Here is a 287436-nt window from a genome sequence, read left to right as displayed (position 1 = left end):
CTTAGAGAGTAACAAGAGTTTTGGGGTATATGCTATCCGGGGTCAAAGATCCCTTTGTCAGACACAGAATGGAGGTTTGACTCTTGAAAGCTGATCCCCTGAAACTTTTGTTGGGCTCTAAGGTGCTACTGGATTCAAATCTAATTGTTCCGCTTCAAGCCAACATGGTTGCCCTCTGAAACCTTCTCTAGAGACTGTCTTATAGAAGGCTTTTTTTGTATACAAAGGAGTTCCTATTAGGCAACATTCCCCTGATGCAGCCAATCCTCCAAAAGCTTACAGGACTCTTAGTACAGTGTCTACTGTAAGCTCCAGGAGGATTGGCTACATCAGGGGTGTGTGGCCTAATATGCAAAGGAGTTCCTGCCACAAAAAAAAGCCCTGTTCATAGAAGGAGGTAACCTGAAGGTACAAGTGAAGTCATCTTAACCACAGAACGACAGTCCAGGGATAAAATACAAAACAATAAGGCTGCAATCACACACACTAAATAACGCACTTTCAATCCTCTTTCAATGCACTTTCCAACTGGATTTTGCCAGTTCACACAGTAAAATCAATTTGGAAACTGCGTTGAAAGTGGATTGAAAGTGCATTATTTTGTGTTTGTGTGAGCACAGCCTAAGTGTGACACTCTTGTTCTTCCTCTTCTACCCTCAACCCCTTCCCCTTTCCTCCCTTTTTCCACTTTACTGCACTCTAAAAATTAATATAAATTCAATTTCTCTGGTTCCTGTCTGTGATCAATTTAAATTTAAATGAAGCCCCACTACTGAACATCCTAAAATAGTTAAAAGAAAATAAAACAATTGAAAATAGTTAAAACTAGTTAAAATTAAATTATGAAGAGATAAAAGTGATAAAATTGAACAGGTTAAAATGAGTTAAAATTGAAAGCATTAAAAGGTAATGTTAAATGGACTACAGCTCAACCTTAAAATAGATTAAAGCATTAATCCCACCTAATCCTAGCTAATTTTACCTTAAAACAAAATGAAAGTTTCATCTCTGACAATACACAGCTGCTCTTTTCAAGGTCAATATTATCAAAGCAGCAGCTGGGAAGGGACATGAAAGGGAAGTTAGGGAGTTAAACTCCACCAGCTGTGAACTCTCTAAGCATAGCATAAGTCTGTAAAACATTTATTTATTATCTATTTATTTTAGTATATTTCTATTCTGCCCATTCCCCATAGGGCTCAGGGCGGAGCACAACATATAATAAAACAATAAAATACAATAAAAACATTTTATGAACAGACAACTCAACAGCACTCAAAAAATTTCCATATCATCACAATATTGCCCAGCCTGGCCATGTCACATCATGACAAGATGTTATCCCATAAAGATGGCAGATATTATTCCATTTTATAGCACAGATGACAATGCCAACAAAGGAGGCCATTTTATAGCACAGATGACAATGCCAACAAAGGAGGCCAACAAGATCAAAAAATAGATGCCCACAGCCTCAATTAAAAGCCTGGTGGAACAGCTCCATTTTACAATTCCTATGGAAGGCTAATAAGCCAGGTAGGGCCGAGATCTCTGTAGGAAGCTGATTTCACCAGGTCGGGGCTAGGACTGAAAAAGCCCTGGCCCTAGTTGAGGCAAGACGGGCATCTCTTGGACCAGGGACAGCCAACGGATGTTGGGAGCTGAACATAACGACCTTCTGGGCATATATGGAAGGAGACGGTCCCACAGGTATGTTGGTCCCATAACATAAAATAATTAAATGGCAGACAAGAACATATAAATTCTGTCTAACCAAAATAATAGAGAAAGGGGGGAAAGAGAATATAAATGTAAATAAGAAAGAAAATAGAAAATAAGCTCTTGTAAAACATCACCACAGCATTTCTCACCAGCACACACCTGCACCTCCAAGACTACTTCATTCGCAGTGCATGCCAAAACACAGGGGTGGAATTCTAGCAGGAACTTCTTTGCATATTAGGCCACACAACCTTGATGCAGCCTGTAACGGAACGGCCCTGGTTTGCCTACCAGACCCCGTTCCCTTTTTTGGAGGGAGCTATTTCTCCTCCTGCCACTTGGGCTCACTGCCACCACCTGCTCAGTCTAGGGGTTCGGATTGAGAGGAACAGGACTCCCAATCCCCCTCTCCAGCTCTGAGGCCAGGCCTCAAGGTCCTCTGCCACCCTGTACTTGGGTATCACAGAGACCACAGCACTTCTTCGAGGAACCCCTGGAGGATTGGCACCTTATCCAACCACAGGCCTTCCCCCTTTCCCTGGGGCCCCCTTCATAAAGCGTGGTCTAAAGCGGTTGGGGATATATGTGGTACAAAGTTTGACTGCCAGCATTCAAAACAGTAAAAATATTTAATTAGAAGAGAAAAAGAAAAGAAAAGAAAAAAAACAAAACAAAAGCAGTTGCATGTAAAAGTTTAGCACAGCACCCGAACAGCAACCAGAATGACAAATAAAAGGTGGATTTAAACGCATCCTCCCGTCCCTGGTCTAAACTTGCCCTGCCTTGTGGATGACTTACTCAGTCTGACTGCCTGGGGTCCTCTTCCTCTTGAGTAGGCCTCTCCCACAGTCAGGAGCCCACAGACTGACAACCTCTCTCCTTGAGGGCCGGCTGAGAACTGCCCTTTTTCCGCCTCACTCCAATAAAACAAAAGAACTTCCTGCCCCTCTAGGAGGCTTTCCCCCTAGAGTTGATGGTTTACCTCCGGAAGGGGGGAGGGAGTGAAGGGAAGGCTAGGCCACAAAGCCTGCCTTAGGAGTTTCATGTTCCCTCCCAACCAAGCACCACCATTAACTAAGATGGCATTTCTCCACACGTCCCCCTCCTTAAATTCTGAGTCGGAGGGGTTGCCTCCTACAGAGGTAACCCTGTAGCCGAATCCAAACAAACAAGGAGAAACCCATTAACCAAAATATTACACACAAATTCGGGCATTCTCCAATACATGAAGGCTGACACCTTAAGTGTCACCATCCTTTCTGGACAGAAAGTCTGCGATCACATTGTGGCGTCCAGCGACGTGCTCGATCTTCATATTGTACTCCTGAATCCTCCAGGACCATCTCTGCAATTTAGAATTGGTGTTTTTCATAGTCTGTAACCATTGCAGAGAGGAGTGGTCAGTCAGGAGGGTGAACTCTTGTCCCCACAAATAAGGGCGAAGTTTGTCTAGAGCCCACACAATTGCTAGACACTGTTTTTGTACTGAGGACAGGTTCTTTTCTTGAGGAATGAGCTTCCTGCTCAAGTAAGCTACAGGATGTTTGGTCTCATCCCAGTCCTGCATCAAAACAGCCCCAATCCCATGGTCTGAGGCATCGGTGGCAACAAAGAACCGTTTATCAAAGTCCAGAGCTTTGAGTACCGGCATGGAAACCAGAGATGTCTTCAGCTGCTCAAAAGCTGCCTGACAGGTAGGCCACCTTGTCAGGTAGATATTTCCCGGTGAGAGAGGACAGTAGATCGGCAATGGATCCAAAGTCTGGGACAAAGCACCTATAATAGTTAGCTATTCCCAAGAAGGCCCTGACCTGCCTCTTAGTCTTTGGGGCCTCCCATTTTTGGATTGCCTCCACTTTGTCCCACAGTGGAGTGATTCTCCCACTCCCCACCTTATGTCCAAGGTACACCACCTCTGACATTCCAAACTGGCATTTGTTCAGTTTAATCGTGAGGCCTGCTTTTTGGATTGCCTTCAGCACTTTGACCAAATGTTCAAGGTGAGAGTCCAAATCCTTACTGAAAATGGCGATGTCATCAATATAAGCTACAGCATAATCCGACATGCCACAACAGGTTGTTCACCAACCTTTGGAAGGATGCAGGAGCATTTCGGAGGCCAAAGGGCATCACCCTGAATTTAAACAGTCCATCTGGGGTGATGAAGGCTGACTTAGCCCTTGCCTCAGACTCCAATTCCATTTGCCAGTAACCTTTGCACAAATCCACAGTAGATATCACCTTAGCTGAGCCTAGCATATCCAGCAGGGTTTCTATCCTGGGCATAGGATATGCATCTGGTTTTGTGATGCTGTTTAATTTTCGGTAGTCCACACAAAACCTAATTGAGCCATCCGGTTTGGCCACCAACACCACTGGAGCTGCCCACGGACTGACTGAGGGTTGTATGACTCCCATCCTCAGCAGCTCTTGGACCTCCCTCCGGATATCTGCCAACACCTTACCGTTGACTCTGTAAGGGGGGCACCTGATAAGCCCCTGAGTACCTGTGTCAATCCCATGTCTTGCCAGGCCTGTTCTTCCTGGCTCTTTCTTGAAAATATCCTTAAACTGGTGTAAAACCACAAGGATCTTTTCTTTGTCTGGCACTGATATAGTTGCAGACCACGGCAACTCTTCCCACTGTACCGGTTCTGAAAAATAGGCTAGAACATCTAATGGGTCATCATCTATCATCTCAAGGTTTCCTTCCTGTCTGGTTATGTGCAGCACCATGGGCCTCTCTAAGAAGGGCTTTAGCATATTCACATGCACCACTTTAGTCTTTTGCCCAGACCTCTCCATAGACACTGCATATGTGACATTGTCCAATTGGTCCACAATTACATGGAGACCGTCCCATGCAGCTTTTAGTTTATTAGTGCGCAGTGGCAGGAAAGCCATCACCCTATACCCAACATCAAATGTTCGGGATCCGGCTGTTTTGTTATATCAACTGTTCTGATTGCTTTGAGCTTTGAGCAGGTTCTCCCTCACCAGATCCATCATCTCTTTCAGTCATTCCCTGAAAGACAACACATAGTCCACTACTGACATCTTAGCCTTTGGGATTTTCTCCTCCCATCTCTCCTTGACCAGGTCTAGAGGTCCCCTGACCCTTCTGCCAAACATAAGTTCAAAAGGAGAGAACCTGGTGGATTCCTGGGGTACCTCCCTATAAGCAAATAATAATTGGGGCAATTTTTCATCCCAGTCTTGGGGATGAGTATCAACATAGGCTCTTAGCATTCCTTTCAAAGTCCCATTAAACCTCTCAGTTAACCCATTTGACTGAGGATGGTAGGCTGTGGTTTTCAGATGTTTCACTCCACAGCATTTCCACAAACACTCCGTTAGTTCTGACAGAAAGTTACGTCCCCTGTCTGTCAGAATTTCAGCAGGAAACCCCAGTTAACAGAACACCTTGATCAGGGCTTCTGCTACTACTGGAGCCTCAGTGGAGGCTAGAGGCACTGCTTCTGGGTACCTGGTTGCGTGGTCCACAATAGTTAATATAAACCATTTGCCTCTCTGAGTGGGTTTTGGGAACGGGCCCACAATGTCGATTCCTAGCCTTTGGAATACCTCTCCCATGATAGGAAGGGACTGCAAAGGAGCTCGTGCTTTGCACCCACTTTTGCCCACCTTTTGGCAGGTTGGACATGAATTGCAGTAGTACCTCACATCCTGAGCCAGCTTCGGCCAGTAAAAATTTAACAAAAGCCTCTGTCTGGTCTTGCTAATCCCTAAGTGTCCAGCACATGGCATGTCATGTGCCAGCTCCAAGAGCTTCAGCCTGTATTTCCTGGGAACCACAAGCTGCTTAACTGCTTCCCAAGTCACTCGTCTACCAGGTGGCAACCAGAGCCTACATAAGCGACCCTGCTTCCATACCACTTGTTCAGTCAGAGCTTCTGAGAACTCCACTTCCTGTTCCCTTGCTACCTTATGCAGCGGTTCCAGACTAGGGTCACTTTGGATCTCTGACAGGAACGTTTCTGGTTCCCCCAGACTTTTTGCCCTCAGCTCCTCCAAGCCACCCATACTCCCACTATTCCTGGGACACTCAGCCAAAGTTTGGTTTGGGTTCTCCGCCCCCTCAGTTGGTTTTCAGTGTCAACCAACTGAACTCCTTCCTGCCTGGAAGGCTCCACAGCATCCTGCTGCCCTTGGGTGAATTGGCACCCCTCTTCCCATTGGGCACACCCTTCTTCAGGGCTTGGGACAGGCTGGTCCTCTCCCTCCTGGGTGACTGACCTCTCTTCATCCTCAGTAACCTAGGCTATTTCCCCTTCCCTGGTTGGTGGTGAGGTGGCTTCCCTAAAGTTGCCTTCCTCCTACCACTTTCCTCTGAGGGTTTGGCTGCGGGTTACAGCATTGATAGTGTACTGGCCAACCAACAAATCCCGGCCCAATAACACTGGAACTGTCTGTTCCTTCATTACCCCAACCTCCATAAGACCTGCTGATCCTCGCCATTTCACTGGCATCCGGGCCACAGGAATCTTGGCGGGTGGTCCCAGAACCCCCTTGATTCTGAATGCCATATCAGGGACAATGTCAGCTTCTGACACCAGATCAGCCCTCACAAGGGTGACTGAAGAGCCAGTGTCAGCATATCCCAAAACCAACCGGTCCTTAAGCCTTACTGGTTCAACAAAATCACTCCAGGCCTCCGCAGGCTCCATTCTGGTGAAAAGACATTCATGGCTTACCACGGCCACATATTCCTCCTTCATCTTTGGAGTGACTGGTGCTTTTGTTGTGGGTTTGGGGGTTTCAGCTTGCAGCTCTGAGCAGGCTGACCTTAGGTGTCCAGCCTTCCCACAGTTGTAGCACGTTCGAATCTGGGGCCGATCCTGATTAGTCAAATCAGGGGATTTCCTACCCTCTTCCTGGGCAGGTCTCCCTTCCTTTTTGGGTGATGGGTGTTCCTTCCCACCCATTAGGGACCCCTTTTGTCCCCTTCCCAACTGGGAAGGGATCCAATTCAACCCCTCTCTGTTCAGCACCAGCTCGTCCGCCAGTTCTGAGGCCTCTGTAATGGTTTTAGGTTTCCTATCTTTTACCAGGCATTTCAACTCTTTGGGAAGTCTGAAGTAGAACTGGTCTAAAATCAACAACTGAAACAAAGGGCGTTTTCGCACTGACTTTAATCGGCAGCGACGCCCCTCTTCACCGTGCATGATCTGCGCGGATTTCGCACCAATTGCCGTGGAGCACCCGGAAGAGCCGCAAAGTCCCGCGGCTTTTGCGGCACAAATGGAAACCGCCAAAAACCAGTTTCCATTTGCGCCGCAAAAGCCGCGGGACTTTGCGGCTCTTCCGGGTGCTCCGTGGCAATTGGTGCGAAATCCGCGCAGATCCTGCGCGGTGAAGAGGGATGTCGCTGCCGATTAAGGTTAGTGCGAAAACGCCCAAAGCCTTAAAATCCTGGGCTTTTTCTTCCTCTACCCATCTCTTCCCAAGATCACCTAACTTTACCCCAAATTCAGCATAGGATTTACATTCTGGTGGGGCTAAACCCCTGAACTGCTTTCGGAAGTGGTCTGCCCCCAGTTTAAACCTTTTAAAGACAGTGGCTTTATAGGTTGCAAAAGTTATCCCCCCATTTTCCATAGGCATGCTGTGATACATGGCTGCAAGTTCCCCAGTCAGGATGCTACAGAGGTAAGTCTTCCTCTGCAATTCCCCACTGTTTGGCTGTCTTCTCAAAGGTGGAGAGGTATATGGAGGGGTCTTCTCCCTCTTTGTACACTGCAAAGTCTTTGGGGGTGACTTTGATCTTTTTGCTTTGTTCAGCTTTCAGACATAGCACCTCAAGCTCATGGTGACGTTACTCTTCCTGCTCCCGCCTGCGGATCTCAGCTTGTCTTTCATCCCTCTCTCTTTCTTCCCGGCTGTGGATCTCAGCTTGTCTTTCATCCCTCTCTCTTTCCTCCCGTCTACGGTCTTGGTCCACCTTGATACGCATTCTCTCCAGTTCCACTTGTAGCCGTAAGGTTGCTTCTGACTGGATGGGGTGCACTTCTGCAGGTGCCCCTGCACGCTGATTATGCTCCAACAGGAGGTCTTGCATATCTGCTACTGTCATGTTGTCACACTCCAGATTTTGTTTTGCACACTCTTCCTGGAACTGTGGCTTTGTCATCTTCAGGATGTCCCATCTCTTGGCATGCTTTATCCTAACTAAACTAAACTTTCCCTACTCCAGTTAACCCGAAAATAAAACAAAACCTCTCTTGCTTCCTCTGGGTGCTTGCACGTATCAAAAACAAAAATGCCTGGCCAATCAAGTTCTCTGTTTGTTCTTATCCCACCGCTGCCGCCAAATGTGACGGAACGACCCTGGTTTGCCTACCAGACCCCATTCCCCTTTTTGGAGGGAGCTATTTCTCCTCCAGCCACTTGGGCTCGCTGCCACCACCTGCTCAGTCTAGGGGTTCAGATTGAGAGGAACAGAACTCCCAATCCCCCTCTCCAGCTCTGAGGCCAGGCCTCAAGGTCCTCTGCCACCCTGTACTTGGGTATCACAGAGACCACAGCACTTCTTCGGGGAACCCCTGGAGGACTGGCACCTTATCCAACCACAGGCCTTCCCCCTTTCCCCAGGGCCCCCTTCATAAAGCGTAGTCTAAAGCGGTTGGGGATATATGTGGTACAAAGTTTGACTGCCAGCATTCAAAACAGTAAAAATATTTAATTAGAAGAGAAAAAGAAAAGAAAAGAAAAGAAAAAAAAGCAGTTGCATGTAAAAGTTTAGCACAGCACCCAAACAGCAACCAGAATGACAAATAAAAGGTGGATTTAAACGCATCCTCCCGTCCCTGGTCTAAACTTGCCCTGCCTTGTGGATGACTTACTCGGTCTGACTGCCTGGGGTCCTCTTCCTCTTGAGTAGGCCTCTCCCACAGTCAGGAGCCCACAGACTGACAACCTCTCTCCTTGAAGGCCGGCTGAAAACTGCCCTTTTTCCACCTCACTCCAATAAAACAAAAGAACTTCCTGCCCCTCTAGGAGGCTTTCCCCCTAGAGTTGATGATTTACCTCCGGAAGGGGGGAGGGAGTGAAGGGAAGGCTAGGCCACAAAGCCTGCCTTAGGAGTTTCATGTTCCCTCCCAACCAAGCACCACCATTAACTAAGATGGCGTTTCTCCACATAGCCAATCCTCTGAGAGTTTACAAGGCTCTTTTTTGTAAGCTCTTGGAGGATTGGCTACATCAGGAGGTGTGACCTAATATGCAAAGAAGCTCCTGCTGAATTCCACCCCTGCCTAAACAGAGTCACACTCAGGGCTTCTTTTGAGCAGAAATGCACAGGAACGCAGTTCCAGCTGTTTTGGCATCAGAGGGTGTGACCTAATATGCAAATGAGTTCCTCCTGAGCTTTTTCTACACACAAAAGCCCTGTGTGGAACAATGGTGACATCAGGTGGTATGGCCTAATATGCAAATGAGTTTCTGATGGGCTTTTTTCTTTAAAAAAAAAATTCTGGTTACACCTTTCCAAGCCTATTGACTTCTATGGGTTTTCAAGGATTTAACTCTTGCTAGAATCATATTGTTACTGTGAAATGAGTTTTCCCATACAACTTTTGGGATGTTTAATATAGCAACGTTTTGCCCAGTCATAGAAGCATGATACTGAGCACAGTAAATAAATATCCCAAGAAGTATATTGCAAAAAGTAAAAACTTACATCTGTTTAAGTAGATCCAGTTCACATTCAGGTAGCAGTCAAAAGATGCCTAATCTAGGGAGAACTTTCCCTATCACAAATGAGCAGCTTATCCGGCATTGTCTGTGTGGAAGTATGACATTATTTTGTCTACAGGAGAGACCAACAGCCAAACGTGTCTCCATGGAAGGCCATGTGAATGAGTGAGAGAACAAAGTAAGAAAAGGAGAGGTGAGAAGGCAGCTCCCATTTTAAAACAAAGAGAGGCATCCCATTCAGGGAGATAACACTTATACACACTTAGAGTGATGTGGCACCCCACCCCCAATATTCATGTATGCTGAGTCACTCACCCCAACACTCCCTCTTGACTCTGTACGTCATCAAGGTTCACAGTGTTCAGGTTGTCCCACAGGCCTTGGCATTTGTCTCTCGGTAGTGGTTTGGCAAATATGTCAATGGGACAACTCCTGACAACTCCTTGGCAAATATGTCAATGGGACAACGCCTGACAACTCCTTGTCCCTGCAGGACCCTTCCATCCTGGTTCCTAATTCCAATGTGCTTTGTTCACACACTGTTCCTTTCTGAAAAAGGGAGGGCTATACAACTCTAGCTATCCTCTAGCAGTTGAACTGGCAAGGGTTCCTCAACACCAAAATCCTCCAGGAATATTATAAGCCACTCTAATTCTCTGCATGTTTCAGAAGTGGATACAAATTCTGCTTCAGTAGATGAGTGGGTAGCAACTTCTTGTTTATGACTTGCCCGACTTATAGCACCACCCCCACAAAAAACACATAACCACTAGCAGGGCTCTTTTTCTAGCAGGAGCTCCTCTGCATATTAGGCCACGCCCCCTGAGGTAGCCAATCCTCCAAGAGCTTAGAGGGCTCTTAGTACAGGGCCTACTGTAAGCTCCAGGAGGATTGGCTACATCAGAGGGTGTGGCCTAATATGCAGAGGAGCTCCTTCTAGAAAAAGAGCCCTGACCATTAGCAGATCTTAGGTCTGATCTTTCTCCAGCCTAGTCTGCATCAGCATATCCCAACAGTGTAGGATTATTCATTGCTGACAGTCTCAGTTGAAAGTGGGTACCACATCACTCTTTTAACTACAGTCCAATCCTTTGTGGTGGGTGTGCTAATCCTTGTGGATAATATACTTACAGCTGCTGCAATGTCAGGTCTTGTTGTCACAGCTAAGTAGAAAAGCTTGCCTGTGGCAGCTCTGTAGTTACTGTCATCTGGCAGTGGTTCCTTGGATACCTTTGCTATGTAGAAGCCTGATTCCATTAGTGTGGCCATGGATTGACACCTTCCAAGCCCAGGTTTTGCAACAGTTCCAGTATCTTCTGCTTTTGACTAAAAAGAAAACTTCCACTTGGTTCTCATTCAATCTGAATCCCCAGGTAAAAGTTATCAGTGCCTAGGTGTTTGACTTCTACTTCCCTGTTGTGTTGGGATATAATCTCAGCACAGTCATTTTGACTTTCATGGCAAAATAATCAACATAGGTCAGAATAAATGTCCATCTTCCATCTCTGTGTCTACTGTAAAGACAAAGGTCAGCTTTGCCTTATCTGAAGCCTTGACTGAGTAACATCTTGGTCAGCTTATCCAACTCATGAAGTCCCTTTTGAAATTTACAGACTAGATGTTTATTCTTTTCATCTATAAAACCCTGATGACTGTCTCATGTATAATTCTATCTCTACTTTACCATATGAAAAGGAAATGACTAAGTGTTCTGTTTGCACGTTTCTGGAAGCTGTGATGCTTAGGAGCAGTAGGTTTTTTGAGCAGGAATGTACAGGAATGCAGTCCCGGCTGGCTTGGTATTAAAGGGTGTGGCCTAATATGCAAATAAGTTCCTGCTGGGTTTTTTCTACAAGAAAACCCTGTGTGGAACAATGGTGATGCCAGGGGTGTGGCCTAATATACAAATGAGTTCCTGCTGGGCTTTTTCTACAAAGAAAGCCCTGCTTAAGAGCATGCACAAAGATGGCAAACCACTGCAGCAGTGTGTGTCTGGGGGACTGGGATCTATAGGAAAGCTGAATGTGGTGATCTATATTTTGTAGCATGACTGAACAGGTTTAAGTTGTTCAAATCCACCAACGGTTTGCATTGGTTTGACTTTGTTGATGACAACTGCTAGACAGTAAGGCACACCAGTGGTTGACTGACATACTGCTGCTTTAGAATTAATTCCAGCCCAATGTACCTATATATTTTGCCAACTTACAGGGGAGCCCAACGAAGCTCAGTATTCTTTGCTAAATCATGTTTCTCATAAATAAAGATGGAATAAACAAAGCACCACACTATATATCAGCTAATCTACTCACTGCATAGGTAAGAGTATTATGTGATATTGTTTCCAGTGAAATTTAGCCACTTTCCCAGTTTTGAACTTCATGAAGGTACATCATTATATTCATTATTTAATGAATACGGCATCAAGAGTTGACTTGCATGTGAAAATGAGCCACCACAAATTAGACATCACACACAGAAACGTTCTCTGGCTTCATCTCATATGCTATTCTTTTCAGTTATGTCATACAGACCTTCTTGAGCCATCATGAGATCGGAAATACAGTTCTGTGTATGCAAGTGTGAACCAGTGTATACACTGAAAAGAATGGAATTTTTAGTGTTATTAAGAAATTTCCATCTGTATTTGATCCATTATGGCTCATTCATACATGCAGGTCATCACTGGATGCTACTGTCTCACTACCTGGTGGACTTATATGAACATATGAAGCTGCCTTATACTGAATCAGACCCTCAGTCCATCAAAGTCAGTATTGTCTACTCAGACTGGCAGTGACTCTCCAGAGTCTCAAGCTGAGGTTTTTCATGCCCACTTGCCTGTACAAGTTTTAGTTGGAGATGTTGGGGATTGAACCTGGGACCTTCTGCTTACCAAGCAAATGCTCTACCACTGAGCCACCACCCCTCCCCAATATATATGTGTGAACCAGCCTTCACAACCTGATCAGTAGCACCTCAGTTTGCTGGAAGTGAGTCAAGGGAACTTGCATCACATAAATGTTCTCAGGATCTCAGTCATTCTGATTTTAATAAGAATTTCTTCCTTCCATGTAAACCTTTAGGATCAGACAGTTAATATTTATTTCTTTGGTTTCATATTTGACTGGGGCTTATTTGTTTAAAATGTTCTCCTCTCTGCCACCACATTATTATTTATTTTATTTATCCAAGTATTTATACCCTGCCTTTCCTTGTGGTTTAAGGTGGTTTGCAATAATAGTTTAATGTATTTCCATTTCAAACCAGAAAAAAAAACCTTCCTTGCTCCCTCCCTTAACAGATACCTGCCATTCAATCCCCTCAAAAGCCCTGGCAAACAAGAAAGCCTTGCAGCATCTCCTGAGGATCTCTAAGGAAGGGACTCCCCCCACTTCTTCAAGGTGCTCATTCCACAGAGCAGGAGCCACAACAGAAAAGGCCCTGTTCTAGTTGATGTCAGATGGGCCACTCTAAGTGGTAGGATAACCAAAAATAGCTGCTTGAAGGTTGCACAAGGAACTATAGAAAGACATGGTCCTTCAGACATGGTCCCCAGACAGTGCTATGATTTAAAGGTTCCTTGAATAGAACTTCAAAACAGTGCCTTGAATAGAACTTGGAAATTAAGTGATGGCCACTGTAACTTTTTCAAAGTTGTTCCGCGTGACAAGCCCCTGACAATAGTTTGACTGCCACATTCTGCACTGATTGTAGTTTCTGTATTGTCTCAAGAGTACCCCTATGTAGAGCACACTGCAGTAATCCAACAGTAAGGTTACAGAAGCCTGGAATAGCATGGCCAGATCAGATGAGTCTAGGAAACCAGAAAACAGGCAAACCAGATGCAGCTGATAGAAGGCACTCCTTGCCACTATGCCAGCCTGCTCTTCAAACAGCAAGGCATAGCCCATGAGCGCCCTCCCCCCCAAGCTCTTCATTTGCTCTGGAGAAAGCCTTCACTATAATTCTAACATCATTCTCAATTGGGGGGGGGGGGTTTGTAGAAAAAGCCACGTAGGAGCTCATTTGCATATTAGGCCACACCCACTGACATCACCATTGCTTCACATAGGGCTTTTTGTTGAAAAACCCAGCAGGAATTCATTTGCATATTAGGCCACACCACTGACACCAAGCCAGCCAGAACTGCATTCCAGTGTGTTCCTGCTCAAAAAAAGAAGGGGGGAAAAGGCCCTGATTCTCATCACTACCCCCTCAGCACACTTTAGCCCTTTCTCCCTCTATGTCTTTCCCTTTCAATGCCAGGTAGACAAGATGCCTTTTCTAAATGGTAACATTCTTGAGTTTCAGATCAAAGTTAATGGCGGAAAGCCAAAACTGCTGTTAGAAACCTTAGTATTGTTGCCAAATGCCTGGTCCAAGAGCTCTTTACCTGTAAAAAAGAAAATCTTGGTGAAATTAGAAACTTTTTTATCCTGAGAACATTTGTGGCAAATAAGTTCCATTCATCTGCTTCCAACCAACTGATGTGTTAAGTATCAGAGTTTGTAAAGCAATTAATAGTACTTTATCTTGTTAAATTCTCTCCTCCCTCCTCTAAAAAGAAGTTCCCCTGAGAATTGGCATTGATGTAAAAACCTGTATAAATAGGGCTACAGCTCCTTTCTCTGATGGTGTGTCAGGGTTGTTCTCCCTCCCTATTATTTTATTTGGACCAGTTTAATTTCCAAATAGTATTTCTGTTAATTAAAAACAATTGGACACCAGACAGGCAATCTTCAGCTGGTTTTAAAGAACATGTGCTTTAAACATTCCTACTGAACTTAGCAGGACTAGATCAAGTTAACTTCAATTGATGAAATCGGTCTCACAAACAGCCAAGGAAGTCTGCGTGTCCGGCTATACGGTGCTGCTGCTTTCCCTCCATCTCAATGGAATTTACTTTATGTGCGCCATAAATGTTTTATTTATTGCATTTACCTTATTTATAGTCTGCCTTTCTCGCTTGAACTCAAGGCGGATTACACAGAGCGAATCAATATAATAGACAGGATAGGACATTGGATAGAAAATACAATAGGATTGGGGTTGTATATTTAGAACGTCAGTTCGGCTAGATCCTTGACGGCGTCTTGATTACATTTGGAGATTGCCTTTTAATGACGGTAGTCAATTGACGCTTAATTTAGCTTAATCTTTTCTTCTTCTTCTTCTTCTTCTTCTTCTTCTTCTTCTTCTTCTTCTTCTTCTTCTTATGAAGCTGCCTTATACTGAATCAGACCCTTGGTCCATCAAAGTCAGTATTGTCTTCTCAGACTGGCAGTGGCTCTCCAGGGTCTCAAGCTGAGGTTTTTCACACCTATTTGCCTGGACCCTTTTTTGGAGATGCCAGGGATTGAACCTGGGACCTTCTGCTTCCCAAGCAGATGCTCTACCACTGAGCCACCGTCCCTCCCCGTCCTTCTTCTTCTTCTTCGCCTTGTAGAAATAAATTGCAACGTTATAAGCCTGAGCGAATTTCGCCCGATCAGCTACAGGATCTTGAAAATGGGATCTGAAGAAAGGTGCCATAGGACTCCTTGTTGTCAGTAGAGTAGGTGCAGAAAAAGACTTCGCAAGCCAGCGGTGTGTGACAGGCATTTGAGGGACTGGTGGGAACAGGCCATCTCTATGGATGGCAATACATCTGTGATAGAGAGCCTTTGACTCTGGTGAGCTTCTAGCATCCTGGAACTTGGGTCTCTAAGGGGCTACTGGACTTGAGCCTCACGCTTCCTAAGAAACATCTGAAAATCTAGGGGCTTGCTCAGGAGTAAGGACGCTTGGGATGCTGGTGCTCTCTGTGTTTTCTAGCTTGGACTGTAAATTAATTATTGGCAAATAAACTTTTAAAATTCCTCTGTCGAGGGCTAAAAAAAAATAAAAATCAGGATGAAATCGAAGGAAGAGCTCACCAGCATTTTGGCGCAAAGGACTTTGATTTGGAAGCACTCCAAAAAACTTGGGATGTCCGTTCTTCGGGACCTACGGGTATATATTTTGGCGTGATTCAGAATTCTCTGAACAAAAGCAAAAAAGAGTCGAGTTTTCAGCTATTGTTAGATTTCACGCAGGAAAGAGGGTTTTTTTTTTAAGAAAAGCAAATGAACATAACATTAAATTTGGGGACCCTCCCCCCCCCAAAAAAAAGAATATGATGAATTTACAAAAAAAAAAAAAAAAGATGGTCCGACTGAATCCTATAGGTATTTATTAGGAAGTAATTCCTTTTGAATTCTGTGGGATTTGTTCAAATGTGCATGCATAAGATTGCAACCGGTGTCTTTATTCGCTTGAGCTGTTTTCCAGTGTTTTTTTTTTATCTGAAGGTGAGCTCCTACTTGCCTTCCATCGCTTTCCAAAGCGACGCTTGTTACATTTCGACTCCTGGAAACGTGAAACACTACAGTAAGAAAATTAAGATCAAATGACTGGCATAGGACCGTAGGAGAAGCAGGCCCCCCGCCCCGGTTGCCTAACAATTCCTCAGGAGCAAGGTTGCAGAACGTAGCAAGGCGCTCGGAGTGCCCCACACGACACAGCTGCGCATTGATTAATTATTGAAATGGAGAAAGAGCGGGAGAGCTTCTCTAAGGGGACCTGTAAGCCACCCCCACAATTTTCTGAAAGACAAACAAGTGCAAGAGTTCACTGGAACAAAAGCCAAGCCAACTGTAAACATCTGATCCCCCCCCCCCCGAAACTGTCTGATACCTACTCTAAGGGCCCATGTTCCGGATGTGGTTCTGTTGCAAGATTGGCAAACCGGTCCACAGCCCAGTTGCCGAAGGATTCTTTTCTATTTCAATCTCACTCCCGTGAGACTGGACGGTTGTTGTAGATCTCCTATTCATGCCCTTGGGAAGGTTCTGCCTTTCCGTTCGTCCATCGTTTAGTTGCAGCCCCAGCTGCTTTGTTTTGCAACAGGGCTGCATGTTGGAAGACCCGAAGGCGACGAGGGAAGAGATCTTCGCGCAACACGCAGTTCAGCTTTGCAAGCCTTTCGGGCAAACCGATCTGCGCCAACGAAAGGACGTCGAGGCGCCCCAGAAACCGCTGGTTGCGAGGCTTGCTTCCTTACTTCTCCACAAAAGCAGTCAAGTCGAAGGCCGACGCATGAGAGAGCCTGTGGACGAAGTCAGGGGTCTGAAATTATATCAACTAGCCCCCATCTCCTGACTGATCTTGGTTTAAGCTAACCAGAACCAGAACATAGAAAAATGGGATGAAATGGTACTCTCTAACAAAGTTGCACTCCATCTTTCGGGTGGCGTGGACCTTTTGAATTGTTCTTTGAACCTCCCGTGACAGGTTTAGGCATCTCAAGAATACAAACGACCTAAGGTTAGGAGGCTTACCATAATAGACTCCTAAACAGAGCCAGGCCAGTCTCAGACCACTGAATTTAATGGATTTTGAAGGGGGTGACTCTGTTTTGGATTGCATTCTTCTTCGCAATCACCCGGCAAGTCTTGGATGGTTGGTTCCCTCAGCTTTTCTAAATTGTCACCCAAACCAGAATGAAGTCAAAAAGGATCTCCAGGCGCCCTGACCTGGATAGTCCAGGCAAGCCCGATCTGGTCGGATCTCAGAAGCTAAACAAGGACTCTGGCAAGGACTCAGAAGGCTAACCTCCTTGGAATACCAGCAGTTGGGAGGCGGGGGCAGGTTTTATTCAGCCACCTCCCTGAGTATCCTCCAGGCCCCTAGTAGGGGTCAGTCACCAGAAGCCACCATGACATCCAGGTGCACACACACGCTCTCACATGCACATATAAATACATCCCCCCCCCCCCCAGAACAGAAAACAGAATCTACAGGCCTATGGCTGCTGAGACAAACACATTGCTTGGAAAGTGAAGTCTCAAGGAAACGTGCGGGACATAGATCCGAGTGGACAGGGCCAGGCTAGAACAGGACCTTGACTGGAGTGTATGCTTGGAACGTTCCTTGGGAGTTCAGTGGTCTCTGGGACCGACCAGGCGCTTCTAATGTCGATCTAGCTCAGGGACGGACCTGTAGAATACCTTCCAAGAGGTAGCATTCCCTTTTAGCGTCACTTTGCATTGAGAGCTTGCTCTCCCTGCTCTCCGTATGCAAATCCCTGAAGGTCCACTATTTCATTGGATGGGTTTTATTAGTAGCGTTATTATTATTACTTTAATAGAGTTACACAGGCTGGATGCACGTTTCCCATAATAAGAGCTCTCCCCCATCCCCCCTTTCTTTTTAAAAGACACTCTGTAATGTCTTTGCTTGCTACTCCGGTGGGAACTATTTCGAGAGGGAAGTATTCTAACAACCTAAGTGAAGGGGGTGGGAGGAGAGAGGATGAGAGGAGGAAGCGGAGAGTCGTACAGATGAATAAGGTTAAGTACTTTTTAATTTATTTGTTTACAGTGAAACGCGGCCCAATTAAACACTCTTAACGGGTCGACCTTTACCTGTTTTGGTGTAAAAAGCCCAGCGAATCCACTGATACCAACGGCCTAAAGACTGTAGCTCAGTGAGTTCCGGATTCTTAAGTTAGCAGCGGCTCTTAATTAATTAAGTTTTTTAAAAAAAAACAAGGAGATCTTTGTCCCTTCCCCTACCGCACCCCGGATGTTAAATGGGAGAATTAATAATTAAAACAACACCCCACCCCCCTGAAAAAAAACCTCACAAGCATAAATGGGAGCTCCACTGGGGCCTGTTTTAGAAATACAGAGGTGCTCTTTCTTCAGTTCCATAGTCCCTATTATAAAATGGAATCGCTGGCTTTACTGTTTTCCAGGAGGATGAATGGGATCAGCTCTGAAATGATCCGTGGTGCGACGTCACCGGAGCTAGCCAGGCAGGCCAGAGCCAGGCACCGAAGAACCAGCAGCGTCTGGCCAAAATGAGACGCTCCTTCCCCCAATGGCGGAGACTAAAACACACGATTGACTCTTTTATGCCAAGATATTTTCTTCTGCTGACAATACCAAGGTATAGAAGGGCATTTGGGTTAGGATGGTTGCATGCACCACTGACTGCAGTTTTAATGGGACAATGCCAAGGTATTACATTTTCTGATAGATTATATACCTGTGGTTCAGATCCAATAGATTCTATTGACCATATAGTACCAGATTGTATCAGAATGAAGATCAAACTTAATTCTCCTGTTGCTTGGAGCTGGCTTTGACTCCTCTGATGAGAAACTTCCTTAGTTACTAAGAGATGTAGAAAACCAAGGAACAGTACAGGTGGCCAAATATCCGGGGGAGGGGGTTATAATGCAGAATATTTAAAGAGCCTCCTGCTTGGCTTGTTTTATCTGTGTGTTCCTGTTCACGAAGGTGGTCGAACGAGCAGTAATGGGGGGGAGGGTTTGACTCTTTCGACACAAGCGGTTAGTCTCAAAAATGGTGTAAACCCTAGATTTCATCCTAGACGTGAGTCGAAAGGAGCAGCCAACCACAACGGCACACACCAGAAACGAGGAGGTATCAGGGGGTTTTTTGAGCAGGAATACACGGGAACGCAGTTCCGGCTGGCTTGGCATCAAGGGTGTGGCCTAATATGCAAATAAGCTCCTTTTGTAGAAGAAGCCCTGTGTCAAACAATGGTGATGTCAGGGGTGTGGCCTAATATGCAAATGAGTTCCTACTGGACTTTTTCTACCAAAAAAAAGCCCTGAGTATCACCATAGACGGTAGAGCCATGGAAGTGCCTCTTTGGGGAATGCAGTGAAGGAAATCGACGAGACAGATGCCTTTTAGTCCTATAGGTCTTCTTTCCAGAATGAGCCCACAGTGCAGAGGATCGCAGACTGGTTTCTGCGCTGCTAAAGCGAAGTCCCCCTGAAGCTTTGGGGATTTGTTTCTAAGCAAAATTCGTATTTGTGGCGTCCTGGGTGAGTTTCAAAGGCAGGTGGCTGCTGAAGCAAATGCAGCAGACCGTTGCCAACAGCTCCGCTCTTGCGAGATCAAACCTGTTAGGCCAGGTCTCTAACACCCACAAGTATAACTGGGCACGATTCCCACGGTCTTCAGCAGGTTTTGGTTTCAAGACACGTAGGCATGAAAGAAGTTCAGCGTAATGCAATGGAATTGTCTAGACGCGGTGGGGGGGGGGCACTTAACCATCTTTATTGGTTGGGTTTCTGAACGTTTAGGATCTTGGATGCTTCCTCCTCATGTCTTATTTGATGACGAATGTTAAACTGTTGTGTCTTGGGTGTGTTTACTGGCTACACACGCACAGCATATACACTTGTAGTTGTTGTTTTTTAAAATTGCTTTCAGATTGCCTGTGCCTGTAAACTTGTATCTACTTATCTATATTCTACACACGTTGGAACGGATAGCAAAAGCGGTATATAAATACTGCAAATGGCCACAGAACTGTATAACTTGCTGCTGTTTTCCAAGTGTTTTAGAACTACTTCGGTTTAAGTTTAACTTAAGAAAGGAAACGTATGGTGTGATATTTCAAACCATTTGAGAAAGTAGAGAGGACCGAAGGTATATGGGGTTGGCCGGACTGATTGATGGACTGATAGGTTGGTAGGATCCTTGGATCATTCGCCATAGAAGCGGGGTACAAATATTGTGCATTAAAATAAAATTACAGGCATGAATGAAGACTGAGAAAGAGGTAGGCGGATTAAACAGTATCGTTGTCGAAACCTTCCGCACAAAATTAAGATTCGGACAACTAAAGCAGAATTCTTGAAGTTGACGGCCCATAAACCTACGGTTAAACATTACAGATCAAAGGAATCTTCTGTATTCTGCGTATGTGTAGATACATTTGCCTTATTTATGATCCACCTTTTTTATTGAGCCTCAAGGCGGATTACACATTGTAAACCGGAGAAATCAACAGAAGAATACATCTGATAAGCAAGTTTATAGGTCTAGGTTTACAGAAATACGAAATAAAGTTTGACTGCTCAACGTCTGTTAATATACACATACAGGGTCCAAAGGAAGGAGGCAGAATGAAAATGGCGATCTTTTTACCTGCTGACCCACTACCCCAGTCACGCGGGATCGAAATTCTCTATAAGAACTGCCGTGTTCCAATTCCGTATTCCGCAGAAGGGATGCATCACTTCTCCTTACATTAAAATAACGCCTAGGAATGTGTTGTTTTCGCGGTGGGGGTTAATGCCAAGACACCTCAACTTTTTTTTAAAGCCCCCCCTCCCCAAGATAACAAAGCTATTTGGAAAACCTGCATTTCTGCCAGCCAGGTATTAAGAACATTTCAGACCCTTAACATCTAACATATGTGGGGACTGCGGCTAGAAATGCTGTAACTGTAAATAATTCATACCTCTGCTGGTGTGCATTACAGCGTGAATTCCTGTTGCACAGCTCAGTGGCTGACAACAAATGCTGCAGAGCGTGGAAAGAGAGGGAGGGAGGGAGAGAGAGGCTGGAGAAGAGGAAGAAGATGATATCCATGAACAGCTTGCTGTGTTTCAACTGCCTTCCCCCTACACGCACCCACCCCATTCTGACACGTTCCAGCTTATGTGGTGCCTATCAGAGGGTGCTTTTCACATGGTGACTGTTTGCAAGTGGATTTTGCTGTTTTTACGCAGGAAAAATCCAGTTGCAGAGTGCATTATTTAGTGTGTGTGAAGTGAATGCATCCAGCGTGTGCCTGTCCTATCTTTGCAGGCGAGTCCATCAACCCCCTAAACCCTGAAGTTGGTGTCTGCCGTGTCCTGTAGCTTTCGCCATCTCTGTGAATCAAGCCCTATGAAGGAAAGGCAGGTCAGTGTACTTAGTCCCATTTGGGGGGCATGAACACCCATGCAGAGGAAAATCTTAAGTGAGGGACTCAGAAGCCAACATCACTTGAAACCCAGGAGACTTGCTTCGGTGCAAAGGTCTTAAGATTCCTCTGCCTCTCTATTTTACCCACAGACCATTAATTTCCATTCTTCCTTCCCCATCCCCCAAGGTTGCTGGTCTAAGGTTCCATTCCAATTAGGCTATTGGCCATTGATTTTTGGCAGCAACAGGACTTCACCTCAAGTCACCAAGGACTGCTGCTGAGTCACCAGCAACAGGACACGACCAATGTTCCCTCTAAGCTGCAGTCTTGTGAACAAAAATTCTACTTTGTGAGCTACTGGTATACAAGTTGGGAGCTACTGCATAAATTATTGTGCTGTGGGGCCATTTTTCCTGAGCGAAGACAAAAATTGTGTGAGCTGGAGGCTAAAAATATGTGAGCTAGCTCACCCAAACTCAGTTTAGGGAGAACACTGGACACGACCCTCTGCAGCTTATGACTTTCAAGCCACTCACAACATAACAGAAGGGAGGGGCGGATGGGGTTGCTGTAGAAGGACACGGCTCCAAGAAAAATAGCAGGTTTGGTTGTGTCCTGCACGTGTGCCTGGAGGCAACTGGCCATCCCTTAGTGTCGGGGGTCCCTTTTCCGTTCCCTGTGATGAAATGTGGTTGTGCAAGCTCTGTAACTTCATGAGGGGCCCAAACCGAAGGCGTAGAGAAAAGGGAAATTCAGCTTAGTCGTGCAAGTCCTCCTCTGGTCGCCAACTCGTATGAACAAACCGTAGGCAGAATTCACGGGAGAAGACTTTGGCAGAGTTTTTGACACGAACTTGGAGAAGGAGCTGGACATCTTATGCATCCCTAGTCAATAACCGCTCTGGAGGTGGGGGTGGGAAGGGCTCCTCTCCAAAACTGCATCCGGAAGTCCACATCAATGGAGACGCGCCTGCGGATGGGTTATGCGCGCGGGATGGGAGAAAGCAAACTGCGGCACGCAGTAGACCCGCTGTCTTTATTACCCTGCATATTTCGAACCTTCAAGGAAGAAAGGTGCATGTTTGTCTGTAACCCACCCCCGTCCCGTGCCCCTTAAGTACACCGGGATGTGACGCAACCCTAAGATTAAAAAACCAAAATGTCATCGGAAGAAGAATGTCAGGAAGAAAGCAAAACACCAGCAAATAAAAGCTGAGGGCATACAGGCAACTACTCTTCATCTGATATAGCCTCACGTAGGGGACTGGGTATCAGTTTCCACATAAATTGTTGCTCAATCTGAAAAGTGGGAGGAGGGTCCACCGTGGACGTTTAAAAGCACCAGTGTCTGTTTCTTCTATGCTGCAATCCTTAACAGAACCAGACCCTCCTAAAACCATAGAAACCAATGGGCTTAGAAGGGCGCAGCTCTGCTTAGTGTTGCTATGTAGAGCTGCAGTCCAAAGAACACTTTCCTGGAAGTAAATCCCATTGAATTAAACGGGGCTGACGCGTGAGTAGACCTGTTTAAAAGTTCTTCCGTCCAGACTTAGAAAGTTCTACCTTACCTAAACCCATACAAACCTGTTTGGAATACAGGGAAAAGCTGAAGACTAAGGGAGCAATCCTAAACAAGTCTACTCCAGTGTTATTCAGTGGGACTTAATCCCTGGAAAGTGTCGTCAGGATGTCAGCCGAGGTCTCCTTCTCGCCCAAATAAAAACTCCCCGTTTTATCTCGAGATATCTTGTTTTTAAAATTTAATTTACAAGGTACAGCTGTTCGTATATTGTACGTTCCCTCGTGCCTCGAGGAGGCTGTGTATCTCCACCAGTTTTTACGCTCCAAACTAACATGACACCCGTTTTTGTCATTAAACAGAAAGGAACTTTTTTTTTTTTGGCCTGTATTTTGACGCCAGGATAGTCACCTCGCATATTAAAAATAGACTTCCCCTCCCCCCGCACTTCTGCAAATTCTTAAACCCTCTCCTTGGAAGGAACCAGGGCATTTTGAGTAGCAGCCTGGGGCATCGAACTTTACAAAACCACAGATTAGGTGCAAGGGGGGAGGGGTGCAATTTGGAAAAGGGGGGAGAAAAAAACAAAGAGAGAATTGTTACATACCTTGAATACACTCTCTGTAGGAATGTTACATGAGTACAACTTTCTGTAGAGAAGGAAACGGATTTCCTTACAGAGGCCTCCTTGATAACATCCCAGATTTCGTTTTCGTGGAGGTGACCAGGGGCATCACTGTTGATGACATCAGCTTGCTTAAAGATGAGGTTGTTGCAATTGCTATTGCTATTATTATTATTAAGCAAGCCCCATTGCAAAATAAATGGAGAAATAAATAAACCAGAGTGAGAACTGCTAGAGAGAGGAAGGGGGACATAAAAGCCCTCTGGCTTCCTTCGGTTGCCTCTGAAGACCATCGCCGCCCAATTGATGCCGAGCGATAAATACCTTTGAGAAGATACCGGTTTGTTGACACAAACAACCAGGCCAAACGGGGCCCCCTTCTTCTCATTGTGAAGCCTGCGGCTGCCCCTTTTAACTTGGAAATGAACTTGGACTTCCGACCAGACAGAGCAGTAAACTGGAGGCTTTTCTTTTTTTATTATTATTTGTCTGCCTCTGAATCATTTCCTAGCTGGCGAAGAGCTCTATTTTTTTTAAGGGTGTAAAATAATCGTGGGGCAGTTGTCGGAACGGAGAACGGTTAAAAGCGACACACAAACGCACACAGAGGCGCTCCCCCCCCCCCGCAAGCCCTACTTTCTGGAATAAGCCCCCCGCCTTCCTCCTAGTCTTTTGTTCTTCAGATCCATGCCTACAGAAAGAAAGAGTGTATGGCGTATGTGTGTGCGTGTGTGTGGAGGGGGGTGACATGTGCGTTCGAATGGAGTGGAAAGATGCGAATCCCCCCGTTAGGAGGAAAGGGGGCCACGGTCTAATGAAGGGGCCAGTTGACCTCTTGTGTCCCAGGCGCGGAGTGCCTCCATTCAGTCGCTGCAAACAACTGCATCTCTGAGCCAGCTGGAAGGAGCGTCAGATTATGTTATGATGTGTCAGAGCCTGTGACAGAAAGAGGTATTTTTTAAATTTATTCTTTAACCCATTGTGGGTAGGAAAGGAAGATGGCGAGAAACAGTTTGGCTGTGGGGACCACAGAATAAAGCCACATGAAAGGAAGGCGTAAAAAGACATAAGGGTGGAGGGCGGGTGGGGTTGGGGGGGTCCTGTTTTTTTTTTTTTTAATGAGAGATGGTTCGTTTCCAGGATGGCTGAGGTGGTGGCGGGAAGTGAAGGAGAGCTGGACCTGGAATTGTCTCCAACTGCATATAAGTTCAAAGGGAGTTGGGGTGGGTTTTTTCCAGGGGTCAGAGAGAGAAGAAAGAGGTGGAAACCAATATCCCCATCCTGGCGTTGCAACCTAAGTAATAGCAATATGAAAGGTCTGCCCGCAAAACCTCCAGCATTGTTATGACTTAGCCGCATTTTTATGACATGTTATGACTTATGAATTAAAGTGGGTTTCTCCTGGGCAAACAAGAACCACCTTCCCATTGCAGTGCTAAAGAGCAACCGTGAGCGGGTGAATCAGAGGACCTGACCCCTAGGAGATTCCAGGCGGCTACAGGCCTCCAGAACCCGAAGCGCTGCAACTGGAGAAGAAATCCGTGTCCAAGAAAGACTAACGTCCTGATCAGCCAGCCATTGCTGGAAGCAGCTCTTCTGGCTGCCGATAGTTGTTGGTCCCAACACGTGGAGGGAACAGAGGGAACGTGACACGGCTTTCCAAAGAATCTTCATCAGCCCTAGGAGGTTACCTTCGGCCTGAAGCTTACATGCACTGAGATAATCTTATGACGTATAGGTCCAAGAGAGAAATCCCAGGAAGGTGCACCATGATGAAGGGGATCATAATGTCGTGGATATTTCACCTTATTGTTTTGATTAGCAATGTACGCCTGCAGAGAGAGGGCGGGAGAGAGACACAGAGGGGTTTTCTGCATGCGCCGTTCTTTCAATGGCTTTCAAGAATGAACATATCAAATTAGTATACGGTTCTTTTATACCTTGGAAAGAGGCCAAAAGTCTTGCGACAATTACACTCATTCAGCTCGGCAGTGAAGGAACCATGACCGTTAATTTTCTCCAGCATGAAAGTCTGCAAAAGTTTAGCTTGGTGCAAAACAAGTTTGGACAAAACATAGAAAGAGTCTGTTTGGTTACACATATATGCAGACGAAAGCGAAGGAAAGGAAGTGTGCCCAATGGTATAACTACATAAGCTGCAAAGTTACACTTTCTTGGCGAGCTTTATATTCCAGTGGGTAAAGTTATATGCTATGCATTCTAAGACCTTTTTTTCCCCCCATACTAGGAATTCTTTTTTCCCTGGGTGGCTCAAATCTTTTCTTTCCTGCCCAGCATGTTGATGGAATTAGAGTGTTCTCTTCCAAACCCATGCGTTTATTTATGATAGGGATTTTCCAACGACATGTACATCTCACAGATTCTCTTGTTGATATGGGGGCAGGAACGGCTTCATGTAGGGAGGAATCCGGTATAGAGTTTGTACAGTGGCTGTAGGCAGGGATAGTTTTCAAAGGAACAAAGTTACATACTATTTATGGACCCTGTTTTCAAAGGTGGACCCAATCAAAGGACTGAAAGGATTAAAGCGTCTAAGAAACCATAAGCAGCGAAATGGGGCCAGGAGCCTTTCTATCTGTTTTTCTTCCTTTATTAAAAAACAAAACAAAACAGAGAGAGTAATATTTCTTAAGCCTCTGAAGTAACAACATATACTTTATATAAATCACCATCTATTTTGTGATGTTTCATTACACCAGATGGGTATATTTAGGAAGTTATAAATATATTTGTGTACACAAAAAGCTACTGCAGTTTTTCTTTTGCATATAAAATGTTAACTTCCCCAGCTTGGAACTCCCTTGGTTAGCTGTGAACCGTGTTAACATATCTCTGTCTAGATTTGGAGGGTGGGGGTGGGAGTGGGGACTGTTTATGCGACCCAACTCATATGAAATTTTCCTTTGGTGTCATCAAGGCGATGAATTAAGTCCTAGCCTTTTAAAAAGTTTTGCTCCCAGTTCATATATTTAAACCTCCACTGTTTATAAACAGCAGGTTATCGAATGGTCCGGGCAGAACGAAACTTAGGTGCAACTCTATATTTATTTCAAGCATATTTCTTTCTCGGGGAGGGGAGTAGATAAAATTCCAAAATCGGCTCCTAGCGTGAAAGGAATGTTGAAAGAAATAGATTCGTGCCTTGATGTGGGAATCACTTGAGGCTGGTTTCCCCCAGCCTTTGGTTTACATAGTAATACTGTACTCCCTGGAAAATCGTTATTTATTTTCCCACCGACTGTGAAGTTCCTCCAGTTATCACAAGTTCCCTTATAATATGCTGGAAAAATAAGCTCTGTAGCGTTTCGTTCCTGTCCCCCTACAACTACACTGCAGCCCCAAAGAAAGGGGCTGTATGATGAATTCTTGACCATTGTTCAGAGATGGCGCTGAGGTTTCTCTTTTTTAAAGAAAAATAATAAATAGTGGAACTTTCTTTCCTGTTTTTTTAAAACCTGCCTCCAATGTCTATTCTGAGCATAGACTTCAAATCAAAATATCAAGGAACTAATGAGCGATAGTGCCTGTAGAACTTTAGAACACTGGCAGTGGTATCTTCAGTTATTGCTATTATTGATGACAAAGATGGTAGTGGTGGTGGTGATGGAACTGGTCGCTTGTCCTCAGATCCTCAGAGGAGATTCTTCATCTCTTCCATCCCTAGTTCTTCTCCCTCTTTTCCAGTTATGCATTTTAATTTATTTTTTAAGCATCAGTCCTGTCCATATTAAACATATTTTCCACTGAGTAGGAGCCCGGCATCTTCACTTATTAACGTCCAAATTCACAGTGCGCTTACTTGGAAAGCGAATTCCAGGGGAATCCACCAGTGTTAAGGCGCTTCAGAGTAAGCCCTATGGAACAATGGGAATTGTTTTCAAGTAAACCTGCATAGGATAGAGCTGTAGGACATTTTCTTTTTCCTTTCCAAGAAGTGGGTTGCTTTCAGCGTCCTTCCAATTTTCCTCCCTTGTCTTTCCAGAAGATGGTGTCCATTAAACCGGATATCAATGTAACTACCATCTATCCCAAGGAAGAGGAAGAGAAGGGAGATTCATTTCTTAGGGGCAATCGCCGCAGCAAACACCAGATTCTAATAAATTCCAGGAAACCAGTATCTGTTATCATTTCTAACTCCCCCACCCCAATTTAAAAATAAAGCCCTGTTTTACTTCAGTGGTAGTAAACTGATTCTGCAGGGTGTTCTTCCCTGAGAGGTAGACTAGAAACCTCCTTATGCATTCTTAAGTTAATTAACCCACTCGAATTGACTCACGCTATCAATCCACCGCTCCCGTATCTCAGCCAGATCAGCCCGTTTAAATGAGATACTGCGAACCAATTTATGAAATGAAAAGCTGCTTAAGTCAGGGCAGATAAATGAAGAGGGACGCCAGGCCCCGAAATAAACCTGATGGTTAGGAATTGCATCTCCCCTCCTCCCCTTTCCCTGGCTTTTAAAATATTGCATTTCCTAACAAAGAGCCAGATTCTTTCTCTTGGTCTTATTTATTTTGCAATTGCGCAAATCAGAATTTAAAGCGAAAAGTTAATTTCCCTGAGCATGAAATGGGAAAGGTTCTCTGCGGTTTGTCTCACCCCCCCTTTCTGTTGGTGTTTTCCTAATTTTCCTCTAGCAGTGTGCCCCAGTAAATGGAAACTGTAAAATCCCAATTTTAATTAAATCTATATTTCATTGAAATAGGAATTGTAAATGGTGCTACATAAACCTGGGAAAGATCTGGGCTGCACTTCTTATTTACTACTTTGTCCCTTTTACTAAGGAAGGAAGGAAGGAAGGAAGGAAGGAAGGAAGGAAGGAAGGAAGGAAGGAAGGAAGGAAGGAAGGAAGGAAGGAAGGAAGGAAGGAAGAAAGAAAGAAAGAAAGAAAGAAAGAAAGAAAGAAAGAAAGAAAGAAAGAAAGAAAGAAAGAAAGAAAGAAAGAAAGAAAGAAAGAAAGAAAGAAAGAAAGAAAGAAAGAAAGAAAGAAAGAAAGAAAGAAAGAAAGAAAGAAAGGGAAAATCACATCCAGTGGTCAGAAATTCAAAGCCCGGCTGCTCCTCTCGTTCTCCCTAACCGAGTGCGCCTCTTACCATCCATCTCTGCATTTCCAGATTTCCGATAGGCAACCCCAAAATGCTCGCCAGAAAGAAGGGGGGACGAATCCTTTGTTAGGAACCACTGGAGATGGTCTAGCTCTCCCTCTCCAAGTGCCAGCATCCAAACCAGAAGTCCAGTTTTCTGATGCATAGATCTCCCCCCACCCCCATTTGCAGTCTTGATGTAGTTAATTACCCACGAATCCCCAAGTATTTTTAATGAAGGATGACTGGGGAAAGGGGGAAATGCGTCAATAGGACAGTGAAATCTACCGAAGCATCTCGGGGTTGGATTGTTGCTGTCAAACGGCACGTTGCAAATTAAAGATTCCCTGCCCGTTTGTTTTCAAGAATTGAAATGATTTTTTTTTTAAGTGGGGACCATTTCCTTCCTTGTCTCCTTAGCCATGGCCGGATTCAAGGGCTCTCCAGCCACTTAGACGCTGCCTGTGAAGTTCATTCTTTTCTGTCTAGACACTAACCCGGAGCCGGTTTGTCTATTTTGCCTTGACCTTGGCCTTCGGCTGGTTTGGTGGTTTGAGGCTGTGGCCGAAAACTTTACCCTGGACGCTTGCTTTAAGCTCGTCGATCCCTTTGGAAGACGGAACGTTTCCGAGAGAGAAGGCAACGCTGGCTAAGGCCGGCAGAACTGATAGCCATTTTTTGTTTCCTAGATGGCTCTCTTTGCTGGGGAACTGGCTGGATTTTCAAGTTTCCGCTTGGGCGACGGCATTTTGATGGTGGCAAGCCCTAAAGAACTAGGAGGTGCTAAAAGCTACTGTAGACAGGAAAGGAACCATTTGGGATACACAGAGATATAGGTTTTAAAAATTCGCATTGAAGATTTCAAGGTTGTGGCAAATCCCAGTCTTGGGGGTAGCTAGCGGTTCTGTCCAGCTCGGTGAAGAAATCTCGATATCCCATCTACGTTTTGTGAATTCTTTCTGCCTCTTGGTCGCTTTCAAGCAAACCTTGGATTTTTCACCTGTCTTTTTGGTTTGATCGCTCCGAATCTGTTCCGGATAGGAATCCTCCCCCCGCCCCTTCACACTTGATTAGTAACCATTTTGATCCCTGAAGCCAGTCTGGCTGCATTGGGACTTCCTAAGACTTCAAAGGGATTTCAGCCATCTAAAATTGCAATCTGATGCAAACCTATTGGAAAGAAAAGTCCCATTGAATTTAATGGGACACAGTTATGAATAAATATGCATAGGGTTAGACACTAACCTGCTTGCAGGGTGGCCAGCAGGACCATCCCCCCCCCCCTTATTCCCTTGGATTATTTCATTCTGCTAACCCCATTTTGGGCTGCATTGCTTGATTTCAAAACGTCCTTCCTGATTTGGTGCCCCACGGAGAGGTAGATGAAGAATCCAAAAAAGTCAATGGATATTTCCCATATTAATGCCACCCCTTTTAGAATGTACTTGTCTGCATCAAGACCGAAACTATGAGTAAGAGATTGGGGGGGGGGGAGTGGGAGGGGAGCAATTTCCTCGCAAGTCAATAAACTCAAACCGCTGCTCCCATCAACACACGCGTTTGGGCATGCATGTATGTATGTGCAGCTCGGCCATCAATCCTTGACCGAGGAAGTTTGCGATTCTTCTGTTTAATTATAACCCATCCGTCTTGAATCCCTCTTTAGGCTGTAGAAAGTGAGTTGCATTTATTGTCTTTTACACGCACACAAATCAACCCCGAGACCATTTATATCTACCCCGACCGTTCAGCAGCAGGCATTGTTGCTGCGATATTTACTACTGAAGTATTAAACATTAATAACATAATATCATAATATAATCACAACCAGTCCCTTTAAAACATCCCCAGTTGGTTGAGCACGAAAGATTAAGCATTATTGGGTTGGACTCATACAAGGAACAAAACCCATAAAAACGTTGCAACGTTTTTGGGATGCATCTATTACACCCTTCAGATGTGATGGTAATTTTCCCTTTCTCCTTCCTCCCCCTTTCTTTCTTTATATCTTATCACTGGATGGTTGAAAATTAAACACGAATAAAGAAAAATTCCTCTCCAGGAAACAAACAAGGGATTCATAGATTTCAAACGCTTCCTTTCCTGTGTGTTTGGGGGGGGGGGAGGTTTGAAATTCTAAGAAAAATAGAATTGTATGGAAAAAATGTACCCGTTGACACACACAGACACACACACATATTTTAAGCAAACTGATATGAACCTCTCAATTCACTCTTGAGATTATGAGACCGAAAGAGACTGAGACAAAATCAATTTCCTGGGCGATAAATGTCCAGATTCTTTACTTCCCGTAAGATCCAATACTTGATTCCCAGAAACAGAAGGTGTGGGGGGGGGGGGCGGGGAGCGAGTGAAGAGCCGAGCTGAAGAATTATAACAAAAAGCCACGCTCCCCCACCCCCAGCCGCTGAAGTCAGACATTCGGTTTCTAATACTCTTCGGGAACACTGGATTTCGGTGCGTCTAGTCCTATTATCTCTTCTCTCCCCCCCGCATCAGATCAATGGGCTTCTATAGACCACCTTCTCGGATACCACTCGCCTTATTTATGACAATGGCTAGATTTGCCTCCTGTTCCAGCCCATTTTCATAAATCAAGCGCGTCGTCCCTTAGCCATTTTAATGAGAAAACACAGACTGAACAATCGCAAAATAATTAAACTATAACGTTTTTAAAATAAAAAATAGAAAGAAAATGTTTAAAACATTCCAGATCATTCTCTATATACTGAACTATAAGGATTTTTTTCCCTCCCCCAAAGCGGCAAGAATTCTGTCATGGCAAACCCCAAGCTCTTTGTGTCGGCCAAATATCAAGCCCCTCCACCCCCCCCCCCCCCCTTATTTATTTCCTCCCGATCTTTACAATCAATGGGTGTCTCCCTTCGCCTTTAAGGATTTCTGTTTCTGTTGCAGGGAGGCAGCCAATGGGAACTCGCCCTGCTCTGCCCCAAGCCAACAGGGAGACAGCGATAGGGCCGCCGGAGGGTCACGTGCCCGGGCGAGCCGCGGCGAGTGCTATTACAGGTCACGTGGCCCGACGGATTTCTTAATGAAGCGGACCCACCGCGCCGGCTCTGCGCATGCTCCCGCGTAAACAATATGTTGGGGAAATTAGGTGTCTCTCTTTGGGAAGTCGAGTTTTAAAAGCTCGGGCAGACCATGCTATGACGACTTCACTGATCCTGCATCCACGCTGGGCGGATACCTTCATGTACGTGTATGAGGAGAACCGAATGAAAATAATCAGAATAAAATCCCAGCCATGGAAGGGCTAGGTGGGAAACTGCCCAGCGAGCCACTGCAGGGAATTTAATCACTCACCCGGTCTTGGGTCGTCATTCCAGCACCATTGGGACTCACCAGGGCTCTGTCTACACGGATATACCTGCGCCAGATGCCACCAGGCAGTGCCCGGCTCCGCCAGCCTCGTCCAACGCCACCTTGGGCTATGGCTATCCCTTTGGAGGCAGCTACTACGGATGCCGCTTGTCCCATTCCCACAACGTGAACTTACAACAGAAGCCTTGCTCCTACCACCCAGCCGAGAAATACCCCGAGCCCAGCGGCTCCCTCCCCAGCGAAGAACTATCCTCAAGGGCCAAAGAGTTCGCTTTTTACCCGAGCTTTGCCAGGCTCCTACCAGGCGGTCCCTGGTTATTTGGACGTATCAGTGGTTCCAGGTATCAGTGGGCACCCAGAGCCAAGGCACGATGCGCTGCTTCCCATGGAAGGATACCAGCACTGGGCTCTGTCCAATGGTTGGGACGGGCAGGTCTATTGCTCGAAAGAGCAGTCACAGTCGACCCATCTCTGGAAATCACCTTTCCCAGGTAGGCTGCTCTGAGATCGACTTCTGCCTTCTCTCCCTCTCGGTCTCTCTCTGTTCCTCTCCAATCCGGCATGTTGGCGTGCATAGGCTGTAACCTTAACCGCCCAGGTAAAATTGGCTTCGGCGCGCTTGCATGGGCACGTACGGGGAAGAAGGTGAAGCAACCGGGCTGCCAATCCAGCAAACATACCTTGGAAATCCAAGGCGCTTTCACAGCCAGTTTGCCACTAGCGATGCCTGCGTGTATTTTGTCTTTCTCCCCTCCCTCCCTCCCTGTGTTGGCTCGCTTAGCTTGATCTCTATCTTTGCTTTTGCTTTTTTATTTAAATAAAAACTCACATTTCTGAAGGCAGCAAGAGTTAGTGACTCTCCCTCTCTCTCCTCCCCCTTCCCCTCTCTCTTTGCTAGAAAGGCTCGGGGTGTTTCGGGAAGGTACAGTAAATCATATTGCAATTACAGAAGTAGCTGTCAAGTGACATGAATCTTACAAATGAATCTTGTAAGAGGAGTGGGGAGCCAGAGAGGGGAGAGAAAAGAAGGCGATGCTTTTGCCTTGGGTGAGAAATCTTGAATGACTGACAGCCTGACGGCAACCCAGAGAACAGGAGAGCTTCGGGCTGAGCTTATTGCTAAGGACTTTGGGGGGCGGGGAGTGGAAGGCGAGGGAGAGGCTGAGATGAAAGATCCAGGCAAGATGTCCCTTTGCTCTTGGGGTCCTCACCTGGCAATCAAGTACGAGGACCCTCTGATGCTCAGACTGAAAATGTTAAGATAAAATGACCAGGGAGGGCGCAAAAAAAAAAAAAAAAGGAGTAGACCTCGGGAATATCGGAGTGGGGGATGTCCTATCAGATAGGACAGCGCTTGCCAACAATGCCTGAGCGTTGCATGACGGGTTTTCCCTTCCTATAGGAAGAGGAATTTAGCCAGGAGAAGGAGGGGGGAAAGGAGGCCTAACTAGGTTTAGCTGTGTTTTTCGGCCGTTGGAGCTATTGGAAAGCAAGAATTGTTCTTTGCTGTTCGAAGAAGGCAAGGACGATTCCTGGGGGACGGCCTTGGCCGGTCTTCTATTTGCTCCCCGGAGGTCTGGTGTGGAGAGGAATCTACTTTCTCCCACCTAGACAACTTTCTCTCGCCTGGATTCCAGGCAGCTCGGGCTGAAAGGGGAACTCGGCGAGGTGCTCTTGTTCTGAAGGAAGGTGGGAAGTATATTCGTTGCCCATGACCCCACCTCCGTCACTGCCCTGGCCCCCTTAACTTCATCCTCGACTCTGCTCCCGTTTTGGTAGAGCCCTATTATATTACCTGGGATTTTAGTTCCTGGTCAGAATGGTTAAATGCTAGTATTTTGGTATGTGGCAGGATCTGCTCCAGGCTTGGGCCTTAACAGAAACCCTAGGAAAGATCTGTAGAGACTTCCTAAAACCCAAAGGAGGAGGAAGATAAGTATCCCAGCTCCAGAGCCTAGAGAAGGGTGTCTTCAGAAGCCACCAGAGATGGTTTGGCTCACCTGTTAGGAAACAGGGTAAGCAGAACAGAGGTCCTCTTTGCAGCTGTAGGATTAACACACTCGATGAGGTGTTTCTGTGATGATTTTTAAACATTTCTTATGGCGTGGTAAGCCTACATCTTACCGCTCCATAAACCCTGTAAACTCAGAGAGGGAGAGGGTCGGAGGAGGGGGTTGATGTGCGAGGGATTACAGTTAATCATGAAAAAGTGGCCATGGCCAAGGCTTAGCATAAGGAGAAAGACTCTTTGCATTTATGGAGGATGAGAACTCATTGTTTCTGCAGCCAGTTCTGGAGCCAGGCGGGGGGGGGGGGAGGGGCTCACATTTCTTAACAGCAGGGGCGCTTTCAGGCAAACAGCAATCCCCAGATAGGTAGACTTAAAAAAAAATGCATCTACCATCAGTGAGAACAAAATGCAACCAGACCAGAGCCATCAAACCGGATGGTCTTTCTGTGGTATTTATCAGGCAGTGAAGAGCGTCTAGAACGCGCATAAGCGCGCTCACACACAGAAAGAGACATACACAGACGCACACATACATCCAGGAGCACAAACAGGGTTGCTATTTCGAAGAGCTGGGGAACCGTCTCCAGAGCCGATCCCCCAAATCCATGCCCCCGCCCAAACCAGCAGGGGATCCGTATCTAAAGCGGACCTTATATTAAAATACCCTCGGATGCTTCAGAAAGGGAATGAGGATGTGAAGGCTGGATAGAACCCTGTCTCCCATTCTGACTAATTTTGGAGCTCACATTAGGGGTGCTGCGCTTGCGAGATGCCTAGTCCATGACTTGGAGCTCCTTCTTTATAACTGTCCTGGATAAATCCGGCCTGGAATAGCAGCGCTTACCCCTTGCTCATATTAATACTCTGCTCAGGCCGGGCATTTTCTGTTCCTTTTTCTGTTCCTTTGTCGTTTTTTCCCCTTCTTCTTTCCCATTTCCCTGCCCCCTCTTTCCTCAGTCTTTTCATCTGTCTTTATCCCCCCCCCCTTTGTTTGTTTTCCTCTCTTGATCTCCTTTTCATAATGTCTGGAAGAGACATTGTTCAGTTATTCATATTCTGCATAATGTAACAGACACCCTCTCTTTCTCTCTCTTTCTCTCCGTTCTCGTCTCCTCTCTCTTTTTTTCTTTTCTGTTTTCTCTCCTGCTCTTTTCTCCCCCTTCTTTCCTTTTCTCCTCACCTTTACAGATGTGGTCCCTCTGCAGCCCGAAGTGAGCAGCTACCGTAGGGGCCGAAAGAAACGAGTCCCCTACACGAAAATCCAGCTGAAAGAATTAGAAAAGGAGTACGCCGCCAGCAAGTTCATTACCAAAGAGAAGCGGAGAAGGATTTCAGCGACCACTAATCTTTCCGAGCGCCAGGTTACCATTTGGTTTCAGAACCGCAGGGTGAAAGAGAAGAAAGTGGTTAGCAAATCTAAGACACCTCACCTTCACGCGACCTGACAAAAGAGATCTTTGGGAAGGAAAGCAAAACACACACACACACAAAGGGGAGAGGTGGGAAAAGCAAAAAAATAAAGTAAAAATGCAGATATTTATCGGATAAATTTGTATAAATGAGAACATGCAGTCGAACTCTTTGATAATTAATTTGATTATTTAAAAAAACAGAGGGGAGCCAAAAGAAGAAGAATTAACCGCCATCTTTGGCTTATTCTTTCTACCCATGTACTGCCGTCTTTAACTGTGAATCCGGTCGTCCTTCTGAAACGTCTCTTTTTTGATATGACTTCCAGTGCCCAATGAACCAGGGGGGAGGAGAGCGCGAGAGAAAGTAGTATGTAGATTTGTTATCTTTGGGATTCGGAAGGGTCTTTGCTAGCGCTGTCCCCCACTGTCTCTCCCCTTACCACCGATCAAAGATCCCGCCCCCCTTCTTCGGTTGTTTCTATTGTAAAAAAATTATATAAATATATATATAAATACATACATATATATATATATATGAAGAACGTATTCACAGCGATTCCAATAAAGATTCCCTAGATTTCCTTTTGTTTCTTTAGGGTGGACCTAAAAAAAAAGAGAGAGAAATGAGGCTGCTATCGTGAGGTTATTATTATTATTTTGTCGTTGTCGTCGTTTTCCTTGATTTTAATCACTTCAAGCATACAGGTCGATCGTGTTACCAGTCCTGAGTTTAATTTAAACAGTTTAAAGCGATTGGCAGTGTAATTCCAAAGGCAGGATCCAGCCAAAGATAACCACTTCCGAGTCCACTGGATTTCGGTGGGAGAGGATCAGGCGATGGGATTAAACTCTTCCATCGGCAGGAATAGGATTTAACCTTGCTTAACTCTGGATGGATCATGCCCCTGTAAAAAAAATTGTCTTGTTTTCTGGAATATGTTCTCACTGAGGTTGATTTGTTGTTGCTATTGTTCTTTGTTTTGTTTTTTGTTGTTGTTGTTTTCCGCCATAGAACTGGAATGTTTATTCTCCATCGACAGTATGGAAAGTGCTCAATATTTGTTCCGTTTATTAATTTTTTTTCTATATCATATTAAGAGCAGTGAGTGTTCTTTCGCCATGTTAAAGCGATCCATTTTTTTAAGAAAAAGGGGGAAATGTCTTGTATATGTATATAATGTGGTGTCCGAATGATATGTACTGAATGCAGAATACATTTCTTAAAAATAAATATCCGTGTTTGGTTGGTTTTTTTTGTATTTTTCTTGCCTGGAGAGTTGACAATTATAGACGTTTCTCCATTGTGGAGGTGAAAGCAGGCCGGCTGCTTTGTTCTGGTTGGAATTGAAACCTTTCAAGCGAAGGATCGGGCCTTGAGGCAAACCCGATCCGCAAAACCTGGTCGCGCTGGAGAGTAAACAAAAGGCTCGACTCGGAAGTAAACCCTGTGCGATTCTAGGGGCTTATTTCCAGGAAGTGTGTTCTAAGCGTTGCAAGCCAAGAAGGGTTGCAAGTCACACACCCTTTCCTTTTGCAAGTCCTTCCCTGGAACAAAAACGGATCGTGAAAGATGGCTCGTGCTTGTCGGTTTCCACCCAGGTCACCTTTTGCTTAGGAGCAGAGAGCTTGCAAAATTGGCCCCGATCCCTTCGCTCCAGTTTATAGGCCACTGCGAGTTCCTGAAGCGATGGGGGTGAGGGAGGCTGGCAATGGAGTGTGCGATGGAAGGGAGGGAGGGAGGGAGAAAGAGCTGAGGTGCTTTCTGGCTGTTGGAACGACATGCAGGGGAGGCGTTCAGAGGAGGGACTAGTCTGTGGAGCCTGCTTGGAAGGCTTGCTCCAAATGGAGAGTGAAGAGGCGGCGAAGGGAAGGAGTGCCAGCTGGACTCATCTGGGCACCTCTCGGGGACGCGGGCGGTGCTGGGGCACACGGTTTCGACACTTTAGTTGCTCTCTTTCTCTTACCCGTGACCTGTGAACCAACCACCGAACCTTTTCTTGTGTCACCACCCCACCCCCACCCCAAAAAAGGAGGGGGGGGGGAAGAGCCCAGTTTTCACTCGACAGGTTTGCCTCGCTTCACTTGAGTCTAGTGCTGCGATCCTGTGGACCTTTACTCCAGGATCCCTCACCCCAATCAACTTGCTGAAGCTTACTCCCCGGGCTGCAGCAGGCTGAGGGTGGGACGCCTGGGCTGCAGCTTTTGTCGTACTCGCTCAGCAGTTAAGCTCCCTTTGATTTCAGCGAAGCTTCCTTCTGAGTAGACGGGAAGAGGGCTGGAGTCGACAGGACCCGTTCCCGAAGCGTCTCGCCTTCTGATTACCTGGAAACCTGCCTTTTAATTAATTCGAGCTCCGGAACTTAACGCACAGTTCGTTCCCCAGTTTAAAACTGCTTCATTTAAAATCCGGAGAGCCTTTAAATTTTGTTGCCGTCGTTTTGTTTCCTTAGGCAAGACCGGTCTTCCTTAATATTTGCTCCAATTAATTACATCGTAAATTGTCAGCAGCGAAATGCTTTGAAAAGCGATGTAAGCCTAAGCCAGTGTTGGTTTTTGAGTACCTCGAGAGTGTGGAGTCAGTGACCAACGTCCCACACAACCCTTCCTGAGAGAATAGTGGGCAGACCAGCTGATAGGGAGATGCGTCCCCTAACTCTGCCGGATTGGGGCCTCTGGTCCACCCAGGCACATTGATTGTTCACTATCGTTTAATCAATCACCTACCCGATCCTGAACGTATTTACTTGGGAGGTGACCCTATGGACTTGAGTGGGATTCACTTGCAAGTAAAATGGTGTTATTGGATGAGACCTGCTCAAACAAATGGAAACGCAAGCCGCTGTTAAATTCTTCACTAGCCTTGCTGCGCTCCAGACTAAGCCAATTTCGCACTAGACCTTTAATCCTGGTTTAGCCCTGTCCCCAAACTGACATTCTACACTAAAATCATAGAGTCACAGAGTTGGTTTATCTGATTCTCCGATTCTAGTGTCCGGCGGATATCAGTGGGATTTACTTCCATGGACGTGCCTGCAAAACAAAAGCATTAAGTTGTCTTGCCTGAGGGGTTGTATGCATAACACCGCTGACGTCCAGCAATGACCAGAATATTGAAATAAAATAATTTCAAATACTTAATAAGGGATGGATTATTAAGTCAACAGTCGACTGCCTTTATGGAATATTCCCTACAGACCAAGAGAAAAACAAAGATTTGTAAAATTATTATGCCTTCTCACTAAGATCACTTTATCAAGCTTGGGTTCACTGTTATTAAATTTACTATTCTGGATGCTTTTTCGATCTTGTGAAACCCACCCATCTTTTTCACTGTTTAGGTATACATTGCTGGAGGGGCAAGGGAGACGTCTCACTTCTCACCAAAACTTCGTAGTCTAAAATTATGGTTTGAGGGAGAAATGCAGGGGGGCACCCTACTCCCTCTTCAATATAGGGTACAAACTGATCAGGAGGTGTGGGGTTAGAAACTAAGGTAGAAAGTGAAAATAAGTCGAAATTTCGAAAATATCTTCAGGCAACCATCGAGAGATCTGAAGATGTCCTCCTATCCAACTCAAGTCCCTTTAAGATAGAAAGCATGATGGGCTGTAGTAGTACTTCTTGCGTGGGCGATGCTTTCTTATAGAAAGGTGTCTCCATGGGATGAAGTAGGAGTGTTTGTATTCCCATCTTCCCACCAACTGGGCTGTGACTCGGACAAGATTGACTAAATGTCCTATGTATTTCAGGAAGAGAGATCTGAGAATATGCCATTTACAGTCCATCCTTAACATTCAGACTTAAGCTGACTCGTGCCCACTGTTTACGAGTGAGTCCCATTGCATTTTTAGAGGAACTTGCTTCCAAATAATGCATGTCGACTCCACTGGTGTAAGGGACAGGAACCAAAGGAGCGCTCCCCGGCCCAACTGGATTCCCTATTGCGTGAACTCAATAAGTAGTTGAGTTTGAAACAGGCCTGCAGAATTGAGTGGGACTAATAGGTCGAGCCTAAATCTCAAGTTCCACCAGTAGATTTCCGAGAAGCATCCTTCCCCGGACGGCATTGCCTTGGGATGCAGCTCTATTAAAATCACCCAAATGCGCGCGGCGCCGAATTCACGGCCCCTTTTTAAGCCAAGATATTGAGACGTTACGCCATTTTGGCTTCAGTCCGATTAGTACAGCTTTAAGTCCAAGCTGGAACAGGTTGTAAATCCTCTTAAATTAGAATAGTGTACAAGTTCTGTTTTTTTCTCCATTAGAAAGTTGCATGTTCCCACCAAGCTTCCTAGGAGATAACCGATTCCTATCATAAATGGAGAGAGCTGCAGTATTTTTTTTTTAAAGAAAAAAGTTGGATTTGGGTGTATGACAACCTATAAAAGGGGGAAGGGACACCATTCAATATTTAAGATATCTTTTTCGGGCAAAACTCAATAAACACGGAGTTTCTTCAATGGGTCAAGTGAAGCTAGAAATGGTTTACACCCCCAACTCGACAAACAGTGCATACCATCTGCTTCTGAATTCCATAGACTATGGCATAGAGGCATGCTGGTAAATCCCACTGAATGGCTAACTGTGAGTTTAGGAGCTACTGCAGCCCAAATCCTATGCAATCCCAGTCCTCTGGAAAGTTTATATCCTGTTAATCTTATTGGTTTTCAAGGTGCCCCGGGACTCCAATACCCATAATCAGGTTCAATGGTATTTAGTCCCAAATCAGCATGCACAGGTTTGTAACCTCGGGTTCTGTTCTGCTGGGAGAAAGTCACACGGATAGCTAACCTTACTTCTGCTGGAAATGGCTGGCGGGGCGGGGGGGAGCAATTCTGTTGGTCCATTGTAGCGGGCTGGAAGATCCAGATGCCCGATTGTAGTCTTGGGAGGGACCATTTCTTTCACCGTTACTGGTATCATGGACTTGGGCGGAAACCATCCAAAACTCAAGTCTGGGCCTGGCGTCCAGAAGACGAATGACTCCTATTCTTACTCGTCGCAAGCTTTGGGCTGATTTCAGAAGGCCACACAGAATCGTTTATAGGCCCAACATGCTGCCATTGGATATGGTGGCAAATCTTCTCTTCCCTCTCCACTCAGACCAGGCTACAATTAGTTTGATCCAAACCAATTTGAGCAACTCTATTGATCTTCTTGCATTCCGGATAACATTAGATAGATCTCACTGTCAGAAGGAGCTATTCTTCCATGCCATAGCTATTACCCACCTAAGAATTCTCCTGCAGATATTAGTATGTCGCTGTTGCCCATATTTATTAAAATTTCACACACACACACACACACACACACACACAAACCGGCCTTGTTTAAAAAAAGAAAAGAAGGAAACCAACCCAAACATTTCCTTGAAGTTAATTCCTTCTGTGGCACTCCTGTGAGTTTCGTATTGGAATGCAACTGCTGTTGTTCCTGGACTTTTCTGGACTTGGGTGTCTGTTGGGGTGGGTGGGTTTGTCTCATTTTGTAAAAAAACCTTTGATCCCTTACAACAATGTGTAGGTACGTATATCTATGGACCAGAAATGACCACCAGAAATCACATTCAGATGGGTAGCCCCGTTAGTCCGAAGCAACAGAACAAAGTTGGAGTCCAAAAAGGAACCATAAGAACAATGGTGGAGGCCAGAAACCGTTCCTTTGGTCGTAAAAGGGATGTTTTCGTTTTAAATAATTATTTATAGGAATAGTAGATTGGCCACTGCCTTCAGTGGAACATAGGCGTCTAATGCTTTGATTAGTTTATGTGAATGAAGAAATTGTGTAGTATCTAGCTTACCAGCTATTTCCCACAATTAAAGGGGGAAAAAACACGACAGATGGGCGGAATGTAAGTATTTCTACATCACCTTGTAGAACTTTCTTAGGTCACTTCTCACTATGACCGTACATTTCTCATGCCTGTATAAAGTGGGCATTCTCTTGTTCTGCTTCCTTCGTTATACTTTAACAGACACCTGTGATCGTAAAAGGAGCGCTGGCGTGTTTAAAAGTTTTGGGGACAAGGACTTGGTTGGAAAGAAGGTATAAGATAGGAACAGAGAGATAAAAAACTAAAGCTTGTATGGACCAAACCACACATGTCAGTGAAGAAACTGGATTTCGCAGAAGTAGTGGGGGTCTGGGACCCCTTTGCAAGACAGTTGCACAGTCTTTCTTTTCTTGGCAGTGGATTTCAGGCATTTTAACTTCCCTTTCAGCCCCGCTCGTAAAAAGATTCACACACAAGCCCCATCCTCATCCCATTCCAATGGCTTTTCCACCATTTGATGAGGAGGGCTCAATGCTCCCTAGTTTGCTGGTGTCGGGCCCGAGAACGACGCCCTGACGTCACTTTTGGGGCTAGCCTTGACCATGACTATGCGGCCTATTTGACCTTGACATCACCAGCTTCCTGCATTAAAAATCCACAAGGCCTTGATCTTCTAGGAACCAGTCGAGAGATGGCCTTCTCCCAAGTGTTCCTGGCCTCTGTTTACAGATAAACAAGGTGTCATTTCAAGTCTAGACAGGCGGCCTAATGGCCAACAATAAAGGCATGAAAAGGAAGTTTCCCAGGTTTTAGCCTTTTCTTTTCTTTTGTATCAAGGGCTTTGAATAACGTCTTAACTACAGTCTTTTATAGGAAAAGGCGCCTCCTCTTTCCGCCATCTTCCCTTTTTCCTAGTTATGATGTATCACTTGCACTTGAAGATTTGTGGGGGTTTGTGGGTTTTTTTTAAAGTTTCTATTTATATGACGGAAGAGAAGAGTTGACTTCACACCACAGAGTTAGATTGAGGTAAGTGGCTCAAATGGACACTTTCTTTCCTACTCCTTGGTAAACACCCCCCACCCCCAATAACTTAAACTCTTTTTGCAATCAGATCGAGGAAGATTTACACTGCACTCCACATGAAATTGCAGATATGTATAATCAGGCGCATGTACCAAAGTTTTGATCAAGTCAGACCAGATGTTTAGAGGGGGGGTAGGCTGTATACATGGAGTTCTGTCTTATAAACTCCCCACACGGCTACAAAACGAAATTCCTTAGCTGCTTTCCTGGTTTTATTTTCCTAACCGTAAGTTTGCGTTAGGAAGAAACTATTGGAGAAAGGAGTGCAAAGAGCCATACTCTGAAGTAAACCCGATTGAAAGCAATCGATGTAGGTTTCCTGGAAGGGTCTTGAAGTGGATTTCTTCCATTGTAAAAAGCAGGGTGCGCGATAAAGCAGAAAGCTCAGTTCACCTCCACCCAACAAACCCCCTAAACACACGATTGTTTCCCCTTTTCTTAGCCATCTACCTTTGCTTTACTGAAGATGCAGCCACCGGTTTACAAAAAATGCAACAGGAGAACGACAGCCTCTGCTGGCGGTGTTGGGGAAAATGTAGCTGCATCAAAAGCAATTAACTCTTCCCTGCACAGAGAAACTCGGACAAATTCTCTCAAACTGGGCATGTTATCGGATCCCATGCAAAACCGGCGTCCATTTCGAAGAAACAGTGCAGATGAATCTTGGAATATTAGTAGAGGTCCCCCACCACCTTACAGAAGGTTTGGTGCTCTCTGCAATTTCTTTTTGTACCCGCATCCCATCTTGTCGCTTCTATTCATCGTCCTACCCATAAGAACTATTTGATTATTTATTCAGTTTCCATAATCCAAGTCTCTGGATTATCATTTTCGTGGCTTTTAGTAATCATATCCCAATTTATAGCTCAAGTCCCTCTTTTAGCAGTGACCATCCCCATTTTTTAAAAAAATTCTCAAAGGGAAAATTTCTGAGGACTGCAACAAAATAAGTGCATTTTCAAGAGAAAGTTAGTGGCAGTTTTAAAAAGAAATCAAGAGGGAAAGTTTTGCCATGGCAACTTACTTACCAAAGAGAATTTCAAACGCCCCTACTGAGTGTTTAAAAAAGAAAGAAAAGAATACACTACATTTTTTATGTTGCGGAAAGGAATTTTCCACCAGAAGTTGAAGTTCAGTTGTAATTTTGCGCCCAGCTGATATGTTTTTCTAAGTGATTTTTAATGTGATGTTGTGATTTAATAACTTCGGGGTGGATTCTACCCGGTGTCACTCTTTGAAACATGTTGTTGGGAGCGTGTATGTGGTAGGGTTGCCTTTTTTAAAAAAGAAGAAATTGAGCGAAAAGTTAAAACAATTGCTAAGGGCTGTGATTCTTGGAGGCTGATTGCTCCAACTAGGGAGAGATCAATAAATATTGGAGAGGGAAAGGATTAGAATCCTGAGAAAGAAAGTGGACTTTATTGAAGTTGGAGGTGCGGGAGATAACATTTAGGGAACACAAGAGCCAGGGCGAAGCGTCGCCTAGAGAGGGGCTTTCTTCTTTCTCTGGCAGGAGCTGGTGTTCTTTCAAGACAGTCATTTGCATAAGATGTAGAGCCCATTTAATACACTAGACAGTGACCTTGAACTGGCTGAAGCGCCTTCTCGGCTCCTATTAGACTTTCTCCCTGCGTGGCCCTTTTCAAAGCGGCTTTTATTGAATGTGGGGGTGTTCGGGTGCTTTTCCCAGAAATATGGAAAGGAACCCTTTTCTTAAATCGAAGACGGGGAGCCTCCAAAAATCACGCATGATGAATGGCAGAGGGTAAAAGGGAGGGGGGGGGAATAGACCCTATTCTACCTGCACTTACAGATTCCAGGCCCGATTACCGGCCAGCGACCCTGATAAACAAAAAACAAACAGCTGGTGGCGGTTTTGCAGGATTCTTCAGCAGGAAGACATTTTAAAAACATAAATATATCCGATCTGGACATTCAAACGCATGGTGTGGGTCCCTCTGAAAATATCTCTTCGAATCCTTTTCATAAATCTTATCTATACATCCCCTCCAAAGACATTTCTCTCCATCTCTCTCTTTTTTTTTTTTAAACGAGCGAGATATCAAATATTCATGAGGAAGCCTTAGCCGAGTCTTTAGAATGTTTTATTTTAAGGACTACAGTAAAGTAATTACATTCTCTTGCAACAGTAAGCGGGTGGATTTTTAATTTTTTTTTAAAAAAAAAATTATTGCTAAGACTTAATCATTAGATTCCCCCCCACACACACCTAAACCGGCATCTGTACTAGTATCACATCCTCCAAGGAAACCTGGGGCGTGTAAACATCAATGGATTTCTTTTCCCTTTCTTTTCTTGGACTTGCCACCTCATTTTTGCAATAGGAGCTGTCTTCTCTAGCAAAAAAGAATAAAAGGGGGAGGGGTAGATACATTATATTAAGGTGCCCAAAAATATTTATGGCTTAGGGTGCGTATTTATGGACCTCATTTCAGCTGAAACCCTGTCTCCAGCGAAGCTGTTTCGAGGAGGAAGCCTACTCGGAAGTAAGACCCGTGTTATTCAGTGGGGCTTACTCCCAGGAAAGCGTCACTAGACTTGGAGCTTAAATCTCATCGAGGACAATGACCTTTGTGGTGTCTCGGACTGTCGCCTTAAGACTTGAGATGATATTGGGAAGCGCCGCTTTTTCTCAGGGTGAAAGTGTTTCTCTAGCGATACTAGCAATGTGAGGTTGTCTTTTCTTTCCCCTTGTATGTGCCGTCGTGTACAAAGGAGCTGGCGGTACGATCATCTGCAGAATTCCTCCACTGAAATCAGTGGACTTAGACTGGGGGCGCGTCTGTCCTGGCGTCTGTCTAATCCAGTCTGTCTCCCGCTATTCTCTTCTTCCTCGCTCTGCCGTTACTGTAGTGTAGAGGGTCTGTCACACGGAGTAACATCTCTCCGGCTTAAATTACTCCTCCAGGATCCCCGGCAGAACAAAGCCACCGGACCTTCCAAAGCAACGCGAGAATATTGCTCAGAAAGACCACAACAGAGAATCTTTTATTTCTTTCGCTTTTTTTTCCAGAAATGCCAATTGATATGCTGTCTCCAGCAATGACATGCTTGTTAAAGCTATAAAATTGTTTACTCCCTAGCGGGAAAGCGTTTTTCTGAAGACCTACGTTATTCTCCATTTAAATCGTGGAGCGCCAAGGATCTGCTCAGTTGCACCTGGAGAAGGCTCATTTTTTAAAAAAAATAAAAAATAAAACACAGGGATCTTAAATAAACAGGGATTTACAGTGTTTAGCTTGACGCAGGGATCGCACATCGAAGGATGTGCGAAGCGGGATGCCGAATTGCATAGAGGTAGAGGAAAGCGTGCGTGGAAAGAGTCTTTGGGATATGAAGGAGCTGCCCCTTTAATAGAAGTAAGAAAGAGAAGTGTTTATTTTATCAACACGTGATTTTTCTTTTCCCCTTCCTGCTCGGCTGGGAGAACCAAACTAGCCAGCGTGTCCGGAGCAGGGGAGTAACCGTTAAACTTAAAGGAAGCCCTGCTTGATATATTTCGGGGGAAATTTTGCGCCTCGAAAGTGGCTTTTCTTTAAGAAATAAAAAATCGGCATTTTCATTTGGAATCGGAGCTGGAAGGTCCGGGGTGGCTGAAGGTTCTTTTTAATTATCTTTTTTGTTGTTTTGTTTTTACGAGTCATCCCGTGAATCCGTTTTTAACCTATACATGCATATTTACGGTAATTTGCCCGTCAAGTTCTCCAGTGTCAGAAGCGGCGGGCAGAGAGAAATCCTCCCATGTCCCCCCCTCCCTAAAGATATATATAGAGAGATAGATATTAAGCCCTGCTTTTTCTTTCCTCATCCAGAGACCCCGGTCCTCCTTTGTTCTCCAGAAGCAGCCAGCTAAACCCAGATTCCCTTTTAAGGTTCTTTCCCTAGAGCTCGGTCTCTAAGACTCTGCTTGCTGCGGAGGACGCCCCCAACAGTTATCTCTCCGACAGAACCAGCCATTTCAGGGGCATTTCTCCCCCCCCCCCTCACATCTCCTCAGATCAGAGCATTCTAGACAACCGATTTAATATAGCTTTAAACCAGTACTAATTGAATGTCCGCTCACTTTATATCACAGGTGAGGGGAAAGGGGGGATTCCCCTCCCATTTTCCTTTGTTAAAATATTTCGGCAGGAGTGTTATTCTCTCTGTCTCTCTGCATGCCAGAAGACTTGGCATAGACCGCATCTTAATTTTCCTACACACACACCCCCCCCCCCCGCAAGCTCTTGAATTCAAAGGCTGTTTATTTGCTTTTTATAAAAACAAATAAACAGAGGTCTGGGAGGGGGGGAGAGACTCAACCCCTTGTTAAAGGTGGAAAGGGGTTCACGATATTTTAAAATCCTTCCACCCCGTCATCTGTAAATATGAGCCTGTTGCGGTTAGACTCATTCGTCTCCTTAAAGACCCTGTAAACTTTATATGACACAATATCTAATAGTAATTTATTGGGAGATATTGTAAATTTTCGACTGTTTTAGTTAATAAAGGAGCTAATTAATGAGAAAATGGCTTAATTTTGCCAGCTGTTGAAGGGACCCTGAACGCAGCTGGGGGGGGAGCGGGGTGTCATGTCTTTAAACCGGGGGGGGGGGGAGATTTACAATACTTCGGGTTTCTCAGGTCAGTGCTTAAAGCCCGTTGTTTTATTTTATAAAATGGTTTATGATTTTTTTAAAAAGCATATAAAAAAACCCGAAAGGCAGAACTTAATGTTTTGTTTTGTCTCAAATTGCGGAGGGTGGGTGGCACCCTTTTCTCCTCCAACGCAAGTTGGCGCCCACGTGACCCCTCCGGACCAATCGGGAGGACCTTTAGGTTTAACTATGTTTAATGTCAGATAGCAATAAACTAGAAGCTCTCGGTCAGGCCCGCGGAAATGGGCGAACATAATCTCCTTAATCCTGGGTTTGTGGGACCGTTGGTGAACATCCATACGGGAGACACCTTCTATTTCCCCAATTTCCGAGCCTCCGGAGGACAGCTGCCCGGCTTACCGTCTCTCTCCTACCCAAGAAGGGACAATGTCTGCTCTTTGCCCTGGGCATCCTCCGAGCCTTGCAACGGATACCCCCAGCCCTATCTCAGCAGCCCCGTGTCCATTAACCCTTCCTTCAGCCGAGCCTGCGACCTAGCTAGAGTGGAAGAGAGCAAGTGCTACTATAGGGAGGCGTGCTCCGAGAACGCCCCCCTCAAGAGGGAAGAGAGAGTTAGGGACTCTGCCTTGATGCCCCTCGAGGCCGGGATCCCCAATGGAATGAGCGGCAATTTCGGCAAATTTGACTATCCGGCTGCCGAGGCGGTGTCCCACGATCCCCCCTCTTGTCAGTCCTTAGAGTCAGACTCCAGCTCCTCCTTACTCAATGAAGGGAATAAGGGCGCCGCCAGCGAGCCGTCCACCCTGGTTTCCCCTATCAACCAAGGAAGCAATCTTTCCGCTGGGGGTAAGAACTTGTGCTACCAGGAAATGTCTGTGTATATCTATGTGTGTGTGCGTGTGCGTGTGTGCGCGTGTGGGAAAAGAAAAGCGACTGTATGCATTGCCTCTTCTTGACTTCTCTCTCTCTCTCTCTCTCTGTGTCTCTCCCGCTTGCAAAGTCTGCTCGCCGGCCGCTCTTGCTGTTATAAATTCCATGAAATTAGCAGCCGGCCGAAGCATGCCGATTTGTGCCGAGGCCGCTAGGGGTAGCACTCAAATGCCTCGCGCTTTATTAGGTGGTGCTTCTTTTAAAAGAAAAGCCTATAAACATGTAAATATCCCATAAAAAAGGAGATCGCGATGGGCCAGATAGACAGATACCCGTTCTTCTCTCTCTCTCTCTCTCACCCCCCCCCCCCTTCACAGCCTACTTTCTCCCATTCTCCCAAGCAAGCACTTCCAGATGATTGTTCCCCCCACTCCACCGGCTGCATGGTTGACGCCAGGCTTCCCCCCCCCCCCGCCAAAAAAAAGGAACGGGCATGGGGAGATTTCGCTGCCGTGGGGTTGGAGGAAGACCTTGGCTTGCTGGGATGGGTGGTGGAAACTTCAAGAGAGGCTTCTTGGAAAAGGCTAAACCTGGTCAGAATCGACATCTCAGGTGAAGAATCTGGGAGTTTAGCTTTGTAAAGAGGATGCCGAGTCCCACGAAAAACTCCTTCCCCCCCGCTTCTAAAAAAAGAGAGAGGGAGGGGGAGGGAGGGAGATTGTGTCCGTCCCCCCCACCCCCTCCCCTGAACCTGATCCTTTTCCGTGCAATATCGTGAAAGCTTGGCTCTATTTTTTGTAAAAAAAGAAAAGAAAGAAAAGAAAAAATGACCTCCGCCTAATACTGAGGCGCCATTAAAAACAAAATCCCTGTGATAAGCTTCCCGCTATGTGCCTGCTCTTCTTCTGTAGAGCGACACTTCCAGGAAGGGCCAGCTGGTGTCTGTTCCCGGTAAAGCGCCTGTAGAAACCGCTGTCGCTAGCTGTGGGGACGGAGCCTCTTCGACGGAGCCTCCCCGGCCCATCATTTCCAGCTTTGCTAGCCCCCAGCCGAACTGCTAAGCCATTCTCTCGCATGCTCTCTCCAGCACTTTCGCTGTGGCTCATTACTGACCGTCTACGGCTGTGGCTGACAAGAAACCCCTAGATCTTGGGATCTGAAACTGAGATGCAAAGATTCTTTCCCCCTCCCTTTCTCCTGGGGCAGAAGCATGTCATTCGGTTGCATATGCGGGCCATTATTCAAGAAGTAGCAATGAAAAGGGAGGAGGGAAAGAATCTCCCCATTTTCGAAACAGGCTCTCCTCTTTCTCTGTGTGTGTCTCTCTCTTCCTCCCCACGTGTTAAATTTCCTGTCCATCACGCTGTTCTTTAGGTGCTCCCTGGTACCCGATGCACACAAGGTCACGGAAAAAGCGAAAACCCTACTCCAAACTGCAGCTCGCCGAGCTGGAAGGGGAGTTTATGGTCAATGAATTCATTACTCGCCAAAGAAGAAGGGAGCTTTCAGATCGGTTAAACCTGAGCGACCAGCAGGTGAAGATCTGGTTCCAGAACCGGCGAATGAAAAAGAAAAGACTCCTCCTGAGAGAGCAAGCCCTTTCTTTCTTTTAAACGAAAAGAAGAAGTTCAGAGAAGTCCACGTTGGGTAACCACCACCGCAGAGAACTCTCTAGCCTTGGTCGCAGTTGATGGTCCCGGGACTTTTGAAAACCTGATCTGGTCTGAATAGCCAGTTTAGATGATTGTTATTATTATTATTATTTTCTCTTTTTAAGACAAGAATCAGTATCCTTTACAAAACGTCCAGCCGCAGACATAGATCTGAGTGTGTTTGGGTGGGTGGGTGAGACAGAGAGAGAGGGTGTATGACGAAATACTTCTCTTCAACTCCTAGACCTGTTGGGAAGGACCCAATGGGAATAAGAGTCAACCCTGGGTTTCTATTGTTCAAGGTTGGCCACCAGTGTTCCGAATGTGAAGTCCGACGACAATTACCCCTCCCCCTTTTTTGTCGTTGCTGTTGTTGTTCCCGCGTGTAGGCATTCACACGTACGCTTCCCCCTCCGAGCAACAGGGCTTCCTCGCTCTGTTTCCCGCTTTGGGCTGCCTTCTTTGGTAGAGAAGCCCGGAGACCTCTGCGAAAAGAGGGCTGGCTTGGAAGGAAAGGCGCTGTCGTGTTAGCGTATGATCGGTTTAGTGCGCTGGGATTTTTCATTCTCCGGAGTAACCGCTTAAGTGGATGTGGCATTCGTCTTAAATCAACTGGAGCCATTCTTAAAGCGGAATGGCCGGGCGGTGTTTTATGTTTTGGCCCATGGTTTATTTTGCAAAGCGAATCCCAGATAAGAAACGAGGCGATAAATATCCGTGAACGTCCAAAAGATGGGCACCCGTAGATGCGCGCGCGCGTGTGCATGCATGTATGTATGTATAGACATCAGCTGCGCAATGATGGAGCTGACTGTGCTTAGGAAATCTGCAGATAATGGTGCTACCAAGGGGGCTGCTGTGCAGAAAGTCAAGTGTGAAGGTTGGAATGTCCACTCTGGCACATTCCGTTCCCACAATCTGGCTGGGGAGCAGGCACTCTGGGGTACACCTTCCTGGGGAGCGAAACTCTCTTGGAGCCGCTGGGGCTGGGCTTTCGAGGAACGCGCCTCGGATGCGGGGCAGCATGACCCAAATCCCATGGAGTCAGATAGAAGACATGCAAGGAAGAAATTGGTCTCTGCCGTCAAACTGAGCCTTGTCCGATAGCTTTCCCAAATCCGAGTTAAGCAGGTTGCCTGCTGGGCTGCTTCCCTCTAGAATCCCCCCTTCCCAACACTTCCCGACCATTTCAATTTGTGTTTTGATAATAGCTCCACCGAAGGAGTATTTGTGCTGCTTATTATACTATTGTGTTTATTGATGATCTACGTGGTGGCCAGAAGGGAGGGGGTGATGCCCCTTTTATACATTAACCATAGTGGCTGCTGCCCCCTTGGAGCTCATTAAGCTATTAATAGCTTCCCCCCTTCGAGAGAGAGGGATCTTCTAACATTAATGCTTTCTTTAATGATTGCTATTTTCGAAATGAAGGAATAGGGATTTCTCCCGCCTTTCCCTCCCTTTGCTCCTTTAATGCTTCTCGTGTTTAGTTAGACATTGGATTAGAGGCGAATTAAAAATAAAAAACAGTGGCTGATGGACCTGGAGAATCAAGAATTATCCATATGTGTGTGGGTATGTATGTGCGTGCGTGTGAGTGTATCACACACACACATACACACACTTTGTTTTCATTCCTGATTCTTCATAGGCAGCAGCTGCCGGCTGTGAACTTTTATGGGGTGTGTCGCCTTATTTCCCCCCATACACACCGCATACGACTTCTGGGAATAGACGGTAATTTCCATCCTTCTTCCACAAACCTCCTCGCACTTTCCGTTCCAGGGCAGCCCGGAGGCAGGATGGGTGGTAGGAGTGAAGGGGAAGAAGGTCCTCTTGTCGATCATCTGTTCTGTTTGCACACATGGTGCGGCTTCCTGGAGAAAAATAACCCTTTGGTTTCCTACCCGCCCTTGCGCTTTCCCAAAACTCTTCGGTGATCCCATTCAGGGGGAGAAGGGTGATGGGGCGAAAGCAGCGGGACAGGGGAATTTTAAGGCTGGCGGAGGGGCGAGGGGGACGACCTAGATATAACGCTTTACGGAAGTGGAGATGTGGTTCCAGTGGATCTTCAAAGAGGGGGATCGGGGCCAGAACGTATGGTTGCTAAATTCTGCATGATTCATAATTTCAGATTTGGGTGGTTTAACCCACTAGAGCCAGGTTGGGTGCAAAGGGTCGAGAAGTAAGGCATTGAGTTTTCGCTGCTTACACGCTCTGCGTCATTCGTTTTATATCAGGGGGGATTAATTTTATGACAAAGGCAACGTTTTCTGGGCAAGGCTCAATTGTCACCACGTGGCTGCCGGTCCCGGCGTTCATGGTCATGACCGGTGGCAAGAATGCTTCTCCTTTATGAGCTTCAGAGGATGCCGTCTAGCCCTCGCAGTGCCTCCATCTCGTCTTCCCTCCCTCCCTCCCTCGTCGGAGCCTCTTTTTTAGATCTGGTTCCCGTGCCTATGTCAACATTCCTCCACTCTACCCCGCCATCCCTATCCAGAGGGCCCCCCAATATCCACAGAAGAAAAAAGCCCCCTCCCCACCCCTTTCAAAATGGACTCTCCCCCTAGGTGTCACCCAGAATAGGAAGCTTCATCACATACACACCAATAAGTTTCTTTTAAAAACAGTTAGCCAATCACAACGCTGTGCAATAAATACAAATGTATATCTATGTGTTTCAGTTATGTGCAATGGAGGAAAGAGGTGGATGGACGTGGGACGGGCTTTCAGGCGGTCATTATTCGGGAGTGATATCCCCCCCCCCCGCCTTTGAACAGAATTTCTTTCCAAATCAACTAAATAGCACTAAGTCACAACACTATTATAGCTCAGTGTTGTATCGTAAAGAGGCTGAGAAATTACGAGCCACTGAAGTATGTGTCTCTGTGTGAGTGTGTGTGTACACATAGACACACACATTTAAAAGCCTAGGTTTTGAGGATCCTGGAGGTAGGCAGGAAAGGTTCAAGGCACCAGACCAGACATCAATATCCTACCTGATATAGCTTCACGGTCCCCAGTCCCCCACTACCGTCACCTTCTCTTACCAGCCTGTGATATGTTACTCACTGGGTGTCCCCCCCCCCTTTTTTTTCTTTTTTTTTTAAAGAAAAGGTTGCATTTTGAAGTATGTGGTGGCTGGTTTATCTTGGGTTTATGGGGTAACGTCATAACGCGATGTTGGATTTAAATCCCCTCAATTGGGAAAGGTGTGAGGAGGGGGGAGAGAAAGAAGTGAGTCTGCCTTGTTAATATTTTGCCTGCCGAGAGCCATTTCTGTCTACAGTGAAGGGTGGAAAAAGACTGCTATGTTTTGAAATACAATACACAAACCACCAGCAAGGATCTATATAATACTCGAGAATCGTCTTGTCTGGATAACTGGGTGCGAAGGAGACGATTCTCAGTTGCCACTTCAATGATCGGAAAGAGAGAGAAAAAAAGATACTTTCTTTTTTTTTAAAAAAATGAAATATATGCAATATTATCTTTCAAGTTGCTTTAAAATATTATTCTGTGTGACTTCTGTTCGTCTTGTGTTAGTTCTCTCGGTGTCTGCTTGTTATTCCCTAGTCTAGTTTTCCTGCCGTTGTTAAATATGCATCGTTCTCAATATAGTCCATATGTAATGTTTCTTACCTCAAGCTATTCTATGTAGGGCCTATGCAACTGTCTGTCATAGCACGTATCCCCGGCTTTATATAGTCATGTAAAAAGTTGTTTCACACTAATGATGATGATGATGATGATAAATTGAATGTATTATTATGTGATTTCTGATAATAAATAAAATGGTTCAAACCTCTAGTTGGCGATTTACTTCTTTGGACGTTGAATTAGTAGGAACCGACAAGGTTAATAAAAAGAGGAAGACACGAAATAAAATAAAATAAGCCAATGAAAAACCTTCGGAGGCATATAGATCATGTTTTCCTCTTTTTCTTTTTTTTAAATTAAATGGACGTCTAAAATACCTTGTAAAACCGGAGAGATATCGCCAGAGAACCATGATACGTATAATTTAAAAATCCCGAGGAAATCAGAAGAGTATATTAATCTTAGATTTTAGTGTTTTAATGAGAATGTGTGTGACTATAGCATTAATTGGGACCAAAATGGGGGGAGAGGCGGAGTTGATTATAAACTGACTACTGATTTTGTGCCCTCTGAAAGAAAGAATTGTTTCTTTTTCTCCCCTCGCCCCATTAAAAAAAAAAACACAGACGCGCCCATGCATACACGAAGCTTACAGCCTTTTCAATAAATGCTTTAAATTGCTTGGATTAATCCCAATCAGTTATCTCAGATTCAGTTCCTCCTGTAGGTCGGGAGGGGTTGAGTTGCCATCCTAGAGAGCCCAACCAGGTGACTTCAAAGAGGTGCCATTAAATGAATTTAAATAAATGAGGTTTGGCCTTCTCTTTTCCTTCTTCCGTCCCTTTGCTTCTTTTCTTTCCTTCGCTTTCTCATGAAAGGACGAAGCTGCGTCTTTGTTCATCTTTCAGGTCTTCCGATCAACCCTGCCCTTTAGTGGAGGCTAAAGCAATGCATTAATAATCCCCATACACCCAAGAACCCTTTAAAAGATCGATAACTGGAAGGGGGGCTCCTCCTAAAGGCAAACCAAAAGACACACACAACAGATCCGGATATGGAATTCTTCACAGAATGTGCCTAGACGTGGGGGGGGGGGGGTGCCCTTCTCATGTTTCGCTCCTCATTTTCTCTTCACCGGGGTGTAGAAAAGGATGACTATCTGATTTGAAACCCTGGACCCGGACAGGACAGAAAATAAAGGTATGTACAGCAAGGAAGCGAATCGCTGATTTCACACAAAGTGTTTCTCCCGCCTGTCCCCCTCCTTTTCCTCCCCCCGCGCAACGCCCTCTTCTGAACAAATATCATATTGACGCGTCCAAGACGCACCTAGAGTTTTGCTTCGCTGTGTTCGGGACAGTGACTTTCAACCCCGCCGGTATTAACAACGCCTGGAAAAGTCTCAGACAGACGGAACGGCCCGTCCTCACAGACACCGGGCGTAATTTGGGATTTTCTTTTCTTTTTTTGTCTTTAGGTATTAAAAATGCAAACATGTGAGAAAAGAGAAAAAGGATACTCCAGGCTCCTGTGCTGGTCAACCAGGAGTGCTCCACTGAATTTACCACCACTCTTGCTTAAAATCTAGATTCTTCTTCTATATTTTCATCCCTTCCAAGGGCCCTAAGAAATAAGGCGAGTGGGGAAAAGGAAACCCATAGGAGATTCTCCAGTGATGGGGAAGCGGAGGGAGGAACACAGAATTGGATCAGTGCGTGAAGTCAAGGGTAGTTGTTGTTGCCCCACTTTTCTTTCTTCTCCCCATTCACATGGTTTCAGGCGTCTGTATCTACTTCTGTAACCTACTTCTGAGGTTTTGAAGCTTAAGACTGCTGAGGTTCAGCTCATAGGCTTGGGAATGCACTGCAGGATCAAGCTCTCCTCAAAAGCTATTATGCTTAACTCCAGAACTTGAGTGGAGCAGTCACTGACAGCAGCAAAAGTCACTGACAGCAGCAGTCACTGCTCCACTCAAGTTCTGGAGTTAAGCATAATAGCTTTTGAGGAGAGCTTGATCCTGCAGTGCATTCCCAAGCCTATGAGCTGAACCTAAACATCATTTAACTCCCCAGACAAGGAGACTGGGATCCTGCAAACGTCAAAGGAAAGGAAGGTGCATTGATACCAAAGCTAAGGATCCAACTCCAACCTTATGACGTTTTACAGGAGCAGAGGGTTTCAGTGCAACGCTAAATGAAGTTATACCCTTCTAAATCCGCTAAAGTCAATGGGCTTAGAAGGGTGTGACCATGCTCAGGACTGCACCTCGTTTCTTTCCAGTTATGGATCTTTACCACTTTCAGTTCTTCAACGCTTAGCTCCGAATCGTATAACGCTGAGTGCCTTTACTTCTGAGTAAGTGTGCTTAGGGTTACACTGTCAGGATTCAGCATTAAGAGTTGAGTGGAAACCCTACAGTACAATCCAATGGCCAGGGCTTTTTTTGTGGCAGGAACTCCTTTGCATATTAGGCCACACACCCCTGCTGTAGCCAACCCTCCTGGAGCTTACAGTAGGCCCTGTAAGAAGAACCCTGCAAGCTCTTGGAGGATTGGCTACAGCAGGGGTGTGTGGTCTAATATGCAAAGGAGTTCCTGCTACAAAAAAAAAAAAGCCCTGCATGGCTGTGATCACACACACAAACTATGCACTTTCAATGCACTTTCTAACTGGATTTTACTGTGTGAACTGGCAAAATCCCGTTGGAAAGTGCATTGAAAGTGGATCGAAAGTTCATTAGTTTGCGTGTGTGATCGCAGCCCATGCAGAAGTTAGTCCAATCTAAACCCACTGGGGTAACTCCGCATAAAATTGCACTGTTACTCCCAAATGTTTAGAATCCGAGCAGAAGGCGCTTCTTCCGGAAGCAAATTGGACTGAGAGTTCGGTCCCCCACCTCTGCCACGCAAGTCTTTAGATGGCCTTGGTCAAGCTGCTCACCCCCATTTGTAGATCGCACTAGAGGCCTACAGTAAAGGGCTGTTGTAAAAATTACTGGGATCGTGAACCTCGAGTGCTTTGAAGTTAAGTATTATGGTGGGCAGAAGTTAAGTATTATGGTGGGCAGCGGCATACACTTCCTTGGAACCAGTTTCACTCCACTTTGTGGGATTTCCAAGCAAACATGCGCCCAGGGCAGCTGTACATCAGCTGTGTCCTCTTCCTTGAGCATCTAGCCAGGGCTGGAGAATTCCTCTCTGCCTGTTATTCTCCGGAGCTCTCTAGAGGTGTCCTCCACAACGCTTAAAATCTACTGGAGACTCTCTCTTGACCTCACCAGGCTGTGGATTCTGATTCATGGGTTGCGGGTGGGGGGGGGCGTTGTTTTATTTAGAAAAGGTAGCCAACGCCCGTCCAAAACCAGGATTTCGTTTCCACGGAGGTGTTCACGGGAAGGTGGGCGAAATTCCAGTGAGCTGTGCGAAAGGGTTCATAGACATGAGAAAGACCCTGGCGGGTAGCCAACAGGTCTGGATTGTATATAGCGGCATAAATTGTGTAGAAAATTGTGGATCGGTTCACCTTGAAGAGGGAATGCGCGCTTCCAAGGAGGCTTAAGCAGTCGCCCAAACAGATAAAACTTATTTATTACCAGTGAGTGGCTCGAACAAATTGTCGCTCGCTGTAAAAGTGGGCATTGTTCCTTGGTTCGCCTCTTCTTTTTAATATAGGGGTGTATTTCATAGCCAGGGCTTTTAAAATGAATTCATTAAGAAGCGGGGAGTAGATTCCCCACCACCACCACCTCTCCAACTGCAAAGAATAATTCCGCCTTCAGCGGGGTGGGGAAGACCACCCTGGTAAGCTGTATTTCAGCGGTGCAACTTATTGCAAAAATAACGGGAAATATGCATCCCTGCAAAACCCTTATTCATTCAGGCCCCAGTTAATTCATATTTTAGCGTTTTTAGCACAGACAGGAAGAGTGAGAAAATGTTTTATGCATTTGCTAGGGTGGGAAGGAAAAAGATGTATATGGAATTCACTCCTCGGAGTTGAACAAGTGTATTTAATGCCCATTGTTCATGGCAGAAGGATGTTATAAGAGTGACTATACAGCGCTCAAGCTGAATCATCCCCGCCTCTCCCTTGAAATCCCCCGAAACAGTCATTTGGGGTGCTCCCTCCTTCAGGTAAGCTGAACAAGGCCCATCTCAAACACAGACGTAAGTAATAATTTTTTAAAAAATGTTTATGGCTGGCTTCCAGGCCGATCCTGATCAAGTTTATCCGAAAAGTAAATCTCACTGAGTTCAGCAAGATCTTCCTCCCGAGAAAATATGCGCAGGATTGCAACTTAAAAGAAAAGAAAGGAAAGAATTTTCTCTCCTCTCACTGCACTCAGCAGATTTACACAGATTCCAGTGGCACTTACTCTCGAGTAGGATCGTAGCTTTTCCTGAACCAGCAAGAAGCAGAAGGAAACATTGGCATGAGAATCTATGGGGAGAGGGAAATACAGACAGACAGACACATATGTATATACGTATACATATTTATAGATACAGATTTGAATATACACACACGCGTGTGTGTGTATGTGCGTATCTATAGATATCTATAGGTATAGATATAAATTTTTAAACGTCTTTCCACGTACCTAAGCAAATGCAGAAATGTACACAGAGCGACCCATCTACATTTGTTATGCATCTCTGTCCATCTTATCCGTCTGTCTCTGCTGAATCCCTCCCTCCCTATATCCATCTTACGTTTCGGTAAACTTAGCCCCTGCAGAAATTCCACATAGCTACTCTTTGAGAATTCATAACCAGAGCTATTTGGAAGCAGATAAAACAATTGAAATATTGTGCCTCGTCCTTCTCGGCTAGACGGGACGTCTTCCTTTGTGACAAATGGTCCCTCGCTTGGGGGTCGGCGAGCCTTGGTCTTGGACTTCACGGAGGCTCTGCGCCATCGCTGTCTGTCTCTCTCTCTCTCTCTCCGATTGCCTTGGCCTTCATCCTCTCTGCGTCAGGAGCCCGCCCCAACCCCCAACCCCCCCCCCCCCCTCCATGAAGACATCCCCATGTTCTTCCTTTCTTTGGTGTTTTGGAAACTCCCGAAAGGCTGTGGAGAAAACCAGAAATAAAATAAGAGAAAATAAACTGCTGCGTGTAAAGCGATCCAAATGAAATTCCAATATGAAAAGGTCATTGGGTCAGACAGTTGTGACTAAGCTCGGTTTCTTGTATACAAATTGCAACTATTTTCGGAGACAATGTTGTTGTCGTTGTCGTTGTTAATAATAATAATAATAATAATAATAATAATAATAATAATAATAATAATAATAATAATAATAATAATAGCAGTAATAGGTACAGCCCCGATACTGTAATGGACACAACCCAATTAATGGAATTGAAAAGCCCTCGACTTCGGCTGGATCGTGCTGTAAGGATGGATGGATGGATGGATGGATGGATGGATGGATAGATAGATAGATAGATAGATAGATAGATAGATAGATAGATAGATAGATAGATAGATAGATAGATAGATAGATAGATAGATAGATAGATAGACAGACAGACAGACAGACAGACAGACAGACAGACAGACAGACAGACAGACAGACATGTATATTTATATGTGTATATGTATGTGCGTGTGTGTATAGGCATGATAAATTAAACACAAAAAAACCTCTTTCACAAAAATGTATCGGCAGGAGAAAGATGTTTATTGCTGCACTGAATGTTCTTATCAATAGGTCCTAAAAGGGTTACATATTTTGCCATCAGTAGCAATAACGCTAACCGTCTAGTCTAGTTAGTTTTTGAGAGACAAGGCCTACCTTTCCTTAAGATCACACACACACTCATCCCGAAATCATGCACACAGAAGACTTAAGGCGTTGCACGCGTATTGCCTCCTCCTGGAAAACTTGACCTGCGGCTCTCCTTTCTCATATTCGGCCAAAATCCTTCCTTGTTCCTCCATCCCAAGCACCTTTGTTGGGGAAACGAGTACGTTTGCTTAGGCGTAGGCCATGAGGAGATCTTTAAAAACTCCTGAATAATTTGGTCGAAAAGAGCCCTTGTGAATGAACCTTGAGCCCCCTTAGGTGGGTGGCGAGGCATGGTTTGGGGCCCGCCTTTTGCTACCTCATAAGGAAAGAGGCAGCAACAGTAACAAAATTCGTCCTCAGATTATCCAGGCAGAAATCCACTCTTGAATTGTCAAAGTGGGAACCTCCGATAAAGTAACTGTAAAGCATCACTTCTCCATTGATACAGAGTATCTCCCCATTGATAACGTGAGAATCTCCCACGGTCCCTGGCGATCTTTTTCAAGCAACATGCGCCATCCCCATGAATAATGCCAGCGCACTTTTTTTTCTGAGTATGTTCTCTCTCAACCCCCCCCCCCACGCCTTTTTATAAGGGTCGGCTCATAAATACACAATCAGGACAGAGTGGGAATAATTAGCAATGTTTACCAATATATGCTATCCCCCCCCACCTTTGAATCCATCTCAAAGCCGAGGATTTGGAAGGGGGGGGACTGAAATAGAGCACGAGTAATTAGTTTTAAAGCAAATCATTTCAAATGGAAACTTATAGGTAAAGCCTAATGAACTGCAGAAGTGGCAAAAAAAATCTGATTTTTATATGACTTGATAGGCAGCAAGAAGACGCTGCAATATTTTACTGAGGGGGAAAATAAATTAATTAATATCTCTGTAGAAACCGACTGCCGTGGCTCCGTGGCTGACTGCATTTAAACGAGATATATGTATCAAGCCTCGCCGGTGTTGTTAACAAGAGTGATAATAAAGATGAAAAGGATCGGAAAGATTAAAAAAAAGATCGGTCCATTTGTATACTTTTAAGGAGCGACTAGAACTAGGATGCTCATATGGGCCGGGCCTTGTTCCTGAGTGATTGTCTTAACTGGCTGAATTCATTAATAATGTTCAATTTTAAATAGCACCGCTCTTCTACTAATTTAGGGGTTGTAGCCACAAACAGGTGTTTACATCTCTTACCCCCCAAAGCAGTGGTATTTGCTGCCCATCGTATACATGTTTGGTCGAAGAAGCGCGCGAGGCAGTGCTGAGCTGAGCTGAGCTGAGCTTGGATCGTGTCCTATATTTAGAAACCAAAGCCATTCCATTATTAAGAATCCCATTCTATAATTAAAAAGTGGCTTCGGAAATATCTCTCCTTTTATGGCAAGGCCAAAAGTCAGAAAACTATTCTTCTCTTAGGCCCAAAATGAAATTAGTATCCCCCCTTGCTTGTTTGTTTATGATAATCTGAACAACTACTACTACAACAATACAATAATATATTGTATTATTACCAGACACACACACACACACTTCCAAATGGTGATGATAAGGTATTTTCTGTTGCTATAAAACCAGGCTAGACCACACCTGAGAATCTTTCAGAATCCTAGCCAACATTCATCTCCCGCAAAAGTGGGGGGCGGAGGGAATAGTTTTGTGGCTTCCAGGATCTTACCTTCTCTAAAACACATGTTTAATGGAGATGATACGAAAAGCGGAAAAGCCCCAGGTAGTGATTATATTACAGCAGAGCTTCTAAAAGCTAATTTAGACTGGTGGACTAACTAATTTTGGCTAACCTCTTTACATATATTGATCAAACAGGACAAATTCCAGAGGGATGGCGGCTGGCCATAATAATTCCGATATTTAAGAAAAATAACAGATCCGATCCCAATAATTATAGACCTATTAGCTTGATAAATATCATATGTAAGCTGTACACCAAACATTTATGTATAAAATTATGTAGATGGCTAGAGCAGGAAAAGATCCTTTAAAAAAGATAATTACAGGGCATGTGCAAATTCATTTCATTATGATGAAGATCTGTTAATCTGTTACTAGGGTATGAGAGGGTTTTAAACGCAATTATTATCAGTATTACCAGTATCATTACATGAAATAGGCTGGGGGGGATGACAGAATTTTACGAATGTGCAAGGGGTGTAGCTCAGGCTTATCATCGAAATCGATTAGAGGTGTTTTGTTTTTTCCTCTTCCAGTTCAGCGGAAAGCCATGGCATCGAACTGTCTTAATAGCTTGCAAAAATCAACAAAGCCCCGCTCGCCGGCAAGGGTGCCCCCTGATCAAAGTGGAAATAGTCATTCATACATATTTACGGTATCTGAGGAAGAGAGTTTTGGCTCTCGAAAGCTTATGTCCCTCATGGGTCCTACTGGACTCGAATCTAACTGTTCCAACCGCAGACCAACCCGGCTGCCCTCTGAAACTTCCACACCTCTGTTGTTTTCTTGCATGTAAACTATGAGCCGTGGGAACACACAGGCTACTCGACTGGAAACCAGTTTCAAAACTTGACACAGTAACTTCAATAGCTGGCCGCCCATTAAAGTGCGGGGGTTTTTTACGCACATCATTCAACTGCGTCCAGTGAAATCAATGGAAACGGGCCACTTTCACACGAAAGTCACCCGGGGCCTGCCAAGATGTAGGAAGAGACGTCCGCGTGGCCCAAGCAAGATCTCAGTATGTTCACATGAACGCAATACTTGGCTGCACAACTACACTTAGGTGGGTGTCTGTCTTCTCACACCTCTATTTTTCCAGAAGGAGGTTTGGTCTCATCTCATTTAGCAGAGCTCTCCTTGCTTTCGCTTATCTATAGCTAAGTACCTAGGTCGATGTCTATCTGAATGTCTGTCTGTCCATCCACGAACATACAGTTCATAAACAGACCTGCTCAAATGACTACACAAAAATAACGCCAAGAGTTCCAACCATATCTATATGACCTCCCACCCTCATGTTCCTGAACCATCCAGGTCACGAATTGTTCTTACCCTCCCTTCATGCCAAGAGGAGAGTTCTACGCCCTCTTGAATTTCCTTCGCTGAATTTAACTGGGCTTTTAAAAATTACTCTCTTGGACCGCATTGTGCCTTTCACAGTTATGCATCTATCGAAATTCTATGGGGCAAACCCCGTCCCTGAAACCGGCGGGCTGTTGTTTTTAAAGCTGCCGGACCCTCTGAACTAGATGCAAGAACTCAGAGCTTCCAGCAACACCCCCCCCACACACACACACACACACCATGCCTGGATACTGGGAAGTTCCGTGGATTCCAGCCTCTGGGAGATTTAAATTCCGAGTTAGGATTTCTCTGCATATTTCGTCTCAAAGGAGCAAAACAGCTTACATGCGAGTCGGTTGGGTCTCATTCAGCCATGCATTTGAGTCCGCTGGACAAAGGCCCCTTACCCACTAACCACCTCTCTCTAGTGCCCATCTATTCGGCTATTCGGGGCGGGGGGAGAAAAATACATGGGAAATTATGTAATATAGTGCTGTATTCTCTCTCCTCTCCCCTTTCTCCCTAGTACTCCTCCGCTCACACACGAGTACACGGTTTCGACTCCCCACCTTAACAATAACCTCTCCCTCCAGCGCGTCCTTATCTTAAGACAGGCCCGAATGCAATCAATTCCAAAACAAACAGCAAAATTGGAAACACATGCCATGGCTTATCTTGTAAAACATTTTTTTTTAAGTTTCTTAATTGGCCGCCGCCCACATGGCGAGTGACCGAGGGCATCCCTTCGCCTTCCATTAAATAAAACACGAGCTAAATTTCTTTGAATACTTTCGACGGGTTGCTCGATTTCACAGGGGAAAAAAACTTTCCAGGGATCGCAGTCAAGGCCAAGAAATCACCATTCATTTATTTATTTATTTATTTATTTATTTATTTATTTATTTATTTATTTATTTATTTATTTATTTATTTATTTTTAAATGACCCATTGGATTTAGACTACAGGGGAAAGTGAGCCGTGGTCGTCATCAAACGACATAAAAGAAGAGCCAGCTGTTCTAATCTGGACAGATAATCTCATTAAAGGAAGCGCTCTTCACAGCCAGCCGCGCCCCCCCCCCCACCAACCCCCCATCCCCTCTCAAGGCCACATTCAACAGCAACAACAGCTCCCTCCAACAAGCCCAGCAACCCAGAAGTCAGCTCAATAGCCCTTTAATATGGCAAGATTGGGGTGGGGGGAGGTAAAGAGAACCTTTGTGGATTTCCAGCGATGAATCCTCCACCCCTTCCCTTCTCCCCAGCAGCACCCCTTCCCCCGTTCCCTGCTGGAGTGGAGAGAATATAGTACCTCGTTTGCTGGTGGCTTTAAAAAAAATTCAGCCACGATCATAGCAATTCAGTGGAGAGAATATAGTACCTCGTTTGCTGGTGGCTTTAAAAAAAATTCAGCCACGATCATAGCAATTCAGTGAGACCTTGCCTGGCTGGTGTTAATCTCTCTCTTTGTGTGTGTGTGTGTGTGTGTGTGCGTGTGTGTGTCGGGTGACTTCTGTTTACAACTGTCTGTCTGGGTGGGCGGGGGCCGCCATTACAAAGTGAAGGTCAAGTTAGCATCCTACCTTATATGGTATTCGGCGGTCCTCCATTTTCCAGGGTCTGTCGCAACGGGGCGAAATGACCATCGGGCTTGTTCCTGATGCGCATAAACACAGTCGGTGTGTCTTCGCTGTTTTTGTTGCTTGCCCGCCCCCGCCCCGTGCTTATTGGGGGAGACCGGGGGTTATCTCGATGCAGAGACCAAGAGAAAGAGGGGAAAGGGGGTGGAAGGGGGGGGGCAACCGTGTGGGAACGAGATCAGATCTCCTCCCGACGACTGCTGCTTGGAAACTTTTTTCTCCCTCTCCCCCCACCCCACCCCACTTTTTTTGGACTGCAGACTTCAAAAGATCCCTCTTGCAACGAGACGCGAGCACGTCTGCCGTGGAGGAAATTAAACATCATAAAGAAAAGTCCAATTAGGCGTTTAATGTCTCAACATTACCGTTTCCTCCAGAAAACAATGAAGTTCTCTCGGTAAGGACGAGGTGGGGGGGGAGAGGATGGGTTTGGGGAGGGCGGCTTTAGATTTCCCCTTCTTAAAGGAGTCTTAAAGGGGGGGATCCTTAAACGGGAGGGGAGAAAGAGGCAGAAATTAATAAGAAAAATAAATAGAAACGGGGGGCGCGGGGCTGGGGGAGAGACGAGGAACTGGGAGATTCTTGGAAGTCTTTCTGAATCTCTTCCTGTGTGTAGATGTGTGTGTAAGGTTAGCGTGTGCACGTATTGTGCTTACACACGCGCACGCATACAGACGTCCATCGTCACAACGCGCTAACAACTCGAGAACAAGATGGCCTGATCGTTTTGTGTCCTCTCCTTCTGAGATCTGCCAGTAGGTCCGGGTAATGAGAGCTTGGGAAGGTGGGTGGCCGTTTGAACGCGTAGCCCACAAGGTAATATCGCAACTGGGGTAAAGGCTGGGTTTACCGGGGGGGGGGGGGAGAATAGAGAGAGAATTAGGAGGATGTCTTTTTGCCAAAGAGAGCGCCCCCCTTCTTTCTAGCGGCGAACCTGCCTCTCGGCACGGTTGCACAAGAACCGAGATTCGCTTCCTCTCAAAACAGCATATGACTTCTCATGGGGCGGGGAGAGACAGGGTGGGGAGAAAGAGAGAGAGAGAGAGAGAGAGAGAAGGCAGATTAGGACAGAAAGGGAATTTTAAAAAATCTGTTACTGTTAGGTGGAATACGGCGATCCGGTAGTGGTCGCCCCCCCCCCCCCACTTTCAAATGCAAGCCACTGCTTTCCCTGTTTTATCTGTCTTCATTGTGGCTGCGATCCTTTGTTGGGGGGGGGGGGTGGATACAAGAAAACAATTCCCAGGGAAAAAAATAAACAAACAAAGGGGAGGGGGAAACCCGCGATCACTTACTTGAGAACAATTTGCATGGAAATCCTTCGGGCTTCCTTTCCAAGGAATGTCATTACCAATGCATAATAAAACATCCAACCCCGCCTTGCCGACACCACGGGAACTAATTCTCAAAGACTGGATCATCCGGCCTTCTCAGCTGTACGGGGTGGAGGACGCCTCTAAGACAGCGAGCGTGTCTGTCTATTTCCCTGATGTCTGTATAGCGCCTGCGGCTAAATCTTTTGTTTTGGCAATGATATTATTGTGAGGAAAGGCCCGGAATAGCAACAACTATCTGTATCCTAGTCCATTAGAGAAGGGAACAGATCTCCCAATATGACAGTTTCTAAAGGCACTTAATCTATACGGTGCGTGTATGTGTGTGTTCTCTCAGACGAATGCCAGATGTGCCTCTTTAGCCTTATCTCTTCTCGTTTGGAAATTCCCAATTATAACTGTGTTTATTGAGACCTGTGTGGGGGACAGAAAACAGGAGAGATTTTCCATTCCTTTGCCTGCGGGACAGGCAAGCGGAGTAGAAAGATGATTCCTCCCTCCAATAAAATAAAATAAAATCCAATAAAGTGCCCCGACAGTTTTCTTCTTCGTAGAAGAAGAAAAACTGTTTTTGTCCTATTTCCCTTCAGATATCACCTGCATGCTGTATTAGTTATGTAATAATAGAAATGTCAGCCGGGTGCCTTTCTATGCAACGTTGCATAAATGCATTGGGACTTGCTTCTCAGTGAAGAGGTTTAGCATTAGAGGACAGGATTGGGGGGGGGGGCGGCAGCGCAGTACGGTGGGCGCTGAAAGTTGGCTTTCGCCTCTTCTCGTCTAATTAATTTCTTGAAACGTTCAGAATCTAGAAATGCCCCAGGAATAAACTTATATTTGGAGGAAGGGAGGGAGGGAGGGAGGAGGGAGGGAAGGAAGGAAGGAAGGAAGGAAGGAAGGAAGGAAGGAAGGAAAGAAGAAGGAAGAAGGAAGGAAAGAAAGAAAGAAGAAAGAAAGAAAGAAAGAAAGAAAGAAAGAAGAAAGAAAAGAAAGAAAGAAAGAAAGAAAGAAAGAAAGAAAGAAAAGAAAGAAAGAAAGAAAAGAAAGAAAGAAATAAGAAAAGAAAGAAAGAAATTATTCAATTAATACAGCAGAAGGCATGTCAAAATATTCAATGGCATACAGATACAGCGGGAAGTTAATGGCATAATGCGGTCAAAGATAGTCACTTTGGAGTCCAATTGATTGAGGGGAGAGGGTTAAGTAGTTCTTAATTCTCCGCGGCCGTCAATTGGGCTTAAAAGCGCCTAAATTTGGTCGGATCGTATCCCCAATGAGCCTTTTGTCTCGGCAATTTTGAACCCATCCAGTTCATTTAAAAGATTTTCATCCGGGCTTTCAAGGAAGCCAGTCCGACGGCACATACAATATGAAAAATGAAACCGGGCTGAATGGCAGAAACACGCATCCAAATGTGTTTTAGGGGAAAGAATCAGGTACTGTTCTGGTGGTTCAGAGGAAAGAAGGGACACCTGAAATCATCTACCGCTGACGATAAAAGAAGCCCGTTTTCAACTATTATCCAAAAAGAAGAGCTCTTTGGGCTCTGTATTTATAATTACGTCGAGGAATTAATTTGAAAATCATTGGTACGTGAATCCGAACACTTCTTCAATTTCTAAAGATGTAGTCCGGGGTGGGGTGGGGTGGGGTGGGGTGGGGGAGATGATGTTAAATTATTTTCAAAGGTCTGTTTTCTTATAATCCAGGAACTCATCCCTAGCCAAAGAACAGATACTCGCCGTGCGCAGGCGCACAGCCTCCCATGCAAACAAAGGGACTTCTACTTCCTAGCTTTTGCCAAAGCACCCGAAGTACTGTGCAACCCTTATAGGTGGGCTCTGTGGTTGCTGAACTGTCACCACATAACTATTTCAGGCATTCTTCTTTTTTAAATTTTAGTCTGATTAATGTGGGTAGTGGAGCTGTTTCCAGCATGACTGTGGCCTACGTTGGGAGACGGGAGAAGAAAGCTGTGGAAGATATTTCTCCCCCCTGTAAAAACGTTGAGATTTTACTTGATCACGGCGTGCCTGATGGGAATAAAGCTGCCTGCTGGCTGAAATGAAAAAAGATGTAGGTATCGAGGTTGTGTGTGTGTGTAACGTGTGTGCTTTAAAAAAATGTCTTCAACTCACACAACCAAAATTAATTGGTCTTCTATAAACCTTTTGGAGAAACCTCACTCGCACGGGCGACTTTTCATTGTGTACGATCTACCTTCACATGCAATTTTATATCGTGCGTGACCAGATATTTGATAATAAACAGGGCTCGTGTGGGAAACAACATTTTCATGGGGAAATATGGGACTTTATATCGGCTCTTGCGTTTGTCAGAGTTCCTCTGCGGAAATAAAGCCTTCTGAATACATGCAAGTCTGTTGTGTGTTTTATATGGATATGATTTAGAATGTTTGCTGCTTTTAAAGGGCTCCCCCTCCCCATAAAGTTTATATATTGCATTGGGTTATGAACGGCCCTCTTTGAATTTTATGCAACACAATGCGCTTATAATTTCTTAAAAACTGACCTGGGGTCCGAAAATTGACTTCTCCTTTCCTTTGAAAAAGCAAAATAGGCCATATGTCCATTGGCAAAGTCTAGCGAACTTGGCAAAGTCGAGTGCAGAACCATATGTTACGTCCTATCTGCCCTGTCTATCAGCCAATGAATCAGACATAGATTACTATGATTACAGATAGAGAGCATGCAAGTACATAGGTGCATGCACATACATAGCATGTACACGCACAGAGACATATTCGTGGTGTGTGTGTAGGGGGTGGGGTAGTTTGTAGATAATTCATTATTCTCCCCTGACTGTCCATTATTGGCCTGACAAGTCCTAGACATTATCATAGAGAAGAACTTGCTCCCGTGGAAGCAAGGCTGCAATCCTATGTAAGGCACTGGGGGAACTGGGTGAGATTTACTTCCGAATAAACTTGTCCAGGCTCGGCCTGCCGGTCTCCCCTCCCTGAGTTCTGTTGCTCTTACTCTGTAGTAGAGGCGGATTGGAACAGAGCCACGGAGAACCGGCTGAGCTTTATTATATGCCTTCCAAGGAGCCAAGCATCATTGGCGATCCGCACCATTCCGGCGGTTTATATGACATCTGTAATGGCCAGAGAAGAATTCTGTGTGGGACCTCGAGTCGGGACAGCCCTCGGAGCAGTGACGACTCGCCGTGTTTACTTTGCGTGTGGCTGGGAAGCAATACAGTTTATCAGCTTTTATCTTTATTGGGTCCACATGATTTTGAACTTGCAGCCCTGGTCTGTGGAAGATCTGAAGTCCCTTTCCCCCGCTTTGAATCGTTCGCAGCTTATGAAGTCGTCTTTAGTAGGCTGGCTTATATCCAATTAAATTTATCATTGCCATTGGGGGACAATAATATTTTCTAAGGGCTTCCTACTTGTAGCTATTGTCTCTGGCCCCGGATTTCCTGAACACACAGGCCGCCTGTATAATCTGCTTTACCGGCCTTAAATCCGCAGTACCCATTGGTTTGATTTAAATGCTATCGAGGTATTTTATTTTTCCTTAGGAAGTCATCCCATTGTTGTTGCCCCAAATGCAACAAGGCCTTGTCATTTCTAGGCGGAGATCTCGAGCACGTTTGCATGGGGCTCGATGAGGGCTTACCTCCAAGGAAGTTAATTCAGATGCATAGGCTAGACGGGGAGGTCACCGGCGTCAGAAGTTTAGAGCTATTTTAACCAAACCAAGGCACGCAAACTTGGGTACTTGAGAATGTATGGGCGGCTCTTCCGAACCCCTTTCACCATCGCTTGCACCCACAAGGAGATATATATATATTCTGCATAGCGATTTGTTCTTCTGTTTAATATGCCAATAGTTAACTGCTCGAGCTTCATCACAAAATCTGTGGAAAAGCCAACAGGAAAAGAAATCACAAGGAGAATGGGGGGACGGGACGGGACACTATAACCGAATACATTAGTTTATCTGGCCTCGTTTCCTTTGATACCACTCGGATGTAGGCATTGTATATATGACTACCGTTAGAATACTAGGGAAACATGAATAAATAGTTATATTTTAATTGGATTTTGTGTGCGTTTCCCTACATGTATATAATTTCATAAACGTTTACAGGCATACACCAAAACTTTTCTTTCCTGAAGTCACCCTATAGAGCTTCTCCTAAGAGGGGCGTAATAAACTGAGTGTAAACCTAAGGAACAACTCTTTACAGCTATTTTCGAAGACAAGTGTTCAGAAGTTCAGAAGTTCAGTCCCCCTCCCCTCGAATTAATCCCATTTCAACGTTATTTTCTTTCTCAACTTGATAATGGAGAAGACAAGCTAGTCTATTGATGGCGAATGTTTATTTCCGTGCAAATCCAGCTTGGACTTTCTACAAAGTTCAGTCTCCATTTGTACACAAAACCCGTTGTGGTTGTATTTCGTCGGCCAAGTCCACCATAGATGTAAGGGAGCAGGGTTCTTTGGAAGCTAATGTTTTTTACCACAAAGAAAAAAAATGCTTCCTTAGAAAGTCCACTCCCCACCCCCCAGCCCAACATTGTGGGCTATACTTTAACTGCTTTCCTTGTTGTGTCAAGCAAGTAATCTGGCGGCCTGAGATGGATATTAATTTATGAATTAATTTTGCAAAGCTCTACAAAACAGTGTTGATATACACTTGGAGAGCCACACGCGGCCACCCAGATCCGCAGGCATATGTCTAATTACACAACTGAAGCCCTGCTTGACAATTGACATAATCCAGTCGCCTGTTCTGCTGTGTAGTTGTTTCCTTTGCTCCTCTAGTGTGGTTTCCTTCCTTCCTTCCTTCCTTCCTTCCTTCCTTCCTTCCTTCCTTCCTTCCTTCCTTCCTTCCTTCCTTCCTTCCTTCCTTCCTTCCTTCCTTCCTTCCTTCCTTCCTTCCTTCCTTCCTTCCCTCCTCTATTAAAACGAAGTCACCTTGAAAACTTTCTGCACTCACTTCTTAGAATGTTTTAATACTAGGACCCATAATAAGTACTGATGATTATTATTATAACTGTTAGATTTGAGTCCAGTATCAGTACGATTACTGGTATTATTACTACTACTATTTTGACTGTGCTATTATTCTTACAGTTCCTATTTTTTCCCTCTTCTCTTTTAAAAGGCTGGGTTTTTAAAAAGTCATTCTTGGCTGAGAAAATGAAATCTATCAACGATTAAATATCTTAGCAGACCTTACGGTTTATTTGCCTTATACTCATTCGCCTTTTTTTTTTTTTTAAGTGGAGACCAAAAGGAATGTGAGACTTCCAGCCTTCATTCTTCTGTTTTATGGTAGGCAGGGAATTGACTTTGGTGGTTCAAATTCAAGTGCTGCGGCTCCACAGCTGTCTTCTCTGTGCTTCTTCGCAGGAAGCCGACAAATCCTAGCCTTTAAACCGGGCTTTAAAAAACACAACGGCACTGAGGCTTGCTTTGGCTCATATCTACCTATTAAGAGCAATAAATGATCGGCACACCTAGAGGGGAGAGATCCTGCGGGTTATACCCCACATGCTTTCGACCGCAACCCTTTCAGTTTGTCACCAGCAAAGAGGAATAAGACTCAGAAGTGATTCTGCCCCTCCAAGCTGGGGAGGGGGCTGAGGCTTTCTGCAATGGATGCTGGAGCATCTTTCTGTCCTCTCTACACGCATCTCCCCCCCCCCCTTCCAATATCATTGCAAACGTGTTGGATTCTTCACCACCCGGGGAGGTTCCAAAGACTTGGGAGGGGAAGAGAGGGGAGAAAAAAACAATACCGCCTCTGGTAAAGAATATCTTTATTATCGTAATCCGTACTAATATTGTTCCGTAAAAGGGCAAGTTGACGGCTGCCTGACAGTTTAATTAAAAGTTTGGTCCAAAAACAACATCCAACTCGTAAAAGTAGGAGAGATGGCGTAGCCCATTTTTGTAGCATCCCTCCCCACCCGGTCGTGTTTTCTTCCCCTTTGCCATCTCAGTGAGGTGTGTTTGCGAAGTACAGACGAGTTCGAAATCATGATCATGGAAAGTATTTATTATTTGCACACGGTTTGGAAGGCTCCTTCCCCCGAGGGAAAGGGTTCCAAGCAGCCACGGCCACCCCATACCTATAAACTCAGTGAGAACACAATCCCAAATTCAGGTTGGTAATATTACTAGAGTCAGGGGGAAACGATGAGGCTGCCATCTTTCGACTTGGTATTGCCTGAAGGATCTGCCATGAACCCATTGAAACCGAACTCTCTTCCAGAAGATCCACTGTGCGTCTGCAAAGCAAGATTGCAACGCCAAGGGCATCCCTTCCCCCTTCCCCAAGGTTCATGCTTTTTTGGAAAGGGTTTTGATCTTTTCTCTGCCAGTTCCTTGGGATCGTTCTGTCCCCTTTTCAAAGCGCCTTATTAATTTCATGTTCTCCTGTGGTCTGCCTAGTCATCCGGTCCTTTCCTGGGGCGTCTGAAAGATGCTTACGCCTGTTATCATTATTTTGCTTGCAAACCAAATGCTACCTGCTGTTTAGACATTACCTGCTGATTTAAAAGGCACAGGAGCTTCCTATATTTCCAAAACAATTATATATATATTTTTCTTTAAAGAGATGAGACGAATTAGGTCATCTCAGATCCACCGACTTCTTTGGTTTCTTGTCTTCTTGCAATGGATTTCTTGCAATGGATTTCTTTTTTAAAAAGACATCTTCAGACTTTTCCAAAGGAAATTCTTGGCATGAGCCATAACGTTCCCAAACAGTCCCGGCTCCCCACACGTTACTATATAGCAGCCTGCTATGTTTCTGAGCTTTGTTATTTGTTCTTAGAAGACTAATTTACTGCAACACGAATTGACAGGATATCACCAGCAAAGTCATTTCGCCCTCCTGATGCTATGTGAATCTGGTTATGGGGCTTTTAAACTGTCCAGCACTGGAGCCAGCGAGGCAGGTTCGGGCGAGGGATTCTATTGTAAACAAAGCAAAATTCTCTTCCCCCCCCTCCAATCCTTCCACAGAACAGTGTGATAGAACGAAGTGAGAAATATCAGCGAGGTGATAACTTGATTCTTAAAATAAAATAAAGCCCAGAGTGAGAAGACCGAGATACGTACATAGATGCAACCGAAGTGTGAGATATTATTATTATTATTATTATTATTATTATTATTATTATTATTATTATTATTATTATTATTATTATTATTATTACTACCACCACCACCACCACCAAATTGATGGCATTCTGTCCAGAAGCAAAACCTCTTTGCTTGAGTGACTTTGTGTGCTCAAGATAATCTGAAAAACAGAAGGTTTGTAAAGCACACACACTGAGTTAAAGATACTTCCAAGGACACCCAAGAAATCTAACAACGGTCCGGATTCTTGATATGTCTTGCCAAGCCTGGATGTCCAAATTCTACTTAGACGAAGAAACTTTAGGTTAACAATTTCCTGGACGTCATCTGGGGAATCCTTCCAACTCTAAACGTGGTGAAACACAGAGGGGGGAACCCTCAAAAATGCAAAGATAAATTATTTTTTAAAAAACAAAATTTAATTTCCCCCACATCTCCCCACATTTATTGTTAATTTAGCCGGCGGGCTAAAGGTCGTCAAGCATTGGGAAGGTACATTGATTGACAATAAACAGCTGCATTAAATATTTAATATACTACTCTTACAATAATAAATATTTAACCAAACTTTGAGGGAGCTTTCGAATATTTAGCAGTCCTTGATTTAATTCATGGGTTTCTGTCTATGCCCTGGTCTGTATCTACCCTAATCCGAATATTCCAAAATCGCTATGCCAGGCCTCAGTGGGTTCAAGTTTTGGGTTCAGATTACCCCAAAAGTTTAGAACTTTGCTCTGTCATTTGACATTGCTGCAGAAGGGAACATTCTCTTGAGCAGATAAGGTATCTGGATACCTGAGATGCATATGCAAGATCTAGTTCTCCAATAAATGTTAGAAACTTGCTAAGTGGTATCTGTCTGTCTGTCTGTCTGTCTGTCTATTTCAAAGTCCCCCCAGACACTATAAGGAGACAGGTCTTTCTTATTAAAATTAGAGCTTGAGAAATGTTGGAAAACTTACAGAAGAATCTTTATCCAATCCCCCGGGCTTCTAATAGTTGGATCGCCTTTTTAAAAAAAAAAAAAAAGGAAGAAGAAGAAGAAGAAAGAAAGAAAGAAGAAGAAACAGAATATGCCTGATCAAGCCTAAAATGTGACTAGCATGGAAAGGAAGAAAAAAAAGTGAAAGGGGGGAGATTACAGTTAACACATCCCTTAGACCCTCCCTTATTTCCCCCACCCCTGAGGTACCCCCACCTCATACCCATTTCCGAATCCTCCTGAACCACTGAAAGCAAAATCCAGAGAGAAAGAGAGAGAGAGAGAGAGAGAGAGAGAGAGAGAGAGAGAGAGAGAGAGAGAGAGAGAAGTTCTTAAGCCATCCTCTCGCAGCCTGTTTCGAAAGCTTACAGGGGGGGTGTGCCTGGAAGAAAATGAATACAAATCTGCGATTGATTTTCATAATGTTTCTGCGGTGTTTTGAAACCAATCGTTTGAACCTCTGAGAATCTTACCTAAGTGAACCACTCCTACGCTTCTAAGAAACTGATATATGACAATATCTACTTTGGATCACGTGTCCTGGAGAGAGCGACTAAGACGGATCGCGCGTCATCTCGCCTTCCCAAATTTTTCCCCCTCTGCACATCGGATCCAAAACATCTATCTATAGGAGCGCGAAAAGGAGAAAGATGTTTAACTCAGTCAACCTGGGAAACTTCTGCTCGCAGTCGCGCAAAGAGCGGAGCGCCGACTTTGGCGAGCGGGCAGGTTGCGCTTCCAACCTCTACCTCCCCAGCTGCACCTATTACGTCCCAGAATTTTCGACTGTGTCATCTTTCCTGCCACAGGCCCCCTCTCGCCAAATCTCCTACCCTTACTCCACCAACCTCTCGCAAGTGCAGCCCGTGCGAGAGGTTTCCTACGGGCTGGACCCTTCCAATAAATGGCACCATAGAAGCAATTACGCCTCGTGCTACTCGGCAGAGGAGCTGATGCACCGCGAGTGCCTCCCGCCTTCCACCATGACCGAAATGCTAATGAAAAACGAGAGCGCCTACAGCCACCACCACCACCCCACCACCAACCATCCGGCGTCCACGGGCTTCTACTCCAGCATGAACAAGAACAGCGTCCTGCCGCAAGGCTTCGACCGCTTCTTCGAGAACGCTTACTGCTCGGCCACCGAGACTCCGCCGGAGACCTGCTTGCAGAAGGGCGAGAGCAAGCTGGAGACGAGCGATTCCCAGCCCGGCGCGCTGTCATCCCGCGGCGAGCCAGGCGTAGACCCGGAAGACGAAGAGGAGAACACCAACCCGGGCTCCTCAGCCTCTTCCTCCTCTGTCAACAAGGAAGGCAGCAAGAGCAGCAGCTCGAGTAGGTAGCTGAGAGGCGAGGCGAGAGAGCAGAGCCAGTAAATGGGAAAGGTTAAGGGGACTAGCCCGCTGTTTTGTCGGTCAAATTTTATGTGGAGTTTTTATAAGCATTCAAAGGATTTTATTATAACCTACAAAGCTCTTTCTTGCAACGAGAAGGATTTTTACGATGGGAAAGGCTCTTGGAGGGAAAATGGAGATGTTAGGCGGCAGACACAGTATCTCCGGAGTCTGTGAAATTTTTAAAAGCGCACCATGGTGACAAATATTAACTTTGATCATGAACTTACACGAGCATTTTAAAAGGATTCGGTCCCGGGCTTCGGAGGGGGTAAAAGGCAATTGGGCAGAACACAAGCTCGCGCTTCCTGTCCTGTCCTCTCGAGGAGGCTCTGAGAGATGCATGCGGGGGGGAGAGGGGGGGCAAATCTATATCTATCTATCGATGTTTAATTCCAAAATGCGCGTCTAGATTGGAAAGCAATGTGTTTTTCTGGGTAAAGGGAGGCAACATTTCCGTGGCCTCTCCGGACGGTGCTTTGTTTTCCTCTAGAAGATGACAATTGTGTGTGTTTGTTTGTTTTTTCTAAGCGGGATTTTCCTTTTCACATTATTTTGTTGTTCAAGGTGCTTTAGGGGGAAACAAAGGAATGCAAGTGCTGGGGGGTTGTTGTTTTTGTTGTTGTTTTGTTTTAAATCTGAATCAAAGCAACTGGTCTGGCCAGTGTTCCCTGATGCAGTCCGTGCCTTTTCATTCATATCTGAATGCAGCGTGCTGTACCATACGCGCCCTGATCAATCGATAGTTGGCCTCATGGACAGAAGGACGGATGGACAGGCAGACATATAGCTGTTCTGTTCCTTTGCGAACTTCCTTTCCCACTGCTCAGTTCTCTTGCTTTGATTATTTATTAGTATTTGTGTCTCTCCTCTCTCTGTGCGTCTCTGTGTGTGCGGCGTGTCTGTGGAGGGTGCCATTCCCTTTAATCAAAAACTCATGCAGAACATAATGCCCAGTTCCTCTAGCTGTAACATGGCTCATGCTGACTCTACAGAGAGAGGGGGTCTGCAGATTTGCCCTTTGAACGCCTTGCTTTCCCAGGGCTGCGGTGGATCCCTCACACTCCCTGGCAGCTATTGTTGATTGCTGCAAAAGCCAGGGTTCAAGCTTAGCAAGCACCCCCCCCCCCCGGAAAAAAACCCTTTCTGCTCACATCGTCCACACTTAATAGGGACCACTGTCCTTATGGCTGTGCTATACACGCCTGCTAAGATATTTCACATGGCAAAGGTTGGGCTCCCAGATGCTTGTGTGTAGATGCGTGTGTAAGAAACTGGTATTGGGTGGGGGGGGAGGGGAGGAAGATGATGGACATTTGTTCTTCCATTGGCTTGGTCACTTTCACTCCCTCCTGGCTGTATTTTTCCCTCTCTTTTCTTCTTCTTCTCCTAAAGGTACCCCCCGCACGAGAAAGAAGCGGTGTCCCTATTCGAAATTCCAAATCCGAGAGCTCGAGAGAGAGTTTTTCTTCAACGTCTACATCAACAAAGAGAAAAGGCTGCAGCTGTCCAGGATGTTGAATCTTACCGACCGACAGGTTAAAATTTGGTTTCAGAACAGAAGGATGAAAGAAAAAAAACTAAGCAGAGACCGCCTGCAGTATTTCTCTGGAAATCCCTTATTGTGAACCTATTTTGTTTTTGTTTGTTTTTTTAAAAAAGAATTAAAAATGCTTCTCTTGCTTGTTGAAGTATTCTGTGTATGAAGAAGGAGCGCTGCAAGCCCGGCTTTGACTGTGGGAGGCGACCAGCGATCCTCGAGAGTTTTAAGACTTTTCCTTCCTTATCTTTGTAATGTGTGGGACCTGGTCGTCTTAAACACAATATGGAGTCACACAAGCTTTCCCCTCTCCCCACCCATAACCCAAACGTTGAAAGAACTTGAAGACTTGTATGAACTGCATTGCTTTTTTTTTTTTTAATTTAACGTTCAGTCTCCAAGAATTGGAAATATGTTGCTTTAATTATTATCTTCCCCTTCTCCTGCCTCGTTGCCAGTCTATGTTCTATGGAAGAAACCACAGTGCTGACTTCTGAACCTTCGCGGTTCCTCGTGTCCTGATTCTCAAACGCAGGTTGACGATCTGGCTACGCAAAAGCCCCCCCTCCCCAAGACTCCCTGTCTTTCGCTGGGAGGAGGGCGTTGCGCGAGGGTGCATGCAGATGTGTGTATGTGGCTCTCCCCACACGTGTTCACCTGTGCACGCGCATACACACACTGCTCCCCATTCAGAGTTCCGCTGCTGTACGTGCCAAGGACTGTCGTTCGTCTGAAAACTTATTTAAAGTATTCCAGGAATCCGTATCACTCTAACGGTGTGGTTTTCGTTGTATCTTTTATATGTTCATATTATATACAGTCCCGGATTTTTATTTTTTATTGCATCTGGGGGCAGAGTAAGGGGTGGGGGATGGGCAGGGCAGAGGGGGAATGGACGACAATAAATTTGCAATAACTGTCTCTTAAATAGTATGTAAAATGCATTGTTTTCTTTGCCCTCGACGTGAGACCAACATCAGCAGCAAGATCAACAACAACACCAAGAACAACTTTCGCAGTTATTAAAAAAAGAGAGAGAAAATAAATAAATAAATAAATAAATAAAATCTTTGTGTATGTAAAGGAGAGAATCCCGGAAAACTCTGTGAAATTCTGTGGCAAATAAAGACATTTCAAGCTGTTCTACATCATGATTTTATTTGACCATTTTATTAGTATTTCCCTCTTTTTTTAAAAAAAAAAAAACTCATTGCGGTCAATGCGGTATGGACTTTCTTATAGAATTTTAAATATCAAATGCTATGTGTGCGCGCATGTGTATATAGACCAAAATGGTATATTTATATATTTGAGAAATGGGCCAAATTAATATGAACCTTCTGCGTTTAACTAGACATTTGTTGTGGAGTTCACTGTTTTCATCATCGCATTTAAATTTATAGGAATTTCTTGGCCCAATAATACAGTTCTGTGCTTGGCTCCAGATGTCTTTGTCTGTTTTCCCAATGTACTTAATCTTTTTATTTCTTTTCCTCTTTCTCCCCTCCCCCCTTCCCTCGACATCCTCTTGCAAGATGCTAAAGGGGGGGCGCCTTAATGAGCAATAGTGCAAAGACGCTCAAATGGTGGTTAAGGAGCAGTCTCGAAGGGGGACTAGACCCCAAGTCGAAATTTCTGTAATGTCAAGGATAAGGGACTTCTCCCCCCCCCCTCTCGCGGACGCCTCCTTTCCCCGCACAATGCGCAAATGCAAAGTCAAGTACTTAAATCCTTCTTTTAAACAAAAACAAGTTCAACTCCCGGACACTGGATAGAAGTGCTGTTTTAGGTTTACACAATAAGCCCCCCAAGCACGCTTCCCTCCGTGTAAGAAACCCCCAACTGACTTTTTTCCCCCGAGGGACAGAAGACGCCTTCTTTCAGCGCTTTAACTTGGGATCCAATTTTTTAAAATTTGGTGGAGGAATTGCGATTTGTATGCATGTCCCTCTCGGCTCTTGAAGCGTATTTGTGTGACTCACATCTGATGTGTAAGAGGTGTTTCAGGACGAAGGGACAAGTTGCAACCAAATTATATTCCTGTACCCGGGCGAGAGAACTTTTTAACTTTGTATTCCCTCTCCCATGATTTTAAAAAGTGCCATCCCATTCAATGAGCATTCTTTTGATGTTTTCTCTTTGGTTTGATATGTCAGCAATGAGGAAACCCACAAAAATGTGCTTCGTTTGCAAGAAACGGCGAGGGGGGGAGGTTGAAGTGAGATACTCTGGCCTCACTGATAGACCCGTCTTCCGCCTCGCCATGATATTATCTGAAAGGGATGATGTTAACAGGAGTGTTTCTCATTACATGAGATGCGGGGATAAGATTAGACCTTCTGGATGGCAACTGGCTGCTTCCCCCCACCCCTCCATTTCCCTCTCCCTTCCATCTCTTTCCCCCCTCTCCCTTTCCTCCTCCGCCTTTCAAATGGAGTCATTGGCGGACACGGCTAATACCAGACCTGTATGCACCCTTCGCTCTTCCTCGGTTGGAGCAAAGAAGGCCTAATCCAGGTATCTTTTCAGAATGGACGGGTTTTTGATGCCCAAGCAGGCAAGAATGGTTGGGAGCCAGCGGGACCGTAAGGTAGACCTGCTACCTTCCAAACCAACCTTTCGAAGAAGCAACGTGGGACCCACCATCCCACACATGGTGGTGGGTATACAGTGAGATATCTGGGGGGGGGGGGAACCAAACAATATGGCTGGTGGTTCGGAGACCGCCGCCTCTCGTGAAATAAGGACTCTTGAAACTTCTCTAGGGTTAGGCCGAACTTAGACCTAGGCGCAATAAGGTGCATATCTGCCAGGTCAAAAGCCCACTTAAATATCCCGTAACTGCGGCTGTTTGTCTGGACAAAGGGGGCGACTAGTCTAGACATTGTAATAAAGACTGCGGCCCTAAACAGCTTAATTTTTCCCCCTCCCTTAATTACCCCCGTCTGGCCATCGAAAAAGACTTCCGCAGTAAATAGTAAACAAATCAGGGTGTCTTAGCTTAGCTTTCTTCCAGTTCTCCCCCCCCCCACACGCTCTCACTTCCCTCTCTGTTTCTCTCCCCCCCCCGGTCTCTGTTTCCCCCCGCCTCCCCATTCCACCCTCCCCTTCTCTGGCTTTTGCTGGGGCTGCGACACAATGAAACTGGAGGCCTAGTTCAAAGTTTTCTCGAGCTAAAATGGAATGCCAGTTGTAAAATCCAAGTTTATAGACCATGTGGGACTTTACAAGGGTATTAACCAGCAGTGCAAGGTAGGGATAACCCGTTAATGTGCTTTGGACTTTTTTTTTCGGAGGGGGGAGAGGGGGTCTTTCGCTGAGGGAGCAAAGCTACCATTCTCCTTAGGAATATGGTGTGATTTTTTTTTTTAACCCTGCTATGGAGTGCCGCTCTCCCCTCTCTAAAATTTGGGAATCTAGAGGCGGAAGGCGCCCAGGGCCAAGCGCGCTTTGTACGCCTTGGTTTTGTGTTTGTTGCATTGGGGGTGGGGGGAGAAAGAGGAGGCTCCACAAGAAGAAAAATGTGAATATATGATGTCTTTGAACTTCAATGGAGTCAAGTCCATCACCTTTAACCCTTTTGTAATAAACCGGAATCAGAAGGGCCCACAGACCCCTTTTCAATGTCCCCGCCTACTGAATTGGGAGAGGGGAAAGAAGGTGGCCCGAGCACTTTTTTTATTAAAAAAAAAACAACAAACAAAAATACAAATATTCCAACCAAGCGTGGTGTTTATGGCACTTAATATTTAACTCAGCCAGCGCCGTGGTTTTAGTGTATCTGCAAGAAGGTTAACACTATTCACCCCCACCCCACCCCACGCAAGGCGCATACCCGCTTTATTATTGTTATAAACCTTTTGATATCTTAACGCATGGAAAGTTTTTATAACTTTGTTTGGCATAAAAGTTTTACAAGCCCCCCCCCCCTTCCCGAGTTTCTCTTTCTCTCCTCCTGCTCCTCCTCCTCCTCCCCCCTTTAAAATTCCTCGCAGGCATTGGGAGGCTTTGCATAGGACGGCTCTATTTATTTATTTATTTCGCTCGGAAGGTCTGTCCGGATCAGGGCTCCCTCATAGGCTGGGGGGCTGTCGGTGTAAAGCCACGTTAATGAGACTCGGGCTAATTGCGAAGGACCTCTCCGGGTGTGACGCACAAACACCCAGCAAGTCAACCTGTTTCCTGTCCCTGCCTGGAGTCCTTCCATAACGTATGGGAAGCTGCCAGTAGGTGACTTGGTTGGGCGATGGTAGCTCTCAGGGGGAGAAGGTGAGGGCCCGCCGTGGTCCTTCTGAGGTCTTGGGAAGAATGCTCCTGTTTGGGGACCGGAGCGCAGGGAACGGCGCCTGCGTCTTGGGGAGGGGGTTGTGCAGTGAGCTTCTTCCCCCTCTCTGCGAAGTAATGTCCGCGGCTTCCAAGATTGGGGAGTACGGGCGTGGGTTTGTGTGCGTGCGTGCGTGCTATGCAGAAAAATATTGTTGTTTTGCTCCTGGCTGGGAGGGCTCGAACCCCGTCGGACACGGCGGTCCACAAGCACGCAGACAACCACCCCCGCGCTTTCCTGCAAAGGGTTCCCCAGCGGCGTGTGAATATTCTCCTCCTCTTGAGTGTTGGAGTTGAGGCACCATAAACTTGACTGTGTAGCAAGGCCAGGCTTCCCTTCAAGTGACATCACGTAGGCAGCGTCACCCTGGCCGACCGTTCCAAGCCAAGAGACCATCGCCTTGGGCCAAACTGCCGGCTGAATTTCCGCAGGGACCAGATGCTGGCTTCGGAAACTTGGCCAGGACGGAACTGGAAAGCCCCCACCCCCCAGGCACAGAGACAGTGGCTTTGGCAAGTGGACTTGAAGCCCCCTTGAAGGGGGACTTGACGTCCCCCTGGATGGGGGACTGGGGTGGGGTGTGGGAACGGGAATGACTTGGTTCCTTTGCTTGCAAGTAACCTCTGGGAGATGCACCTCTGAGCTCCGAGGGAGAGACCTTTAAAGAAAATACCTCCCTCTTTCCAATTTTTTGCTGGAGCGCGCTGCGGCTTAGAGACTCTTGTGGGTCGTTAACTGTTTCCCTCCCTCCCCCTAACAATGCATAATTGAATGTACAATTAGTTTTACCTCCTGTTTAAAAAAAATGCCTCTGATGAGCACAAAATTAGATAAAAGGAAGGTAGGATATAAGGCCTTTTTTTAAAAAAAAATGTGGATTGGTGGCGAAGGCGTCTGATCGTTCGGAAATGGTATTTATTTGAACACCGTGGGGGCAACTGTGGTTTTCGGGACGCAATCGAGTTAACATAATTAGACGAATTCGAACTTTTTTGTTTGTTTGTTTGCAAGGAAAGCAAAAAGGCTTTTTTAGTTTATTATAATCGCCCCCAAACCAACCCACCCACACATACGCCTCAAAATGGCGTCTCATTAAGGCCCTGTTTATACGCTTTTAATAAAGTTGGAAACTCTACGGATGTTCAGCATATGTTGGACTCCAGCATGTCCCTCTGCTTTTGATAACCTCTCAATTACAACCTGAAACCGCAAGAATGCGGCTCGCAGCCTCATAAGACTTTTGAATCTGTTTTCTGCTTGCAGCGAATGAATATTGATCGCCTTGTTGATGGTCGCGGGGAGAAAGGTAGTTCTCATTTCTTTTTGGCCAAAAGAGAGAGCGAGAGAGTTTGGCAAAAGAGAGAGAGACAGACAGAATAAATAGATTTTATTTTTATTTCTTTTTCTCCCCCCCCCCCCCTCTTTTACTTGTTCAGGGTCGGACGAACACGTGCACCTCATCGGCGGAAAGGAAGCCGAGATGCAAACCTGCCTATATGTGTATTAAAAATAATTTTAGAGGTACCTGAACAGACCCTCCCCCGCAGCTATTCATTTTTTTCCAAATGTTTGAAAGATGACCTCTTTCCCCACCCCCCCAACGCGGTAGTTGCAACGATGGCTAAAAGCGATTGATCCAACGGTATCGATGGCAAGCGCAGGATCAAAACCCAATTCCCCAAGAACCGGTTCTGGGGTCCTCTGCGCGGGGGTGTTTCGCGAGAGACAGAACCATTTCCAAACCCCTCGGAGCAGGGGGAGTTTGTTCTGCCTTCGTGCAAAGATCTTAATGCTGAAACGCCAAGGGAGTGAAAAAAACAGGAATCTGTATCGCAACCGAGCTCCAATCTTCGGTACCGATCGAGGCAGGAAACAAGCTTAGAGGAACCTATAATCGCGGTGTTGTTTTAACCTCTGGCCCTAGAGAAGGAGATCCCAACACCTATGGCATTGTTCAGAAAAACGGGAAGGGGGCAGCAGGCAAAGTGCAGGGAAGAATACTTATTTCGAAATCATCGCTAAATCCGTTTTTGTGCCATGCTTACTAGAATATTCTTGGAGATCAACACAGCGTGCAGGGGAGTTTTTTTTAATACAGTGGATTTTTTTTGCAACTTCAAATAATTAATATGACATGTTAACATTGTTCTTTTTCACCCTCCCAAAAAGTATGTCCACTATCCCTTTCCTAGAGAAGTTTCCCTTCTGGTATTACAATGGAATAATTTCTAGGAACCGATCCCCCTCCGGTGTATCTTCGAAATACTTCTTTATATCCTCTAAGAATCGAAGCGCATAAGAAAACCGTAGATGTGGTAAGGCAGATTATTATGGCTTTATAGAATTGTCTGGGCACAATTGCCTTTCGTGTTTGATCCCAAATTGAGTTCACGAATTGGCCTTTATAAGCGCCTCGCATACCCAGCATTAATTGATAGGCAGGAAGGCATCATCTATCTAGCAGCTCGACTTCTCTTCTATGAACGTTTCACAATTTTGTCCTGTTTTCCAAGTCTTTCCACCACACTGTGACCTAATTCTAATATTGTTTTAATGTATGTTCTGTTTCCCCCAATAAACTTTCTCACTTGTATGTTTGTTTCAGTGGCACTTATTTTTCCACGTGAACCGTTTGTCCCAGAATTGTAACCTTATGGAGGGGGTGGGTGGGATATTGAATCGAGTATAGGAATACGCCTTAAGACCTGATAGGAACATGGTTGTCCCACCACACACATGATATGTGCTTAAGTGAAACTTAATACGCTTATTGTATCCAGAACAATTCCACCGTTACTTTTTTCACTAGTAGGAGTCCGTTTGTGTATCCAGAGTTCCCATACAACCCCAGCTGTGTGCCTATACATCTGTTTTACACACACACTTCACTTCTACGTAGCTACACATATAACCCCACATATATGATGTGGACGTCTAGTGTAAATGCAAAGTTTTTCTCTCCTCAACTTTGGGCTCTGCTATCAGGGCACAAAGGCAGGTGACCCAACTCAACCGCATGTGCTGGTGAGTCCGTGCTGGGGGCAGAAAGAACTGGAGCACGTTTCGCCCTCCCCTCACCCCATACCACCTCAAGGAACATAATATCATTCCATAATTCTTTGACTTAAGTTACTCCGAAAGAAGGAAGCGGTATAAGAGGGACTGTAAAGTTTGATAGATTTCTTGTGGTGATAGTTTACAGTTTCTAAGCCAACATCTAAAGGCGTGGGTTTTATTTTTGCATCACTGTTATTGTACTCTAGTGTACTTCGCCATAAATCAGAATTATTTCCGCCGCAACACGGGGCATAATACCGGGCAAGAAAATACAAATTTAAGGTAATCATTAAAGTGTTGCTACCAAATACTTCCTAGAAGCGAAAATGAATGCTTGCCATAAAAACGTTAAGGGGCAAAAAAAAAAGTTGGTTAAAATACAATGGGCGTAAGAGGCTCTTTCCAAGCATAACTCACGGTTAAATAATTAGAAAAGAAAAAGGGAACAGGTAAAATATTAGGTGCAAGTTTGGGATGGGCTTGGTGTGAGTTATTAGATACGTCCACGTGTTTTTTTTTTAACAAAAACAAATGCTTTAGGGTTTTTAAAAAAGGGGAATGCGCGGCTCTTGGCTGCGTGTGTGTGCATTTTCCCCCAACTTTCCCCTTTTTCCCCAGCCGCCTGCCCTCCCGTCTCCAACCCTAGTGAAGCGAAGGGGAAACTGGATGGAGAGGACTTCTTGTCTTGGGTCCACTGCACTGTCTGCCTTTGGCATTCAGAAAGGGCAATCAGACACCAAAGACAATAGGGAACCGTCTGCAGCTTGCTTCATAGAACCCAGACATTGGAAGAAAGAATGGGAAGAAACCTTCCAATTCCTCCCCCCCGCTCTTCCTGGCTGTTCTCTTTGGACTTTTGCTTCAGAAAGAGTCACTTTGACTTCCCTTCAGCCCTTCGGTTAAAACCATTCCGGATCGTCCCAAGTCCAACCCAAGAGAATAAAGTGGATGACCGACTGCAGTCCATAAGTGAACCCACATAAATATCCCAACGCTGTGAGTCGTTCCCCCACCCCACTTTTTAAAAGACTTGGGTTATGTGTCGAACGTGCACCTTGGGTTTCTCCAAGAGCTCAAGCCCTGCGCAAGCTGCTGTGGTCTATTTATGCCCCCCGCACAGGCGTTCTCCTTCCCAAGTTTAATAGCATTTGTTGGTATTTATTCTCTGCAATTAGATGAAAGCATTTTTCCCAACGGGGGTCCTACTTAGGCTGATGAATTTTATTTCTCTCCCCATTAATGACCCATGTTTATCATACTTCTAATTATTTTTAACTTTAAACAATATTCGGTCTCCTGGAGACTGTTCCCCGGCTCTCCTTGTCTCAACAAGACCTGCCAGACGAGCGAAGGATCTGGAATGAACTACAGAAACGCGTTTGGTTAAGGGGGGTCTTTTCCCCAGTCCCTCCATCTTGGGGGGTGGGGAGAGACTTTGACCGTCAGTCCACCAGAAATTCTGGGCAGCCTTCTACATGTTTGTATTAATAAATAGTTTCGGTTACATCCATGCTCTTTAGAAACATCTAAAACATCCCAAGAGGAAATTAATACAAGTAAACACGACCCATGCTTTATTATTATTATTATTATATATTTTTTAAAAAATTGCACCAGCTTTACACATTTGGCAACCCCCTCTGCGTTGTCTTCAGGGATATGGGTACAATGGCGAATGCGCTGCAAATTTCTTGGCCGTCTGTGGCTCTGTGAAGAGGATAAAAATCAAATTATTTGACAGGTTTCACCACACTGCGGTTTCTACATTTATCTTCCAGCTACCTAAGGGGGGAGGGGGGAGAATATAACACAAGCAAGATTGCATGGCAGTAAATAAGGATATAAAAGGCATCCCCCCCCCCCGCTCGGAGGATCCAGCAAAAGAGGTCCAGTTTGGGTCTCCCCAAAGAGCATGTGTGAAAATGCATAGGGGATTCACAGCCTAAAATTATGGAGTTATCCACATGATCTGCAAAAAAATAAAGAAGGAAAGGGGGGTGGGGAGAGAGAGAACGGGGAAAGTCATATAATGCCAAACTGCAGTTGGTCTTTAATTTCATCACCTATAAATGAAGAAGTATTGGTTCCCATGCTAAAGTTTTATTCTTTGCTTATAAATATTATGTGGAATTTTCGTTGGATATCATAAAACTGAACGATTTCTATCAAACTGTTTTAAAAAGACCTATGCAGATAACACAAATAGAGGCTGTAAAAGTCGCAAATAGCTTTCCAAGGGGGAAGCAAACGGCGTTGGAAGTGCAGGGAAGCTCGCCGCTTGCTGGATTTAAGGGCTGGGGGGCTGGGGTGGGATGGGGGGGGGAGGGTCGGAGACAAATAGAATGATGTCGTTTAAGACTTCCTTGGCCTACGACATTAAAACTTTTCACCCTTGAAGACTGGGGGGGGGGGGGGGGAGTTAAGTGTGGGCCTCAGCCTGCATAGCTTCCCCAAGCAATTGTCGAATGGCTTTGCAAGTTACTTTTGTGGAAAGCATTTTTCCCCTCCTTTTTAGGTAGAGGATCTGGCGGCTTTAGGCAAAGCACGCTGCTTTTTCAGTTCATTATGCATCACTGGAATTGATCAAGTTGCATGCTCCCCCAACCCAATCCCTTTTTCTGGAGAAATTTTCTCCCCTAGTCCCCCCCCCCTTTTTTTGAAAAGCCTTCCCTCCCACCCCTTGAAAATGACTATGAACCCTTTAAGGTTTGTAATCCTTCGTAATGATCTTGAGATTCCAGTCCCTTTGGCCAATTCTGTCCTTGCTTTGCTGGTTACTAGCGTCAGTGTTCACATTTGGTTATTTAGTCCTCCTCTCTTTTGCATGGCTTTGGCTGGGAAGTGTCTAATACTTGGGTGCGGGGGGGGGGGGGACATCGACAGTGCTGTCAAAGCGAGATTGCATCACGTTAGGCAATTTCATATCCACTGAAGAACAATTTGATTTAATTGCAACACGGGTTAGAAAGCCTCTAATAAAGGAAAACAGCCACGAGGAAAGCATCTAGTTTAACATACCTTTATATCCGCAATGCCAGTTATTATTCTTAGCTCGTTCGCTTTGAAAAGAGAGAGTAAGCGAGCCAGAGAGTTATAAACTCGTAAAAAGATAAGCGTGTCTAAGCAAAGAGCGCAGAATTTAATTGAGAAGAAATAAACATATCTGTTTTGGCAAAGAATTCCATCAATGAGGGGGGGGGGGAACCAATCAAATAAATCCCTGCTTACTCGGACAGTTTCCGGAAAAAGCTTTCCTCAAAATATTTGATCAAACCGTCATTTTGACATTTTATTTTATCTGGTATACCAATCTGTCGGAGACTTCTAAAAAAAATAATCCAGATTTGTACCGTTAGTTTCCAAAATTCCATAATCTCTCACAACGCTAAATTTATTAGGAAGCAATTTTGTAAAGTTGCAAGACAACCTGTACAGAGTTCGAGAGTGTGGAGTGATTTTAAAAGAGTGAGCTTTAAAAAATAAAAATCCGTTTCATTCAGGGGGGTAGAAGTGCATTTTTCAAAGTGCTGGTAAGAGAGAGCACAGGCATGAAACTTTAAAAATTAGACAGCAGCATCGACCTTTCGGCATCCAATATAATCCGAAACAACTCCAATTTCAATTCCTGAGCTCAGACAACACCTGAAATTCATAAAATGACCTCCTAACTGCACCCTGCATTTATCTGATTCAGACAGCTTTAAAAAAAAAAAAATCCACAAGAATCCTAAAGACTTTCTTGCTTCAGGGAATTGTTCTCAATAACTTACTTATTTTTTTAAAAAAAAAACAACCCGAATCTGCCAAAAATATTTCTGAAGGACCACAAATATTTCAGGTTTAAGTGGGGAGGCGAAAGATAACGAAACAAAGAAGAGGATTTTGTGGTAAGAAGAAAGAATGAAAAAAGTTCCTTTAGGGTTTGGGACGGATTAATCACTTCCTCGAGCAATTGGACTTATTTCAAAAAGGAGGAGAGTGGGAGAAAGAAGGGAAAGGGGGAAAGAAATAAAAGGGGGGAAGGAAGGTTGATTATTTGCTGACCTTTTAATTTGAATTTGACTTTGCTTCTATTTACGCGTTGGCTTCCTTTATTTTCCCCCCACTCTGCTGTAGACACGCGTTCGTTCATTGGTAAACAAACTGGAGGGAAAGGGGCTCCTCTCTCTCTCCTTTGTTCAACGTGAAGGTCCTGGGTTCCCTACCCTTCAGAAACTGATAGATGTCGCTGTTGCTCCACGCTGGTTTTCTCCTCTCCCAACAACTTGACCCCGGTGACGTCACCGGCGTCTGAATCATCAAGGCCATTTTCAATCCTCATTGGCCTGGCCGTCACGTGGTTGGGACCAATGCGTGGATAATTATGGTGCTGATATTTTTCCCTAAAAAAAAGATGTCAGCCCCTAGCCGTAGTATTCCTCTTTAAAATCCCTCTCTGAAAATGTCATGTCCCAACAATGTGACTTCTAACTCGTTTTTGATGGACTCGTTAGCCGGTACCTGCAGAGGGGAGAATTATTCCTCTAACCAAGGAATGTACATGCAGTCTGGGAACGACTTCAACTGTGGGATGATGAGGAACTGTGGAATAATCCCGTCTCTTTCCAAAAGAGACGAGGTGAATAACGCCAGCCTGTCTCTCAGCACCTATCCATCTTACCTTTCTCAGCTAGACACCTGGTGTGACCCCAAAAATACTTACCGAATCGAACAACCTGTTGCGAGACAACTCCCCTCCTGCTCTTTCCCAACCAATGTCAAGGAAGAAAATGCCTGCTGCATGTACAACGCAGACAAAAGGGCTAAAAACGCCACCGAGGCGACCCTCTACCCCAATCAGATGCCTGAATCTTGCCTCAGTGACCATGAAGTCCCCGTGCCTAGCTACTACCGCGCCAGCCAAGGTTATTCCTCCATGGAGAAGGCGACTAACTGCAGCAACCAGACCGAGTTTGAGGCAAGTTTCGAACCCAGGGCGAGCCTCAGCCAAAGGAGCGAGCAGCATCTGGAGCCAGCTCAGCCACCACCTCCGCCACCACCTCCACCTCCACCACCCTCTCAGCCGCCCCAGCCCCAACAGCAGCAGCCGCAGCAACCAACTCCACTCCCCCAACCTGGAGCTAAAGTCAGCTTCCCGGAAAACACCAAGCCGGAAAACCCTCAGAACACACCGGCCAACGAAATTAAGACCGAAAAAAGTCTCCCGGTGGCCAAAATCAATCCGTCGGAAATCGAGAAGGACCTGAGCAAATGCACAGACACCAGCACGGACAATTCGGACAACGAAGCAAAAGGTAAGGGCGCACTCTTCTCCATGGGAGGCATACCCAGTTTTCCAAAAATCACCATCCGTCAGCCAAGTTGTTGTTACTATTAGCCTTATTATTATTATTAATCTCAAGAATCTCCTCAAAGCGCCTATGGTGTGTTTTGCATATTGGAAGGAATCAACTTTCTCCGCAACCCTCTTAGCGGTGTAATGTTTGGCGTTTTAGAAATACTGTTGACAATAATAATAATAATAATAATAATAATAATAATAATAATAATAATAATAATAATAATAATAATAATAATAATAATAATAATAATAATAATAATAATAATAATAGACGAGAGACTCTCCTCTGCAGGGGGAAGCACTCAAAATGTGTTCAGACGCCCATGTCGAAGCTCTATTTGCATTGTTTTCTTGGAGGTGGTTTGTGTTAGACTGGGGGTGCTTAAGAGTGAAGTTACCAACAACGTCGTTGGTTGATCTCTGCTAAGTTCAGGTTGTGGCAAGGTGGTCGCTCAGACGGTCTGAATGCCAACGAATGGCGTTTTGGACGGGCAGACTGTTTGGCACGGCTGTTTCAGATAGACAGGGGTCTTGTGGTTGTTGTTGTAGATGGTGTTTCTGGGACCTCTAGCTCCCTTCCCTCACACCCCTTTTCTCTTTGGGTAGAAAATTGTTGTTGTTATTGTTGTTGTTTTTAAACTTGCGGAGCCCGGATTGCTTAGAGGGGGAGGGCGCGAGAGAGAGGGGGCGGTGGGAATGGGTTTGCTAAACACTTCAAGCTGGACTTGATTGTTGAGTTTCATTATCATTGCTGCATTCCCTTTTGATAACCGGCGGTTCCCGGCATCCAGAATCTTGCTTGTGTTGAAAGCTCACCCTCCCCAACCTAATTAACGCGTAGGGACCATCGGTTTGAAGTTACCGGATGCAAGAAAAGGAGTCTTTGACTGGTGACGAACGTGGCATCGAATTTTTGCTTGTGCCTTTCGCATCTACTGCCTTTTTCCCAGCTAAGTTTTCTGTGCCTAATTAAATCCACTTGGGAAAAGAACGGTTCGAACGGTTTGAAGGCCATAGAAAGACCCAAAAAAAAAAGGAGGCGCCTAAATGCGTTTCAGTGTGACATGAAATGTCTGTAGAGACCCAAAGACAACTAAGAGCGAATTTCGATTAAAGCAAGGTCGTTGAAATGCATTTGTTTTGGAGCGCGGGTTCAGATCCTCTCAGATGGTCATGGGTCTTACTTGAAAAACAGGCAGGAGACAGACATGCGCTTGGGAGATCTGTAGCTCTGTGTAGGCACGTACATAGGATTCATACATACATACCTGTGGTACGTGTGTACGTATGTATGTCCTCATCCATACATATGCATACATGCGCTGGCTGTCTGGGTACCACAAAAGGAAGCAGGCAATTCATCCGCTGTTTCTCACCTGATATGGCATTGCACGGAAAATCACGGGAAAATGGTTCTTCCAATGTATTTATTTGCAATAGTCAAAAAAATGATTTCCCATTCTTTGTTTTCCGTAAAGCAAAGGATATAATGGTCCCCGCCTTTTCTATTGCAAGGATTGGGGGAAATTGCAAAGTCAAGGTTATGAAAAATCTCTACCAAGGTATCTGCAAAAAAAGGGGAAAGTGCCAGATCAAGTCCTATTTTCTTCAGAGTCAAATTAGGGGGGGATTGCATAAACATTATTTGCGTTTGAAAATGTAAATGGAAGAAATAGGGAAATAAAAAGCTTATTTTTCTCCCTTTAATGTTGATGCACCAGTTCAAACAAATGGTGGATTTCGGAATGTCCAGCTTAGATTTTTTTTCAAACTTTTCTTTATAATTTATCTGTTTTGCCATCAATACTAGATTTCATATTCAAGGCCATGTTGGCTCTGTTTTTGGTTTTTATTTCCTCCCTTTTCCTTTTTTTCTTTCCTCGTCTATGATCTTTTAATTTCCGTTTCTTTTATAACGCCCAAAGTAAAATTTGGAAACAGAATTTACAGTTTGGCATCGAGGAATTTGCAGGGTTCAATGGCATGTAATGGTGAATCTGGAGGGGGAAAATGGAAATAAAGACAGGTTGGTTGGTTTGCTGGAAAGCGCTCTTGGTCTGCTACCGCTTCCACCCGAGCATCTAGGAAACGATTATGTGACTCTGACACAAATAGGCTTCTGGGATCTCGAAACATCTTCCCCTCCTTAAACAAAGAAGCACACCTTCGCCAGAACCATGTTAGCCGCCTACCGCTGCCCAGAAAATCCTTGCATGTCCAAATTCAGCTCCGAGGTGTTTATGTCTATGCACGCTCATCTAAAGTACTTTGCAAGGGCTGCATATATGGAATTGTGGATGCCTGCCTGTATGTAGAACAGTTATTTGTAGAGAGAGAGCAAGAGAGCGAGCCTCGGTTTGTCGGAAGGAAAAGGTAGGGGCTGTCGGCTATGGGTGGCAATGTCGAAAGTTCTTCACTCCAAATGACAAGAGGTACCTTGAACAGGTTGGATGAAAAAGAAACACTGGCTATATGAGGGGGGGGGGGAGAGAAAGAAGCCATACCCAGTCTGGCAAAATCTCCCCCCCTCCCACATCCCACACACACGCACGCTCTCAAAAGAAAAAAAAGTAGTGTTGCTGATATTGTTTTGATTGGACTCAGCTGATACTTTTACAGTAAAATCTGAGTGAGAATGAAGCGGTGGAGTAAGAGCTCCAGGCAGGCTGGGCAATCTTAAAGGGCTGGTGTGAAAATTTTAAAAAGCCTGCACAGGGAGCTTTCGCTTCAGGGATAATTTCCCAAAATTATATCCTGTTGACATATCTGACACGTGGGAAAACTCTACACCCGAGGAGAGTGCAAACAGCTCCAACGCCATTTGTGTCTCAGAAAGGCTATCCCTTGCTCTGAAATGTGTCTTTACCGTGACCAGCTGAGATCTGACGCTATGTCTCTGTCGCCCAGGTGAATATGGTGATTCTTTTTAATTTCCCCCCCTTTTTTGTGAAGAGGCATCCGACCCTCTTAGCTTTACGAGGTTAATGCAAATATTAAAATCTGGAAATAATAAAAAAGGGAACTATGGACATGACCCCTCTATGGGTGCAGGGCAGAGATTCTTGTATTAACAAAAGAGCCTGCTGTAAGAGGGGGGTGGGAATAAGACTTTACACTAGGAAACTCTCATTACTATTCCGAGGATACTTATATAATAATATTATTTTTAACAGAGGATATAAAGGCAGAAAACACTACAGGAAATTGGCTGACAGCAAAGAGCGGAAGAAAGAAAAGATGTCCTTATACTAAACACCAGACGTTGGAACTGGAGAAGGAATTCTTATTCAATATGTACTTGACCCGTGAGCGCCGCCTGGAGATTAGCAAGAGTATTAATCTAACAGACAGACAAGTCAAAATCTGGTTTCAGAACCGCAGGATGAAACTCAAGAAAATGAACAGAGAGAATCGAATTCGAGAACTGACTTCCAATTTTAATTTCACTTGAAAGTGCTCGGGGAAAGGATGGGGGCGGGACATCATTACAAATCTTGTGCAGTATTTTTTTTTTCTCCTTCCATTTTCCTGGGTATAAATGCAATGCGTGGCTGGGGGTAGGGGAGAGAAGAAAACCAGGACCTCAGGCTAGCGTGCAGTTCTATGATTTGGGTATTTACAGTTTGTAGAGCGAAGGTGCATCCATCGATATAAAGCATGAAGAATATATATATATATATATTGCATCAATGTTTCTATGTAAAATAAAGACTAAGGTGGTTGCTGAAACAAACGGGATGGGGGGAGCATCCAGCTTTTAAGTTATTCACAAGCAGCACAAAGAAAAGGAAAGGGGGGATTTAAAAGAGAAAAAAAAAGACTGAAGGACCTATCTATGCCTTTTTTATGTTTAGGATTCTAGGTGCGTCTGAAAGTTTGCTTTTCATATCCTAGTGTAGTCTGCCTATTGTATAATAAAAATGACTCCAAATGAATTTCATATGTGTCTGTAAATGAAAGTGGGAACATGCTCACATGGTGTAGTTATGCAGTCTCCTTCCAGTGAGGACCATTATATTAAAAAAGGAAGAAAGAAAATAATAAAGCAGTATTGATATCTTATGATGAGGGAGGGGTGGAACAGGTCCGATTTCTTTTTTTAAAATTTTATTTTTCCTTGTGACTGTTATTTAAATATATTCTGTATGTGGTATCCTTTGCATGTATCTTCCTTTATGGAGCCAAATAAATTTCTTAGAACCGTGTACAACTGGGTATTTTTCAAAGTGTCCCCCCCCCCCACAAGAAGTATGCTTTCCCCCTCCTCTTCTTTCTCTATGTAGAGTATTGCCCCCCCTTCTCCTCCTCCCCAGGACTCATCCTTTTTTAAGGCTTTCAGGAGAGTATCCTAGCGGGTTTAATATAAGTGAGAGACCATAACGTTGATTTAAATATTATCCAGGTGACCACAATAAGTCAAGGTCATAAAACAGTAATGTCAGGACAGTCTTGGTAAGCGCTGGAGGTGGATTTTATGATCTGCAAATATAATGTGCTGCAGCAGTAAAAGATGCATTTAAAGGTGACTGTGGAGGAGGGAAGCAAGTCAGAAGCTGAGTAGCATTCTTGGGATGCAGACTCCTCATGGCTTTGGCTCTTCTTTTTTTCAAGGAAAAGGCACGCTTCCTTTTGCCTCCCCTGGAAGGATCACTCTATAAAAAACGGGAATACACTTTTATTTTTTTTCCTCCAAAAAGCACGGAAAATGGGATGTCACAGTGGAAGACGTGGAAAGGTAAGACAGACCCATTTCTTGGCTCAGATGCATGGCTGTGGTACAAGTGGGATTGCGTTTTGTCCTCTCTGCGTGTGTGTTGTGTGCGCGTGTTAGCCAAGGCAAAGGCGGCATGGATGTGAACTCCACTTTGAAGCGACGCTTGCTTTTTTTGACACCGATTGGGGCGTTCGGTTGGATTTCGTCGGAGTTGTCTCGCGGTTCGAGTTGGCTTCTTGCTTGGGTGACAGCTCATTTCCGAGCGGATTATGCATGGCTGAGGAACGGTGGCGCATAGATTTCCATTTTGATCCACTACGACCACCACTACCACGACCACTAACATCCAACCCCACCCCACCCTTCTTTTCTTTCTCTCTTTTTAATAAACTTACTTGTGACGAAGTTGGACTCTTGAGCGCTTCACACCCCAGGGGTCTGAGATCTTGGATCTGTTTTGTTGGAGGACTTTGGAAATGCCAAGCATGTTGCAGTTGGGTTTGCCCTTAACCTGCCTTTTGGTTTCAGGAGTTTGGTTGCCAATAGACAGTGGAAGACAGAAGGATTTGGTGGCATATTTTTTAGGAGGGGAGATGTTGTGGACACACGTTTCTCCCCCCTCCTTTCTTAGTGGCTTCCCCCCATTTTTATTTTTTTTAACTGCCTTGGGACAGCCTGCAATATCAGAAATCTCTGCAAGTGAAAAGGGATAATGTCAGAACGGAGCCACTTTGCCTGTGAAGGATAGCGGAGCGCGCTATAATTCAAGGTTTTCCAAGCAGCTCGGCTTAAACGTTGCAACCGCAGAGAGACACAGACAACTAGAGGCAGAGTTGACTGCAGATTCTATTAAAGGGGGAGGAGAAGGGGGGGAAGAGGAGGAGGAGGAAGGGGGATCTTAATGAAGAGATTAAAGATGTTGCCGTAATTTGAAGAATGTTGTCTTGGGGGAGATGATTTGGTTCCGGCATCCTTAGGTTTCTCACTTGGGTTAGAAAGTCAGCCCTTCCCATGCCCACAAAGGGCTTGCTTTCCCCCTCTTCTCTCTCTTTCTCTTTCTCTTTCTCTTTCTCTCTCTCTTCTCTCTCTCCCTCCCTCCCTCGCTTTTTTTGTCTTTCCTCCTCTCTTGACAGAAATGAGTGTGGATCTTCCGCCCTCTCACGCAGCTGGTCCGTGGTTTAGGTAGTTTCATGTTGTTGGGGTTGGCTTTTAACTCGGCAACAAGAAACTGCCTTAATTACGTCAGTTAGTCTTCATCAAGGGCAACCTTCCTTGGTTTTTTTCCCCCCTCCCTCTCTCTCCCCCCTTTCGTTTCATGCTGGCAGCCAGACCAGAGCTGCGAGACGGATCCCATCTCCCCTAACGCAAGGGGCAAAGCGGGAAAAAAAAGAAAGCAATTGGTATCATGCAGGCATTAAAAAAAAACAAAACAAGAGAGAGAGAGAGTGAAGACTTGGAACCGAGAGATAGGGAAATATGGTTTTGGTAGGATAAGGCAGAATAGTATACATTCCCCCCCACACACACTTTCAGTCTTCTCCAAGTATTCACCCCCCTCCCCCTTCCACCCCACGCACACATAGTTACTTATGGGCTTAGATGATTCCCCCCCCCCCCTTGCTGCTGTTTCAAGCCGACGGAGCTTTCCAGGAGGACAATGGGGGGTTTCCCTCCTTGAGAATTGCTGATCAAATTATTGAACTCGCTCATGTTCAGGCCGCAGTGCTCGCCCGATTGGCAACGGCGACTCGGTTTCCGGGATTCAGTACCGCCCTGTCTTCTTAAATGGGATGTTATTTTGGCTCTTTCACCTTCTCCGGTGCTCCTTGAGGAAGGAAGATGGGCTTTTTCTGAGACCAGAATCTGCGCAAAGGGACGGCGTCTTTGATGGCTGTTGGCTTATATCTGTGTGGGCTCAATAAAGCGCCACGTTGATGGTGATTGGAAGGCTAAAATTGCAGCCGGGTAACTCCTATGGCAGTCTCCTGATGCCCTAGCCTGGCCACTACTCCGAGTATTAAACCAGATCTAAGCTGTAGCGTATTATGTTCCTTGAAGGTGGATTGAAGAACATAAAGCGTTACGTGGAAGCCAAGGCTCCGCTGTCTCTCCTTAAGAACCCCAAAGAACTCAGTTTTGAAATATTTAATAGCCATTTTATATGCTTTAAAAGAAATCAAGGGTGGGCTGTCACTTGCAGGAGGCTCAAGTCTCGTTGTGGCGTTCTGAACGCAGACTGGAACATAATCTGTTTTCCTCACCCCCACCCCCCACCCCCTTTTTCTCTGCGGAGGAGACCTATGAAAGCTAAGTAACTGTTGACTAAGAGAAAGAGTGGGCTCAGTTTTAGGATTAACAAGTTGTTGTCCTCCTTTGGTGTCATTGTTGTGGGCGCTGATATCAAAAGGGGATTCTGTGGAGGATACCCAACAACCTGAGGGCCGCCCTTTCCCGAGAAAAAGCATACGGTTTACGGAAAGAGAGACTAAAAAGAGAAATTTGGATTTGTGATCCCCCACCCCTTTTCCCCGTCTTTCCACACTTGTTTATGAGACTTAGGGTGTACGCGAGCAATAAGGAGACTACCTCCTTTGAGGAACCAGGAACGTTCTGGTTTTTGGGTTACTATGTCCTTGTGTGTATTTTTTGTTTTAAAAAAGGAACCTTCTGAGATATGTGGACTACAGAGTCAGGATCAAAATATTTGTTGAGAGTCTGTGGAGAAAGTGATCTGCCATCCGTGTTGTTCTGTCTAGGAAAGGCAAGATGGCAGACAATGCGCTTATTTCCCCTTCTACCTTCGTTTTCTGATTAGAAACTTTCCCCGAAAGAGGACTATTTCCTCTCCTCTTCCTCTGGGAAGGGTCGTCCTCTTTCCTTCTAGTTTGCAAAACATCGGGCTTCTTCGAGAACTTCTTGCAGAAAAGAGAATATTATTGCGTGATCCTTCCACTTCAGGGGCTCATTCCGCTAGAGTATCTCCAAGGCGTATAAACATGGCCTTCCAAAGGCATTTCGCAGAGGAACAGACAGACTTGGCTTTAGGCTTGGTGCCTCTTTTCCGTTTGTTTACATTAGCGATCTGCCTTTTAAAAAGACAAGAAAAGAATCCCACTAAGGATAAAATAGGTGTGGGATTGGACTCAAGGTGGAGAAAGTATGGACCAGCGGCTATTTCTAATGCCTTCCGAGGATGAGCCCGCAGGCACGCGCCAGCTCCCACGCTTGGAACGTTTTAATAAGCAAAGAGTAACCCACACCAGAACAGAGAATCGCTCCTTCCGCTTTGTTACTGTAAATTAGCATTTCCAAACAGATAAATGGCTGATCATAGGTAGCATAATTATTCGCAATAGTCCTGCGGTAATTGATTGATTCCCACGATTCATTATTTATACAAAACTTTCCTCTTTTCTGGATTAACCACGCTCAGATCATCCTCCACCCCACCCCCTTTTTATTTTCTAACAGCATGGAAGAAGGATAAGGGGGAAGATATCTATCATGCATTTATGAAGTTTAATTTTAATCTCTCTCACTTTCACTCACTCACAGGCACACATACCTACAGAGGGGAAGCCTAACGTAATATATGTTTAATCGACCCAAGTCAAGAAAAGTAATAAAAGTTAAATTCCCCCCTACTGTGTTTCTCTCTGTTTAAACGATTCTATTAGATCAGGATGAAAGCGGAGGATTTACAGACTTAAAACGTTATTGCCGCGTGTTGCTTTATCTCTTATGTGAGAACATGTGTAATTATAAGGATCTCGTGCTGTTTCCTGTACATCTCTACATCTCTCCTCAATCATTCATTCATTCATATATATTTATGCATATGTATTTGAATGCATTATATATTGATTCAATTTTATATATATATATATTGTTTTGCTAAATGTGTCTGTCCTTTTCGGGGCTGTTTGTTGTATAAAATGCTAGCATCCGTCCAGGGTTTCGTCTTCATTTTTCTTGTGGTTGTTGCTGTTAATCTTACATTTCTCAGCAGGTGTAACTTCAGAAGGCGGCTACCTCGTGTGTATGTGAGACAGAAAGAGAGAGAGAGTCTGTCTGACTATTGGTGTAAGCGTTCTGTATAGCTTTTAATCCTGGTCTGGTTTCAAAGGGTTTGTGGGAGACCAAGTGATACAGAAGTACCTAGATATATCTTAGAAATACACATATACACTCACGTATCATGTGCTGGGTTGTACATGTGCCAGTTTTCCTATATGTTAGCCTGTTCTCTTCTGTTTTCTCTTTCTCTGTGTGTGGATGGATGGACAGTAGATAGATAGATAGATAGATAGATAGATAGATAGATAGATAGATAGATAGATAGATAGATAGATAGATAGATAGATAGATAGATAGATAGATAGATAGATAGATAGAAGCAGTGCATTCAGAAAGAGTCTATCCATGTTGGGTCATTGCTCTTTGTATTTTGTTCCTTCGTGCTTTCAATTTGGCGTCTGAGAATCTTTCATTGTATGTATATACCACGATTAGCTCAAAGACTTCCTTGCCCACTCTGTAGAGCCAATGCAACTCCTGGTATTGGTGCCAGAGGTCTCTGGCTTCCCTTTCTCGTTCCTTCCTCGAATCTCCCTGTCGCTGAATCCCATTCCTGGAAAGTTCCAAAGGACCTGACCCAGATTGCTTCACCCAGTGCGAGGAGGGACTGGGTGCCTGCCTGGGGCCGGGCTGGCATGCTTCTACGTGTGTGGTGTTCGGGGAAGAGAAAGTTCTGTTTACGAGAGGCTGGTGCGCCGAAGGCAGGTATAAATTAATGGAGGCCTAGAGGAACTTTGGCGTGTGGAGTTTGTTTGAAAGATTCGCCTTGGAATGCGCCCGCCTTCGGTTGAAACTTGCCCTTGTTGGACAAATGCTGTCTGCCCTGTCTCTGTGCATCTAACACCTTCCCTTCTAGCCTGGCTTCTGCAGCTTCTTCCGCAGCATCTGTGAGCCGACCAGCTCTGCGACTGGCAGTAGAGTTCTCTGGGATGGGAGAGCGTTCCAGTCTGACTTGGCAGAGAAGAACAAAACCCTGGTGGAAACATTATAGAAACATGTCTCTGTCTGCGTTCAGGCAACTGGTGTATGTAGACTCAGGCTCCTGATAATTGTTTGCATTTAATTCCGTTTGGAAATCTCTTGGCCCGCATGTGTGTGTTTGTGCGTGTGTCTTTGACCCCCAAGATACGAGGTAAGATATGGCTCTGGGGACCAACCATTTTATGTCTCGTTTAAACGGTTGTTGCTCCTTTTCTCAGACGCTCTGCCTCTGTCTTCTTCGCCTTCCTTCTCCTCCTCGGCTTTCTCCTGGGTGAAACCCTGAACATGTTTGCCAAGACACCACAACACGGGCGAAATGAATTGGTCCGGAGGTTTAATGGCACTTCGGAATTTATTGTCTCACTTAAAGAGTCTGGAATCCAAAGTCATAACATCTGACAAAATTCTTAGCAACAAGGGGGTGGTGGTGGGGAGAGAGACGAGAGAGAGAGAAGGGGGCTCTAAACAGGTATCAACTTTGCCGAAGTAAATTTAAATAGGCTATACCCTCTAAGTCTTGTTTTTCCCCCTCCCACCCTTTACCCTTGGGTTAAATTTAAAGATCACGTCCATAGGAAAAAAATAAACATTAAACGCCGTGTTTCCTAATAGTGTTTCCTAATATGCAGCCCTGAGCCATATCTTTAAGAAATCAAGAAAATAAATACTGGATTTGTGTATCTGAAGGTTTCTATTATTGTTTTTGTTACTATTCCTATAGTACTGTATTGCTATAGTAATATATTCCTACTGTACTAGATTACTATGTATAAAAATCATTATGATTTCATTTTGGTTGAAATTTGCTTAGCAGTACCACAGGATGTAACACTAAGTACTAAGGGGAATCTGGTAGGCGAATGTTTCCTGGCCCAAAAAAAAGGAAGGAAAAGAAAGGGGGGGGGGAGAGATCCTTAGCAGGAGAAAAGGTAGAGGAGGAAACAGAACTCACTTAAGAACAGAAGCCACTCCCTGGTCTTAAGCTTTACTACTTGAAAGTAAGCCCCTTTGGTTCCAGCGCCACTGCCTCCCAAGCCCGGATGCGGAGGATCGTAGCCTTTAAACCAGCAAACAGAAGCGAGAAAAAGAGGAGTCTCCAACATGAGGAAACTTCAAGGGGGATTTTTTTTTTTCTCCCCTTCTTTCTTTAATGCTTAGTTTGCTTTCGCTTGTGAAAGGCTGTCAGCGCCGCGACGCCTTCGAGCTTACAGCTGCCGGGTCTGCAGGGGACAGGAAAACTGCGCCGGGAGTTCCCAAGGAGAGGCGAAAAGTGGGATTTTTTTAATCCGAACTTGACGGTGTTTATTGAGCCAAGCGGGGGTGGGGGAGAACTCGGAGGGAAAGGAATGCGGCGTGAGAGTGGCCGCGGCTCTGCGTGTCAAGGGTGGCGTGTTTTGTCTGCTAATCCCTGGAGGCCCCGGCGGGAAGTTTTGTTGATCCTAACCCCCTCTGGCCTGATTCCGTCCTCCGTTTAGCCCGCGACACGTCGCAGCTATTTATAAAAAGCTCCGCGGGGCTCTCCTTCCTGACTTCTTCGCAGCTTCCCGGGGCGACTCCAGCAGCTGCTCCCGAGCAACCCCCCCACACACACACTCCTGTATGTGTATGTGTGTGTGTGTGGGTCCCTTTGGCCTGGAGTCATTCTATGCCTGGTGGCACCAAAGGACGTTTGGAGGCAGCCAGCGCTTCTGCCGGAGGGGGCTGAGGGGGTGCTGGAGGTGGGGGTAACGAGGGATGGGGTGGGGAAAATATTTCCCCGGCTTTTAAATGTTTCCCCCCCCCACACACACCCTTTTCAAAGGTTACGTGGAGTTTCAGTCTTACATCCTCTCCCCTCTCCTGTGAAATTAGAGGGCAGTTTTCATAACAGAATCCTTGAGGATGAGGCAGAACTATACAGAAGTCCCGGGAGGGGGGAGGAGGAGTAGAAAGAAGTGTATGACTGGGCGAAGGGATGGAATTGGGGGGGGGGGGGGGGGCATCTTCAAATTTCTTGCCGATAGGAGCTTCCCTACCAACATGGCGCTAGTAGCCAGCAGCTAACGATTTTTAGTGTCAGGACTAAACGGAGGGATCAATAAAGTAACCAGCTGAGGTCAGAGTTTGGCTTGTTGTTATTCTCCCCCCCCCCCCCCCAAATTCACGTCACAGATGACGATTCAGTTTCTTTCTTTTTAATGCATATACAGATTATTATTTTTTAAAAAATTCTAGCTTTCCCATCCCCCCACCCAGTAACCCTCCCCTTTTTAAATATTTACCTTTTCGAGGCATTAAAATAACACAATTTTTAAAAGCAGTAAGAAACGGGTGGTAGATCCCATCATTTCGGGATCCATGGTCTTCCGTCAAGGGGACAAGGATTTGGATGGCCAGAGAGTGGTTATTGAACCACTGGAGTAGAAACGCAGCCATCCGCAACAACCCAAACCTCGATGCCAACGTTATCACCCATTATCAATCCCCCGAAGAGGGATATGGCAGAACGTTATGCCATTCTTCTCCACAAAAGCCAGCCTAAGTTTCCTCGGAACCCACGAAGACAGATCTCCAAGCGAGCCTTCCACAGGTCTGACCCGGCGCTCCTGCGGTTGGTTGTCCACGCAGCCTAGAAAGCACTCAGAGCCTTCGGTGTTAAGGGCACGGTGCTCGTTGTGTTGGTAGACGAACGACTCCCTTCTCTCGACTCCCAGCTTTGCTAGGGCACAGGGGCCCCTTGAACGAGGGAGACTTCCCACTGCCAGCTCCATAGGATTATTGGCAAGGAGCAACCTGCCGCAGAGGGGGGAGGGAGGGCAGGGCCAGCTACACTGTACATAAAAAGACATTTTCCCCCCTCCCGCTTCGACTAATTATTTGGAGTACCACTAAAACTGTCCCCCCCCCACACACACATCAGCTGGTATTTGAATGACCTTGTTGGTGTATTAAGGAGACCGTTAGGCTGTTTTGCTGTCAGGGCATTGAAAAGCCAATCTCTTATCCGTGTGTGTCTTTGATAGGTTAGATGTCTCGTCTTTATGGAAACAGTCTTGTTTTGTCTTATGGCTTTTATTATTTTAATCTCTGCTTTCCTGCCCGACGGTATCTTTGGCAGCGTGCTGTTTCCAAGATTTCTGAGTGTGGAAGCCAACTAGCACACCGATGCAGGGTTTATTTACCTATTTTTAATTTTTGGAGGAAAGACGTTTTCTATTTCTTCGGTGCAACTGTAGCGAGCGTGTCCCTTCCTCGGGGCATTTTGTAACCCCCCCCCCTCGCCCCTTACACATATTTATTGTTGTTTGAAGGAAGCCCTTTTTAAAAAAGAAAAAATCCGAGCAAGGCTGAGCATTCGCTTTCTCTCTAACATTTTTTTAAAAACTGAATTCACTGGAGACTCTTGATTGACAGATTAAACTGAGTTCAAGAAAGGCCAAAGGACATATTACACTCCTATAGGGAGAGTCCTCTTAAAGCAGGCTCCTGAAGTGCTGGGTGGAAAACAGGATTGAGGACAGTGGGACCGAAAGGCTGAGTTCAGGTTTCACAGCAAGACTGTTTTCCAATTTGGATGGCGTGGCGGACACACCAGCTCGCGTCCGCGCTACCCCACGAGCACCTCCGCATCTAGTTCTATTTCAAGCTTGCCCCTTCATGGCATGAAATACTGTTTCTCTACACCAGCGAGAAGAGGCTGGTGTATAACTACCAAGGACTGCTGGAGGAGGAAGATGCTGCTGCCAGAAATCAGCGAGAGCAAAGCAACTTTGCCAGTGTCTTTAGAGGGGGGAGGGGAGAGGAGAGAGGGGGGAATATGGATCCTTGCAAGGATCTTGCCTGTCTCTGCTTCCTTCCCAGTTTTTAGATTCCCAGAGCCTGGTACAAAATACATCTGCTGGGACCCTGCACAGGCTGCATCTCGTGTAAAGTCAACAGTGGATGCTGCATCTCTCGGAAGCACATCTCTCCCCCCCCCCCCCCTTTCTCTGCCTTCTCCTCTCTCGAAGAAACCTCCATAACCTTCTCTGCTCACACTTTTCCTGTGTCTCTCCCTCCCTCTCTGTTGCCAATATACCGCATCTCCAAATCGCCTCTGCTGTATTATTATTATTTTTTTTTGGGGGGGGGGAATGTTGCATCCTCTTTTTGACAACGCCACAAACCTCTCGCCTCCGTCTTCTTCGTGTTTGTTGTCGCATTTGGGGGTATTGAGGTGCGTGCATGCATGTGTGTGTGCGCGCGCACGAAATGTATATCCTTTTGCAGGTTTCTTTTTTTTGCAGAGCACCAGCCTTCCAGACTTCTAAAAGTGTGAGCTACAGAGCCATCCACCTTGCTTCACTACGAGAAGTTAATAATAACAATAATAATAAAAGCCAAGTTCTGCAATCGATTTTGGGTAAACAAAAAAAGTTTCAATGACCTTACTGGGTTTAAAAAAAAACAAAAAAAAACACTGATCATGAAGCCAAGGAAAACAGGGGGGGAACTCCTTCCCCAAATCAAGCACTTTAGCTTAATCTCCACCTATGCGAAAGGTTCCTCTGCCTCAGCCATGCCTTAGAACTGAAAACTTCCTCGAACAGTTTTATTTAATGAACGACACATTTATGAACAATCAAATGATCCTCGTAAAAAATTTTATTGAAAGACATAAAAACATCCACGACTGCTTGCCGAATAAGGTTAGCCTCTCCCAGAATACAAAGATGAGAGTCACAATTTTGTTGTTGCTATTATTGTTGTTATGATTTCCCCACTCGTGTTTTACAAGGTCGTCCTCTTCCTCCTAGTACATCCTTACCTCTTCATTAACATACAGTAGTAACAGATTATCTATGAATACACAGACACACGCTTAAAATAGACACAAGTACATACACACAGAAGCCAGAGGGAAGAGCCCATGACCCCCAAGACTTCTTGCTCTTAAGTAGACTGACCGAGGTGCATCGTAGTAGGGATAACATCCCCCCCTCAAAAAAGTCCTTTTTTCAGGAAAAAAAGAGAAGGTGAATATAATAATCATAGCCATTCATGAGGTTGGAGTTGGAGAGAAGGGGTGAGCAAGCTGCAGAATTCTGGTAGGACCTTGAACCGACCCCCCTCCCTCCTCTTTTAAAGATATTCCATGCAATGTATCCATTATAGAATACAAGCTGTAGAAGCCGAGCGAGCGAGCAGACAGAGACAAATTGCGTCAAGAAATAGTTCCTGTGATACCTTGCTACGCCAGATACCTTGCACACTCATTAACTGCAGGGCTATGGAAAAACCAAGTCGCAGAGCCCGCCAGCCATGGAGCGAGCGAGTCGCCTTCCAGCGGAATAGGCACGTAAGATCCAACTGCTGCTAATAACCGCATTATTTCAAGAGTCTTTTTCTTTTTTCTTTTTTTTAATGAAAACCCAAGTCGCATAGGCGCTATTTAAGACGGGGGGGAAATAGAAAGAGAGACGGAGAGGGGGAGAGAGGAAAAAAAAGACCTGCGGATTGATCTACACTGTATTTTTGGGTAAATACAATCACGTGAGAGCCGGGAGCCAATGGCAAACTAGGAAAGGCTGAAAAAATAATTACCTGCCCTGATTGTTCTATGAGAAGATAAAAAGTACACATACAGTTCATACAATAATCTTATGAATGTAAAAGAGGGGGGAACAATGTCGGCTTCGGGTCCCATAAGCAACTATTATGTAGATTCCTTGATTAGTCATGAAAGCGAAGAACTGTTGGCATCAAGGTTCCCTGCTACTGGCTCTCACCCCGCAGCAGCCAGACCTTCAGGATTAGTACCGGAGTGTGCAGATTTTCCATCCTGCAGCTTTGCCCCCAAACCGGCCGTTTTTACTACTTCGTGGGCTCCCGTGCATTCCCAGTCGTCCGTGGTCTACCACCCGTATACCCACCAGCCTCACATTGGAGCTGACACCAGATATATGCGCACTTGGCTGGAGCCTATCTCCGGCGCTGTCTCCTTCCCAGGTTTTCCAGCCAGCAGCCGGCACTACGGGCTTAAACCCGACGCCTTCCACGGCCGCAGGGACTGCGGACCGGTGGATGGACGTAGTTATCCGGATTATATGTACGGATCCCCGGGAGATCTCAGGGACAGAACCCCGCAGACTATTCCCTCCCCGGAATCTGAGGCCATCGCTTCCAACAAACACAAAGAAGAAAAGACCGAATTGGACCCTAGTAAGTCGAAGTCATTCTTGTTTACAACCGGGAGGGCATTACAGCCGCCCCTGCACAGTACTCAATAAAAAGGAATTACCTTGCTGTTTAGAATTCTTGGCGTCCCTGCCTGGAATCTCCAAATGTACAGGCTTAAAAAAAAGAAAAGAAAGAAAACCTAACTTAGAAGATCATACGAGCTGCTTGTAGTTTTGTCTGGGTTTTTTTTGGGGGGGGGGGGGAGAGGGGCGGGAGGAGAAGGGAGGTCGTCTCTTTTTTAATTATGACTATTTGGGGGTCTTGCAGAGGGAGAATCCAGAGGTTTGATAAAATATTCATAACCTCCCAAGCTCACACTTGGATTCTTCCGAGTTTTCGAACAGCCAGCCGGGCTAGCAGTTCATGCAAGAGCATGGGGGATATTGGGGGGGGGGGGGGGGGGAATAATAATTTTCATTCGTATGTTTTCAAGTGTGTGTACGTGCGCGTGTGTGTAGGCGAGAGGGGATCTAGCAGAAACCCCACAGTCACGTCATGATTCATAAAATCTGTACATCTTGCCAACCGGGAATGTCCTGGGAAAGGAGATGGGGGGGGGGGGAGAAAGAAAACTAATGTAGATTATCCAATGCTAAATAATCGGGCTGGGAAAAGTGCAAATAGGCACTGGAGTCTGATAGATAGTGGGGGAGATTCAGTAAGAAAGAGCAAGGGACCATGCCATTTTTTAAAAAGTGGACTGCAGTTCAACTTGCCAGAGAAAGCAGCAAAAGAATAAATACCCTTGAACATAGTTTTAAAGGGGAAAGAAAAAAAAAGCAGATAGGACGTTGAAAGGACTTGTGCCTTCCTGTTTTAAAAAGTCATCATTCTTCTGCATAAGTGAAATGGTGACTTAATTTCAGTGGACCTAAGTCTTTTTAGCCTGGGTGATTGTTTCTGAGCTATATAAGACTAGAGTCCCGGGCATTGCCAGCAAAAGATATGGAACTCCCAGCCCTCCGAGAATGTGTGCCAATTCGTGTGCATATGGACGTCTGTGTGCGTGCATTTCTATGCACACCCCCCAAGCCCACCGTCCCATCCCCATGCCAGGTGTTTACAACGCCTGCAGGCCTAACAATCGGATCGAATGCTGGTTTGGTCCTGCTAACTTTTGTGTCTTTGTGGACAGGCACAGTTTACCCTGTTGCAAGCTCGGGGAAGCACATAGACACCTAAGGGTCATAGACTCGGGACCCAGGTTGAGGCATGAAGCTCGATAGCCTTGAATTAGGAACCAATGCACTGCTTTAAAAAAAAAATCTTACCCAAGAGTTAATTAGGGGGAAATGTGGTTCATTCTCCTGTAACAAAGTTGTCGAGCGGTTTAGTTGAAGGTGTTTGAGGATTGTGGGGGACAAAATGTTGTTCTTGGATCCAGTAAGGCTATCCTGGGGCATTCTCCAGATACTGAAATAAAAAATAAAAATGCACCCGGTTCCAAGAGTGGGAAGGTTGTAGAGAGAGGACTGGAGAGTGATGGTTGTAAACAGAGTTTATGGGCCTGTGAAGTGGTGGGAATTTTGACTTTTTATGACTATGTTCTTGGATGACTTCTGCTGGTTTCCACGTGCACCACTGTGTTGTTATGAAACCTTTTGCTCCGGCTTTTGTTTTTAAACTGGAGCTTGTAGAAGACGATGGTCACTTAGCTGAAAATAATAATAATAATAATTCTCAGAAATAGGGTACAGCCTCAGGCTGTTAAACTGCAAGGATAAATGCCTGGTTGCCTTCAACATTGATGTAGATGGCACCTTCTCACTTCCTATCAAAGAATCACTTAACGCCCTTAAACAACCCTGAAGGTCAGTTCAGAAATGATCAGCTCATGTTGCCAAAAAAGCTGGGACGCCTATTCTAATAAAGCAAGGATAATTATTGTGTAGGAATGGCTTGGGGACTCCGTAACTAACTATAAAGATGGGTTAGTGATGCCCAGATAATGGATTTATATTAAACGCCCTCGACTCTTCTTTTCCAGACAATCCGGTGGCAAACTGGATCCATGCACGTTCGACAAGGAAGAAACGGTGTCCTACCGAAGTACCAGACGCTGGAATTGGAAAAGGAGTTTTTATTCAATATGTACCTTACACGGGACCGCCGTTACGAAGTGGCCGGGTGCTTAATCTCACGGAGCGCCAGGTCAAAATCTGGTTCAGAACAGGCGAATGAAAAATGAAGAAAATGAACAGGAGAAAACCGAGGAATAAAGACCAGCAGTGAAATTGGCCGAGTCCCCTCCCAAGTGAAAGGAGGAAACCGAGGTGCTGCTTGGCTCTTTCTTGGGGGTTTCGAAGACCCTTCTGACTTTTGTTGAGTGTGCTGATGAGTGTTTAGAGAAGTAGTTCAACCCAGCAACCGTTTCTGGAGCAGAAGACAAAAAGGGAAAGTGCTTTTCTAAAATAATAATAATAATAATAACAATAATTGCAACTTTAAAAATAAACATTTTTGTTCTTTGCAGAAAACAACCAAGTACTTGAATTTTTTTTAGTGTTTTATTTCGTAACTTAAAATTTATCCAGTTTTTTCTTTTTAATTTCATGACGTCGCGGCTGCATCTTTTGTACAAAAGGAAAGAGGGAGGGGGACGTGGGGAAAGGAAGACGAAAGAGGAAAAAAAATGGGGCGATGGCTCCAAACAATGTTTCTGTCATAGTGTTGAGCGTTTCCGGTGTACCTATTAGTGTCTTTTTTGATTGTCACAGAATCGTTCTTGTATTGCTGTTATGTTTTGCTGTGTTAGAGCAGCTTTCTGTATATAGCTAACGTCACACAAAAAAAAGAGGAAAAAAACGTTTCTTAATCGAGGTGTCGTTTTCTGTTTTGTTTTGTTTAAACTGCACTGAAAGAATCACCCCTCCTCCAAAAAAAGGGGGTGGTGGAAAATCTATTGGGTTTTTAAAGGGAGAAGCCTTCTGAAGATAAACCCATAGAAGTTAGTCGTGATAATAATCCCGGATCCATTGGGGGAGGGGGGGGAACGGACCTTGGTGGAATCCCTTCTTTCAGGAAGCCAGTTGGAACCGGGAAAGACTCGAACTTCCGCTGCGAATATTTACTCTCTTTCTTTGCCTCTGTCTCTCGCCTTCCCTGTCCACCGATCTATATCTGTATCTATACAGAGGTAGGCTCGTAAAAGCAGAACTTCGAGGCAGGGCAACTGTGCGCCGCGCATTTAGTCTGGGGTAATTAATTGTACTAATTAATGACCCCCCGAGAATCCAACTATATGTACAAGATTAGATATTTGTGGTAGGTAAACCTTTGCTTACAGCAAAAATTCTCACCTTGGTTATCTATCGGAGACAACTGTATTGGGAAATTCTCCGGATTATCCATGAAGCGCCAAAAATGTGTTGGTGTCTTGCTTTAGTGGGGCCCACCGCCTAATTACCTCGCAGGAGCAAAGAAGGGGGGAGGAATCCATCATTTTTTGTACATATTGGTGGGGGGGGGAGGAAAGGAGGGGGATCGGTAATAAAATAAAAAGGGAAGTTTAAAAAAAAAAAACCCGCACTAAGGAAGCCGCCCATCCCTCTTAAAGAAAAATCACTCTTTTTTTGCACAAAGAGCTTTCCCTGACTTGTTCAGGCAGCCGAAGGCAAGCCTAACACTGTCTTCCAACAACAACAACAACAAAAATCAGATATTTGTACTGCTTAGGAACGAGTTAAGCGACACTGGGTGAGTGGAGGGGGAAAGCCGAGGGGGTTCCCTCTCTCTCTTTAAACAATGCATTTTCGCCTTTTCTGCAAGTGGAAGTGTCCGAAGTTCCTTTCCAAGGCTTGCTAAATGAAAGTCAAGGCATAACAAATGAGCCGCCGGGAGATGTTTTCACCATAACCACTCGTTATGAGTCTCCTTTCTTTAATTAAGTGAACCGAGCAGAGGGGTTTTTTTTGGAGGGGGGGGGGTTGTGTGTGGGTTTTGTAAAAAGTCTTTCTAATGATAAACAGATCGAGGTAATCCTGGGCGTGAGGGGGTCTTTTGTCCACCGGATCCGACCTTCTCGAGAAATAAATAAAACCTGGAAGCCATTATCTCTGCTGATGTCGTTAAGAGATTGCTCCTCAACTTGATTTCTTCCATCAGGTTCTGCGTTTGGAGTCCATTCATACTGGGTTGTAATTTTATTTATTTAATTTACTGAAGAGTAGTAGTTCCCTCCCCCTTAAAAAAATGGGCGGAGGCGATTTGCTACAGTCGACACAATCCAGCAAGGTCCTTCCAAAGTCCTAATTGAGCACTCAGGACGAAGAGACGTTGGGAAGAGACAGGGGTTGGGGTGGGGTCTTACAGTGAAATAATTATTTAAAAAAATATTCCGGCAGTTATTTATTTATTTTTGCCTTTCTTTGCCCCCTCCCTATATTACAACCGAATTCCCGCCCCCCCCCTCAAATGAATAATGATTTCCAAACCATTCGGATTTTTAGCTTATGTGCATGGGTCCGCTTAAGGGTGAAGGAAAGCGAAGAGAAAAGAAGAGGATCTTCTTGTATTCCTCCTGCCTATCTCTTTTTCTTTCCTTTCTCCCCATTGCCCTCATCGCCACCTACACGGTCCACCATGATGCGGGTCTCACTAACTTTGATCCTTCACCCTGTTTGGAACAGCCCCCCTCCCTCCCTCCCGGGGATTCTTACAAACCTCATTTTCAAGATGACTAAAGATCCAATCTCTTTCACCTTCCTCCACCCCACCCCCCTTTCCACCATCCACCCACACCCTACCCGACGGTCTTCAACAGGGCTGATCTCCCATTGGAGCTAATGGGGACGAAAAGAATGTAAGTTATGTTCCCTTTGTCTCCATAAAACCGTTGTTCTCTTTCTCCCCCCATCCCCTTCTGTCTCCCCCCTCCCCCCTCTGTCTTTCTTGCTCGCTTTGTCTTAAGCCAGAATACAGTTTCAGTTCATGGACAAGGCTTTTCCGTATAAAAATGCAGGCGGACTCTGCAGTGACTCCATACTGTAGTCCGTTCCTTTGGCACGTTTACTCCGAAGAAGGCCCAGGGCAGTTTAAGAAAGCTGTGCGTAAGATGGCGAGCTTTTAGTGCACAATTGACTCCAATGGGTTTTACTCGCAGGCAAGTGTGTTTTGGGACAGTATAGCTTTAGACAAGACCATCCCCCCACCCCACCCTGCAGAAAAGCAATCTGGCAGGCTTGGCTCATGGAGATAGATATGTATATATTGAACAAAGGCAAAATCCCTCACATTACCCCCACATTCCTTCTCCAAACTGCAGATCCTGTGCGGATGACCCAGGTGTCCCTGTGTGTGTGTTCCTGAGTTGCATTCTCATTGCGTGACTTATGGGTAAATGGGTGTGCATGACGTAAACACGCCAAGATCAGATAGATAGATAGATAGATAGATAGATAGATAGATAGATAGATAGATAGATAGATAGATAGATAGATAGATAGATAGATAGATAGATAGATAGATAGATAGATAGATAGATAGATGGATGGATGGATGGATGGAGGGTTGGCTCAGGGTGGAAAGAAAAGAAAGCCCTCTTATTCACAGCTTAAAAACGACCCTTTTGTAGACGACACACAACAAAAAGACAGGATACAGCAGCTTTGAAAGCAACCCATAGGTACATTTCCGCAGCCCCAAAAATGCCAGCTTTACAGCTCTTGTTTGTCTCACTGCTGTGGGCGCTGAATAGAATGGAACAAAAACAGGACCACAGAACCGGCTAGACGTCTGGCCTTAATTGTTTTATGGTCTAAATAAGATGGGTGCTCTTCTCTTTGAAACCGGCTTATTGGAATGTTTTGTCTACCAGCAACAAACAACAGACGCTCAACCCCTCACTCCCCTTCATTCCACCCTCCCCTCCTTCTCTTTGGCAGAGGAGGGAGAGGGGAGAAACCTTTTAAAGCATTGCCCGGCGCGGGCGGGGGGGGGGGGGGAGCCGTTGGCAGGAGAGATAAGAAAAGCTACAACATTTCTGTGGCGTATTCATGTAAGTGTGTGTACACGCATGTTATGTGCGCTTCGTTGTTAGGACAATGGGTAGTTATTGAGGGTATATGAGAGGAGGGAGTACCAAAAATAAGCAATTGCGCTGGGGTGACGTTTAAAAAAATCTAGTCAAAATCTCCCTTTTTTGCTGATTAAAACAAAACAACAGCAACCTTGGTTGATCGATTAATTCGGGGGTGATATGTAACTACTACACTCAGAATGGCCCGTCTTGAACAAAATCCGGATTTTGGTTTCCTTCGGTTCTCTTTGGGCCGAATCGGATGCACGTCCTGGAAAGCTTGGAATGAGGGGGAGTGGGAAAAGCAAAAAAATAAAAGGAGGGGAGGCGATTTTAGTGCTAGGAGATCTTCCTCCTTGTTTTGACCGAAAAGGTTTTGTTTGAAAGGCCTGTGCCTTGGGAAAAACTAGCGCAAGATGGCGCTGTTGCTCAATCTTAGAGGCGATTAGCCGTTTTACTTTACAAAACCTCAGGTTGTCACCTTTAGGCCCCTCTTGGAGATTGGAAGGAAAAGCAGAGCTCTACAAATATATATAGATAAAGTCACCTCACCTGCTCCTACATTAGCGTTGACTTGCAAACGAACCTCAGACCTGGACTTGAGTGCAAACCGGCGTTTCGATGGCTAAGTGTAAACGAATCTCTTAGGGGAAACCATCCCAAAATTATATTTGCACCGTCCTGCCCTGTGCATAAACGGAATGCAAGGGTGGCAGTGGAGGAAGGACCTTCGGTCCAGCAGCGTCGGCTGGTGAAGAGCATGAATGCTGAGTAGCAAAATCTGCTGGACCTCCATTTTTCTCTGAGCAAAGCTACGTCTGGTTACTACATGAAAATTAAGCAAAAACCACATATTGGCAGATCCTCTATGTGGGTGATGTGTCTAGCACATTTTTTAAAAAAAATAACATGTGACACTTTCGAAGATAGAGCACAATGGCATGACTTCACATCTATTCATAGGTAAAAAACCCCAGCAGAAACAAAGAGCCGTTTTTCCAGCGTCTTGAAACGCCAAAATGGTGGTCTCTCTTGGAATGGTATTATTAAAATGCTTTCTTTATATGGATTTCGGGGGGGAAGGGGGGGTGACAGTCTCTTCTGTACATTTAAAATAGCGTATTATAATCTTAGAATGCTACAAACCAGCTATCCCCACCCCCCGTGTGCTGGTTTTTTGTTTGGGGATTGGTTTGTTTTTTGGGGGGCAGAGTACAGAAGATAGGAAATGTGCATATTTAGCAACTTTCTGTCTTCCCCTCAATCCATTGAATCACGGTCAACAACACACACGAGAATCTACCTCCTCCAGCTGACTCTGTTGCAATAAAAAAGGGATAGGGCTCGCTACTAGATTTCCAAACTCGAGAGCCATTATTGATCAACGACTCTGAGCGATGAGCCCATTGACTCTTATCTGCCAATTAAGCCCTGTCAGTAGTTACAGCGGTTTGTTTAGGAGCTGGAGAGCTTGGCTACATCATTTCCTCGTTTTCCCCTTTGGCAAGCCAGTTCCCCCCCCTTTCTTTTTAAAGAGAGACTAAAAGGACCATAATTTCATTTTCAATGTGAGTGTGACCTTTTAAAATTGCATTTCTAAAACGCAAAACAGAAAGAAGGCGAGGGAGGGGCCATCAACAGCTCTCTCTGTGTTTCGGGGATGGGGTGGGGTGAAATCTTAGGAAGTCTAATTTTTGAAATCCTTTGGAAAGAGAGATCCTATTTCTTTTGGTGAGCTGGGCGAAAAAGGCCTTTCCCTCCTTTTGCTAAGGAGGAAAAAATCCAACTGAATGGCAGATTTGAGCTTTGTTATCGCCCAACGTGGGCACAGGAGAACGTAGAAGTTAAGGCTGGTTCACGAGGGGCAGAGAGGCTGAGAGGAAAACAGAGAAGTCCTGGGCCCACAGATTTATTCCGAAGAGTGTTTTACGATTTTGCAGACTTCCTAACAGTGGGGATTTCCTCAGCCTGGGTCTGTTTCACCCGATGAAATTCATTTACTTGCTACTGGGGGGGTGGGGGGTGGAGAGGGGAGAAACCCTAGAAGAGATTTCCAAGGGGAGGGGGGGTCCTGATGAGTTTACGAAGGGGCCTGGCGGACACTTAATTTATAGAAGTGAGCTTGATTTTTTTGTCAGGTTTCAGAAGCTTCCAAAAAGCGGTTCAGGAAATATTAATTTGCGAACTTTACAAAAAAGAAACGGCTCCTGGGCTTTGAGGTTTCTGTTTAATGGCCCCGAACTCTCCCTGGACGCGGTCGTAAAAAATGGTTTCAGTCAATGGTCACTCCAGAGTTAGAAAAGTAGAGGCTGGAACCGAGCTGGCTTCTCCCCATTACATGAATAACACACACAGACACACACACACACACACACACACATGTGGAAAAATTCTGCCGCATTTAAGTAATAGCAACTGGGGGAGAGATATCAGAATATCCTGCGCCCTCCTTTCCTATGCCTTGACCAAGACGTTTCCTGTGGACACAGCTTCAAGGGACGCCTCCCAGGGAATTGCAGAGGGGAGTACCCCCCCCCCCCCACACACACAGGCCCACAATAAAAAAAGGAAAGAGAATAGTGTTCCTGAGATCTTTTATTTTATTTTTCTTTCAAGGCAAATATACAGAAAAGGAACAGCACCTCGGGAAATCAATGGACTTTCCATATTGTTTTCGTCACTTTTTTTTTTTAAAGGGGGGTTATTGGCTCCATTATATCACTTCCTCTCCCTGCATAACAGTCACATAACTGGAATAGTTGAGGTGAAGGGTGGGTAGTGTGTGGGGGAGGTCCCGTTAGCATTGCTGTGCCCCTTATAGGGCCACCTAAAAAAATACAACACCCCCCCCCCCCAACACAATCATTGATCTGGGTTTGCTTTTTACCTATTACCTGTTGAAGTAACCTAAATTGACCTCGCCGGCGCATGCATTTGCTCAGATAAGTGAAGAGGCTCCGTTGCATAGGAAAAGGGGGGGGGGAGAGAAGAGCACCTAAGGGTATTACTGCGCACCTTTCATAACCCTGTTTCATTCACCAGCTACGAGGGTGGGTGGGTGGGTGGGTGGGTGTGTGCGTGCGTGCGTGTTTTTCCCCCTTTTCCTCCTTCTGAAGAGCTGGTTCTCTCACCTCCCCGTCACCCCCTCGAACCCCTCGATTTTTCCCCTTGTCATTTTCTTCCCTTAGCCTGTCTTTCTGGGCTGGATTGATGAATCCAGATCGCGTGTGTGTGTGTGAGTGAGAGAGAGAGAGAGAGCCTCACCACCGGGATTTTGAGGAATTTGCCTGTGGTGTTAAAGGGAAGGGAACAAGTAAGAGAAACTGAGAGAGAGCTCTACCTATCGACGGATATAAGAGAAGTCAAGAGCATTAGGCATAAGCAGCCATACCCACTCAGCCACTATGAAACGTCTTTGAGAGAGCGCGCATTAAAAAAAAAACAAAAAACCACAATCAGCCACTAACCAGGACTTTCCAGAGTCCAGGGAGAGGGGAGAGCGAGAGTCCTTAGCACTGATCTCTTAGAGCATTAAAGACTTTTTTTTTTTTTAAGAGCTTGGCTTCTTTTCCTTCTTTTCATGCGAAAGCCATGAGTTCCTACTTTGTAAATCCTCTTTTCTCCAAGTACAAAGGCGGCGAGTCCCTGGAACCAACTTACTACGACTGCAGATTTCCACAAAGTGTGAGCAGGAGCCATGCTCTCGTGTACGGTCCGGGCACCACGGCTCCCAGCTTCCAACACCCGTCACACCACGTCCAAGAGTTCTTCCACCACGGAACCTCCAGCATTTCGAACTCGGGATACCAGCAAAACCCTTGCGCTCTGGCGTGCCACGGCGACGCTTCCAAATTCTATGGATACGAAGCCCTACCAAGGCAATCGCTTTATGGTGCCCAGCAAGAGGCAGCCGTGGTACAATATCCTGACTGTAAATCCTCTTCCAACAGTAACTCTAGCGAGGGACAAGGGCATTTAAATCAAAATTCTTCGCCCAGCCTCATGTTCCCATGGATGAGACCTCACGGTTAGGATCTTTCTTCTTCTTTTTTGTTCTTCCTTCTTCTTTAAATGTGTTTGATTTTTTTAAAATGTTTAAGCAGGAAGGAAAAAGAGGGGGTGGGGAATGGTGGGGGATATGTTTTGTATTTGGGGAGACAGAGAAAGACAGAGAGAAGGTTTGATTGTAATAATGTTTCTGCTTCCTGTTGCGAGGGGGGGGGGTGTCCTTTTTAAAAAAAGTAAACAAGGCTGCAGTTGGTTTAGGAAGCCAGGAAGGTGATTTCTGGGTTTAAATCACAATAAAGTAAAACTTTTTTTTAATGGCTTGCCTCGAGGAGAGCAATAAGATACAGCTCCCACGAGGTTATTAGCATGTTCATAATACGCTGCCTCCCCCCCCCCCCCCAAAAAAAATGTCATACAGCTTTTCTTAAACCGCTTGACGTCTTGAGTTTAAAAGGTGTGAGGATTTGGGGAAGGGGGGGACGTTTGTATACTTTGCTAAAGACCATTTAGGATATTTTGAGAGATCCTCGAAATTAAAAGATTAAACTTGAAAGGACAACTTGGCGGGGTATTTAAAAAAAATGGAAAAAGAGGGAGGTAACCCTAGACTGTTCTGCACGAGGAAGAAAAGAAAAATAGTCATTTCAATAATATACATAACATAATACTATGCAATTGATTGACCTCGACTTTGCTTAAGGCAGCACTTTCAATGCTATAATACTTCCCCAGAACAACTTTCACTGCCTTTGCTTAGAAGGTTTGTTTATTCACATAAAGGGTAAGTTATTTGAAGTGGGAGATTAGCCTTCTTTAGAACCCAGTTCCTTCTTTAGAGCACAGCTGCCCTGTAAACAAGGCTGGGATGGGGCCCGTGAAAGCTCCGAAGAAGAGACAGAAGCGAGTAGTAAAAGGGTTTAAAAGTTGCTTTTGTAAGCCAGACCCTTCCCCAGTAGGAAAAACTGATATGGTAGTATTTATGTGGGGTGCTACTAGAGTACTATATGTATTTCTGTATATATGCATATGTGCGTGTATACATCTACTCATATACACGCCGAGGTATGTGTGCACATACTCATATGCACAGAGATACAGGATATCATAGCATGCTTATTATATAGAACAACATCATATTTGGGAGGGATTGGGGGTACCTTCTCAGTGTTTATATGTAGGGCTTTCTGCAGCCATACGTATGGATGCATCAAAAGGCAACCTCCCTCCGAAAGCAGAAGCGTAGTCTATATTTAAAAACAAACACCAAAATAGTGGCAGGGAAATCTCTTATCTTGAGGGCTACCGACCCAGACTTAGAATCGAGGGGGCTGTATTTCAAAGAATGAGATTTGCATCAGGAGGTTAAAAAGTAAATATTGCGAGGAGGGGGTGGATGGGAGGCTGCATGGAGGCATGGCTGCTCTGGCACTACTATTTAAAGGGAATGGTTTCTTTTATTGGACTGTTGGAATGCTAGGAAGGTTGTGGGACTGGGGGTGACCGAGGGAGAAAGTGGCTAGCTTTCTTCGGTGGGGAGAAGACAGAATCAAAGCAAAAGGGGAAAGAGAACCTAACAAGTTCTTTTTTGTTGTTGTTGCTGCTGCTGTCCTCCCCCCACCCCGTCCCCAGCTCCTGGAAGGCGCAGTGGCAGGCAGACTTACAGCCGGTATCAAACCCTGGAGCTAGAGAAAGAGTTCCTCTTCAACCCCTATTTAACACGGAAGCGGCGCATCGAGGTCTCTCACGCCCTGGGACTGACAGAGAGGCAGGTAAAGATATGGTTCCAGAACCGGAGGATGAAATGGAAGAAAGAAAACAACAAAGATAAACTCCCCGGGGCCAGGGAAGAAGAGAAAGCGGAGGAGGAAGGCAACGAGGAAGAGGAGAAAGAAGAAGAGGAGAAAGAAGAAAGCAAGGACTGATCCCTCTCAGCTCCTTGAAGTCCTCAGTTTTATGGCAGATGATAAATCGAGATGTTTACGACGGTCATTCGCTTTTATAGAGTATAGAATGGAGAGACTCACACACAACAGTAACTACCTGTCAAACAGTTGTAGAACTCCTTCTTTTATTGTCATCGAACTTCCCCTAGGTTCCCCCCCCCCCCATCCTATAGCAGCAATCCACCACCCCCTTCTTTGGCTTTCAATAAAATAAATATAGAACTGGGTTGACATGAGCCCAGTCCGAACTCAGCATTACCTATTTGCAAAGAAGTGGACCTTACGATCATCACCACCAGCAATGACCCCACCCCCTTTTCACTTCTTGCTCTGTTCTAACTCTAAACCACAAATGCTCTGATGTATTTGTTCGGAAGTGGGGGTGATTCCTGTTTCTTCTCGACCTTGTTTCCTCCCCAAGTTTAATCATGCCATGGGGGTTGGGGGGGGGGGGGTGAATCATAATGCTTTATGCTTAGTCTTAAAAAAAAAAACTATCTACCTATACATTCTTCCACATTAAGGTCCTTCTATGATTTTATTTTTAACTTTTAGCTCTCAATATGTACCTACTGAAGGACAATTTGGGAGCGGGAGGGGGCGGGGGGGAGAACAGAGGCTTGACATGTGCCTGAAGACAGATCCACATGCTTACTAGTTATCTATGAATATATCTGTACATACAGTCTACCTATTATATTGTCCTGTTATATGGCAGGCAAAAGCTGCGACTCCAATGCTTCTTCACCTGGAAGGAAAGCCCACCCTAATCAAGGGAAGGAGGGGGCTTACTTCTGAGTAAAACTGCATAGGAGAACTGCGAAGAACGTGGACCCATGGAATGATTTCCTATGGGCGTTGTTTACTTATAGGACTCGGTGTGAGCGCTCGAAATTCTTAACATACTACCTAATGGGAAACCTGCAATAATACTCTGTTAGCAACAAAGTGGGGGCTTACACAGACGGGAGGGGGAAAATAAACTTGGTGGAAATCACTTTTTCAAAAAGAGAGGAGTGTAATGCCCCAATGCAAGCTACTAAGTAGCAGCAATTAAGAATAATAAGTAGTAATAAAAAAAAATACAGAAAAAGAACCACCCCACATCGTAATGTATCTTATCACTACCTATAGAAGGAGTCATGCTTCGAAAGTATTTGTAACGCGGTTTTGTTGTCGTATGTTGCTGCTTATGATTTTTTTTTCTTGGAAAAAAGAGGTAAATTTGTTTCCCAACAACTGAAACTGCCTAGATAAGAACGCACAGTATTGTATTATTTTATTGTGCTTATAATGTAGTTTAGGACTTCAATTGCACTGAATGTATAGTTATCTATTTGTCTTGACTTATCTGTTAATGCAACATGCTCGAATTACAAAAAAGAAAAGAAAAGAAAAGAAAAAAATGTCATTTGTTTTATGTACACCATAGTTCTCTGCGTGTTCCAAGCTCTGAATGTAGCAATTTCTGCCAGAAAAGCCAGTTCTGGCAACCGTGGATTTGTATTGTATACGTGAGACATTACGTAAATAAACAATAAAAAGAAGCCCAAAAAATCGTGTTGTTTTTTTTTTAAGCTGGACAATTTCTGGGGCTCATAAACTCCACTGGCTGAGAACAATTCAAACGTTCAAGTTACAGGAGTGTTCGAAATGGTTAAAACCCAGGCAGCGGTATTAACGCATTCACAGGATGAAGGTCCTGAACTGAATGAATTGGGAAGCAAAATCTATGGAAATCAGTGGAATAGGAGGTGTCTTCTGGTTTGTTATCTCGACAGCAACTGTGTAAACAAAAGAGGAGAGAGGGAAATCAAGATCATTCCTACTTATCCATGGCTGGTGTTATGAAGAGATCTTTGAGTATTGCAGACAATGCAAGGACCTGCACATGGCTACAGGATGGAATTATTCCCTCCTAGGGATTCCCCGATTACTCAGCCACCCATCCCATATTTTGCTGACGCCCTCCAAATTACTATGGCGCCTTCACCATTATCCTTCAGTAGCTATGGAATAGGTAGATGCGTCTTCTTCTTTCTCTCCCTCCCCACCTTACCTCCTCTTGGATTAAACAAAAATCAGCATGCTTAAAATACATGCCTCCCTAGCTATGGCATTCACTAGGCTGGCTTATCCCCTGGCAATATTTGATATTTTACAAGGTGTCTCTCTGTATTCCTGGCGGAAGGTAATGTAAATTGCTCGAAGGGAATCAACCATTTACAGGTCTCCCTTATAATGCCATTGGGGTACTGGAAGTAGGTGACATAAGAGGCAGGAAAATGCATTTTGCTATGGAGGAGTCTTGGCAAAAGCCATACTTGGGTTGCACTGGAACACTGAGCGTGAACTGTAAGAATAGTGTTATTTTCCCACCATGTGATCCACAGACACGCAGCCTTTAGGACAGGATGTTATTCTGTAGTGCCTTTTATATGTGCTTTTTGAGGGGGAAGGGGTATTCTCGTATCTGGTGTGCTGAGAAATGGACTGCATCCCACGTAGGCAGTTGGTATGGAAATTGACAGGTTGTTTACAGTGATACCCCCAGATAAGACCTGTCAGAATTCCTAAAATACATTCTAGCTTAGTAAACTGAATCTGGACAAGAGTCTGGGGTGTTGGGAGCCTTCTTAATCTCCGAATGGGGATTCTGAAATATTTTTTTAATCTATAAATGTGAGGTATGTATGTACGTGTAAAAGAAAGAGACACACAGACACAACGAGAGAGACAGAAACGCTGAAGATTAGAGGAGAACACTATATAAGGGGGTGGGGTGGATAAAGTGGTCTATATTTCCGTTAGGCGTGTCCATGTATGTCTATACAGTCGTGTGTCCATACACACATATGTGTATACAACTCTGTGGGTGTGTGCATGGCCGGGGCATACATCTATGTATTTCAGGGCCTTAAAATATTCCAGCTAAATGCTTGTGTTTGGCTTCAGAATTCCGGCCCGCACTCTGAACACTCTGGCACATTAAGGATATTGTAGCCAGGTGTTTCTTGAGATATCTTAAGGAACTCAAGGACCTGAAAACGCTGCAGTCCTGGCGCAGGTTGCGTGCAGCTAAGCCGGCTTTCCCAAGTCCAAAGAATACCTTCCATTTCTTTATTTTGCAATGGAGACTTCCAGTGATCTTGGCTATAGGAAGCTCCTCTCGGAATTCCATTTCGAACTGGGGAAAGGAGGGTGGGGGTGGCAAACCACACAATGCCACCGGCGGCATCATGGTGAACGGTACCGTCATACAGGCACTGAGAAGGCAGGTTGCTGCTGCACCCGCAGCTGGAATTCGAATCCACAACACAAAGTGAAGGCGCTTGCCTAGGCATAGACATCCCCCCCCCACACACGCACCCTTATTGTTAAACAGGCATCTCCTTGAGGGGGGGCACGCCAGATCCCACCAATTCGCATTCTCTTTGCCAAGGGATGGACAATAAAAGCCTCCATTGCCCAAACTGGAGGAGGCTACCGAGTAGAAAGGTAAGCTGCTTTATTATTCCTCATCATCATAAGGCCAGGCCAGGCCTATCTGAACTATGATGTTAAATATATATAAATATATAATATCTATATATTCGGATTTATTAGTATTATTTTTTGTCACCAGCCATTGGGAAGGTAGCTTCGCCCTCCGCAGGCAAGCGAGCCTGAAGCGAAGGAGCTTAAAGTTGACCCCACACCTTTCAAAGCCAAGCTTAGGACACCTCTTTGCGCCCTGTTAACTAACTCAATAGTCTTGGCTTTAAAGCACCTCTTCTTTCTCTCCCCCACCCCACACCCCAAAGGTTCAAGGAAGCCCTTGAGTAGTCAATTCTTCGGGTGATTTTTGGAGTAGCTGCAAGGAAGGGGGGTGGGGAGGGAAGGCGAGAAAACTTAGTTAATTTCGAAATAAAGAGAAATTGAGGTGGGAGAGAGGACAATGGCGATGGGGGGGGGGGGAGAAAGCTGTATCTGCACGCTATCCATCATATTTAAATCAACATTCCTAAGTGGTTTGATTTGAAGGAATCTCCCGAAAGATACTTATCCATCATAGGGTTAGATGTTAAATTATTGAAACTGCAAGAAAAAAGCTGTTACTTTGGGAAGGGGGGGGTGTTTATAGCTTATAGTCAACACAACCGAGACACATCTTTAGATGACATGCATTTTTTTTTGTAATCACTCCATCATTTCAAGACCGAGAAGAAAAGATTTGGGGGGGGGGGGAGGAGAAGAGAAAGGCCATTTTTATGGGGCGAAGTAATTTGAAAGAAGATAACGGTTTCCACAAAGTGGCTGATTTCGGAAATGATCATTGCTTCAGTGTTACCGAAATGAGATTCGCCTCCATCCGCCTGGAGTTAAGAAATATCATCATATTCTGAGCTTTTCTTTTTTTTTTTATTAGCCCATCACAATTCTTTCAAATCTTCATTTGTGATTTGTGAAAAATATCATCCCTCGAAATGCTGTGATGGAGCATATTGTTCATTTTGGCTTAATTTATTATTCTAATCACAGCAGCCTTTCCATGATAATGTACCCATTAAGCACGCGGGGGTGGGGGGTGGGGGTGGTAAGAAGAGTTTGGATTCCATACTTGGGGATGTGCACCAATATTTCCCAGGCGCTACAAAGTTTCGTGACTCGAGTTTTCGGGCAGGGGTTGGGAAAATATGAACCAATCCACCCTTCCCTCCCCCCCAAAAAATGTCCCAAAGTCGGGGAGAAATTGGTTCTCTTTTTCCCCTCTCCTTCTCACCCCCCGCCCGCCCCCCATCGCCTCCTCTTTTCTCACTCTGTCTCTCGTTGTAGTTCTCAATTTCAAGTTAAGATATTTCGTTTTCGGCTTGGCAAAGTTAGGTAGCCCACCTCTTTCCGTCCACCCTCCCGCCTCCAGATGTGAGGTGGAAAACCGCATCACCTCCAAGACGGGAGCCGGCGGCTATTTCCACAAAGCGGGAGAGTCGTCTGAAGCGAATGCGGCAGGGATAGTCTCTCCCCCCACCCCCCCACCCCCCAAAAAATGGAAGGAGGGAAACGCGACCCTTTGCCAGGGACGAGAGCCTGGTGGACAGGTTAGGTGCTTGGTGCAGAGATAAAAAAAAGTCCTGTTCTTTATGGACCCTTTTCTCCCTGGAAAACGGGGAGTCCCATTGTCTCCAGAGCCACTGTTGTGACGGTTCCTTCCTCGTCGTAACTTTTAACTACCTGTTATAAAATTTATGGGCGGTTTGTAAAGTGCGGGAAAAAAAGGAATTTCCCCTTCCCATCCGGTTGGATTACAACCTATAATGCGATTTCGGACAGACACGCACCCCGCACTTAGACACCCAATTCTCCTGTCTTTCCCCACAAGAATTCTGAAACAAAAGAGAATGTTAACTGCCCTGCGGAATATATATGTATTTAAATATATATTTAAAAGGACGTCTGGGTGCAATCCAGTCCTATTAGCATCCACCGAAGTTCAGGTAAAATCCGACGGCTATTTGGACAAAAGATGGCTCTCTTTTAGAGCCCCACCACCCTAATTCTCCCAAGGTTATGACTTAGTTCTGTGGGTGTCTCTGAAGCCAGCAATGTCAATACTTGTCAGCAGTTACAGACAGAATATGTCTGTCTATTATTTGTGTGTCTTTCTTCTGCAACGGCTAACTCTGGGTTATAACCTTCATGGGGGGGGGGGAATCCCTGCGATTTCCTAATTATCTCATGAGTCTAGCCAACACAGTTTATTCCCCCTAATTCAAACACATAGTCCTATAGCAATTTGAATAATAAAATAATAATAATAATAATAATATGCTGTCGTGAACAATCAAATCTAAAACCATGGCCAGATTTTGAGATCGTCCTCCGGTCCCTGCGTGAGGAATTTTATGGCTACCCAATAATTCGGAACCCAACTAATTTTGATACCGGCCTCTCTGGGCAGGGCGCTTGTTGGATTTGAAGGCCATTCGGTCAGTCAGGTGTCAGATGCTGCAGTTCTTTTGCATTATTTTAAAATCTTGTCTATGTCCCAGTGTAGGCGAAATGCTGGGTGTGAACCTGGCAAGGTCCTATTGAACTGGAGTTGGAGGTTTGGGTGGTGTTTTGTCTGTTAGCGATACATGGTCTCTTCTAGCCTCTGGATTCGAGGAAGGGAGACAGTCCTAGTTTAGGGAAATGAAGATGAGTAAGTTTGGAATACCTGAAGACGCTCCTTTCCCTGAAGGGTGTCTCGTCGTCAAAAAAGAGCCCTGTGAAGTTGAACTCTAGTTTGGGCGGAAGTTCAACAAACCCTTCTCCCGGAGATGGTGTTCACCATTCATTTTTGTTGTGCACCGAAGAAAGGCTGTGTGGCTCTGTAATCCCCTAATCATAATTGTGGACATTCCGGTTTTAGCCTCTCTTTGTTTCTTCGCCTTGCATTTGTTCCCAGTCATTGGTTTGCTCGATTAAAAGCCGTAATCAGGAGGAGTTTGGACTAGTGGGTTTGCCCCCGGAATAAGCCCAAATGGAAAGAATAAGAAAATTAGCAACAATAATAATAAAAAGAGAGAAAGTAACGTTGTGTGGCAGACGCTCGCCTCCCCCTCTGTCCCCGCCCCCCCCCCCATATTAGCCTATTTGGAAAGAAAATGAATAAATAGGTTTAAAAAGCCGTCACGCCTCCTCCTGTCTCGCCAAATGTATCCTGGTATTCGTGGTTTTTAATGAGGAGGATATGTGGTTGACAAAAGGAAGACTTGAAAACAAAGTGTATGTGTGTGAGAGAGAGAGTGTATGCGTGTGTGTGTGTGTCTCTATATGCACACACCCAACAACACACCCTTAACACACATGTATATATAAGAGAAAGGCGAATTCTATAAACATGGCGACAGAGAAGAGCTTTTGCCCTAGCCGCACACCCACCCACACACACACACCAAAAAAAATGCAACGCATTCTTGGTTGTTTGGAGAAAATTTACAGCTGAGCAATAAAAGTTTACGACTGAATCACAAGTTGGATTGGCCACAGGAAGTCATGTGGACTCCATCCATGAACGTGAACTTTTTATTGTGGTTTCTCTTATGACTCTTTCGCAGTACTCCTTCCTTTAACAGTCCAAGCAGTGCCAGTGAAACGGGGGTACGATGGTATCTGTAATTTTTTTTGTTTCCTTTGATTATTAGTAGTATTTTTGGTGGAGGGGGGGAGGGGAGGAATTTGTATCGGTTCTTTTTTCTTTCCTTTCCTTTCCTTGGGGTTGGGGGTTTGTTGGTGTCTCCGGGCATTTTGGGAATAATGAGTTTACGGCTGCCGCTGGGTCGCCTCCTCCTCCTCCCATTCTCCACCCCTTGGGGCAAAAACGCAACACATTTCCTTGGGAGAATGCAATGGCGAGGGGGAACAAGGAGTTGTAAATACCTTTGGATTTTTTTTAAAAGGGGGGGAAAATAAGCTTACCCTAAGCTTGCTCCTCTTACCCCCATGTTTTTTTAAAAAATCCAAGGACTACTTTACTTTTGGGTTTATTTTTTATTATTTTTTGTTGTTGTTTCTCTCTTCTTTTTTTAAAAAAAAATTCTGTGGAGCTGAACACAGCGTCAGCGGAACAGAAAAGAGGCAGAAAAAAAGAAAAGAGAGAGAAAGAGGGAGAGAGAGAGAGAGAAAGAGGGAGAGAGAGAGAGAGAGAGAGTCGGGTAAGTGTTCCCTTATTGGCTAAAATGTGTAACTAATGATCCATGGAGCTGGGTGTTAAAGATAATGATGCATCGTGCTTCGGGAGGCAGAGGAGAAGAGAGGGTGTCGCCCGGTTATGATAGAATATGATCAGGAAGGGATCGGCGCAAATGTGGTTAATTCGCGGGTGGGTGGGTGGGAGGGAGCGCGGGGGGGGGGCGGGCGAGGGGGGTTGCTGCTTGCTGGTGGTGATGTCACTGCGGTCTGGTTAGCTGGAGTCGGGGAGGAAGCCGGCTGCAGTCTGCCTCCCCTTTACAATGGTGCAGTGTTGATTGGGGTGGGGAGGGCGGCGGGAGGACTGGAAAGGAAGGAGAGGGGGGGAGAGAGAGGGGAGAAGGAGCCCGCGATGGTCCACAGTCCACCGGTTAACGCCAAGGAGAACGGCTGGGTCGAGCATAAGACTGGGCAAAGGTCACTGCATCCGAGATAGATATATTTTTAAAACCCGGCTTTTTTTTCCTTTAAAAAAAATAAACAATAGCAACTTTTCATAAGAGTGCATTGGGTGCTTCCAGCACATGCGCAGTGCAGAGCCTCATCCTGGAACGGCGTAGACACCCCCCCTGGTGTACCGCCGGCAAGCCAGCAAGCCAGCGGCAGGGCCATATTTAATGAGCAATTATGGGCCGGCTCCGTTTGTGGTGAATCGGGAGGTGCCCTTGCTTTTCTGCTCCCCCACCCCCAGCTCTTCTTCCCGTTACTTCTGCTGGACGCCTATCCTGTTCGACTTGAATTTTGTTTGTTTGGTTCTGTTTTAGAAGTCGGTCCTCCCCATTTTTTTTTTGTCGCGTTTCCCTTTGCCCAGTGCTGTGTCCGACTCACGCCCTAGTTTCCCCCCTGCCCTTCTGCGGAAAGGTACTGCCTCAAAGAACCATTAGGACCCCAGCCTTTATGTAGCTCTTGGTTCTATCCGGTATTTCTGTTTTACCCTCTTATACAACCGAACGTTTTTTGCAGAATCATAGACTTGCCCTGGGGTTTCCGCCTTCCAACATTTGACAAATTTGAGTGGTTGCCCCATTTTTATCTGTAAACAGTTCTGTCGAATTGATTCTGAATGTTTCCTTCAATGCTTTAGTAAAGTATATTACATCTTTCTTTCTTTCTTTCTTTCTTTCTTTCTTTCTTTCTTTCTTTCTTTCTTTCTTTCTTTCTTTCTTTCTTTCTTTCTTTCTTTCTTTCTTTCTTTCTTTCTTTCTTTCTTTCTTTCTTTCTTCCTTCCTTCCTTCCTTCCTTCCTTCCTTCCTTCCTTCCTTCTCTCCCTCTTTCTTTCCCCCCATCCTATATTAATCTGTTAATAACCGCAGGCTCATCAAAAGAAAGATGGCTTTTCAAAATGTATTGGCCTATCTAGACTGTTTTGGCTAACGAACATGGGTTTCTTTACTTCACGTTGCTCAGGGCAACCTTCCAATGATTGTGAAATAATCGAAACACAATAATAACAAAACGAAGGCTGAGACAATCGCATTTCTGTCAAAAAAGGGGAGTGGGGTGGGGGAGGGGGAACAAAGACCGAGGTTCCTTCCTGAATTATTACAAATTATTAATACAATATGTGGAAATGCAAATCTTTGCAACTGCACCCTGTTTGTCTCTCATTTTAAAGGCCTTCAGCTCGATCCCTTAATGAAATATTTAACACACTCCGCATCCAGGTTTATAAAGGCCTCGTCGCTATTAAATTTGCCACTGAGGATAAGGGGTGCGGGGCTTTTCGAAGGGTTACGCTGTTCTAATTGGATTGCTCCGCGGGTTGCAATGGATGAATGACTATTGTTTATGTTGGGAAGGGGGGAAAAGTGGCAAAAGTAAAGCTGTCCTTATTCTGCGGGTTGGCGTTCAGACATCTGATCAAATGCATCCCGGTAGTGCCTGCCTGCCTGCCTTTTGATTCTTAGGGGAGACAACAGCTCCAGTCAAGCTCCATGGGTTTCTTGTAAATAAGAGAAGCACAAACACTGCAGATGGTAAGTGCTCCGTGTATATGTATGATTTAAAGATGGATAGATAGATAGATAGATAGATAGATAGATAGATAGATAGATAGATAGATAGATAGATAGATAGATAGATAGATAGATAGATAGATAATCTCAATCGTTTTGTTGCTGAGGATCGGTTTTCCGAGGCATGACCTATGCCTATTGACTCGCCTCTGCGAGCTACGCCTTTACTTGAGAGTAAATTATTTGGGACTGCAGTCCTTGAGCATTAAAATGGCTGTAAGGTCCCCTCGGGTCAATGAGTATGGCTTCGCTTTCTCTGGTGTTGCTATTGGGGTGACGTAATCTACCTGCAAGGAAATGAGGAAAGGATCGGGGCAGCACACAGGATGCCCCTGAGTATGTGCGGGTGCTGTTGTTGTTGTCTTATGACAGTGGTGGTGAAGAGCTTTTGGTGAGCATGATCTGAAGGGACGATCTGAACGACGGTGTTGCTGGAATGTTCTCTTGGTTTAGCAGGACTTTTCTCGTGTCGAGCTAGGTCTGCTCTGGTGACCGAATGAATCTCACTCACTCGCCTTTTTTGTGGTTACAAAATCTTATTTGTTGTGTCTGTTGCCTCCAGACCTCAGCCACAGTCGTCTCTCTCTTACGGGCTAAGGGTTGCCCATCCAAAAACGCATTGTAATGTATTGATTTTCTCCTTAAACTGACATATTGCCGTCGTTCGTAAAGTCAAAGCATTTCGGTAGATATTGGGGGTGCGGGGGGAAGAGAAAGGAAACACAGTTCTGATTTATATTCTCTGCTATTTTTACGGACTGAATGAAAAGAAAATGGATTAGGCTTCTTTTATCTAGAATATCGCAGGAAGACCAGGAGTCCTAGTAGTAGTAGTGAAAAGGCCCGACGAATTATTGACATACACGCTTGCGAATGGGAAGAATTGATGGTTTGCAACCCAAATTCGATCTTGTAACTGCCGCTGAAGTTATTCTGCCTTAGCAGGCAGCGTTTAACCCTGAAGGAGCATCATAAACCTTACAATAAATGGGAAACACTGGGAAAAAAACAACACACACATTTGACTTGGCAGCAGCAATCATATAAATGTTTATTAGAATGGGAGTCATGACACTAAAAACAGCAAAACCAATTGGTGCAAAGGGATAGCCAGGACATAACCGTAACCACGATAACATTTCCTAGCAATAGGCTGGTGGGTTTGTTTGTTTTTAATTCATTCAACGGAGAGAAGGGGAAAGGTTGGGGGGTGGGAGGAAATAGAATATCATTAGCTAAAGTTTTTAAAAGCATACTAATGGTGGCACTCTTTGAAATCATGTGATATCCCCTGTTTCATCCCCCGGTGTGGAGTGGGGTGGGGTGGGGGGCTGAGAGACAGAGAGAGAGAAAAGGGAAACATGTGTATGGAAGCCTGGGGGACATGATTAGTTTCCTCCATCAATGGTCAAACTTTGAACAATTAGGGTTGCAACAGAAGAGCCAGGCTGCTAAGAGAAAACTAGGATTTGACGGAGAAGCAACAGTAGCATCGGACATCAAAAGCACTCCCCTTGAATTATTGCTAAGAAGAAGGGGCATTGACACCCATTTTCAGTGTGCTTTGGGTGGAATTATTATTATTATTATTATTATTATTATTATTATTATTATTATTATTATTATTATTATTATTATTATTATTATTATTATTATTATTATTATTATTATTATTATTATTATTATTATTATTATTCCTCCTCCTCCTCCTCCTCCTCCTTGTGTGCTTTTGGTTTCTTAATATGAGTGTTTGGCTTCACCGAGTTAGGAGCTGCTCTGATCCCAGGAGCCTGGTATTTCAGAAACTGAGGGGAGGCCATGGTTTCCTCCCAATTTAAGGCTCGTTGGTTTCAATGGGAGGTGGCTGAAATGCGTGCTTAGATCTCCGGTCCGGTGTGCCGGATCGTGCACATAAATATTTGTAATTAGTAGTTTTATTTATGCTATTCTTTAAGAAAACAAAGCTTCGGTGAACTGTAAAAGCTTAGCCACCGGTGGGAAGCATATTCAAACAGAAAGGCAGAAGAGACCGTGAAGAGTATAAGGAGTGTATTTGGGAGCTAAAAGGGGAGGGGCGATTCTGTGTTTGCCAGTTTCATCTAGAAAACAGAAGTCCAGCGTCACCTCGAAGTCTTTGATTCCGCCAGGAGCTTTGTGGAGTGAGAGCTCGCCAAAGCTCATGGTGGAGTGAAAGTGGACGGTCTTTGAGGTGCCACCGGACTTCTGTTCTATTTGGCTGCAAGGGACTAAACATGGCTTCCCCTCTGCAGTTTCATCTCTGCCTTCAGACGTGACGCGCTGCATTTCCGCCCTGCTCCCCATCCTCCCGCCTTCCTTTGGGAAGCAGTCTGGGCGTTGAGGGTCCTGCAGAAAAACTGGCTTGAGTTTGGGGGCCCTTGCAGCCATCGCTGCATTGTGTCCCATGCTTTGGTGGGACCGGCACGTGTAGCTTTGGAAAGGGGTCCTGGTGGTGAATTCTGAGAGCAGGCTGTCTGGAGAAACGGGTCTACTGCTCTACGAAAGTTCAAGTGCTCCAACCGCTTTCCCCTGGCAATTCTGTATTTATTTTCCAGCGGAGAGCAGGGCCAAGGTCCCCTCTAAGCTGCAGAGTCTTGTGAGCAAAAATTCTATTTTGTGAGCTACTGGTATTAAAGCTGGTATTGTGAGTTAAAGTTGTGAGCTGCTGCATAAATTATTGTGCTCTGGGGTCATCCTTCCCGAGCTAAGACAAAATTGTGTGAGCTGGAAGCTAAAAATATGTGGGCTAGCTCACGCTAACTCAGCTTAGAGGGAACACTGAGCAGGGCAAAAAGAGACGGAGGTGGGCTGTTCCGAGCACTACTATAGAGACCCAGTTGTTACGCAATCATGTCTCAGGTCATAGCCAGTTCGAGATCGTCTAGTGAACGAGCCTGATTTTCAGGAATTGTGTGTGTAGACCAGTCCCTGCCAGTGGTGTATACAACATGAAGTTGTCTACTAACAAACTAGTGGGCAAATAGGGTGTGTGCCTCTACCAGCATCCATTGAGTTCAAACGCTACAAAAGAGCCACTTTTGCGACACTTACCTAAGATCGTGGCAAGCACTTTGAGGCAGGCCGCAGCTCAACTTTCCCACGTCATGAACAGAACTCAATAGAAACGCAGTCTGATCCTAGGCTAAGTTGCTGCAGTCAAAATCCTAGGCCGAGCTGCTGCGGTCTAAACTCACCGAAATAGATGGCTAGAGTGACTCTCTGTAGGGCTGCACAGACAGACTACCCGGCGTCTAAATCCAAACAGTCAATAAGTTCACACGCCTTGGATAATGCACTTCCAGTGTGCTTTAGCAATCCTTTGCAGCTGGATTCTCCGGCGAGAAAGGGGAAAACCTCCTCGCCAACCACTGCAAAGCACATTGGAAGTGCGTTATCCAATGTGTGTGAAATTAGCCAGAGAAACTTTTCCATGGTTCCAGCCGCTTACAAAGTTGTAAGCGAAGTCGGTTGGTGCCGACCAAGGTGGCTTTGGGCCAGCGCAGTCAAAGGCTGTTGGTTTGAGAGTCACTCGAATATTAAAAAAACAATATCAATAATAGGCCATATTGGTCTTGGACCTCGACTTGTGTATCCTCCCTGTGCTCTCGATTGACACGGATTGTTTGGCAGATTTCCCTTCTTGTTTTGTAGGATCGTAGATGTTGGGAGCACAGGCGGGCACAGACACACGCCTAAACCCCAAACCCCTTTATATTGTCTTTTCTCGAGAGTGGGAACTTTGACCAAATATATATATATATATATATATATATATATATATTTCTGTCCCTTCTTTTTAATTTCTCTCTTTTGTTGTTTACTTGTTTTATATACTGCCACCAAGTGACTGAAACTTGGCAAGCCAACACTTTTCCAATTTGGTGTCTCACTCTTCCTCCCCCCCCCCCCTTTTTTTTTCTTTCTAGCATGAGGGTGGGTGGAGACAGGGTGTGGGGGAGAGAAAGAGTTAGACAAAAATAAGGTTATTTCAGTGCGGGGGTGGTGGTGGAGGAAGACTGGTCTGCCATAAAGGCCGGAATCGTGCAGACTTTTTACTACTTTCAAAGCTGAGGGCGGTCTCCTCGCCTCTGTTCCTTTTGCCGCCGCCTCAACAGCCCCCCTATTAAGGTGCTGGACGGATACTTAGGACTTCTTAGGAAGTTTGGTCTCCCGAAGCTGTTTGGCAGTCGGTGGTTTGAGAGGGGAGCTATTCATGGGGAATATCTTCATGGCTTCCCTCTCCCCCCACCCCCGCTGTCTGGGGTTTTTTTTCTGCCCCCCCCCCAATGCAGGGTCTTCAATCCTTCCCAGCGTGGAAATATTAATTAAAAACATGGAAGACACTTCTGTATATCTCTGAAATTTCTCAATAAATTTTTGAAAAGTTTAAAAAAATATGGGAAACACCTCCCCTCCACTCTGGAAGGCAAATACGAGTGTGTTTAAGCAGATCTCCAAATATTAAATTCTAACTCCATTAAAGGCAATACAAATGGACGGTGTGTTTCCAAAGTGGGGGGAAATAAAGCCTCTTCAAATATACCGTTTAATACTTTCTAAGCGATCACTTCTTTTAAAAATACACATCATTAAGGCAAATAATATCCTGTCCTGACTTATTGTTTCTTCTCTCTCTCTCCCGGCGTCCCAAGATTAATTTTTCCCTCTCCCCCACCCCCATGTGCAAACAATAAAATAAAATAAGAACTCATAGATAATGACAACCATTTCTCATCGTTGAATTATTCTTCCTGAACGTATTAAAATCGTATTCTTCTTCGTTTAATCTGTTCGCGGGCGTAAGTAGTTCCTTATATCCATATTTTATACAGCTCTATATAATATCACGCTTTATAATTTTTAAGCCGGTAGCTGTTCTCCATGACAACTCGGCGTGACGTCAGGACCGCAACTCTCCTGAATGTCAAAAGGGAAGGGGGGAATCATTGCAGAGCACATTTCCGTGCCATAAAACGGAGCAATCCGAGTCAACCATAAAGTTTCTCGAAACTGAACATCCTTTTGGTGAAGTTGGCAAGGCTATTGGGCTATAACAGACATTCCACAGGAGCTAACCACCACCACAAAAAACCAATCCTCCAACGATTCAAAGCAACCAATAATATTGTTACCCCCTGAACTGTTAGGCCCCGTATAGTTCCAAAACATAAGGAATATTTAAAAAGAAGCAGTAACTAGTAAATATTTTTAGGTAGGCAGACTTTGAATTCTCTCTTCCCCCTTCCCCCCGCTCCAATCTCAAAATTTACTCCATAGAAACACGTTCCCAGTTCTCGAGGGCGACGAAGTGCTTTAACCGATTTGGAACCTTGCGAGCCTGGACTGGGGCGGGTTAAAAACAGAAAGCACTTTGGACAACCGTAGGTGGTTACTGGCGAAGTTCTGCCTGCGAGCCCGGAAGATTTTTCGAACCTTGGGGAAGGATGAGGAGGAAGCAAGAAATCTGGAATGAGAAGACAAGAAAGAAAAAAAAAAGAAAGGGAGAAATAAATAAGCAGACAAACAAACACATAAACGAGGAAAACGTCCATGGCGCGAATGGGTTAGGCGTCAGCAAACCTATTGATCTGGCGGGAGGGATCTGCATAAATGCTGGAGAACGTCAGAAAAGGAACTTGAATCCTTATTAGCAGCAGGAAAGCAATCGATAGGGGAAAGTATTAAAGGCATTTCTCCCACCCCCCCCCCCCCGCTCTTCCAGCCACAATTGTTTGGCCCTTCGCAGACCTGAGTTTTGACCCGTTCCAGAATTCCCACCTCCTCTCTCCCTTCCCAAAACGTGCCCCAGGATTAGGGCATGGCGTTTCCCAACTCGAAAAATAAAACCCCCGATTCTGCCCCGCTCCACCCTTCCACGCTCTTTTCTCCGTTCTCGAATAAGCCCGCTGGTTACCACTGGGATTCCTTTCGAGTAAAGGTTCGGCTTCTGCAATGTTCAAGGTTAGAACTGGGAAGGGACCTCATACTTTTGGGAAGTGCGCAAAGCATTGCAGGGCGAGATGGACGGGACGGAGGCCAAAATGATTTTTCAAACTACCTGGAAGTTAGAAAATGTTTTGTTTTGTTTTTTTTAATCCCTCCTGTAGCCATAGCAGGGCAAACAGGAGACTCCACGTTGACTAGAAGACTATAGCCTATTTTCAATGGACCGTTTGGGGCTCTTTCTCCTTCCAGCCACAGCTAGTTAGAAAGTTACAGGCAGAACCTCAGAAACGGAGTTTATACGACAGGAGAGGAAAATCGTGGAAGGATCGGGCGGGGGACAGGACTGGGGTAAGCCATGGCTTGCCATGATTACTGCTTCTTTCTGTGTGTATCTTTGTCAACAGAAATGGTTTGTTTGGCCGTCTCTTAAACTTTCGTCCTCTGAGAAGCATTTTTTTTTTGTCTACAATCCCAATGGCAGCAAGCCTGTGTTTTTAAAAAAGAGGGGTGGGGGGCATTGAAATCCCAATGGCAGCAAGCCTGTGTTTTTAAAAAAGAGGGGTGGGGGGCACCCACAACTCAGGTTGTAATCGGTAGTCTGCATGGCTGGAAATAATCGTAATTACTGTAATAGAAGGGACGGTTCACAACAAAGCAAACAGGTCCGTCAGGCGCAATTGGCTGGTGGCGTTTCTCTGTGCCAGTATTCTGAGTTGGCTTTTCCCCCCTTCCCCCCCCCCGGTTATTTACGGGCAGAAGCAAGGTTTGATTAAGAAGGTTGTTCTGTAGGAGCAGAGAGAAGTCGAGTGCAAACGCTCTAAATAAATAATTACAAGGCGAGAAGCTCCTGCCTGTAATAAATGTCAAGTCGAAAAAGGCCGAGATAACATATATAAGGTGAGATCAGCTCCAACGAGGTATGCAGCTGAAGGCACCACGTGTATTTACACAGGACACCTAGGAAAGAGCCTGGGTTTTCCGCCCTTTGGAGAGGATGACCTCATGCCAGACTTATTTGTGATTTGGCTTTATCGGTAGATTGTCTTTTTCAGTGCTTTTTATATCTGAATATAAATCGTTTTCTTAAGGGGGGAGGGAAAGCGAACCACTTTCTCGCTCACTTTGGAAACGTGTGCCTCTCATTTCACTCACGCACCCGCGTACATAGAAACGCGTCCACACGTTACTTTGCCTTTTTGTTCTGCAAGCGGTATATATTCGTAGGGGCATAACTGGACAGGCTGAGATTCATCGGGTAAACATGCATGAGCGCACGTGAGAGGCAAGGGATGCTTGTGAGTGAAGGAAGTTCTTTGCATTCTATTCCTGAAAAACGAACTATTCCCAAACCAGCGTGCCAGTTTAACCCAACACATGAACAGTCAACAAATGCAGTTGACCCCGGGCAATTTTAGATGCAGATTTAAACCCAGCCAGACACAAAAGCCTGCGTTTATGGACAAGCAGTTTTCTACACCCAGGCAACAGTCTGGGCGAGAAATTGGGGAGCTTGGGGAGGGGGGAAGGGCTCCACTTGTGTTCAAACTGTCTCAGCTGATCGCCTTCTCATTAACCGCCAACCCTACCCCGTCCTCAAGCCACTCTCTTTTTGATACAAACAAATAGGCAGACAAGCAAACAAACAGGTCTGGATTCTCCATTTTTAAAACAAAATCAAAATCGGACAGCATCTTCCTGGGGGGAGGTGCCAAGCTGCTGAGGGGGGGGGGGGGGACATTCAAGGATTGCTCTTGCTTCCTTTCAGCAATTAGTGGGATAGAAAACACATGTGCTGAGTGTGCATTTTGGAGCCTTTCTTTAAATCAGTTCAATTTGCTAATTACAGGAGAGAGAGAGAATTCTAAGGAGGCATGCCCCCCCCCCCTTAACATCAGTGTGGGGTAAAATCCGGGGTAAAAAACAAAAAGAGAAAGCAGCTTATGAGTCTGGGGATGTTATTGCAGCTTTCTGTGGGCTTTTTAACTGCAGGGGGCAGCGTGGGGGGTGGGGGAGAGAGACCCAACTGCTATTAAAGATCTACTCGAGGACTTGCGCATATTTTCACTGTTGTGTAGCAGTTTTAATAAAACATCTGTTCTTGCTTCTGCTGATGAGTTTACATAATTGTTTGCAGACCAATTTAACCAGAAAGAGACCTATACATTTCCCTGCACAATCCCCCCAGAGGTAGAAAGGCAAAGGAGGGGAGTACCTTGCACTGATATTTTGTGTGTGTGTGTGTGTATATATATATATATATATATATATATATATATATATATATATATATATATATATATATATATATATATATATACACACACACACACACACAAAATATCAGTGCAATATATGTATATATATATACATACACACACACACACAATTCTGCAGAATAATCATTAACAACACTTGATGGAAGAGTGTACCCGACCCTGTTTGCATCCATTTATTTTCTTGCCCCTATTTTCCCACCCAACCAAATTTGAAGAGCAGAACATTCCTATACTGGGGTTTCTTTTCGCCAGCTGTTTCTCTTCCCTATAATTCCACCAGACTTTTACATCTTCTCTTCTGTTTAGAAAAAGTAATAAAACACTTAGCTTTCTCCACTCCAAGTCACTTGGTAGTTACACAGGTCGCTCCAAAACAGGACCTGGATGAAAGACTCCAGACCCTTGGACCAAAATCCTGAATCCCTAAGATTAGGACTTAAAAAAAAAAGTATAACAAACTTGAGATTCCCCCGTCCAACACACAAAGGCCAGGAGTCTGTTCATTAATACATTGGAGGCTCTTCTTCTTGTTGTTGGTTGCTGCCTAGTCTAAATACAAACAAGCACACAGGTATATAGGAGAGGGGATTCTCAAACATTCATTGGAGGGAGGTGTCTGTGGGGCTCTGAATTCGGGTTGATTGTGCACAAAAGTCTTCCAAACTTTCCAATAAATACCGCTGATTTTCAGAGCAATTTGGATTGGAATGAATGCCATTGTCTTCTCGATGTCCTATGTTTGTTTGTCTGTCTGTCTCCTGACCTACTGTCTATGTGTACACATGCCTATATGTAAAGGCACACTGAACACATTGTTATGTATATCTCTCTGACTGGGTAAGGGGTGGGGGTTACCTTATGGTGCCTTCCCCTCTCCTAGAGAAGCAGGGGTGGGTGGGTGAGAGCCTAGATTCACTGTCAATAATGCGGTAGAGAGCTGAACAAGCGAGAGAAGAAACGAAAACAAATCCGACAGAATCTCCCCAAATCTGCATACTGGGCGCCCTGTGTTCCTGTCTGCAATGTGTACAAGTTTGGATGACAGTTGCTGCAGGAGAGCAGACATACCCCTTTCAAATGGGAGAGCTGAGCTTTACAACAAGCACCATACTTCCTTGCAGTCTTTTTATGTTCCCTCATTTTAAAAAAATATATATAAAGAAAAAAAGAGGTGGAAACTTCAGCTTTTCTCCCCCATACTAGCACTCCAGCAATGCTTAATGTTGTACAAGATGAATCCTCGAGACCCTTTTTTGTCAGCTGTAGTCTCGTTTATGGTTTTATGACTACCATTGATTGCTTTGTTGCACAGAGGAAAAAGATCATAAAATCCTTTGGCATCCGGGTTTCTGTTAAAGCAGGGCGTGGGGGTGGGGGCGGAGGGTTGTGTGTTCCCCTTCATTCCCAACTAAAATCTGCTCGAGATGTTCCCCCTTAGAGGAATCTGAAAAGTATTGATTCATTTAGAGGCAAACCCATTGAGAAATACTCTACATTTTGCCAGATATTCATCGGATTTCATTTCATGCACACCAATTATTACCTTTAAAATCACAAAACAACACAAAAGTCCTCAAACAAGTCCATGGGAAATAAGGCCAAGGTTTCCTCGCCCTAATTGAATTTTTAAATAGCCAGCCAGTGGAATGCTGAAGGAGTCTGGCTGTATTTACAGATCAGCAGGTATATTTTACATTGAAGGAACAATTTATGGCGCTGGATTGAAATTAAAATTAGATTTGCTGTCTTCATTTCAATTAGTGCTTCGGCACAAATCCGCGCGGGAGGAAAAATATAATCCCCTCTCTAATCTAACGAAACATTTCAAGGGAAGTTGTCTTATCAGCTACAGTGATCTGGAGTCATAAATAGTGGGTGGATGGTGGGTGGGTGGGGGTCGTTTTTAGGGTTTCTTGGGGGACAAAAGTAAACACGAGCTGCTCTTTCGTACACCCTCCATTGCCAATGAACAACACAAGCTTTGAAGGCAGTTTATGGTGGACACGTAAACATTCAACCAGCAGTTTCCAAACTCTCTTTAAAATCACTAAACGGAGATTGAAAACAGAACAGTCAGAATGTGTGAAAAGAGAAGGTTTAAGGTGAACTCAGAATGTTGTGGCTGGGTATGAGAGAGTGTGGGGGAGGGGAGGGAGGGAGGAAGGGACTGCAAAGTTCTTAAAATTGTGAAGTACAGAAATGCTCTAAAAGACACACATACAGAGAGTATCTGCCCTGTTGTCATCCTGTTTCCATCTCCCCCTTTCAAGATGGTCCTGTAAGGAACACAAGCACTTGATTCCACATTTATTGACCAACAGTAAATTAGTGGAGGGAAAGAGAATTTATGGTTTAATATTTTATGCACACTTGAGATTTATGGCTATAATTTCTGGGCTATTTGGGTAGCTAGATATTAAGCAAGCACTGGGAGGTGGGGGAAACCAAATATCCTACAATCATTTAATTTTTTAAAAGTATAAGTATACTTGAATTGTGATTTTTTTTTTAAAAAAAGAACGTCTTTCTTTCTTTCTTTCTTTCTTTCTTTCTTTCTTTCTTTCTTTCTTTCTTTCTTTCTTTCTTTCTTTCTTTCTTTCTTTCAACTGTGCCCCTCCCTCCTCTCTTTCTCCCACCCCTCCCCCTCAGAACCACACTTACTCTTCCGCCCCCCTTCTTCTTCTAAACCATCTTATATTTAGAATTTCGAGACTTACTTTCAATGCATACTTAGTTTCAACTGGGGAATCAACACAAGCAAAAGCAATTTTTCCGTGTCTTGACATCTAGCTTCCTATTGGCTGACAACGGGTCAGCTGACTTTGTCATTTTGTCTGTCCTGGAGTGGAGCCGTCCCTATAACAATCTAGTTCAGACTACAAACTGGAGACAGAAATAAATATTAAAGAAATCATACAGCCAGGTATAGGGGGGAAGATATGAATTCCTATTTCACAAACCCGTCGTTGTCCTGCCACCTCACCAGTGGTCAAGAGGTGCTGCCCAACGTGGCTCTCAATTCCACTGCCTATGACCCTGTAAGGCATTTTTCAACTTATGGAGCCGCGGTTGCTCAAAACAGGATCTATTCATCTCCTTTTTATTCACCGCAAGATAACGTTGTCTTTAGCTCCAGTCGAGGACCCTATGATTACGGATCTAATGCCTTTTATCAAGAAAAAGACATGCTTTCTAGCTGCAGGCAAAATTCTATGGGACACAATACACAAACTTCCATTGCACAGGATTTTACAGGGGATCAAAACAGGAGCACATCCCAGGAACAGAAAACTAGCATTCAGATATACCCGTGGATGCAGCGCATGAACTCCCACAGTGGTAAGTTTTACAGCTTGCAGAGATAAATTAAATAAACTGAACCATCTTTACGACCGTCTCCCCAGCAGAACAGGCTCAGCTACTTTTTATGGCCCCATAAAAACAATAATATAGCTTCCTCACAGTTGCCGCTACAGGCCTTTTATTTGTTAAGTTGTTGCAAGCAAATATGGCTTGTTATGCTCTTTCTAATTAAAAGACTTCGAGAGTGTAAAATATCTATAATAAAGTGCATTCGGCTTTGATTTTTTTTTCTTGGAAGGGGGGGGGGGTTGGAATTGAAGGACAGAATAGAACTGGGATGTGAGTGTGTGTATTTATATATATAGTCCAGTATATTCTATATGCTGTGCCCCGTATATATATATGTACATATATATATACATACACACACCACATATATGTATATATCCCTGAGAGGTGAGCAAGGGCATTTTTATGAAGGGGGAGGAAAAAATGCAAAATGTCTTGTCCAATAACAGGTTTGGAAAATAGGGATTTATGGAGTGGCTTGCCTTCATCGTGTGTGAGAAGGAGTGTCTCTTCTTAGTAATTAAAGCCACGTTGGAGGAAAGATCTAATTGGATTTTTTTTTAAGTTTGGAGAAATAATTAAAGCCAAGACATTTTGAATCTTTGCAAATAAGATGGGGACAGGCTTTCAATTAAACCCCAGCCGCCTCCCCTCCCTCTCTCACTGTGCTGCGGGGTTTTAATGGGCAGCAGGGCTAAGGAACAGAATTAGATTTGGGGAGGGGGGGGAGTGCCGGTGGATGACAATGAAGACAAGAGCCCTGAAGGATGGGGTTTGGGGGCAGATGATGGACACCCGTCCACCTCCCCTCCTCGTTGTTTTTTTTTTATGTTTTTGTTGTTGTTCATGATTTTTGACAAGATCTGTAGCTAATGGTTTTTAGTTTGTTTGGTTTCCGAATCCGTAGGGGTCGGCTATGGAGCAGACCGGAGGAGGGGGCGTCAGATCTACTCCCGCTACCAGACCCTGGAGCTGGAGAAAGAGTTCCATTTCAATCGCTACTTGACGCGGCGGAGGCGGATCGAGATCGCCAACGCGCTTTGCCTAACTGAGCGCCAGATCAAGATCTGGTTCCAAAACAGGAGGATGAAGTGGAAAAAAGAGAGCAACTTGAGTTCCACCCTGTCTGGGGGGGGCGGCGCTGGAGCGGCCGCGGATAGCTTGGGGGCCAAGGAAGAGAAGCGAGAAGAAACAGAGGAAGAGAAACCAAAGGAATGAACCGTGGACGGCGCGGCCACCCTTCGTTCCCCTTCCCCTCCTCTCCAGCACACACGGTCCCCCCTTTCCCTTCCGCCACCCTCGTCCCCACGTTGCTGGTCTCCTCCCGTGCCATTCCTCTATTACCACTGTCCCCATGTATGCACTGGGCGACGCTGAGAGAGAGCGAGAGACGGATGTGGACGAGAGAAAAGCTCTTTTGCCCTCTCCCCTCCCCCCCACCTTCCCCTCTCCATCCCTGATGCGCCCCACTTCCTACAGCAGGTCCCAAACCGCCTTCGCTTTCTTGCCTAGGAAGCCCACCAGTCCCTTTACTTTCCAGCCCCACCCACCTTTTCTCCTGACCCCCCCCCAGCCTATTTATCTACCTTTGCATACGGACTACTGTATTGAATGCAACAACCCCCCACCCACCTACCTACTCCGCCACCCCTCCATGTCTTCTCCTAAGACAGAACCCGTGCTTACAACAAGGCAAGGCCGCCCTGTCAGGTCGCTTCTTGGCCGCACTGGAAACCAACCCTGCCAGTATGAACACTATGCAGTTTCGCTCCCCAAAACAATGACTATCACTTGGGGTGGTGGGCACCATTGACTTCCCGAGCCCTGTGAGAGAGAGAAAAAAGACTTTCCTTCATTAACTCCCCCCCTCCAAGTCTCTAAGCGATGTCTACCTAAATATAGCATTTTTTTTTCCTTTCCAGAGTAAAACTAATTGTATTTAAACACTACCTGGGGTCATGATGCATAACTACAAAACTGTGACAGTTTCTGTGTGAATATTTTTAGCTGTATTTGTGGTCTCTTGTATTTATATTTCTGTTTAGCACTGTAAACGTTCAAAACAGTATCAAGTGAATGGAATTAGAGCAAGTAGGAAGAGAAAAAAATAATAAGAATTAATTCTTGTGTTAACACTCTCTAACATCATGTATAAAGGTCACGTCCAGAAGACTATGGTTGAGTATTTAATAAAAACTGGATATTATTTTTAAAATTGACTGGATGGCTTTTGAAATTTATGGGGAAATCCCTCCCCCTCCAGTTGGAAGGGCGGGCGCAAGATGCTGGCGCCTGTAACCCCTTTTTTCCGGGCGCCAGGATCTTCCTTCGCCTTTCCCTACCAGCTTATCCCTGTTTACTCAGAAGTAAACCCTACTGGGTTCATTGGACCTTTCTTTCGGCTAAATCCGCTTAGGATCCTTTTCTGTGCCTGTGTGCGTGTGTCTAGTGGGTGCGTAAACACGCCCAAAGGTGGCGAGACTCGAGTCGCTTACTGTGCGGTGAAAATTGCTCGGAGAAACCTGTTTTCCATCCCTTCTGGCGTTCTGATTTAAAATAGCCTAGGCAGAAAGGGTTTCACGATCGCCGAGGTCAAATGCTTCTTTCAAAATACATTATAGAGACAAACAAACACACACACACCCAAAATGTTTTCACCCATTCCTCTATTCTTCCCGCCACGACCTTGGAATCTTAGAAAGCCAAGCTGAGGATGGTCGCGGAACTCTTATAGCCCTTTCGAAATGCATTTCGGCTTAACAAACAGGCTAATGGGAGAAAACCCTTCCCTCCCACCCCCCCAGACACGAAAAAAAAAAGTTAGTAATAAATACCCTAGCGTGCAATTGCACCCATTCATGTTGCATTGTGTCGCTGGATCAGGAATTGTCCTGCGCCTTCTGCTTAGCTCACAGGCGCTTGAGAAATAGATACAATTTTGAAAGGGAAATCTTTGAATCTAAGTATACCCACTGGCTAGAGAGCCTCAGCTACCTCTTGGTATGCTGCATCAAACTACCGAGGCTCCAACCGAATTAAACAAAAGACCAGCTAGCATCCGCACAGTTTGTTGATTTCTCCTCTCCACCTCTCCACAGCCCTTCCAGTTTGTCTTAGGGAGTGTATGTATCAGTAGACATGTTGTATTCTCTGTCTCTGTGTGTATTTATGTGTGTGTCACAGAGAGAGAGAGAGAGAGAGAGAGAGAGAGACTCTGTTTCTTTCCTGTTTCCAGCTTGTGTGTAAGACAGAGAACTCAAATTTTAAATGTTATCTAAGATGTATAGTAAATATATCTTTAGTATACATGGGCGCATAAACACACATCCCTTTCCTCCGTATTAAACGTTTTGGCTCCAGGCCTGGCTATTTCTTAAAAAATAGCTACAGATTATACAAAGGCCCCTAAAACCGTGCGAGAGATTTAAAATGTCAGATTAGAGAAGGTTTTAAAATCTCTCACACATGCATACAAACCCAACTTGAACGCTATGTAAAAATCGAAACAGAAGTAAGGGGAACTAAATTTACACTCGGTCATCACAGGGGTTAGAACCCTACAGTGAAAGGAAAAGATATCCTGTTATGTTCTCAGGCGTCCTCTTAAAACCCCCAAAAGAAAGGGATATGATTTCTCTAGACTAGCCCGGTAAAGCCACTCTAGTGTTTGAAAGGAGCAAGGGAAATGTGAACACATACCTTTATCTGTGTTCCAAAAAAAGGGGGGGGGGTGAGCTTTATAAACAGGCTTCTCACGTGCCAGCATACAGACCATATAAACGAGAGACAAGGTGTGTGTTTATTTGATTCACCCACCGCACAAAAGTTGATTTACGATCGGGCCGATTTGATTCACAACCGCCATTGGATACACACACACGCACACGTAGCCACACAGATATCAACATGGCTCACAGATACTTCACACGAAGACCAGGAGATTAATCTAGCCCAGGTTCCCACCTGCTGCATATGGATGAGCGGTTTTTTAAAAAGCAGTTATGCATACTTCTATTATGCATGCATGCATGTAAAGCGAGCACTGCACATACATGAACACCAGCCACATGATCTGAACACACGTAAAGCCTACTGAGACCATTGCCTGTGACACAGCCCATGTCTAAGTCCATATGGAATCTCCCTCAACCCAAGAGAATTCGAACCCAGCTCTCTTATCTAAACCAGGGCACCTATATAAAGCTGAGATGCACATACGCTCAACACACACCCAACATATGTACATAACATAATCGTGCTTCTCATATCCGGGCTGCACATATGAAGAAATATGATTACACGCGTTTCTGTTCACGGCCGTATTTCACATTATCTACATTTACAGAGAAAAAACTCCGTGCGAATCCCTGAGGACGAGACTTGAGCTCTCGCCTTCCATCCTTGGGAAGGCTTAAGGGCGTTTGTACGTATTGAGTTGTTTCACACCCTTAAGCCTTGGAGCGTTAAACAGAGGGGTAGTATTTTATAAAACGTCATACCCCAGACCCGGCACCAGGTGACGCTATAGTCTCATTGTCTCGGTGCTTTGAGTGTGGGGCCTCCCCCCCCCCTTTTTTTTGGTTTCGCTATGCCAACATATCACATACGTTTCACGGGCTTCCATCAATAACCTCCTGGGGTCATCAAGCCAAATTTATGACTGGCCAACACCGTCACGTGATTCTATTTAAACATCCCATATTTGGGCAGCGCACATAGAATAAAGAAAAGAAGAATCCCCACCTATAAATTCTGCACTTTAGAGAACAAAAAACCCTGAACTTCAAAAGGGCCACAAATCAAGCCTAATCAAAGGAGTGTGAGAGAAAGAGAGAGGGAGAGAGTGAGAGAGAGAGTGTGGGGGGGAAATATAATTCCTGACATGAGTTCCTACGTCGCCAATTCGTTCTATAAGCAAAATCCAAATGTTCCAGCTTATGCCATGCAAAGTTATGGGAATTATGGATCAGTGTCTGAGGTTCAGCCATCCAGGTATTGCTACAGTGGGCTGGATCTGAGCATTACATTCCCTTCATCTGGGGCTTCCAACTCTCTGAGCGGTGTGGACATGTCTTCAACCCCCAGAACTAACCCCGACCGACCTTCCTGTACAGTCATGGGATCTTCAGGGCACACTTTAGGCAGAGACGACCAAGCTTCTCTAAACCCAGGAATTTACAGTCAGAAAACCGGTAACACCACTGCCACCACCACCACCACCTCCACGCCGATGGAAGATAGAGCTAAGAGCAATGGGGAAATCAAGAGTGAACCGGGGCAGACCGCCCAGCTTAGCGGGCAGCCCAGGCAGCCGCAGCCTCAACAGCAGCCGCAGCACCAGCAGCACCAGCAGCCTCCACAAATATACCCGTGGATGACCAAACTGCACATGAGCCACGGTAAACTTTCGCTTCTCGATTTTGTTTCACAGGATTTGCCTGGGTTTTATAGGCCATACGGGGCAAATAATAAGGGGGGAAAAAAAACCTGGGGTCGTAAATTTTACGACTAAGGCATCAATTGCTCGTAAAACTGTCCTCTAAAAGGCTTAGAGGCTATATACGCCCAAATTTATGACGGCATAATTGGATCATAGAAACAAAACGGGTATAAAGGCAATATTCCGTTTGGGGGGGTTGGGTAGGAAAGAAGGAAAGGATTTTTTTTTTTTTTTTAGGGTGGGAAATAACTTGGAAAGGCTGAGCGTTCTTGAAAGGGGGGAGTTTACGGATTTCTTAAAAAAAACGATGCTACGTTTATTCCATAAACCGTGGGCTTTTCCTAGTCCAGGGAATGGACAGCTAGGTGTAATTTTCCCTTCTCAGAGGGACTTTTCTCGCGGTCTGCGTAAAAAAATAATTTCCTTGGGGGACTAGCCTTAGGTTGAACTCCAAACTTTAGCAAGAAGGTATTGGAAAATACATCCCCTTCCCCTGGATCTACCAGTAAACGATTTTAAAAACTATGTAAAACCAAAGAATCTCCCTAATTCTTTTAGACTTTTCTACACTCCCCCCCCTAAAAACAAGCACACAACTTCACGGCTTGTTTGTTTTGTGCTTTTTAACAACAACAACAACAACATCAACAAAAACCATCCGGTGTCTTTTATTTTTTCAGAAGCAGACGGCAAACGCTCCAGAACCAGCTACACTCGCTACCAAACTCTGGAACTAGAAAAAGAGTTTCATTTTAACAGATATCTCACCCGCCGGAGGCGCATAGAGATTGCCAACAACCTGTGTTTGAATGAAAGGCAGATCAAAATATGGTTTCAAAACCGGCGGATGAAATGGAAGAAAGATTCCAAAATGAAAAGCAAAGAAGCCCTCTAGGTAGAAGCCTGGGACCGGGCGGGGGGCGGCGGCGGCAGCGGCAATGGGGGGAGTCACTTCGTGTTGAGGAGAGTGGGCAACCTACCTTGACAAAACTTTTTTCCCCCCTTTGGAGGGAAGAGTGGGAAAGGGTGGGGTGGGGGGGGGGCTGCGGACTGGACTGAGCTTCTTACTCGGCAAATCTATCAGACAAAGGCGTTTTCTTATTAGTATGCAAAATAAAGCTCTCCCTCCCACCCCTGGACTTTAGCTTGCAGTAGAACCCACTCTTAAGCTCCTCTGGACGACTCCTGACCAGCCGCGCTCTCTAACTTGCCGAAGGGTGGGGAAACTGGGGGACCTGCTGGGTCAAATCGCAGCCCACCTCGGGGCTGAAGTTGGGTGACATTTGACCAGCCGTCCGCATCACTACCAGTAGCGCGTTGTCCTAAGCGTAGGAAAGGATCCCGAAGGCCAAGTTATGAGTTTTAAAAGTGGGGAGGGGAGGAGGAGAGGGGGAAATCTTCAGGACTTGGAGAAAGTCCTCAAGACTCGGTTCCCCACCGCCAGAACTCGGAAGTCATCTCTTCGGAGATGCCTCCAGACTTTCCTATCCAAGACCAATGGGATTGAAAACTAGAGTCCTTGGTCACACTGGATGTGCCGGCGAGTCCTACCGGACTCCATGGAGACTTACGTCTGAGCAAATATGCCTGAGGCCAAGCAGCATGTTCCGAGTGTGAGAGACCCTGTTTTTACTTTTGAGGTGGATTGGAAGTGGCCACGAATGTGGTTTCCTGGATGCACTTAACCTGAAACGTTGGGAGGAGGGTGGATATACTCGCTAAGAGACGAGTTTGGGGGGAGGGGGGAGGAAATGAGTGTTTATGTGTGTGTTTCGTTTTATTATCCCACCTCCCTCCTCACTGACTTATTTTTGTATTATTTGCATATGAAAGAAAAAGTGAATGGACGATGATTAAATCTGCTTTAGAGTCTCCCTTGGGAGATATTTGTGCAAAAATCTTAAAGCACTGTTGGGGAGTGGGTGGGGGGAGGGGAGAAGAGCGGGAAGTCTCTCGACTTAAATATTCCTGTGTATTTATTTGTTGCGTAATTAATGTTAGCCTTGCAAAAACAACGACTCAAAATATGCTGAATTTTCATACAAATGTACACCTTTTGTTTACCCGTAGACTGTCCTAGTCACGTCCCCCATTCCTCTCCGCTATGTTGTATTCCATATATTTATTGGTTGTAATTTCATATGTGGAAAAACCATGGAACATATATATTTTGTCATATTGAATAAACGTAAATAATACTTCAACAAATTAAGGCCAGGTTTGGCGTGGCGGAAAGGAGAACTCTTTCAAAGGTGCCTTTTTCTTGAGTGGTTCTGGTCCAACTTTTACCTACCACCCACCCCCCTCGGCTGTTGGTTTGTTTCAAAAAATATCTCAGGTACAGGGGAGGGAGGCAAATCGTCTTGATTTTAACCTATACCCTTTGTCAGGCTAAACAAAACAAAAAAAATCTTGAGACACAATTCAACCAAAGTGAACCTCTGGCAAATCCCATTGAGTCCAATGGGAATAGAAACCATTCTTAAAAAACCAAAATGCTCAATCCAAACTTTCACTGTTTCTGGGTTTCCTGAGTCCTCTTCAGATCAAAGGGTCTCGCTTATCAGTAAGATCGTAAGGAAGCTTTTATTTGCGAACAAATATTCACGAGATTGGGGCGGTCACAGTTTCATATAAACTTAGAGTAGGGACAAATGTAAATCTTGTTTCCCTAGTACTTTTTGCACTCTGTGTATATTCCATTTGTCTGTCACTACTGTCTTCACAAACTAGCTCTTTCCTTTCCTTGGCTGGGCCTTTCCTGAAATGTTGAACTGTTCTTGAGGCAACCTAGCGTGTGTATACCGTAGCTTTGAGTTCCTCGACAGACCTTCAAAGAACTTGGTACGTTTCCTTCTCTTCTTTTCCCCTTTCTCTCATGCCTCAAATCTTAATTGTTCAGATAGTAAGAAAACCTTCTTGCCAAAAAACCCATATATACATTTTTTTAAAAAATCACCGGACAGAATCGCTGGGTCGGGTAAACAGTTCTACCTCCGGGTCACTTCCCATTCACTTCCACTTGACTTTGTGAAGGTACTTGTTTTACTCCAGGAATGTCCTCGATTGGATTAGTTGAGAATGGTAGGACTGGTCGGTAGGGTAGGTCAGGCTACTCTTGATGATTTTATCAAGAGGGCGCCTTGGGAAACTTTCTCGGGTTTAGATGTTTTGTAAGGAGAAGAAAGTGCAACTTCTCTTCTTGAAAATCTGCTTATATTTTTCCTGGTGCTTGAAGACCCCACTCCCAGGTTCCTAAGGCTTTTAAAAGAACAGCTTATATCATCTTATATATTTATCGTGTCCAGGCACCTAAACGTTTGACTTAACTAGGGGAACGGGCCAATGGACATTCGGAGAGAGCTTGCACACGTATTTTTGGTGCGTGCTGTTCGTGTTCAGCAAGATACGTACATGCATTCACCTTATACACCAACCATTGCCCCCCTCTTTCTCTTTCTGTCTCTCCCTCTCTCTTCCTCACCTACACATTCACATACTCAGAGGGCATGCCTGGCCTGTCTCCAGAACTATTTACAGTAGAAGCAAACTCGGGGAGGGGTGGGGGGACCCTAAATGGCTCAATAAAACCTTTATAGTGTTTCCTTTACAAGTTCCAAACAATGCAGCAATTTCCTGAACCTGGAAACAAACCTTTCTTTTCATGAGGAGGGAAACTTCTAAGGGCATCACTGGAGCAGTCTCCCAGGAAAAAAATTCCCACTTGGTATGGTGTCCCTCCGACCTACACACCCTGTCCTCTTCCTAATAGTCCAGTGCTTTTAGTATTGCCGTTCTTATGGAGCAGTCTCCGACAGGATCAAACAATATTGTTGCGAAGGCGATGACCGCTTCTTTAATTGCAATTTTACTGTCCTTTCCAAAGACTCTTTTCCCCCTCCCCTTTTCTGAATCAATTTGTCGTTTTATTTGTTTGTTCGCTTGTTTGTTTAGACATCAACTGTCCATAAAAGCAGGGTAAAACCAGATCAAAGCTCTAGACTTTCTTGTCTGATGCAGGGCTATCCTTTGGGATTGTAAAATACATTTTTTTTTTACCACCCCCCCCCCCCAAAAGTCTTTTATTTCATACTACGTCTTTATAAGGAAACAAGATGATATAGCACATGATAGGACCATTTCAGACACATAAACTTGCCGATGTTGGGAAAATAAGAGCTGCGTATACCTATTCACTCAGGCACAGAAAAGGAAGTCGCCTGTCTAGGTAACTTTTCTCTTAAGCCTATAGGTGTCTTTTCTTTTTAACACATCTGTTTTAATCTATTTTGTCTTAAGGCCTTCTGCCCTCCCCTTCTATTATTCTTTAAATCTTGGCCTGGCCTTGCCTTTTAATCGGAAGTCTGCCAAAAGAATAATTGGGCTTGACAGGTTAGGGTTAACAAAATCAGATGCACTTTTTGTTTTATTTGGGGGGGGGGGGAGAGGGAGCGAGCGAGAGAGACCCTTCGCGCGTAGCAGCCCAAACTTTTCCATTACCATAACGCGAACCAGCCGGGTACACACAGCCTTATGATTAATTATTCGTTTATCCAGCGAACAACGTGGGGACTATTCGGGCCTCCATCCCTGTCTTTTTAAAAAGTAATTTTTCAGGACTGATTAATAATTTGGTTGTTGGGCTTGTCGTTGGCTTTTCGGCGTTCAGTACCTTAGCCCCCTCCTCACCCCCTCCCCTCTTTTTTTTTTTTTTGCCTGCTTTCCAGCCCCCTCCTCCCTAAAAGAACTCTTGCAAAGTCAAGAAGGAAATGAAACATCGCTTACCTTCACTGTCATCCGTGTCAACACAGTGGGGACTTTTTTAAAAAAAGGCCTCCAAACAAGAAAGGAAGGGAGAGGGAAGGGGGGAAGAAGAGAGAGAGAGAGACCTAAAGTCCCAATGTTTGTGTGCTTTCAAAGAGACACAGAGGAGGGGGGGGGGAGAGAAGAGAGGGAAAAACAAATAATAATAATCCAGGACTTTTAAAAGCCAAGCCTTTCCCCCCTTTCCCTCAGAACATTAGGCGAAAATACCCGTGGCTTCTAAGTGAATTTAGTAGTTTAAAACTTTTGAAGGTTATTTATGTGGATAGCCCAAAGCAAAGGCCCTGAATGGCTCTCGGTGAGCACGTGGTGTCATTAAACTAAGTTTTATGGTTTGGGGGAGCTGACATACCCACAATATATTTACATCATATATAATCTTAACTGTCCACCATCGCAGCTGCTAGAGCTGTTTAACGCTGGGACGGTGGGACAAGGCAGTTAGTGCGGATTACGACGGCTCGGGCGGCTGTTGGGGAAGCTACATCTTCCCCCCAAATGGATCCCTGGCGAGATCTGTAAGTTAATTTCGGTGTTTCTCCCCCCCCCACCTCCTCCTCTCCCCCCACCCCTCCTCCGTCTCTCTTTGCTTTCAGCACTATCTCGAGCTTTGTCGGGGCTTTGGGGGGGGGGGGGGCGAGGTTCAGTTGCACCTTGAGTCCGGGGGCAGGGGGGCGAAAGTGCTGTGAGTCAGGAGGGTGCGTGTGGCGGCGGCGGCGGGGGAGTTGGCTCACTCCGCCGTCTTGCTGCGCCGACGATCAGGAAGAAAGATCAGACCTCTTCCCCCCCCCCCTCCCCTCCTTCCCCTCCTCGGGGGGCTTGTGGAAAATTAGATAAGGAGCCAACGCTTAGGAGACTGGTGAGGCCGAGATTGCTTCACTCGCCTCCTCTTTCCTCCCCTCATCTACTTTCTACACTTCTCTGCAAGGCTTGATTCGTACCGGGGACCGCAGGGGAGGGGGCGGGTTAAAAGCCATGTTTGTTCCTAAAAAGAAAGTCCTGTCAAGAAGTTTCGGCTCCGGATCCTTTGAGGCGCCCACGAGGACACCGGTAGCTTTAAAAGGAAAGGGTGGGCTGGGGGGGCTGGAGGTGGATGAGTGGGAAGGGAAGTGCATGCGCATTGGCTTGGGCTGGAAAGTTTGCTTCTTGGGCGTCTGGGCAGGTGAGGGTACAGGAAGGCGCACCGGAAAGGCAGGAGCTAGGCCGGAGAGCCGAGCGGTAGGAAAAAGTGGATGGAGGGCAGGGAAGGAAAGTTGGAGAGAACACTTTTCCCGGCAGACAGGAGCTGTTCCCTCCGCGTGGTGTGTGAATCGGAATTCCAAAAGCAGCCTCGGTCTTCTCTCAGATCCTTCCCTTTGACCCTCGTCCTCTCATCGTCCCAAGGAAAACTAGAGGCAGGGTGTGTGTGCTCTAGTATTTGTCACAGAGGCAGTTTCCCACCTTGAAAACTCCCTGAGCCACAAGGGAGGACATCCTCGGTTCCATCCTGGCCTCCTTCATAAACTGCTTAGATGTCCTGGGGCAACCCCTGCTGTCTCTCTGGTTCAGCTCATATGTAGTCTTGGGGTGGGGGGATAACAAGATCGTGCAGCCTTAGGGCGTTATCCTGTTGGGTGTAAAGCGCCTTGCACGCTCAAAAAGCATTATGCAAAGGCCAGTGTTCATGCTGTTGCTGTATCCTTGAGCTTCTTCAATTATTCCTTCATCTCCCCACATTGTCTATTCACTTTAGTGAGGCTCACTTATGGAGCAGCCCAGGGCTGATCTTATATCACAATAACCCAGCTAGTTTCTAAGATGCTACAACACTTTGGCTCTCCTTTTCCCACCCAGTTGATACATGTCTAACCTGGAGACTTTCTCACCCTTTGTCATCCTAAGGAGGATAAGTGATTCAGACAGAAAGGCAGAGAGAGATTTGCTGGAGCTGCCTTTACTAGAACTGTTGAGGCTTTTTGCAATGACAGTTGCAGTTGATGTAGGCCAGAGACAGACAGACATAGAGAGAGACTAAAAGTACAGTTGGGTTTAGGATTCAGATGTAGTGGTGACATATGATCATTTCCAGTGGGGTTAATTCAACACCTCTTTCACACCCTCAATTGAAATCAACTGGAAATGTAGGGTTACATATTCTCATAGATCCAGGTGGGCATCTGTGTTGGTGTGAAACTGTAAAACAAATTTTGAGTACTTTAAGACCAGCACAGCTTTATTCAAGGTGTGAGCTTTCACATTCACTTTTGTGTGCATATTCTAATGTCATTGGTAGGTCTTCTTTGGCCCTTCCAAAAATATCAAGGTATCCTCGTCAGTGGAATTATCCCAGCAACACGAGAAATTCCCAATAGCCTGGAGGCATCATGAGTTTTGGAGGTTTTGCTTCACTGATGAAGCAAAGCACCAGTGGAAGACTCTTGAGGTGGTCTGAGAAGCTGACAACAGTTTTGAGGGAGGCTGGAGCACAGAGGCAGCCTTCTGCAAGATTTACTGAGATATGAAGTATGCTCAAATTTACAGAGAGTTTTTGAAGTATGCTCAAATGTATTGCTAGAAAGGATAGGCCTGGTAGGCAGTTGGTTTATCTAGTACTTGCTGGACCTATGTTAGAAGGTAAAACTCATTCTTCGGTCATCTTCAAGAAAATGGAGATAAGTGTCTCCTAGAACAAAGGGAGATATATATTAGGGCAGGAAAACAAATTTGCTTTTTTAAAAAAGCTTTTTAAGAGCAATGTTGGGTGTCTATGCTTCCTTCATTGGGGAAATGGCAGTTTGGAGACTGCCCCTCTCCCCTGTGTTTCTAGTTTTCCCATTTATACCTGGAAAACATGTGATGATCAAATTTCACTCATGAAGGCACTCAATAGGCCTTTCATTATTTTTTTCCTGTTAAGCCCTAAGAAGCATAGCTACACCTACACACCTACAAAGCCAACAAGGAAGACAGAAGCGATTTATAGGAAAAGGTTCTGCTTTAGGGTTACTTGGTGGATACTTGACTGATACATGGTGTTACCTTTTCTGGTTACTCTTTCTTTGGTTCTGTGTTTTAGTTTCTCGGTGCTTCTTACAAGTTCACCCCAAAGCCCTACAACCTTTTTTGTGTGACTTGTTTACATTCTGTACTGATGATAAAAAAATTTCCTACATCATGTTCCCTTGGTGAACATCAGAAAAGGAATGTTGAACTAACTGTATTATATAGCACTTAGATTAACACTGAATTTAAGCATGAACAATAGAGAATTAAAAATATATATATTGAGGTTTCCGGGGACTCCCTGCTGTAGGCCATACTCATCTCCAGTGTTCACTGGTCTAAGTTTGGAATCCTGGATCACCGCATTTTAAAGTATCCTTGGACTTCCTGAAAAACAGCATTACAATGAGACCAATCAACAATGTTGATTGAACTGTTTTTACTTTAAATCCATTGAGAAATAATGAAAGGCACTTCTGAATAAACATATTTATGGGAGGACCTTAAATATGAGCAAAATCAAGCATTTAAATTATAAAGACTAGTGGACTGGGATGTTCAGTCAGCAGCAAAGGCAGAATCCTGGAGAAAAGGTTACACACATACAAAAGGAAGGGGAGCTGTTATCCATTGCACTTTCTGGCTTACTCACAACAAAACACCTTTCTTGGAACCAACTTTATAATTATTTTCATCTGGTTTGATTTGCATTGGCTGAGAGATCAAGAATGAAAGACGCTCATTTACTTCCAAACTAGTTAGAACCACACTTTCAGAATTTTGCCAGAGGGTGTATTTGTGCCTGTACTTTATGTAAACTGCAGGCATATACGTGTGCATGGCTACACACACCTGCCTTCCACTGTAGGGTTTGGACACCTTTGTGTGCAGTGTTCCCTCTAAGCTGAGTTAGTCTAGCCCACACATTTTTGTCCTAGCTCAAGAAAAATGCCCCCAGAGCACAATAATTTTATGCAGTAGCTCACAGCTCTGAAATCAGTAGCTCACAAAGTAGAAGTTTTGCTCACAAGTCTCTGCAGCTTAGAGGGAATATTGTATGTGTGTATGTGTGTATGTAAGGGAACCTTTTGTGGACCAGAACTTTGCCTATAGTGGAAATGAAGAATTTGAACATACTCTCAATGTATTGCACAGAATTTCAGGTGGTTAAATGCTAGAACACCAGATTTACTTGTTTGTTGCAGACATTCACAGACCTACAGCAAGAGCATTTTCTTCACCTACTTCAATATTTAGCACGGGAACACAACAGCAATCCGTATTGCATACAGAACGCCCATCGAGATTGCAATGACTCTTTTTCGTTTACCGGAAATGTCTTGTGAAATGAAGCGAGGCAAGTCCTTGTTCCTCCGTGGAGGAGATTTTCACAGACGCCTTTCAATCATCTGGAGAATGAATGAATGAATGAATGAATGAATGAATGAATGAATGAACGAACGAACAAATACAAAAGCCTCTTACGGTTCCAGTTCTTACTGTTTTGGACCACGGTAACCGAACTTACTGGGTTGACCACCCAAAACGCCTTTGGGAACCCAAATCTGTTCTGCAGAAGCTGAACTCGTCTTGGCAGGAAGGGGGACTGATTGGCAAGCGTCTTTTCGCTTTTCTCCACATGTGCCATACTTCGAAGGGTGCAATGTGAAGCTAGAAGCCTCTTGGGGGAAAGTCCATGCCGCGCTTGCGTCCACTCATGGGGAGGTTGGGAGGGGGGAGATAGCTGGGCGCACATTAAGTCAATAGATGGAACCATAAGTCTGAATTAAGTCAATAGATGGAACCATAATGGATAAGAGGGAGGAGGGAAATGGGACCTGGATTTGTAGGATGCGGTAACCCAGGTATTGCTCCTTTGGAAGGAGTTGGTTGTGAGGCGTTCGACGGAAAAGGCTATTCACAATGCCTATCCCTGTGACGCTTTAAATCTCTACACAACTCCAACATCGTAGTGGAAGATGGCTGTACCCCTAGCCAACGCAACGAGGATGCCCTGTAGAAGAGATAAATGGTACCTGAAGCTTTTGCATATCTCGATCGTAATGACTCAGTTAAACTGGACAACGTGGCATTCCTTTGAAGGCAAGATGGGCATTTCACCTTCGCAAACATGTACTAACAGCTGAACCTGCGCCGGGCCATTGTGCTCCGGTGGGGAGAAGTTCCAGCACTGCCCCAAGGCGCTTCGACGGTTGAGCTTCTTTAACGCTAGTTGAACTAGGTGTTCCTCCTAATTGCTCTTGGGGTGTGAGCCCGGTGAAGCCAGGCTGAATAGTGATTGCTGGCGCGGTGTTGACATGCCCTGTTCCGTATGGAGAAAGATTCCGTTGCTGGACATTCAAAATGCTTTCACCTAGATCCTAAACTTGAGTGTTTCTGTTATATAGGGTGCTCAAGAATTCCATGCCATGTATGCATGCATGCGAGGAGAGAGACGTGCTTATGAAAATCTGTCCAGTTTCTGTAGCCAAGGAAGTGAGATGGAGAAATCATAGTTACAAGAGGTTGATCAAGGCTTAGGTTAGAAATCAGTGTCTTCATACAGCTTACTTTTCTCCCGGCTTTTCAAATAGGCTTTCGCTTGGCAACTCTGGTCCCAATAGATAAACCAATGCAAGGGAGTTTGGGTTTGACTTCATATATTTATCTACCACATCAGCTGAGGGAACGCACTTGTCTAAGGCTTTAAAGGCCACGCCACTCAGATCACTTGAGTAAACGTGCCAGTTGGTCATTAGCCATGAAAACTAGGCAGAACCTCTATCAGCAGAACGAAAAAGTGTGTCTCTCTCTTCCAGATGCTGACGACAAGCTTTAGCGGATGACCCACATGTTTGTGTTCTACTGGTGGGTCCTAGAATATCAATTTGGAAACATAATGCTGGATTACATGGACCTTGTTTTTTTTATTGATCTCTGATATCCTCCTTGCTGATAGCTAGGAAGATCGATTGATCTATATCCATATCTATCTGTACCCAGAGACTTTCCGTTTGGTTTCCAGTTCACTTATTATTGACACGCACGGGGAGAACTTCGGCACACGTATCCTGAAAAGCTCTTTCGCGGAGCATTCCATCTATACAATGGGAGCAATTACTTTGAGGAGTTATGATTATGGCAAGCTTGGAGTCTCCTTCCCCCATCCATTCACTCTATTCTTTCTAGGGTTTTTTGTTGTTGTTTTGTTTCCTCATAATGGATATTTGGGGGTGGCTGATACTTTTTTGTTGTTGTTGAACTGACCTTTCTTCCCCTGAAAGATGGAAAGGTAGTGAGAAGATTTGTGCCCTTGTGTGAAATCAAAACTTATTTCCAAAATGACTGGGAACATGCCCGGGCTGCTGGGACCACGTGATCCCAGCTCTCCAATCCAGAAGAGGAAATCACGCGTAGGTGATGATCTATGTATACAGACCCAAGCAGAGGAGAACATGTTTTGACTGACAGAGGCAATGTGACATTCGCCCACGTCTGCCACATATCCATCCTCCCCCCTCCCCCCCACACACACACCACCAAGCAATCTAGTCAACTTTAATTAGTCAGAGCTTGATATTTTATTTGGACTTAAAAATTGTATTACTGTGGAAAGCTTCCCCTCCCTCCTTTTAAATGAACCATAAATACATCCCATGTTCCGCCACAGGTAGAAAGAATAGATCATCATGCTTAACTATTCATCTTGTGCTCTTTCACTGGAAATATTTGTAATTCATGGGCATTCTCCTTAAAATTCTGTCTGAATGATTTGGGTGGGGGGGGGGGGAGAGATTGGGCTCTATAACAAAGGAGCCCAGTACCAAGTGGGGAAAACTTCGGTTGTCTGATCTATCGGGGAAAAATAATAGGGAGTTAAAAAGAAAAATCGGAATGATCTGAGAGGTGCAGTCAAAACAATAGCAGCTCTCGAGGCTGTGAAAAGCCAGGTGGCCTTTGCATGGGACAATCGATCTTTGCAGGCATCTTGACTAGCATCAGGCATTACCGGATCCAAAAGAGAGAAAGAAGATTGTAAGACTAATGAATTTACCCAGGGTTCTGTAGGCTGAAGCCCGGTAACATCAGCCCATAGACACTTCATTGGAACAAGACTGGAGTCTTCCTGCAAACTTGGCTTGCAGAAGCTGCTCCAAGCGGATGCCTGTAGAGCTGAACAAAGTTCGCCAAGGGTGATCCGTAGGCTGCGCCTCGTGCCCAGGGAACAGAAAACGCTTTCTAAATGTTTATTCCCGAATCACACCGCAAGTGCTGGTGGCCCAATATCTGGGGGAAGTAGGTGGCGTGGCCCTTTGAAGCTATGGTAGCTGATGAACTTTGCCAGACCTTACCACGAGACAAGGTAGAGGAGCGCTTTAACAATTCAAGGGGCGGGATTCTAAATTGGGAACTTTCGCATTTTGGCGACAACTCGATTTCCTTCCTTCCCTCCCTCCCCATACCATGCACACATTTTGCAATTCAGTTTGTTAAAAAAAATGCGAACTGTTATGGAAGCGGAGTTCCAGCAAAATCAGCACTTCCACTTCTAGGGAAATCTATCTAGGATATGGGTGCCCGAGGTACCCTTGCTCTTTTGGGGGTTGCAAAGTTAAGTGTGCACCTAACCCCCGGAATTATTTGCCTCGGCGGACATGTAGGCAGTTCTCAATTCCTGGAAGGGTTTCCCCCCCCCCCGCCTCCCCTTCCCTTTTTTGGGTGTGAGAAGAGTTTTATTGCATTCTGGATCTTATCACTAAGGAGGCCTGTAAAGTGTTTTTGGGAAAATGCACGTTTCAAGATGCGTTTTAACTCACAAGCTTTTATTGGCAAATCGTCTTCTTTTCGGCTTTCCAATATGAGAATACTGTGAATGGAGTTCTGTCTGTATGTCTCCCCTGGGTGCTTTATAAATTAGAACGCTAAAGAATCTGCTTCTCCAAGAAACCCATTGAGAATATTAATGAATCTGCGGGAGGGTGTTCGAAAATATTCTCCTTTAAAATATTGTAACGGGTTGAGTAATCTCGACGAAAAGTGAGTTGGAAAGACAGAAGGGCTAAAGCGGCCTAGCTGTTTGCACCGAGTTCAATAGTTCCCGTTAGATCTCAACTGCCTTTTTCTTGGCAAGGTTGGGGAAAGATTGTTTAATATATTAGATTTTATCTCCTCTTTAAGGAAAGAATAAGTAAGAGGAGCATAACATGCATCTGTGCAAACTGCATTGATTGACTGATACGTTGGTTGTATTGATTTATGATCCGGTTCTGAAAGGGCTTCTCTATCAAATGGCGTTTCCATTCGGTCAAGAGTTGAATTCCCAGCTATCGATTTTTGTATGATTGTGGCTTGCTTGACTTGCAGTTTCTGGCTCTTCGGCCAGATCCCGGTCTTAACTACCCCAATAGAATGGTAAACACGCTGCTCTCCCCCCACCCTTGCAGTCCTTCTTGGTGGCACATTAGACGTCCATGGCAAAACCCTGCCCCACAAATCCTGACACAATGCTTGCACAACGCTCAAGAACATAACTGACACAATGCTTGCACAACACTCAACAACAACTTGCAGATTGTCATCTTTGGGGGAGGGGAAAAACCTATTTGTCCATCTATTCATGCATCCATGTGTCTAATATCCCTCCTTGGTTTTTTACAGTCTAGAAAATGGGGGGAGGGGAGAATAATTTATAGGAAGTAGAAACTAATAAGCTACATCCAGTCCATTCTCCTGTACTGTCTGTCGTATCTTTAGTATAGTATAGTATAGTATAGTATAGTATAGTATAGTATAGTATAGTATAGTATAGTATAGTATAGTATAGTATAGTATAGTATAGTAATCTAAGCACATCCCTGCATACTTGGATATAAACACATGGACGCTTACAGATGCTTGTAGATGTATATCTGTCTAGCTATTAATAAGGCTGTGCCTGGAATTTCCTGACAAGAACAGATCTCTCCCTATGCCTGACCCAAGGACGGATCAGTCACGTGGGGGTAGGGGTGGTAAGCCAGTCACTACTGTTGACCTTAGTATTTATTTTCTGTCCCAAGAAGGATCAGCGTTTGCTGGAGTTTGTAACATAAACAGTAACATGAACTGTAATGTAATCTACAAGCATTTGCAAGAGATTTAGGAAGCCTCTTGAAGTATGTCTGACTGCGGCCCAGTCGCTCATCCGCGGTAGCCCTCCCTCTGGGCAGGAAACTTTGTTTCTTGCTCGGTCGTGGGAGTGAGGAGGGGCAGTAGGGGGGAAAACCCTAGTATTAGAGGAATCCCACTTTCAAAAACGATGTCTCACCCCCTTCCCTAGAATTATCCTAGCCCCCCTTCCAATTGTGTCTCACCAGGTGGTATACTATCATCAATACAATTCCCCCCCCCCCACCTCTCCAATCAAAGTGACGGGTGGCTAGACTTTTATTACAGGAGCTCTTCCCAGGCAGGAAAGGGAGGGGGTCGTAAACGCAGGTAGGTGTCCGGTTTGATCTGTCTAATCACAGGAAGTGGAGGCTGGGGGCGATGGGGGGCTGGGAGATTGTAAATTCCGCCGCTGGGACAGGCCCTTTGCTTTCCCTTCCTTTCCTCAAAAGTGCCTGTGAAAAGATGAAACAACAAGGAAAGAAGGGGGGGGGGGGAGAGAAGAAGAAAGTGGGTGGTGATGGGGAGCGCCATAAACTCCCTTAGTGCTCTGGTGGGGAGAGATTGCGTTCGTCTTGGTTTTAAACAAACGCTTGCTATCTCCTGCCTGGATTCCTAGACAAGTTTATTTGCAGTTTTCGACTTCTCTGAGGCTACAAATAATAAGGTTGGAAGAGCCCCCTTACTAGCGAAGATGGATGCGCCGGGCGGACCAGCCTTCGTCCTCCGGACAGTAACTTTATTTCGCGCTAAACAGGACAGCTAAAGCAGAGGCGCTGAGCAGAACCGTGGGAGATGGCTCTCCCCCTCCCCCACTTCCTGGGGGAGGCTGCTGAGAGGCGGAGGCGGCTTTCAGATTGGGGAGAAGAACTCTAAATTATCTTCCCAGATTGAGGTTTATGAGATCGTTTGTTGTGATTAACAATGGGGGGAGGGAAGGGAACTTTCCCCTCTTCTCTGGACGTTGGTATAACGCCACAACAGGGCAGGAGAGAAACAGCCCCGTTTTACCATCTCCGCTGAGGTATGTACGCCGCCTTAGGAGGTTTGCTGTCAAAAGAGAAACAAAACGCACACACAAACACACACTGTAAATCTGCTTCCTGCCTCGGAGTGAGGAGAGCCAAACCTCTACAGGCACCGCAAAAAAAGCGCATTTTGTTGATAAAAGGCCTTTAGTACATCTGATTATAATATGTTTAAAAGGAGAAAACAAAGAGATGGAAAATGGGTCTCTTTTACCCAGCTACCTAGGACTCTACGGGCCTGAGTGGGTGGAGTGTATACCTCCTACCGTAGAACGCGGTCATTCCATGAAGGTCTGTCTGTCTGTCTGTCTGTCTGTCTCTCTCTCTATCTGTAAAAAGACCTGGCAGAAGTCTGCTCTTACTCTTCTTTTTTCTAGAATATATGTGTGAGGGTCTCATATGTGCTAGAGAGCTATTTTAGAGGAGGGGGTGGGGGGAGCCAGTCTACTACAAAACACCACTGCTTCAATAATTGTAGGGAATGACTTACCAACAGGCTTTTCAAGTTTGTGGTTTTCATAAAACCAAACAGGGTCTTTTCGCCTTTGTGATTCTCTTGCTTCATCTTTCGCACTTCAAAGCCTCACGGGCCGCGATATAGGGAAATACGTTTACCTGTTCAGAACAGTCCGGCGTTTTATATCTGTGTTCTTTCGTTTGAGAAGGAGACCGGACAGTCGAAATTAATTATTTTGCTATGCTGATGAGAAAATAGATAAAGCCGGACAGATCCTAGGCCACGCTCAAAGCTGCTGGGTTATGTCATGTGTAAGCAGATCAAGTGGTGTGTTGAACATGTTTTATGATAGATTTACACCTGATAGCGGACATGTATTCCAAACAGATTGCTCAGATGGAGACGAAAAGATCGACGTTTAGCATTACGACTGCGAGGACTCGTAACTGTCATTCTGCTGGGTGATCCTTCCACCGACTAATTTTTGTCTTCCGGTGTCATCCTATCGCAGTTGGTGTCTGCCAGCAGACGCTTGTTGATAGTCTAGTTGTTCACTTTCCTGCCCCCACTAGTTTTGGTCCTGAATCTGAGGAGGGGGACAGGGAGGAACCTCGCATTGAAAAAGCACAGTGCCTCCTCCACGGCCCCCTTCCAATTCCCAAGCAAGGCATGGGATGTCTTATCACGACTGACCCCCATCCAAGAGGCCTGGTTGGGTCCTTTTATATCATTCCTGAGATTTCTCTTGTCCAGCTCTGCAGCGCCTTTGGCTTCTGTGGCCTTGACTAATGATAACTGCAATTGACACGTGCTGAAAAATTATCCTCCCCAACCTCAGCTGGGAGATATTTACACACACACACCCCTCTTTTATATGTAACCCCGCTCCCGGCCCATCAGCCCGAGTTTCTTTTAAGTCCCGCCTGCTGCACTGTACTTACAGTTTACAGGCTTCCCAGACTTGCTGGAACTAATAAACGTTTTATTAAAAGGTTTTGATGGATTCACCTTTGGGATTAACTAAGATAATAGTTTATTACACTGTGAAAGATTAAACTGAGAGTACCCTGGTGGGAAAAAAAATAAACATTGCAAATAACGAGGCTCCTCTTTAAGCACAACGCGCCATTGTTCGCAGACTCAAAACATAACTCACTAAATAGTTTGGGTCTCCCCTCCGCCCCCGCAACGGATTCAAATACGCATTTGATATTAAAAGGCAATTAGGAAGATCTTCCTAGACAACCGCAGACACCCCCTCCCCCCCCCCAAGCATTTTCTTTGCAGTTGCCTTGGGGGGGGGGCGGGGGAGTATCAATGCTGGTAGAAAACTCAGTCCTGCCCAAGAAAGAGGAACGGTTATGGGGCTAAGAAGATTGCGGGAGTGATCATTCGGTAACCCAGCCGGCTTTCTCCCTGGCCAATAAAAACCTTCTTACAGAGCCTGCGGCCCTTCAAAATACCTCTCCGTTTGGGTAGATCTCCGTGGAACCGACTCCTTTGCCAGTACATGAATGGGGCTCCTTAAAAAACGCCCAGCGCTGTGTTCACAAATCATTCCATTCCCACCCCCCACCCCCCCACACACACTGTCCATAGAAGTAATGAGAATAACTAAATACAGCCAATAAAATCTGACATATGGCGTAGGGCTGGGGGTGGGTGGGAAGAAGCACATCTAGGCACATTTCTGCCCCCCCCCATCCTCTTGGCTTGTCAGTATCTAACAGTATTTATTTACACAGATATATGTATGTGCCTGAGAAAACAATGTATCTCTGTAAGTGTATATATACATAGAATGCTATAGCATTTTTAGTGTGTATTTGTGGGGAGGAGAGAGTCAGATTAAGCACTCAAGATACTCAAGACGCCAGGATAGATTCCTTATATACGTAAATGTGTATAGACGTAATACACATCGATGAGTACAAACCGAGAAATGCCTAAATAAAATAACTGAAAACAGTGGCTTTCTTTTTCCACATATACATAGGGGAAGGGGTTAAAAAGATGTCATCCAAAAGAACAGATTTTTGCATTAAACACACGCTCACTAAGAGTCAGTGATCTCTTCAGGAGCTTAGACTTACAGGTGTTTCCACACACCTGATTCCAAAGGGCATGAGCCTGAGAGGTTATTTCAGGCATGCACACAGCGCCCATTGCCCCACCTCCTCTGTGATTCTCCTCCCCAATTCGCCTTCCACCATTGTGGAACCGCTAGAGGATATAGATATTTGGGCAGTTTCGCTGGCTTCAAGATGGAAGATGGAGACAGCATTAAGACTGATCTCCAGTTTCATATCCCCGAAGTGTAACCCTAGGCAGAGCTACACCACTCCTAGCCCGTTGGTTTCAGCGGCCTCAGTTTGGGCTAACTCTATGCAGAATCGCGCTGCCATCCCAGTAGCCACTGCTACCTCTGTAGAATTTCGTAGCCTGCGCCATCCCATTGGACCTGGGGTTTTGCAGTTAATTCAGGAACCCTGTTTAAGGGATGACAGTTCTACCCAGCTATGGAAACCTCTTAAATCAGTAGAACTCATGTAAAAATAAGACAGATCGTAGAAGGAAAATCAGGCAGCGTTTGGAATCGAGTTAAGTCATAATGGGGAGGGGAGATGCTAAAAAGTTGTCTTTGAAGTGGTTGGCATGTAAATCTTGGTGTGTTCCTCCTTGCCTGTTTATTTCTGAAGGAGCCCAACATCACGAGTTGACTTGAGCAAAGTAAATCTCACTGACGGAAGCTGTCAACCAGCAACCATTTCCAAAAAAAACACATCCGTTTTTCTTAGGGAGGCAATTCATACGTCCACACAGGGCGGGATGTTTATGCACTTGTGAACCAGCCATGAGACTCAGGGTGAAATGTAATTCCGCTTTTCAAAGTCACTAATAACATGAAATACTATACTACTTGTGTCGCTCTGTCACTATCATACTTACCCTACCATTCACCCCCAATATTCCCGGGTGTTTAGTACCAACATTGCTTTGGCTGCTCTTTCACACAGATTTCCCGCCTCCAAGATTTTCTTTAAACAACAGATTCTATTTAAGATGAACAAGATGCAGAGCCAATCTATAGACCTTGTAACCCCATGTCCTCATCTCCCACCATGGTGGGCTTACTGCTGGGCTAGGAAGGAGATATCCAAAGGACAGTTATTGAGGATTACTCAAAGCAACCTAATATATACATATCTTTCCAGTCCATGTTAGAACAACTTCTCAGTGGACGTTGTAGTGGACAACCAAGAAACTATGTCATTCTTTTATTTCCTTTTAAATTATTTTTTTTCCTAATCTTTCCTTGCACAACACACTGTTTTCCTCTGAAGTTATGCTGCTGTTTTTGAAACCAATTCGAGGTATTTATAAGGCTGGGAAATGGGGAGGTTGCCCCTCTCTTCTATCTCTGCAGCAGGTTTTGAAATCTTTATCTGGAAAAGAACCTTCTAAAAGACATATTTTCCCCAAATTTTCAGTCTCCAGTGACTAGGTGACCAACCACCAGATCCAAACATGAGGGAACCCAGAAGTAAAGGTAAAAATGTAAATATATACAACATGTATTGCAATTCTAGGTGTATAATTATAAACCGTTCCTTAAGAAGGAAAGAGAGTTTTAAGTATAGGCAGTGATGCAAATAGAACCATAGGAAAGTAAAACAAGGAATGTTTTCTTTGTTTCCTTTAAATTCCCCCTCTTCAATATTTGCATTCAAATTAGCATTTTAATAGAGCTGAATGCTTTGCCCATCTTTTAAAAATAATTTTAAAGACATTCATGGTATCTGCAAAAGATAGACCACCATGCCCTCCTCACTCAACCCCCATCCTCCCCAGATCCAGTACTGCTATATTCAATCTACTGATAGTTATAGATATATATAAAACTTGGGTGGGGTGGGGAGAGAGTAAAGCCAACCCGATTCCTACCCAGCTAAAAATATTGTTTTGGATGCTCGGCTAGATCAGTCTTGTAGAGTTCATGAACTGAGGTCCCTCGATTAGTCCTCAAATAAATAAATAAATAAATGGAGATTTGCAATATGGATTCGAAGCGGTGGCTTCAGTTGAAAGGGTGAGGGGAGGGAGGAGGGGGCAAGGGGGGACTCTTTCACTCAAACCAGATTCTCCCCCTATTTGTTTGTTCTGAGGAGGTGAAAAAGGTGGGATTGGGGGGTAAAGAAAAAAGGGGGGTGGGGAAGCAGGAAGGGGGGGGAGGACAACAACAACTATTTCTCCAGCATAAAAATGAAACATCATATTCGTTTGCCTTTAGGCTTCATTTTTCCCCTTCTACATTATAACTAGTTATTGAACTCGCTAGAAGATCTAAAGGCCATTTGCGAGGAGACAAATATCAATGGAGGTTCCCCATCAATAACTCCTTGGCAGTGACCTATTGGATCAAGTCAAACAGTTGAGGTGAAATTCAGGGCACGCCGTCTAAGCAATATTAAAATGCGCCCACTTTTTAAAAAGCCACTTTCAACGAGATTTGAAGAAAATTGAATTCCTGGGAGAGGAAGGGGGGGTAAACGCGGCCTGGGGGGGGGGACCCTTCAGAGGGAAAGAGAAAATTGTTTGCATATATATGTTTCCTTCTTTAACAAACAGGAAGAATTAGTCTTCCGTGCTTTAAAACGGTGGGATAAATATTTACACGACTTTAGCTTCTGGAGAGGCTAAAAAAGAAAAATGTGTGGTTCCTATGTTTTTGTGTGTGTGTGTGTGTGTGTGTGTGTGTCTTACTTCTGGTGACATGCTTTGGTTATTCAAATCGTTTTGCACCGACTCATTACTTTTAGTGACAACAGATTTAAGGAAAAATCAATTAAACATTTGCATATTTCTTTGCATAAATTAGACCTGTCTCTTTGCATGGTGGGGGACTAGGAAGGGGAGAAAATTCTTTAAAAACCGTTTTGCTGGCCCTGAGAGAAAGAAAGAAAGAAAGAAAGAAAGAAAGAAAGAAAGAAAGAAAGAAAGAAAGAAAGAAAGAAAGAAAGAAAGAAAGAAAGAAAGAAAGAAAGAAAGAAAGAAAGAAAGAAAGAAAGAAAGAAAGAAATTGTTAACTGTATAATGATATCAGGATTGCTAATTGTAGAAAAAATAGCTGTCTTTTCCTCCCCCCCCCTTAAAAAAATTCCCCTGTCAACTTATAGCCACCTTTACAGAGAAAGTATACAATCCAACCACTGAAGTCAATGGTAAAAAAACAAACAAACAGAATTTGGGGGAGAGGACATCTTACAAAGGGCTCAAGATTCACCGCAAGGTTCAAACACCTCTTAGATCTATTCAAGATTAAATCTTCCTCCCTAATATATTGTCTACTTTGTGGACTTCGATTGCGTGTGTGTGTGTTTTAAATAGTCAAAGATACTGGTACTTCTATGGACTAATTACGTGTGGTCTGAACACACTGGAGGGGGGGTACCCTCTCTACATGGTGCCCCTGAATTTCAGCTATTAAGGACCGATTGTTTTGTGTGAACCCCCCCCCCCCCTTCTCTCCTTGTTGGGTGGTTTTGTGTAACCTAAACTAGGAAACATTTCACATGGCAAAAGTCGGGGGGGGGGGGAGGTGGGGAGGTTGCATAATCATTATTATTAGTATTATAACTATGATTATTCTTAAACCCCGAAATAGCAAAGCCTGTGAATAGGTACTTTTTTTTTTTTAACCAAGATGCACAGATTGCAAATGGCTAGAGGTGTAGGTTACCAAGCGGTCAGTATGGTAATAGCTTTCACAATGAATCCGCAGGGACAATGAGCGCTTATTTTTCTTCAGTACTGTCAAGGAGGCGCTTTGTACTCTGAAATGGTCCTGAAAATGGTAACCAGATAGATATACACGGTTGCAACCCGATTCCTGGGCTAGAATAGGAAATAAAGGCCAGAACTATATTTGATCGAAGTGTATATTTCTCTTTGCTGTTGTCATTTATGAGGGAAACAAACAAACAAAAAACCACCCAAACAACAAACACAGATTCTTTTTTCTTCTTTTTTTCTGACATTGTTCTGCTGGTTGGGAGAAACTGAGGCCAGTGTGAGAGAGGCGGGAGGGACGCTTTAGAGACAAAAGAGATTTCTGCCCCCTAATTTTTTTCACACGTCCTTGGAGCCTTCTTTGATACAGACAATAAAAGGAAATCCTTCCAAACACTTAGGGACGCCAGACTTTTGAAACAGGGTCTTTTAATGAAAATTAAACTTTAGAAAACAGAGCATTTTTATATATTAAAAAATAAAATAAAACCAAAGAAGTCATTAAAATAAGACTCAGGACTGGATTGAAATTAACAAGGAAACGGTTAATTTCAAGCCTTTTGGAGTATCCTGTTTGCATGTACAGACATACAGGGCGGACATGGTTCAAGTAGCAATCCCTTTATATGCCTACTCGTGAGTAAGGTACATTGTATTCAGAGGTGCTTACTTTCGAGTAAATATGCGCGTGTTCGGTCTCTAGTTGGCATCCCACAGTCTGATTTTATACACTTTCACCCAGAAGTTAATTCCATTGAGTTCAGTGAGAAAGTTAATATGTATTACTGGAGCTTCATCTGGAGATTGATTGACAGTGGGTCAACTTCCAAGGAACTGGGTTCCAAGATGACAAAGCTGTATTCCCTTCCAAGGTCATGTAAAAAAATAATAATTAAAAGAGTAGTCATCAGTTTGTAGATTAATGATTGCTAAATATTTATCAGGATTGCTCTCATAATCCAGGAGTTGTTACGGAACAGCAACTGATTCAGTTTTACAGTGCTATCCTAACCATATCTTCTCAAAAATACTCCTACCTTAATTCATGTGGACACATTAGGAAATACGGTACGTTTAAAAGCAGAGCCTTCGAATAATGCCCCTCCCTTCTTTGCCATGTGCAAGTGGTTCCAGTCCATGGATGATCAAGCACTTCTAAAATAAAACAAAAGTCCAGTGGCACCCAAAGATGGCATTTATTTCACGTTGAGCTTTAGTGAGTCACAGCCAGTGTTCCCTCTAAGCTGAGTTAGTGCTAGCTAGTTTTTTAGCCTTCAGCTTTTTAGCCTCCAGTTCACACATTTTTTTGTCTTAGGAAAAATGGCCCCAGAGCAAACTAATCAATGCAGTAGCTTACAACTTTAATGCCAGTAACTCATGAAGTAGAAGCTTTGCTCACAGGACTCCACAGCTTAGAGGGAGTATTGGTCACAGGCACAGCCAATACTTCCTCTAAGTTGTGGAGTCCTGTGAGCAGAAATTCTACATTGTGAGCTACTGGCAGTAAAGCTGTGAGTGAGCAATTTGGCTGCTGCATAAATTAGTTTGCTCTGGGGCCAGCCTGCCTGAGCTAAGCCAAAAATGTGTGAGCCATAGGCTAAAAAACTGTGAGCTAGCTCACACTAACTCAGCTTAAAAGGTCGATCCAAGTGGGCAGCCGTGTTGGTCTGAAGCAATAGACCAAAACAGTTGACAAGTGCACCTTTAAGACCAACTAAGCTTAAAAGGAACACTGGTCACAGTCCACTTCCTCAGACCAAAAGTCTGAGGCTTAAATCCTTCATGGGCTGTCTTCATAAGAGACCCAACCAATTTTTTTCTGCAACAGTGATCTTAAGGGGAAGGCTTGGGGAAGGGGAAGGGTGTAGAGGGTGCCCAGCTGGGACAATGAGACTGCTGAGCTCTTTTAGCAGGCGAGAAAAGCGCTATATAAGCAGGAAGCAGTTACAGCATCAGAAAAGGTGCAACTGATCGCTACATCCTAATACTTTCTAGAAAAAGGGGACTTCAAGCTCAGGCACCCTTTGAGAGAGAGAGAAAGAGAAGGTAAGGGAAGACCTAACAGTTCCAGGCTAATGACTGATTCATGTCATTTTACATCCCCATAAAAACAGCTAGAAATGGGCCAGATTGTAGAAGCAGTAGTAGCAATAGCTGTAGTAGTCACAGCAGCAGCGAGGGTAATCTCAGCGGAGGCAGTAACAGTAGTGGCAATTGCAAACTCTTTCCCTCTCCCATTAGAAACAATGAGACATGTGCTTAAATATGGATGAATATGTTAATAGCTTTGCTTTTTAAGGCGAAACTGCAAAAGGAAGCTGCTTCATTCAATAAAACTGCTTCATTAACACGTGCGGGCACCCTAGTTTGCGCGCCAAATTACGAAAAGGGAAAAAAAGGGGGGGGGACTTCCCCTCTTGAATGAGTTGAACTGGCAAGAGATAGGTGTGTAGCTCATATAAACAGAAATTCTGAAGTGGGAGGTTGCGGGAATCTCACTTTGCTCTCCTCCCACCTATTTTTGGGCTATGATATCACTTCTGCTCTTGTTGGGATGCGCCCCTCCTCCACCACCACCTCCTTTTCCTCCTCTTAGATCAACCAGACAATCAGTAGGGAGCTGGCTGTTCACTTGGACGGACAGAACCCCACCTTATTGCCCTAGAATCAGAGACTGAGAATTAACCCTCTCCTCCCAGTAAAGTTAACCAAGAACTTAGAGGAGATATCCAGCCTTCTACCGAAAAGACCAAACGAGGAATCTATGCCAAGCCCATCCCAAGGGAGGTCGTTTCCCATCATGGGAGTCTCATGGCCCACTTCCCAAACAGAGGAAAGACTGGGTTCCAGCTCAGGATCCACCAGAAACATGCAAAGCCTCCCCTCCCTGGAAACAGCTTAGCTGGATGACGACTTTTTTTAAAAAAGAGACTCCTCCCCTCCCCTTCCAGAGCATCCTCGGGGTGGGGGTGGGGAATCTGGAGGACATCACTTTGGGGAGGGGGAAGGGCTATCCCCCTCCTTCTCTCGGTACCACAAAGGCCAAATTCTCCAGTCGTTTATATGTACCCTGTAGAATCGAATTTGTGGTGCGCACCTCAATCACAGATTCGTCTCTAGGGGAGTATATGGACGACGCCAGAGCCTTGTTAGTCTCTTCTATTGTTTTTCATCCCCCCCCCCCCTTAGTTGCAGATGTCGTAATTAAAATCACAAATATCTGAGCTAGGGGGTGTTGTTTGTTGTTTTCCTTCTATTTTTATTTTTAAACTTCTAAAAGGCAGGGCAGATCCAGAGCAAGGGATTCCGTTCCATCTTAGACTTTTTAAAAGGGGGGGGGGGATAGGGTGCTCCTGATCATAAAAATAACCATAATTATGACTTTTCTTGGAAAGAAGGAAGAGGAGCAACCACAAACGCAAGCTCACACAAGCCTTTGCCAGAGAGGGAGAAGGAGGGAGAGAGAGAGAGAGAGAGACCTAACCATTCCAAGTGACTGATTTATGGCGTTTTACAGCCCCATAAAAACTGTTACAACCAGCCCAGAGCCTCCGACACCGCTGGCACATTTAGTCTAATAAATAAAACATAAACAGTTAACTTTATGTGTCACTTTTATTGTTATCAAGTAAAATATGGCAATGCCCTGCAAGCTATGATTTTCAACTATAATTGTTATCAAGCCGTACGAGGGATTAATCCGACTCCCTGTGCCCCATCTCCTTAATGTAAGCGATAGATAAAAGCCCCTGCAACTTGCCATCACCGCGCTCTTTTAAAAGGTTTGCCTCCCAGCTCTGCTTCTTTAACTTACCCAGGGGTCTGTTTATATTGGCATATGGTGGTAGGGGGATTATTTATTAATTTATTTATTTATTTATTTATTTATTTATTTATTTATTTATTTTTAACTTTGCCCTGGCATTTCTTCTGCCCAGCAACCCTGATTCTACCAGGAAGTCAGATGCTCTGGAATGCATTTTTAACATGCCTCCCCTTGAATCCGTGGTTGCCAGGGAGAGAGAAGGAGAATCGCATCTGCCCTTCCTAGGGATCTACCTTCAGAGAGGACGGGCCAGGCACCTGTGTGGCTCTTGGGGTGGCTACAGCCCAGCAGGAACTTCCACGACTAAAACTTAGCAGCAGACTTCTTTCTTTCAAAAATGGACTCCTCTCCCGGTTTAACTCACACACTCACCTTTCTTCCTAATAACCCACCTCCCCCAATCCCAAATGGTTAACCGGGAGGGAGGATGGTGACCCTACCATCTGTCTGGGTAAGGAGCATCCTGCTCCCATTCACAACTATCCCAGCTCCTCTCTACCAAAGAAGCTCGCACTTAAGCAAAGGTTGATGAGCTTTTTCACAGAGAACTCCAAATGACGCCAAGGTGATTTGCATATCCCCTTCCATCCCTCCCTCCCCCCCAGGTAACCCGTCTCCTTTGTCTCCCCTCCAAGAAGCCTGCATCACAAATATTGAACTCTCATCTAGTATGTGTGTGGGGGGGGGGGGAGTGTTGTGAGTGTGTATGTGGGAGACCAGTTCTGCAGACAGCACCACTAATCCTGTCTTATGTGGGGGAGGAAGGAGGGGGGAGGGAGGGGAGAGCAGCTTTGCTTTAAGGTGAAAGAAGCAGAAATGCATTTTTTAAAACAAACAAACAAAAAGTCTGCTTCCTCTTCTGTGGCGTCCAATGGTCTTCCTGAGCAGGGATCCGTTCACTCTTGAGTCTCCACACGAGAGGAGCTCCTGTGTACCTGGGAAGGGGGTGGGGGCGGGGAGGTTCCTCCTGCCTTTGCTTCTCCCCACCGCCTCTGGTGTCCTTGCCTGATGCTCTGTTGTGTGTATTTTTGATCAAAGGGGGGGGGGGGAGAGGAAGGATCTTGCTGTCATTCCCTTCCCCCCAGCTCTTCGGCTCCCACTTCCAAGGGTTCTCACAACCCACAATCAGAACACACATACACACATTTCCCCTCCCTCTCGCACCCACACACCCACACTGCTGCGCGCTCGCACGCGCGCACACACACACACAAATTGGATACATTTTGAATAAGCTTTTGGTTCCTTATCCGGGGACTCGCTCGGCGGGCGTGATTGGCGCAAAGAGTCACATGGTGAAACTAACTTTACGGGGTCGCCAGCTAGTAGGAGGGTTTTATGGAGCAGAAAACGACAAAGCGAGAAAAATTATTTTCCACTCCAGAAATTAATGATCATGAGCTCGTATTTGATGGACTCTAACTACATCGATCCGAAATTTCCTCCATGCGAAGAATATTCGCAAAATAATTACATCCCAGACCACAGTCCGGAATATTACAGCCGGACCAGGGAGTCCAGTTTCCAGCATCACCACCAGGACCTGTACCCTCCACCTCCTCCTCCTCCACCTCCACCACAGCGACCCAGCTACCCCGAGCGCCAGTACAGCTGCGCCAGCCTCCAAGGTCCCGGCAACCCCCCGGCGCATCAGAGGGGCCATGGACCGCCGCCCGGAGGCCACCACCTCCCCGAGAAACCCCCGCAGCTCTGTGACCAAACGGCTCTCTCCAGCGCGGCCGCCTCGCCGGCCCCGGCCCCGCCGGCTTGCAACCAGCAGACCCCCGAGCATCCCAGCGGCACGGCCACCAAGCAGCCCATAGTCTACCCCTGGATGAAAAAAATCCACGTCAGTACGGGTAGGCAACTTTTCCCCCCCTGCTCTCTCGCTCTCCCCTCGCGGGTCCCTTGCTCCGCTCTCCTTTTTTGCCTCCCCTTCCCCCCCAAGAACCCAGGCTCTCTCTCCAGCTCTCGCACACTCCCTCTCCTTCGCTCTCGCTCGCTCCTTCTCACTCCCTCACTCTCACTCCCTCTCTCTCCTTCTCTCTCTCCCCGTCTCCTCCTTTTGCCTTCAACAAGAGGCTCCCGGGTTAGCACAATTGAGCGGGATTTACGACTCCGAGTGGGTAATTACACCCACCATAAATTTTATAGCCGAGCTAGTCTGGGCAGCCCCAGCCATGTGGTTCGTTCTCTGTTATGTATGTGTGAAACTCCGAAGGCTTTGCGAGGGGTGCATAAATAATTCAGGATCTTTCCAAGCCAGGGAAACCCCTTCTTATTAGAAGAGAAAGTCTTGGGTTCTTTATAACCCATTTAGCTGATGACTTCTCTCTCTCTCTCTTTTTTTTTTTCTTCCTTCCCTCTCTGGCTCTCCCCCTTTCCCTTGAGCCACTGGAGAGCTCTCTTTCTCTTGGTGTGCACCTCTCTGGCTCTGGGTCTCTGCCTTGTCTTGCCTTTCTCTCGCTCGCTCCCTGTATTCATGCGAATCTTTGGCGTGTGTGTGTGTTTTCTTTCCCTTTCCCCAGTGAACCCCAATTACAATGGAGGCGAGCCCAAGCGATCCAGGACTGCCTACACCAGACAGCAGGTCTTGGAATTAGAGAAAGAATTCCACTATAACAGATACCTGACGCGGCGGAGACGCATCGAGATCGCCCATTCCTTGTGTCTCTCGGAGAGACAGATCAAGATCTGGTTTCAGAACCGGCGGATGAAATGGAAAAAAGACCACCGGCTGCCCAATACCAAAGTGCGATCGACGGCTCCGAGCAATTCTTCCACCGGCTCCATGGCCGCCGCGGCTGCTTCTTCCATCCCGGGGGCCAGCGAAGAGCTCTCGCAAAGCTCATCTCAGGACCAGCGAGCAGAGGATATTACGAGGTTATAAACAAAACAGAAACAGAAACAAACAAAAAAAAAAAACAGAAACCAACCAACCAACCCGTCCCCCCCCCCAACAAAAATTGACTCTGATTATTTATAGAATCTAATATATATCTATATATTTTGGTTCTTTTTTTTCCTTGTAGGGTTTTTTCCCCTCTCCCATGCGTATATATATTAAAAAAGGGGGGGAAACACACACAAAAGAAGGAGGTCGTTCTTCAAGATCTCACGCTTACGGTGCATGTATTCTTAGCATGAGAGGCCAGGTGAAGTACCTGCTGGTATTTTCTGTTTTTTTAAAAAACGCCATTTTCAGGGTTTTATTTATTTTTTAAAGGGAAGGAGAGGAGGGATGGAATGGACGTGTGTGTATGTGTGAGTGTGTGTGCGTGTTGGGGGGGGGGGAGCATAAATGTTCTGTTTTAGATGAATATTCGGGGCATATGCTAATAATTACACAGGCAAGGAAAGAATGTAGCTATTTTGCCCTGTGCGTTTACAAATGGAGAACAAAACAAAAACAGGGAATGAGCCCTTTTCTTTCTTTCTTTCTTTCTTTCTTTTTTTTTATAAATGTGGGGCAAGGTTTTCCAAAACAATAAGGGGTGGGGGGAAACAAACAGCACAGGAGCTAGAAGTAGCAGAGAAACTTAAAGTTTATTTAAATATAAGCAGCAAAAAAAAAGAGGAAGGGAAAGCGAAGGAGAAAGTTGCAAGAAAAAAGTCAATAGCTAGATTTTTTTGGTTGGTTTTTTTTTCGTCGTGGTTCTTGTGTTTTTTTGGACTGATTTTACATGATCATTGTAAACTTGCAATAAAAAAGAGTTTTAGTGTTATCTGTGAAAAAGTCCCCTTGTTCAATAAAACCAGTGAGTGTGAACACAGAATGACTTTGGAATGCCTGGTGAGTTATTTTTTTTTCTTTTTTTGCTTCCTGCTGGGGCTGGGAGAGGGGGTTATTATATAGCACAGCTTTCCTAAGAAATGGGCAAGTTATCAGTTAAATTTAAGAAGCCTTTTAAAGATCCTCTGTGTCACTGAATCAGTGGCCAATTTGCCACTGAGTTTACGGATTGTGCCCTTTGTACTCTGTGACATCACAAGATGGGGGGGGGGGATATGCTCCAGTCTTCTGGTTCTGCTAGGAGGCATTGGGAGTCTCAAATGTGTGTGGCCTTTAAAGAAAATAACCCTGCCTTTGTGTCTCTTTCCTTATAAATCAGGGTGCATTTTCAATGTTCTTCCCTTGCATGCCAGTCAATTCTGTAGCAATTTTTAAAAATGGAGGTTTCCTTTACTCCCCTGTCTTTCATTCTCTATAAACTTAAGTAAGCTTTAGCTAAAGGGTCCCCCCTCCCCAATCCTGAGCTTTGAATACATTGCTAACATTGACACTGCTGTAGATATGATGGGAAGAAATTGTAGCGAATCAGGATTTGTTTACTTCCCTGGGGGAAGCAGGAAGGGTGGCTGGGAGGAGTATAGAAGTGTTGGCAAAGAGACCATACTTATGTGTTGTTTACATAGGGGGATTCTGTAGATAGATAGATGATAGATAGATAGATAGATAGATAGATAGATAGATAGATAGATAGATAGATAGATAGATAGATAGATAGATAGATAGATAGATAGATAGATCAGCAAGTGCCTTTCTAGCACAAAATCTGTCCCCATTTGCTAGTGGAAAGGACTGTGTTTCAACTGTACCTCTCAGAGGCCTGTAGTTGTATCCTGTAAATATTGCAACAGTCCTTCTAAAACTGAGTTCATCTAAAGAAAGTTAAGGGATTTGATCCGGTTTGATTTCAGTGGTGTTTCATCGTCTTGTATTATATGTCCTTAAGTGTCATGGCCTGAATTCTTAGCCATGCCGGTCCTTTGCAGTGGTCATCTTAATGTTTGCATTTCCACGTCTTTTGCATGTTAGTATTGTTCAATAGTCAAGGAATTATTAACTCCGGAGTTCTGGAGGACTGGATTGAGGAGTGGGATCTGAAGGGGACGTTTTCGGCCTTAGATTTCTTTCTTTTTCTCTCCCCCCCCCCCCCAATGAGCTTGATATCCATTAAGTAAATCGTTCCAGCATCTATGATAAAGGGGGGAGGGGGGAGAGAAGTGGCAGGCAAGGATAAAGTAATTGACAAGGGGATACAGATTAGGGGAGTAATCTACATCTCATTCAAGTCAAAGCAGAACTGGTATTGATTTTAAATGGGTCAGAATCCTGACCGGTTTGAGGAAGCCAACGGCCCAGAAGCCTCGAAATCAATGGACATGGGGCACTATGCTTCAGCCTCTTGGTATTGCTTCCTGTACTTTTCTTAGCATAGTCAAGGAATCCAGAAAAAGTATTCCTGTGATGGTAACCATAAACCTAGGGCTGCATTTGCACAATTCTCAAAAATGGGATAGGTGAAGACGTGTTGCTGGTAAGCTGTCTTCCCTTCTGGTGGTCAGGCCAGTTGGACCATCCTGTTTAGTGTAGAGTGTGTTGAGGGGGAGGGGGGTTAGGAAGTAAGTAAAGAGGCACACTTATTTGGAAGCAAGCTCCCTTTAAGTCCTTTTGACTTACTTCTGTGCAACCAGGCAGGAGATGGGGCTTCAAGCTGAATTCATCCAAAATAGAAACATCTCTCTCCCTCTCTGTGTGTGTATTTGTGTGCGCGCCGTGTTTCCAAATAAATCTGCAAATCCACCGCAAAAGAGGTAGTGAGGAAGGGGAGGGAAGGACCAATCTTGCCAGGAGGAGCTGTGCACCCACACGCACGTAAATGGGAAAGTAAACCCAGGCGAAGCAAGAGTCTGCTGCACGCGGCACATGTTGCCAAGCGGCTCTTGGAACTCCAGTGCACCCACTGAGGGACACACTCTGCATCTCCCCTCCTCTTTTAAAGGGAAACTTACTCGAATTTCTCCAGCAAGTGACCCTGGGAAACTATGGATGCGCCTGTATCTGTGCTCGGGAGTGTTTGGCTTTGTTGTGTTTTGTTTTTTAATTTCACACGCCGCCTTCAGAACTTGATGAATACTTAACGAAGTGTCTGCGAGGGGAATCAAGCTGAAGGCGATGGGCCCTTTGTGTGTGTGTAGATGTGTGTGTGTGTATTCTCTGTTGTCTGCCTAGGAGACGGGGGGGGGGAGAGAAAAACATCAATCACTTTTGCAACTGTATAGTCTGCATATTCAGATTTTTTTTTTTTTAAAGAAACACTTTTCGGAAACAGCATGGCTAAACATAGGACCTGTATATTGCACATCCCCCAGAAAAAAAAACAAAAACTTTCTTTTCTTCTTAGTGTGGACTTCAGTGTTTATCTCCTGTGGTCTTCTCTGAGCTTTCTTTTTAAAAATATTTCATATGCTTTAGCCGTTAGACTTGGCCATGACACAATTCTTAGCTTAGTAGAGAGATTATGAATGACTTAGAAAGGCAGAGGCAGAGGGGGAAAGGGGGAGAGAAAAAACGGGGGAGGGGGTGGCAGGAGATACACCCAGCTTGCTCCTCTCTCTTGCTCGAGACCTCTCTCTCTCCCCTCTAAGTTTTTTTGACGCCTCCATGTTGAGAGCCTCAAGAGGTATTTTATTGAAGTTCGGGTAAAAGGCAAAAAAAAAAAAAAAGGGTTCACCCAGAGGGCAACTTTTCTACGCCAGCAGTTTTATTCTAGCCACTCCGACTGACCTCCAAGCCCCCTCTGACCCGAGTGAGTCTCCCAACGTGTACCTTCTGTGCTCTCTACACACATTGCAGGCCATCGCCACTGGTTAGGCTCTTTGTAAAAAATTTACCATAGTAATAGAGAGCCGGGTGGGTGGGGAGGGGGAACCGAAGGGGGGGGGGGGAGAAGGCTGAGCAGATTCAATGCGTGTTATCGCATTGTGCTGTCACCAAAATAACCCCAGAGAAAAGAAGGAAGGGTGAAGTCTCGGCCAAGCCTCCCATCTCATTTTCCCGCCTTCCCATAGTTTGGAATATTTCCCAGCTGGCTGTCCTATGGCAAGAGCAAAGTTTCCAACACCGAGTAAGTATCTTGCTTTTAAAAAATGCTACTCTAATCAATGTGTGTATGTATGTGTGTATATATATATATATATACACACACACAGGATTTTTTTTAAAAAAATGTGCAGTTCTATAGCCAAGGAGGTACTGTCTAGAAATAGGTGGGCCTTTAAGATGCCACAAGTCTCTGCAACAGATGAACAAGAATCTCTTTCTAAATAAAATGTAGGCATGGGGAGGGGGAAGAACAGGAGGAGGACCAGATTCTTTGGTGTTGACTGGTCCACCTTTGGAACTCGGCAAACTATTGTGAAAAGTTCAATCAATGGAACCCTGTGGCCACCACCATCGCCAACGCCAAACGCTGGATCAAGTATGACCAAGCTCTTGGATCTGTATGCCACCTTATGTCAGAGCTTCAGTATCTCCTATGGCGTTCAGGGACCAGAAACCTGGCGATGACTTCCGTGAAACTTGGTCCACGGCTGTGTGGAATGTCTGGATCTCTTCTTGTTTCACGTTTCACGTGTCCGTGTTCCACCCCATGGCTGGTACCAAGGCTGCTCGCTCCTACCCATTCCTCGGTGATGGACTTTGACCTGTGTACCTTCCAAGTGTTCCAAAAGTTAAGCCAGGTGAGAGTGTTTCAGGAAGATAAGAGGGAGGCCAGGGATTTATTTTGAGAGCTCGCGGGTGTTATGGTCCAGTCTGTAAGAAGCTGCTTGCGGAGTTGTATGTACCTTCTCGTTCTCGGTTAGAGTTATTATTATTATTTTGACAAGTGTCTTGCTGAAAAGGAAGGCTTCTTCTAACGGTCGTGCGGGGAACACTTAGCCGGGACTTCGATGGCCATAAAAAGAGACGTTTGGAAAGCTCTGGTACACAAGGCAAACAAAATGGGCAATAGAAGCTCTGTTTCAAAAAGGTAGATTCCAAAGGAACCTGCCTTCGGGATTCTAGGTTTTCTGGGCAAGACTCGGCAGAAAGAAACAGTCCTAGAACTTGCAACGGGCGGCTTCCATCTTTGGGGGTGGGGGGGAACCTTGTAATTTGTATGAGGTTAAAAGAAACGCTCCCTTCTCCCCACCCTTCTAGGGTTTCCTAAACCCCAGTTTCCTAAACCTTTATCAGCATCTGTCTCTAGACTTCTCTGCTCTGGCCATGGCTTCTTGTGTTCCCCCTCTTTCTCCCCCTCTCACCCCATTCATTGGAAGGTGAGTGTGTGTGTGTTGGGGGGGGGATGTGTGTGCTCAACTCCACAGTTTAATAGTAATTAAAAGGCAAACATCCCGCCAGTGCTAAATGAATGAGTTACGGGGGTTCCCAGCTATAACTGCCAGCAGCTTCAACATGTAACTTATATTTATTGTGGTCTCGTATATCATTATCCAAGAGATATAGTTTTATGTACTTCCTAATCTGTCGCCTTGATTTATTTTGATGGGCAAGGGACCAAGCCAAACATTTGGGGACTTTAGTTGAAAGACTCCTATTTCCTTACAAACAGCTCGCAGCCCTTATGCGAATGGTATTAGCGATTTCTGGCCAGCGCTGCCCTCTTTTCTTTCTTTCTATATATTCATTTCTCAGTAGAGATTGGTTTTCCTTCGTAGAAAAGTATAGGAAGGCTTTGCCGTAGGTAAGAGAGACTCTGGACCTAGGCAGATGTAAAGCAAACAAGACAGGAGAGGTGCCCTACAAAAAGGGGACATTCTTTCGTACCCACTTTTTAAATTTGATCATTCATATGCATAGTTCAGTTCTTGCAACAGCTATCATTTCCTCTCCATGCATTCTGATGAGTCATATAAAACCCCTCCTTTTTCCATCTAAGGCAACAATACTGTAATTTAATCTCAAGGTACCCCCCCCCCTTTACTTTAAGCTTTACGGCTCCCTCTTCTCCCTTCCCCCAACAAAGAAAGACGGTTTGTTATTTTGACGCCATATAGCCTCAGTAATCTTTGTGCATTAAAAAAAAGACTAGCAAGGACACATATAGGTGTCATTGACATCTACTGGAAGTTAAACAACAAACTTATCCTCATTGAAAGGACTATGGGTTGCACCCACTTATTATTAGCCAACCCTATCAAGATTTGGCACTGTTTAGATTACCCATAGGTCGAGGTAAAGCCCAACCTAGACCAAATTTGTCAGATCTCAGAAGCTAAGCAGGGGCGGTCCTAGCTAATATTTAGATCGGAAACCTCCAAGGAATACCAGGGTCCTGACTCCGGACTCCGAGGCAGGCCATAGCAAACTGCCTGTGAACATCTATTGCCTTGAAAATCATATGGGGCCCCCATATGTCAGCCGTAAATTGACGGCACTTTCCACCACCAATGCAAAGAAGCCTATAGAATCAGAGTTAGGTGCCTTAAAAGAACCAGGTCTCCTAGTTCAGCTCCTGAGTGGCAGGCACAGAAACCTCAAGCAACCTAATAAACAGAGTTTTGGATGGTCTTCAAAGGCAGCAGAGAAAGGGACAAGACTCACTGTGCTAGCATTGTTTCTAGATCCTACTGCAAACAGGGAGCCCAAGTAAAGATCTTGAAGAACATTAAAGCTACCTGGCTGCCATCAACCCAGGTCCTAGATCAGCAAGAAGTTCATAAAGAGGATATGGAGTTGATGAGTTGTCTCCAATGTTCACACTAAGCTGAATTGGTGTGAGCTAGCTCACAATTTTTTAGCCTCCGGCGCACACATTTTTGTCTTAGCTCATGAAAAAGTAATTTGTGCAGTAGCTCACAACTTTAATGCCAGTAGCTCACAAAGTAGAATTTTGCTCACAAGACTTCACAGCTTAGAGGGAGTATTGGTTGTCTCGTCATTTTAGATCTATCTCAAGGCTAACAGTGGTAGTGTCAGCTAACCTCCATTAATTTGCTCCATCCTTCTGAAAAACCAGGGGCCTCCCCATATCTTGAGTCAGTAAAACGAGATAGATAATTCTACACTGTGTAAAGAAGACCTTCTTCCTGCTTGTTCTGAATCCATGCCAACCAGTTTCACAGTTCTAGTGTTAGATGGAGAATAATTTCTCTCTGGTACCTTCTTATGGAAATTGCATATTAGGGACAGCATGATTTTTTTTTTTTGTCCTGACACGAGCAACAAGGGATCCACGATGGTTTTTACACGTTGGTGTCCTTCTCCAACATGCATTTGGATACAAGCGACTATAAAATCCCAGATATTTTCACTATAAAACCCCAGAAATCCCAAGCAGTTAAAAATCACAGCACTCAACGCCTCGCCTCTGCCTTTATTTCCATCTTCAGTGTGGCATATCTCCTATAAAAAGATGATACTAGGGAGAAAGAGCAGGCCAGAAGGATTTGTTTAACATCTCTCCCCCACCCACCTTTTAGTACCGATAACCCCTTGGCGGCTATCTCCTCTGTATAGGGCTCTCCACATTTTCATGAAATGCCAGTGCTGTGCTGTGGGCATTTATTGATCTTGATGTCTTCTGCCAAATTCTCCTGGCTGGCACCTTTCCTTCACGGGGGAAGTGTCTCATCTTACTTGTGAGCATCCACGTACATTTGACTGGCTTCCAGCTGCTGGAAACAATTGCATACCATGGTCAAATGAAACAAGGCAGTGCGGATCTTTCCTCCTCTAGTTATAGGGCAGTAATTTCTGGACACCAGCAAATGGCACTTTGACTTCCATGTAAGAAGTGAGTTTAGGGATCCGGTGCCTGTGACTGAGGAGGAGTCCGCAATAAAGGCAGATGACTGAATTGGGTCGAGGGTCCCAAGGCGAAACCCCACGACCGACTGGCACTTCCTAAAAGGTGTATAAGGGAAGAGAAATAATGGAGGACAAAGGCGTATCTGGGAGGGGGGTGGGAGAGAAAAGAATTAACCTTTGAGAAGGGCCCCACTGATGCCTCTTGTTCCTAGAGAAGATAGGAAGGAAGAAATGACTAGAATGTCAAATTATTCGCCGCAGAACAGAAACAAATGAAGGGGTATTTTCTACAGGGGCGAGGGAGCCTTTAACTGAAACCCAAGCGTTCCAAATAGAGGCAATTGATTCCTCTTCCCATTTCTTTTCACACACACAAACACACACACCTTCCTTGCTTCTGTTCTTGTCAGGAACCTGCGGTATTTCTATTGCACACCCTTCTACCCAGCGCTCCTCTACCTCCAGAAGCCTCTCCCCCCCCCCAAATTCCTGAAGGCTCCTTGTCTTCCTTATGGTCTCCTTCGTAGGAGGAAATGCCAGGCCTAGAGAAGAAGAAAATACAAACCTGGGCAACGCTACCAGACCCCCCCCCCCAAACACACACACACAATAAAACGACCTTTAGATTCTAGCACAAATGCCAAGAAATGAAAGAGCACACACAGAAGCAGAGGGGTGGGGGGGAGAAGAAAAGATGTTTTAATACGGTAGATGTGTGTATCTTAACACAAGTTAGAACACTCTACCTTAATACATACCTACCACCTACATGTCTGTCTGTCTATCTATCTATCGCTGCCCCCCAACACCTTAACATTGGCATGTAACTAGATGCAAATCCTCCATCCCTTCGCTCTCCAGAATCTGAAAGGAGCATCCATGCAGGCGCACAACACTCACCCAGTTTGCTGGAGCCGCCAAGGGCCAGATCTTTCAGAGACTTGCCTGGTCTCCTCTCCACCCCCACTCCCCCAGAACCCACCCCAACCCGGTTCACTTGGAGCAGTTCTAATAAATATTGAAAGAATCCCCACTAAAATGTTTACTCGCTGGTTTGCTTTGCGCTTGGCTAGGTCACGACCCCGAATTTGGACAGCAGAACAAAGGGAGAGTTGACTGGGGAACGCGAAGTCTTGTTGTTGGGGGAGAGACATCATCTCGGGGCAATTGTTTGGAGCAGCAGGTTAATTTACTTGTTTGGCAAAAAGCTGTGAAGTCTGGAGACAGGGCTTTAGCCGGGGTCTGTTGTGGTGGAGGGGTGCCCGAAAGACCTCTGCTCTCACTCAAAATTGTCACTGGGGAGAAGCCTGAATCAGGTTTCTGTCCTAGTGAGTAAGTATGTAGATGAGACCTTCTCATAGAGAAGATGAAATGAGATGAGATGAGAAGGAAGGAAGGAAGGAAGGAAGGGGCAGAAAGAAAGACAGACAGAAAGGAAGGAAGGGAAAGACAGAAAGAAAGAAAGACAGAAAGAAAGAAAGAAAGAAAGACAGACAGACAGACAGACAGACAGACAGAAAGAAAGAAAGAAAGAAAGAAAGAAAGAAAGAAAGAAAGAAAGAAAGAAAGAAAGAAAGAAAGAAAGAAAGAATATTGGCATGAAACTCTAAGCAAATTAGCAGTCAACTAGAAACTCTTCTAAATTTTCGTCTATGGATACTTTGAACCTACACTCTTTAAAATCAGCTAGACTAGACTAGGGATGCCTCAGTCAGTAATGTTTAGGATTGGCACCCGGGCAGTGTGCCGATTCTCAGCAGTCCGATTCTCACTTGCAGTCCTATGCATACTTGGGGTGGGAGGTTTACGTCCCACTGGGATCAGCGGGACTAACAATGCAATCCTAGGAACACTTTTCTGGAAGCAAGCCCTACTGAGTAGACATGAGCAGGATTCCAAGAAGACCTCGTTAGGAAGGCATTGTTGTTTAGTAGTGTGTATGTGTGTGTTCCATTGAGTTCTGTAGGACTTACTCCCGAGCATATTCACCGGTATATATGCGTGGTATGTCTAAAAGCGGTCTTCACGAATGGGGCTTACTTCTAAGTAACCATTTATTAAGTCGGAGGTGGGGATTATTTTAAATTTTAGCTGGAGAATCGAGGTTGGCAGATTAGTCCTTTCTCCTCTCGCTTGCTCCAGCGTACACTTTGCTTTGACTAGAACTGCTCTCGTGCAAGTCTGTGGTGGGTTGCGGAGTCCAGCCAAGAAAGGACCAAATATTGTAGCCGCCAGATTTGGGGGTCTGTCCCACATCTCCCCCTAACCCGTGTCCATTTCAGGAGCTGTCGATTTCGTCCTCACCACATCTTGGTAGGACTAAGACTGCAGTCCTATGCAGGCCTTTCCAAACGGGAATTAACTTCTGGATAGAATGGCATAGGATCCAGTTGTCCGGGTTAAAGTTCTCGCCGATGCTTACTTCCACGGACATGCGATAAGGAAATGCAACCTATAATTTATTGACCAGGAGAAAGCCGGGCACTGGAGGACTGCTTCTTCCTAAATCTCTCCTTACCTTTTTCTACAATCCCTAATCCCCTTTCAAAATTGGCTAGTCTCTCTATCTGACTCGCACTGGATTTCTGTCTGTTTCCAGAGCTGTAACGTTTAACTCGCTTACTCGGGGGTCAGTCCTTTGCAAAGCGGTAGGACTTACTTCGGAGTAAGCATTCCAAGGACGGAGCTAAATTTTCTCCATACGTACTTCATAGTGGACTCCCCTGACATTAATAGGGCTATCTTCGAAGGGAAAGTAAGTGAGGGAACTACCATTAAAAACCTGCCAGGATTTCCTGGATTGTAGACTTTCTCCGCACCGCCTGCTCCTGCAATACCTTTAAGTGCGTTCGGTAGCATAACAGACAATGTGGTGAGCAATGATTGAAACCAAATCCTAAATAAAAACCACATGCGAGTCTTCCCCTGTGCCATGGACAACCATCTCCAAATTGTAGGCAAGGTTAGATAATAGGATCCAGCAGCTTTGGGGAGCAAGCCTAAAGCAGGTCTACTCAAAAGTAAGTCTCGTTTTATTCAGCGGAGCTTACTCCCAGGGAAATAATTTTAGGAATGCCGTCTTTGTCTATTTCCATGACGCCATCGCAGAGACATAATATTGGGTAAACGCGATTTTGGCTTTGCATTGGGGAGATTCTACTTGGGATGGATTCTCCTACCAGACCCCCAAGCGGACCTCATTGGGCACCTTTGAGTGCAAAGTTTCTCACGGGGCCTCCATTCTGCCTCACGAGTCAGATATAGATTGACTTGGATTCCCCCTAGGTGGGTTGGCACCGAGGGCGCGGTAGATTGGGGAGAGGCGATGGAAAACCCAAGAAGCGCCTCAAGTCCTGGAGTTGAAAGGAAGGCTCCGTTTGCACAAGTTGAAAGGGCTGGCGGTGTTTTATCGCCAGAGGAAGAGCTGATAAGGGGATGAAAGAGACCCGCAGAAAGAAGCCGACCAAACTAGTCAGGCGGAAGGGAAGTGTAGAGGGAAGGCAGTTGCTAGCAATTCGCGAAGCCAACGCACCTTTTGGTGGTAATTGCGACCTATTGGGGTAATTGCCAAGGGAAAGGGGCCACCCCTCCCAGTCAAAATTGCAGGCCCAATCCTGCGCCTGTTTACTCGGAAGTATGGCCCGGCAAAGTGAAGTTCAGTTCGTCCCGTTAAGACGACACGGGTCTAAGAAGTTCTTGGTTTGGGCTAGGTGGTCGCCGCAAGGTTAAGGCTCCGGGGTTAGCAGCTTTTGAGAAAGGGCAGCTTTTTTGGCAAAGGGATCCGCAACCTCAAGAAATTTAAACCTTTCTCGTTTTCCCAGCGGCGTCCTAAGAACCCTCCAGCGCGGTTAAGTTTGGCGGATGTCTTAAACTAAGATAATAATAAATAGGGTTATCAGTCGACGTGTGGAGGCTGAACCGGGTAGTGGATCCCGGTTAGCAGCAGATTTGCGATCGGACATCAAAACCAACCTTTTGGGAGACCCCATAACCCAGGCATAGCAGGGGGATGAAGGGGATGTTTGATTCCTCTTCCCCCACCCCCTCCACCTGTCAACATAGCTTTTTGCAATGCAGGGGAGTGAATGCCAATACAAAGAAGAGGTAGGAATAGGGTCGGACCCTTCCTTGGAAAGGTCTCGGTCCCCCACCCCCCAATCCCTTTGGAAGCCCCTTCTTAAGCGCCTTGTGGGTTCCTTTTCCCAGACGTTACCCAACCACACCCGAAGAAATACTGCCCTGTCGGTGGGGCGGGGCGGGGTGTGTGTGTATGAGTGAAGAATGTTTATTCTCCCAAGGCAAAAACACACAGAGGTGCGTTTGGAAACATAAGCAGTTCTCTATCTGGAAACTATCTTGCTGGACACCAGAGAACTTCTTCCTAAAAAGGGTATATATATCTGGGGACCAGCCTCAGGAAAACTTTCGGGGAGATAAATCACAAGAGGCTTGCTTATTTGAGTGGGGCTGTGTGAGTGCACGTGTTTACCTGTCTGTATCCATGGATGCAAATACGTGAATATATTAAACGTTTACCGTCCCAAGCTCGACTCAGCGAGAGGAAAGCAGAATTTGCACTTCAGTCCTTCTAGACTAGTTGAATTGAGACCCATTAATGCCCGTTGAACTTACTTTCCGGGAAGTGTGCCTAAGGCTTCCGCTGGATCGTAAACTCTGTCCCTTGGAAAGCCTTTTCCGTGAGGCATACTTTCAAACAGGAAACTGAGATATCATGGCTTATTTGGGTGCAATCCTGCTTTTACTGGATCTTCAACGCTGATTTAAAACAAAAACAAACCCCAACAACGTTTATTTCAACGGAGCAAGATTTGCAGCTCTTGACTTCAATAGAACTGACACTGCAGATCAGTGGCAACATAGTGCACTGAAACCGACATGAATCTGTGGGGTGTAAAGATGAGAGAGATTTGGATTTTTCATTCAGCTTAGTAGTGGATCGGGTCTGACACATTCAGGGTTGATGTCCAATCCCACGTGCGCCTGCTGGACACTCCACAGGCTGGGGACACCATCCATCCAAATTTTAAGCACTCTTACCCGTGCAATGATTGTAAACAAAGTGATGCCTTTCTTATACCCAATAGAATTAAAAGGGGTTAGGACTGCCCTGGAAATTCTATCGAAATGTTTACAGATTGGATATTATTATTATTATTATTATTATTATTATTATTATTATTATTATTATTATTATTATTATTATTATTATTATTATTATTATTATTATTATTATTATTATTATTATTATTCAGGGATGCAACCGTAAATGTGTGTGCGTGTTTGTGCAGCTTTTTCAAAACACACACACACACATTTGGTAGCAATTTCTCCTATAGTACCACACTAACTGGCTCTGGTCATCTCCACCCACTCCTTATGTGTGATCTGCTAATCCAGTCAATTCTGTTTACACAAATGATGAATCAGTCCCTCTGTGTCTTTCCACATATTCCTGAGTTTGTGGGTCTATATGTCTAAACGGACATATAGGCATTGGTATGTATATCTCCGTGTGATTGATGATAGAGGTTCCATGCCATGAAGAGCGTGGATGCACTTGTACCTTAGGTCTTGTAGTTCAGGGTGTGCATTTGCCTGTGACTGATTTATAATAGGACCTCTAGTGTGAGTGTGTCCATGGAAGATCCTTTATGCATGTGGGTCTTCGTGAACCTCTGAGGCTGCAATCCTGCCCCGGTTAAAATCAAGGAGGCTGTTTTCTGCCAGGAGTTTCTGCATTTTCCAGCGTGATCCTAGCTGGTGCAACTGAAACTTGTCTGAGCGCCTGGCATCTATTCCTTGGACCCCTGCCTGCCTATGACAGTCAGGGCTAGAAGCCTGCCGGTCATTCGAACCCTACACATTTCAGTTTGGCGTTACATGCTGTCATTTAGGTAGCAACGGGGTTAACTTGCAGTTTCGCTGTTATCCCAGATTTGGAGATCAGGCCTCTTTCCCAGGTGCATTAATCCCATTGCTTGATGACTGTGCATTTTTAATGACCAGCAGCTGAAGGGGGCATTGGCTCTATCCAGGTGCTGCGAGTAGATAAGGAAATTCTGCCTGCGGGGTTCTATCTATGATTTTGCATCTAGATGGGAAATGCATGTGTGAACCTGTGACCCATCCATACCCGTGTTCTTAGGGTCACTGGTTTTTTGCTTGCAACTGCCTGGAAGCTTGTAAGGATATTATTTGCCTCATTAATATCCAAGGTAAAAATCTTAATGTAAAAGGGCTAAAAGCTTCCCTTCTACCTACCTACCTGCCTGACTGCTTACCTACTGCTATCTCTAGATACTCAAAATGCTGTCGGAAAGCAAATTCCCCCAGGACCCAGGGGACTTGTTTAAGAGCACCCTAGAGCCCCGTCCCAACAGTGTGCCCCCAGGCACCTTTCCAAAGTGTGGCTTTGGCGCCAAGGATTTAGAGTGTGCTTCACAGCTTCCTTCCGTTGTTGTTTAGTCGCTTACTCTCCAGGAGTCTCTTCAACCGGAGCTTTAGCACGTGCGTGAACGTGCCTCTTGAGTTCAGGCCCTGTGAAAGGATCCCGGAAAGTTGCAAAGACTTGGCCTGAGTGTTGTGCGGAGGGAATTTCTCGCAGCCACTCGTCAGGGAAAGACTGGCGGAGTCCAGCTCCAGAAATCCTCTGCTTTATAACCCTGGCCGCAGCTGTGTTCAAGAGGAACAGAGAGAGAGAGTCCCGGTAGTACACTTGATCAAGCCAAGCTCCGGGGCCTGCGATCTTACCTGCTTCCCTTCCCGTTCACGGTAGTTATTAAGGGTATTTTAGGGAAAAAATACGAGCCCCTTGGAGTCGCCAGACCGTCTTTTGTTGCTGTTTCACTTCCTTGGTTCTAAACCTCTGGGTTAGTGCAGATCTCTGCCACACACACACCCTCCTTCCTTGTTAGTTGGAGGAGAGGGACTTCCATACACAAGCATGGAGCGGGAGTTAGAGGGTCAGACTGACCGGGCATGCCTTGAAGAAACAAGGGCATTCCTGAAATAGGCGCTCTGGCGCTCTCTCCTCATTCCTAAATTCCCATTAGTCTCCCCAAGACAAGCAACCCCGTCTGACGTTTGCTAGGAAGCATCTTGTCCGTGTTCTCCCTGGATCTTTCAAAAGCCATTCATCCTTCTACGGCTCTGGCTGAATCCCCGCAGCTTCTAGCCAGGGTGCAGAGGGAAGTCGAAACCCTACTGCCGTCCTAGAGGTGCCACTGGCCGGGTGCGTTTGCTGTGCACTCAGACACGAAGGGAGCCCTTTAAAAAATAACCTCCTTGCACTCTTTTGATCTTCGTGGGCTTCTGTTTCAGTCTGAGGAGGTACACTTAATAGGGTAGTCTCTTTGGTCCGCGCTAGAACAGTTGGAATTTAGTCGGAGGAGGGTTTTTAGCTTCCAGCAGAGAGCTGGCAGAGATCCTCCTAAGGACCTGCCAGGACCTGCGTGCGTACACAGCCGCACCCCACACAGACAACTTTTCAACAGTCTAAGTGTGTGCTTGAGTGAGCACACACTTCCAGCTGACTTTTTAGCTCTCTGGCTGCTTCGGGAGGACTTGAGTGTTGCCCAACCCAGAAATCTTTATCCCCTCGACTTTGGGGCGCTGATCTTGGCTTGGGTTCATCTCCTGATCACATCTAGAGAAGAGATTGCATATCAGGTGTTTTCAACGCAGCATTGGCTGAGCCAATCAACGCTGTTAGCTTTCCTGTTCTCCTCTCACCTGGCTAGAAACACCCGCGGCCTTTCAAATCTGGGAGGACTTATTGCTTGCACAGGGGACTAAAGGTAAAGGTAGTCCCTGTACAAGCACCAGTCAGGGTGCTTTACTACCTTTACTACCTTTATAAGCGCGGTTGATATTGGTGGTGGTGGCAAATATCGTCAAATTGCAGCCAACTTCAAGTAACCCCGTCAGGTTTTCAAGGCCAGAGAACTTCAGAGGTGGTTTGCCATTGCCTGCATCTGCTCTGTTGACCTCACATAGCCCTCTGACAGAAGAGCACCTGTCTTCTATATTTATTTAAGGAAGGATGGGTGGGTCTTACAGTAAAGGCAGGCCATGGCCCAAGTCTGGGGTGCAACATTTATATCCCGCTGAACCCAATGACTTTACATTTCTAGATGGCCTCGTATTCGCTGGGAAGGCAAGCTGTTGAAATAATAGGATATGCATCCCAACAATGCCTTCAGAACTGCTGTGAAGTATACCAGATTTTTATGGGATATAGAAGAAGATATTGGATTTATACCCCGCCCTTCACTCTGAATCTCAGAGCAGCCTACAGTCTCCTTTACCTTCCTCCCCCACAAAAGACACCCTCTGAGGTAGGCTGAGAGAGCTCTCAACGAAGCTGACCTTTCAAGGACAGCTCTGTGAGAGCTATGGCTGACCCAAGATCACATCAGCAGGTGCATTTGGAGGAGTGGGGAATCAAGCCCGGTTCTCCCAGATAAACGTCCCAGCACTTAACCACTACACCAAACTTGCTCTCTGGGTACAATCCCAAACAGTATAGGGTGCAGTCCTAAACAGTATCCTGCTTTAGTATCCTGCTCAGGTCCATTCTGGCTTACTCCCAGGAACAGGTTTTTAGGATTGCACTTAGTCAGTTTGATGTTCTAGGACCCTGGGAGACCCAGGTTCGAATCCCTACTAGTGCCATGGAAGCTTGCTGGGTGACCTGGGGCTGGCCACACAAGTCTCAGCCACACAACCCTTTCTGATAGGGTTGTTGCGAGAATAAAATGGAGGAAAGCAGAAGGGTGTAAGTTGCTTTGAGATCCCTATTGGGAAGAAAGGTGAGGTATAAATGAAGTAGGCAAATAGTCTGATAGTGCTGTCGCATGCAGAATTACTCCAATTTAAGCCCACTGAAATCAGTGGAGGGCATGAAGGAGTCTGCTCTTTGCATCATGAGATACAGAACAGAGGAGCTAAGCTTTTAACCAGGTCCCTTTTTACGAGATCCATTGATTTCCGCGACAGAGATGTCAGCGGGTGCTTAACTCTTCCCCTGAAGTCAATGGGTCTTGAAAGTGCTTAACTCGGGCTTGATCGTCCCTTAGGTGCGGAGTGGAAGCCCACAGCTCCTTTCTGTTGCCAGCAGCGAGGTTTTTACTGTGTCGGCCAAGGCGTTCAAGAACTCAGCCTCCACGGGGAGAACGAGCATGTTAACCCAACCGTTTTAAACCCCGTTGAAAAGCGATTTAACGGCCTTGGATTCCTCCAAAGAGCCCTACGACTCTCTGGTTTGGTGTGAATTACAGGGATTGTTGCTAGGATTTTCGGTGCCTCGGTTTCCCTTGGTTAGAGGTTGTTATTATTAAACTGGCCGAGGCATACACAGGTTTTATATCCTGCTGGATTACTAACCGCTGAACGTGTAGATAAACTCCCCTGAAAAGCTTTGCCGGGAAATCTAAGTCCAATCCGTGTATGGCTCATTCGCACATACATGCTGCAGTCATCAGTTGGGGTTGCCAAGAGCCTGGAGGAGGAGGAGAAAGAAGTCCAGTGCCTTTAACAGAACCGTAATGTGATGCTGTTTACCAGGTGCTGTTCTGGATCTTCCTGCCATGAAAAGCTTCAAGCTCTCTGTTCCCACCCATTGAAGCCTCTATTTAAGGGACAGGGCCTTTTGTTTTCTCCAGGCGCTTGGCAACCCCTAAATCAGCCGCTGATGTGCTGGAGTTCAAATCCGGCTTCAGCTTCTTGCTTTCGGGCAAATGATACATAAGGCAGAGAGCGACTAGGCCAAGGTCACCTTAGATCTGGAGACAAAATTCCGTCTTGGAGACTTAGCGTGGCTCCTCCACATCTCCTTGGAAGCCGCGCAGCGATTTGCACGAGGGATCTCCCACATCTGAAGTCGAGGCTTCCGCCATTAATCTTTACCGGCTCTCTCTGGTCTTCAGCGTACTCGCCAAGGGCCGAGATTTCCAGCTCTTTCTTAGCCAGTTCAGAAGCTTAAGTTTCCAGCATTCGGGAGAGGTCCGCCTTTAACCCCAAATCCGGAAAGCAAAAAAAGGGTTTTTTTAAAAGGGAGCACGAGGCAGGTAGGTTGCAAACTGGCTAGATAACTCTGCTTTTCTTAGGGGAGTAGCAGGCCTTAGGACTTCCAGAACCGTAGTGCATGAAGGGGCTTGGCCGCGCCTGTGGACATATTCTACAAACCTGTGTGTGCCTTGCAGTAGACAGTGCTGCTGTGGATTTATTTGGACCCGGAAAGAGCATGATCGGTTTTGTCTGTTTGTTTCTCTTCCTTGAGAATTGCAGGATATTCAAACCCAAAATAAAAATGACTACGTTGATTTCTGGCGCCCCTTCGCAATAAAATGCGGTCTCGGTTTCCAGCGTCAATTTTTTTCCTCCCCCCCCCCTCCTTCTCCCAGATGAGCAAGACGATAACATCCCTTATATTTACAGATCAGCGACTCCAATACTTAATTTAGATTATTTCCCCTCCTCTCATATTCATAAATCTGTCAGGCCCTGGCTGTTTCAGGTGCCAACAATGAAGAGAACATTGTTTACCAAAGCAGCTACAAGCTCAAACGACTCTTCAAAGATAATCTATACATTGGTGGAAGGGCGGGGAGGGAAAGGGGGAAGAGAGCTGAAGTCTTTGAAGTCCAGTCACCGCAACGTTATAAATAAATGCTTAACCTTAGAGAAGTTGACATTGCAGTCCTAAACAGAGTTCCAACCTTCTAAGCCTTTTGACTTCAATGGATTCTGGGAGCTGTACCTCTGGTTAGGACTGAAGAGTTAGATTCCTGACCTTTTTCTAAGGAGACTTCGACACCAGTAATGATGACCTTAAGTTCCGACTAGCGGACAGTGAGAATGGGACTCTTGCGAAGAAGCCTAAGAAGAGCTAAATCTAACTCAGAAGTAAGGCTTCTTTAATTTAATGGGGCTTACTCCCAGGAAAGAGACTTTTAGGACTGCAGCCTTAATGTGCCATCCTAAGCAGGTCTGCTCAGGTCTATTCAGTCTATGAAAGCTGAAACTGACGTTGTAGTTTTCTTTAAGGCTCAATGACTGCTTTGCAACCCAAGCGAACTCGTTTGGCTGGACAGACAGACAGACAAGCCATTATTCTGGAAACTGGACTGTAACCCAGTTATGTTGACCGTCTCCCTCGTCGTATGTTTTTATGGCAATGGTAGAATTAATTTGACAGTTCAGCCCCAGTGTCAGGACTCCGTCCTGGAACGATTGAATAATAAGGGAGGGAACCCTATCTGAGCATGAGCAGATATTATTCCCTTTACTACTAGTCTCAAATGTGGATGAGATCATGGAGCGCAGAGACTTTCAGGTCAGAAAACGTAGATTCCAAACGGATTTCGAGTTCCATTTTAAGAAATGAGTCATGACCTAAACATCTTTGGAACTCACAGGGTTTTAGTCTGCTGAAGCTCAGCTCCAACCCCTCACACACCCATCCCCGGAGTAACTCCATACCCAAAGGCCTCTGAAGGGGAAAAGGTGGGGGGAAGGGGGGGAAGCGGGCAGCCTCCTTTTACCTGCGGGCTATGTTCCAGTCTGATGAATTCTCGTCTGGAGAGGCCACCTTTCTTTCACAGCAAAGGAGAAAGGAGCCCCTTGACTCCCCCCCCCTGCCCCCCATTGTATCCAACTGGAGCTTTATGATTTAGAGTATTTAAATTTGTTGGCGTTGATAAAGGCCTGCAAGACTGGTCCTCCTTTTGAAATCTCGGTCCTCTCTGCCCCGGGTTGAGTGGGGGTGGGGCTGGAGAGAAAGGGAGAGGTGATTCTTAGTGAAGAGCCGCTGTTGGTTATGCTCAGGACGAAACTGTAGAAAGACAAAGGAACGCGTTCCGAAAAGGCTTTTTTGGGGTTGTCTTTCTATAGCTTTCACGGAGGAGGGGGGTGGGGTGGGGAAAGGTTCATAACGCAATATACATTATGAGCTAATGCTTTCGGGACCGATGAAGTTGGGACGGCAGGCGCCTTCTTCCAAGCGCTTCCTTCCTACTCTTCTCCGCCGAGTTTTTATGTTTGAGATTGGTGTAATAGAGATTTGATTAGTGAGGCCTGCCGGTTTGTGGTAGGACAAAGGTTGGGGATGAGCGAGGCCTTGGAGGAAGGCCAGGAGAAGAAGACCTTGGTCTGCCGCCGCTTCAACCCGGAGGCCTTCTTCCAAAATCGTTGCTGCCTTTAGCTCAAGTTTTCTGCAATCTCTCTCTCTCCCTCTCTGAGATTTTGCCTTTGCATGCTCTGTGCTGGGCTTTCTCCAGCAAAAGCGACAGTCCAGCTCTTTCGCTGCTCCTCTTCAGGGTCAGAGATGCTCCTGCCATCCTCTCCCACCAAGTCTGTGGCTTTGTCTGTATGAATTCATTAAGCGAGGCCACTCGGAGGTCACTGGCTAGCAGAGTAGCCTCTTCTCTCACACACCCCCTCCCTTCTTCCCTCTGCTCCCCTAAGCAATTCAATTTCCACCAGTGGGAGAGCTCCAACCCTTCATTATGGAGTGACCCTGCAGCTACAGTGGCCATTTTTTCCCCCTATGGGAGGCGTATGGAGGGAACACAGCCTGTGGTTACCGAGTAGGGTCATGGATAAAATCTGGAGAACAGGGTGCGATTAAAGGGCAGGAAGACATTGAATTGGCAAGTCCAGTCACCTCTTTTCAGTCCCCATCTCTGGCAGGCCTCTAGTAACATGCAGAGCAGGTGAAGAATGTATTCCTTTTCCCTCACAGAGTGCATACCCACCCCCCAGACTGAATCTACACCACTGATGGTGGCAGTAAGGGCCCTCAAGTCACAGCTGGCTTATGGTAACCTGGTAGGGTTTTCAAGGCAAGAAATATCCAGAAGTGGGATTTGCCTTTGATATTCTTTGGAGGTCTCACATCCAAATACCAGCAAGGGCAGATCCTGCCTAGCTTCTGAGATCTGAGGAGACCAAGCTAGCCTGGACTATCCTGGTCAGGACACATTACTGATAACAGATTCTCTTTAATAGTGTCACTAACAGTTGGTGTATCTTTTTCAGAAGAATTCTAGGAAATGTTGTTTGATGTGGGTGGGCACTAAGAATTCTTTGTTAGAAATTCCAGGCTTATCTCTCAGTAGTACAGCTCCCTGGAGAGAAGAAACATCTCTTAAACCTGCCCCCCTCCAATTTCCTGTTCTCCTCTCACTCTGTACCAGGGTTGCAAAATTCAGGCTGCTATGATGGATTCTGTACCTTTGTCACAGAAGTGTCACAGAAATCCAGAAGGCACCAGTTCTGGATTTCCCCACTATAATAAAAAAGAACAAGTTTCCATGTTTTTACTAGGGCTGCCAACCTCCAGGTAGGGCCTAGAACTCTCCCAGAATTACAACAGATTCCCAATCTACAGAGAACCAATCCCTTGGAGAAACTGGCTTCTTTTGAGGACCAACTCTCTGGCATTATATTCTGCTGAGATCCCTACCCAAACTCCCTCCTCCTCAGGTATCATCCTCAAACCTCCAGGAATTTCTCAACCTAGAGCTGGCAATCCTATGCCTTCCATAAAACTTAAATATACAAGAAGCATCTCAAGATCTGGAGATGACAATCCACCTAGGGGTAGGGGGATGTGATGAGGAATCACAGGGTAGTTCAGGATAGTTCTTAATTCACCATTGGGAAAGTCTCCTAAATGCTGCAGAGAAGAGAACATCTTAGATTGAATCTGCTTATTTATTTGTTTGGACTTCTAACCAGGCTCATGGTGGGTTACACCAAACTGAATACATAGTCCAACTTCTACAACTTCAAACCAAGCATTAACAGCAATTTAAAAAAAAAAATCAATAAATATCAACAATTATTCCGTATCTGATTGCTCTCATATAGATTCCTTGTCCCCACAAGTGTGAAGATGGATGACAAATTAGTGTTGATGGGGTACATGAAGGACAAAATAGGTTGGACATAGCAAGCAAAGCAGGCAATGCAGGAGGCCAAAATAAATAGATTTCCAAAATAAATAGATTTTGATTTACGCTTGGAAAAGTGCTTTGACCAGTGTGCTGTTAAGAAGGGTGTGTGCGTGTAGACAGAGTGGCCACTGGGTTTGCTCTCCCTGCTTCTATGTCTTTAACAGAACCCTTTCACACACACACACACACACACACACACACACACACACACACAAATTAAACAAATCAGGCTCTGTTTTCACCAGTTCCCTCCAGGCAAGGAAAAAAGACTCACCTGCAAAATTTCTGGCTGTCAGGCTGCTTTGAAAGGCAAGGAGAGCAGGTCTCCCCACCCCCACCAACATCAGGGAATCCCAAACTGTGCTATTTACAAGACTGTTTGATCAGGAACTCTTTGTTTGCAATGAGCTAATTCATAAAGTATGCCACACGTTATAAAGCAGGGGAACAGGAAGCAGAGTTTCATCAGTCTGACAAGGGTGGATGCTGCTTGAAATGTGATGTCACCCGCAGGTGTTGCCTTCTCTACCACATTCAAACTCCCTCCTTTTATTTGGCTGGGGCCTAATTCACAGATATAGGTACTTGATTTTCGCTGAATGACGACTGGCAGATGGAGGTGTGAACTGCGTCTCCAGAGTCCTGAATTAGAAGTTATGTGTAAGTTCTGTAGCATCACGTCTGTGATGGCCCATTCACACATGCAAGATCTCTTCCCCAAGCAATAGCCAAACATATGATTAATTTTTGCCTATTCTTCCCCCTATCCTGAATCTTCATAGCATGCATCCAGTTGATTTTGTCTCTCTCCTCTCCACTCCCACATCCTTCCTCAATCTCTCTGGTTTTTTTACTGTATCATGTGAGAATCTCTGAGCACACATCTATGCACCTCCAAGGCCTTGCTGAGAATAATCAACATTTTAAAGCTAAATTTCTAAGGAGTAGTTTTGGAAAATGTAGAATTGTTGCTTGTTACTAATTTCCAGTTAACTTTGTTAATTTAAAAACCTGTAATTGGCAGGGTTTCATAGGTGGTCTATTTCAACAGCACCCACTCCCATGGTGTAGAGCTTCCTCCCTCTGGAGGTATGATTGTCACAATCTCTGTAGCTCTTGCCTCATCATCCAAAAACCTGCTTGTTCCAGGAGGCCTTTGAGGATACCTTCTTGGTTTTCATTGCCCTGAAGTTTCCACAGTGTTCATTTTTTAATGATGTTGTATCTGATTTTACCGATTATTGTAGATTTTCCACATGGATTGCTAAATGTCCTGGGTGTTTTTAAAGCAAAAAGCAAGGTGTAAAATGCACTAAGTAAAATAAATAAACAAGATCATAGGTATAATAAAAGTAGCAGTGGTTTATAGCTATTAAAGCCACTACAGTCTTCTTGTGGCACTTTAAAGACCAACCCATTTTTATTTTCTGGAACAGAAACGGCTTCCTCACCTCCACAAACTGATGCATGAGCTCCTGTTACAAAAAAAGTAAGCTGTAGTCCACAAAAGCTTATGTTAGGATCTTAAACAAATGTCAATCTTTAAAGTGCCTCTAGACCACTGTTTATTTTTGCTGCAGAGGGCTAGAGCTGCAATCCCAAGCATACTTCCTTCAGAATTAGTTTTTTGCAGGGCTATTGGAAAGGCAACACCATCTTGGGGCTGGACTGGGCTGTGTTTTTGGAATCCATTCCAGTAAAAATTTGCCATGAAATAATTTCTGAATGGCTTTCTGCCCCTGTCTGTTTTGAAGTTTTGTAATTGTAAAGGGAAAGAGTCCTGGTATTGGTTGTAACCAGGGCTTTTTTTGATCAGGAACGCACAGGCTGGCTTGGCATTGGGGTGTGTGGCCTAATATGCAAATGAGTTCCTGCTGGGCTTTTTCTACAAAAAAAGCCCTGGTTGTAACCATAGACAGAAAGAACCATTCCTGTGCGCTATACTCACAAGCTATTTCTTATGTTATTAACTTCTATTTCCAAGAGGTTGCAATACCAATAATATAGCAATAATGTTCCTGGGAAGGATTATACATTATAAAGGTAAGTCCACCTGCATGGACTTATGAGTGCTATTGTTACCTTTATAACGTATAATCCTTCCAAGGAACATCATTGTTATATTATTGGTATTGCAGCCTTTTGGAAATAGAAGTTAATAACATAAGAAAGAGCTTGTGAGTATAGCACACAGGAATGGTTCTTTTTGTCTATGTGTTGAAGTTTTGCCATGTGGTATTTATAGTAAGCTTTTGGAGTACTTAATTTTTCATAATGATGCTGATTTGCCATATGATGCTTATTGCAAACAAGGCTCTAACAGAAGAAAGGCCAAATATGGGCCTTTTGAGAGACACAAAATGATTCCATGCTCTTCAGGGATGCCACTGCGGTGGTAGGTTTGTGGATGTTAGAGCACAACGAAGACCCAAAGGTAGATAGATACACATCTGGTTTTCTGGTTTTTATTTGTAAATCCAGGAAAGATTCAGAACAGTATTATCAGTTGCTGTGCACATTATGAGACCAAGCAATTTGTTACAGTGTGTACTGTAATATTCATGACATTGCTATGGGGGAATAGCAATCCTGCAAGGTTGACGCCTAGAAGGAACCTTGAAGGTTTCATTTGTTGTAGCATAAGCATTCATGGGAGAAAAACCCCTTCTTTAAGTATGTATCAGTAAAACAACATGGCTACCCTCCGAATGTATTAAAGTGGGGGGTGGAATGAAAGGAGAGAGGTTAGAAAGGTTTAAAAATGTTTATAGGGGAGGGACGGTGGCTCAGTGGTAGAGCATCTGCTTGGGAAGCAGAAGGTCCCAGGTTCAATCCCTGGCATCTCCAAAAAAGGGTCTAGGCAAATTGGTGTGAAAAACCTCAACTTGAGACCCTGGAGAGCCGCTGCCAGTCTGAGAAGACAATACTGACTTTGATGGACCAAAGGTCTGATTCAGTATAAGGCAGCTTCATATGTTCATATGTTCATAGGCATTCTATGGCTTGTGCACCTTCAATATTTACCTGCTTCTCAGAGATTCCATGCTTCTGCATAGTTTTTATAGAAGCCTTATGGGGAAAGTATTGGCAATAGGAATAACTCAGCTGCAGAGCCACAAAGATGGGGTATTTGGGAGACAAAATTCAAAGGCCTGTGGTCATCCCAGTGTGTGTGTGTGGGGGAGGAGTGCAACCAGACAAGTCGAATTATTTAGTTTCATTTAATGTTTGTGTCTCATCTGGGAAAGTGGATAGAATTTTGCATAGGAGTCCGTGTCAACAGCCCTCCTCGCCTGTATCCAGGAAATAAAACTTAGCCAATGAAAGTGATTACATTTGGAAGTGTGTGTTCTATTCATTTCACTCCCCCCCCCAATGAAGATTGCTGCCATTATTTTTTAAACAGGGCATTTGTGCTTTTAATAGCGGCATTAAAGAATGCTGTAATTAGCTCTGTGTGAGGCTGCCCTTGAAGACAGCTAGCTTCAAAGCTATGGCTTGTGCAAAATTCAGCAACTTGTTTGCAGACGTCAGTCAAGCCTCAGAGCTCAGATTGCACCATCATACCTCAACTGCACTGACTGTCCCTTAGCTTCTTGGTCCAGTTTAAGATTTTTGTAACTCCCTTTATTACCCATTAACAGTCTAGTCCTGGTCCTTCTTGGAGAGCACTTTCTCCCTTTAAAATAAGACATGTGAGATCTTGCTCAGTACTCGGAACTTGAAGCCTTTCTGCAAGGATATAGAGTTGATTAACTTGTGTCCTGGTGTCCATACTCTGACATTTCCATCTCCAATGGGACTTATAGGGTGACTATGCAATTAGCAGCCAATGAAAGCTGTGTTCTGAAAGGTAGGATGCGTTTCTTTGGTTGCCAAGATTTTCTCCAATTACTCATCATAGTTACTATTGGAAATTTTATGTCTATTTATGATGACTGTTCATATCACAATGTTCTTCCATCTTGGAGATGTGCATAAGGTTAAAGGATGTTCCGTCTGTAGGCACTGACCAGATTAGCTCAAGTGAGGTGACTCTGTCATGGACATTCAAACCATACCTAGGTCCATGCCTGGGCTTATGCTTTTTAAATCATTTTCATAGAATCATAGAGTTGGAAGGGACTTCCAGGGTCATCTAGTCCACCCCCCTGAACAATGCAGAAAATTCACAAATACCTTCCCCCACACACCTCAGATGACATCTGCTCCATGCTCAGAAGATGATTAATATATCATTGCATTTGATGTGTGTATTCACTGGGATATTATTCTTGATATCCTATTGACCACTTTTTGGGAATCACTATTTGTGAAAGTGGTATAGGCAGGCCTCAGATTCAGTGGGAGCTCACAGGAGCATAGCTCCTGAACCTTTCTGAGAGTTCCACCTCCTCCTTCTGAGAGTTCCACCTCCTTGTCCATTGAATAGTATGTGCAACTGCATAACAATCCCTGGATGAGCTCCACCACCTATTTTTCTACAAAATGACCCCTGGGTATAGGTATGTTTCTGCTTGTCATGCATAGGAACCTCACTAAAAATGTAGCAATTTGACTGTAAATAAATGCACACAGAGAGAACTTGGGTTTTAATACAGTGGAGTTATTGAAAATAAGGGCTTTTTTTTGTAGCAGGAACTCCTTCACATATTAGGCCACACCCCCAATGTAGCCAATTCTCCTGGAACTTACAGTAGGCCCTGTAAGAAGGGCCCTGTAAGAAGAGCCCTGTAAACTGTTGGATTGGCTACATCAGAGGTGTGTGGCCTAATATGCAAAGGAGTTCCAGCTACAAAAAAGCCCTGTTGAGAATAGTTCTGTCACAGGCAGAGTTGCCAACATGCTGGAGGAACCTGGAGATCCCCTGCAATTACAGTTGATCTCCAGACCACAGAGATCTGTTCCCCTGGAGAAAATAGCTGCTTTGGAGAGTGCACTGTATGGTATTATAACCAGGACTTGAATTCAGCAGGAGCTCACAGGAGCACAGCTCCTGTACCTTTCTGAGGGCTCCCCCTTCTCCTCCCCACCTACCTTGTCCATTGAATAGTAGGTGCACCTGCATAACAATCCCTGGATTAGGAGAGCAGCCAGCCAGCCAGCCACCAGGAGCTTTGCCACACCCCCAGCAGCCCTCATTAACCCCTGGAGAAGCCCACACCACCCTTTCTCCATTTCTTATATGATTTTGGGCAGCGGGTGACATACTAGCCTTTTGACTGGAGGGTGGGGCAGCCAAGGAGAGCACCAAGCAGGCCTCACTCACCCAGGGCTCTCCTTTCTTGTGTGGAGTTGCTTTTGGCTGGTGAGGGTGGGGGTAGTGGCATATGCTAATGAGTTATGCTAATAAGTTCTACCACCTATTTTTCTACAAAACAACCCCTGATTATAACTGCTGAGGTCCCACCCTTCCCAAAGCCCCACCTTCCCCAGGCTCCACCACACAAATCTTTCAGGCATTTCCCGACTCAGAGCTGGCAACCCAAGTTGAAAGGATCTTTGTACAATCCCCAAACCCATGCAATGGATTACTAACAAACACATAAAGCCGGTTCCAGTGTCATTGTTAGGATTTTTATTTCTTTATTTTATTTAAAACATTTTTATATCACTTTTACACCCGATCAGAATTTGCAAGGTGGTGGAACATTTTTTAAAAATCAGATCATTTAAGCAATTAAAATACAGTTAAATTATCAAATAATTCAATTAAAAACAGATAGACAGCCTGTTTTATTTTTGTCACCGGCTGCATGGCAACTAGCCCTGTGCTTATTAATGACAGGAGCAGTGTTTCCCATTAGGCTAAAGCGGGCTATGATGCAAGGTTCCAGCTAGATAAGACTCTTTTCTTTTCTGATGGATTCTTTGTGCAAAGAGTGAGTCTCCTGTCACATGAGCAGGGAGCAATGGCTGCATTCCCAGCCGTTGAGAAACACGGCAAGCATCAGTAGCCTGTGAGCATAAGAAGCAGAATAACCCCAGGCATTCCGTACTTCAGAGGGCGGAGATGTATTTCTGAGTAGTAGAATAACAGATAGGAGAAAGGTACTTGCTTCTAAGTGGTGTGAACATGGGTGTGCTTCTGGAAGTGCAAGCAGAGGCAAAGACATGGCACTTGGATCATAGTGGATGCTCCAAGTATGCAGTTCAGCAAAGGGTCGCTTGTACCTTTTGAACCTAATGAGTAATATCTCCCAGGGAAGCCTGGGTGGAATTTGACTGCACTACCAATACTGTTTATTTAAAGAGGGAAGGTATCTCTCTGTGTGTGTGATGTTTGCAGGGCTGAAAAGGCTCTGATTCAAAGGAGCTGACAATCAAAGCTGGGAGGTAGGGAGAATACTATATTAACATAATAGCTTAACTTCATGCTCTCATGAAGCCCATTCCACATTGATTTGTCCTCCTGTGAATTCCCCGTCACATAACAATGGTATTATTTGTTCTGTGGCAAGGTGTGTGTGTGGGGGGGTGTTTCTCTGTTCATCTACTTAGTGTTGCCAGCCTCCAGGTGGTGACTGGAGATTTGGGATTACAACTGTTCTTCAAACATCAGAGATCAGTTTGCTTGGAGAAAATGGCTGCTATGGGAAGTGGACTCTATAGCACTATACTACATTGATGTCTCTCCCCAGCCTCATACTCCTCAGGCCCTACCCTCCAAAATCACCAGGTATTTCCCAGCATGGAGTTGGCAACCCTATCTGCAGTATCAACCAGGCTTCTTGAGTCCTGCTATTGTCCTACTTAGTGTGTCCCAGGGCAGAGCCCACAATTACCTAGAGCCCTGTATTGCAGGGAAAGAGCAGCCAAGAGGGAAAGTTGCCCTTTTGCCTGCCATGACTGAACATTTCACTGAGAAATTCCTGAAAGATTTCTGAGGAACCTGTTTTGACAGCTATTGCTCTAGGCAGGAAGGATCTCAGAAACAAGGTGTTGTGGTGGAAATAGTGCACTGAAACTGAGATATTTGTAGGTATATAAGTTCTGAGCTGTCTAGAGAAAGTGTGAATTTTCAGTTTTCTAGACATTAGATAGGTGACCTTGAAGAATGATGAACAACCCATCTATGCAATTCACTGGGCCATCTAGCTTGTCAAGTGCTTACAGGTTGTCATGGCCAATATTAGATCTGTTCAGGCAATCTGGTTCCACTTCCTTCCCATTCTTTGATGGCAGCCAAATTCACTCAGAAACTGAACCAGCTAGATAATGAATTAGGCCTGTTTTATACATGGCATAGAACAGGGATGGCCAGACTGTGGCTCTTTCTGTGCAGCTCCTGGAGGTTGAGGAGGAACTTCATGCAGGTTTATTCTCAAGTAAGCATGTGTAGCATTGGGACTTCAGTCAGCCTCTGAGCACTGACGCATAGGTAAGTGACTATTTCTGCCATGTGTGAAGTGAGGAAGGAGGGGGGAAAAGCTAGGCTTGCAAGCTCTTCTTCTTCACTACAGAGGTTGCCCAGAGACCTAGAGTGGGGAAAGAGTGCAAGAGCTGAGGGAGCCACTGGAAGGAGGAACAGTATTAAAGAAGGTAGCTCAGGATTCCCCCTTAGTTTCATAGCTCTTGTAGGAGCTGTATTTACTAACCTTGATATCAAAGCTAAGAGAGATGCAAACAGTGATTAGTGATTTATGTGGTACATGTGTGTTTCCATCTTCCACTGGTGCCAAAAAGTAATTCCCTAAGCTTCCCCTATGCTGGTCTTATGAGGACTGTTATTTCTAGTTTTTGGTTGTTTTTTTAAAGTTTCCTTCTAGCATGGTCATGTTGTAAAGTGCATACATCTGTATCTTTCTGTGCAAAAGGAAGTATTGAGAATGTTTATAAAGACATATGTAATACTTGTTCATGTCTTGTGGCTCTCTTGATGCTTTTTTTGTGTGGCTCTTACATTAACCAAGTTTGGCCACACCTGCCATAGAATGAGGTGGCAAAACCATGTGATGGGATGCAGCCCATTCTGTCTTCAGACTACAGGTGGTAGAGTTTTGTGTATTTCTTTGCATTTAAAAAAATCCCTCCACACAGAAAAGTAGCACTACAGTCAGAAAGATTCTTTCTTGCCACTTTCCCCCTTTGCTTGTTGTGCTTGTTTTCTTCTAGCAGGGAGTTTTTAATACAATGAAACATTCCAAAACAGAATTCTCCACCTGCAGTGTGAAGTGGTACAGTCCATTTTATCACCTCATTGTCCTGCCTGTGTCAATCAAGGCCTAGCCTATGTCCCAAAGATAGAGCTCAGAGACAATGTGCATTTGTTGCATGCATGTGTAGGCATCTCAAGAATGAGCCTTACAGGAGCAGAGGAGCAATAATTATAAAATACTATATCAACGTTGGGCACATTGTACCAGACACAGGTAAAAGCAGCCTGTTGCATAATGGCCCTGCATCTTTAGCCAGGGATATCGGTTGGAAAGGTGATTAGTAGTTAAAAAAAACCTACCTCAGATGAGATATTTTATCATCACAGAAGCACCATCTCTTTTTTCATTTTCAGAGCCTTTTGCTTCCAAAGTCAGGAGTTTGAACTGCAGATTTGTGCTTTGGCTGCAAGATCATTTCAGATGATGCAACTATGTGTCCTATGACTACGTGTATCTTCTTCTTCTTCTTCTTCTTCTTCTTCTTCTTCTTCTTCTTCTTCTTCTTCTTCTTCTTCTTCTTCTTCTCCTTCTTCTCCTTCTTCTCCTTCTTCTCCTCCTTCTCCTCCTTCTCCTTCTCCTTCTCCTTCTTCTTCTTCTTCTTCTTCTTCTTCTTCTTCTTCTTCTTCTTCTTATTATTATTATTATTATTATTATTATTATTATTATTATTATTATTATTATTATTATTATTATTATTATTATTATTATTATTATTATTATTAATTTTCTATCCCATCCTCTCCATAAGCAGACTCAGGGCAGCTAACTGTCAGGTCAAAACAATTCAGAATACTACTTAAAAACAATAAAACAATTTAAATACATAAAATACATTTCATGGTACTGCTCAAAACTTCAATAGGCAGGATAATTACTTTCTTTCTTCTGACATTAATCCCACTAATTCATTAAGGAGGATTTTTATCTCAGTTTCCCACAAAAGATTTTGCTCATAAAAGCCAAGAAGTGTTTGAAAACATCTCAGGAAATCCACATAACACCTAGTAAACTCTAAGGTGTTGGATTCAGTTTGGGTTGGATCCAGCTTGACCAATCAGTCTCAGCCAGTTCTGCTTCATATTACAGCCTCCATTTCACATGACTCTTCCCCACACACATTCCAGAATCCACAGCATAGCCTTTTGGTGGAGAGGGTGGGCTTCATCCCTTTTTCATCAGTGTAAGAGTTGGTTGGATCCAACCCTTGAAATTCACCACTGCAAAACATGATAAAACCACACTTGACAGATTTAAAAGGAAATTAAGCAAATTCACAGAGGATGTCATAGCTGCAAGATCTCTAAATAAAACCCTAATGCAGGGGGATATAAACTAGATGTTAGCAGAGGATCAGAATGCTGAACATTAGTGGCAAATAGTAAGAGATGATCAAACCCTTCAGGCCCAATTGTGAGCCTTCCAGGAGCTTCATGTGGGACTCTCATGGAAACTAGATGCTAACTTGGCAGGCCTTTATCTTATCCAGCAAGACTATCTTGATGTTTTTAAAGTTCCCATGTCAATAAATTTAGCATTTGTTGTTCTGCATGGTGAACATCTATTTATTTAAAATGCTTTTATGCCATGTTTTCACCCAATTTAGTATCCCCAAGGTCAAAAACAATCAAAACCTTTAAAACAAATCTTTGAAAAATGCATAATATACAAAAAATTAAAAACTAAACATAGCACATAACAATTGAAACACACAAACAGGAAGGAAGGTCAGTCAGGGAACACCAAATTAAATAAATAAGTCTTTACCTAGTGGTGGAAGACAAAGAGAATTCCATAATTTGGGTGCCACAACTGAGAAGATCCTTTCTCAAGTTGTGACCCATCTACCATCTACATATTGCATATGAATATGTAGCAGATTTATACTTTGTGTACTGTGTGAAGATCTGTCTGTCTTTCTGAGGTGAAGATAGAAGATACTAAGAAGCTATATGGCAAAGTGACAAATAACAGTCAACTTCAAGCCTACTCTATGAGAAAAATCATCTATTTAATATTCAAAAGAACTGCATTTCTAGGCTGTCTGTACTGACTATGGTTGCTTTTCCAAATGAGATCTGTTCATGGAAGGGACATCATAAAGGAGCATTTTCCCACTCAGATTGCAAATCTATGAGCATCTCCTCACCTCCAAGTCAGCAGTTTCTCAGAAACTACACAGGGCAAAGTGAAGGTCTGCAGTAGGAGGAGGAATCAGTGTAAATTGTTGCCCATTGTTCTAAAGAGAGGTGCTCTTAAATGTCCAGAATACCATGGCTGTGTGCAATGACATTTATTGTAGGGTTACATTCTAAACAGCTGAGTAGTAACCAGGAGGACTTGGTTCAAAGTCAATCTCCACGATTAAGTCCCTAGGTGACTTTATTAGGCAATCCATTGCCCCTCAGTTTGAGGCCCCTCCCCAATCTGCAATATGATGAGAGAACGCCAGTGACCCACCTTCCAGGGAGGATGTAAGGATTACCAAGAAAATGAGCTTGGGAAACTGCAAAATACTTTAGAAATGCTGCATTTTTTTTTTACTATTATGCACAGTCCACCAATATATAAGTGGGATAAAAGCCCTGCAAACAATTAAAATGACTCAAACGGTGATGATGACAAATAGAGACCAAGCAATAAAGTTATGCACACTTCCAAAACAACTAAAGACGATGATTCTTGGGAATTTTCCTTTTGGCTGACGCTCAACATTTGCATCTGGGTATCATCTCTCAACAGATGTGCAAACTTTCTGTTTAGAAGCAGTTGGAGGCAACTGCTTGGAAACAGTGCAATGTGTACATTGAAAGTTAAATATGCTGTAAGCCTTCTTGGGAGAATCAGTGACTGGAAGGTCAGAATGGACCACTGAAGTTTTCTCCAGCTTCTTCCATAGGCCTTTCAGTTGCCTATGAACTTTGCTAACTTGCATTTCAAGGTTTTTGTTTGACTAATGCTCTTCTTTTAGAAGTATGCTTGTGATGGTGGAACGGGGCTTCCTGAGCAATGTGCTTTAATAGTTTAATGCAGGGCTTTTTTGAGCAGGAATGCAGTTCTGACTGGCTTGGTGTTGGGGTGTGGCCTAATATGCAAATGAGTTCCTGCTGGGCTTTTCCTGCAAAAAACCCCGCACGAGACAATGGTGACATCAGGGGTGTGGCCTAATATGCAAATGAGTTTCTGATGAGCCTTTTCTACAAAAAGTCCAATGTGAAACAATGGTGACATCAGGGGGTGTGGCCTAATTTGCAAATGAGTTCTTGCTGGGTTTTTTCTATGGTTTAATCATTTTTAGTGACCCGTATTTTGTTCTGTCTCTATTTAGAGGGTGTCCTGCTTTTTGCCTCCCAACATAGTAACTGTGTTCTTTTATCATGACTATTATTAAAAGGATGTCTAATACATCGTGCATGTGTATTATCTGATCATTGAACTTGTTACCTGATCATTGGTTAAATGATACAACCTATTATCTTTCTACCTACATTTTAAAATCACCTAGCAGAAGAGACGGCTTACTTACTATGTGCTTTAGGCAATAGCCTCGTGTGTCAAGGACAAGGGGTGCTGGGGGTGGCAAGCAGCGGTCTGGAGCAGCACCCTGGCCTGTGCTGAGACCGGGATCCTGCCTGCCACCCCCCTCACCATGAGGGCAGAAAACAGGAAGGCAGATCCAACTCTGCCATCACTGTGGACCTTGCATAGCAATGCCAGTTCCTAGACTCCTACTCACAGAGGTGGAATTCTAGCAGGAGCTCCTTTGCATATTAGGCCACACACCCCTTATGTAGTCCATCCTCCAAGAGCTTATAAGGCTCTTTTTTGTAAGCTCTTGGAGGACTGGCTACATCAGGGGTGTGTGGCTTAATATGCAAAGGATCTCCTGCTAGAATTCTGCCCCTGCCTGAGTTTGTGCTCACCTGGAGTCTCAAAGACACTTGGGCCAGCTCTGCCTAGCAGTGCCTTTTGAAGGGTATTTGATTTTGAATCTATATCCTGTTGCTCCTCCAAAGAACTCAGTGTGGCATACATGGGGCCTAAGCCATTGTGATTGGTGGGAGCACTGAGGAAAGAAAGATGTATCAGCAGTTTGCTTCTATTACAGCCCCCCTCTTTTCATTTTTTGAGTGATCAACAGAATGACAATTACAACAAATAAACCAAAACTAACTATAACTCAAGTATACCATTAATTTTCAAGGAACCCAACATGTCTAGGAAACAGAACAGTACCAGAAAATAGCAAATCCTTATATTTTGAACCCATTTTAAAATAAAAATAAGATAATCATAATTCCAAATCAGACTGAGACTTGCATTTGGCACCCCAAAGGTAGAGGTTTGAAAGGGGGGGGGGCAATGTTTCACATACTAAGAAAGACAAGAACTTTTTTTTTTTTTAAAGGCCAGGCTTTTGACAGATCCTGGCTGTGAATCCCTTTACATCTCCAATTTCTCTGCATTCCTTTTTTCTCATCAAAATGGCGTCTTGGGTGCAGCAGGTTTCCCAAGATAGGGTAGCGCTACAGTACAGGCAAAGTCCAGACAGAGTAGCACAGTAGGCAAAGAGGTGTTAGGCTCAAGAAGGTATACTGAGCAAGGAAGTTATCTTGCTGACACCAAAGGTTTAGTGTAGGGTTTTTTGGAGGACATGGCAGGGAATGAGAGTCCTATGACAACATGCAAGGGCAGTACTGCCTGGCATTCTGAGGTTATTACAATCAAAATGTTGCTCTCTTTTCTCCTTAACCTGACTACCTTCTGGCAGCATTTGCTGGGGGAGGAGCATAATGTTTGCCCCACCCTTCTCAATCTGTAGCTCTGTGTGGCTTCCAGGGCATGCAAGCACGATGCTTCGTTCAGTGGTCTCTCCCCCATTCTCACCTGCAGTTCTGCCTAGCATTGAAAGGAGCGGTCATATTTGTCTCAGTGCCTTCTAAGAATCTGCCTCTGGGGCAGATTCACTGCTCAACCATGATGGAAAGGAAACAGTGAAACCCTTCACTTTATGTAAGTGGCAATTGCAATCACTAGAGGGGTATAGTTGAACAGGAGCACCGTGTATATAAAAACACCCACCATAAGCTATTGTGATTGGTGAGAGCACTGAGGACAGAAAGACGTATCAGCAGTTTGCTTCTATCACAAAATCTGTTAACTGATGATTGGAAAGGATCCCTGTCAGTCTCCAGCATTTTGAGTCTCTGTCTTCAGCTTCTTTGAACTGTAAATCAGGCCAAAAAACAGAATTAACAGATGCCAGTTGTTGTCTTATTTATGATACTCATGAATGGGACTTTTTCACTTAGGGTTTTCCCCCATTCATTAATAAATCAATGCACATCCTTAATGCAGTGTTCTGGGATTGTTATTGTGCTCTCAGCCTCATGTGAGCTACAGAAAACTCAGATCATATTTGCAGAGATCTGCTTAGTCATGTAAGAGAATGGTGGGGATGGGTGGTGTTTATTATTTTTTATTTTTTGCAAAGATGACAGGCCATTCAAAGCTTTCCTAACATGTGACTAGGTCAACCAGATCTCATTATTAGCATAACTTATGGCTTGTGGAATTGGTAGAGTGTCATGGCGAAGTGAATAAATGAATTAGCTGAGAGCCGAGAAGTCCCCAGTTCATGTCTTATCTCAGCCATAAACTCCCCGAGACATTTTAGGCAAGCCACTCGTCTCTCTGAAATGTGGGAATCATAATACCGATCGCAGTTATAGAGCTGTTGTAAGGATTACCAATATAATGTATGTGGAATGCTCTGAACATTCTACAGAGCCATGTAAATGCTAAGTTGTATTGCTCAATATGTCGGTTTCCAGTTCATGAATCTGATGCAGTACGCTGTACTGATGGAAGCATATGGCTCAATAAACTGTTTGTAGCATGATCCCACACAGCAGGCTGAAGAACATAGACATGGAATTAAAACCAATAGTGCCATCGTAAACACCACCACCCCGCCCCCCCAGCTCAATTCAGAGATTCTGAACATGCAGGCAAATACTCTGCTGAATACACAGAGCTTCCCTGGTGGGACATAAGCCTTGCCACTCACTTCATGGCTACTAGCAATGGAGACTAAAGGGAACTTCCACATTTAGTAGGTTGCTAGGTCAGACTCAGGAAATATTTTGGAACATTGTGGATGGAGCTAGGAGCAAGATTGTGATGAGCATGATGGAAGTTCTGGCCGTCACATTTAAAGGGACTGCACTCCTTTGAAATGCCTTCCTTTACTTGGAGCAGAGTGTTAAAGCTGCAGTACTGTAGTCCTAAGCTCTGCTCACGACCTGAGTTCAATCCCCGGTGGAAGCTGGGTTTTCAGATAGCTGGCTCGAGGTTGACTCAGTCTTCCATCCTTCCGAGGTCAGTAAAATGAGTACTCAGCTTGCTGAGGGGAAAGTGTAGATGACTGGGGAAGAAAATGGCAAACTCCCCGTAAAAAGTCTGCAGTGAAAACATTGTGAAAGCAATGTCACCCCAGAGTCGGAAATGACTGGTGCTCACAGAGGGGGCCTTTCCTTTTCCTTAGTTGGAAATAATGGAGGATGGGGGCACCTTTTTAGGGGCTCATAGAATTGGATCCTCTGATCCAATCTTTTTGAAACTTGGAAAGGTTTTTTTTTTTTTAGAAGAGGCACCAGGTGCTGTGTTGAAAATTTGGTGCTTCTACCTCAAAAAACAGCTCCCCCCCCAGAACCCCAGATACCCATAGATGAATTCTCGATTTTACCCTATGGGAATCGGTCTCCATTGGGTATAATGGAGTGCCCAGTGGATATCCCCACCCTCACTTTCTGATAATCCTGAAGCAGGGGAGGACCTCCAAACCAGGTGAACCCCTGCCTCCAACTGGGGATTGGTAACCCCAGGGCTTTTTTTGAACAGGAACATAGGAATGCAGTTCCGGCTGGCTTGGTGTCAGGGGGTGTGGCCTAATGTGCAAATAAGTTCCTGCTGGGCTTTTTCTTCAAAAATCCCTGTGTGAAACAATCAAGGGGTGTGGCCTAATAGGCAAATGAGTTTCTGCTGGGTTTTTTGTACAAAAAAAAAGCCCTGGGCAACCCTAACATTCAGAGGCAGTCAATCTCTGAATCCAGTGCCAGGAGACAACATCGGGGGTAGGCCTCAGCCTCTATGCCTTGTTGTTGGTCCTCCAGAGGAACTGGTTGTCCTCTGGGTGAGACAAGATGCTGGACAAGACAGACCACTGGTCTGATCCAGCAGGACTCTTCTTGTGTTCTTATGACCTTATGAATAGTTTCACAGTGCAAATGTCAGGCTGAACGGTCCCAGATCTTGGAGTGAACTGGCAAATCTTTGGGTGTTATGGAGTCCCACAAAGCTTTATAACAGACCATAATCCTTGTGATAACAGATGTCCTATCTATGATAGCTGTTCCCTGAAATTATTTCACATAACAAAGCTGTGGTCCGGTTACCGATATCTCAGTTAGGCTGGTTTGCTACCCAATGACTGCAACATTAAGAAATAGGTGAATTGACTATTCTAGATCAAACTCATGGACCAAAATTCAGTATCACCTTGCATCACATACTCGGGAGGTATTAGTGGGGTCAGTTCAGCTGTGAGTCAGCAAACAAGATGAAGTGCTGAGCCTGCAGGCGGTGGTCTACCCTTAAAAGCCAAGTTTCCATATTTTATCATATTCTTCTATTGCATCATGAAATGAATAATTAAATTATGAAATGCTCTGTCAGTGGATGTGATGATAACAATCACAAGCATAGATGGTTTTAAAAGGAAATTGAGCAGATTCATGGTGGAGATGTCCATCAGTGGCTACTAGCTATGGTGACCAAAGGGAATCTTCATATTTAGAGGCAGCAAACCTAGTAATCCCAGTCCTGGAAAGCAATATTAGGGGAAAGCCTTGGCCTCAATTACCTATTTGTTGGCCACATTGTACAACAGGATGCTGATTAGATGAACCACTGATCTGATCTAGCAGAACTTTTCATAGAGCTTCAACTATGAGAATATGGCTTGTTTCCTAATGATTACTACTGACTCATATGAGATCAAATAAAGAAGCTACAACCCAGAACCCAACTAAGAGGGCAAAATCTGACTCAGGGTCAGACCTAGACTGTTTGGTAACCTTGACAAGGTTATATTCTTATGCAACCCCCCCCCCCCCATACATTGATAACCTATGGCCCATAGGAGAGAATGGAGAGATCAGACTGCCAATATGGCTCAACTCCAGAAAAGGGGTTGCCCTGCCAGCCTGCACCTCTTGGAAACTCTAAGCAGTGTGGGGGTAGACCTTTTTCCTGCTTTTGCACCCTGGAAGAAAGCCCTGTTGGCCTATGCCATGGTCCAATTCTGCACCGCTGGACCATCAGCACCCTAGACAATGGCCTAATTCACCTAGTGGGCAGTCTGGCCCTAATCTGACTGACACCTCTGACTCAATAGGAATAGGGAACATTAAAAAAAAAAGCTATAATAGTTCTATCCTGCCTTTCTTCTATCATGGAACTTACAGCTGCCTACAGAGAGTTCCTAGGAAGTTTTCCTTCCAGGCAGTGACCAGACTTAATTGTTTAGCTGTGTCATGTGTCTGCAGTCCAGGTGTACCAGGTTTGGTGCCATTCACTGCTATGGAGAAAAATCAGGATAGGCATTGGGAGATAACATTATAATAGGGTACAAAGCCACCTATAACCCAAAATGCTCAATCAGCCACCAATTCAGTTTGCAGCCTGCTCAGCAGTTGCGATCACCAGAATCAGATTTTTGACGTATTGTTTATCAGTGTCAAAGCAGCTAGAATGTGTTTGATTTTTTGAAACAAACAAACAAACAAATGCTACATGTCACAGCTGCCTCTTCCCCTGCTTCTGACCAGGATTGCCTCCAAAAGTTAAAAGCTGCAATGTTAAAGCTAAAAAGTAACGTTGCAATCTTAAATGAGACTTAGGTCATATAACTATGTCCCCTGTGACCATATTACTTGGTGTTCATAAATTCGTTGCTGAGCTGTCTGGATCAGATAAATTCACACATGTGTGTTTTCCCACTGCTTTATAAGAAGTATAGTTTCCTCCCCTCTGCAATTTTTCTCCACTGTTTGGCTAATAACAAAAGATGTTGGATGGCTTTTTGTTTGTTTGTTTTTGCTGCAGTACTGCTGGCACATACTGCTCACACAGAGAACTATTTTTAAAAATGCAGCCAAACTTTTCTGGTTAATCCAAATTTGTGCACATATGCTCTTAAAAGCAATGTCTATGCTGTAAGTCAGGAGAGGCCAAACAAAATAAGAGCCACACAGAATACATGTCAGATGTTTGAGAGTCAAAAGACATGAACATCAGATGTTTGAGGGAGGGAGGGAGGGAGGGAGGGAGGGAGGAAGGAAGGAAGGAAGGAAGGAAGGAAGGAAGGAAGGAAGGAAGGAAGGAAGGAAGGAAGGAAGGAAGGAAGGAAGGAAGGAAGGAAGGAAAATAGATGGGGAAGAGAGAGAGAGGTGGAAAGAAAGCAACTTTAAATATTTTGAAGCCACCAGCTGGCTTGACTTGGAGAAGTGATTTAAAGAGAGAAATGCCATCTCCAAACTGGCTGATGGGGCGGTGGAGGCTTTGAAAGTCATACCATATGTGTGAAAGAGCCACATATGGTTCACAATACACAGTTTGGCCACCCCTGCTGTAAGTCATTTAAATTATGTATCCACAGTGTAGATACAAAAAGAGAATTAGCTGCTTGACTTTCACAATGTGATCATAACCCTGGGGGATACTTGCCTTCTTCTCCAGTGTGATCTAAAATATTTCATCATGCATAACTCCATGGAGGTGGCAGGGAATCTCTGTAGCATGATAGCCTTTTTTCTAGTCACTTAACACACATGTCACATGATCTTAGAAATTTGCTCTATCTAGTTTCATGAGATGAGATGCATTCTCAGAAGCAAAGGGGGTGGGTGGGTGGGATACTCCCATTACTTTTCCAGAAAAGTATCAGTCTGTATAACCCATGGTATGGACCTCAATAAAACAAGTGGTCTCAAAGATAATATATTCCATTGAACAAACGGGGGGTGGGTGGGTGGGTTACATTCCTGAAGCTTTGGGGTTTACACCTTCTTCAAGGAAAGGCGTTTCACACAAAGGGAGACAGTCTTATTAGGTTAGCTATTCCAACCTGTTGGCTCTTGACTATGACAAGATTATTATGATTCATAATCTAATAAATCCTGTGGTTCCTAAGCACTAAAAGCAGGAGAAAGCCATCCTCTTGGACAAATAATTAAGGGACTGATCCAACCAAAGCTAAGCAATTTGGGTTGCACTGGTTACAATGTGTGAATTCAGCACATGCTTAAAATCAATACAAATTGGAAATGGCTAGATCACAGTGAAGTCTACTTTTAAATCTAAACACCTGTTGCTAAAAAGGTATGTGTGATCTTGAAATCAGTTAAACAATTGTAGTAATAATAATAATAATAATAATAATAAACTTTTATTTATATCCCGCCCTCCCCACCCGGGCAGGCTCAGGGCGGCTCACAGGACATGGCGCATACCATGATTACAACAAAATACAATGATTACAATAAAATTCAAATTAATCATATTAATCTTTGAATAATTGAAATCAGTTAAACAGTTGAAATCAATTAAATCAACTGAAATCAGTTAAACAATTCATATTAATCTCTGAATAGTTACTAGATAACATGAATTGGGGGGGGGGACCTCAGAGGACCTATTTATACATTTACATTTGTAGTTATCCACTTATGCTGCATACCTGTAAATTAATGCAGTGAGAGTCATGATGAATTCTCACATGGTATAAACTTGGGGGAGGGGGGGTTCTGAGCAGAACACACAGGAACACAGCTCCATCTGGCTTGGCAAAAGAGTGTGCGGTCTAATATGCACATGAATTCCTGCTGGGCTTTTTCTACAAAGAAAGCCCTGTATAAACCTCAGGGCAAACCTGAATTTCCTGCTATATAATATATGAAAAGTTTTAGGATGCGCAAACCTCCACCATTTCAGCATATGTCCTGTTCATCATTTGCAAACAGGGCATTAACAGTTCTTTTGTTGACCCCTCTGTGGCTATTAGGTTGTTTCCCCATATTCCTTCTTAGCACAGTCAGCTTTTTCTGCATGTACTTTCTCTGCTTCCCACTGTCCTTGCTGCACCATTGCTCTACAGGGCAGACAGTTGTTTAAACAGGCAGTTAAATCAGTCTCTAATCATATAAATCAGTCCAAAATAAACAAGTTTTAAAAAAATCCTGTTCTCTGGTGTTTGCTGAAGCAGTCCCTAGCAATATTAATGGTTATTGATTTGTTTGGATCCGCAGGATTTTCAAGTCTGTAGTTTTCAAACAAAACACCCCAATTCAAATCCATTCGGTCCACCTTCAAGTTATGTAATGTTGAATGGAATAAACCTGGTGATCCACTAATATCAGCTCATTCCAGTTAAACATGGCATGGCACATTTGGCCACTGAATATATTTGCCATTAAATTTATGTCACCCCCAGAAATTGCCCATAAGGGCAGAAGTATTATAGCCTTGGGTTAGGTTCCTCAAAGGAAATATTTATTTTATTTATGTTATTAATAGTCTGCCTTTGAGTCTGCGCAATTTACAGCCAGGAGCTGGGGCATTCAATAAACAAAGCAATAAGATTTGGGTTATGGAACCAACCAGTAGTCTAAAAACAGAACTGAAGCAAAGCATAAGTATTAACATGACAGCTTCAAGGATGTAAAATTATGTAGTAGGATCCTACTTTCAGAAAGCTGTGCACAGTAATATAGACAGGGCTTTTTTTTTTTTTTAGCAGGAATGCAGTTCTGGCTGGCTTGGTGTCAGGGGCTGTGGTCTAATATCCAAATGAATTCCTGCTGGGCTTTTTCTACAGAAAAGCCCTATGTGAAAAAATGGTGACACCAGGGGTTTGTGGTCTAATATGCAAATGAGTTCTGCTGAGCTTTTTCCATCAAAAAAGCCCTGAATATAGACCATAATCCCTAATGATTTTTTCCAAGTAACTTTGTGAATCATTTAGTACAGTGTGACTCTATATGTTTTTCAACATTAAAGGGTAAGTATCTTTGTTTGGCTTTCTACACAGATAATAGACAGTTTCAGTGGGCAAAATATGACAGGGAAAAAGAGAGTTTAGAGAGACAAAATCAATAGGAGGCTCCTAAATAATGACTACAGAGCAATACAGATTCATAATCCAGGAGTCTTATTGGCTCCAATCCAAGGAAAGTACTGAAGTGTCCATGAATGGGATGGGAGAACTCCCATCTGAAGACATCAAAACATCAGAAGCACCTGCTAAAGTCCCACCAGTCTCTCTGACATTTAATCACTTGATCAACATTAAGCATGTGATCAAGAGTGCTTTGATGAAGAGGGATGGATTTAAGCAGGTGCTTAAGAAAAACAACACCCATGATGGAGAACTTGGATAGAGTCAGGAACTCCTTTGCATATTAGGCCACATACCCCTGATGTAGCCAATCCTCCAGCAGTTTACACGGCTCTTAGTACAGGGCCTACTGTAAGCTCCAGGAGGACTGGCTACATCAGGGATGTGTGGCCTAATATGCAAAGGAGTTCCTGCTACAAAAAACAAAGCCCTGGATGGAGTACAGTTGGGAAGGTGGAGGTGGAGTGGGGAGCAGACACATTTATGCATATGGCCCTCTAAAGCTCCAGATGTCCCTTCTCCCAGACATCTTATGTCGAGAAAATATGTAGCAGAGGGGCAATGGAAAAGGTCTGGAGAATATAGAAACCATTCAATAGATGGGGATATTTACTGGTGTACAAATCTGTTGACCATCATCACTGCTAGCCTCAACAAAGGGGAAAAAAAAGAATAATACAGAGCAAAGAAAGCAGATAGAAATAGAGACAGTATGATATTAGGCACTGATCTTTAATCATTAAGTTGGAGTGACCCACATCTGGATCCACAACAGAGGTTGTTTTCAAGACCTGTAGCGGGCTGTAAGCACCTTGTTCTATCTCAAAATAAAGGAGAGAACTAGGAAAGAGAGGGAAAGAGAACAGCAAGGGGCTATCTATATTACAAGTGTATGTTGTTTTTATTTGGCAGTCATTATCTCCCAGAAAGAATACTGGGAATAAAAAATTGATAACATTCTGAGATTTCTCCTCAGTATCCTTCTTTTCTCTTGCCTCATTTATAATTCCCAATCCCTGTGTATCCTGGGGAGATAATATTGCAAATAAACTAGTTTAAATTTGTAGTGCTGATCTGTCCAAAGAGGGAGACATAGGGAAAAATAAAAGAAGCACACAAGCATTAGCTATAAGACGACTTCTGTTGGACTTTAAAAACAACAACAACATTTTATGGTTTCCCACACTGAATCACTGGAATGAAAATTTGGCAAAATGGTAAGAACTCTCTGGTGGATGTTCTTAATGCCTTTTTCAGAAGTGCATTTTCCCAGACTTCTTGGGAAAAAGAAATAGTGGTGGAACCTATTTATGCCATTGATATGGAGATGCTGAAAGGAGGGGGAGGATTCACTAGAAAACTAGTGAGTCTCCTTTGGAATGTTGTGGCTGAAGGTAAGAGTTGGCATCCAAATAGCTTGAAGAATGCTAGCATAGTGTGTTTGACTTGCATGTATCTCGCCTGACTTCAATTCCTTCTGCAGCCAAGATACTCAGCTTTGGTCTTTGGCAAGCCACTGTCCTTCAGCCAAATTGGTCCCACAGGGTTGTTGTCAGGATGAAATGGGATGATCTCATGAAAATTGTTCCAAACTGCTATCTGTCTGTCTGTCTGTCCACCTTTATCTTGTCCTTCCTCTAAGGAGCTCTCCCTTTCTCCATTTTATTCTCACAACAACCCTGAGAGCTAGGTCTGGTTGAGGGGGAGTATGACTGGCCACCAAGATCATGTCAAAGGAATGATGGGGGAACAACACAGAGCCGCCCCTGCCACTAGGCAAACTAGGTGATTGCCTAGGGCGTTAGCCTTCTGGGGGCACCATATTGGGCACCCCCATATGACTCAGCGATGTTTTCAATGTGAGGGGTGTGTGTGTGTGTGCCAGGAGTTAGCCTTGCCTAAGGTACCAGACAGTCTAGGGCTGGCCCTGGAACTATCTGTTTATTTCTGAACTGGTGTTAGAATTGTGTCCTTCTAATCACTTATCTCAGGTTAGCCCCACTGATTTTAATGGATTTATCCTATACTAAGGCAACTGCAACCTTAATGAATCAGGAGTCAGATATGGAATAGATGTACAGGTGTTAGGAAGCTATCTAGCTGCCCTTCATGGAGGGGAGGGGAGGGGGGGGAGAGCATTTTTTGTTAGAGCAGCAGATGGGATGGGAAGCCAGGGTGAATAATGAGTGAGCAGCAGTCAGGATCCAGAGATACTGGTTCATGAAAAAGAATAAGCCATGCTCAGAAAAACATAAGTGAATAGAGAAACTGTCAGTCTGGAATAGCATGGCAGTGAACAAAGCTCTCCTTGGAATCAGCGGCAACCCACAGAATCAAGCCCTCAGACCTCAGAGATCTGGACTGTATAGGGACAGAGAGGAGGCCTTAATATTCTGCCCAGAAAGGGATACATATGGCCATTTACCAAGCTTGTAACAGATGGCCGTTTACTGAGTGGTGTGCGTAACCAGTTGGTCAGTAAGCCATCTGTAACATCCGGACAAGAGGGGAGAGTTTTACCCCACATCTGCATCACATCAGGGAAACCAGGCAGTGGTAACCTTTGCATTTGGCTGGCTGCTATTATGTCCGAACCAACATTGTTCACTTTTTTGAAATCATTTTCAACAACATTAAAAAACACCTCTTTTCCAGCAGTTTGTTGGCATGTCTTTCAAAAATGCACATCTATTTGTTTATACTGCCTTCTCTGTCAACTGACTTCATTTGCTCCAAGTGATGTCATCACGTAGCCTCTGACTGGCTATAGAGCATTGTGATGCCATCCAATTTGCTGCATGATCTCCGACTGGCTAGTATCATCCTTGTGATTAATGAAGGTGGAGGGGAAAAAAGACACAACCAGGTAGAAATGGCACTGAAACAGTAGCAGCCAGGAGAAACAATGGTACCTAATAGAATTTTCTGAAAAGCAGGTTTGTTTGTTTGTTTTTAGCAGGAATGCACAGGAATGCAGTTGCGGCTTGCTTGGCATCAGGGTGTGTGGCCTAATATACAAATAAGTTCCTACTGGGCTTCTTCTACAAAAACGCCTGGTGTGAAATAATAGTGATGTCAGGGGGTGTGACCTAATATGCAAATAAGTTCCAGCTGGGCTTTTTCTACCAAAAAAAATTGAGGCCTGCTGAAAAGTAATTATTAACACCAAGTCATTGTATGCCCACAAGGCTCATTTTATACATTCTTATGTATACTCACTGGAATAGCTCTTTTCAGCCAGAAAAATCACAATGGGAGAATATCTGGCAGTGCCCTAAATGTTATGGAAGAGGAACTTACCACTTGGTTATATGGATGCAGTGGAAAGCTACCATGCGGTACGAAGTGGTACATGATCATCTCTATGCCTCCTATGGCAGCTAATGGTGACAGCAAAAATGTCCTGGGAACAAGAACTCATATGCTCAGCATGGAAAACAGTCTATGTAGACTACATTGTTCTCACTAGACCTGTCAGCTGTGGAGATCAGCAGCAGCTAGCAGATGCAAGTTGCCTGGCTTGTGGCAACAATGCTTATTTCAAAAAGGGGGAAGTTTGTGATGAATAGAATGTCTCAGTTCTTTCCAGTATGTAGCACTGTCTACCTATACACCAGTGCATGCAAGTAAAACATCTGTCCCTATGCTTTGCAAGTGTATCCCAAGTGATCACAGACTAGCAAACAAACTGGAACCATTGTTGCTGATAGAAGGTCAAATTATCCCCACCTCTATCCCAAGCCACTAAGACAGCAATGTCATAGGTGTTGTAAACTATATTCTGGAAAGTCAGATTTCTCAGCACAGTCATCTTTGGTGGCAAGATCTGTATGTGTGTGCAGTTCTGTTGATTGATTAACAAATTTGCTGAGTCACTATCTTATCACCCTATCTGCTGCCTCTGACTTCTTTGAACTCTGAAGACAGCCAAACACCTGAATCATGGCTAAATCCAAATGCTTCCAAGTACTACCAGTTCCATAGATATTCAGTTCCAATCAGTTACATTAATTACATGAAAGCACTATATTAAGTATAGTAAAGGTTTAGTTTTGATTCATTATTACCTGGATACACATCCTCACCATCTTTCTGTCACTGTGCAAATGCCAACAAGGCAATCAGTTGCAATGGCCGAGCATCTTAGTTATGAATCTATCATGCACACATGACATACAACTGACCTGGGGAGCTGTTCATATGCTGGCTGACCATGGGCACTCAGCTGGTGCAAAATCAATGTTCAGGATGACACTAGTGCAGACTGATTTAGGAAAGCTTGCGTTGCTACGGAATGTCATCCCATCTTCCCTTGATGTCAAACATCTTATGGAAGTAAAGCCATAAGTTCAAGGTTTTGCTGGGCATATGATTTTTTGCATTGCTAATCAGGGCTTTTTTGTAGAAAAAGCCCAACAGGAACTCATTTGCATATTAGGCCTCAACCCCTGACATCACTGGAAGGCAATGGCAAACCACCCTGTAAAAAGTCTGCCAAGAAAACGTCATGATGTGACGTCACCCCATGGGTTGGTAATGACTCGGTGCTTGCTCAGGGGACTACCTTTTCCATTTTTTGTAGAAAAAGCCCAGCAGGAACTCATTTGCATATTAGGTCACACCCCCTGACACCAAGCCAGCTGGAACTGCGTTCCTAACGGCAGTTCCAGCCTGGCTCTAGTGTCAGGGGAGGTGTGACCTAATATGCCAAAATGAGTTCCTTGCTTGAGGACCTTTTTCTACAAAAATGGAAAAGGTTTAGTTCCCCTGTGCAAGCACTGAAGTTATTACAACCATGGGGGTGACGTTCACATCATGACAGTTTCTCTAGGCAGACTTTTTACTGGGTGCCTTCCCCAGTCATCTACACTTTACCCCCAGCAATCTGGGTACTCATTTTACTGACCTCGGATGGATGGAAGGCTGAGTCAACCTTGAGCTGGCTACTTGAACCCAGCTTCCACTGGGATCGAATTCAGGTTGTGAGCAGAGCTTGGACTGCAGTACTGCAGCTTACCACTCTGCACCATGGAGTTTTACCAGTAATACTAAAGCAGTCCAAAAAACAGCTTAATCAGCTTCATTTGTATAAAACAGCATTACAGTCCTGGTGCTAGTCACTGATCAATTGTAAGCAAGTCAGTGAGGGTCTCTCCTCCCCTGCCTTAAGTCATAGCTGACTACGGTGGCTCCATGGGACTTTCAAAACAAAAGACATTCAGAGTTTGTTTGCCATTGCTCGCCTCTGCCTCAAGACTCCAGTATTCCTTGGTGGTCTTCCATCCAGGGCTGACTTATCCATTAGGCTCAGTAGGCAGAGTGCTTAGGGTTCATGACACTTTTAGGATGCATTAAAATGTTTTAATTTATTTTAAAATCAGAAGGGGGAAAATTTTATTTTTTTTCTCACTTCAGAAAAAAAATGAAATGTTATGTTTTATAGAAATTTATTACATTTTGCCTACAATAGAAAACAACAGAATAAAATGATCAAGTATTTAAAGTTATATCAGCAATACATTCTAATATTGATATTATTACGTTTGAAGGGGGCCCCAAAGGCAAAGGTGCCTAAGGCCCTCAAAACTTGTAATACGGCCCTACTCCTATTGAAATACCAACCAGGGGTGATTCTGCTTAGCTTCTAAGATCTGATAAGATGGGGTTACCCTGGGCTATCCAGGCCAGGACATTGATAAGAATACTGGTAGACTGAACTATTCTTGAGAATTGTGTGGGATATTTTGTCAGGGCACATTTCAGTTCTGGTTCAGGATTAGGGTTTGTTTGTTTCCTTAAATTTCTATCTCACCCTCTCCGCAAGCGAACTCAGGACATCTAACAGGCATTTATATTTACAATTTAAAATCAATAAAATACAGTTACAATTAAAACCATTCCGTGATGCTGTGCCACTTCAATATAGGCGGGAATGTTGTGGGATGGCAGTTCTCTCCTGATTAGATATTAAAGGCCTGCCAGAACAGTTCAGTTTTGCAGGCCCTGCGGAAAGTAGAGAGATCCTGCAGGGCCCTTATGGCCTCCAGGAGAGCATTCCACATTTCTGGTGCTGCCACCGAGAAGGCCCTAGCTCGTGTGGAGCATAGCCTGGCCTCCTTTGGTCCAGGGATGGACAGTAGATTTTGTGTCCCTGAACACAGTGCTCTCTGGGGAACATGCGGGAAAAGGTGGTCCTGTAGATAGGCCTGTGTTGCCAGGTCTGTGTTGGACAATACCTGAAGACTTTGGGAGTGGAGCTGGGAGAGGTCAGGGTTTGGAGAGGGGAGGGGCCTCAATATGGCACAATGCCATAGAGTATTGAGTACAACATATTGTACAATATGGTACAATGCCATAGAGTCTACCCTTCCAAGCAGCCACATTCTCCAGGGGAGCTGATCTCTGCCAGCTGGAGATCAATTGTAAAAGTGGGAGATCTCCAGGCCCCACCTGGAAGCTGGCAACCCTATGAGCCCAGGTTAGGGTTGCCAAGTACCCCATAGCTGCCAGTAGGGGACTTATTTTCATGCACACAGCACAATGACATCACCCAGAAGTGACATATCATGCTGGGCATGTCACACGGGACGCTCTAGGAATTTGCTGGAAACTCTATGGTTTTGCATGGGGATGCTCTAGCAATTTGGGGGAGGGAAACTATGATATCATAGAGTTTCCCCAAAAAAATTGCTAGAGGGTCCCTATGCAAAACCATAGAGCAGGGGTGGCCAAACTTACTTAACATAAGAGCCACACAGAATAAATGCCAGATGTTTGAGAGCCACAAGACAGGAAGGAAGGAAGACAAATAGATGGGGCAGGGGAGGTGAAAAGAAAGCAACATTAACTTTAAATGAATTCTCTAGTCACTGGCTGGCTTAGCTTGGAGAAGTGATTTAAAGAGACAAATGCCTTCTCCAAGCTGGCTGATGGGGGCTTCGAGAGCCACACAATATGTATGAAAGCCACAGTTTGGCCATCCCTGCCATAGAGTTTCCCATGAATCCTTAGAGCATCCCCACGCAACAAGCCTGGCACAATACGTCACTTCTTGATGTCACACATGCCACGTGGTGATGGGACTCTTTGGAGGGTGGGGATCCCCACCAGCGGCCTCCTCCTTGCTGGTGTGTTGGGGCCCACCAAACCAGGGGATCCTCCACCCCCAGCAGGAACTTGGCAACCCTAGTCAAGGTTTACATCACTTATAGTGTTTTGGCTTCAGTTTCAGCAGTTCCATGAAAGAATGCCCTCAATTTACTATGTACGTGTAGCAGAATTAAAGCTGAAGAGCTCAATTTTTTGTGTGCAAAAATTTCGAGTGGGACAATGGCTAATAGCCATGATGGCCATCTACTCTCTCCAAAACCAGAGGCAGTACAGCTCTTTCTAACAGTTGCTAACAGTTGGAGAGCCAACTGTCTTAAAAACTTTCTAAGCCCACTTTCTAATAGTTGGAGAGTCAGTTTGCCATAGTGGTTAAGTTCACAGACTCTTATCTGGGAGAACCGGGTTTGATTCCCCACTCCTCCACTTGCACCTGCTGGAATGGTCTTGGGTCATCCTTGAAAGGGCAGCTTCTGTGAGAGCTCTCTCAGCTCCACCCACCTCACAGGGTGTCTGTTGTGGGGGAGGAAGATAAAGGAGATTGTGAGCCACTCTGAGAGATTCAGAGTGGAGATTCAGAGTGGAGGACAGAATATAAATCCAATGTCGTCTTCTTGCTGGGAGCACATGTGGGAAGATGTTGCTGCAGACTTCCTGCTCCTGGGCTTCCTCGGGGCGGCTGGTGGGCTACTGTATGAATAGACCATTGAGCTTGATGGGCCAGCAGGACTCTTCTTATATGACCCACTGCATCCTGGGATCAGGTGGGGCCTCATTTGGCCAATGGGCGGCATGTTGGATCCAGTTTTATACCCATTGCTTTGAAATCAATACATATCTAGAAGGTCACCGCCAAGAACAGCTTTCCCAATGCAGTTATACGGTTTGATTTCTTTTCATTATATGGTCAGTTTGATATTAGCATACTAGAACAAAAGGAAAAAACCCCCACAATAACAAGCATCTCAGTGCAGGTCCCCTTCAAGCCAATTTCCTTTCATTTCCCTTTGACAGAGTGGGTCTTTTAAAAGCTGTACACCTTAGCCAGCTTTTTAGGAATTACGCTTGCTGACGATCCAGCCCTAATGAATTTGTTTTGCCACCAATAAATCAGAACAAGTACGGGCTCTTTCCCTTCCACCCCCCACCCCACAAGTACTTTTCAATACCGCCTTCACGGTTTTCCCGAAGAGGCTTGACATATGAGCCTAGCAAGCTAGCAAATTAACATGCTGTTATTAACCAAAAATTGCCCTTTATCAAATTGCTGTGGTCTCAGTGCCTTCCAAAGTGGTAGATTACAGATGATCCTGGCCTGCGTTGTCGGATGTCCTTGCTTTGCTTTCCTGCCTCGGAAAATATTTACCTGCGCTGCAATTCTTTAAGCTGCTCAACCAACAGAAGCCTGTATTTCCCCCACGGGTGTGCTACCAGAAGGCCTCAGTGCCCTTTGATTAAAAGTAACTTCAGTTGAGCAGAATATGTTGATCCTTAGAAATTGGTTCTTGACATTTCCTAGCCTCCGTGGGATGTGATCAATACAGTTATGTATTACCAGTTCCGTTGTTTTTACACATCTGTTACTACAGTGCATTTTCTAAGCACCTAGGATGTCAGAGATGAGTATGTATTTGTGCTGGCTTGTGTAGTTTCTCAACATGTGAAAGTGATTGTCAGGGAGCACTCTTGTATATCCACAAGTAGAATGTATAGTATATAGCAGGGGCGGCCAAGCTTGCTTAGTGTAAGAGCCACGTAGAATAAACATCAGATGTTTGAGAGCCACAAGATGTGAATATCAGATGTTTGAGAGCCACAAGACAGAGGAAGGAAGGAAGGAAGAAAATAGATGGGGAGGGAAGGGAGGGAGAGGTGGAGAGAAAGCAACTTTAACATTAAATGCATTCTCCAAGCTGACAGCTGGCTTGGCTTGGAGAAGTGATTTAAAGAGAGCAACACCTTTTCCAATCTGGCTGGTGGGATGGCAGGGGCTTCAAGAGCCACACAGTATGTGTGAAAGAGCCACATGTGGCTCCTGAGCCACAGTTTAGCCACCCCTGGTATATAGGTTCACAGAATGACTCAAGATAATTTTGTGTGGATTAATTATCATGTGGCATACCATTTGTTTGCTTCATTGATACCTTTCTCCCCTGCAAAGAGAACCAAAGAGACTGACATTGTACTCCTCTCCCCTATTTTATCCTCCCAACAACCCTGCAAGGTACATCAGGTGGAGTGTGCATGACTGGCCCAAGGTATCCCTGCCTGCTTCCGTAGCAGAGTGGGGATTCGAACCTGGAGTATACCAAATCCCAGTCCAAGACTGTAGCCATTACACTTCTCTGGCTTTGTTGAATTCACCTTTCTTACTCAGTTCCATCAAAGTGTTATTAATGCAATTTCCCACCCTCATCTTCACCCTAAGCACTGCATGCTTATGGATGAAGATTGAAAAGGCAGATCTGGAAAATGGACCTATAATACATTTGAAGCAAACAAGTAATAAATTTGAAGTAAACAAGACTTTGCATGTCTCCTGCTTCCTGCCACTGTGTATGGGGAGTATGGGGTACATGCTGCAAAATGTCCCAACAGCAATTAGGAGAGTAAGGCTGAAATAATATGTGAAGTTTTTCAATGTGTTTGCATAGAAATATGCTTATGGGCAAGGGCAGACTTCCACACATCTTCCAAGGCTCAGCAATTCTATCTAAGAGGGAATTGATCATCCTGGACAATTCAGATTCAGAAGTGTGCCGCTGCATGGAGCAACTCTATAAATGTGGGTCTGGAGTAGCATTTGCATTATGTGTTGTTCTATTCATTATCCTTGGATAGCAAGCAGAAAGTGTTTCCCGTGAAGATTCAATAGCAGCCAATCAGTCTCAAACTGGCAATATTGACTGGAGATGCTCGATCACCTCTCTGCTGAGACTATGATTTGGTTGCAAATGGCAAGCAGGAGTCTCCAAGTAAAGAAATGTTCTCTCTCTCTCTCTTTTTACAGTGCAATCCTAAACAGAGTTATATCCTTCTAAGCCCGCTGCCATCAATGGACTTTGAAGGATGTTACCCTTCTAGAGATTGCACAGTTAATGCTAAAATCTGGATCACAAATGCTCTGTGCTTAATTTTTTTCTATGCGTATAATATGTCTATGTTTGCATATCTGACTGCTCCAACTTTGAAGGATCTTATAAAATATATAATGTCATCCAGTGTCCAAAGGACGTGATGTGAGTTATAGGTTTACACTCTGTAATCATTTCCTTTATTCCCTCCCCACCACTCCCCCCATAATGCTGCATATTCCTTGCATCATATTGTTTTAGTTCCAGAGAAGGTAATAAATGTGACTGAGAATACATGGAAATGTTTTAATAAAAGAAAGCAGTAAGTTAGTCGGATTGGAAAACCGTAGGCTGGACTGCAACATCTCAGCACCGATTCATACATTAGTGGATGGTGGCTTGGGGGAATGGGACGGCTGTATTTGTGCTGCATGTTATGCTCTGCAAACATTTAAAGGCAGTGGAATGACCGTCTTCTGCATATGGTGTCCTAAGTATGCCCTCTTCCCATCAATATCATTGATGTGTTCATGTGGGAGGGTTAATGGCTGCAACATCTTGACTGTTCATAAGATTCCCTGTTACGGCTTATCAATAAACCATTATCCTCCTGAGGTGCCTGAGATATTTGCATCACACAAACAGCTTGTTGGTAAAACGCTCAAGGTTTGCAATGAATCCAGACTGCATCCCTAAGACTGTTTCTCACATTGTACACCAACTGAGTCAATGTGGCTAGAGTGACCAATTAGGATCCAGGAGAACCAGGTTCAACTCTCTGTTCTGCCAGGGAAGATCACGGGGTGACTTTGGTCAGTTACGCACTCTCAGCCAGCCCTATCTCGCAGGAGTTGGGGGATGATAAATTGGAGGACAAGCAAGGATGTAAGCCATTTTGGGTCCCCACGGGAGAAAGGTGGGGTTCCAATGAAGTAACTAAAGAAATCAAAACTCAAGTTTGCCACTGTGTACAAGGAGACATAGGGAAAAAGAGAAGCTGCGGCTCAGTGGTAAGGCATCTGCTTTGTATGCAGAAGGTCCAAGATTTATTCCCTGGAATCACCACTAAACAGGATCAGGTAGGAGGTGATGTGAAAGACCTGAGAGGCAGGAGGTCATATGAAAGGCCTTTCTTCTACCTGGGACCCTAAACAGCTGCCACCAGTCTGAGTAGACAATACTAACCTTGATGGATCAGTGGTCTGAAGAGCCAGTTTGGTGTAGTGGTTAAGTGTGTGGACTCTTATCTGGGAGAACCGGGTTTGATTCCCCACTCCTCCACTTGCACCTGCTGGAATGGCCTTGGGTCAGCAATAACTCCCACAGCAGTTGTCCTTGAAAGGGCAGCTTCTGGGAGAGATATCTCAGCCCCACCCACCTCACAGGATGTCTGTTGTGGGGGAGGAAGATAAAGGAGATTGTGAGCCACTCTGAGACTCTGATTCAAAGTGGAGGGTGGGATATAAATCCAATATCTTCTTCTTATTGAATTAGTAGAAAGCAGTTTCATGAGAGCCACCAACTCTCCAAGACTGTCTTATGAGCATGCCAACATGATACATATGTTTGTTGTTTCCACAAGTTACCTGAGTGTACACTTAAAACATCTTCGAGGTAATGTGTGAAGTGGACCAAGCTTTGTGTGCTTGGCTTGGAGAGTTTCTGAATGTTGTATGATCCCAAAGAAAGGGCTTGTGATGTGAACCTTGACAGCTTCTAGCCAGTTTTATCATCCAAATGCAATACAACCATCAGTATCATATTCTTTGGGACCAGCTAACACTACTGCATCAAAATGCTACAGTAGTACAGAGGTATTTTATTTTCTCAGGTGTAGAAACCACAATTTTAGTTAATTTTAAGCACTTTTCTTTCTTCCCTGGATCAAATTCTACACTCTGGTTGGTTAAGCATCTTGTTTATTTGCTTATGAATCTCGTTCGCTTTCAAGTCAGGGTGCATCATTCAAATGCTCTGCCTAACCTGTCTCAAAGCTTTGATTCGAGCATAAAATGGAGACAAGGTGAACCATATATGCTGCTTTGGATTCCCACTGGGGATAAAGGTGGCATATAACTGAGGTCAATGTCCATCAAATATTAGAAGCATTTAGAATTTTACACCCTCAAGTGAGATTAATTATGTACTTTCACATAAAATTTCTTAAGAAGTACTTTTGCCATATATGGTGGATGGCAAATAGGGTATGGGCTTTGTTTTGAGGGGGTTTTTTGTTATTGTTGGTTGTTTTTGTTATTTTGGAGGTCATAATGCATAAGGTCACCATAAGCTGGAAATGACTTGGCAGCACTTAACACACACGCATATTCAAAATACAGGTTTCAGAAGAAACCGCAGGGCCTCACCTAAGCAAATTGTTTTGATTTCCCTAAGAAATATCCTCATTCAAAGCACTGAAGGCAAATGCATTGTATCTGACCTTGTCTTTTTGGTGCGTGTATTAAAAAGTGAGATCAGCGTTCATTCAGGAGCGGGGAAAGAAAGTATATCGCCAAGGGGACATTTTGTGTTTACATTCATCTTTAATACATACAGGAAAAAAATACATTAAAAAGATGCAAGTGGATGGGGTGGGAGGAAAGGGAATTCACCTTCCTCATAATTACACCTTTCATGGAAGAACAAAAAAAAAAATTAGAAGGGTACATTTCAATATTGTTAATTTCACACGATCATTTGAATGTTTTATTTTAGAAAGAGAAACATACCCCGACTCCTTTTATTTCTGTGTCACATGTATGAATTAAGTAGCATGATCTATTAAGAATTAATTCTGCCTTCTTTCTTTGGCTCACTTTATCCTGCCACCTCCATAGGGAACTCAGCCTGATCCAGCAAGTCACTGGTTGGTATGATTTGAACTCTGGTCCAATCCCCACCCTTATCATGGATTGACTCTCAGTTGCCTTAAAGCTCTCTCTTAGCTCCCAGAGGTCTTCTGAAAGGTCAGTTTTGACTAGAGAATCCCCCGACCTATTTTAGATGTACAAGGCCAGAGGCTGAATTCAGGATCCCTTAAATGAATGAAATTAAACAGTTATGCCGCCCCGATCTGCTAAGGAGCCAAGATCTATTAAATTGGGGGGGGGGGGAGGCGTGGGGAAGAGACAGATAGAATAGTGGCTTCTTTGGCTATGTTATGAAGGTAGATGTGATTACATTGTTGTTATTGTTACTGTTACAACAAGGGCGTCATAGTGTGGGTGGGTGAGGCTTCCAAATAGGTAGTATAGTTTAAGTTGCAGAAAAAACAGGGTTAAAATGCAGGGGTGTGTGCGTGACCCGTAGGCTTTTAGGGAGAGGTCTTCGGGCCTCCAGTCCTACTAAAGGAGTACTGGAGTATCGCAGAAGACCTTCCCCGGCAGCCCTTCCTTCCTCATCTTTCCCTCGAAACAAGCCATGGTGGAACGTTCCGCCCTCCTGTACCTCTTCTTGGAAGTGTCCGGAGTACTGGGGGGTGGGGGGCTGGAGAGATCGCGAGGTATTTAAGGCACTCCAGACAATTGCTCATTCCGTAATGAGTTATTACTCTGCCGAGCCAAAGGTCATTAGAAAGGATAAGGGCGGCCATAAAGGCGGCCCAGCTAGCGTGCTTTTCCTATAGAGATTATCATTATTGGCTTATTAATACGCGATAATGTTGAATTATACACGGCCATAAATAGGGAAAAGGTTGACTTGGAGTTTTAATATTTTATGAATCGCTAAGCCAGGGGTTCCAATCAGGGCGGGCTGGCCCCCATTGACTGGAAGCAGCCTCCTCGTCGCCCCCCCCCAAGAATAAGCCCCCCCCCCCCTTCGAGCTTCGAGCTCAGATTTTGATTCCGTTGGTTTATTTTTGGGGTTAACCGTAAAGGGTGTCAGCCGACCTGGCTCGGAGAGTCCACTGCTGGGCTTCGGAGGCAGGATTTCTCCCCAGTTAAGGGCATCACCGCTCCGCCTAACTGGGTCAGAGCAAGGGCCCCACGGTTCTTTTGAAGAATTCTGTCCATTTCTTCATCCGCAAGAATCCCAGAGAGTAGCAGGTGCTGTGTTCCTCCCACCCACCCCCCCCCAAAAAATCAGCCCATGGGCCACTGCACCACTGTTTACCCCCATCCTAAAAGACCCCCCCCCCCACTCCACCCCCACCTCCAAACCACACTCCCCCCCCAAAAAACCACGCGGTACTTTCCCCACAGTTGGAAATCCAGCGGGTTGAGTTTCAGAGAGCCCTGGTTTAAAGAGGAGTACCTACTATGGAGAAACAGAGAGGAAGAAGTAAACAGCAACTTGCGCGGCTGTTTTAGGGACACTTACTTGGGAGTAAGCTCCACTGAGCTTAGTGGGACTTCCTTCCGAGTAAATATGGCATTGTGGGCAGGCTTTCTTTCTTTTTCTTTCTTTCTTTCTTTCTTTCTTTCTTTCTTTCTTTCTTTCTTTCTTTCTTTCTTTCTTTCTTTCTTTCTTTCTTTCTTTCTTTCTTTCTTTCGCCAAACTCGGAACCATAAGGAATTAGGGAGCTCCAGCCATCTGAGATAATTCAGCGGGGGAAGAAATAACTCTGGAAAAGGAAGGATGAGTTTGAAGCTTCTTCTGAAATACTTTTAGTCTCCCCTTCCACCACCAAACACACAAATGCAAAAAGAGAAACCGTTTCACCAAACCCCAAACAATAATAATCAACAATACGAACTTGGCTAGATCTCGAATTGCAGAGCAGAGCACCACCTACCAGTCGAATATCTGACCGTGACAAGCCATCGTTTTCATAATAATAACGTCCCACGGAAACAATATTGCTTCTGTAATATTCAAAGATCAAATCGCTGATAAATGTATGATAAGGTTTTTTCCCTCTGATCGCGGCATAGATATAAATCGCCGGATGAGAAAACCTCCCGACCTCTTAACTGGCAGAAAAAATTCGTAAAGTTCATTTTGGAAAGAGAAAGATGGAGACGACCAATAAAAACAACTGTTATAATTGGAACCAAGCGATGCTTTCAATTCTGGTTCCCAAACGTAGCCTGAAAATATTTCATTTTTTAACCGTCTCTCTCTCTCCCCTCCCCCCAATAATTGAGAGGCCTGCGGACGCCTGAGAATCCCTGCCAAAGGGAAGGCCGGTTAGACCAAGCGGACTCCCGCGCTCTGTAGGGCGCACGGCCCTCTAACGATATTGAAGCGCACCGCGAAGGAACAGGCAAACCTCCGATTTATCCCATTTTCTCCCCGGCTCCGGTACCCCAAAACCATCGACTTCTTCTCCGGTATATTTCTTTTAGCCTCCCATACGCCCCCTCCCCCCAAAAAAGGCAGGGATTAATTTCATCACACCCACATTTCTGCCCGAATCGACGCCTTGACATCCCCGAAAAGACCACCGCAGCCTAGTAACCCGACGCCAGATCACTCCGGCGGCGGAAGAAACGCTACAGACCCAGTACCTTTGGGGAAGGGAAAGGGGGTGGGGTGGGAAGAAAAACCCCGGTCATCTTTCAGCTTTTTCTTGGGCAGGCGGCTTCTTCCTCGGTCTCCTTTCCCAGCCGCTTTCTTCGGCAAGATCTTCAGCCCCGCAGAAAGATAACATAGAAGGCGAATCTAAGAGTGGGGGCGGGGGGGGGGAGAATCATACAAAAGTTAAATTATTTGCTTCTCTTCTCCTTTCCTCTCCCCCCACCCCACCCCAGTGCCCCCGTGGGATGTGAAGCTTTCATTGTTCCTTTGTTATAGTTTCCAGCAGGCTTCTTTTTAAAGGGGGGGGGGGAGAGGAGGAAATATTGGTTTCTTTCCCTCCCCGAAACTTTCCTTTCCAGCACCCTTTACTTTTCTTTCTCTTCTTTTCTCCCTCCCCCCCCCCCCCGCCCCGTTCTTCATCCGCGATCATTCTTCATCGGCCTCACGTAGGAGTTAGAAACCCCCTTCTTCGCTGCGGAGTCTTTATGACGACTCTTTAATGCTTTCTTAGTGGGTCTCTCAGTGGCCGTTCCCCCTCCCAGGAAAGAGCGTGGGCACCCGGAGAAGCAACCCCATAATGAAACCCCCGCAGACTGGCATCCAAGAGAGAAAGTTGCCGACTTCGTCAAAATTCCCTCCTACAACCTGGGTATTTTTCTGTGTGTGTTTATTTATTTATTTATTTTTTAAAAGAAACGGCTCCTCGGGGGTAGTCAAAGAGCACCGACTCTGGGATTTCTTTCTCCTTCTCCCTCCCACCCTCCTTGTTTACAGCTACAGAAGGCAAAAGAGCCATAAATCTTAAGGCAGCCTACAGAGACGCGGGCATTTGTATGCATCGTTAGAACTAGCTAATACCTAAACCCATTAGCAAGGCATGTAGAGTTCTAGTTTCCGGTGTACATTAACTTACAGTTAAATTCTGGAGGAAAGGGCATGGCGATTAACATAAACCATATCCATCATATTGTTTGTCATAATAGATTAGTCAACTATGGATGTGCTGTGCGCGCGCGCCTGAAACACCCCCCCCCCCCTCCATCCACCTTTCCTCGCTCTCGGTTAATTTCAAACCAGAGAATCGTGAGGATTTATTTTTTGGGGAGGGGGGTCTTCCTACTGCCCCGAGATCATCATTTTTGGTATATATGGGGGAAATACGGGCCGGGAGGGATTCCTAGGACTGCCCCAAGCGAAGGGAAGGACTTGCAAACTGGCCAGAAAGGAAGGAAAGAGGAGATTGTCCCTGAAATAGAAGCCCGGGTGGAGATGCTACCCCGTATGGACCGCTTCAAAATGAATGGGCCCCTGGATGGCTCCGGCTATTTCCTATACACATACCCATTTTTAATTATTATTATTTTAAATGGGGTTACTGAACAACCGGACGCCCCCCCCCCCCAATTCTTCCACCCCAAGACTGATGTCTCTTGTCCCTTTTCTTTCCCTCTGCTCTCCCCCCCTCCCTCCACACCCATCCTCTCCCCAGTCGCTTCCTTCTGGTCCCTGCTCTTTGTTGAGTGACGTTCGATTACGTCCCCGTCGCCCTTCCAAACCCCGGGCCCTCCCTCTTGCCCCACCACTTCTAAACCACCACTCCAGGAGCATAATCTGCCTCTATGAAGCCAGTACCACCCCCCTTACCCTTAAAAAAAAAATCAGACAACAAGCTCCCTCCCCCCTTTGCCTATATTCACAGGCCCCCCTCCCCCCTCCTTGTTTAGGCTGCGCGCAGAATATGTGAACTTTTGTAGCTCTGCTTTTCCCGTCTTCGCCCGCGAAAGCGTTAAAGGTAAGGGGTCTGGAACTCGTATGCAGCAGCCGGCTTTTGTAGCGATGATTTATGGCTTCAATCTTGGTTCACCCAGAGTTCACATGGATTTGCTGCTTCTGAGAGCTAAAAGATGGTCTCGCTTGACAAGTGGTGACTATTCGAAATGCTTCTCTCTCTCTCTCTCTCTCTCTCTCTCATCTTCTGTAGTGCAAAATCGTTTATAATTGAACCTCAAAAACCCGGCTTGCTTTTAAATGAACAGGAATCAGATCTCAAGGATCCAGTTAATTATATATAGAGCGGTAGATATTATATCTATTATAAATTCTATAGAATATATATTATATAGAATATGTGTCTTCTCTCTCTCTCTCTCTCTCTCTCTCTCTCTATATATATATATATATATATATATATATATATATATATATAGAGAGAGAGAGAGAGAGAGAGAGAGAGAGAGAGAGAGAGAGAGAATATTATGTATTTGTGTGTTTAAATATACGGAAGAGAGAGGGAGGTTCTTTAGAGAAAAGGTGATGGCTATCTTAGAAGGGGGGACGGATGCAGTTTCTCCCACACAGCCCCACAAGCCCTTCTTTTCTCTCCCCATCTTTCTTTGTTGCTAAATTGGATTGTGGAGGGAGGGGTGCCAGGCGAATGTGGAAAGAGCCGTTTGAAGCTGGCGCCCTGTTATATTTCAGAGGATTCCGGATTTTCTATTTGGGAGGGGGTGGTGAGGTTGCAACCCTAGATTATTTGATTTCCCTCCGCTCCCCTCTCCTGCCACCTTAGTTGCTATTAAAAACAGACCAAAAAGGAAAGGGGGGGGGGGGAGAGAGAGAGTTAAATAGAAGCAGGGTGTATTTTTTTTAAGATACTGCAGAATCATCAAGGCCAGATTTGCATAACGTGACTTGCCTGCCAAGAACCCTGCCTAGCCGAGCCTCCCCCCCAGCGCCTTTCTCTGGCAAGGAATAAATCTGAATCGCCTAAGCATAAATACATAAACGGAGAAGGCCAAGCGAATAGCGGGCGCGGGGTTGGTGTGTTTGGAACAGCCCTTCGGATTTGCCTGTAAAATAACTTCTTTGGGATTGATAGGGACATGCAAATATCCCCTTCCACCGACTACTGCAGAGAAACGAAGGGAAATAATAACAATAAATCCCAAAACTTGTGCGGGGGGGGGGGCGTGGGATTCACAGTGCATCCTTTGGACCCTGGCAGAGCTGAGTTTGTTCGTTCCCGCGCCCGCGCACTGGCCAGTGCCTGCAGGCGTGCAGCCCCCCCCCCCCCCCGGCAGACGCGATGTAATGGGAAATGGCGTGGAAAGAGAAAGTTCTGCTAAGTTCGGCTGAACTTAGTTCCAAAGAAACGCGTTTAGGATGGAATCGGGAGGGCCCGAAGCTTCTGACCTTCCACTGACTTCGAATGAGAGAATCTTGGCTTTCTCTGCCTCGAGGTCTCCCATTTACTAGACCAGAGGAGCTTCGGAAAGAGAAACTGGCGGGTTAGACTAGGCCCCGATCCCGTTTACATGGCCTTAGGGATCAAGCCCTCCTTTTCAAGGGTTTCCTTAGAAACGTTGATTTCAAAGGGGGGTGGGCGGTGGGGGAGACTTCCTAGTAAACCAGCCATTTCCGGGGAGCTTGCTTAGCAATAGCAGATCGATCGATGTGGATCGCGGGTCTGTCCCCTCCATGGTCGTAGATGGAAACAAGGCTTTTGGCGTCCATCTCAGTGGGACTTGCTTAGGCACAGACCCTCTCTTCCCTGACCAACGAAAGAGAAGCGCTCCAGTGCTCAACTGGATGGCCAACCTAAAGACCAAGGCGTTTAAGCCTACTGACCTCAACGGGATGCTTAACTCTGTCACGGGTTGGATCCGGAATGTTCTATCGACTGGCCAGTTGGATAGAGGGGCAAGTATCTAGGCGCTGGTACCAATTACTGAGAAATAAATCTGTTTTTCGATCTACAGGGAGGGTAACTCTTGCCCATCTTTGATCTGTGTAACTGGGTTCCTCCCCCACCCCAATATGTTCTTACCCATTTTGGGGGGGGATGAGGGGGCGACCTGCTAGCGCACAAACACACTGCCTATGTGTGTGCCTCAGCATTTAAGAAATAAGCAGCAGAGAAAGAAGTTCTGGGAATGCCATCCAGAACTTTCTGTCGCTGTCCTGAGGCTTGAAAACGCAGCTGATAGAAACCAGCCGTTAATTACAAGCCACCGGGTTTCTCCAGCAAGATTATTTTGCGCCACCTTCGGGACCAGAAGTGTTGCTTATGTGGGGATGAGACATTATAGACAGAGTAACTTTCTTCCCCACCCCCACCCCAAAAAAGGGGGGGAGAGAGAACAGGATTGGGGAGGGGGTGGGGCGTAGAGAGGAAAGCGATTCCGCTTTGGTGCCGCTTTTTAATTTTCTGGGGTTTGTTTTTGGTCAATATGGCCCTATAAAAGCGTCTGGACTGCCCTTAATAGTAGGACCTTATGGGGAGATCTTCCAGTAAAACGATAGGACTCTCTCTGATGGCCAGAGACATACCAAAAGATATACCTGCGCTCAAAGACCGATCAAGAAAGTCAATCTTGGGCGTATGTGTGTATGTGTGTGTGCGTTGGGAGGGATACATACTAATGTTGGCAGGCTTCATTCATTTCATGGGTCATGTGGATTTTTTTTAAGATAGAGGAATTTTTGATGAAATTATATACCCCTTATAGGGGATTTCCTTCTTTCATGGAAGGAAAAGGCCGGAGATGGCCTCCACGAGGCGGGCTATTGCTTCTGACAACTTCCAGGTCATTGATGCCTCTCGCTGCCTTCAAATGGCCGCATGAGACGGCTGAAGGAGATTGGGGGAGGATAGGGCAGATCTACGCACTGCTCTTAAGCCAAGCTGGTGAGGTACAGAGGCCCGGAACAAACTATGGGGGTGATCATTTCCCAGCATGCCTTGCTTCCCAGAGGCACCTGAGTGGAACCAGAAAGCTGGCCTCTGGTGACTCCCGATCCCCCTCCTTTTGTGCCCCCCCCCCAGCACCCAGCCTGTTCCCTTCAAGATGCCTAGGAGTTGCCTCCTTCTGAACTCTGGATACTGTCCTGAAATGTCAGGAAAACAGGCTCCAGGGAAGGGCAACCCAGGAGAGCCATCAAAGATCTCGCCCTCAAACCGGAGAAGTCATTAACGGTTCAGGCCGCACTTTAGTGAAAAGTCTGCATTTGTTTTTTGGGGGGGTTCAACTCCCCTTACAAGAAAGACATGAAAGACTCAAAAGGTGACTGTAATTTGAGCAGTGGCTCCTTTTTAATGCTAAGAGTCTTTGAAAGATGAATCAGTCCTAAGCAGATCTATTCAGAATCCTACTCAAGTTTGTTCAACGCGGTTTACTCCCAGGAAAGTGTTCTTAGGACTGCACTGTCCTAAACAGGTCTCCCAGAAGTAGTAGATCTACTTCTAAAATTTACTTCTGAGCATGTACAGAAGTAAATTGCCCATAAGTTGCTGATGCCTTGGAGATTCAGGCTGGAGATGCAGACTGCAGGACTGGAATAGGTTCGCTTGGAGTGGATTCGAGCCAGTTAACAAACCTGGACTTTCTAAAGTTAGTGACAGCGATTCTACCTTCTGTAGCAGACCTCTGTGGCATCCCCGATGAATGCTAGACAGAGTAACAAAGTTGTAAAATATTTCAATAAGGAGATAAATATGATAAGGGAACCATAAGGTTAAATAGCACTTCAAAGCCATGACAGATGCTAGGGAGGGTCCCTAAATTGGGGGCCACTTCCCTATTAACACTTCACTAGGCTATCAAGGACCATTGTAATTGGTGGAGATTCCAGCCACCCCTGCTTTCTCCTGGGGAAAAAAAACTGGGGGAGTGGGGATGGAAGGGAAACATTCAAATATGGGGGCACTATAAGTTCACCCAAGCCCTTGAAAGTTGAAACAGAGGTAGCTGAGTAACGTATCAAATTTATTAATGAAATTATTAAAATAACTTTAAAAGTACAATTCTCAAGCGTCTCAGTACTAACATAGGTGTGCACAAACACTCACTTTATGGCTTGGATTCATATAGTGACAGGCTCAGGGTTTTTTTGTGAGCAGGAACACACAGGAACGTAGTTCCAGCTGGCTTGGCATCAGGGTGTGTGGCCTAATATGCAAATGAGTTCATGCTGGGCTTTTTCTATATGCACACAAAAAGCCCTGGACAGGCTTATTTTACACTGAATAGAATACTTCTTGTTTGTTTTCATCTATAAATAGAACTTTTATTTTAAAAAAATGACAGTTCTAGTGAAGGGATTGGAAGGCTCCAAAGGAGACCATAATAAACCTTTGCAGTTAGTGATACTGGTGGTGTGTGTGTGTTTGTATAGACTAGCCTCTTGGAGAGGGGAGACCCAGGTTCAGGCCCCCAGTCTGCCACAGGAGCTTTGCAGCTGACTGCCACACAGTCATTGTGTCTCAGCTAACCTACCTCATAAGGTTGTTGTGAAGCTAAAATGGGGCCCTGATTTGCTTGCTAACCTGCTTTTCAGCCATTTTTCAAGGGGTGGGTGGGGTCATATTTCCCTATTAAGACCAGTATTCAAGATTACATGGTTAGAATGTCAAGAGTAAGACTTTGCAGAGCTGTGCTGAAATCCTCACTCAACTGAAAAAGGCTTTGGATCAGGCTTCCCTGTTTTCTATCTGTTACTGCCTAATCTATCTCACAGAATTCTGGCAAAGATAAAATAAGAAAAGGGCCAACCACCAGCCCTGAGCTCACTGAAGGAAAGATGAAATGATTAAAAACAAACAAACTCTGATTTGTAGAATGCAGCCTTCCACATTATTAAGTTCCTTAAATTTATATCCAGTTCTATATTATTTAATTGTCGCATGATCAAATGTGAGTTTTTAAATTGTTCAATCAATTACTCAAGACACTTACATAGGAGTAAAGTAGTACCTTAAAAAAAAGAATTACATTTTTAAAATATTATTTTTGAATTATTGTTTTTGAAGGAACCATATTAAAAGAGTAATTTATAAGAAAGGGGACATGCCTCATTCAAAAGGGTGTCTGCCAATGCCAATGTGGATTTGGTAAAATTTAAAAAAAAATGTTATTTTTTTCAACCCCAAAATCCAGTAGGAAGCAACCAAACAAATCCTCCTACTTAATTTACAATCCTAAACAGTTACACCCTTTGAAACTCATTGAAATCCCTGGGCTTACAGGGGTATGAGTATACTTAGGATGGCACTATTAATGAAGGGGGGGGGGGGGAGGGATTTTATCCAGTCAAAGCATTTTGTTTTAACTGATAAATTGCACAGATACTGCCAGCCTGGTTTTAAAAGCAAAAGATGTTTAAGCAAATGATAATGCCAATAAGATGCCTAAGTATACAAATTATCTTTTATATTTATACTTTTGTGTTAGATATTTTCAGACGTGTGCATCTATTGGCTTTACCTAATTTTCCTTTCCTTTCCTTTCCTTTCCTTTCCTTTCCTTTCCTTTCCTTTCCTTTCCTTTCCTTTCCTTTCCTTTCCTTTCCTTTCCTTTCCTTTCCTTTCCTTTCCTTTCCTTTCCTTTCCTTTCCTTTCCTTATCTCCCTGGTGGCATTTAAGTAGCCTCTATGCAAAAGTGCAACCATATAGGAGCTCACTAAAAGGTTAACCTTTAGGGATAAACCACCAACTGCAGTACTGAGTACAACTGCACTGAAGTCAAGGAGCTTGGAAGGATGAAACTTTGCTTTGTTGCACTCTGAATTGCATATTAACAGGTCTCCCTCACATCCCCTTTAACAGTTTCCTTCCAGTTTTTAGAAAATAAAAGGTTGGGTCCAAACCAAAATTTCCACTCACACTTCTGTCAGTAGAACAGAATATTCCCCTCCACAATGCTGCCCACTGATCTCCCCAAAATGCAGGTTCTGGGGGACAGAAGACCCTCAAGAACAGCATGAGAGGTGAATTGAGAGTCTGTAGCAGAAAGGGAGGATTATTTCATCCCTTCCATCAGCAGACAACTTTGCCTGGATCTAACCCATTCCTTCAAAGCAAAGCTCTTTCATTCTATCATGCATTGGGGCAGAAGGGGAAGATCAAAATAATCAGGATTGCATAATGCTAAGGAGAAGAAAAAAGTTGCAAGCTACTTGGCCCCCAAAGTTATTTTATTCCTTTTGCCTTTCTGGCAGGACAGTCTAGCATCCTTGTGTTTGTGAACAGAGCAGAAAATTAATAGTTCTCAGGCATGATTGACATGTGGAAGTCCCTCAAATACATGTATTTGGGGAGGGGAATAATAATAATAATAATAATAATAATAATAATAATAATAATAATAATAATAATAATAATAATAATAATAATAATAATAATATTATTATTATTATTAGTGGCGGCAGCAATAATGTCTTCTTCAGTGAGATTCATGATCTCCCTAGGAATCAATATCAGGAAACAGAGTTATCACTAATGTTCCCTCTAAGCTATGGAGTCTTGTGAGCAAGAATTCTACTTAATGAGCTATTGGCATTAAAATTGTGAGCAAGAAATTTGGTTACAGTAGATTAGTGTGCTCTAGGGCCATCCTTCCTGAGTTAAAGCAAAAATATATGAGCCAGAGGCTAAAAAAATGTGAGTTAGCTCACACTAACTCGGCTTGAAGGGAACACTGGTTATCACCTACAGCTTACCTTCAGTCATAGCTTCCAGTACTGATTTTGGGCAGTTGATAGTTGTCCCTGAATATGAGAGTGGTGCACTAAGGAAACACATTCCAGTTTTCTTGGATTGTCCCCTTTTTCAAAACTGGTTCTGCTCTTGTTCCTTTTAACAACTGCCAAAAATGCAGGAATTTAGCCAGCAGGGAGCTCAGTCCCCACCCCATCCCACTCCCCTGGTAATTTATTATCATGCTAAATTTCACCTGCTAAATTCCACTCCATGTTAAAGGTACTGGACTGGGAGCAAGCAAAAAAGCTGAGGCTTCTGCAAAACCCACCAAATTGGCCTTGGGATTCTGAATTCTTTGGAGATTTTGTTCTACTGCTTTTAGTCGGGATTGAAAGTACAGTCCTAAACAGAGTAACACCTTTGTAAACCTATTATCTTCAATAGACTTTAAAGGTTGTAACTCTGTTTAAGACTGCACTGTTAACTTTTTTTTAAGCAGCATTATCTGTCTTGGGTGTGTGTGTGTGTGTGGAAGAGGCCTCTGTCTTATTCACACCGGCACAAACCAGCTTACTTCCACCCAGGCTATTAGTCATGTTACTCCTTCCATAATGTTTGCTATCATTGTACCCAGGACCAAATAGGATGAGGCTACCTCCCCTTTTAAGGAAAGAAGTAACCTGCAGTCACTGAGTGCCAACCAGCCAAAGTTAGTCACAATTAAAGTCTAATTGAAATCAATGAGACTTCAGGTAGTTATGATCAAGTTTTTTAATGGGACATTAGTCACAACTAGATATTGCTATGTTGTGCACCTCATATGTAATCCATCAATGGTCATTGGTCAGCTGTTCCTTGAATGAAATATATGGGCAAATTAAGTGCCATTTTCAGGGCTGAATATATTCTGTAGATGTACAAATGCACCAGTTTTGATGGGTGTCAAATACAGCATGCTGAGAATTCAGGCATTCATTGGGGGGGAGGGGTTGTAAAAAAAATTAGCAGCTTCTAGCCCTTATGACTGTGATCAGTGTAGACTTGGAACCAGTTGAGCAGTGCCCAGGGTAAGCCAGACAAGAAATTAAACATGCTTTCCTGAGATCAAGGTATCAGTATTCTGCATAGTTCTTTGACCATTCCCATAGCTTCCAAAACCAGGGGGAGAAATGCATAATACATAAATCTAGCCAGGTGAAAGTTGCAGATTTCAATTTTTGTCTTATGCAGAGCTGAGGCACCACTATGCAAGTGTAGAGGTTAAAGGTTAAAAGGTGTAGAGGTTAAAAGACTAGGATCTGGGAGACCTAGGTTTGCCAGCCTCCAGATGGGGCTGGAGATCTCCCACTTTTCCAACTGATCTCTAGCTGGCAGAGATAATCTTCCCTGGAGAAAATGGCTGCTTTAAAGGGTGGGCTTTATGGCATTGTACCCTGCTGAGGCCCCTCCCCTCCTAGAATCCCTCTCTTTCCTGGATCCACCCCCAAAGTCACCAGGTATTTTCCAACACAGACCTGGCAACTCTAGGGAGACCCCAGTTTGAATCCTCACCATGGAAGTTTACTGGGCAACCTTGGGCCAATCACACATTCTCAGTCTAACCCATCTCCCAGTTTTGTAGTGAGGATTAAATGAAGAATGATGTTAGCCGCTATGGGTTCTTGTTGGGGAGAAAGGTGGGATATAAATACATACATTTTTTCAAAATGTGCAAAGTATACCAGCACGGTGTAGTGATAAGGGTGTCAGGCTGGGATCTGGGAGGGTGAGGTTCCAATCCTCACTTGGCCTTTTAAGTTCCTTGGGTGATTGGGGGCCAGTCACACACCTGCCTAAGAAGAAGAAGATATTGGATTTATATCCTGCCCTATACTCTGAATCTCAGAGTGATCACAATCTTCTTTTACCTCCTCCCCCCCCCCCCGCCTTGCCCCACAACAGACACCCTGTGAGGTAGATGTGGCTGAAAGAGCTCCTACAGCAGCTGACTTTCAAGGACAACTCCTACAGAGTTATGGCTGACCCAAGGCCATTGCAGCAGCTGCAAGTGGAGGAGTGGGGAATCAAACTCGGTTCTCCCAGATAAGAGTTTGCGCACTTAACCACTACACCAAACAGGCTCTAAGATAAAATGAAGAAGAGGAGACTGCTGTAAACCACTTTAGTTCCCCATTGAGGAGGAAGGCAGGGTATAATTGAAGTAAATAACTAAGTAAATAATAAATGAAGTAAATAAATAAAATGCACACTGCTCTGTCAGTGAATTTGTCTTTGCACAGAGCATTGATGGCCATTCTACTTCTCTCCGTGAGGTCACAGCTATAAAGCTCACAGGCCAACTTAATATGATTTGCTTCCTTTGCTCTTGCCGAGTCCAATACACCTTTCAAAGCTGCTTTGTATGCCTGCCATCATTTCTACAGGCCAAGGCTTTCCCTATAGCCTCCGCTTATCTCTCCAAGGAGAATATTGCTTCCTTTTAAATAAAAATTCCCTACTGCAGAACTTACAAAGGCTTTTACTCTCCAGAACCAAAGGAAAGGGAAAGTGGGTGGATGAAAGAGATGCTAAAAAAATACTTCATGCTTATTTTCACACCTGATAAAATTAATATACATGGATATTGTATTGACTGGCAGCCAAATTCAGGAACTGTATAATATATATATATATATATATATATATATATATATATATATATATATATATATATATATATATATATATATATATATATATATATATATATTTGCCAAACACAGACCTCTCTGCACTGCAATTATACCATGCAACATCCTGCCTACATCACACATGTAATCCTGCCTCCTTTATACCAGCCTTTGACGACACAGCATCTTTTCAGGCACCCAAAATCCAGACTTCCTCTGCTGAAAATAAGACACATTTGCTGCTCTGTTCTTGTTAATAGGATGCACATTTACAATGCAAAATCCTCCTGGGACAACTCCACACTTCACATTTTCTAGTTGTGCACCAAAGTTATTCTATGTGTCCACTTAAAATTCTACACACAAACATATATATGTTTAAAATTATATAACATGTGTGTGTGTGCAGTGGTGACAGAAAGTGCCGTTAAGTTGCTGCTGACATATGGTGACCATGTAGGGTCTTCAAGGCAAGAGTCATTCACAGGTGGTTTGCCATTGCCTTCCTCTGCATCATAACCGTGGTATTCCTTGGAGGTCTCTCATCCAAATACTAAGCAGGGACAACCATGCTTAACTTCTGAGATCTGATGAGACTGGGCTAGCCTGGGCCATCCATATCAGGGCATGTGTGTATATATAAGTGTGAGTTTGTGTACAGACAGATATTTCCATTGATATATATGAACTAGTTTATATATTGTATATATAAACTAGTATACATCCTCTACATACTAAGAGCACAGAAGGATTCCTGCAAGGACCCCTGCAGATTACCATGACAAAAGCTTGCTGTGCCATATACTAGAGCACAAGTGCACAGAAGCACACATATACTGGACATGCAAGAGCTTTCTGGATGGAGTACCAAAGTACTGGGCTAAGAGCTTGGAGAGCCTGAACTCTATGATAGGATATTTTTTTTCCTATGGAGGAAGAATATTAGGATCGCAGATATGAGAGAAGATGCCAGACACTAAAGGGGGGGAGGGGCTGCAAAGTCCCAAGAAGAGGAGGGCTCAATACTCCCTCTAAGCTGTAGAGTCTTGTGAGCAAAATTCACTTTATGAGCTACTGGCATTAAAGTTGTGAGTGAGCAATTTGGCTACTGCATAAATTAGTTTGCTCCAGGGCTATTTTTCCTGAGCTAAGACAAAAACGTGTGAGCTGGAGGCTAACCTTAGAGGGAACACTGGAAGGGCTCTCCCTTCACCCAGGCAAGGTGTGACACTGAGGCTCTATCATGTCCCCAAGAAAGAAGCAAGGCAGACAGACCACAGAGCAAGGTCACTGTCAATCCTTCTTCGCAGATATTCTGAAGAATACATCTTCAGTTGTTATGTGGAGATAAAAGGGGAAATGTGCAGGGTGGCTTTCTACCCAATTGCTTAGCAATCCTGTTTCCAGCTTCCGGTGTGTGTAAAGGTTCTAGAATGACTGACCCAGGTACTTGGCACTTCCCCATCAAATCAGATTTTTTTCTTACTGATTGAATGACTTAAATGTAAATATGAAGTCTCTTTTATGGAGACTGCATTTTCTGATTGACTCCTGTTCTCTTCCTCCCCAGTTTTCTACTTTGCTGCCCTCTCCAATGGCTATGGGATGGCTGTGGCTGTGAAGTCCTTTGCAGCTCCCCTGCTTTCTCCCCTATTGGCCCCCACTTTAAGAGTTTCATTCCCTTTTTAGAAAACACTATTCAAATTGTAGCTCCTTCATCCCCTTCTGCCTTGGGGTTGGAGGGCATGGTTTGGCATTGTAGTCCTCTGTGCTATGAAGAGATTTCCTGCCCTAACTATAGGAACTGTTTATACAAAACAGCAGGTTTGCTCACCCAATTATGTACTGGTTAGGTGCAATGTCCAAATGGCCTCTTGGCAGAGAAGGAATCTCTCTGCAGTGCATTTGGAAGGGAGGTGGGGTGAGTTATGAATATTGGAGGTTATTCATTCATTTATATTTAAATTGATGCTCCACTGGCCAGACATCTAACGGTCCTCCAAGAAGCTTACATCACATCATAGTGCAAAGGGATGTAAAAAGGCAAAGATAAATTTGTTCAGTTTGGCAATAAAACTACATCTTGAAGTGATTCTCAGCTTGCAAATTCTAGGCAGAAGAGAATGCTTTTCACTGATTTCTGGAGGGGAAAAAATTAAAACCGTACACCATTTTACAAATGAAGAATTGGAGCATGTTTGTATCAGCTTTCCTTGCTAAGAATCATCCCCAGACTCACAACACTGTGCATTGCTAAAGGTTTTTCTATGCCTGCTTATACCTCACGTTTATTCTTCAAAAGCTATCAGCTGATTTAAAAGCCAAGTTGTTTGTTCTTTTTGGTTAAAGATTGATTAAAGAAAGAAAAGAACCCCAAGATTGCCCTACAGATCGCTTATGAGCATTTCAAAGTGTATTTCAGCATGTCCACTGGGTGAAATGGTGGTCTTGTGCTGCCTTAGTATTCATGCATGCAACTTGACACATGGATGTCTCCTAGAGAGAAGAGTCACCCAAACCTGTCTTCAAATAGATTTACCTTCTAAAGATCCTGGGGAGGAACCTGGACCTTAGAGAAAGAAAGAAAAATCACAAGTTAACTCATGCATAACAAAATTTTAGCAAGGTATTCCCGAAGGCAAAATAAACAACAAAATAAAGAGAGTGATTTACCGAGCATGGGGACCAGAAAATAATTTTTGTAAATAGGGACATTTAGGGGTGGAATTCTAGCAGGAGCTCCTTTGCATATCAGGCCACATACCCCTGGTGTAACTAATCCTCCAAAAGCTTACAAGGCTCTTTTTTGTAAGTTCTTGGCTACATCAGGGGTGTGTGGCCTAATATGCAAAGAAGCTCCTGCTAGAATTCTACCTTGATAGAATCTCTGCAACTGAGAGGGCTTGATGGGCTTCCTTAATGGAGCAAAGTCCATTAAAAGAGGGCCATCCCCCAAAAGAAGCTGCTTATAGCAGCAGCTGGTTCTACAGAAGGCTTGAATTACCCAGTGATCTGTAGGAAATGCAATTGGCAGAGTGTTACCACTTTGATCTGAATAACCCAGGCTAGCCTGATCTCATCAGTTCTCAGAAGTAGAGTTGCCAATCCCCAGTTGGGGGCAGGGCTCCCTGGTTTGGAGGCCCTCCCCTGGCTTCAGGGTTATCAGAAAGTGTGTGTGTGGGGGAGTGTTTTCTGCTGGGCACTCCATTATGCCCTATGGAGACTTGTCCCCATAGGCTATAATGGAGAATTGATCCATGGGTATCTGGGGCTTGGGGGGTGGGGGATGGGATTTTTCTTTAGGTAAAAGCACCAAATTTTCAGCATAGCACCTGGTTCCTCTCCTTAACACCCCCCCCCCCCATTTCAAAAAGATTGGACCAGGGGGTCAAATTCTGAGCCTCCAAAGAAGGTGCCCCCATTTTCCATTATTTCCAGTGGAAGGAGTGAGGTCCCTTTAAATGTGATGGCCAGAATCCCTTTCAGAGTTCAGTTGTGCATGTCAAAGCCTTGCTCTTGGCTACATTCCCAAAGTTCCCAGATATTTCCTGAGTTGGACCTGGTAACCCTACACGGAAACTAGGGTTGCCCTGGTCAGTATTTGGATGAGAGATCACCAAGGAATATCAGGGTCACTATGCAGAGGCAGGCAATGACAAACCATCTCCAAATGTCTCTTGCCTTGAAAACTCTACAGGGTCACCATAAGTCAGCTGCAACTTGGTGCGGGGAAGACTCTTTGAGAGCTACACATTTAAGGACTATTGTATGAGGAGAAGCAAATCACTGTATTTCTTAAAACAGACATTATCAAGATGGGTAGCTGTGTTAGTCTGTCGGTATCAGTAGAAAAGAGTAAAAGTCCAGTAGCACCTTAAAGACTAACACATTTTGTGGCAGAATATGAGCATTTGAGAGTCACTGCTCAGTTCTTCAGATAAATGAATATAACTTCAGTGACTCACAAAAGCTCATATCCTGCCACAAAATTTGTTAATAGAAATTATGGTCAATCTTGTTCTTGAATGGGTTTCTGAAGGACAGGGAGATGTTCAATCAACGCTTCAAACAATTCAGATTCTTTACCCAGACAATCATGCACCAATATGAAAGATCAGTCCATAAAGAATCCAATGGAAGAAATGTGCATTATTTTTGTTATTGTGCACATTGGGGGGGCGGGAAGGGGGGTATTTTCTATCCATAAACTTTGTTGGACAATGAAATCCCATCTCCAACCACCACAAGCGATGTCCAACTCCCCCCCCCCCCAATATCTTCCACCTTCATAATCATAGGGGCCAGAAACATGAGGTGTTAAATAATCAAATCTGAATTCTGTGCCCAGCAATACATTCTGTACATTTTCAGTGCTCCCACAGAATCACAGCACATAGCCCTTCTGTTTCGCATGGCACAGCACATGGATCTTCCTCCTAAGGCCATTACCCCAAAGTCCTCTCATGGTTTAATACCTAGGGATACAAATAGGACCTGCTTTAAAATGTCTCCATGCGTTCAGGCAAGCTGAAAGGGCTTGTGACACTCCAAAGATATGTCCATTTCACCTTTGTTCAACCTTTTCTGACCTGGATGGTCCAGGCTAGCTCAATCTTGTCAGATCTGTGAAGCTAAGCAGGGTGGGTCCTGGTTAGTTTTGGGATGAGAGACTACCAAGAAAATCCAGCATTGCTACAATGCAGGTAATGGCAATCCACCTCTGGTTGTCTCTTACCTTGAAATTTCTATGGGATTGCCATAAACTAGTTGCGACTTAATGGCACTTTCCACCTCTAAACTAGCAGCCCTCCCTAGATCTTGTGACAATGAATTTCACAAAATAATTACTCTTTGAGTGAAGAAGTACTTCTTTGGTCTGTCCTGTATCTGCTGCCCGTCGGGTGCCTGTTAGTTTTAGTATTATCGGGGAGGGAGATCAAATACCTTGTGAATGTATAGACATTAAACTAACCAGAGAATACTCTACACCGACATTTGTGGAGGAGAATGTCTGGAAGCAAATTAGTTTTGACTGCAGACAGGTTGAGGTTCAAAGACTGTCTGTGTTTAAAGATCATGTTCCTTTTTTTAGCAGGTTTGGCTGGGAAGCCAGTAGAGTTGGTGAGAGCTTTTATTAAGGCCTATTGACTTAGGATGTTTTCCTTTAGCTGTGAGGGCATTTGTTTGTGGAGGATCCTTCCTCAGCAGTAACTGGAGTTCTGTCTGCCATCTCATACTTTGGATTCCTTTGGCATTCATTTCAAGGTGTCCGTCTCCTTCCCCATTTCTTCAGTCAGTCAAGAACAGGAAATGCAAAAAGCTCCTCACCAAGACAACCAAGATCCCATTAGGAGAGATTCTTTTAGTCAGCAATCATTTCTGACTCCATTGGCACACGCAGAATTAGAAACATCTACAGGGTCTCCAACAGACCAAAAAGGTACCCAGCAGGGATCTCTAGAGAACAACAATGATCAGACCTCAAGAGCACAACAGCCTCCATTGGTTACTTCTTCCAACCCTTGTGGCGCCTCCACCAATGGCAGCAGGAAAGCCTATAACAGCCATTTACCAAAACAAGTCTTCCCTTGGATGAAGGAAACAAGACACAGCTCCAAGCAGAACAGCAGCCTTCCTTCTTCAGGTACTTTGTTTTATCTGTCATCTCCTGTGGTCACTGCAAATATGCATCTAAATAATAGATTGATTGGATTCCTAATACGTGTTGATGCCAAGCTCAAGAGCCAGTGTGGTAGGTAGAGTGCTGGAGTAGGGTTAGAGCTATGTGGCTTACAGGGTGACTTTGGGCCAATCAACAAGTCTCTCAGTATAGCCTCCCTCACATAATTGTTGTCAGCATAAAATGTGGAGGAGAGCATGATACATGTTGCCTTGAGTTCCTCAGAAGAAGAGTAAAGTGTTGTTAGTGGTAAGATACTTCTTGTCAGGGCTTTTTTTCTGGAAAAAGAGGTGCCAGAACTCTCAAGAGGGAAATGAAGAAAAAACACATGGGTATGCCTCATGAACTTTTAGACATTTTTTGAGAATTTGGTTTCTACAAATAGGTTTCGGAATTCCATTCTGCTGCATTCTCCCAGAAAAAAGGCCCTGTTTCTTGTTATATCTATATTCTACTCTTCCTCTTACATAGGGTTGGATCCAACCAGCTTTTCCACGAGTGAAAAGAGGAATGGGCCTCCTTTGACCACACTGGAGATCAGCCTGGACAAAAGCCATGTGTTGTGGGGGCTGTAATAAGGAGGGTTATTCTGTGAGATTGAATGGAAAGGTTGGCCAGATCCAAGCCATAGTTCCTAGATGGTCTTGAATAAAAGCAGATGGTGGGGGAGCTGCTGAATCATGGCATGTGTCTTAAGCATTTTCTTTGGCTTACTCCATGAAAATCATTGTCATTACTTTAATTATTTATATTTATATCTTACTTCATTCACTGACTCTCAAGCCATAGGACCAAAAGGTTTCAGTTTGCGAAGTTCTGTAAATCAGTCGGATATAGTGGATGGGATCAAAACAATACTCCCTCTAAGCTGTGGGGTGTTGTGAGCAAAAATTCTACTTTGTGAGCTAGTGGCATTAAAAGTTGTGAGATACTGCATAAATTAGTTTGTTCTGGGGCCATTTTTTCTGAGCTAAGAAAAAAATGTGTGAGCTGGAGGCTCTCAGTAATGTCTGAAAAGGGAGACAGATAGATGAACATTCCCATTCTTTGACAATCTTGTCCACCAGATATTCAAAGCTCTCTTTTAAAAGAATACAGAATTTCATCAGGTTGCATGGAATATTGTCCAGGTTTTTTTTAGATAGACATTTCCTTTAAAACACTTGAATTGTGCAAATGCTTACTTGTTCAGCACTGTCGAACTGTTCAGTGATCAGGGTCTCTCCTCACTGCAGTATCTTTGGTATCATTTTCCCACCATCACCACCACAGCTTCCTCCCTTGTGAGACAAATCAAGTGAGTGATCCCGCTCAGTCTTGTGCCATGTGGTGACTGGGGTGATGTCACCATTCTATATAGCCAATCAGATTTGGCTATGTGCTGTTGTCGGCCAAAAGTAATTGAGAGTGAGGGAAATACATGTGACTAAGCAGATGTTTTCATAAGGATTATTGAAGATAGTCACCACCGAAAAGATGATGTGGGTTTTCATACAGACAAAAAATGTTTGCAGAAAACTGACCCATTTTGGCTCCACTCTAAATCTTTATTTGAATTTGGGCAGTGTATAGCATACATATATTTACAGGTTTATAATAGGCAGATTTCCCCCTTGCTAAAATAGTTTGATTCTCTGCAAAGTCATCAGGATTCCAACTGAACAGAATCTTTTTATTTCCTTTATTCAGACCCCAGGAGCTCTGTACCCAGCCTCTCCTCTTCCAAGAGAGTCCGCACGGCCTACACCCATACCCAACTGGTGGAACTGGAGAAAGAGTTCCATTTCAACCGGTACCTCTGCCGGCCACGCAGACTGGAAATGGCCCAGCTTCTGCGGCTCTCAGAGAGGCAAATCAAGATCTGGTTCCAGAACAGAAGGATGAAATACAAGAAAGATAGCCGGGCCAAGGCGACCGCAAGGAAATCCCCAAGCCAAAGCCCTCCAGTGAGCGACTACTATAGTCAAATGGAAGCAGAATATGAGATGGCCACTCCAGGCTCATGTAGCAAGGGCCCGCGAGAGAGATACAGCTCCGTCGCCTATGCAGACACCCTCTTCGACAGCCCTTTAATGTCTGAATATGGGCCCCTCTCTTTGCAAGAAGGTCATCCTTACGGACCTCCGGTTCTGCAAGGGAGCCCGAACGAGATGGGAGAAAATTACCTGGGAAATGTGCCTGAGGCTGACTCACTCTTCAGCTTCCCTGACTGCTCCTCGGCAAACCTGGACTACAGCTGTGTTGCTGAAATCCCCGGCCAGCACCAGCTCGGGCCTTCCGACTCCCTTCCCATTTACACAGACTTAACCACACATCCTGTGCCTCAGGGAGATTCTCAGGGACCTGTAAATCTTATGCATCTGTGAGGGGGCTCCTTGCCATGGAAACCAAGCAGGGAAAATTGCTACAGTCCTATTAACTCATTAAAAAAAATACCTCTAAGTGCAACCACGAGTATTTCTTCCCGCCTCCCCACCCCCACCGCCTCTCTGCCCACCCATCACCTCCTATTTATTTAACTGTACTGAATGTTCATGGGTTGGGAAGAGGACCTTGCAGGACATTACAAAGTATTTTCGAATAAGATGGGATTGATTTTTTTTCCCAAAAAGAAAAAAAGAGGTCTGTCTGTGCATCGTATGAAATCTCTTTTTTTGGTAAAACAATAACTTTTGTGAATAACTTTGCAAAAGATGACCATGTTCTCAGCCATTCAGCAGCTCATCGGCCTTTTGAAGAGGGTAGCAATTAGGGAGGAAAAGAAATAGAAGACAGTAATCTTAGGTGGTCTGACTTTAACTTAAATGGAGTATTTCCATAGCCTGTTTTTGCCCATTGGCTCCATTTTCCTACTGTGATTCTCCCTGGCAATCAGGTGAAATCCACCCTTTATCCTGATTGGCTCCTTGCTCTCACAGCAAGGGTCTTGCAGCATCACTTGCCTCTTTATGGATGAATACAGATGACTATTTATTAACAAATAACTTATTATGGTGTGCACAGAAACTTGTGATCAGCAACTGGAAGACACAAGGCCAAACTTGTCCCCCTACAGGCTGCACTGTTATTATAATCATCAGGCCAGATGAATTTTACCCACTTCTGGTTACTCAGATTTCTGAATGGGTGGTAAAAGTCTTCATGCCACTTAGCAGGTTATTACAGCTCCCTGGCTAACCACATGTCTTTTTTGTCACATTGGGTGCATTCACACACACTAAATAACACACTTTGCGACTGGATTTTTACTGTGTAAGAATAGCAAAATTCACTTGCAAACAGTCACTATGTGGAAGCATCGAGTGTCTGGGCCTGGGCCTGGGTTCAAATCCCAACCTTGAACCAGTCCCTGTTTCTCAGTGTGACCTACCTCACAGGGTTGTTGTGAGGGAAAAAAAGGAAGAATTGTGTATGCCACCCTGAGATCCTCAGAGGAAGGGCAGGATGCAAACCTGACAGCCAGATAAATACACATCATGGCAAGTTCCCTAGAATGATCATCTATATCCACACAACACTAATGATTTTCATACTTTCTACACTCCAGGGACCCATTCTCTGTTATTTCTGTTAAGGAACCCTTGTGACTTGCAGAGGAGTCCAGGGGAATGTTTTAAGGGAGACTCAGGTTTCAAGGTATGCTGATGAATGGTCCATGGCTCTGATAAGACTCTATAAATCACACTGGAAAATGTTTCTTGCCTGACTGACACTACAGACTTTCTTACTGAGCTCCCAGTACTCTTCCAAGGAATGCCAGGGTTCCCTGGAACACAACATGAGAAACTACTGCCTTATATTACCCTACTCTCAAAACATTTTGTAATAAGGTTGTGCAGGGCTTTTTTTGTAGCAAGAACTCCTTTGCATATTAGGCCACACAGCCCTGATGTAGCCCATCTTCCAAGAGCTTCTTACAGGACCTACTCTTGGCTCTTGGAGCCAGTTTAGTGTAGTGGTTAAGTGTGTGTTGTGGGGGGAGAAGGCATGGGAGATTGTAAGTCGCTCTGAGTCTGATTCAGAGAGAAGGGCGGGGTATAAATCTGCAGTTCTTCTTCTTGGAGGAGTTCTTGGTACAAAAGAAGTCCTCAGGTTGTGTAGTTGTTGTAGACAGACCAGTCAGCTGTGTTCTCCTCTTTTGGCCTTTTCATCCTACAGGCCTCCAGCCACCAGGCCTCCCCCAATTGTAACAACTTGCCTTCGAAGACTGTCATGATTACTAGCAGTCTCTTTTGCAAGAAACCCTTCCTAAACTCTAAACCTGCCTTTAAAAAAAATCTAATAAGAATGTAAGAGAACCTAAGAGAAGCCATGTTGGATCAGGCCAATGGCCCATCCAGTCCAAAACTGTCACACAGTGGCAAAAAAAAAAACAACCCAGGTACCATCAGGAGGTTCACCAGTGGGGCCAGGACATTAGACGCCCTCCCACTGTTGCCCTCCCCAGCACTAAGAATACAGAGCATCACTGCCCCAGACAGAGAATTCCAACAATAGGCTGTGGCTAATAGCCACTGATGGACCTCTGCTCCATACGTTTATCCAATCCGCTCTTGAAGTTGTCTATGCATGTAGCTGCCACTACCTCCTGTGGCAGTGAATTCCATGTGTTAATTACTGTTTGGGTGAAGAAGTACTTCCTTTTATTCGGCGTAACCCAACCGCTCAGCAATTTCATTGAGTGCCCACGAGTTCTTATATTATGAGAAAGGGAGAAAAGTACTTCTTTCTCTACCTTCTCTACCCCATGCATAATCCTTTAATCCTCTATCATGTCACCCCTCCGTCGACAAAAATACCTCTTTGCGATGCAGCAATGGCAATGAAATCACCTGCAGCCGGCTGCGTCATGGCAAGCCGGTGGTTCGCTCCGCAGGCCATTGTCTCCCAGCCAGACAGGGCCCGTGCATACATGTTGGAAGTGACTCACCCTCCCCCCCCCCCCCCCGCTATTGTTACAAGGAGCAGTGCTTTTGCATCGCCACGGGTTTATTTCTGAAATGACGGCCGGGCTCTCTGCATCTTTTTTAATGTACTGTTTTGATACTGGGAAATAAAGAGGCTTTTTCAAACAGCATTGGGAAATTTTCTTGGCGCAGGCCACTTGCTTTTTCTCCTCGAACACTGCTCTGTTGTTCTTAGAATCACTTTGCCATCTTGTAGTGTACTAGGGGCTGGGCCTCACCCTTCCCTCACCCCCATTAATCATCCAGACAGCACGTACTTCAGAAGGCCTCTAGCTCTTTCATCTCCCAGTTAGTATGCAGCTCTGGAGCTTAGCGGGCTTGTGCTTTTTTTTTTTTTTTCCCCCAACTGGCCCCCGCCTTCCATTAAACCTCCTCCATTTCCTTGGACTACAGGTTAGCCAGACCGTCTTTCCTCCTTTACAGAGCTTCTAGATGGGCTAGCATCAAGTCACAAGAGACTTTAGGGTTAAGGCCCCAAAGTCCAGTTTGAAAAAGCTGCTCTGATTGGTTTGATGCTGTCTTTGGGTGTGGGGCCGGGGAGGATGGTCTGTCTATTTTGGTTCCAAAATAAGGAACCAATTTCCTCCAAAAAGTCAGCCACACAAAGCAATGGCCTTCTGCTAACTGCCAATTGCCCTTGATTTGCCTTTGTGAACATTTTTTTTTAAACCATCACAAGCATCTATTACAAACACTGTTAAGGTCACAGCAATAATCATTCAGTAGGAATCAGGGACAGGTACACACTGCTGAAGCTGAAATTAAATTTTTCACACATTTGAAATCTGAGGAGCAAACCAGAATTTAAACTTGATAATGGAAATTCGAAATTGTTTTCACATTTTATTTTCAAATTGTTTTCAAAATCAATCCAAGCAAAGCATTTCCCAAGTTCTGTTTGTTTCAGGAGGGAAATCGACCACATGGTTAAATTATTTCCACTAAAAGGAATGGGACTGAATTGAATGTGGACTCTCTCTTGCCCATAAATCTCAAGTCTTGTTGATTCATTTTCATGTAATGCTTCTGACCACCGATTTGTGAAGTTCAATATTTATTACATTTTGTTTCTTGCTATTAAACCCCAGGTCTAAGAGCATCCATGATTAGGAATTTGGGGAGGGAAATAAATAAATACCAGGAGGTAAATTCACATTTTTATGAGCAAATTCAGCTCTAGAAGAATTTGTTTGTGATTCGCCCTACCACCTTTTCCTGTTCTATTGGCCATCTAATGTGGCCACACTACATCTGGAAATTAAATATCTGCAGTAATGCTGTGAGCATCATTTGCAATGGTATACGCAACCCAATGCAGAGTTATACCCTACTAAACCCATAGGATTTGATGGGACTCAGAAGGGTGTAACTCTGCTTAGGATTGCAATAATTGTTTCCCAATGTATGCACTGTATATTCTCAGAGACAATCAATAAGTACAATATCTTTAAAATGTATCTCTGTAATGACAGGGAGGCTCAGTATCAGAGAATCCAGCATGCTCCATCCCAGGCACTGTCCAGTTACAGGGAGCTCTGGTAGCAGACCTGGAGCAGTCCCCTCTGTCTGAGGCCTGCTTCTACATGCTGCAGAAATGCAGAATTCTCAGGTAATAGAATGGGCTGTACCACTTCAGGCTGGGGGGGAGGGGTAGCATGTTCAATATTCAACCATGTAAAAACTCCCTGAAATTAAAAAAAAAATCAGAGAGAAAGGTACTCTTCAGGTCCTTCCCATGCTATGTGGGTTTTCAGCTTATAGGAAATTGTCAAGGAGACATTTGAAACATTTCATCCTTCCCCTGTAGTTTGAAGTGGTACAGTCCATTCTACCCCCTCAGCTCTCTATTACTTCCTGCTCTTGCATGGGTAGATCAGGACCCTGGAAAGCTGCTGCTCGTCTCAGTGGACAGAACCAGGGTAGATGCACAGATGGTCTGACTCATTGCTGGGTGGCTTCCTTTGTTTGCCAGAAAATCTTAACTTTCTGTTTGGCACATCCCCACAATGCATCCCAATTGCACATGAGCTCTCTATTCCATGACTGTCCTTTGCTTATGTGCAAGAGGGGCTGGCGAGACTGCAGAATAATGGTTGCCAGCTCTGGCTTGGGGAATTCATGGAACTGGGTGAGGGGACTGAGCCTAGGGATGGTAGAGTTTGTGGAGGGGGAGGGAGCTTGCCTGTGATGTGATGCCACAGAGTCTGCCCTCTGAAGCTGTTGTTTCCTCCAAGGGAACAAAGTTTGAGTCAGTGCTAAGACCAACAAAGTTTTATTCAAGGTATAAGCTTGCATGTGCATGCACATTTTTATCAGATACATGCACTCAAGCTTTGCTCTTATTGATTTGATTTCATTTCTATCCCACCCTTCCCACAAATGGGTTCAGGGTGGGTTACAACACTGGATTAAAACAATAGATCAGACATAAAATTAGAAAATTCTAACCCCTAACATGATGGCGTTCAGGCAACTGGTGTGACCTGATAATATCCAATTAAAAAGGTGGCAAATGCCCTGTTCTTGACCAGGCCAAGGCACGGCTTGTCATCCAGAATCCTACAAGTCGACCTTATAAATAATGACAGATCATAGGAACTGATAACAGGATTGGCCAAATGGTATTTGACATCCATATCCTTACCCAAAAGCCTAGCAGAATAGTTCCATCTTACAAGCCCTGTGGAATTGTAAAAGGTCCTGCAGGGCCCTGAGTTCTACGGGAAGTTCATTCTACCAGGTTGGGGTCTGGCCAAGAATACCCTGAACCTGGTTGAGGCTAATTGGATGTCTTTTGGCCCAGGGATCACCAGTAAGTTCTGATCTGATGAGAGTAAAGCTTGATGGGGCACATATGGGAAGAGGTGGTCCTGTGGGTATGTTGGTCCCTGGAAGCTCAAGACCTTAAAGGTTAACACCAACACCTTGAAATGGACTCGGAATTTTGTCTTCTGCTTCAGACCAACACAGCTACCCCACCTGTTTTCTCCAGGGTAACTGTTCTCTGCAGTCTAGAGTTCAGTTGTACTTCTGGGAGAACTCAGGCCCCCACCTAGAGGTCAGCAACACTATTGCTAGGGTCACATTCTGGATGGGAAAGGAGATTGATGATGGCAGAGCAGAGTACTGGCAGAGCTGGGGTACAGATTCAGAAAGACTTTGAGCAAGGTGCATGATACTTTTTTGTGCTGTTTCCAGCATACCAGCTGCCTTGACAGTACCTACCCAGAAGAGTCTGGGAGTTATGCTTTCATACTGCGCTGGGCATTTTGTGCTTCTATGTTTTGAAACAAAGAATCATAGAGCTCAAAGGGACCTCAAGGGCAACACTCCCTCTAAGCTGTGGAGTCTTGTGAGCAAAAATTCTACTTTGAGAGCTACTGGCATAAATTAGTTTGCTTTGGGGCTATTTTTTAATGAGCTAAGACAAAAATGAGTAAGCCAGAGGTTAAAAAACTGTGAGTAACTCAGCTTAGAGGGAACATTGCTCAAGAGTCATCTAGTCCAACCCGGGAAGATCAGGAAATTCACACCTCCCCACCATCCCACAGTGACCCCTGGCTTAGCCTGGAAGATACTTTTCCTTCTCTATATAAAGCCAGAGGCACCCTGCTGACACATTTACCTGTTCTGTTCCGACATTCAAGCTCAGGACAGCTGTTGCAGTCCTCTTGGGCAGGTCTAATGACAGGGTGCCTTAAGACAAGTCATGATGGAATAAGCTACCCCAGTGGACGTGAAATTAGCCCTCTTGCCACCTTTCCATAGAGCCTCTTCCATTTGACCAGAGCCACTAGTCAGTTGATGTTCTCCTGATTTTCATCTGAACTCAGTCTCATCTCTCTGGTGTTTCCTCTAAGCGTGATGAAGGGGTGGGTGGCAATGGTTTCCCTCAAGGTCCTTTTGCATATTAGGCCACTCCCACCCCCAGATGTAGCCAATCCTCCAAGAGCTTACAGGGCCTATTGTAAACTCCAGGAGGATTACCTACATCAGGGGTGTGTGGACTAATAGCAAAGGTGTTCCTGATACAAAAAAGACCTGGTTTTCCATAAGAGTTTAAAGGCAAACAGAGGAAAGTGAAGTACTACTACCAGCACTATAATTTTTCCTCTTATTTTCAGTAGACACTTGTTCTTTGGTGTAATTTGAAGTTATGAAGCTGCCTTAGACTGAATTAGACCCTCATATCCATAAAGTCAGTATTGCTTTCTCAGACTGACAGCAGTTCTCCAGGGTCCCAGGCTTTCGCATCACTTACTGCCTGATCTTTTAAACTGGAAATGCTGGGGGTTGAACTTGGGATCTTCTGCGTGCTGAGCAGGTTCTTTGCCACTGAGCTGCAACTCTTTCCCTCTGTATCATCAAAGGTCTGGTCTTCACAAACAGCTCTTTGTGTAGCTAAATCTCCTCTTGGATGCTACCACAGGTTCATTATTATCATTTTTTACCTTCCTACACTACAACTCCAATTATTCCATCAAGAATTTCAAATCTACTCCCATAACATTCCTAGGTGGGCATCCATAGAGCCCCAGACCAGTAGGGCTGCATGCTCCTGCCATTCTCTAGTCTAGGACCTTCAGAATGCAGGGGGGGAGGTTAGAATGAAATAGTTCCCATGCCAAAGACAAAACCTGGAGAAAACAACCCATAGAAAACAAGCTAGTCAGGGAGAAAGATTCCAGCCTGTCTTCTTGCCAATGGACATGTGAGATAGCTACAAAAGGGTGGCATGCAACCTGAAGTGGACCATTGCTTTGGTCCCCACCCCCCAGTCTTATAAAGGACCCAAATCAAGCATTGAGAAACTAGAATTAATTTTCTGAAATCAAACACTTTTTACTCTCATTGGCAAAGAGAGAGAAAGAGAGAGAGATTGCTGCTGTGATGATAACAGCTCTCTCCCTGGGAAGAGACCTTCGAAGAAACTGCCGAGTTTGCAAACATTAAGTATCTGTGAAACAACAGCCGAGGCAGCTTTGCGCACAAAATGAAAAGGCGGTGGTGCAGATAAATGTAAAATACATTGCAGCCACTCTGGTTGTTTCCCGTGGCATCAGGCAATTACGATAACACAACTTTCAACTGTATTTCATTGTATTCCCTCCCTAAAAGATGAATGAGCCACCGGTGCAATCTACATATTGTAATTAACTGATAAATATTTAATAAGGGCAAGAACTTTATCCTTCTTTGGTCTTCCCAGAAACAAACTTGGAGTCAGAAGTAAAAAAAATTACAAAATTAAAGACTTTTCTATTTCTTCAGGCTTTCCGAGCTTGGATCTATCAGTATGTTGGGTTTTTTTAAAGAATATAATGTAAGCAGCATGCCAAGGAAACGCAGAGGGGAGAAATTAGTAAAGGAGAGAGGAGAAACTGCTGACATAAGCACACCTCTAGATTATAATCTGGAATCGAGTAATAAAAGCTTCGACAGCAGAAGGATGAATCTTGGGTGATTTCCATAAGATCAAAGAGAAGAGAGGAAAGGCAAGGAAACGAATGGGCAGCAAAAGCAAGAAAAGGAAAGACAACATGGGGCAAGGGATGGTTAGTAAAGGTGAAGCAAAAGAAGGACAAGAAAGGCAACACCAGGACAGAAAAGGAAAGGGCAGTAAATGCAAAGAAAGGAAAGGCAACAAAGGGCAAGAAAAGGTTAGTAAAGGCAAGGCAAAGAATAGACAAGAAAGGAAAGGACAAGAAAGGGAAGGCAAGGATAGGAAAGGAAAGGGCAGTAAAGGCACATAAGGCAAGGAAAAGTTAGTAAAGGCAAGGCAAAGAGAGAACAAGAAAGGGAAGACCAGGATAGGAAGGGAAAGGGCAGTAAAGGCACATAGGGCAAGGAAAGGTTAGTATAGGCAAGAGAAAGAAAGGCAAGGCAAGGCAAAGAAACATAGGACAAGGAGAGGTTAGTAAAGACAAGGTAAAGAAAGTACAAGAAAGGCAAGGCCTGCAGACAGTTCCATTCCCAACTCTGCTATGAACTTTAGTTGGGTGATGTTGGGTCAGTCATTCTTTCTCAACCTAACCTACCTCACAGTGTTGTTATGAAATTAACTTGGAGGAGAGATGGCCATAAGTGCTGCCCTGTGTTCCTTGGAGAAAGAGCAGGATAAAAATGTCATAAAGAAAAAAAACCCTTCAAATCTTGCTATATGTAGTGGTTAAGTGCACAGACTCTAATCTGGAAAAACCGGGTTTGATTCCCCGCTCCTCCACTTGTAGCTGCTGGAATGGCCTTGCGTCAGCCATGGCTGTTGCAGAGCTGTCCTTGAAAGGGCAGCTTCTGGGAGACCTCTCTCAGCCCCACCTATCTCAAAGGGTGTTTGTTGTGGGGGAGGAAGGTAAAGGAGATTGTAAGTGGCTCTGAAACTCTTGAGATTCAGAGTAGAGGGTGAGATATAAATTCAATATCTTCTTCTTATGTCTTTTATGGGGGTGGGAAGTGGGTCTCCATCTCAAGAGGTTTTTCCAATTGAAGCCCTGCTCCCTAAGAGTGGGCTACCAAGTGGGAAATGCTAGGAGCTGAGAGAGTCCTGATCTGGGCCCTGCTGGCACCCCATTTTGAGAGTGGGGTAAGGGAGCTCACGACTTAAGTTCTATCCCGGCGGATGCCGGTTTCAGGTAGCTGGCTCAGGTTGACTCAGCCTTCCATCCTTCCGAGGTCAGTAAAATGAATAACCAGCTTGCTGGGGGAAAGTGTAAATGACTGGGGAAGGCAATGGCAAACCACCCTGTAAAAAGTCTGCCATGAAAACGTTGTGAAAGAAACGTCACCCCAGAGTCGGAAACGACTGGAGCTTGCACAGGGGACTACCTTTCCTTTTTTAAGGGAACTGAGGGTCTCCCCTCTTGAGGAATTTTCCAGAGCTAACTAGTGTCTTGAATTCCGATGCACTAAACCAGAGGTGTCAAAGTTGCAGCCCGCAGGATGGATCAGGCCCAAAGGGCTCCTATCAGACCAACGAGTAACTCACTGCCACCTGCTTCCTTCATACACATATATGCACAGACACATACACACTGATGGATTTCTGCTCCATATTTTTATCCAATCCCCTCTTAAAGCTGGCTATGCTTGTAGCCGCCACCACCTTCTGTGGCAGTGAATTCCACATGTTAATCACCCTTTGGGTGAAGAAGTACCTCCTTTTTTCCATTTTAACCTGACTGCTCAGCAATCTCATTGAATGCCCACGAGTTCTTGTATTGTGAGAAAGGGAGAAAAGTACTTCTTTCTCTACTTTCTCCATCCCATGCATAATCTTGTAAACCTCTATCATGTCACCCCGCAGTTGACGTTTCTCCGAGCTAAAGAGTCCCAAGCGTTTTAACATTTCTTCATAGGGAATGTGTTCCAAACCTTTAATCATTCTAGTTGCCCTTTTCTGCATTTTTTCCAATGCTATAATATCTTTTTTGAGGTACGGTGACCAGAATTGTACACAGTATTCCAAATGAGACTGCACCATCGATTTATACAGGGGCATTATGATACTGGCTGATTTGTTTTCAATTCCCTTCCTAATAATTCCCAACATGGCATTGGCCTTTTTTATTGCAATCGCACGCTGTCTTGACATTTTCAGTGAGTTATCTACCACGACCCCAAGATTTCTCTCTTGTTCAGTCTCTGCCAGTTCACAACCCATCAACTTGAATTTGTAGCTGGGATACTTGGCCCCAATGTGCATTACTTTGCACTTGGCCACATTGAACCTCATCTGCCACGTTGACGCCCTCTCACCCAGCCTCAACAGATCTCTTTGGAGCCTCACAATCCTCTCTGGTTCTCACCACCCTGAACAATTTAGTGTTATTCCTTCCACATCACAGCTTGCTGTGCCAGGCTTGCTCAATCTCACAGGAGCTACAGAGCAAAACTTAGACAGTCTCTTGTACCACTTGTGGGGTTGAATATATCTGAGTAAAGGAATTCTGTACATGTTTGGGGCACTCTCTCCTTGTCAACTGCAATGCTTGCTAATGCACAATATGGAAAATAAGGTTCCTAGCAGGACTTTTTTTGTAGAAAAAGCCCAGCAGGAACTTATTTGCATATTAGGCCACACCCCTAATGCTAATCCAGCCGGAACGCCATTCCTGTTAAAAAAAAAAAGCCCTGGTTCCCAGACACCAACACAGGCTCCTGAAACCATTTCAAAGCATACTAATGAATGCCCCCAAAGTAAAGTAAAGGTGGTTCTTTTAGGATGCTACTACAGAGGAGTTTGGGAGTGTCCAGTGGGCTATTCAGGTTAACCTTCCTGAAGATTCCTGATTCAAGGGCTGCCACATGGAGCTTTGCATGTGCTCAAATGTCCACATGAAGCTTTTGCATGACCAGACTTCCTTACTGAGGACTAGCCCTTGAACCCATTCTCTTGCATGCTTCATTCTTTCTAGGGAACCGAATGGTAGCTCTATGTACATACTGGAGTTTCTGAAGCTCCAGTTATCTGGAGTAGATCAGAAGATCCAGCAGTGCACAAGTGTTCTTTTTTCATTCACATCTGTGCACTTATTCTTGTCAAATCTTGACATTTCATCCATAGAACTCAGAACATTTTGCAGTTCTGTCCAGATGACATGCCTACATACCCTTGTTCTTTTGTTTCATTTGACAGTGTGTGGTGTAATAGTTAGCGTATCAGATCTGGGAGACCCAGGTTCGAATTGCCATGGAAGCTCACCGAGCTTACTCTTAGCCTCACCTACCTCACAAGGTTGTTATGAGGAACAAATGGAGAAGAGGGGAAGGATGTGAGCCTCTTGCAGTGCCTGCTGGGGAGAATAATAGGGTGTAAATTAAGTAAATAAATAAATTTGCAACTGCTTTGTAATTTGATTGGTGATGACTTTTGACATTTTTGTTACCTTTAAAAAAGAACTGACTGTTGCTTTGTGTAGCTATCCACTCACTGCAGTTAATAGCTTTGTTTTTAACAAAGAACCTACCTGTTTTAACAATATCACCAAAAGTAAATGGTGTGCCATGTGCAACCAGCATCACACATAGTGTTTTGGCCATGCTGTGCCTTCAGTTGTGCATCAGGATGAAAGTATCACTAAGAAAGGCACAAGACCTTTTGAAACTGCATCACAGTCATGATCATTTACGCCAGCGAAACACCATGCGCGTATAGGAATGGATCTGTAGAGTCACTCCACCAATCCACATGGAACTCCTTTGGTGTTCACATGCAACAGGGTCCTTCTATGCATGGAAGGCAGAACGATAGATCTGTTTGTGTCTCTGGCACACAGCATGTGGAATGGGTGGGACATTTGCATGTGCAGAACAGCTGTTTGGTGTTCACCGGAAAAACCAGCAAGGGAGCATGGGGATCAAAGCACCCCAATGGAGAGGGGCCATTGTTCAGAGTCAGAGCACATGTTACGCATGCAACAGGTCCTCAATCCAGTCTCACTTTCAGTTTCCAATTAAGATGGTCTCAAAGAGCGGTTTTGTGGGGAAATACCCTTTTTCTGCCACAGCTCTTAAACAGTCCCTGGAGTGGGGCTATGTCTCAGTGGTAGAGCAACTGCTTTGCATGCAGAATGGGGTCCCAGCCCCAGGTTCAATCCCTGACAACTCCAGTTTAAAGGACCAGGTTAGGAAGTAACGTGAAAGGCCTCTGCCTGAGACCCTAGAGAAGAAGTGGATTGGCCTTTTAATTTAGAGGGACATCTCTCGGCGGACCACTGTCCTAGAAGCCCTCTGGTGTTCAAGCCCCAGCTATTCTGCCACCAGCTCCAAGGCTCCTTGGCTCAGATCCTTCATCGATAATCAGTGCCTAATCACCAGTTGCCTCCAGTCCTCCTGCACTCCTGCTATTTTGTGAAATGAGGCACAGCCCATGAGCCGATGCCCCATGGTCTGTGCCACTGATTTCAGTGGTTGCTGAAGTGCTGGCTTGTAGGGGCCGCTCAGCTGGGCTTGTTTTAGGGCATTTTTCACTTCCCACTCTGTTCTTGCCCTGGAGAGCTGTTGCCAGTCAGAGTAGACAATATTGGCCTTGAGAGACCAATAGTCTGACTAGAGCTGGCAACCCTGAGTTGGGAAATGCCTGGAGATTTTGGGGACGGAGCATGAGGAGGGCAGGGTTTGACGAGTGGAGGGACCTCAGCAGGCTATAATACCATAGCATCCACACTCAAAAGCAACTATTTTCTGACCTTGGTCATCTGGAGATCAGTTGAAATAACAGGAGACCCTCCAAGTGTCACCTGGCAATGCTAAGGCTGACTCAGGATCTGGTTTTTGTTTGTTTGTTTGTTTGAGCACCTTTTTGTGTTCACTGGCATAAATGAAGTAAATAAGTAGATTTGCAACTGCTTTGTAATTTGACTGGTGATGGCTTTGACATTTTTTTTACCTTAAGAAAAAAACTAGCTGTGTTGTTACAGTAAGCAATGCTAAGTTCCACAGCCTGACAGTATAAGGGTTCCTAATTCCACAGGGACCTTGACTCAGAATTAGAATACTTGCAGTTTATGCAAAAGGTCCCACTTTCAATTAAGATGATCTTGAGTAATGGGTCTGGGAAAGTCATTTTTCTTAATGTATTTATTTTACTTTATGTATACCCTGCTGTTTATTCCAATGGCTTCCACTGTGCACCACTTCTCACCATTTTATCCACACAAAGACACCTGGCAAGCATCCATGGCAGAGTAGAGATGGCCAAACTTGCTTAACATAAGAATCACATAGAATAAACATCAGATTTTTGAGAGCCACAAGACATGAACAAATATTACACGTCTTTATTAAACCTCTTAATACTTTCTTGTCTAGAAAGATAAAATACATGTGTATGCACTTGACAACATGACCATGCTAGAAGGAGACTTTAAAAAAAAATGGGAATAATAGTCCCCATAAGACCAGCATAGGAAAAGGTTCCTCCTTGACCTCTGGGAGCCACACAATATGTCTGAAAGAGCTGCATGTGGCTCCTGAGTCACAGTTTGGCCACCTTTGTCATAGTGTAACCACTACACCAGTCCTGTAGCTATGGTGGGGTCCACAGGGTCCTGACCCCACCTCTTAAACACTGAGGGCAGTGTCCTGACCTTACCATTTACGACCCCCAACTTCCCCTGTAATGGACCAATCCGACCTCACTCCCAATCAGAAAAGGTCCCTGAAACCAGCACACTTCAACATTTAAAAAAAAAAGTGTGTCAAGGCAATCAGGGTGGCTCCCCCCCCCCCAAAAAAAACCATCCTGGTTATGCGCCCCACCAACTTTGAAATCCTGGCTATGATCCTGCACTACACCACATTGTCTCTGCTTGAGATATTGGTTATCAGGGTAGATGGCATTGAACTAGGTGAACCAATGGACAATCTCACTCAGTATAAAGCAGCTTTGTATGCTTATACTGAGAGCTAGTTAGGTGTAGTGGTTAGAAGAAAGAAAAAGAAAGGTCCCCTGTGCAAGCACCAATCGTTTCCGACTCTAGGGTGACGTTGCTTTCACAACGTTTTTACAGCAGACTTTTTACAGGGTGGTTTGCCATTGCCCAGTCATGGTAGGTAGGTAGGTAATTTTATTTATATCCCGCCCTCCCCGCCGGAGCAGGCTCAGGGCGGCTACATCCCCCCCCCCCCCCCAGCAAGCTGGGTACTCATTTTACCGAGCTCGGAAGGATGGAAGGCTGAATCAACCGCGAGCCGGCTACCTGAAAACCCAGCTTCCACCAGGGATCAAACTCAGGTCATGAGCAGAGCTTAGGACTGCAGTACTGCAGCTTTTACACTCTGCGCCACAGGGCTCTAATCTGGGATAACCAGGTTTGATTCCCCACTCCTTCACATGCAGTTGCTGGGTGACCTTGAATCAGTCACAGTTCTTGAAAGAGCTGCTCTCTCAAAAGCAGTTCTCTCAGAGCTTTCTCAGCCCCATCTACCTCACAGGGTGTTGTGGGGAAAGGAAAGGAAAGGAGATTGTAAACTGCTCTGAGACTCCTCCAATAGCATCCACTCTACATGAGGCATATCAACAAAACCCTCTTACATTTCAGAACTGTAAATTTATTGCAATAATAATAAAGATTAGAAAATAGTAGAAAATAGATTAGAAAATAATAGAATACCTCTATTACATTTCTTAAAAGATACAGTTCTGAACACCACAGCACTTCTAAAGTGAAATACTGATATTAGATTATAAAACAATCCAGTGTGGTGATCTTCATCCACCTCTGAATGACATTTTTTTTAAAAAAAAATCAGTAATAGGTAATTTGAACAGTTAAACTTAAAGGAAATTTACTACAGCACAAAGAATTGCAGCTCTGGTTCTAAGCTCAATATCTGAGGAGGGGGAAGGTGTCTGCTGGTTCATTTGAACTTTGTCGTTTTACTCGGAAGGTTTTCTTATTTAAAAAAAGTTCCTGATCCATTTGAATTTTGTCGTTTTAATCTCACAGCTTTCTTCTTCAAAACAAAGCTCCTTTCCATTCCCAAAGCCTATTGCCCTCTCCATGATGGTGGCTTCACCAGTGTCAAGGCTCATGTCATATAGTTGACTTAATGATGTAATTCCATGCAGAGATGCTCCAGTCTAAAGAATGTAGGAAGCTTCCTGGTGCTTCCCTAGAAAAATCCTCTTGGCAAACAGATGTTTAGGACTATCAGTTTGGGCAGGCATCTTAGGGAAAAGGGAGGGGCGGCAAGGGGTGTGGCCTGCATGCACATCCTGTAAACTGGACGGCCCTTAAACAAAACCTTTTCCCACTCAGTTAGAATGGAATGAATGGAAACATGTTCTCCCTGGTAGCTCTTTCTCACAAGTCTTGTTAAGAATGATTTGGTAGGCACAGCAGTGGAAAGTGCCATCAAGTTATAGGTGATTTTAGGTTTGTCAGTTCCCAGGTGGAGCCTGGAGATCCCCTTGAATTACAACTGATCACCAGACTACAGAGATCTGTTGCTCTGGAGAAAATGGCAGGTTTGGGAGGGGGCACCACATCCCTGCTGAGCTCACTCCCCTCCCCAAAGTCCATCCTCCCCATGTTCCACTCCCAAATATCCAGGAATTTCCCAGCTAAGAGCTGGCAACCTACTTATGGTGACCCTGCAGGGTTTTCAAGGCAAGAGACATTCAGAGAAAGTTTGCCATTGCCTGCCTCTGTACAGCAACCATGGACTTCCTTGGTGGTCTCCCATCCAAATACTAACCAAGACTTGACCTTGCTTTCTTTTTTCTGACATCTGATGAGATTGGGCTGGCCTGGTCAAGGCAAACTGACGTATGGTAACCCATCATGGTTTTCAGGGTAGCAGATTTAACTAATGGTTGGCCATTGCCTGCCTCTGCACAGCAACTTCCTGGTGGTATCTTATCCAAGTATCAGCCAGGGCTGACCCTGATTTGCTTTCAAGATCTGATGAGATTGGGCAAACCAGGCACATGATATTCTTATTTCTGCAGTCCAGCCTTGCCCACTTGCATGCAGAGATATGTGTCCACCACTTCTGTTTAAACAGACCTAGTGGCTGAGTGAATCCACATGTGCTCCCAAACTGTCATGCTTGTGAAAGAAATTACTGCATGGCTAACTAGTTTTGAGATTATGGGGTTTTGCATCCATTAGAGTTTCCCTGACTCTTTCTGTACCAAAAGATAACTGTTGTGTTATATATCTTACTGTGGTAAGAATCAGATCTCTCCACTGGGCTAGAATTTAACTAGGCAAGAAGCCAATGTTTGGAATCCAATGGTGAGAATTCAATGGTTGAGCATGGAATTCAATGGAATTTAGCATAGTGGGCACCATATATTTAACTGGAAATGTTGCATGGTCCGGACTTATCTATCTCATATATTTCAGCTTCAGTTTGCCATGTGAATGATAACATTCAGCATTCAGGGTGCTTTTTAAAACATTCTCTAAATCATGTCAGGAATCCTTACCGGGATCCTGTATGGCTAGGGTCACCAAGATGACTCAAGAAATATCTGGGGATTTTGGGGATGGACCCAGGAGACTTTAGGGGTGGAGCAAGGGTGTGAAAAGCACAACTGAACTCCAAAGGGAGTTCTGGCAATCACAGTTAAAGGGACTGCACGCCTTTTAAATGCCTTCCTTCCATTTGGAAATAATGGATAGGGGCACATTCTTTTGGGACTCATAGAATTGGATCCCCTAGTCCAATCTTTTTGAAACTTAGGGGAAGTTTTGAGGAGAGGTGCTGGACGCTATGCTGAAAACATAGTGTCTCTACCTCAACAAATAGCTCCCCCACCCCAAGAGCCCCAGATAGCCATGGATCAATTCTCCATTATATCCTATGGGAATTGGTCTCCATAGGTTATAATGGAGTGCCCAGCAGACATTTCCCCCCACACACACACTTTCTGATGACCCTGAAGTGGGGGGAGGGCCTCCAAACCAGGGGATCCCCTGCCCCTACCTGGGGATTGGCAACACTATGTGTCACTGCCCTCATATTGCAGGTATGGGGGCCATGGCTGAAAGCCCAGGAGCTTCTGTTAGGCCTCTGACCACGCAGTCTTAGGAACCTTTTCTTGGGAGAAAGCCCAATTGGATAGCCCTGAGCAATGTTCCCTGTAAGCTGTGGCGTCCTGTGAGCAAAAATTCTACTTTGTGATCTACTGGCATTAAAGTTGTGAGTGAGCAATTTGGCTACTGTATAAATTAGTTTGCTCTGGGGGCATCCTTCCTAAGGCAAAAATGTGTGAGTCAGAGGCTAAAAAACTGTGAGCTAGCTCACACTAACTCAGCTTAGAGGGAACACTGGTCCTGAGTAGACCTGTTTAGGGTTGCTCTTTGGGAACCAAATTACACATTTGAGTATTTAAAGAGTTAGTTCTGGGGTTCCCTACACACATCTTGGGTTATCCACAGCCCCACAGTAGTGATGAGGAATGGCTTTTATTTTTAAAGGAGAGGCCTATCAAGCTGGGAACACCACCACAGGGAGAGGAAAGGCTCCTGCTACTCCAAGTTATTTTTCCATGCTGAAAGCGCACTGGGGGAAAATTATTTTCCTGTGTTGCTGTTCCATGTATGCAGAATACTACAATTTGGACAGCAGAAAGAGAGACATAATTCCCCCAGTGCTGTTTTGGCATGGAAAAATAGATGGGGAGTAGGGTTGCCAAGTCCAATTCAAGAAATATCTGGGGACTTTGGGGGTGGAGCCAGGAGACATTGGGGGCAGAGCCAGGAGAAAGGGTGTGACAAGCATAATTGAACTCCAAGGGAGTTCTGGCCATCACATTTAAAGGGACCACACACCTTTTTAAATGCCTTCCTTCCATCGGAAATAATGAAGGATAGGGGCACCTTCTTTTGGGGCTCATAGAATTGGACCTCCTGGTCCAATCCTTTTGAAACTTGGGGGGTATTTTGGGGAGAGGCACTAGATGCTATACTGAAAATTTGGTGCCTCACCTAAAAAAACCAGCCCCCCCCCCCAGAGCCCCTGATACCTCCAGATCAATTCCCCATTATACCCTATGAGAATCAATCTCCACATAGGGAATAATGAAGTGCCCAGCAGACATCCCCCCCCCCATTTCTGGCGACTCTGAAGCGGGGGATTGGCATCTCTACTCACGAGTTGCTGCCAACTTCTTCAAACACAGACACACCATCCCAAGAGGAAGCCTTTCAATCGGACCTCCGGAGGTGGAAAGTCACATGATGGCTGTGGGGGTGGGGCTTCCCCCCTCTGGCCAGCTGACTGGGGGCGGGAAGGAGCCTGGGAAAGTGGGAGACCTGGGGATTGGCAAGCCTACTTGGGAGGGAGTTCAGGAGTCCTTCCTCCCCCTTATTCCAAGCTCATTTAGGCTCTTTTTTATTTATTTTTTAAAAGCTATTCCCTATAATTACTATAGGGGCTGTGGAAAACCTGAGGGGGTACTCAAACTGAACTCTTTCAAAACCCAAATATGTAAATAAGTTGATTGTTGAGATAAGCTTTGAACTGGGGACATCACATTTTGTAATCACAAACTACACACCACACCAGTTCTGGTAGTGAACCTATGGAATGTACTGGATAGATCCATTTGTTAGGTCCAGGGAGACCTGTGTTCAAATCCCTCCTTGGCCATGAAGCTCAATTCCTCCTTGAAGAAAGGATGAGATTAAATATGCCATAAATAAATGAACATTTTGACCACAGATGCTCAGCACACCACTGTTATTCTACAATATTCTTACAGTTGTTGGGTTTTTGTTCCCAAATGTGACAGATGTAAATAATGGACCTAGTCAATTTTTGATATATGGATTTAGGAAATATGGGAGTTGAAAGTCACAAAGAAATTGGGCTTTTTGGTTTCTTTCCTTGTTTCTAGTCTTTTAGTGTTTTCAAATTGACTACTGTGTAGCTCCCATTCATTTATGTAGGAGAACTTCCCAATCAACTTGTTAACTTTAAAAGCTATCTGGATTCTTGGTATTTTATTCAAGAAAAGACCCTAAATTTTTCATTGTGCTGAAGGGAGTCATAAGAGTGAATCACTGCTTGTTGTGTATCCACTCATCCTACTATTTCCTCTGATCAAACAGGTTCTTCAGGTTTTTGCATTTTTTCTTTTAAAAACCTGCAATGCCCATTTGACCAGAGGTGAGAACAGAACAAGAGAAAAGTGTGTGTACATCAGGAAAAGTGAAGCCATACTCCAAATACAGCCAACATTCTCATTGGTGATGAAAAAGCATCTGAGACCTATAAGCAGTTTGGGGATGACTTGTAGGGTTGCCAACCTCCAGGTGGGGCCTAAAGATTTCCTGGAATTACAACTGATTGAAAGATGGAGGAGATCAGTTCCCCTGGAGGGTGGACTCTATGACATCTACTACATGAGGTCCCTCCTTAGGTTCCACCTTTAAATTCCCAAGAGTTTCCCAACCTGGATGTGCCAACCCTATGAGGTATATTGCCACTCTACTGGCATGTAGAAACTCCTCAAATTTAAGGAGTCTTTTCTCAGTCTTCCTCCAACTCTAGTGGGTCTTCCATTGAAGGAAGGCTTCAAACTTCACTTGGGTGGAATGGCAGGATACAGCCCAGTAACCTTTAGGAACAAACAGCAACTAATCCAGGATGGCCCCAACGAGGTATTGCTTGAGCAGTCATTTCTACTTTCCTGCAGTATTCCAAGGCATGCATTTTCAAGCAAATGTCTGCTATAAGCAAATTATAACTCCATTGCTGGAATTAAATCAAAACTCTGTGCTAACTCAATTCTATCTAGTATGACAGAAAGGTCAGAAGGGATCTTTGTTCCACTGCAACCTCAGAATTTCAGTAATGAAAGCTTTGGCAGCCCCACTCCCTTGAAGCCCCCACCTCCATCCCCACTAATGGACAAAGCTATAACCACAGCTTGCAAATGGCTTACTGCAAAGGGCTCTGTTGAGGCCAGAGGAGGAAGCAACGTTATTTCTCGTTTCCATATTTCAGTGTTGCTCTGCACTGCAGTTTGGAGTATTCTCTGTGTCCAGCTGATCTTCATTATCAAACAAAGATGCGCTTGCATTCACAAAAGGCCTGAAACTACCAGAGTAAAAATGGGAAACAGTGTTTCCATGTATTTATGCACTTCTAGGGCAATTTAAGGTGCAGAGCCAATCCCCCCATTTCACCTATGAAAATGCATTGTTCCCAAATTCAACATTCATTATCCCAGATTTTTTCCAATTCTTTGCCTCCTCTGTTTCCCTCCAAAATGTGTTACTCTCAAATCCATGATCCCTCTGCCTTCAGAAGAAAAACAGCTGGCTTTTATACCTCACTTTTCTCTACCTTAAGGAGTCTCAAAGCAGCTTAAAAATCTCCTTCCCTTCCTCTCCTCACAACAGGTACTTTGTGAGGTAGGTGCGTCTCAGAGAGTTCTGAGAGAACTGTGACTGGCTCAAGGCCACCCAGCAGGCTTCATGAGGAGGAGTGGGGAATCAAACTCAGTTTTCCAGATTAGAGGCCACTGTTCTTAACCACCACTACACCATGCTGGCTCACCCAAATGAAGCAAAAATCTCCCATTTTCCTCATTCAGCAATCTCTGCTTTCCCTATAGCCTAATAGGACAAAACACCTCTGCTTTACTGGACTCTTAAAGAGGTGGAAGAACAAAGGTCTTTTGTTTTAAGAATGGGTTGCTGCTGTCCAATCAGCAGCTAGCCCAGCATGATAAGCCAGCCTCATCAAAGTTCACATATGGCGCTCAAGCATCATTCCAGAAACAGACAGGGAGGGATCAGTGAGTAGCTCTTGTGTACCTGTACCAATGTGGAATACTTTGGAGCCTTAAAAAAATAATAATTTCCATTTGCACAATGACTTGATCTGAAACATAGAGCTGGAAGGAATCCCAAGGATCATCTAGTCCAACCCCTTGCAGAATGCAGGAAATTTACAGTCAACTCCCTCCAACTCCCCTATGACCCCTGCTCTATGTTCAGAGGAAGACAAAAACTTCCAGGATCCCTTGGCCAATCTGGCCTGGAGGAAAATTCCTTCCTGTCCCCAAATGGTGATTCGCATTAACCTGGGCATATAAGAAAGGGCTACAAGAGCTAAGCACTGGCTTATCCCTCCCTGCTCTCCCTCTCACAATCTGCTAAAGTCATAGCCAGGCTGAAACCTTTGGAGATTCTGATGAAGATGTCAAAATTGCTGTGATCACCAAGCTGTACATAGCCTTGTTTGCATCTCAGGCACATGGGGATATGAGAGAGAAATGTTTTCACTATCTAAAGCAGATTCAGGTGGGTAGCCATGTTGGTCTAAAGCAGCAATGGCCAAAGTTGCTTAATGTAAGAGCCACATAGAATAAATGTCAGATGCTTGAGAGCTGGGAGACATGAAATTCAGATGTTTGAGAGCAGCCAGCCAGCTAGGCAGACAGGCAGGAAGAGCTCCCCAGAGGGAGCTTGAAGGGGGGGTGTGGCACAGGGGTCTGCCTCAAGTGGCAGAACACCTAGCACCCGGGCTGAACTTAGTGCAGGTGTTGTGAAGATTGTAGCAGATAAGGAGACAATTCAAGGCAGGTTTTTTAATATACAGTTTTATTCTTCTGTTCTGCTTATAGCCTCCATCTCCCCCCACCTCCTAGTCTGCTCTTTCCTTTCAATATTGATGGGTCTAGTCAGGCTTTTTTGGGTAGCGGAAACTCCTTTGCATATTAGGCCACACACCCCTGATATAGCCAATTCTCCTGGAGCTTACAGTAGGCCCTGTACTAAGAGCCCTGTAAGCTCTTGGAGGATTGGCTACATCAGGGGCGTGTGGTCTAATATGCAAAGGAGTTCCTGCTACAAAAAAAGCCCTGTGTCTAGTTATAGTTGCTATCCATCTGCAGTCAACCTACGGGAGGTTTGAGGGGAGCAGAGATAATAGGTGCATTCACATGGCGACTGGTTGCAAGTGGATTTTGCTATTTTTATAGGCTGTGACCACACATACCAAATAATGCACATTCAATCCACTTTCAATGCATTTTGCAACTGGATTTTACTGTGTGAACTGGCAAAATCCAGTTGGAAAGTGCATTTGAAAGTGCATTATTTAGTGTGTGTGACTGCAGCCATACAGTAAAAATCCAGTTGCGAAGTATGTTATTTAGGATATTTGAATGCACCAAATGTTGTGGTGCTCAATGCTATAACATAACTTCCGGTTATGTACCTAGAAGTTACTTCACAATATAGTGATGACTCTCTAGGAATATGCCAAATCTCTATTACAAAAACCATTGTGATTTGGGAAGTTCCTAGAGCATTGCCACAATGTAGTGAGGCCATTTTTCCCATCTATTTTTGTTACTACTACTCCTCCACCAAGTAGCAGTAGGAGCTCGGTGGCGGGAAGTCTGTCATCATACAAGGAGATCTGCCTGTCCTAGCAGGGCCAGTGCGTGGGAGTAGGCAAACTAGGCAAATACCTAGGGCACCAGCTCCCAGCAGAGGCAGGTGCCTCCTCCCCACTCATGTCATCCCCGAGCCTCAAACTCGCTTCCCATCTGCAGCACCCTCCAAATTAGATGATGGAGGGGAAGTGCTGACTGTTTTTTCTTGGCTTTAAGGAGTCGGGGGAGCTCCCCTGACCTCTTAAAGCCAAGAAAAAACAGTGCTTCTCATCTGCAGCACCTGCTGAACGCAGTGAGTGCTGCAGAGGGGATGCATTGAGTGCTGGTGTGATGATGTCACGTCTGGGTGTCATCATCAGGCCACATGCACGCAAAGTGCACGCACACAAAATGAACTGGGGGAGGGCATGCGGCAGAACCCCATGCGCCAGGCAGCAGAACCCCATGCGCCAGGCCTGTGTTCTAGGTCTAGCCCTAATCCACCTAGCAACAAACTACAGTCTCTCTAATAGAACAAACTTCTAACTATCAACAAGAAAATAAGCTACAGCTATTTAAACATAACAGTTGGGAACACTCAGTCATTTTCATATGTGTGTGTGCCATTCATAAATGACACAACTAAATTAGTTTCGCTTTGTATTTTCTGTTTCCTTTTTTTTTTAAAGTAAACCTGTGGCTTTTGGTCTCTGCACTCAAACTGAAGGTACTTTCACACATGCTAAATAATGCAGTTTTAATTCAGTGACTGCAAGTGGATTTTGCCATTCCACACAGTAAAATCCACTTGCAAAGTGCACTGAAAGTGGATTAAAAGTGCGTTATTATTCAACTTGTGAGAAAGAGATGGCTCTTCACTTTTCTCAACAAAGCCAATTCCCTGCCTTCAACTGGTTTGGTGGTCTCTCTCTCGGCTTGGCTTCGCGAACGAAGATTTAAGAAGGGTGCAATAGTCCACGTTTGCTGCAGGCTCGCTGGTGGCTGACAAGACCAATGCGGGACAGGCAGGTCCGGCCACAGTGGCTGCAGGGAAAAGTCTGATTTAGGGTTGGTCCTGTAGCAGTGCGATTCTTCCTCAATCTCCTTTTGTCCTCAAGACCAGCTATGCGTGTGTTCTCAAAGGAAGAGACAGCCTGGTGGATGGTGTGCCTCCATGCTTTGCGATCTGAGGCTAGGTCAGACCACTGGTGATGGTTGATGTGACAGGTGCTAAGGGATTTCTTCAAGGAGTCCTTGTACCTCTTCTTTGGTGCCCCTCTATTTCGATGGCCGGTGGAGAGTTCACCATACAGGGCAATCTTGGGAAGGCGGTGGTTTTCCATCCTAGAAATATGCCCTGCCCAGCGCAGCTGCGTCTTCAACAGCAGTGCCTCGATGCTGGTAACCTCTGCCCGCTTGAGGACTTCAGTGTTGGTCACAAAGTCACTCCAGTGGATGTTGAGGATGGTGCGAAGGCAGCGCTGATGAAAGCGCTCAAGGAGTCGCAGGTGATGACGGTATAAAACCCACGATTCGGAGCCATAGATGAGGGTTGTCATCACAACCGCTTTGTAAACATTGATCTTTGTGCCTTTTTTCAGATGCTTGTTGCTCCACACTCTTTTGTGCAGTCGGCCAAATGCGCGGTTTGCCTTTGCCAGCCTGTTGTCAATCTCCTTGTCGATCTTGGCATCTGAGGAGATGATGCACCCCAGGTAGCTGAACTGCTGGACTGTCTTCAGAACTGATTCACCCACAGTGATGCAGGGAGGGTGATAATCTTCCTGGGGTACAGGCTGGTGGAGAACTTCTGTCTTCTTCAGACTAACTTCTAGGCCGAATAGCTTGGCAGCCTCTGCAAAGCAGGACGTCATATGCTGCAGAGCTGATACCGAGTGGGAGACGAGTGCAGCATCATCAGCAAACAGTAGCTCTCGGATGAGTTTTTCCATTGTCTTGGAGTGGGCCTTTAGTCGCCTCAGGTTGAACAGGCTGCCATCGGTGCGATAGCGGATGTAGACACCATCGTCCTCATCTAGATCTACTGCGGCTCTTTGAAGCATCATGCTAAAGAAGATCGTAAAGAGAGTTGGCGCGAGAACGCAGCCTTGCTTTACACCTGTGCCTATTGGGAAGGGCTCCGAGAGGTCGTTGCAGTGTCTGACTTGGCCTCGCTGGTCTTCGTGTAGCTGGATGATCATGCTGAGGAACCTTGGGGGACATCCTAAACGTTCCAAGATTTGCCACAGGCCTTTCCTGCTAACGGTATCGAAAGCTTTGGTAAGGTCGACAAAAGTCACATACAGACCCTTGTTCTGTTCCCTGCATTTCTCTTGGAGCTGCCTGAGAACAAATACCATGTCGGTGGTGCTCCTGTTAGCTCTGAAGCCACACTGGCTCTCTGGGAGGAGTTCTTCTGCAATGGTGGGCACCAGTCTGTTCAGGAGTATTCTGGCAAGGATTTTGCCTGCGATGGAGAGCAGGGTTATCCCCCGGTAGTTGGAGCAGTCTGACTTTTCCCCTTTGTTCTTGTATAGGGTGATGATGATTGCATCGCGAAAGTCCTGTGGTAATTTGCCTTGTTCCCAGCAGGTGACAAGTACTTTGTGAAGTGAGCTATGTAGTACTGTGCCCCCATGCTTCCAGATCTCTGGTGGAATTCCATCAACTCCTGCTGCCTTGCCACTTTTCAGTTGCTTGATGGCTTTAACAGTCTCTTCTAGGGTGGGGATCTCATCCAACTCTGTTTTCACCGGTTGAAGTGGGGTGAGGTGGATTGCTGAATCTTGAACTACACGGTTGGCACTGAAGAGAACCTGAAAATACTCCGACCACCGGTTCAGTATGGATGCCTTGTCTGTGAGGAGCACTTGGCCGTCTGCACTATGCAAGGGACTCTGAGCCTGATATGATGGACCATATACTGCCTTCAGGGCTTCGTAGAACCCTCTTAAATCACCAGTGTCTGCACACAGCTGGGTTCTCTCTGCAAGCTTGGTCCACCACTCGTTCTGAATGTCTCGAAGCTTGCGCTGGAGGTTGCTACATGCAGCGCGAAAGGTTGCTTTTTTCCCAGGACAGGAGGGCTGAGCAAGATGTGCTTGGTAGGCAGATCTCTTTTTTGCCAGTAATTCTTGGATCTCTTGATTGTTCTCATCAAACCAGTCCTTGTTCTTCCTTGTGGAGAACCCGAGGACTTCTTCAGAGATCTGCAGGACGGTAGTTTTTAGGTGTTCCCAGAGTGCTTCTGGAGAAAGGTCTGTGGGGCAACTGAGGTCCTCAATTCTTGACTGGAGTTTTGCCTGGAAGGCAGCTTTAACTTCGGCTGACTGGAGGCTGCCAACCTTTGGTTTGGTGGTAGGGTAAGGTTAACTCCACATGCTTTGGATACTGGGGATGGGGGGATGCAATATGCTTGTCTTAGTAACAGAATTGGGGGGATCAGGTGTTCTTTCTTTTTATTATGCGAGAAGACTGTGCCTCTCATGTTCTGTAACTTGAGAGTTCCCTTTAGTCCACTGCTCCAGCCCTGAAGTCACTTTGCTTACAGTGCACTGTGCCCTCATGTCTGCCATAAGTTACTTACACTATGGGCTGTCGGCACCTGCAGGTTCACCCTGTATAGATTGCCATGTTGTGAATAAGTAGGGTTGCCAACCTCCAGGTGCTGTCTGGAAATCTATTAAACTGATCTCCAGGCAACAGTTCACCTCAGGAAAAAGGCTGCTTTGGAAGGTAGACTCTGTGGCATTGAAGTCTCTCCATCCCCAAACCCCACCCTCCTCAGGCTGTAGCTCCCAAATCTTCAGCTTTTTCCAACCCAAAGCTTGCAACCCTAGCAAATAGGCCATCCTAGTTCAAACTATCATAGCAAGAGCTTTTGTATTGCTTCACCTCTCACACAGTGCTGCTGTATCAATGGGTTCAGTCCATACGTTACAGGATCAACTATTCAAATGATGAAAAAGCCAGTGATGATCAAGCACACACCAGCCAACACTAGGGAATATAACAGTGAAGGCATATAGAGGCAGCTCCTCTTCCCGCTTCTTCCCATCGTCAGCCAGGTGCAGGCCAACTTCCTCTCAAAATCATCATCCCAATCAGTGCTTTTCTTTTTCTGTAGAGAAAGCCCACCAGGAGCTCATTTGCATATTAGACCACACCACCTGGCCTGGGAGCAAATGGCTGCCACATGGTGGGTTGGGCCAGCTGGAGCCCTGACCTGCCCAGGTGGAGCTCTGCTCCTGTGGGCCCCAGCAGAAAAAAAGCCCTGATCCCAATCATGTGTGTGTATGTAAAATGCCATCAAGTCACAGCTGACTTATACTGACCCCAGTGAGGGCCTTGCAAGGCAAAAAAGAAGCAGAAATGGTTTGCCATTGCTGTCCTCAGCAGCCTTCCTTAGTGGTCTCCCATACAAGTAGGTTTTTTTTAATTCAAAGTTTTATTAAATTTCAAATAGAAGAGAAGGGGAAGGAAAAAACAATTAAGGGGGATATGGGGAGTTAGGGTTGGGGGGAGAGCAAAATCACTTTTATTTACATTTCCTTTCTTTTTACAAAGTATCTAACTCTGTTAATTCACAATCTATATGTCATTTACAGTTTACATCTTCCCCTTTATCTCTTATATCATTCCGTCACTATATAGTTCTTTCTTTTGGCTCACAAATACACGTTTCTTATAATTGCACCTCTCAAGTTTTTATCTTATTCAATACAGTACGCGGTATTAACTCCTTATCCTATATTCTTATATACAAGTACATTGTCACTTAATTATTTCAAGTTCCAAACTCCTGCTACACCCAACCAATCATACAGTGGTCTACCATACAAGTACTAGCCAGGGCTGACCTTGCTCGGCTTCCAAGATCTGACAAGATCATGCTTTATCATGCCACTTTCCTTCCCATGCTGATCATACCAATATATAAAAGCCACATCAGGAGCTATCACCTCTTTCCTGCACCATAGCAGAGAGCACAATTTCATCCTGCTGTAGCTAATTCCACCATAGAACAGCAAGGGAGTCAATACAACCATTCCAGGAGGATAATATCATCCAGGAGCAGTCAAATCATTACTTTATAAATGCTCCAAAGCAACGATGAGACCGGGGAAATGATACAGTCATTCAAGAATGAGCGTCGCTTAGGATAATATGCGGTGCAATCGAAGGCTTATTTAGCAAGCTGTTTTTTAAAAAATCCCTCTTTGGCTTTGTACAGAGCAGTGTCTCAATGCCAGGCCACAGGAGCTAAGCAAACAGCGATAACAGCAACCCTAAATAAATAAATAGGCAGCTCAGTGTTTTATAAATCCTAGTTATTTATCGGCATGCCAGCCTCCCTTGCCAGTTAAAGAGACTCGAGCAAGGCTGCACCGCCGCCACATTGTCCAAGGAACGGCGCAGCGCCTCAGCAACTCTTTGGGTGAAGTTTAGCTCTACTAAACAGCATGGATTTTAATGTCGCATTCTAATTCTCCTATTACTGTCATAAAGCCATTTGTCAAATGCCCTAGGAGACTCCATGGACGTCAGCCTTGTAATACTTTTTATTGCCGGACTAATCTTTACAGATCGAATTAAGACCGGGGAACTTTATCAGCGGATTGCATTGGGTGAAGGGTTACGTGTGTATTTCATTTGTTCTGCTATCAAAAGGTGCACAGGCCTTTGCTCTCGCCGACTGCCACCAAGGCCAGATATGCCCATTACGGCGTAATCAAATCGCCTTTAAGAGGCTCACTCAGTGGGCTGATGCTCGGAATAAAGCAAGATGAATGTTGCCTCCCTCTCCCCCATCTGCAGAGCAGAGGCAATTTCTTTCCATCCTGATATTAATTCTCCTATTAAATTAAATAACACTAAGGGTTGTATAGCATTCATTAAACATCACTGGCGCCTCAGCTTCCTGCAGTGTCAATGCCATCCTCATAACGCCATGCTAATTAGCAACAGGCGAGGTGAAGTTGTTCGTCTGCCATTCCTTATTAATTACTCAGCGAAATAAACAGACTTATTAATATTATGATATGGTTATTCTAACAACTCGAGACAAGAGGGCTTTGCCAGTTGGAGAACAGGGCTGTGTTTGTAAGGGCATTTTGGCCCGATGGAGCCACTTGTCCCAAACTGATATAAAGCGCATGGTCAGACAGGCACAGCTGTCAGACATTCCCCAGTCACACTCACCCCACTGTCCGGCAACTCTGAGACGGAGTAAATAGCCACGAGGTGAACTCTGGTGGCAATGGGTTCCAGTGCATTCCTCCTGCATTTCTGGATGTCTGAACGTGGGGGAACACAAACAAAGCATATTGGTGATGTAAACCCGCCAATCTGTTCCAGATGTTTTTTCTTCCTTCTATGTCCCATGGTGGGCTTAAGTGCATGGGCAAGTGGGTGGTGTGCTGCAATGGTGGGAATGTACTGCCCCTGCACAATATACAGGTGCAGGGCTGGCCCTAGTCTGCCCCCCCCCCTGCTCTGATAACGTCACTGAGTTACATAGGGGGTGCCCAATTTGGTGCCCCCAGAAGGCCAGCACCCTAGGGAATTGCCTAGTTTGCTTAGTGGCAGGGCCAGCCTTGTACAGGTGTGTCAGGGTGCCATGTCTGACTGTGCTTCTCTACTCCATTTTAAATCAGAGAGATCTGCCCTGCCTCCAGTGCACTGGGAGCTGCATGTCTGTCCACAGCCCAGATTGGGTCTGGAGAGAAGAAACAGGAGCAGGGAGGTTGTTGGTTAAATATGGCTTCACTTCATCACATAGTGATCTAGATTATTGCTTGTGATCCAGCAAGCAGATAGTAGCCCATATACTTCAGGTAATCAACAAGACCTTGTTTTTGCAGCCCCAGGTATCAAAACCTGAAGGTTTGTCAAGCCCATTGTAGGCCACCGTGTATATCTGGAGGATGCATTCTGTGTGGTGGGTCATAGGTTAGGAAAACTTGTTTGTTGGATGCCCAAGGCAACATATTGTGAGGGTGGATTGATGCAGCCCCCGAAGGAACCTTCCCAGTGTCACCTGTAAACATGTGGTGCAGAAAGGATGGAGGTCTTTTGAGCAAAAAAAAGGATTTTCAAGAAGTAGCAGGAAGAGGTGGAAGAGGAGCAGGAAAAGGAGTCCAGAATGAGGGTCCATGTGAATGGGAGAGTAAAAACCAAGGGACGGGTGATGCTGAAGTTCCAAGACTGAGGTCATGTATCCCCTAAAAACAGCGCAGAAAAGGAGGCTATCTAAATTGCAGATTCAGTAGGGGGGGGGGGGGAGGGACTGTTCCCTCATGCCATTTCTCTGATTGAAAATGCCATCCCTGGGGCTTTTTTAAATCCTCAGGAGTGAACAATAGGCTTCCCAATCCCCAGGTCCCAGCGAGGGATCCCCCTTTTTACAGGCTTCTCCCCGCCCCCAGCCAGCTGGCCTGTGGGGGAAGCCCCGCCCCCCACAATCACCATGTAGCTTTAGAGCTCCTGCAGGTGTCTTTTTAAAATATGTGCCTTTAAGGCTGAGCAGGAAGCAGGAAACAGAAAGGGCTTTGGAGAACGGGCCCCTCCCTTTGTTTTGCTTTCATTTTCAGATCAAGTAAAGTTCTGCAGGAATAAGACCCAATAAGTATTTGTGTGTGAGAGAGAGGGAGGGGGCAGGGGATTCCCTGGTTTGGAGGCCCTCCCCCCGCTTTAGAAAACGTGGGGGGGAGGGAAATGTCTATTGGGCATTCTATTATTCCCTATGGAAAACGATTCCCATAGGGAATAATAGGGAATTGATCCGCGGGTATTGGGGGCTCTGGGGGCTATGTTTTGAGGTAGAGGCACCAAATTTTTAGTATAGTATCTAGTGCCTCTCCCCAAAATACCCCCCAAGTTTCAAACCGATTGGACCAGGGGGTCCAATTCTATGAGCCCCAAAAGATGGTTCCCCTATCCCTCATTATTTCCTATGGAAGAAAGGCATTTAAAAAGGTGTGCTGTCCCTTTCAATGTGATGGCCAGAACTCTCTTGGAGTTCAATTATGCTTGTCACACCCTTGTTCCTGGCTCCACCCCCAAAGTCTCCTGGATCCGTCCCCAAAGTCCCCAGATATTTCTTGAATTGGACTTGGCAACCCTAGTGAACAAAAGTCAAGTACCCTGATTGTGCTCAGTTATTTCCTCCATCAAGGCTTAAAGTAGCTCAGGGAGACCATTTCTGATCAAGGAAATGACACAGGGCAGGAGAGGGTTAACTAGGGTTGACAGGAAATATCTGGGGACTACGGGGGTGGAGCCAGGAACAAGGTTGTGACAAGCAGGGAGTCCTGGCCATGACATTAAAAGGGGCCACCTTCTTTTTAAATGCCTTCCCTTCATTGGAAACAATGAAGGATGGGGGCACCTTATTTGGGGGCTCATAGAATTGGACTTCCTGGTCCAATCTTTTTGAAACTTGGGCGGGGGGGTTGAGGAGAGGCACCAGATGCTATGCTGAAAAACTGGTGCCTCCACTTCAAAAATCATCTCCCAAAAGCCCCGGATGTCCACAGATCCATTCTCCATTATACCCTAAGGGGACCAGTCTCCATAGGGTATAATGGAATGCTCATTGGACATCCCCCTACCCCCACTTTCTGATAACCCTGAAGCAGGGGGAGAGCCTCCAAACCAGTGGATCCTCTGCCCCCAACTGGGGATTTGCAACTTTAATAGTGTCACAGTTCCTATCAAGATCAGAATGGGGACACATACATATACCTCTTGGGCTGCTTTTTAGGGGCAAGCTGCATACCTGGAACCACAGTCACAGAACTCCAATGCCATGTATTGTTTGACACTAACAAGCTAAGCATGGAAAAATATGGAGGGCAGAGATGCAGAGTGGGGCAAAATGGGCAAGCTGGCCAAGGTCTCCCAAGACTGAGTGTCCCAGATGTGTTGGTTCACATTAGGATTTTTTGTAGAACTCATTTGCATATTAGGCCACACCCCTGATGGCACCATTGTTTCATACATGAACTCATTTGAATATTCGGCCACACCTCCTGATGCCAAGCCAGTCGGAACTGCGTTCTTGTGCGTTCCTGCTAAAAAAAAAAAAAAAGCCCTGGTTCACATTGACTAAAGCTAGAGGACAAACAAGGTGGTGCCTATCTGACCTTTCACCTTTGACCTAAGCACACAAAAGTACATACACTGAATAAAACTTTGTTGGTCTTAAAGGTGCCACTGGACTCAAACTTTGTTCCATTGCTTCAGATCTACGTGTCTATGCACTTTGAATAGCTAGTAAATCAGCATTGAAGGCAATTTATATATTTATTATTATCAGGGCTTTTTAAAAGCAGGAATGCAGTTCCGGCTGACTTGGTGTCAAGGGGTGTGGCCTAAGATGCAAATGAGTTCCTGCTGGGCTGTGTGAAATAAAGGTGAAATTGGGGGTGTGGCCTAATATGCAAATGAGTCCCTGCTGGACTTTTTCTGCAAAAAAGCCCTGATATTACCTATGGACAGCATTTGGATGGGTGCAGCAGGAGGGGACCCTAAGGCCATGTTTTGCCCTCATCTCCAGGTTACCTGTTTGCAATTCTGATAGAGGGAGAGGTGGCTCCAGCTCCAGGAAGCCGGCTGGTGGGGCTATAGAAGGGAAGTGTGTGTGTGTGTGTGAGAGAGGGGGGGGGGTACAGCCTCAGTGCAATTTGATCTGGGATTATTTGGGGAGGATACAAGACCTCCTACAATGCCATCCTAAACAGATTGACCTGCTTCTAAGTCCACTGAAATCAGTGGGCTCGGAAAAGTGTAACTCCAGGGCTTTTTTGTGAGCAGGAACACACAGGAACACCATTCCGGCTGGCTTGGCATCAGGGAATGTGGCCTAATATGCAAATGTGTTCCTGCTGGGCCTTTTCTGCCCCAAATGTCCTGTTTGAAACAATGGTGATGCCAGGAGGTATGGTGTAAAAGCTGGGCTTTTTCTACCAAAAAGGCCTTGCAAAACTCTATTGAAGATTGCACTGTAAATTGTTCCACTGCTGAGCAGAAGGGGTTCTCATGGCACAAGATGAGCAGAGGTGGTTTGCCATTGCCTGCCTCTGAGTTGCAACCCTTACCTTCCCATCCCTGAACTAATCATGGCCAACTCTACTTTGCTTCTGAGTTGTTACAAGATTTCAATCAAACGTATTGGGTGGTTGTTTTTTTTAAATTTGACTATGTAGCATGTTATTATTTTTACCTTTAACTCTCAAATGGCCAAGATCCGGCTTGAATTTGGATCAGTTATATCTATGGAAAAACAACTGATTTTCCCAATGGGCCCAGGATCAGACAGCTTCCAGAAAACATCCTTTTGTGAAACAGGCATTTTGCTATTACAAGCCTGGCTTGGCAAACCACCGTGTTTTCGCGTCACATTTGTTTGTTAAATTGCATCTTAAATAAACATATCAAAGGTAGAAACGGAAAATACTTAATACAAGTCCAAACAATGTTTCCATCATACCTAATAAATACTTCCCAATTACTCTGTCCAACCAAAGAAGAACACATTATCAATATTAACACTACACTTTTGCTTCCAATAAAGGTTTCAATGTTTTTCCTCAAACATTTGTCAATTTGTCTGCCTTCCGTACACTTTGACAACATTTGTCAACTTGTCCATACCTGCCAACATTCACTAACCAACCTCTAATCAATGGGAACATATATTTTTCAAGCTAGGGCAATTAAGATTTCGGCAGATCATTTACATACCGTGAAAATCCAAAGAGATGTAGTTGTTGACAGTCTCCAGTGAATGTCAATCATTTTCACATCTCTAGAGCATTTGAAACCTCATTTTCTGGAGGGTTTTTTTTAAAGGAACACCATGGTGATACATTTATATGCATAGGGGCAAGCTCCTAAAATATAAGTAGAAATGAAGTTCAATTTAGCACAGAAGGGGTAATTGGACCGCACCACTTCATGCTTCAGGGATGAGAGCACTGCAATTTTGAATGTTCTTCCATTGGTGGGGAAACAGCATGTCTATTGAAAACTAATGTGCATGGAGATATGTTCAGCTTGGTCTTCTTCCTAATATAGGAGTTTCCCATGTGCAGGAAAGGTTCCCCCCTCCCCACACTTATTCAAACATGACAATTCCCACTGGTAGCCTGAGGTGGTACAGTTCAGAAAAAAATAGCTTTTCCTCTTCATTCTAGGGATTATATAAATTGATCCTTCATCTGCTAGGGAAAAGACCACTTCAAAGACCCAGATTCTGGCTTGGAGGTCTTGACAAAGTACTATGAAATACTCCTGAATTCTCGTTTAAATGGCAGCATGCAAGGGTCATTTTGTAGAAAAAGAGATGCCAGAGCCAAGAGCTCGTTAGCAGAACTCATTTGCATAGCTCACTTGCATATGTCACACACCCCTGACATCCCTGGAAGGTGTACTAATATCATCTCAGCATTTACCTTAAAATGCTTCTTGAATGATAATTGTCATAATAAAACCTTACTCCCATTATACTTTTAAAATTACTTTTTCTTATGTGGCCAAAGGGGCATGAGGAAGATTTCCATCTGTCTGCTTTATATGTTTTGGTTATTTTCCCATTTTTTGTGGGGGGAAATATTAGAAAGTTTGTCAAATCTTAGAGTTCAGCAAAATTCTCACAGGGAGTTTGAACAATGGAGCCCAGAGGCAAGTATTTGGGACTGTGGGCTTCAAATCCCTGCTCTGCCACGGAAGTTCACTGGTTGACCCTTTCCTACCCCAATCTCTCCACCTAACCTACATGACAACATTGTGAGGATAAAGTGGAGGGGGCAGGATTATGTGAAAAGCCACTCAGGATCCCTAACAATAATAAAATTAATCACCCATCAATAATAATAGCAATATATAATAATATGTCTAATTTCTATTCTGCAGTATTTTCCACAAGTGGGGCTCAAGGCAAAGTACGACGTATATACATAGCCAGGAGAAAGTGGAGAGAAAAGCATTGTTCCTTTCACTGTTAGATACAGGCATGCAGCTCATTCTTGGGATGCAAGTTGCAACACATCTCAGGAGTCCCCCATTTATCCCATCTTCCCACACTTCTATAGGGAAAAATAATTAAGAAGGCACATTTGAAATAGGAACAAATAAAACCTCTATTGGCAATTCAGTGTGGCACTGTAGTTAAAGTGTGGTATTAGGATGTGGGAGACCCAGGTTCAAATCCCCACTCTGCCATCGAAGGCCTATGGCTGACCTTGGGCCAGTCATACAGTCTCAGCCTCATCTACCTCACAGGGTTGTTGTGAGGATAACATTCAGGATAGGGGAATGATGTTGGTCATTTTGGGTCCCACTAGGGAGAAAGGGTTGCCAGGTCTGTGTTGGAAAACACCTGGAGATTTTGAGGATGGAGCTAGGAGAGGGTAGAGTTTGGGGAGGGGAGGGGCCTCATCAAGGTACAATGCCCTCGAGTCCACCCTTCAAAGCAGCCATTTTCTCCAGGGGACCAACCAGAAGAATCACTAAAGAAAAATGTAAAAAATACAATTATTTACTGTAATTAATTAAAGTAAAGACAATCAGACATACAAAATTTGAACACAGTAACAATTCAATTCAATGCTCCTTCATGTCAGTTATAACAGGCACTCTTTCAGGATCACAAACTGATACTGTCCCTTTAAAACTTAAAAGTCTTGTATTCCAAAGACACTGCAAGGAAGCTAAATCCCACTTTTGTTGGCTCCCAGCGAACATTTAGGAGGGTGTGACTCTGTTTGGGATGGTGCTATAATGATGGTTGCCAACAGGCCTGGAGAAAAATGCCCTGTCCCTTTCATAGAGGATTAACATGTCAAAATGGGCCCTTGAAGTTTTTCATAAAACAACAGGCTTGCCAATTCCAAGTCAGGAAATTCCTGGAGATCTGGGGGTGGAGTCTGGGGGTGGTGGGGATAGGAGGGGACCTCAACCTGGTGCAATAGTTTGCTCCAGGCCCAGACCGTTTTTTGTCCCAATGCTATGAAGCACAAATTTCTCCTTTTATGTTTTTTGTTTTATATTGACATACTCAAATATGGGATATTGGCTATTCATTTCATTACATATACTTAACCCATTTTCATTTTATATATTCTTGTTTTCTAATGGAAGACTAGAATGATGTTTATAATGTGTAGATTGATGCTGATAAATAAATTAGGTAGCCTTCAACTAGGAAATATATGTCCTTCTGTGATCTGCAAAAACACCAATTGGCAGGGAACTTTATTACCTTTTATGGCTATCCAGAACAAATGGCCAAGTTACACTGTTTTATCATGTGATCACAGCCAGTTTGCACTCTTAAACAACAAACTGCATGTATAGATTGATGCCCACAATACCTGATCCCCTTGTCTGATGAAGTGTGCTTAGAGAGCACAGGAAAGCTTACGTTCTCAATTAAATTTGGTTGGTCTTAAAGGTACAACTTGACTCCTGCTTCGTTCAACTGCTTCAGACCAACACGGCTGCCCTCTTGGATCTATCTACAAATTTCTCCTGTGTTTCATAGCACATCAAAGCCATCTTTTTGAATGATGCTAATCCCAGTCCTTGAGAACCAGTTTGTGTAAACCTTTGCCTTATACAGTTCCCATTCCAGAATTCAAAAGCACATTGCCTTCTGTTCTGCTTGTTACTGAACTGAGTATGCCCTTTTGATCTCAGGTCTAATCACAGGGAAGTGAACTGGCTGTTTTGTAAATAAAACTGGGTGAAAGCTCCCGGTGCTTGGGTTATACAGGTGGTTGGATAGAGTCCCTTTTGGATTAAGACTTGATGGGCTCATGAAAAGAGCCAAATATCTTTCTTTGGGGATAAGATGGGTGACTGCCGAACTGTGTTTGCACACGTGTTATGTCTGCTAGGCCAGCAAAGAGCCCTCCTGAACCAGCGGTCCCTCTGAACTTCCCTCTCTGTTTGTTCTTTCCTTATAAATAAGAAACTCGTATTGAGAGGAGGAAGCGTGCATCAGGGCCTGCGGTGGGGCCCTGCGGTTATCGCTTCATCTCTTGCAAGCCAGTCACTCAGCGGGCTGTCACAGCACTTCTTTCTTTGCACCCAGGGTGTGGAGAGAAGGAACCTACCAGCATTCCTGAGGAGGTTCTTCAGGGAAAGGTGCCTTCAAAGATACAGCCCCGAGCTATCTGGGAAGCCCCAGGGGAGGTGGCGGCAACAGGCAAGTGTACACTTCACAGCTGAAGGACTTTCAAGGAGGTGGGCAGGCTTCTTTCAGGCCCAAACAAGACAAATTGTTGGAAACAAGGACTGTGCTCTCATGGAGGGAGGGGTTGCCTTTTGTTCGTAGGCCAGCTGTTGATGATGACACAAATTGCTCACCCCAAGAGAAGGATGCTTGTTTGTTGGGAGCCAGTTCCATAGCAGAGAGGGCTCTTAGGTCCATTTAGGGTTGCCAGCCTCCAGGTGGGGTCTGGAGATCTCCTGCTTTTATAATTGATCTCCAGGCTATGGAGCTCTGTTCCCCTGGATAAAATGGCTGCTTTGGAGGGTGGACTCTTTGGCATGACAACCTGCTGAGGTTCCCCAACCTCCCCAAGCTCCACCTCCAAAATCTCCAGGTATTTCCCTACCTAGAGCTTTTTGTTCCCTCTGCCTGTTCTCCCTGAGAGCTTCTGATGTGCTAGCCATTGAATCTCATATCGTGGCCCTTTACAGTCAAATTGCCTATTCTTGCTGAATTCTTACAGTGGGTTGCTTTGAAGTTGTGGCTTACTGGGGGGGAGGGGGGAGGACTCCCTGTAGGGTTCCCATCCCCCCAGTTGGGGTGGGGTTTTCCCCAATTTTGGGGCCTACAACCTACTGGCATAGCATTGGCCGGCAGGAGAGGCCCGTCCACAAAAAGGTGTGTTGGCGCCTGATGTGCCTGGTGCGATGACGGCACCCAGATGTGATGTAATCATGCCAGGCATGTTACATGGGGTTGCTTTAGCACTTTGGTTAAAAAAACCTCTATGGCACCATAGAGTTTTTAACCAAAATGCTAGAGTGTTTCTGCGCAACATGCCCAGTACGATTATGCCACTTCTGGGTGACATCGTTGCACTGCACACACAAAGTGTGTGAGGACAATCTCCCTGCCGGCAGCCAGGTAATACCTGGCAACCCTAACCCCCTGATCAGCACAGGAAAGGTTAGGCAGGCTTAAGTACAATTCAATGGGGGAAAAAAGTAGTTTGTGTTCATTGTAGTTTTACACATTTTTCATTCTTTTTCTTGATTTCAATTATCACATAATTTAGCCTCTTTTTTGTTCTTATCTTTTATTCCCACTGGTTTTGGGGAGAAGCACATTTTCAGTTATCCCATTGGAGTGAGCATTTCAGGAAGAAGTGTGTTCATACAAAAACTTATACCTTGAAAAAAACTTGGTTGGTCTTAAAGGAGCCACGGGACTTAGCCTTTGTTCTGCTGCTTCAGACCAGCATAGTTACCCATCTGAATCTATTTCAGGAACTGTTCCCCTCACGCAAGGGATCCTCTTTGCCAGATTTCAGGCCGAGGGGGAGGTGTCCCTGTTATATTAAATTTCTCCGTTTCCAAACAAGGACAAGGAGGTGTTTCACAGCCTGAGAAGTAGTGGGCCCAGGGCTTTTTTTTGTAGAAAAAAACCAGCATCAACTGGTTTGCATATTAGGCCACACCCCCTGACATCACAATTGTTTTACACAGAGCAAAAATCCAGTGTCTCAGAATCACTGCCAATCTGCTGCTGGCTCCTGATAGGGCCATGCAAGATCAATAGGGTACCCAGCCTCCCACTGGGGGTGGTTCCGTGCCCAATTTCTGGGCCTCCAACCTGCCAGCACAGGATTGGCTGGTGAGGTAGCCCTGCCCCCATAGAACTCCATTGGTGCCCAACATGCCTGGTGCAACGATGTCACCCAGAAGTGACGCAATCACACCAGGCACATCGCATGGGGACACTAGCATTTTGGTAAAACCCCTCTATGGTGCCACTTCTGGGTGACATCATCATGATGGGCATGCTTCCTGTGCACAAGAGAAGCCACCACCTGCCCCCCCCCCCCCAAAGCAGCCAGGTAAGACCTGGCAACCCTAAAGGTCAGTGGGAGTCAGTGCTAGAAGCACAGATGGGGTGGATGCAAACATGACATGAGTCTTTTCTTTTTCTTCTTCCGCTCCTCATGAGAGGGGTGTGGGTGGTTGAACTCCCCAGAACTGGGCCCAGTGCAGCTGCTTCTGTTGCCCATTGGCTAAGACCACACCTGCTGGCAGTCATGTGTTGAATGGTTCAGCAGCTATACGTGACTCCTGAGCCATAGTTAAACCGCAGAAGAAGACAAGAAAAGCCCTGCTGGGTCATACCAGTAGTCCATCTAGTCCAGCATCCTGTCTCACACAGTGGCCAATCAGCTCCTCTGGAGGTCCAGGGCACAGAGGCCAAGGCCTTCCCCAAATGTTGCATCCTGGCACTTGTATTGAGAGGTTGATTGCCTCTGAACGTGGAGGTTTCCTTTCCTCCATCAATCTGTCTAATCTTCTTTTAACATTGTCTATGCCTATGGCCATCACTACATCCTCTGGCAGTGAATCCCACATTTTAATGACTCATTGTGTACGGGGATTTTCTTTTGTCTATCTTGAATCTACTGCGCATCAGCTTCATGGAACACCCTCAAATTCTAATGTGTTGGGATTAAACAAAAGAAAAAAGGAAATCTAATAAGTGAAAACATTTTATATTGCTTATCCTCCCTTGAAAATCTAGATCACGATGGGTGCCAAGAGAAGTCATGCCTCCTTCCCTTCCCCTCCTGCATTACTTCATAGGAGCCCAAGGCAAAATGAGAGCCTCCATCTTCACCAGAGATGATGGCCTGCAGCTGGAGAAGTCTGGCTGGAACTAAACTCCTCTTCCCTAGAGTTCTCCTTCTGGGTAGACTAAAGGGAAATTCCTTCTGCAGGCCTATTGTGGAAGTTTCCTTTCTCCATTTAAT

The 287436-nt window shown here is 44.8% G+C and overlaps 9 protein-coding genes and 1 long non-coding RNA gene across 15 annotated transcripts; 9 read left to right on the top strand and 1 right to left on the bottom strand.

The window, feature by feature from the left end:
• Positions 1-31531: 31531 nt before the first annotated feature.
• Positions 31532-36463, top strand: HOXC13 (homeobox C13). The gene is given in 4 exon segments (XM_060253099.1): positions 31532-31778; positions 31780-32100; positions 32102-32300; positions 35009-36463. Coding segments are annotated over 4 exon segments (1005 nt in total). The 5' UTR covers positions 31532-31550; the 3' UTR covers positions 35266-36463.
• Positions 36464-46949: 10486 nt separating this feature from the next.
• On the top strand, positions 46950-135217 carry HOXC12 (homeobox C12). Of its 2 annotated transcripts, XR_009556104.1 has the most exons (3): positions 46950-47556; positions 48955-49411; positions 135201-135217. XR_009556104.1 is itself a non-coding variant. In XM_060251962.1 (2 exons), exons 1-2 carry the CDS (start codon positions 46992-46994, stop codon positions 49191-49193), a joined length of 804 nt encoding a protein of 267 aa, XP_060107945.1. In that variant the 5' UTR covers positions 46950-46991; the 3' UTR covers positions 49194-49436. The 2 variants fall into 2 exon arrangements, 1 of the variants encoding a protein (XP_060107945.1); XM_060251962.1 differs by lacking the exon at positions 135201-135217 and having other exon boundaries at positions 48955-49436.
• HOXC11 (homeobox C11) lies at positions 73102-75789 on the top strand. The gene is made up of 2 exons (XM_060253107.1): positions 73102-74089; positions 75544-75789. Exons 1-2 carry the CDS (start codon positions 73405-73407, stop codon positions 75774-75776), a joined length of 918 nt encoding a protein of 305 aa, XP_060109090.1. The 5' UTR covers positions 73102-73404; the 3' UTR covers positions 75777-75789.
• On the bottom strand, positions 84715-87285 carry LOC132580980 (uncharacterized). The gene is made up of 2 exons (XR_009556105.1): positions 87114-87285; positions 84715-84776 (listed from the first exon to the last, which is right to left on the bottom strand). It is a non-coding gene; the product is annotated as an uncharacterized LOC132580980 (long non-coding RNA).
• On the top strand, positions 87380-92614 carry HOXC10 (homeobox C10). Its single transcript, XM_060251976.1, has 2 exons — positions 87380-88363; positions 91584-92614. The coding sequence occupies exons 1-2, from the start codon at positions 87511-87513 to the stop codon at positions 91859-91861; spliced, it is 1131 nt and encodes a 376-aa protein (XP_060107959.1). The 5' UTR covers positions 87380-87510; the 3' UTR covers positions 91862-92614.
• Positions 103585-117904, top strand: HOXC8 (homeobox C8). Of its 2 annotated transcripts, XM_060251978.1 has the most exons (3): positions 103585-104362; positions 106368-106429; positions 116060-116506. In XM_060251978.1, exons 1-3 carry the CDS (start codon positions 103804-103806, stop codon positions 116324-116326), a joined length of 888 nt encoding a protein of 295 aa, XP_060107961.1. In that variant the 5' UTR covers positions 103585-103803; the 3' UTR covers positions 116327-116506. The 2 variants fall into 2 exon arrangements, with proteins under 2 accessions (XP_060107961.1, XP_060107960.1); XM_060251977.1 differs by lacking the exons at positions 103585-104362; positions 106368-106429 and adding an exon at positions 113522-114423 and having other exon boundaries at positions 116034-117904.
• On the top strand, positions 123397-248056 carry LOC132580966 (homeobox protein Hox-D3-like). Of its 3 annotated transcripts, none has more exons than XM_060251959.1 (3): positions 123397-123469; positions 245200-245578; positions 247304-248056. In XM_060251959.1, exons 2-3 carry the CDS (start codon positions 245245-245247, stop codon positions 247978-247980), a joined length of 1011 nt encoding a protein of 336 aa, XP_060107942.1. In that variant the 5' UTR covers positions 123397-123469; positions 245200-245244; the 3' UTR covers positions 247981-248056. The 3 variants fall into 3 exon arrangements, with proteins under 3 accessions (XP_060107942.1, XP_060107941.1, XP_060107940.1); XM_060251958.1 differs by lacking the exon at positions 123397-123469 and adding an exon at positions 148098-148466; XM_060251957.1 differs by lacking the exon at positions 123397-123469 and having other exon boundaries at positions 244878-245578.
• HOXC6 (homeobox C6) lies at positions 136987-138984 on the top strand. Of its 2 annotated transcripts, none has more exons than XM_060251964.1 (2): positions 136987-137651; positions 138592-138984. In XM_060251964.1, the coding sequence occupies exons 1-2, from the start codon at positions 137252-137254 to the stop codon at positions 138900-138902; spliced, it is 711 nt and encodes a 236-aa protein (XP_060107947.1). In that variant the 5' UTR covers positions 136987-137251; the 3' UTR covers positions 138903-138984. The 2 variants fall into 2 exon arrangements, with proteins under 2 accessions (XP_060107947.1, XP_060107946.1); XM_060251963.1 differs by having other exon boundaries at positions 138568-138984.
• On the top strand, positions 142059-144032 carry HOXC5 (homeobox C5). The gene is made up of 2 exons (XM_060252418.1): positions 142059-143083; positions 143805-144032. The coding sequence occupies exons 1-2, from the start codon at positions 142567-142569 to the stop codon at positions 144017-144019; spliced, it is 732 nt and encodes a 243-aa protein (XP_060108401.1). The 5' UTR covers positions 142059-142566; the 3' UTR covers positions 144020-144032.
• Positions 169362-171954, top strand: HOXC4 (homeobox C4). The gene is given in 3 exon segments (XM_060251961.1): positions 169362-169522; positions 169525-170037; positions 170707-171954. Coding segments are annotated over 3 exon segments (927 nt in total). The 5' UTR covers positions 169362-169470; the 3' UTR covers positions 171069-171954.
• Positions 248057-287436: the final 39380 nt, after the last annotated feature.

This window comes from Heteronotia binoei, chromosome 13 (genome assembly GCF_032191835.1).
Source record: "Heteronotia binoei isolate CCM8104 ecotype False Entrance Well chromosome 13, APGP_CSIRO_Hbin_v1, whole genome shotgun sequence".
In the NCBI taxonomy this organism is placed as follows: domain Eukaryota; kingdom Metazoa; phylum Chordata; class Lepidosauria; order Squamata; family Gekkonidae; genus Heteronotia; species Heteronotia binoei.
Note: the sequence above shows the minus strand (reverse complement) of the source record. Positions and strands in the feature narration are given on the sequence as shown.

Bases quoted from the DNA above. Each gene is read 5' to 3' on its own strand.
- HOXC12 (XM_060251962.1), top strand. From the start codon at position 46,992: ATGGGCGAACATAATCTCCTTAATCCTGGGTTTGTGGGACCGTTGGTG. The intron at 47,557-48,954 runs GTAAGAACTTGT...GCTGTTCTTTAG, and splicing joins AAGCAATCTTTCCGCTGGGG to GTGCTCCCTGGTACCCGATG.
- HOXC11 (XM_060253107.1), top strand. From the start codon at position 73,405: ATGTTTAACTCAGTCAACCTGGGAAACTTCTGCTCGCAGTCGCGCAAA. The intron at 74,090-75,543 runs GTAGGTAGCTGA...CTTCTCCTAAAG, and splicing joins CAGCAAGAGCAGCAGCTCGA to GTACCCCCCGCACGAGAAAG.
- HOXC10 (XM_060251976.1), top strand. From the start codon at position 87,511: ATGTCATGTCCCAACAATGTGACTTCTAACTCGTTTTTGATGGACTCG. The intron at 88,364-91,583 runs GTAAGGGCGCAC...TATTTTTAACAG, and splicing joins TTCGGACAACGAAGCAAAAG to AGGATATAAAGGCAGAAAAC.
- HOXC8 (XM_060251978.1), top strand. From the start codon at position 103,804: ATGAATGTAAAAGAGGGGGGAACAATGTCGGCTTCGGGTCCCATAAGC. The intron at 104,363-106,367 runs GTAAGTCGAAGT...CTTCTTTTCCAG, and splicing joins AAAGACCGAATTGGACCCTA to ACAATCCGGTGGCAAACTGG. The intron at 106,430-116,059 runs GTACCAGACGCT...AGTGGCAGGCAG, and splicing joins AGAAACGGTGTCCTACCGAA to ACTTACAGCCGGTATCAAAC.
- HOXC6 (XM_060251963.1), top strand. From the start codon at position 137,252: ATGAATTCCTATTTCACAAACCCGTCGTTGTCCTGCCACCTCACCAGT. The intron at 137,652-138,567 runs GTAAGTTTTACA...AATGGTTTTTAG, and splicing joins GCGCATGAACTCCCACAGTG to TTTGTTTGGTTTCCGAATCC.
- HOXC5 (XM_060252418.1), top strand. From the start codon at position 142,567: ATGAGTTCCTACGTCGCCAATTCGTTCTATAAGCAAAATCCAAATGTT. The intron at 143,084-143,804 runs GTAAACTTTCGC...TTATTTTTTCAG, and splicing joins CAAACTGCACATGAGCCACG to AAGCAGACGGCAAACGCTCC.
- LOC132580966 (XM_060251959.1), top strand. From the start codon at position 245,245: ATGCAAAAAGCTCCTCACCAAGACAACCAAGATCCCATTAGGAGAGAT. The intron at 245,579-247,303 runs GTACTTTGTTTT...TCCTTTATTCAG, and splicing joins CAGCAGCCTTCCTTCTTCAG to ACCCCAGGAGCTCTGTACCC.